Source organism: Leptosomus discolor, chromosome 1, assembly GCF_034619465.1.
Source record: "Leptosomus discolor isolate bLepDis1 chromosome 1, bLepDis1.hap2, whole genome shotgun sequence".
In the NCBI taxonomy this organism is placed as follows: Eukaryota; Metazoa; Chordata; class Aves; order Leptosomiformes; family Leptosomidae; genus Leptosomus; species Leptosomus discolor.
In genome coordinates, this window is record NC_141391.1 from 39093735 (window position 1) to 39382092 (window position 288358).

Here is a 288358-nt window from a genome sequence, read left to right on the forward strand (position 1 = left end):
ACTTTGGGTTTTAGAAGAATGCTATCAAAGAGAGAAAGGTAAACATGGACAAATGGGAGGCACAATTTCAATATTTTTTAATTTAAAACCTCTTAGAAAATTTTCGGGATAATCTGTTAGACAACCCTCAAGAGGAGCCTCAATTATTTGCCATCATATACAAGTTTTCTAGGAGCAAGTGTGAATATAATTTCTTTAGTCATTCTGTGATTATAGCAGTGACATTGATAAACTATGTCCTTGGCAGACAACGGTGATGATCAAGGTGCTTTCTTTCTTGACAATTTATCATACTACAACCCTCTCCAGAAATGAGAAGTTATTGTTTTTTTGGCTTAAACCTAACAGTGTTCAATGCAAACATTAGCTTTTTTTTTTTAATAAACAGTTGCTTTATAGTATTGATTGATATTTTTCAACCAAGGGTTATTATAACTGTATGACTGGTTTTCATCTAAACAGTTGTGTATGTTGCACATTCATTTTACTTTAATGTAACAATTAGCAGAGCTCATACATAGAGCTTTAAACTACATTCGAAGGGGGATGAGGTTGTATCTGGGTTTGCACCAGTGGGGCAGTGTCCTAGTATAAATGAAGACCAGAAGGTCCCCAGACCCCTAAGGTGAAATTAGCGTGCTCAGCTTGCTCCCTGAAATGCCTGTATACCAATGCACGCAGCATGGGGAATAAACAGAAGGAGTTAGAAGTCTTTGTGCGGTCAAGGGATTATGATCTGGTGGCAACTACAGAGACATGGTGGGACAGCTCACATGACTGGAATGTGGTCATGGATGATTATGTCTTTTTTAGGAAACGCAGGCTAACAAGGCAAGGTGGTGGAGTTGCACTTTACGTGAGAGAGCAACTAGAATGTATGGAGTTCTGTCCAGGGGTGGATGAGAAGCAGGCTGAGAGTTTGCGGGTGAGAATCAAGGGGTAGGCTAGCACAGGAGATACTGTTGTGGGTGTCTATTACAGGCCACCTGAGGATTAGGAAGTTGATGAGGCCTTGTACAGGCAGCTGACAGCAGCCTCGCAATCACAGGCTCTGGTACTCATGGGGGATTTTAACTACCCAGATATTTGCTGGAAGGCCTACACAGCTAGCCATTCACAGTCCTGGAGGTTCCTCCAGTGCATCAGTGATAACTTCTTGATGCAAATGGTGGATGAGCCATCTAGGAGAGGAGGACTGCTGGATCTTATACTCAGTACCAAGCAGGGTCTGGTTCAAGCAGTGAAGGTTAAGGGCAGCCTTGGATACAGTGACCATGAGATGGTGGAGTTCAGGATCTTGCGCGTTAGGAACAGAATACCAAGCAGGATCACAACCCTAGACTTCAGCATGGCCAACTTTGGCCTTTTCAAGCAATTGCTAGGGGAAATCCCATGGGACAGGGTACTACAAGGTAAAGGGGCCCAAGATAGTTGGTTTATATTCAACCACTTTTTCCAAGCTCAAAGCATCCCAGTGGGTAGGAAATCAAGAAAGGGAGCCAGGAGACCCACATGGTTAAACAGGGAACTGATGGGCAAACTCAAGTGGAAGACGAGAGTCTATAGATCACGGAAGGAGGGGATGGCTACTTGGGAGGAATATAAGACCGTTGTCAGAGGATGTAGGGAGGCAATTAGGAAAGCTAAGGCCTCCTTGGAGGTAAACCTTGCAAGGGAGGTCAGGGACAACAGAAAAGGCTTCTTCAAAAACATTGCAGACAAAACTAACACTAGAGGCAATGTAGGCCCGCTGTTGAATGAGGCAGGTGCCTTGGTGACAGAGCACACAAAGAAGGTGGAGTTACTGAATGCCTTCTTTGCCTCTGTCTATACTTCTGGAGACTGTCCTCAGGAGCCCCAGATGCCTGAGGCCCCAGAGGAAGTCAGGATAAAGGAGGAGTTTGCCTTGGTTGATGAGGACTGGATTAGGGATCAACTAAGCAATCTGGACATACATAAATCCATGGGCCCTGATGGGATGCACCTGCAGGTGCTGAGCGATCTGGCAGAAGTCATTGCTAGACCACTCTCCATCATCTCTGGTAAGTTGTGGGGAACAGGTGAGGTGCCTGAGGACTGGAGGAAAGCAAATGTCACTCCAGTCTTCAAAAAGTTCAAGGAGGACCCGAGTAACTACAGACGGGTTAACCCCACCTCCATTCCTGGAAAGATGATGGAACAACTTATCCTCAGCACTGTCTCTAAGTATATCAAGGATCAGAGGGTCATTAGGAGCAGTGAACACGGTTTTACCAAGGGGAAGTCATGTTTGACCAACCTGATAGCCTTTTATGAAGACATAACCGGATGCATAGATGATGGTAATGCAGTGGATGTGGTTTATCTTGATTTCAGTAAAGCATTTGACACTGTCTCCCACAGCATCCTTGCAGCTAAATTGAAGAATTGTTGTCTGGATGATCAGGTAGGGAGGTGGATTGTGAATTGGTTGAAGGAAAGAAGTCAGAGAGTTGTTGGCAATGGGACAGAGTCTAGTTGGAGGCCTGTATCTAGTGGAGACTCTCAGGGGTCGGTACTGGGACCAGTACTATTCAATATACTCATCAATGACCTGGACAAGGCAACAGAGTGCACGGTCAGTAAGTCTGCTGATGACACAAAACTGGGAGGAGTGGCTGACACACCAGAGGGCTGTGCTGCCATTCAGAGAGACTTAGACAGGCTGGAGAGCTGGGCGGGGAGAAATTTAAGTGTAGAGTCTTGAATCTGGGAAAGAACAACCCCCTCTACCAGTATAGGTTGGGGACTGACCTGTTAATGAGTAGCGTAGGGGAAAGGGACCTGGGGGTCCTGGTGGACAGCAGGATGACCAGGAGCCCTCATGACAATGTGCCCTCGTGGCCAAAAAGGCCAATGGTGTCCTGGGGTGTATTAGAAGGAGTGTGGTCAGTAGGTCGAGAGAGATTCTCTCCCCCTCTACTCTGCCCTGGTGAGACTGCATCTGGAATATTATGTCCAGTTCCGGGCCCCTCAGTTCAAGAAGGACAGGGAACTGCTTGAAAGAGTCCAGCACAGAGCCACAAAGATGATTAAGGGGGGTGGAACATCCCCTTGATGAAAGGCTGGAGGGAGCTGGGTCTCTTTAGCTTGGAGGAGACTGAGGGGTGACCTCATCAATGTTTATAAATACGTAAAGGGCAAGTATCAGGAGGATGGAGCCGGGCTCTTCTTGGTGATAGCCAATAACAGGACAAGGGGCAACGGGTGCAAGCTGGAGCATAGGATGTTCCACATAAACATAAGGAAAAACTTTTTCACTATGAGGGTGACAGAGCACTGGAACAGGCTGCCCAGAGAGGTTGTGGAGTCTCCTTCTCTGGAGACATTCAAAACCCGTCTGGATGCATTCCTGAGTGACCTACTCTAGGTGATCCTGCTCTGGCAGGAAGGTTGGACTAGATGATCTTTCGAGGTCCCTTCTAACCCCTAACATTCTGTGATTCTGTATAGAAACAGTGTATAGTATATTGTACATAGGAACGACTAAACTTACAGTCTGCACACAAGAAAAATACAAAGTACTCCTTCTTCCTTACCCAGACAAACGAGACCTCAAACTATCATATAAAATGAATATAAATTAGAGAATGCTTAGAATAATTATGAGGCAAAACAAGTCTCAGAATCAAGACAGCCTTCATGCAGACAGTTAGAGGAGCTCTGCTTGCTCCTTCTGTACTCAGGAGAGTTCAATATACAAAGTGATAAAACAAATAAGCATTTAGGATGTAATGCGAAGAAAGATAGAATAGCTATCAATAAATCCATTGCATATTTAACATCTTCAACAATAAGTACGATAGTCAGGGGTCTTACATAAAAATTCTTATTTGTTACTTGACTAAACTATGAGATTAACATTCATAAGCATAACTCAATATGTTAAATTTACTGAATTATTTTATTTTGGATGCTTTTTCAGTTAATTATTGTAGAAGATGGTGTTAAAATTGACAATAAAGTTTTATAATGGCAAATAAAATTCATTTAAATAATCCATAGCACCATACTTCCTCTTTCAACTGAAGTGATTTCTCCTTAACTATGAAAAAATCATGGCTTTCCACATTTTCTACCTTGACAATTGGTCTTAACTGTCTGTCTATTCAGGCAATCATCATTCAACTTAGACCTTTAACATACTGTAGCATAAATAGTGTTTGAGAACTGTTAGATTCACTTTTGTTATATCACGGTCATGAATGGTTCATAATCAACTTCTTCCAAACTTCAGGAGCTTTCTGAGTAATTTTTTTTTTTTTTTTTTTTTTCTGAAGAAATTTCTATAACAATGAACTTACTGTCTCCATAAGTGTTTTTAGAGCATCTCCATTTGCTGGGGGTTTTTATAGCCAAGTGATTCATGTCAGCTCTTAAGATACAAGGAAAAGAACACATTCTTTCTCTTACTATTCCTGCTTACAACCTCTCTCTCTTCAAGCAAAACTAAAATAAAAATGAAGGCATGAAAACAAACAAAGAAGCCCAAAATACATCTTATGTTTTTTGAGGGATTTGTAGCAATCTTCTACTTAAAGAAATTTATGGCCCATGTTATGTTTTAGCACAGTTTATTGGTACTTAAGGGAATATCTCATCAGCTTACAAAAATATAGGGGATTTTTATATTTCCACATTTCCAATAATTTTTTTTACAGTAATAGGTAGAAGTGATACGAAATAGTAATGTAGACCATCAATGCCCAGAGCTAAAAGCTCTTGCAGAAGTCCTTAATCTCATACATTGTCTCATTCAAATAAGTTTTATCTGTTTTGGATTAAATTCTCCTCCAGCTAAGGTCCCTAAAAAGAAACTTTTTTACAATTAATTTCTTCCTTAAGGTCTTTATATAAATAAAATAGCATCAAATACAGATACAAGTACCTGAAGACGGGTCAATTTCTCTCTATGTCAGCAATGATTTCTTATGCATGGGAAAGTTTATAGGACTTGGCCCTTATTAGATCATACATTGTGCTGAATATAAATTGTCATTAGCTTTAACTATCTAACCTTAATGCCTCTAATAATTTACCGACTCATTGCTTATTTCTCTATGACACATAACTTTCCTGAGTAATTATTATTCTATCTAGTCTTATAATCTTTACTGGGGTTACCACACAGTTATTCAGAATGTTATCGGGCTTCATTCAGAAACACCTTTTTACATTGAGATGATCAGAAAGGATAGGGCAGTGACAAATTTAAGGCCGAGAGCATCTTACTGACAGTGCATTGTATAGTGGCTCATAAGACAATTGAGTTCGACTTTGAAGGTAAAAATCATGGCACAGCAGGAAAATCTGAAGTGCCATAAGGAAAGAGTTATGATTTTATGGAATCGTACAAATACTTTTATGAAATAAATGATGTGAAAGATGGGAAGATTTGAGAAGTCAAACTAGAGCTCAAAGGTTGAATTATATCTGTCTTTAAAAGAGACCTGAAAATTTTAAAGGCCTTACACAGAAACTCCTCAACAGATGAGTGCAGAAAGCTGAGACAGACACAACTGATAAGAAAAAAGGAAAAGAAAATCAGTGGGTAATATGAGCCTTATTTAACCTTAGGAAGGAAGCTAAGTAGTCTTTAAAGCAGCAGATTTTAACTTGACTTATCCCAGTTGATGGAGAAATAAGTAAGGAAAGCGCAACTCAGAGAAGATACAGTGTTTCTGTTGATGGTAGAGCCAGCCTAGGTTGGGAGTTTAAAGGCAGTGCAACTATCTTATCCCCCTGCCTTTCAGAGATTCTATAGCAATAATAAAATAAATATAGGCATATAGTAGGGAGTTTTGAAAGAAAACATAACAAACTCGTGCTGTTTTCTTTCTGGCATAAACTGTTTTGCAGACTGTCTTTGCGTTTTGCATGCTATTCTTATAATTCAATCCTGTTGGAATGACAGAATTACAGAAAAACGCAGATTAGAAGGCAGGAACTGATTTAGTTCAACCTCCTTTTTAAAGCAAAAATAGATTCCAAGTTAGATCAAGGTACTTGTGAATTTTTCAAAATGAACTTCTAAAATCTCCAAGAAAGATCAACTTATCTGGACACCATGTTATTGTTCTTCCCACTGTGATTTTTTTCCCAATGTCCAACAGGAGTTTACTTTGTTGTAGGCTGTTACCCTTGCCTCTTGTCCTTCCACTATACAACCCTACACAGAACTGGCTCCTATCATCTCTATAATCATTCTGTTAGGTAGTGGGACACTGCAATTACATTTTTTTCTGAGCTTTTCCTTCTCAAGTTAAACAAATAAATTTCTTCAGCTTTTCCTTGTATATCATTTGGTCTAGAGCCTTAATTGCTTTAATGGTTTTCTTTTGGACTTTCTCTGGTTTGTCAATCTCTTCATTGCATGGGGAAGCTGATTCTGGAGGTAGCACTACAGATGCAGCCTCACCAATGCTGAGTAGAGCTGACTTACCAGTTCTCTCAACTTGTTTGCACACTCTTGCTAGTTCAGCCCTGCATGCAGTTAGTCTTTATTGCTGCAAGGCCAGTCTGCTGACTAAACTTTTGTCATTCACCAGGACTGCTAGTTCTTTTTCTGCAAAACTGTCTGTAGCCAGTCTTTTATCAACTTGCACTGACGCCAGGAGGTGCTCTGTCTGAGGAGCAACATTTGACATTTGTCTTTGCTGAACTTCACAAGGTCTCTGTTAAGCTATTCCTCCAGCTTTTTGAGGTACCTCTGAATGGGAGCCCTGCTATCCAGAACACTAGCCATTCCCCCCAGTTTGGGTTTGTTCACAGATGTAATGATGATGTATTTCATCCCGTTTTCCAAACTGTTCATGAAGATATTAAACAATGTCAGTTCCAGTACTGACCAAAACTGTTCTATGATTCTATGATTCTATGACACTCATAGCTTACTACCAGTTAAACCTCAAAGCCCTGATGTCTGCCATTTGAATTCAGTGGTCAAAGAGCAGTCCTGTGAGATTTTCATTCACCTTGTAGTCCATCCATCCAATTCATATTTCTTCAATTTTGCTAGGTTACTGTCAAAAGCCTTACTAAAGTCAAGGTAAAAAATATACACTACTCACCTTAGCCAGTCTTTCTATCATAGAAAGAAATCAGAATTATCTAGCACGATTTGCCATTGCTGGCTATTCCCTGTTACCTTGTCATCTATATCTTCCATAAGGACTTCCCACCCAACAAAAATGTTGAATTGTCTGTTAGATCAGATGCTTTAAAATTTGAAAAGAAATTTCCTGGTAGATAAAATTGCAGACTTGTCACGGTTTGAGGCTGGGCTGGCCACTAACGAATGACAGATGCTCTCTACTAACCCCTCTCCCCTCCCAAAAGGGAAAAGGAGAGAGAACAAGGGAGAGAGACTTTACGGTTTGGAAAAGAAAACTAAAACAGCTTTAATGGAACAATAACAATAAAAGTAAAGATAATAATAAGAACAAGGAAAAAAAAATGAAATATATACAATATGTACAAATATATACAAAACCAATACCGAACCAAACTCCCCCCCAACCTGATGACAATACGTCACCACCACACCGCAGGGCTGGCACTGGGGCAGTCCCAGGCTGGACTCGGCAGCAGACAGGGATGGGATACAGGAGCTGGACTCAGGCACTGGATTCAGGGATGCACGGATCAGTCCTCCTCAAATGTCGGCCATCAAAGAAGAGAGGAAGAGACGAAGAGGCGAAGAGAGAGCGAGACCCTCGTGATCTCTCAGCTTTATACTGAATATGACGTATATGGGATGGAATACTCTGTTGGTCAGGTTTGGGTCACCTGTCCAGTTCACTCCTCCCTGTAGGTGCGACCCTTTTCACTCCTGGCACCCCAACATGGAGTACAAGATTTAGCAGTGACCTTGGTCGCCATAAGAACAAGTATAAGCAAGGGCCTCTCTGCACACCATTCCTTGGTACGAACTATAAACATCAGGCCTTATCACTGCTAGGAGCAGTCACTGTCTGGAAAAACAGGCTGCTGTTTCAGAAAATGCTGTTAGTTAGAGGAGACTTAACTGAAAAGTTAAAAGCACTAAAACGGAATTAGTTCTGATTTAGCCCAAACCAGGACAAGACTGAACTCCTGGAATAGGTAGAACTATTAGCCTGTGCATGACGGTCATGACAGAAAACCAGGAAATATAAAGTAATAATGTTATACTGGCATAAGCGGTGACACATTGTTAACATCCACATGGCATGATAGAAAATGTCAGTCTCCATAACCAACTGCCTCCAGTACCCCTCCTCAAAACGATCTGAGGAACACCTTTGAAAGCACAATTAGGATGATAAGATGAGAATTAAAGATCAACAAGAAATAGGTAGCATTCCATCTGAAGAATCACAGATTGCATTTGACTTTCGGACAAGTCTTAATATTGACATTGAGGGGAACACTGGCAGCATGTACTCAGTTCACATGCAGCACAGACATTCAGCTAAAATTCCATTTTCTTTTTAGCCCTTTTCAGCATCTTGCTTCTCTATGCAGTGTCCCATCCTGTCCTTTGACCTGACCTTTCCTTCGTAGAAGACAAGAACAATAGGGATCAGTATGTAAAAGTATGCCTGAATACCTGCAGAACAGGAAAGAGTATCTTCCTTGCTTCTTTAACTGTAATAATCTCCCCAAAGAGCTGGAAACACAACTGGAAACCATATTTCAGGTAGCTTACTATCAATAAATGTGAGCTGGTATTATGATCTTTGTTCTGTTTGAAAGTGTGTCTTTATGTTCTCATGAAGGTGTTGTAGGATTTTTACAGTAACAGCTTGCATAACGATTTTTTAGAGTTTATGGGTACAATAACAATGATACTTAATTTACCTGCATGTCTCAGAAACCAAACAGCTGCAGAGCTTGATGTAGTTCATATCTCTTCAGGTCATTTGTTCTTCAAGAAATTCTCTCAACATGCAATGCATTTAAAGATCCCTATTCATGCAGTACTTTTTATTTTGGGAAATGATCTTTATGGTGTGTTGCAACATATTTCTAAAAGATGCAAAAATGCAACCTGCTTCTCAAATAGATAAAAATGTAGGTCATGACGTTTCTTAGAATTCAGCTTTTTTGGTACAACAATTAAACAACTGTCAAGGGTTGAGGCTGGGCTGGCCACTAATGAATGACAGACGTTCTCTATTAATCCCTCTCCCCTCCCAGAACATGAAAGGAGAGAGAACAAGGGAAAGAAACTTGCGGTTTGGAAAGCTAAAACAGCTTTAATGAAACAATAATAATAATAATAATAAAAAAGTTAATAAAAATAAAGTAATGAAATACATACGAATATATACAAAACCAATATGGAACCCAACTCCCCCCATCCTGATGATGATACATCACCACTGACGCTGCAGGGCTGGCACTGGGGAAGTCCCAGGCTGGACTCAGCAGCAGACAGGAACTGGATGCAGGAGCCGGATTCAGGAATGCACAGATCGGGATTGGAGACAGAAGAATGGATGGAGTCCTCCTCAGATGTTGGCCATCGAAGAAGAGAGGTTGACCCTCATGATCCCTCAACTTTATACTGAATGTGACGTATATAAGATGAAATACTCTGTTGGTCAGTTTTGGGTCACCTGTCTGATTTGCTCCTCCCTGCAGGTGCAACATTTTTACGTGCTTGTGACCTTTTTCACTTATGGTACCGCAACACGGAGTACAAGATTTAGCAGCAACTTTGGTTGCTATATGAGCAAGTCTAAGCAAGAACCTTTCTGCATACCATTCCTCGGCATTAACTAAAAACATTGATTATTATCACTACTAGAAGCAGTCACTGTCTGGAAAAACATGCTGTTGATTTCAGAAAGTGCAGCTACTTAGAAGAGACTTAAATGAAAAGTAAAATCACTAAATAGAATTAGTTTTGTTTTAGCCCAAACCAGGACAGCCACCTTAAAAACAGTTGGAACAATCAGATATGGCTCTTTCTTCTAGGCTGTTTTGCTAATATTTTTTGACACTTCTCATTTTCAAATGTTAGTGACCCTTCTAACATTAATAAGTTGGACTCCGTAATCCTGACAATACACATTGAGAAAAAGAAAGCTAAATTTTAATTCCAGCACAGTTACCAGTTCCTGTTGGGTCTCATCCTAAACTCTTCAGGCAGAAATCCACAGCTTGAGCTTTAGTGTTAAGTACTAACTGTTTGCAGACATAGCACTCACACTCATTACTACTAGAATAGCCAAAAGGGAAGAAGCTAAAGTTTTGATAGTCTACATTTTTTCCCTTTTTTTCTTTTTTTTTTTTTTTCTGTCAAAGGAAGGAGAAATTTATAAAAGGAGTAATACAGTTCTGATTAGAAGAAACATGGAAAAATGCTTATAACTGAAGACATATTTGAGACACCAGGAAAAGAATATCTAATCCAGACCTTTCTTTTCAAACCAAGTGGTATAGAAAGAGCTAATAATATTTTGTAAGGTATGCCTAACACTATTCTCTTCAAGGTGTTATTCTTCAGTTGCTTGTAGTTTTGCTGAAGAATGGTTTTCACAGCTTTTTCCCAGTGGTGGGAGCCAGGTGAAATAACAAATCTGAAAGATACCTAAGTGTTAATGTCTATGGGTAAGCCAAGTACCTCAGTTCTTCTGGTCGACAATGTCAATAAAGGTTTTGGTTTGGTTGCCTAAACATAAACGTATAACAACATCTTTAGACACTTTAGGGTATTCCAAGACACCCAAAGGCCCTTGGTCTCTTGTAGGTCCTGTAATGTATGTACTAAGTCCATGCAGTCCTTTTGGCTAGCTAAGCCATTTCAAATTACCTTAGACCTTTATGTGAGTGAACTGATCTGTCTAGGTCACATGTAGACACTCGAAAATACCAAGCAGAACACAAATCTGAATTTGCATATTGAGCTGTTTCCAGCTTCGGTTTGAGCAACTGAGACTTGTCTGAGAGAGAAGTTGAAAAACTGGTTTTATTTTACCCAACACAAAAAATTGCAAGCATTTCAGTTTTTGTGTCAAGAGAGAACTTGTTCCTAACCTTCTGTAAATCTGCCTAAACATGGACAGAAGATACATTTCTGAAAAAAAACCCCAACAAACTTCAGTGTGGACAGAATTAATAGAAATATGTTTGCTTGCTAAACTCTCCAAAATTCTGTCTGCATTAAGCATTTTCCAAACCATAGAAAAGGATAAAAGTCCTTTGTTCTGCTCTAGACACTGAGGAGGTGATCTACCTGATTATGTTGGAGGCTCACTGGGCAAAATGCAGCTTTGCAGAAAAAGGCCTGGGTGTCCTGTTGGACAGCACATTCATAGAATCACAGAATGGGAGGAGTTGAAATGGACCTCCAGAGATCATCTAGTGCAACAGCACTGCTAAAGCAGGTTCACGTAAAGTAGGTCACACAGGATCACATCCAGGCAAGTTTGAAAATCTCCAGAGGAGACTCCACAACCTCTCTGGGCAGCCCGTTCCAGTGCTCTGACACCCTCAGGATAAAGAAGTTTTTCCCATGTTCAGATGGAATTTCCTGTGCTCGAGTTTGTGCCCATTGCTTCTTGTCCTGTCACTGGTCACCACTGAAAAAAGCCTGGCCCCATCTTCTTGACATCCGCCCCTTAGATATTGATAAGCATTGATAAGGTCCCCTCTCAGTCTTCTTTTCTCCAGGCTAAACAGACCTAGATCTCTCAGCCTCTCCTCGTAGGAAAGATGCTCCTGTCCCCTCATAATCTTTGTAGCCCTCCACTGGACTCTCTCCAGTAGTTCCTTGTCTCTCTTGAACTGGGGGGCCCAGAACTGGACACAGTACTCCAGATGAGGCCTCACCAGGGCAGAGTAGAGGGAGAGGAGAACTCCCTTAATGCAGCCCAGGATACTGTTGGCCTTCTTGGCCACAAGGGTACATTGATGGCTTATGGCCAACTTCTCTACCAGAACTCCCAGGTCCTTCTCTGTAGAGCTGCTCCCCAGCAAGTCAACACTGAACCTGTACTGGTGCATGGGGTTATTCCCCACCAAGTGCAGGACCCTACACTTGCCCTTATTGAACATCATTAGGTTCTTCTCTGCCCAACTCTCCAGCCTGTCCAGGTCTCCCTGAATGGCAGCACAGCCTTCCAGTGTATCAGCCACTCCTCCCAGTTTTGTGACATCAGCAAACTTGCTGACGGTGCACTCTGTCTCTTCATCCAGATCATTGAAGACTACATTGAATAAGACCAGATCTAGTACTGATCCCTGGGGAACATTGCTACTCCCAGGCCTCTGGCTGAACTCTATCCCATAAGCTCTTGACTTGTTCTTTATCCCCGCCTAGGCAGGTACAGTCCTCTCTCATATAAACAGCAACTTCCTTGCCTAGTGGTCTGTATTTCCTAAAGAGTACATAGCCATCCATGACAGCGTTGTAGTCATGCAAGCTGTGCCACAATTTCTGAGTAATCGCTATGAGATCATGGCCCTGTGACCACTCACAGATCTCTAGCTCCTCCTGTTTATTCCCCATGCTGCGTGCATTGGTGTGAGGGTATTTGAGACAGGTAATTGAGCACACAGATTTCCCTGGAGGGATGCAGGAGGATCTGCCATAGCCATTCAGACCCCTGAGGCAGCTGGCCTTTTGCTTCTTGTCTGGGGAGGCAGCAAAGGAATACCTGTTGCTACTCTGCTTGTCCTGGTTTATTCCCTGTTAGGATACAATGGCATAGGCATTGCCCCCTTGGACAGCCCCCCCCCCCCCAAGTCCTTCAGTTTAAAGCCCACTTCACCAAGCTGGCCAGCCTGTTGCCAAAAATACCCTTGCCTCTTCCAGACAGGTGTATTCCATCCCTCCCTAACAGGTTGTGGTCAAAGAATGTCCCATTGCCGTAAAAATCAAAACCCTCATGACAGATCCAGCCACATAACCAGAAGTTGATATGCATTATTCATCAATTTGTGGCTGTCTCCTTTTCTCTAACTGGTAAAATGGAGGAAAAGATAACTTGGGCACCAGAATTCTTCAGTTTGAACTTTAAGGTTTTGTAGTCTTCCTTGATTCTACCCAGGGTGTGACTTGTAGCATTGTTCATGCCCACATAAAAGAGCACCAGTTGACAGCAGCCCATGCTCTTAACAAGATGTGGTATCCTCTCAGCTACATCTTGGATCTTAGATCCTGGAAGGCAGCATACCTCCCGTGACTTCCTGTCAGGTTGGCTGATGGGCCATTCAGTGCCTTTTAGCAGAAAGCCACCCACTACAAGCACTCGTCATTTCTGGTACCCACTGTGTGCTGCTGGTGCAGGTTCTCCATGCAGACTGCTTGTGGGTGTATATATCTGTTAAAGCTGGATATCTGTTTTTGCTGTGACGCTGGAGGGTGGAGTCCTCATTTTGTAGGTCATCAGGGTTCAAGGTGCCTCATTCTCAGTAGTGTCTGCTACAGCCACATGGTTCTGAAACCACCTATCAGTCTCTGTCTTGGCTCCTCTAATACTATGCAGCCTTTTGACCATTTCCTGCAGCTCTGCCACCTGATGTAAGAGATCCTCAACCTGTGCACACCCTGTGCAGATACTTCCCTTTCCACCAGGTGAGGGGTCTGGGCACTCGCTGCAACGTGCTGCCTGAACTGAAATCTTCTTCCTACAAGTTCCTTCTGGGTGTATGCATCAGATCGGGGTTTTCCCTGTAGGAGCACTGGTTTTAGCTCTGAGGTGAGTGCCTACCATTTTGGCAGAGACCTGAATCACTTTCTCAGGCTGCTGACCTACAAGCAGGTTGGTGGGCCCTGTTTGCACACCCTGCCTGCAGGAACTGCCATGCAAACTGCCTCACAAATCACCGCGCCACGCCCTGTCTGATGCGCCACACCCTGTTTGTGGCTCTTGTTGAACATATGTCAGTAGAGGAGCCTTGCAGCAAAGAAGGTCAACCACACACTGGGCTGTATTAGCAAGAGTGCAGCCACGAGGTCCAAGGAAATGATCCTTTCACTCCTCCACTTCTGTTTTAATTCTGCTTGTGAGGCCCCATCTAGAGTGCAAGAAAGACTGGAAGGGAACCACAGCAGTTTGTTCAGCTTTGAAAGGAAAAGGCTCAGGAGCAACTATCCTTTTGCCTACATCTAATTAGAAGATACAAAGATAGAGCCAGACTCCCTGAAAATGCACAATGAAGGTGATGGACACAAGCTGGAATATGGGAAATTCTGAGTGACTATAAGGAAGAGAAAAAAGGTCGTTGAACACTGGAAAAGGTTACCCAAAGAGGTTGTGAAGTGTCCATTCTTGGAGACGTTCAAAACTTGATTGAAAGAGTTCCTGAGCAACTTGATCTAAATAGACCTAGATGTCCTCTGGACATCCCTTCCCTTCAACATGTATGTTTCTGTGATTCCATTGTTGACTTGATGGTGTGGTATGGAAGCCACTTTTCATAGAACTGTAGAATTATAGAATTCCGACAGCCCAGGTTGGAAGGGACCTTGAAAGATCATCTGATTCTACGTTTCATGGGAAAGCCTAGATGAGATTATCTAGCACTCTTCCAATTACATCCTGAAACTCTCCAGTGATGAGAATCCTACTATGTCCCTGGGGAGGTTGTTCCAGTGTTTGATTGTTCTCACCATAAAAAATTTATTTTGTATATGAGAATGAAACCTCTCCCAGTGCAACCTGTACCTGCTATCCATTCTCTTCTACGTGTGGCTCATTATGAAGAGAGAGTGCCTCCATCCATTTTGTAGCCACCCCTTAAGTACTAGAATACTGTGATGAGGTCCTCCTTGAGCTTTCTCTTCTTCAGGGAGAAGAGACCTATCTCCTTCAGGCACTCCTCACAGGGCAGGTTCTCCAGCCCTCTAATCATCTTTGTAATCCTTCTTTTCAAACATCATAGCAGTAGTTGCACATGCCTATCAAATATTATGTGGTACTTGGAAACCCAAGTGAACAGAGGTTAAGCCTTGAAGAGGCCTGAAGTATATATCTGTTACTTAGCTTCTAGTAGGTGCCTACTTGACCCATTGAAGTACTCATCATCCCTAAAGAGGTGCCTGTTCTGATATAATCAGAGACATGGTTATTTATCTTGCTTATCGCCTGTGAGTCAGAGTACTTAGTATTTAATGAGCTGAATGCTTACTTTTCAGTCAATGTAATTTCTAAACTATGCTACCAAAGGAGACAGTCTGAATACACTTTGTCTTCTACGTCTAAAGGAATAAAATTTCATTTAGTACCTGCAACTGACCTCTGATGACCAGGGTTCATTTTGGTTCATAGTATCTGTATGGGTCAACTTCAGTTTTTTATGTTATTTTAAACATGTCTTTTCCTGCACAACTTACTACAGAATATCCTGAATGTTTTCACATGGTCTTTTCCAGTACACATTAAAATAAGTTTTAAACCTTCTATGGTCTTTGGTAGGCCTTAGACAGGGCTGTGGAAAACCATAATTAGAAAAATACCATCAACCTCTCAGCTATATGCAATTTGGTTTCTTTGTGTTACTGTGGCAGTGAAGGAAATTAATTTTTCAAAGGCATTTGTGCAATAACAATACATGCAATAACAATTGAAGCATGAAATATTATTGGGTCATTGTCAGTGACAGGGCCAAGACAGAAAGCTTCTGCATAACATTGAGTTCTAAAGAAAATTAGACCACTAAAAGGGAAAAAGGAGAGAAGATAATGTTCCCAGCTGCCTGAAAGTATATTTCTAAATCCTGGCCTAACACCTAGAAGGAAGAGAATTCTACTAAGTTAACAATTTAAATTTTGTTTGTTACTGAACAATTTTTTTTTTTTTATGTCAGAAAAAAAATCACGAGAATCAAAAGTAAGCCATGTAAAACAAAAAATTATTTACTCTGTGGTTTCACCAAATTCAGTGCAAATGTGCTAATTTCCTAGTTTGGCTCAACAGAATCACAGGCCAGCCATGCTAGGCAGGCTGTTAGCAGTTTTGAGTCAGCCAGGGAAGCAGACTCAAATGCTCATTATAAAGGGGGAAGATTTATAGAGGAAGGGGACCTCCTGCTGGAGCTCTGGCTGGGCTTCCCCTGCTTTCCTCCACTTTCCTCCACTGTTCGTTCTTGATAGGTGTCTGCATTACACTTAATAGATTTTAAGTCATGTTAAAATGTTGTAGCCTAATTGCCAAATACTCACAAATTCAACATCATTAGTGACTTCTGAGATCATATTTGCCTCCAACGTGTACAGAACTCAAAATATAATTCCCTGAATAGATTATTGTGGTACTTTAATTTCTCTTCCATAATAGAAATGACTGCTCCTTTGACTTGCTTCTGGTCTGAAATACAATCTTCTTTTACATCAGGACTTTGTGTGTTAGGTTTTTTTACATGTTTGTTGTTTGATCTGCCACAAAGCTTTTATTTATTTCAGTGACTAAATATCTTCATTCTTAAAAACAAGGGCTTTATGTCTAACTTTAATTTATTCATCTTTATCTTCCAGAACTTGGATTGTATCAAATCTTCAGCTGTCAGACAGATGAACCCACAGTTCATCTCTGTTTCTCTTTCTGACAGTGTTTAAACATTGCAGAAAGAAGGCGCAAATAAGGCAATTACACACTTGAAGTTCTCTTCAGATCCCTCATCTTGCATGGTGGACAATGACACTGTTTATCAAAACTCAGTATTGGGAATGTATTGTACAACATTCCTCTCTTGATATGTTGAAATTAGCATTTATTTTTTGAAAAGTTCATGTTTGAATGGTTATTGCTGTGATCAACCTGGCCTTCTCAGAATCTTTCACTTCACATAGATAGAGGTCTCACCCAGAAAGTGTGGCTCAATTCTTTGTCACATTTCATCATTGTAAGAATGGTTATTGTTGCTTATTCCCAGACTATTACGCAATCCAGGTATTTCCCTACAAGTGGCTTTTTACTTACTGCTGATTTCATCACGGATTCCTTATTTTTTACGTATAACTGATGACATAGAATAAGGCAAGAATTGGTTATGACATGACACCAGTAGATGTTTTAAATATTTTTAATAATTATATATTATTTGGAATGACTTTCTGAGACATGTCTAATGCCCGTTCTTTAATCTATTTAATTTATATTATATGAAGTTTTATCATTCAAATTTATTCATTAAATTGATGTTTGTTATCAGGTTAAATGCCTTACAAAAAACTAGGTGTACTACATGAATGATATCTGTATTAACTCTAAAGATCAAAATAAATAGAAATTGTTTAATGACCTCACATTCATTGTCAAGTGATATTTGCATCGTTTAATTCTTTACAGAGTCCAATTTCAGTCATTCCATTATTTAATATAAATAATTTCTACTCAGCACCTTTCAACTCGGCACCTCTCATCTGAATTTTAATGGTGTAGCAAAAGACAAAAAGGGAAACTCAAAGGGAAACTTGCAGTATCGCAATGGAACCTAGGAATCCCAGGTGCTATTCGTTCTATGACTGGTGGTTCTTTATGTGGCTGAGAAATACCATTCACTTTCTTATTTGTAAATAAGACGTTAGACATACTAACAAGTATGTATAGCTTACATACTGAGCTTGAAAATTTAATTTTGTGCAATGATGTTTTTATTTAATATACAAGCAATTTTTCTCTTTTGTCGTATGGTTCGTTGACATACAAACAGTATTCACATTGTACACTAGAGCAGAAAGTTGAAACTGTTATGATATGAAGGCTAGTAGTTTTAGAAGTGCATTTTCAGAAGGACTGATGTTCACTGTTATTAGTTGTATACTATGCCAAATGGACATTAAACTGAGAAAGGAGTATAGGAAAACAAAAGATGTTGGCACACCATGAACAATGAACTAATACTGTCTAAAATTATTTAACCAGAGATGATCAGGAATGCAAGTATTTGAAGTATTTGTCACTCTTTGAAAAACAATTTTTCAAAATAAAATATAAGTATTAGAATTGGCTGAACATAATTTCATTGAAAAGATTTAATTATCTAATTATTTAAATAAACTTTTGAAATCTTATTTTTTTTAAGTCAGCATAATGACATATATAATACCATAACAAAGTATTAATGATATTTTATGTTTGTTTTTTTTTTTTTTAAGTTCCTCCAACTGCCTCTTCTTAATGCTTTCTCAATTACTTTAAGTTTTAAACTCAACCCTAACAATAGAAATTGAATTTTATTTTCTACTTTAACCACATACCCACAGCTATAAAATCATAAAGGTTTTGTTTGGTAGAGGTAACATATAAACTTTTCACTTTCTTTCCTAGGGATTTCTTAAGTTATATGTCTCAGTCCACAAAGTAACCTCAATCAAATATTCAGATTGCATGCCTGTCTTCTGAATGGAGGTACTATAAAATCACACAGATTTGATCAACCTCCAGCTAAAATTCACTTAGACTTGTTGAAACCTTCTGGCAGGATTTCCTAAGTACAGTCAGTTCTCCTATCTGCAACAACTCTTTAGTCAAATGTTACTGGTTTTTTTTTTTTTCTCCATGCTATGCTCTTGGCTGAGTAGGAACTGTGAGTTCTGCTTGGCCACTTCCATAGTTTGCCGTGACATATGTTAAACTCAGATATTGCATTCTGGCCGAGCATGCTCACATTCCTTGAAGGCTGCATACTTACATATTTGGTTCTGCAATGAGGATTCTAGGTGAGGACTGAAAATGAGAAGCTGGGGAAAGTAAAGGAACAGTAACGTCTTGAAGTGCTTTTGCTACTTGAGTAGTACGTCTTTTTCCTTATTTTATCTAAGAAACACTATTAGGATGAAAAAGAACGCTAAAATGTAGAGCCTTGTCCTTTTTAATTTGTCCCTATTAGATTTCAATCCAAGGTGCTGTGGGGTTTTTGTGGTGTTGGGTTTGATGTTTTTTTTTTCCTTTTTTGGGGAATGTTAGTACAAATTTGTGAAGGATTTAGAAATCTGTGAATAGGCTTAATATTTCTTTAGAGAACCATTTCCTCAACCTGAAAAAAAAAAAAAAAAGGACACATGCTATTTGTCAATACTTTTACCTTTCTCATATACTGTAACAAAAATTGCCAGGAAACTCTCTCCTATCACATACTAAAACCCAGTATAATAATTTCTATTGTAGTTCCACTTCTAATGCAATCATTATGGATTTATTCCTAAAAAATACTCCTGTATCGCAACAAACACAGCAGTGTCAAATATCACAAGGATGCAGCCAAATTCTTTTGTTGTCTGTTAAGTCTTTGTATTGAAACACTTCCTGCCTATGATTTGCCCGTTTTTCTGAAAATAAGCTCTGAGATCAATCTGTCAGTGCTTGAATCTATCACAGTTTGATCGAGGTTTTCCTTTACTTTGCTTCCTTTTTGCTACCATGCCCAAAACACAAAAGTTTGGAACTTTCTTTGACCTGAATATAAATAACAAAGATCACTGACCTGCAGTCTGCTTTTCTCTCTTTATCGACATTTAATGGAAATGGGGGGAGGGAAAGGGAAAATCCATGCTGTTAGCTATTATCTTTACAAATGACTTGCTAGCCTTCTATTTGTCTTCTTATGCTTCAGACACTCAAAGGACATTTTCAGAATTTCACTAGATGAAGGTTCAATCCTGAGATGACTTGACAAGCTGTATCTTCCTTAAGAGATTTTGACACGATATTAAGCCATAGTTACAAGCCAATACTTGAATGTGGAGCCCTGGGGAAATCTTTCAAAAGTGGAACACAACATTTACAGCAGGAGGCAGGTGTCTGCACCACTGAAGCAAACAACAATATGATATATTTAGTATCAAAAATGGAAGCAAAACTACTGTCTCTTTACCACTGGGGACAATGGAAGAGGTGGAATGAGAAAGAAAGCATCCTTTTCTGCCCTGGAGAATTTTAATTTACTGACAGAATGAAATATAGTCTCATCACGGCAGGTGCAGCAAGTGCCAGGTGCTGTTCACAATATTGTCTTTGAATTTATGTGTTTTCGAAACATTGAGAGGACGTGAAGCAGCTGCACTGGCCATGTGGAGAGAAAGCAAAGAGCTTTTAATTAGCAATAAGAGGGTTGTTAATTTCTTTTAGGAGCCGACTTTGCTTTGCACTCATATCAGAGTCTCAGCAGGAGCTCTGTGCAGCCCCAAACATACAAAGAAAATCAAGTAAGCCATGTGTTACAACAGATTTAAAGCAGAAGTGAAATAAGGGTTTGGCTTTCAGCTAAAGAAACTCTTGGCAATTTTGATTCTCAAATTGAGAAATTATATTCACAGATGAGGGACTGCACAAAGATTTTAGATTCTCAGTCAAATCGCTAACCCAAGTGGTGCATAATATAACATTCAGATCACAGTACAGAAAATATAACAGTTCTGCAATGGGATTCCTGCTGAAACCTAATACAGTAGTTGTTTGGGCTGAAGTAAATGCTGGAGACCAAATCCTGAGGTAAATTAGAGTCTGAGAAATCTTACATGAGACTGAATCAGAGATACTAAACCACTGGCACAGATACCAACTTTGGCTTGGACAAAGGATTTAACATTTCTGAAGCCTGGCACCAAGTACTGCCAAGGTCTAGTCTCTCTGGAAAACATACAGATGACTTTTCATTAGAGAAGGGCAGAGGAAAGTGTAACTTGTATTGGTTTTGATTCTGCCAACCTCTAAAAGAAAAAAAAATAGTGTGCTTTTTCCAATGTATCCTTTACTTTTATGCTAAAGGCTTTAAAAGATACTCTTTTCGGCACTTAAGTGCCACCTACTTGTGCTTAATTTAGGGACCTTCTCAACTGAGCTTGAAAGATTTGAAATCTGAAGAGACGTTCTTCCTACTGAGATAAACGTTTAAAATGTGAGATATGTTATTGGATAACAGGGGAAATGAGTTATGAACGTGTAAACAATCTGATTTAAAACTCTTTGAGGTAAGTTAAAACTTTTCCAGTTTATTTCCATAAATCCTGTTACGCTCAATAGATTCTATTTGATAACCAAGGAAATACAGAACAGCACTTACTGTATATAGGAGGTATCTGTTTAATATTTTCTCAGGATCCCATTCTTAAATGAGATTTGTTTATATTTAGCTTTATGTTGTATTAAAGATTATTGCATTGCAGAAAGTTAAACATGTCCATGAATCTTTACAGAGTAGGGAATTAAATATTAAATTAATGCAAATAAGATTGCTATATTAGTTCAGGACTGCAGCTTTTAATTTAATCTTTCATGATGCAGCAGCAATTAGCATACTTAATTTATAGTGACACAAAAAATTAAATGGAGAACGACTGATAATGTACCATATCCCCACAGACAGCTTTCAAGATATGACAGGACTCTAATAAATGACTTTGTTAAGTCAAATTTCTATCTGTCTTTACATTCTTACCTAGCATACAGTAGTAATGTGTTATTTAGCTATAGTCTCTTCTTTTAATATCAGCAAATAATAAGAAATTTCGTGTATTGATTTTAAAACAGTATCAAACACATACAAGGATAAATAAATCAGGGATAATTAGTCTGCTTTTTGATGCAATGTAAAAAATGCAGGGTTTATCATTAGTGAAGGTGAATAGAGGGATACAACGTTAGCTATTAAAAATCTTTGTACTTTCATGAGACAGTATACAAAATATTATGTGTTTATAAAAAGAACAAATGAATTAGAGATAGATTTGTCAAACATGTTTCAATTGGTTTCATAAGTAGGATAGAGATGTGGTTTAATCTAATCTACCACTAAATATGTAATGAAATATTTATTTTTAGATCTGTCCTGAACAAGGATGTGCCACGGTTTTGTTCTAAGATGCTGGTCTAAGGTATTCTAAGAATGTTGATCTAAGACGTTGTTCTGTTCAAATGTTGTTCTTTGTTGGTGCAGAAAGAATTCCCGTCATGTCTAGTAGAAACCACATAAAGATTCAGGAAAGCCTACTTTGTTTACGATGTTCTCTAACTTGCCAGCAGTAAATATGCTTTATTAATTTGCTGATGGATGCATTTATTTTGTGCATTTATTCCACAAATGCAATGTCATATTCCTGCTAAAGAGAGATTATCTGTTTGAAGATTGAAAACAGAAAGAGGACATCTACTTGCTGGGGAAGAAGTCTGTGAATATGAGCACAGACAGGAAGCACACAACAAAACCTGAATAATGAAATCTGTAACTTCAGACAACAATGCTGGTATAAACCAAGGAGCTGCATGAAAGTAGAACTACAACATAGGTTTCTTATTCAGAAAGATATTCACATTACTATGAAGCAAATAGGAGAGACAAAAGCAGATGTTATTGTGAAATCAGTGTCTTTATCATTGTATTGTTATTCGTAACAACCGCTTTGTTAAAATAAGGCACATGTTGAAATCATGGTCCTGCTAAATATTTTTTCAACAATACTGGTTATTGTTTAGATATTTCAATTTCATCAGTAAGAATGGTAAACTGATGATGACATTGATTCTTTATTGCTGAGCTGTATCATTCAGCTTTGCAACTTCTGTGATGTCTTGACAGAGAAAATTCTGAGACTGTCTCCTTTGGATTTCAACACAAAAAAAAAAAAAGATAGTATTTGATTTTTGTTTTATCTGCTGAATCAGTATAACTATACATAATGGGAACTATATTGTGATAACTCATGTGAACTCTGTGTCTCATTTAGAACAACTAGCACAGTTCACAAACCCATAAGAAAATGGGATTCACCCGACAAGCATCATCATGTAAGACTAAATACACAAATTAGTATTTAAGCTCTGAAAGATAGTATCAGTAGCCTTTAAAAAAATTGAGAAATGCCAAGCAGTATTTTTGCAGTAGTCTGTTCTTTAAAAGCCAAACGTGTTAATAAAAATGACAATTAAAAAATCATTCTGAAATAACCACCATAAAAATACACTCCATCATTTCTTTCTGCCTTACTGTCTGATTGCCAATCTATTGTGAAGGCTCCGAGAATACTTAGTATTGAAGGTCTGAAGGTCATCATCTGATGATGATTTTCCCAAGGACACAGTTACCTTTTTTTCCCCCTAAAATTTTCCTACAAAATGCAAACATCTCTGAGACAGGAAGATGCATTCACACCATGGGAAATCACTAAAAACAACTAAGAAAGATTGTTTATGAGTTCCCTGAACTGCCTTATGAAGAAGTGATGACAGATAATGGGCTGCAGATGTAAATACAGCTGGATCTGAGAGTTCTACTTGTCCCCATGAAAGCCAGGAACTTACCTTCTGCACTGTACTTGGTGATTGAGGTAGACCTTGAATATTTTGTATTAGAAATAGTGTGGCCAGCAGGACTAGGGAAGTAATCATCCCCCTGTACTTGGCGCTGGTGAGGCTGCACCTCGGATACTGTGTTCAGTTTTGGGCCCGTCACTACAAGACAGACATTAAGGCTCTGGAGTGTGCCCAAAGAAGGGCAATGAAGCTGGTGAAGGGTCTAGAGAACAAGTCTTATGAGGAGTGGCTGAAGGAACTGGGGTTGTTTAGTCTAGAGAAAAGGAGGCTGAAGGGAGACCATGTCGCTCTCTACAACTCCCTGAAAGCAGGTCGTAGTGAGGCAGGGGTTGGTCTCTTCTCCCAAGTAACTAGCGACAGGATAAGAGGAAATGGCCTCAAGTTGCACCAGGGGAAGTTTAGGTTGGATATTAGGAAAAATTTCTTCACTGAAAGGGTTGTCAAGCATCGGAACATGTTGCCCTGGGAAGTAGTTGAGTCTCCATCCCTGAATGTATTTAAAAGATGTGTAGACACAGCGCTTAGTGACATGGTTTAGTGGTGGACATGGCAGTGCTGGGTTAACGGTTGAACTCAATGATCTTAAAGGTCTTTTCCAACCTAAATGATTCTATGACACAATGATTATATCTCGTTGAAGAAGTGGTCTCAAGAAAGTCTCTTAAACAAAGCCACGTGAAATAATTTTACTACTAATAGCCTGCTAATTGCCTGAAGAGCAGTATGAGAATTTGCAGAGCTCAGAAGTGTATTACAAGCTCTCAGGCAGCAGGGTTACACAGTGTGTGAAATCAACCAGTTCTTTCCACCTCTTGCTGGGGAAGAGACTTTGCAAAATTCAGTTTTATCTATTTATGGGGAAATCACATGGTGACTACCGAAGGAAGTCACATCTTCAATAGGTGAAGCACATCCAGCCTGAAAGTATAGGTCAACAGTTTTGGCAGAAATGGCGATGAAATAATAAACATCTCAGAAGATACCTCAATCATCTCTACTCTGATACACTGTGATATAAGGAACAGTCTTTACATTTTACTTTTTATCATCTTTTTTGTGTTCCTTTGTACCACAAGAACTTGCATTTGCCAGAAGCTATGAAACAGGACCAAAGCGAGATCCTTCAACAATTTTCAGTGTCTACGCTGTTTTCAGAAGGGAGAAACTGCCAAGATTAGCATCTTCATTCTGACTATCTGAAAAGTTAATTTCTAAACATACAATTCATTATTGCACTCTCTAAGTAGGAAAAATTTTTAGATACGGAAAATGGGGTGATATTCAATCAATGTAGGCCCATCATTAACTTATGATTTTGTATTTTGTTCATGGATTGTTTATTCTTAGTCCAGAAATTTACATCACACAGTGTTCCTCTCCCCATTCATGCACTGACAGCCAGGCAAATGCAGGAGACTCAGGTTTGCATATTTTGTTATTCATGCTGCCTGCAAAAAAGAGGTTGTATTACCTACTGACTGCTACAGTTCTGTGTAGTCTACTTCAGAAATGCAAAATGAGTAGTCACCTCAGGCTCCATTTAATCAATGGAAGTATGGTACAAGTGTGTGATAATTAATGCTTCTACATCACAGCTATGTGGTCATCTACTGATTTAATGGCAGTTATATGTAACCTTAATGCAACAGCTTGTCCTTGTGAAGAGGTTGTATAAATATTGATGTGATTTCTAAGCCATAACCCATATACATTTTTTAAAATCAAATGTACATACTACATGCGTGCTGATACTGAAATACATTTATTATAAGGTTAGCTGCTAAAAGTCTATTATTGTAATTCTCTGTGGTTCAGTTAATTTCAGTCATTTTAGCTCAAGCTGCACTAAGACAGAGGTAAAATTCAGGTCAGAGAATTCTGAGTGAACGGTAAAACATCATGTACCATTCACTTTACAAGTTGGAAGAGATAAGTTAACTGACTCTGGACAGAAATCACTGGCCTATTTAATAGTGTGAGATGAACTGGAACCACTTGTTGTTCTTGTTTTGTTTTTTAACCTTGTTTTATTGGATTTATGCCTATAGAACCATGCACTTTAGTTTAATTCAGTGTTCTGGTAGTTTAATGTATTTATTTCCGGTTTTAATCTCCATCTTGCAAGAATTAATGTTAAAGGTTTCCATGGAGGGTGGCAGGGGAAAATAAGAGCTTAATACCTTCAGGCTGTGTAGGAACTGTGCTGTTCTTTTTTGCCTTCTTTGCTTAACATATCCTTTGTATGCCTTTGAGGGTGAGCTTTTTAACTTGGATCCTAATGTAACATAAGAATTATTTAGGAGTAAATACTTCTATTATGAAGAAAAGTGAAAAGACTATGACCTACTCTCATAGGAACAATGGTTAATTCTTCTGGGAATAAAACTGCCAAACTTTTGTGCTGAAGCATGTAAAAATTAATACACACCTTAGATGCATGTGTAGAATAGCTAAAGGACAGAAGGACCTGGACCAAAATTGAGCAAAAGTAGTTGTGATGGTTTAGTCATTCAAGCTAGCTACTATTTGCTGTTTCCTCTTCATTACACACTCACTATTTTATCACCTTCTATTTGTTTTACAGCTCTTTCTAGATCTTTCACCAAGATTATCCTAAATCATCCATTATACTAACATAAAAGTAAACATAAATTAAGACCCAGCAGTTTAAATACACAGACAGAGTAGATGGGGTAGCAGAAAGAAGCAATAAAATGATTGTTTACAAAGACCTCATAATCATGTTGCAGTCTACGTCAGTTGATACACAGAAGGATTAGTTATCTTCTTGTGGGTCACCCAGAAAGAACTGGAAATTAAACTTAAGTGGCAGTATTAAATTTTAAATTTACAAGCTAAATCCATGATGCTTGGTCCATGGGTCTTGTGCTGCATGTGGCTTGTGACCATCTTCTATTGCTTTTCTAACCAGCAATGGGAGTAGTTCTTGCTCACAGGGAATATTGGGTAAACCAAGTTTCCAGCTCTGGAAGGCAGTGAACTAGCAGGTAGCTATCATGAGGTGACACTGAACACAGAAGTATTCACTTTTTTTCCCATGTACTATATAGTGCCATTTTTTAACCATTGTCTCCTTACACTTTAGTTTTAGAAGATGACACAATCTAATTTATGTCATATTTCATACAGTGAACACGACATAGTCCTCCATTAGTCTATTACAGCTATTCTAGCTTTAAAGTGAATAGCAAATGCAAACTAATTTGGAAGAATTTATAAAGAGGTATGAACCTTTCACTTCTAAGTGGGTGATCTGAGATCAACCCAATGGAAACTGATAGATAGTATTTTCTGACAGAGACTATTAATGTGGTAACTCAGTCCCAGGAAGAGCTCATCTTCATTCCTTTGGCATCCACTGGCACTGCTGATGTGGGAAAGACAAGTGACTAGAATTACAGAAATATGAAAAATCAGCTAAGAAACAGTTAGTCTTAATGCTGGTACTTAACAAAATAGGAAAACATAATTCACCAATATTTCTACAGTTGAAACTTTTAATTTACTTCATATTCTTCATGCATACAAAAATTCAGGATAGTAGTTCAAAACATTTTCAAACCACAAAATTTGCTCATGCAACCCCGTAGTTTCCCAAAAGTTGCAATTTAAACAGTCCTTACTGGAACCATCTTTTGTGCATGTTTATCCCTTTCAAGAACAGCCTGCTTCATTATATGATTTAGTATTTCCATACCCATGCTATGTTTCAGAATAAAAGATATTTTGAGGCTTAAAAAGATGGAGTATGAGAGAAACCATTACCTCTCTCTTTTTTTTTTTTTCTTTTCACATGGCTTCCTTGACTTTTTGCCTATGCCCAAAGACAAGCTTCTGGTCTGAGAAATATAACAGTAGGATTATCATCAAGGGATGTCTGTGCAACATTTCTGAGTGGTATAAAAATATCTGAGATAACAAACCAAACAAACTGAAGATACGCTTTGATACACTTTCCTCAAAGCACAGTCTGCCATAGAACACCACTTTCATGTCCTTACCTTTATCCTGGTCTTTTCATTCCTTATTTTTTTTTTTTTTAATATCTTTTCTTTTGCCCAAAATCAAACATTTCTCAAAATTAGGTACTAATCCTCTAACCAACTTTGCAGTTTTCCAAAGAGAAACCTTTACAAGTGCAGAATGGTCCACTGAAATCATTGGGCATTAACCCAGTGTGTAGCCAACAAGAGACTGAAAGCTTTAGATTTATGGTTTTTGTAGCAGCATCCTATTCCTAAAAATTATCTTGGTGCTAAATAATGCTTTTAAAATTAAAGAATTTATTCAAATATTATTGTGGTTTCAAATGTTCTCTTATGAATTGCAAAATACTTATATATCTAATCCCTTCCTCCATGTGAAAAAGAATACTCTGAGCTGTATGAGAAGGATGGCTCTCCATCAGTGTCATCAGATGCAATGTTGAATTCTAACCCATAAAAGAATAGTTTAAAGGTGGTTAATTTATTAGCATGTAAAGCCTATTGACCATTTAAGGATTCAGAAGACTTAATTCAGGAACTTTCATAAATTACTAGATTAACCAGTTATTGTACATCATCTGAACTACAGAAACTGATTATGCAAGAGAACTTAGTCTGCAGCAAACACAAGGTGAAACAAAAGAATTTATATCTCAGTGACAGCGGATTAAACTAGCACATTTTACCTCAAATTCATATGGTCTAAGGGTATGAATGTTTATTTTACCTCTGATAACACATAGTAATTTGAACTGCAAAAACTACTATCTGAGACCTATGTGAAGCTAATATCTGCAGAGTGGAACCTGAGGGACCAGATCAATTTCCGATGAGGTGCACGGGCCCTTGAATAAAGGGAAGTTGAATAATTATATCAAATAAAATAATTTCAGATATTGAGAGATCTTATTTACAATATCATGCAACAATGATGAGAATGAAGCAATGAATTTATATAACTGATATTTCTTTTAAAAAAAATAACAGAACCATAAAACCACAAAATAAACAAATTGTTCCCTAAATTTGATATCCCTTTTTTGCTAGCTATTCATATGCATGCCTGAGGCTATGAATTAGCTTGAATAGTCCCACATGCACACTGCATCCACTCATCCAGCACTAAAACCCCTTTATTTACCAGACATATATAATATTTTTAGAGAAATGTTTCCCACATGTGTGAGTTCTTTGTTCATGGTTCTTTGTTGGTGAGCAGAGGAGAGGAGGGGGATGTGAGAGAAACAGCCCTGTGGACACCCAAGTGGGTGAGGAAGGAGAGGGGGAGGTGTGCCGGAGCAGAGGGTCCCCTGCGGCCCATGGTGGGGTGGCGGCTGAGCCCCTGCAGCCCCTGGAGATCAGCGGTGGCCCAGAGGTTGGCCTGCAGCCCGCGGAGGGCCCCGGGCCGGAGGAGCAGGGACCGGGCCCGAAGCAGCCGTGACTCCGAGGCAGCCCGCGCTGGAGCCGCCCGTCGGTGGGAGGGCGGCAGCCCCGGGAGGGACCCGCGCTGGGGCGGTTCTGGGGAGCTGTGGCCCTGCGGGAAGGACTCCCGTTGGAGCAGTGGGTGGAGGGCTGTCTGCCGTGAGAGGGACCCCGCGGTGGGGCAGGGGAGGGCTGCGAGGGCCCCTCTCCCTGAGGAGGAAGGAGCAGCAGAGACACCTTGTGCCGGACGGACTGTAACCCCCATTCCCTGCCCCCTGCGCTGCTGGTAGCAGAGCTGAGCCCAGGAAGAGGGGAGAGGTGGCAGGGGAAGGTGTGTTATTTTTAAGACCTGGTTATATTTCGCATTATCCTTTATGGTGGATGTTGTTCATTAAATTGAAGTTGTTCTCCTCAAGTTGAGTCTGTCTGCTGCCTGTGACCATAACTGGTGAGGGAGCCCTCCCTGTCCTTTGTTGATTCTGGAGCCTTTTGGTTGTATTTTCTCCTCCCCGTCCCTCAGGGGACAGGGGACTGAGTAGGCTTGAGTGAGTGGCTATGTGGTGCTTTGTTGTCAGCTGGGTGGGCTCAAACCATGATAGATATCCACAAAATCCATATAGGTTGAGAGATATATCTTGAAACCTATGAAGTCCTGAATACTTTTAACTGAACAGAATTACACCTTCATCTCAAACTGAAATTCAGCTCTTATGTAATTTTCATGAGATGCAAAACCAATATGGACATGTTTAATAGATAGCTACAGATTTGTATTTTCTGGCACAATAAACAGTCAGGCTGAAATCAGAATTAAGATTAAATGCCTTCCCTGAAGCTGAAACAGGTTAATCTCTTCAATTTGGAAATTTGATTGGTATTCTATTCTGTTAGTTTACGGAGACATTCTAGTAACTAATATTTGTATGACACATTTTTAAAGTTAATGATTTTCCTGGGAAAATACTTTAAATCCTGCAGTGCAGATTAAACTCTTGATCCTCCTTGTACGTGATAAAGTAATGTTTTCTAGAAAGTTGAGAGCCAAAAGTGAGTTTAAAGTAGCAGATGTAGAACTCTAGAAGTAGGCAGTTCTCTAGAAGCAGTATGTACGATAATTGCTCAAATTGCCCTAAGATATTTTGTTAATGTAATCTGTTTATATGTTCCCTCTGTCTAATATTTACATTGATAAGAGCTTCAGAGATGTGTATAATTATTCTCTGTGGAAATAATCAAGATAATTAATTTACTTATTTGAAAATATGCAAAAACACATCGAAAAATGCTTCACTAATCATTCTATCCTGGTTTTACATATAAATAATATATAATAGGCCCCGTTCTGCATACTTTAAAATTTATGGGCATTTTGCCATTAAATTCAATAGAAACAGCATCAGGTCTAGTACAAACATTTGGGTAATATGTTGAAAGATAAACCATAAGTATACTTTAGAACAAAGATACCCTGTATCTACCATATTTCTGGAAGACTACTTAAGCCACTTTTGTACTCTAATATTCCCTTTTTCCATGTTAGCAATATTGGTCTTGATTTGTTTTTTACGTTAAGACTTAAAGGTATTGTCAGCTTCTGAAAACTTGAAGGTAAATGAAAAATGGTTTTTTTTAGAATTCAGTTTTATGGAATTAATCTGATTACATTCTTGAAGGTAGAAGAAATATGGAAATCATTTTACTTGCTAAGCATGCTAGGCTCAACACCTAGTAATTTTCTGGGCACAGATAGACCTAAGCAAATATATCTATCAAGTCCCTCTGATTTCAAAAGTAACATACGTTACATATGAATACCTCAAAACATGGCACCCTTCTAGATACCTATTTGAACATCTGTTCTCTCTCTGTTTGACTCTTCATATTTTCTCTGGAGAGGGGATACATATTTTGCAAATTCAAGAGTTGGTTTCTACAGCTCCTTCTTCATCTCCCATGTTTGTTTCCTGCTAATTCTTTAATATGTTTTCTTTTTGTCATTATCGTAGCCTTGTTTCTGAGTTTAGTGCTGGAATGACTCTTCACCTGTTACCAAGACTGATCATATATTTCTCATCTGTCCTAATACCTTGGGTGATCTCATATTTTAAAAGTATTTTTTCTAAAATTTATTAGTAGGACTGAGTAATGAAGACACTGATGAAGAAGACTGAATTCTTACTGATACAAAGCAATCATACATTTATCCTTCTTGCCAACATTATATCCTTTAAGGAAACATTCAACTTATTTACCTTTACAGCTCCAAAAAGTCTAACAATATGTGTGTGCATTTAGTATTGGAAAAGAATAGAATGTTGCCCTTATTTCAAGGCTTTTTTGTCTTTGGTATAAGCATACAGGTACTGAAGTGTATTACAATTTATAGAGAATATCAAGTAAGATGAGAAAGTATTCACTTCTTAAGCTGTGTAATTATTTAGCAGAAGTCAGTTTACTGACTGTTCTCATAAGTAAATCTACTCCATGTCTGCTGGAGTGTTGAGATATGCCAAGAAAAATGTCCTCAGTCCCGGCAGGAACACAGCTTAAAAGGCCTGTCTGGTATTTCTGATCTTTCTCACTCTCCTGTTCTCAGACAGGTGTACATAAAAGCATATATGAACATACACATATCAGGCAACTATATTTGTTATTTTTTAAAGTAGTATGGATTTTTCCCTTTTGAAGTCAAATATTTAATTGTATTCTAGTAACTAGCAAGTATTTATGGGTTTTCTGCACACATGCATTTAAAATATTATGGTAATCTAGAATTTCTAAAATATTTTAAAAATGCGTAAGAATTCTAGATCATTATAATCAGTGTCTCCATACTCTCATAGGAAATCAAGACCCCAGTTTTATATCAAGATGTCCTGGGTTTGGCTAGGATGAGGTTAATTGTCACAAGAAGCTGGGAGGAGGCACAGCCAGGATAGCCAAACACAACTAGCCAAGGGGTATTTGATACCATACTGATGTCATGCTCAGTATATAACGGGGGAGTGGCCAGGGAAGCATGTGCAGCACAGGAAGGCGGGCAGCAGGGTCTGGGTGCTGCGCCGTTGCAATGTGTGTTACTCGATGTATGTATTATTTCATTAGTATTTTTGTTGTTACTGCTGTTTCTTCTCTCTTTGTATTGTTCCATTAAACTGTCCTTATCTCAGCCCATGGGGTTTCACCTTTTTCTCTGGATTCTCCTCCCCACCCCAATGCCAGGGGAGGGGTAAGCGAGAGATTGCATGGTGCCCTGCTCCCAGATAGGCCTAAACCACGACAGTCCTTTTTGGTGCCCAATGTAGGTAAGAAGAATTTGAGATAAGAATAGTAATTGGGAGAGGTATCAGGCAAAAGATGGACTGGACTTGAGAATGTTAACGAAATAATCATGGGGATTTTTCTAGTAATTGTGGTGCAGGGACAAGACATGGAATGTGGTGGTTTTGTGTCTGTCGGGGTTTTGGTAGCGGGGGGAGGGGTCTACAGAGGTGGCTAGAAGAGACTAGAAGCTGCCCCCACCGCCGGCTCCAATTTCGGATCCAGCTCTAGCCAAGACCAGGCCAATTGGCATCTCTGTGGAAAAACTCTATTTAAGAGTGAAAGAACCTGTTGAGCAAGTTCTTTGTTGATGAGTGGAGAAGAGGAGTGGGATGTGAGAGAAACAGTCCTGAGGACACCCAGGTCAGTGCGGAAGGAGAGGGGGAGGTGTGCTGGAGCATATAGGTTGTGGCAATTGACTGATGCTATGTTATACATGTGGTTATTGCCACACTATTTAGGCTAATATAATGCCCTGTTTTTTACAGAAATACTTATTACAGATTTTTCCCATACTGTATTTCTATTTATTTTTCTATTACTTCATGTAAACAGTACATTTGCTCTTGAATTACTAAATCTGACAAGGTTTCTTTTTTACAATGTAATCAGCACACAGATGGAATCCTCACCATTACTTTTGCAAAGTTACAGGTGTACTGTACACCCTTAGGACATCACTGACAATAGTAAAAGAAAATAAATTAAAATTTATTGTTTATATCAGTCTCTGCTGTCTTGATTGCAACTTTCACTGGATCACAATCAGGAAGCAGTACTTTGCATCCTCTTTTTTCTTGTTATCTGTAATAGCATTGTAGATACAAAATGACAAAAAGAGTTGCCATGATTACACTATTCATAACTTCCGCAGTATCTATAACCTTCATAACATTTGGTGTCTAAATCCATTTCGTGTTAGTTAGCTTGTGTATTTTTGTTTTCTTTTTCTTACACTTCATTCTTGTTTTTTTTTTTTCTTTTGACCTTTCTCTGTTTTCTACCTAGTTTTACTTGTTTACGTTGTCCTTAGCTTTTATTGTTCTGCCTTCTCTGCTTCTATGTCTTTTCTGTATTGTTTCTGTCATCTCTTGCCCCTGTTACTGCAACCTTGCCCATTCCACCTTGCTCAACATATCCATTCTGTACAGAGGATTTTTCATATTTCTCTAGTGTTTTCTTTTTATTTTCTGTATAAAAGTAAAGCTTTTGTTCAGTGTGTCTAGCATATGCAGAAACTACTGATTCATTCTGTTCTTCTTCTTCCACCTTGGTAGAACACGTTTCCTCTTTGGTTTCCTTCACCCAGTATTATCTCTATGTATTTTTCTAGTTATCAACTGTGACTAATCAACTAGACTACTTGACTAGGCTCTGCTGACCTCTTGGGGCTCTTTGAGATTCAGGAAGAAGGTTCCAAAACTTGTCCTACAGTTCTCTGGCAGCCCAAATTTCTAGTCATGCTTAAATCACAGATTACTTTGGAAGCACTGAATTAAACTAAAATGAGCACATGTGCAAGAATCTAATAGTCTGTGCACTTTTTCCAGAAATAGAACTCTTGGGGTGGGATTCAGTTACTTACACATGGGACTTGAGAACTAATCGAGATTTCTTACAGCACTCTGTCCTGAAAGAGGCTATTCCGCTAGGGCACAGGACTTCTATTGACTCCCTAGCATATCTCCTAGACTCAAATATTTGTCTCAGACCACCATAGTACATCTTAAGCAGCACCAGAAATCTATTTTGAGGGAAAAGATAGATCCTTCTTTCTAAGTGAATCATGCCATCTATTCAAATAATGCTGTCCATCCACATACAGAACAAGTGCCTATGTGTGAGCAGTGTTCAGCCTCCCTCAGTAGTAAATGGGAATTTATTCAATAGTTTTGATGGAGACAATCAAGCTATTCATGTTGTCCAAATGTAGAGACAAAATTCTCGGCTGAACAGTTCTCTTGACTCCACAGACCACATTGCTTGGGGGCTTCAGCCCTGCAGAGCCACAGACTTTCAGCTGTACCAATCTGTATGGCTGGAGGCATGCTAAGCTCCAAAGCTTTGGTATTGTTGGCAATAAGTTGCAAACTGGGGTCTAAACTCTCTATAACACTGAATATGACTTGCTTTCCTGCTGATGGACGCCATTGCCTTTCTAAAAACTGAAGTACTGTGTATCAATGACCCTGAAGGCTTTATATGTATAGATATATGTATAGATAGATACCTGCCAAAAATAACGGGGGCTTATCTAGTGAGGTAGGTGCCAGTTGTGATAGGTTTGGGTGCAAAAATGCACTTAGACATCTACATTGTGCCTAGTTCTGTTGCACACACCAGTTATGCCATCTGTTTGATCTAGACAAAGTATTTTTGACAAAGCTTGATTTTGAATAGTTTCCTTGATTTAAGACAGTAACTGTGTAAGAGTAATTTTGATCAGATGACTGCCCATATTTCCATTCATTTGAGCCTTCTCTGTTGACCTTCTAAGTCTACTTAATCTCTTTCACTGTCTTCTCTACCTGTGGAGAAATACTTGTATGAATTTGTATAAAATTAGTTAATTTATTGTATGTATGTATGTGTGCATATAGGTGCTCTGTGCCACCCACCTACCTTTGAAGTATTATGAAGGGAATGATTAAAAAAAAGTTGGTTTTATTTTTAAATTTGTGATGTTCATAGTCATTCTTTACATATCTTCTTGATGTCAAATACACCAAGTCCAGCTTCTTCATGAAAAAACTCCTGGAATTTATTTTCAATACAGTTATCGTGATACTGTGTAATTGCTTTGAGAGGATGAAGTTATGAATTTTTGAACCATTCTTCAGCCTGCAAGTTAATATCAAGTGTGGAGTCAAATTTAACCATGGCTAAATAATCAACTGTGCAATTTTATTCTAAACCAAAATTTTCAAAATGTGTGCCTTTGCTTTCTAGTCTTAGCTGTAGACATCAGAGGTGTGAATTCACAGCAAAGTATCTACAGAAATTAAGGGTAACAAGCTTCTTGTTTTCCTCCATAACCTTAGCATCTGCGATTACTGAGAAAACAAAAGAAAGAGAAGAGAGAAAAAAACAAAAAACCTAAACAAAAAGCAAAAAAAATTTTCCTCCTTCCTGTCAGTGAAAAGAGTTTATATTTCAAGAGAGCCTTTCTCTTTCTTATGTATGAAAGGATTCTGACAGAATGTACTATCAAGATGTCATTTAAATGTCTGACAACAGGACAGATAAAGCTGATTTTTGTTGTGTGGTTTTTATTATAAGGACTTTTAAGTAAATAATAGATTTTTCTGCTATTGACTATTTTATGGCAAAGCTCTCTATTCTTTGGTTTTTGTGGGAGTTTTTTGTTTGTTTTGCATATCAGAAAGGTGTTGGGGGAGAAATGAAACAGAAGATCAGTTTTGAAATTAATATAGAGAATACAAATAATGTATCTTTATATAGTAATGAGAATGATTTCCATGTTAATTAAAAAAAAAAGAAGAAAACAAAAATGTTTTTGCAACAAATACAAAGATAAAAATAGTATTTTTATGCAAATAAAATAAAAGTTTCAGTTTTTTTTTCAGTTTCAGAAAGTAAGTTAAACAAAGATTGCAAACACAAAAAGTTTCAACAGGATGATCTATGGACACATTTTTCTTTGCATCCTTAGTGAAAAAAATATGGCAGCTTAATTAAGCCAAATTTAAGAAGAGGAGGATCAGCAAGAGATTAACTGTAAAAAGTGAGTCAGCATATGAGGATAGCAGTAATGCAGTGCTTTTTTAAATGGGAACTGCACAATCTAACTGTGCAATATAAAGAATACAACCGTGAATATTGAGAGGTTAAATCGTACCCTGGATTACAATGTCTGAAAGGAAGAGAAAAAAATAAATGAATACCATGTAGACAAGAGCTAGATTTCTCATAAGGCAAAATGCATGACACATGATAAAAGATAACATACCACCTAAATATTCCCTAGCATATTTTGGGTTATTTAAGAAGTCTTTGGTACTTACAACCGAGAAGTACTGAACTATGAAGGGAGGAGGGGAAAAAGTAGGAGGGACTTATGCTCACAAGCAGAAGTCCCTCTTAAAGGTGTTGTATCTCTTCACAAAACTGTGTGACACAAGGAGGTTATCCTCCCCCTCTGCTCTGCCCTGGTGAGGACACCTCTAGAGTACTGTGTCCAGTTCTGGGCCCCTCAGTTCAAGAGGGACAGGGAACTACTGCAGAGAGTCCAGCAGAGGACCATGAAGATGATGAAGGGACTGGAGAATCTCCCCAAAAAGGAAAGGCTGAGAGACCTGGGGCTCTTTAGCCTGGAGAAGGCTGAGAGGGGATCTTATCAATGCTTATCAATATTGAAAGGGTGAGTGTCAAGATGTTGGAGTCAAGACTCTTTTCAGTGGTGCCAGTGACAGGATAAGGGGCAATGGGCACAAACTGGAGCACAGGAACTTCCACCTGAACATGAGGAAAAACTTCTTGACTTTGAGGGTGACAGAGCATTGGAACAGGCTGCCCAGGGGTGTTGTGGAGTCTCCCTCTCTGGAGATAGGCAAAACCTGCCTAGACGTAGTCCTGTGCAACCTGCTCTAGGTGACCCTGCTTTAGCAGAGGGGTTGGACTAGATGATCTCCAGCGGTCCCTTCCAACCCCTACCATTCTGTGATTCTGTGATTTAGTGACACAGAAAGTGTACAGGACACCTCTTATCACATTAACATCACAGTAAAAACAAGAAGTCTAATCATACATGTGAGGACTCCATTTAATCCATAGGATGTATTTCTACACATGATAGAAATGTAAAGATCTGCAGATTCTATGAAAGTGATGGATCAAGGACTTGAAAGGTAAATGGTCTTGTCTGATTTTGGGTTAATAAAATCAGGGAGGAAAAGTTTGAAGGAATAACTACAAAACCCAAGGGAAGTCATGCTAATCTTTTCCTGTGATGAAAAAAGAAAAACCAAAAAAAAAAACAAAGCAAAATAAAAACAAAACCCACAACAAGAAATAGGACAGACAAGAAAATTAAGACTTCCGGAGTAGAAAAGTTAATCGAGGAGTTCCAGGCTACTGCTACATTGTAATTTGAAGTTATCCATAATCGAGAGCCTTTTTGTAAAAGTTGTAGTTATTTTTTTCATGTCAAACATAAGAATGGGAATGAAAGCTCAACATATTTCTTTCCAGAGATTTGTGAAAGGCTCAGAAGAAACAGCTGTTAATAGTAAAAGTTAGTAGTCAGGTATGACGGAAAAATTTGAAGGGAAATATAATTCATCCACATCAGAGACCTGAATTGACTGGTAAATATACTGGGGGCAATGCTAAACACTCTTCTCCATCCAGCAGAAAAACTTCGGAGACTGTCTTTGATTTTAGGGGATAACTATTATGACATTTATTACAGACCATCAATAAAACATGCCAATGCAGATGCATTCTTCCTTGTCCTTGGAGAACACACAAAAGCATATAGTAAATACAGATTATCCTCCTGAGATGTTATTCTGATCATAGTAGAAAAAAATTATTCTTCCAATGAGGAAAGAAATTACTTTTACTTCATAAATAAATTTTACTTTTTGAGACTTACTTCATGACATAACCAAAGAATATATCACAGACTAATATATAGATTCAGCATATTGGAAATACACTTTGAAACAGTCTCTTCCTCTGGACTAAGAGGGTGATTTCACCAAAAAAGATGACAGTGGCATGAGATGAGTGTCATGAGAATATGTTTAAAAAAAGAAAAGGAAAGAGAAAAAGAGGAAAGGGAAAAGGAAAGAGAAAGGGAAAAGGAAAGGGAAAAAGAAAGAGAAAGGGAAAAGGAAAATAAAAAGAAAAGGAAAAGGAAAAAAGAAAAACAAAATAAGATGAATACCAAGCAGCCATTTTTATTGTTTTTTTTTATACTGAAACACAGAAATAAACTTAATCAATAAGTCTATGTTTAGATTTATCTTCTGGGGTTCTCCAGTTTGGGTATCTGTCTTGTTCCTGGCATGACTCCCATATGGCCAAGATTCATTCTTGTGGAAACCAATGTTGGAATGCTTGTATAGCCGTTTATTGTTCTGTGAATAACTAAGAACTTGTGGCTTCCTCTGTTAATCTCTATGCACAAATTAGCATCCCTCACCTGTTAGGTGGAAAATGACTATCACTTACACGGGACAGAGTAATCTGTCTTTATAACAAAGAATTGATCTAGTCAACATAATTGAGAATTGCAACCAGATTTCATCACTGTTTTCCAATGTTACTGCTGTCTGACTAGGTGTACTTTCAAGAAGACTTTGGTAAAGAATTGACTGGCATATAATTGACTGGATGGAAAGTCAAGTGAGCTGGCAACCTGCTAAGAGTATTATACCATTGTAGTAAGAATGAAGATTTCTTGAATAGAGATGTTTACAGGATGTATCTCTGAATGATATGGAATCAGATACTCTTCTGGAAAGTCCTTTAAATGATGGTTGCTTTATAAGCCTGAAAAAGGGTGGGAATAGACACCTATGTGAATTTTTTCCTTCCTCCATCCAAACAGATTATAGTGCAATAGATGGAGTTCTGAAAGACTCATCAGTTTTACAGTTGACTTAGTGTCATTCTTGCATGAAGCATTACCAAGGAAACATGACACTTCCTCCATCTCACCTCTTCTGTTCCCAAGGAGAAAAATTCTGGTATTTTGGATCTCAGCTTGTTTTAACTAGTCACCTCTCTTTTGTTACACATTGCATTATTATATTAGTATTTTCTGAAGCTATTAGCTATTTTATTGTTTTGTTATTTTAATATTAATATTATTTTATCTCAGACTTCAGTAAATAGTCTAGGATTGACAATTATATGTTTAGCTAATCTTTTGCTATCAAAAAAAATCTTGGCTGCTGAATTAGCAAGAGATTATTGAGCAATATGTATCAGTGCATCCAGTCTTACCTCTTCTGCTAACAGTCTTTCAGTTCTTTGTCTACCTCTGATATTAGTTCAGACTATATAACCTGAAACACATCTTTCTTTTTGTTCTGGGAAATTTTTGGATGGAAACTTCAGGATCTGTGAATACACTGCCAAATTGTTTGAGTTAGGCTGACTTCAGTCATAGTTTCAAAGCTTTACAGAATTTCATTTAGGAAGGGAACAGGAACACATACACATTTTAATGTTTACATTTTACATTTACATTTTAAAATGTGGAAGTGTATTCACAACATTGACATTTCTTAGCTTTTAATTGCATCTAGTTATAACCCTGTAATACTGGGACAGGTGATCCTCATAAGCAAAATGCTTTGTACAAAACAATTATTAACATCTGTGGGCTAGCTGAAACTCATCATTATTTTCAGCTGAACCTTGTAAGAAGTTATCGTTAGAACTGGATTGCCCTGCCTGCTGTAAAGTGTTGTGGGAATCACAGGTTCATTTTATTTTAACTGTTTAGTGAGACATATTTACAAATGCTGAACTGCTGTGCCTTTACTCTGGACAGTAACACTGTTTCAGTTCAGTACAGATGCTGTGCATGATATATTTTACCTTCTGAATTTTTCTGAAAACAAGAAGTACTAAAAATAGTGGTAGTAAAAACCAACTAGAAAACAAGGAAAGAAAAAAGGACTAACAGTTGATTATATAGCTCAGAGGTAATTAGAGAATTAAGTTATGGGAATATTTAACTACACATAAACATACACATTAATGCATAAGTATATATGCACATACACTTACTTATACACGCACATACACTTACTTATACATGCACATACATGTGCGCACACACACACACGTGTGTCCATTGGCCAAATATAACGTAACTGGCACACAGAGAGATATATATACACCACTAGTGTTATGCAGCCTGCAGAGAAGATGAAATCCTCGCAAACTGCAAAGTCAGGACCGATTTTGATTCAAGCAAGAACATGTGTATGTATACACATACATGTGTATATAATGCATATACATATATATTGTAGAGTGTATATATTACATATAAGATCTATGAAAACTAATTCGCTAACTCTATGACTCAAGTTATGTGTAAGGAAAGAGTTGTAACAGGTAATATTGGCTGCTCCTTGGGAGCGTGATCTAATTTCTAAACATTAACTCTCCTTGAAGAAAGAACAAAATGTAGTAGTGTCCAAAGTTTGTTCTACTATAGGATGCCTCAGACTGAGGTAAGCAACTAACTCCTCCAATAGCAATGCTCACTTTTTCTTCCCCAAATCACCTAAACCCCTCCCTTTTCCTGCTTTTGGTTCCTTCCCTAAACATCCCATAATAAGTTATATGCAATCATGAACTGTTCTTCCCTGCATCCCATAATGTGTCCCATACTCCTCTACAGCCCAGACCCTTTAGTCTGAGAGGTGATCCAGAGAGTTGCTCCTGATGATTCATCTTGATGGGTTTCACACTTGGACAATGGGGCTGATGGGTCTCATAGGACAGCTCTGGGAGGGGTCTGGACAAGATGTTTATTCATCCTTAATAAGTCCTTAATATGGGATCCTGCTTATCCTTGTGCTCCTCTGGGCTTGTGGGGATAGGCCTTTGATGGGCCAATGGCTCTCCTGTGATAATGGGCCTGTGAGGAGTCAGGTGAGGGCATTAATTGGGCTCCCTCTCCTACAGTTGTCTCTCTGAATTCCTTTGTGCATGTGCAGATGAGTTTGTGAGATTTTATCACATGAGCTAGCATTACCCCACACAAAGGTTTAACCAGAGAGGATCACAGCATCTTCTGTCCTTGAACAGCACTTCCCAGTGATCAGTTTCATGTCCTGGGAGGGCTGCATTCCCAGTGCAGATGTGCTCTCCCAGATATGTCCCTGAGAGCTTGTAGGTCTATATGGCTGTGGTGTGTTGAGCCTTATAAATATTGTTTATACTTCCTAACTCTGAAAAGAAGTGTATCAGAGAGTATAAACAGAGTTTTATCCCTTTAAATGAAACATCTCCTAGGAACAGAATCTTATATTTGTGTGAAGGGTATATATAATCTCTACAAAGGCTGTATTTTCAGTATGGTGATTGGGAATTTGACATTAGGTAATACTAATTTAAGACAGCTAATATCTATACACCATGGTGAAAATGTTGTTATCAGTGTCCTTAATGACTGTGAAGATTGTCAGCTCAATCATTAAAGGGTTTCTGTTTCCTTTCCTAAAAAATAATGGTCATCTTTGCTTTAATATCTCATCAGTTAAGCCTCTAGTTCTGCTACAACAAATCATAACAGATTATGTTGTTTTAGCATCTGCCTTTTGAGGAAAAATGAAAAGAACATTAAATCTTGCTTGAAACTATGCTGTTCATTCATTTTACTTTGTCCACCAAATACAACTCCAATTCAAATTTGAGGTTATGAGGCAGGTCAAGACATGGAACAAACATGTGAAGCAGTTTCATTCAAATTTTGTCTTTAAGGTGCTATTGAAAATTGAAATATATATTTAAAAAAAAAAAAAAGTCACCTCTGCTGTGTTGAATCACATTCAGTCTTCATCTATGAATCTATGAATAATACCTTTGTGTTATTTGGGGATTTTTTCCCATTTCTTTATTTTCTCCTGATCAAGACTGATCTTACCTTCTTGCCTGTCTAAAAGTACTTGGACCTTATGACATATTCAGCTAAACTTTTTTTTTTTTTTTTTTTTCCTGAGGCAGTTCTGAGCTCTAATATATTAGAATAGGTTTTTCATTCATTTATTTTTGCCAAAAGAAGCTACTCAAATGCCACTGACTAACGCCAACATATCTGCAGAAGGCAATGTGTTCATTCTGACCAGCCAGAAAGATCTTGGACAGTTTTTGGCCATTTTGTATACTTCTGATATGATGAAAAAGAACAGTTTCTATATCTCTTAGCCTCTTACCGTGTGAAACCAGCAAGTCTGAAAATAAGCTAGAGGACTTTTCCCAATAGGCTGCTGAAACAATCTTGTAGCTCAGATGCAACATTATTAGCAAACAACATCCAGTCTACAACATTAATCATCTAAGACAAGAAATGTTTTTTAAATGCCATACTAGTTACCTGAAACTGATCAAACACACAAGATTTACAATGATGTATAACTATATAGCAATTGTGATTTATTTTTTCCCTGTTATTACCAACTTTAGTCCTGAATTAGTTCTTTCTAACTCTGCCATGAGACCACAGTAAGATTTTGTATATTTGTAGGAATTTATATAGCAAGAAACCAAGAACTTAAGTGAGTACAGAACAGTACTAACTAATGTTAAGAAATGCCAAACTTTCCTGTTTAATGTATAGCTCAGCTTTGTGTTTCAACTGGATATTTAATTTTAATAAACAATACTATCTGCACTTAATTTGTTGTCATCTGCATTTGGAATGAAACAAGCTCTGTCTTCTGGAACTGTACTGTAGTGTTTCATGTGACTCTGATCAGACGTATAACATGCTCAGGCTATCTTCAATGAACCTAATGTAGCTTTAGACTAGGAATGACTTAACTATCTCTTTAGTAGCCATTTGTCCGAATATTGGATACTGGTACTGAAACTGATAATGCCTACTATTTTGGCAGTTAAGCAAGCTTGCTGCCTTCTCGAGTTACTAAATGACATTAAAAATACTTGATAGTGTAATTAACATAAAAATTAAATAGGTGAGCGGCACTTCCTTTTTAACAGATGAAGATAAAGCATGTGAAAATTCCGGTGTCAATAAGAGGAATATGTCCATGGACTCCCATCTAGTATAGACCTTTTCCTATAATCCTCATAGTGACTGTTGAATTTACTGACTTCAGGAATTTTATTTTTACTTGTACAGCTTTTCTCTGATGCTTTGCTTGACAACAGTGAGGAGCAGGTTCAATTTCTATGGGTTGTCAATAAACACCATATCAAGTTTGTAAGCCACATTTCACCATTCAAAGAGCTCGAATGAAAATTAACCCAAAAGTACCTTTCTAAAGGATGAGAAGGAAAAATAGAAGACACAAGATAAATGTAAAAAAATTAATTTTGTGTTCTCCAAAGGACAACAATAATATATTTAAGTCCTCCCCTTACATTTCTTAGTGAAAGAAATGGTAAAACAGTTACTCATTTTTCATGTATCTCATTTATGTTTCCTATCACCCAGTGAAGACTGATCAGTAGCAAGTACAAATAGTAGTAAGGCTACAGGCACCCTGAAATAACTGCTTCTTCCTTCTAGTGAGACTGTAAGGTGCACCTACCCACTAGGTATCTTGCCCACTTCTCTTTCTGTTGGGACACGTTTCTAGTTGCTTCTGTTTCCTGGGAAGCCAACCATCTCTCATTCTTTAGCAGGAGTACCACACTACTGAGGACCATACACGTATAAAGACTGTGATGTCAAGGACGTTTCTAAGAAGTCTTCTTGCCTTTCCATTATGGCCTTTTGAATCTCCAGTCTGCTAGCAACTGTATCATTAGAGTGAACAATTCACCTCAGATATTTTTTGTCATAACTCATTTACACCACTTTTTAACTTAATTTTTAAATATGGACCTCACTCAGCTTTATGATGCAACTACTTTTTAACAGAAATAGTCCCCAAATATGATTATATATAATATATGGCTTAAAACACTTGCAGGCTGACCCACTGCTCCACTCTGCTTCTTCTCTACTGGATCTTTGGAAGGCTACTCCCCTCTTGGGCTTCCATACTCCTCCAGTTAGCTGCTCTTCTCTTTTAGGTCTCAAGTAATAAGCTACACTCATGCTAAGACTATTCATATGAAAATTTGCTTATATAAGTGTTCCACAGGTGTCTTGAAAAGCAAAGTAAGAATGAACCGGCTTATAGTCCTTAAAAAGTGTTACCACATGGAAAGGAAATTACAATGTAGAACACCAACATAATTTTAGTAGATCAGTGGCTAATCAAGTTTTTATAACACTTTAATGCAGATGTAATGGTAAACTCAGAATGATCTTTAGATCAAAAAAAAAAAAAAAAAAAAGAACACCCAAAACAACACAAAAACCAAAACAAACCCACCAAATTGTAAGATCCTGTAATTTGGAAGTAATCAATTGCAAAAGCAATTAATTTATTTTTGTGTAGCAAGTAATGTAGTTTGAAAAAGCAGGTGACCTGCTGGAATAGAGCCTTGGAAAGGGAATTTTTTTGTTACTCACTCAGGCAAGTATATAAACAAGCATCTAAAATTTGCCCTTCAGGAAAAGAGACTGAGTAAATAATAAGAGCAGAGCTTGAAAGAGAGGTTACTATGGGTATACTTGAACTAGAGAGACATGAGTGTTTTCAGGAACACAGGTTCATAAGTACATCCCACATCATGGTGCTAAACTAGAAAATAATATTCTCCTAATATTCTGGTTTCCATAGGAAGGTCATAGGCTGTAAAGGAGCCTGGCTTCCAGTCTAGATAGGCCTTAAGCTGACAAGTATAGCTTACAAACATTGTAACTTCTTCCAGCCCAAACCATTAAGCATGCCAAAGCTACTCTAGTGAAAGTTTTGGCTTCCCTTTAGCTGCCAGCCATTCTGCTTTTTTTTTCTTCCTAGATATCTACTTGTTTTGCTGGGTGCAAATCAAGTCTTAGGGAACATCAGCACTATGTTCATTACAGAGTTTGTCCAGCTGCTTCACCAAATTCCTGAAAGATGCATATGCACTGGTGGAGAGGTCTACAATGTTGCAATAGAAAAGTTTCTTAAAAAAGATAAACTTGGTTTTACTTGTAGTAAGAATTAAAGTGTATGCCATGGCTACTTGTAGAAAGTTTGAAAGATGTATTTTTTTCACCAAAAAAAAACTTTTAAATTGACAAAATCAAGGGAAGAAATTAAATGTGAATTTTATTGTCTTTATACTAAAATATTACATTAAAATCTCTGCTTTCATTCTGTGTTTGGTTTTGGTTTTGTTGTTTTTTGTTTGTTTCTTTCTTTCTCTTAATTAGCGAACAGTATGGGCAATATTAATGACAGCCTGGTCACATGTGCACAATGACCCATTTCTGCATGATACAAAGATCAGAAAGTATTCATTGAAGAGAAAGAGGAGGTGGTGAGTATAATTGTCAGGGTAGGCATGCTTGTGTACTGTGCTTTGGAGACAATACCTATGCAGAGATGATTTGTGATCTGAGCAGAATTGTGCATGACTTTGAAATGGCTGACACATCACAAATCTTGGGGGTGCTGGTAGATGAAAAGCTGACTATGAGCCAGCAGTGTGTTCTTGCAGACCAGAAAGCCAACCGCATCCTGGGCTGCATCAAAAGAAACGTGGCCAGCAGACCAAGGGAGGTGATTCTCCCCCTCTACTCTGCTCTGGTGAGACCCTACCTGGAGTATTGCAATCGCCTCTGGGGCCCTTAGCAGAAGAAAGACATGGACCTGCTTGAGCGGTTCCAGAAGAGGGCCACGAAGATGATCATGGGGCTGGAGCACCTCCCTTGTAAGGACAGGCTGAGAGAGTTGGGGTTGTTCAGCCTGGAGAAGAGAAGGCTCCAGGGAGACCTTATAGTGGCCCTCCAGTACTTAAAGGGGGCCTAAAGGAAGGATGGGAAGGGACCTTTTCCAGGGAATGTAGGGATAGGATGAGGGGTAATTGTTTCAAACTGAAAGAGGGAAGATTTAGATTAGGTATTAGGAAGAAGTTCTCCACTACAAGGGTGGTGACACACTGGAAGAGGTTGCCCAGAGAAGCTGTGGCTAACCCCTCCCTGGAAGTGTTCAAGGCCAGGTTGGATGGAGCTTTGAGCAACCTGGTCTAGTGGAAAGTGTCCCTGCCCATGGCAGGAGGATTGGTACTAGATGATCTTTGAAGTCCGTTCCAACCCAAACCATTCTATGATTCTACGAACTTTGTTTCAGAGCAACAAACAGAAAGCCAAGCTATTAAACAAAATTTTCAGTGGCAAAAACCCTGTAAGAAAATTTTAAATTAAAAGTTCATTTTTTACGAGATATAGAAGCCTTCCAAAATACCTCCTCCTGTCAAAGAAGCAGTCAGTGTAATAAAACAGAGATGAGGTGAATATAATGACCTTATTTGTGCTATGGAGGAAGAGAGTACAAATACATAAGCGAATAGAGTCATTATGTTTAGCTCTTTCCCATTCTATCACAATAAATGCTGAGGAAATACAGAACAATTACCTTCTGAGGAAAGTGGACAGAACTATATGTTTTGAAGTGCTTAAAACAGAATTGGGTAAAACACTTGCAAGTTTATTTAAAAAAAACACTATAGCAGTCTGCTTGACTATACAATCTAGTAAGATTTCTTTATTTTCTTTGCTGTTATGCTGTCATCAACACTATATTGTACTCTGAACAAGCTAACGAATCCAACATACACAAATTTAAAAAGATCACTTAAGAGACAAACATAATGGCTATATTATATATTAATATATTATTGTTTATAGAATAACCCCTTACCTCATGATATGCTATTACACTCTTGCTACTCTTTAAGATTTCATTTAGAATAGAATAAAACTAGAATAAGATATAATGTAAATTTGTCTAAATGGTTTAATTAAACATGTTTTCTGTTAGTACTAAATACTTCCCAAGTGATAAAAGACATTGCAGAATACCATAAAATAAGATTCAGACAAATTCCATTTTTCTTGTCTTTATTCAGAAATCTCTTATCATTCCCAGTTAAATTCTGCATACAAAATTATGTGTTCATTCCAAGTCCAGTTAAGATTTCAGAATACCTGAAATCCTCAAGCTTTTCCTGTAGTCACAGGACCACATACAATTCCACAGTCTGCTGAGCACTTACAGAACTGATATTTTGGTATCATTTTCCTTTTAGATGTTGGCCATGCCAAATATGTTCTCCTGGGCATCTGCAGCTAGTGTTCACTCTGTAAACTGGGAATATATTTTACAAGTTTACTCTGAAGAAATGCATTAAGTAAGGGTTTTCATAATTTAACTGTTTAAGAGAAAAAATTGTGTTTGTTAGCATGCATATTTTAAAATGAAATCAATTTTATTCTGGTGCATACACATGGGCAGGATAGAAACTGGAGCAGATTTTGATGCAGGAAGATAGATTTTATTGTAATAGATATATATGAAAATACCAATTCATATAATGCAATAGACTCCTCTTCAGAGTCTAAATTTTTATTACTGCTTATATTTTCCCTGTTTTACATTACGCAAATGATAATACTTTGGTTTACTATTTCAAGAATATTTTTGCACCTTCCTTATTCTTCCTAAAACTTTTTTGTAATGTATTAGTACTGTTCTTCCTATGAGACTTAGTCACCTATAAGAAAACTGCTGATTTTAGAGATTTAACTACAGGGAAAAAAACATGATACTTCTCTTCTGTATTTCTGATTCAGCTATAAATTTTAAGTAAAAGAGTCAGTGAAGAAAAAATACAGATGTTTGTCAGTGTAGGGTACAAAACATACTAAATTTGCATTTCATATGCTTGAAAGGAATATTAGACCATCTTTAGATTGCCTCCATATGACACTGTCTTTGTGTTACTTGCTAGTATAGATTTCCAAATCTCATTCCCTTTATGTAAGGTTATTTCTATTTTCAGGTAAAGGTCTAGTTACACTAAAATGTCTCAGCAGCATAAAAATAAGGAGTAGGACCTGCTTTCCTATTCTTGAAAAGTATTCAAGTATTCTGTGCTCCGTGACACATATTATCTTGCTTTTTTGTGCTAGAATAATGCAGACTTTTTTTTTTTTTTAATCCAATCTACCTTTGTCATCTAATTACATGTTATAATTCTCTTGGTTTGTCCTAGGTATGCCTTGGCCAGGCAAAGAAATGCTATTCGATGTAATTTCTGTTCCCAGGAGAACTTAAACTGAAGTTAGGTGGCTAGAAACTAAGTCCAGGAAGCCTTTGCATATGCTAAGTACACTTGACTCAGGTAGCATTCTCAGACCGTGTCTTTTACACACAAGTATACTTCAAGAATTATCGTTCATAAAAAAACTGCACAAAACCTACTTTCTTTCAGAAGTCACAAAAAGCAGAGTGCAACCTTTTGTGTCTTTTGTACACGTAGTTAGAACATCCCATACAAAGAGGAATATATGTAGAAACTAAAAACTATTATAGAAAGTGACTATGAACTTCAAATCCTAGGTCTTCCTTCCTTTGTTCATTGATGACCCAGAGAGCCCACATAGAATTCATTTGGTTTTGGGTTGTTTTCTGGTTTTTGTTTTGTGTGTTCCCACCTAAATATTTGCAACAATAAAGCTGCGAAATTATTTTTCTAGGAATAGAAAAATAGAAAAAACATCCTTTCAGAGAAGAACGGTTGTGTTGTCATGGCAACAGATAGGGAAGGATTTCAGAAAAACTCTATGCAAGATGCTCCCACTGAATTTCCCCTTGATGTCAATAACACATTGGATTGAAATCTCTGGGAATGATCATGAAACAGGTCAATAAAACAGCAACTAAAAGACATATTTTAAAATAGAACAAAAAGGTCTACATTTCCATTTTATTGTTCCTGTTAATTTACATGTAGGTTGACTTTATTAACGTACTTAGGCAATTATTTCCATAATTCTCTTCAATTTTTCATAACTAGAGTGACGGCGTATTATAAAAACATCTACCAAATACCTGTATATGTTGCACAACTGACTGCTTTAAAATTACTAATTAGGAATAAAAGCAAGGTAATAATGAAAGATTTTTCTGCCTCTTTGAAATACACTGTGAAAGGAAAATGAAATAAAAAATATTTCTGCATAAAATTCTAAAACGGCTTCTGGCATGAATTTATACTGAAGTTTGATGCTGAAAGAGAAAAAGAAAAGAATAAACTTTGCTAACTTAATTCCGGTGGCTAATTCAGTGGTACCGACACCAGCAGCTCAGCAAGTAAGATATTGTCCCAGTAATTCTCTATAAATAATTTATAAAGCCATACTTAGCAGTATGGCTTTTTAAAAATGGTCCTTCGGAAAAAGTTGAATTGCATCATTAAACAAAATCATTGAGAGTGGCCAGGGTGCTTTTTAAGCAGAGAGTTTTCAAGGAGTGCAGAATGAAGTAGTTAATCTGCAAAACTCTCTTAAATCATTGTATTAGAAAGGTCATGAGCACATAAGTATGATTTAAACATGCTTTTCTAACACCTAAAAGAATTACTATTCTACAGTAGCCTATGCATTACATCCATGCAAGGAAATTATTTTCTGGATAGACTGATATCAAACAGATCCATTAAAGAGAGGTCCAATCTGGCTTTACAACCAAAATTAAACAGCAGCAGCAACAACAACCTTTCATTTAAAGTAAGAAATGCTACAATACAAGATTTGATTATGTTTAACAGCATAGAGACCTCACAGTGCCTAATAAAACAAAATCTGTACTTTATGGAAAAAATAAAATCCAGCAATGGTTTGTAGGGAGAGAGAGTGAACTTAAAAGGCAAATTAACACCCAGAGGTCCATCCAAGAAGTTGCTGGAGACAGAATATATTAGAAATGCACTCGGAAAAGGCTGATAGTATTTTAATTAATGGAGAACACTTGTGGGATATTTATTGTTGCTAAGAATTAGGCAAGCTAATTGATCCAGCACAGGTGCATGTAATTGAGAGATAGGCCTAAGATTGAGGATTCACATTTAATTTACTCTGGGAGTTTTGCAGATTTAGTGAAAATTTAGTTCACAGAAGTCTCTAAAAGGAAACGGGTAATAATATTTAAGACAATTTCACTAGCTGAAAGAAGAAAAAGAACAGTTTGACTATGACAAAGTGATGTAGCAAGATCAGTTGTACAACACTATGCAAGTGAGAGATAATCCTTATTTATCTGTTTATGTTAGTAATTCACAACCTAGTTTAGGAATACTGAACTATAAAAATTGTACAGTGGAAGCCTGAGGATTAAGCTAAATATCTTCATAATATAAAGAAGACTGGGGTAGGGTTACATTATTAGCAGCTTTAAAATAAAGTTCCAATTTAACCTGCTTAGCAATTTAGAATAAAGTTTTAGGAAATGCAAAAATGTATCTTCCCCAGTCATAATTTTTCTTTGGTAACCGAGATTTTTCTTTTGTTATAAGTTTCAGGATTTTACCTTTTAAAATAGATACTAAAGAGCTTCAAAATTAGTGATTTGATTCCAGATTTCTAAATAAATACCCATACCTTTAAAATTACAAACTCTGTACCCTTTGATCTCATTTTTGGGCATTTTCATTGACTTTCTTAAGAAACATGAGTAGTTCTTTTCTTCAGTGGTTATTTATGCATACAGTCTGTGCTTATGAAGGCTTTCTCTTTCATACACGGGACTTGGGTCTAGTGCTTTTGCATGATACCTAAAGAAAGTAATTACTGGTATGTTGCAGAGCTCAACTTCTATGTATTTTGTTAGCTGTCGGTTTTCCAAATAAAAACTGTAGGCCTCGTAAATGGTAAAACAGGAACTTTAAACTGCATGTACATACCTCACCATATTCAATAGTCTGTGCTTAAACTAGGCAACATAAAATGCCCAGGAGAGTGTTACATATTAAGCCCTGAGAGTCCTGAGGGCTTAGGCTCAGATTCTCAGCATAGTTAAGCCTGTAACTTCAGTTAGGATCAATGCAAGAGAGGGACCTAAATCCCTCAAGGCTTTAAAGTATTAAATCTTCCGAAAGATGTCTTTTATGTATGACCAACAATGTGAGTACTAGAGTCCAGCAGTGAAAACCATTCAGCTGCTACCTACTTGTTTACATGAAAAATTAACTGACTATACTCTTACATGCAAAGATCCCAGAACTTAATGTTCATATGCAAAGAGGAATTACAGAATCACAGTAATAGAAAAGGAAAAGAAAGCAAGATTAAAACATGGCTTTTAAATACACTGGTGTCGAATACTTGAAGGAGTAAGGGACAGCCTCTTCCTTGTTGTCTGAAGGCCTTTTTTTGTCTCCTGGGAAATCATCATATGAACTACATTTAAAAAGCCCTGGAAGGAGGATTCAAGTTCTAGGATTTACCAGTCTCACTGAATGTCACCCAGTTACAATAAATTGATCAGAAAAAAGACAATTCTTTACAGGACTGTGAACAAATGTAGCAATAAAGGCATGTAACACCCTCAAACATACTTTGTAGTACAGCTCTGAGGAGACCACCTAAAGCTGTGGGATGTTTAGTTTTAACACAGATAGGGTGAGAAGGGTGACTACTTTTCTCTCACTTCCTAACTTTTCCTAAAAATACAAAAGGCAGCCCACTTGCTGCCTCTAGCGGTCATGTTTCCAAAGAAAACATGCTCATTTTCCCGGAAGTTCCTTCGTTAATATATTTATGAGAAAGTTTTGTGCAACCCATACCATTTTACACTGCTCTTGGAGGATCTTAAAAGTAGCTTTAAGGTTCCCCCAGTCTTTTCTCCAACTTTTCTGTGTTGCCTAGGTCCCGGCAGCTCTGTGCTGAGAGTGCATTTAAGTAGCCCTCTGCTTAGCAGTCTAGATTTTTTTTGATCCTGTTCTGTGACACCAGCCTCTTAATTGAACAAGAATGCAAGACATTTAACTAAGATCATATTTAATTATTGCTATTTTTTTGTGGTGCATCCATCATTGCTGCAGTAAACTCAACTTTTCTAAATTCCTGCAACTTGTTGTTCACTTTGTCCGTGTTTGTAACTGTGTACTGGGGTTTGCTAGGGTAAAATACAATATATCCTACCCCTTTTTTCTTCTTATACATACCTTGCTTTCATCAAAAATTTGAGAAAATAAAATGGAAGGGAACGAGTAAAAGGTCCCTTATACGTATGATAGTTGATCTAGGCACTAACGGGAAAATCTTAGATGCATATCAAAAGTTTACACCCTTTATTGGAAGTGCTGTTAAACATATTATTAGTGATGTTTCTAAACACAGATATAAACTGTTGTCTCAGTATGACGCTTATTTAATGTCTGAGGCCTTTTTATTCACTTTAACAAATAATCAGAGCAATTTGCTTGTTACTGGATTTTACTCTCGGTATGCTTTTAAGATCAAGATTTTTTACTGTTTCTGGCAGGTAAACTTTTCTTTGCTGCTTCATCCTGTTGAACTTTTCTGATACAATCTCTACTTGAAAACACCTGCTGCTGGGAGAAGCAAGATATTGATGAAAATTTTAAGCAAATCCTTATGCCATTTGAAATGCCCCATAGCCTGTGAAGACATGTGCGGATCATAGTACATAAAAGTACCAAACAGAAGTCATTCTCTGAAGTAGTTCTCATTGTAGTTTCCTTTAAAATAAGAGTTTCATTGTGGATCAAATCTTAATGTGGAAAGTAAGTCTCCAAGGGCTATCAAGATGTATAAGCCAAAAATTTTTTGTAGCACTTTTTCTTTATTGAGCTGCTCTATTGACATATGAGCAAGTGCCTTTCTAACTGTTAATGATAATTCAGAATTATATAGGGCATTAGCTCTCCTTTTGTTATGACTGAGAATTCCTTTCTGTTTAAAGGTCAACTATTCTGAGTGCTCTGAAATTTGCATGTTTACTCAGATCCTTCTAAAACTTTCATCACTTGATTTAGCTGCAGGAAAGAGTTGGCAATCCAGATTTGGAGTCACTGAGGTAAAAGTCCTTACAATATAGTGCTCTGAATAAATGGCTTTCAGTCCTTAGATTCTACCAATGATCTTCAAATGCACATGTTGGGCTTGAAGAAGATCATATGGTAGCTGATATAAGTTACTCAGAGTTCAGCTATCATAAACATTCTACTTACCCTCCCTCAAGTAAAAGCAGTATTGCAGTCATTTTTATAATAATAGTTAGTCTTTCCAGATTGGTATATGTCAAAGAGTCATATCCAAGATTGATGGCTATATATTTGAGAAGACATCCTTCAGGGAATTTCTGGCAAATCAGGGTTTCCTGTGTTTTAGGCAGTGTAACGGATGCTTTGTTACTGCCATAAATCCTGAACTCAAATAGCAATCTTGACAGGCTCTGACCTTAGCATCTACTATGGCCATGGGATTTATCTAACCAATGCTTAAACCTTATAGTCGGGTAATGCTTGCGTAGGGAGTCAAATCTTTTGAACTAGATGACTGGTCACTGCATGGATGTCAGACAAGACAAGCGTCTTTAAATCATCTTCAGCTGGCCCAGGTGAGACTCCCAAAATCACTGTTCTGCTGAATTATGATACCTAGCTGGTCCATGGTCCTGAGACCAGTCCAGCACTTGCATGACCTATTGATATATATTATTTTAAATTTTACACAAAATATCTTCTTACTGTCTTAACTACCTAGAAGACTGTCTGATAGAATCATATCTGCATCTTCAGGGACAGTTTCTATTCTCCATGGAGAGTTTTATCCCTGACATCTCATCCTCTTGTCCCTGAAAAGAGTCTTATCTTTGTATGGAGGTCAATTCTGCAAGCCTGGAGAGTCCCTGCAATGGCCAGATTAACCATGCAGGATGTTAATTAACACATTTCATAGAATAATAGACTCATAGAATTCTATTTAAGCATATAGATTAGTTTATGTACAGCAGCAGCTGCCCATGGAAATATCCTAAACAGTCTGAAATTCCCAACTGGAAAGCTTCTGTAACAATTAGTCAAATACTTAATTGTAAAAATGGTTAGGAATTCAATCAATCACCATGTCTCATGCGCTCCACTATGTCAAACTGATCCATTATCTCATCTATGCAGATAACTAGATACGGAGTTTCAATCACACAGGGAATTAATGACTAAACATACTAAATGTGCACACAGGCAGGCTCAGGTGCACCATGGGATATACTAGAGCTTTATACATTACAGTTCCATGGCTCTTGCCACACAACCTCTCCTTATCACCAGTAGGCATAGCTTAGTCTATCCTGATATACTTGTCCTTATCTTGAATCATAACCCCACGTTTCAGTTGTGGGATGCAACAAAACTCTTCCCTAAGAATGGCTATTACTCTCCAATGACTATAAACATCTCCTAGGATGTCTAGCTTGGATACGACCATCATTCAGGTGAATCCCTTCCATAAACAGAAAAAGGCTAAAACCAAAATAAGGCAGTACTGACTTAATTTAGCAACAGCAAGTTTTAGATTGGCCATTTTGTAGCATCTGATAACCTTTATTGACAAGATTCCCCACAAGAGACCAGGCGAAAATCTGGAGCGACAGGAAAAGGGATAATTGTTTTAACCTGAAAGAGGGGAGATTCAGACTAGATATAAGAAATTTTTTACATTAAGGGTGGTGAAACACTGGAACAAGTTGCCCAGAGAGGTTGTAGATGCCTTGTCCAGAAGCAACCTCAAGAGAAACAAGAGGGATTACAGAGCCCTAGGAGAGGCAGTGAAGGACTCGGGGGCCCAGGTAGTCTTTTTGTCAATCCTTCCAGTCAAAGGCAAGGGGTTTGAAAGAGCTGACAGAATCAGGAAAATCAATGAATGGCTATAGGAGTGGTGGACAGACAGAGCTTTGGCTACTTGGACCACAGGGCTCACTTTGAGAAACATGTTCTCCTGGGAGCTGATGGGGTACATCTCTCAGAGAAGTGGGAGAACATCTTTGGACAAAGGCTAGCCAATCTAGTAAGGAGGGCTTTAAACTAGATCTGCTGGAGGAGGGGATCCTCAATCCATCCCACTTCAAGGTCAGTGCCAGAAATAGAAGCCCTGGCCCTGGAGATGGATCGCAGGCCAGAGAGAGAGCACATGAAATGCAAAATAATAAATTCCAGCCAGTAAGAATTCCAGCTGGTAAGCTGGCTTCAATGGGGCGTCCACTTATATGCCTTTATGCAAATGCATGGAGCATGGGGAACAAACAAGAGGAGTTAGAGATGTGTGCACATCTACAAGGCTATGATGTTACAGGCATCACTGAGGCATGGTGGAATACCTCCTATGACTGGTGTGTAGGAATAGATGAGTAAAGGCTCTTTAGGAAAGACAAGCAGGGGAGAAGAGAAGGAGGTGTTACTCTTTTTATCAAGGACCATCTAGAGCCCATGAAACTTGGCCTGGGGATGGATGAGGAGATGACTGAGAGCTTATGAGTCAGGGTTAGAGGAAAGGCAGGGGAAGGTGATATCATAGTGGGGGTCTGCTACAGGCCACCTGACCAGGATGACCAAGCGGATGAGGCCCTCTGTAGACAGATAGGAGTGGCTTCATGTTCACAAGCCCTGCTCCTCATGGGAGACTTCAATCACCCTGATATGTGTTGGAAGGAAGGCACAGCAGGGCACCAGCAATCCAGGAAGTTCCTGGAATGCATTGATGACAATTTCCTTCTCCAGGTGGTAGAGAAACTGACAAGAAGGGGTGCCATGCTGGGCCTTGTTCTCACTAACAAGGAGGGGCTGGTAGCTAACATGAAGTTCAAGGGAAACCTTGGTTACAGTGATCATGAAATGTTAGAATTCAAGATCCTCGGGGCAACAAGGAGAGTGTGCAGCAAGCTCACTACCCTGGAATTCAAGAGAGCAGACTTTGACCTCTTCAGGGATCTGCTTAGAGGAGTACCATGAGATGAAACCCTGAAGGGGAGAGGGACCCAAGAAAGCTAGCCCACATTAAAAGACCACCTCCTCCAAGTCCAGGAACAGTGCAACCCAACAAAGAGGAAGGCAGGCAAGAATGCCTGGAGGCCTGCAGGGATGAACAAGGAACTCCTGGACACACTTAAAGACAAAAAGAGAATTTACAGAAAGTGGAAGAAAAGACAGGTAGACTGGGAAGAATACAAAGAAGTTGTCTGAGCAGCCAGGGATCAGGTAAGGAAAGCTAAAGGCCAGAGAGAATGAAATATGGCTGGGGACATCAAGGGTAACAAGAAAAACTTTTATAGGTATGTCAGTGATACAAGGAAGACTAGGGAAGCTGTGGGCCCTCTCTGGAAGGAAACAGGAGAACTGGTCATAAGGTATATGGAGAAGGCTGAGGTTCTCAATGACTTCTTTGCCTCAGTCTTCACCGGCAAGGGCTCTAGCTGCACTGTCCAAGTTGCAGAAGCCAAAGGTGGGGACTGAGAGAAGGAAGATCCACCCACTGTAAGTGAAGATCAGGTTCATGACTATCTAAAGAACCTGAAGGCGTACAAGTCCAAGGGACCTGATAAGATCCATCCATGGATCCTGAGGGAACTAGCAGACCAAGTTGCTAGGCCACTTTCCATCCTATTTGAGAAGTCATGGCAGTCTCATGAAGTGCCCACTGACTGGAAAAGGGGAAACATCACCCCCATTTTCAAAAAGGGAAAAAAGGAAGACCTGGGCAACTATGGGCTGGTCAGTCTCACCTATGCCTGGCAAGATCATGGAGCAGATCCTCCTGAAGGCTCTGCTATGGTACATGGAAAATGTGTAGGTGATTGGTGGCAACCAACATGGCTTCACCAAGGGAAAATCCTGCTCGACGAATGTAGTGACCTTTTATGGTGGAGTAACAGCATCAATTGACAAGGGAAGAGCAACTGATGTTGTCTAGCTGGACCTGTGCAAAGCCTTCAACACTGACCTGCACAACATCCTGGTCTCCAAATTGAAAAGACATGGATTTGATGGGTGGACCACTCTATGGATAAGAAATTGGCTGGAAAGTCTCACTCAAGAGTTGCGATCAATGGCTCAATGTCTGAGTGGAGACCAGTGTCAAGTGGTGCTCCTCAGGGATCGGTACTGGTACCGGTGCTATTTAACATCTTTGTTGGCGACACGGACAGTGGCATCAAGTGCATTCTCAGCAAGTTTGCCGACAACACCAAGTTGTGTTGTGAGGTCGATACGCTGGATGGAAGGGATGCCATCCAGAGGGACCTTGACAGGATGGAGAGGTGGGCCCAGGCCAACCTTATGAATTTTAACAAGGCCAAGTGTTAGGTTCTGCACCTGGGTCAAGGCAATCCCAAGCACAGATACAGGCTGGGCAATGAGTGGATTGAAAGCAGTCCTGGGGATAAGGACTTGGGCATACTGATGGATGATATGATGAACATGAGCCAATAGTGTGCACTTGCAGCCCAGAAAGCCAACTGTATTCTGGGCTGCATCAAAAGATGTGACTAGCAGGTCAAGGGAGGTGATTCCACCTCTCTACTCTGCCCTTGTGAGACTCCACCTGGAGTGCTGCATCCAGCTCTGGAGCCACCAACACAAGAAAGACATGGAGCTGTTGGAGCAAGTCCAGAGAAGGGCTACCAAGATAGTCAGAGGGTTGGAATACCCTTCCTACAAGGATAGGATGAGAGAGTTGGGCTTGTTCAGCTGGAAAAGAGAAGGCTCCAAGGAGACCTTCTAGCAGCCTTCCAGTACCTGAGGGGGGCCTACAAGAAGGCTAGGGAGGAACTTTTTACAAGTGCCTGCAGTGATAGGATGAGAGTAATGGTTGGACGAAGGGAGAAGGCAGGTTTAGACTAGATACACTGTGAGGGTGATGAGACATTGGAACAAGTTGCCCAGAGAAGCTGTGGTTTCCACCTCACTGGCAGTGTTCAAGGGCAGGCTGGATGGAGCCTTGAGCAACCTGATCTAGTGGGAGGTGTCTTTGCCATGGCAGGGGGTTGGAGCTAGATGAACTTTGAGGTCCCTTCCAACCCAAACCATTCTATGATTCTATGATTCCCTGGAAACATTCACTGTCTAATTGAAGAGGGCTCTGAGCAAATTTGGAAAAAAAAAACCTCCAGTGCTACCATTGCTTCCACATTGTTTAAGATATTTTATACAGATTCAGAGAAATAACTTTTATAGTCTTTGTCAAGAATGGTAGGCCATGTAAGATTATGTGATTAATCACTATCAAAATCTGTCGCACTACATATTAATAAAGGTGACAGCTATCTACAACAAATAAGAAACATGGGAGAAATTGGTGAAACTCTCAAACGTCCCTTTTGCTAGTAGACATGCAGGTTTTAAGGTTCTAATTGAAATATATGAGGTGTAAAATAAGTAATAGTGTCTCAGTATGTATAGCCAAGGCAAGCTGCAAGCTTTCGTCTCCTAAAAACCTGCTGCACAATTCACAGTAAACACTATCATATACTTGAAAGTGCTTGTCATGCAGCTAAATCTTCTGCCATTTCTCTTGAGGATAAGATTTCAGGTGAGCTTCACCAAGAGATACTTTTGTCCCGTTATCCAGGGTTTTTTTCCCTTGCACTACTATAAATTCATTAGGATATATTATTACGTATTTTTACACTACCAACAATGAGGTTATCACATAATACTTTAAATACTTTCCCTGCTGAGGAGATTCTTATTTCTAAATACTCACTAAATATAGAAAAGTTCAAATGATGACAGGGAAGGATTAGGATGAAAGAATAGTATTTAAGTGAATCTAAATTTTAGCAAAACTACAAGTACAACATTTTACTGATGAGTTTTCTATTTAAATTTTAATAAGTTTTAGATTAATATATTTACATTAAATATTTGTATGAAGCATAATTTGGCTACCTTGCATAGGATTCATCTCACTTATCTTTAAACATAATAACTGAGGTGTCTGACTGAGCTACTTACTGTAGGCATCTCCAACAGACTCACTTCCTGAAAGTGATTAATCTGACTTATCATGGATATCTAATTAAGCATGGAAGAATCATCCTCTGGGGACACCTACATCTTTCTCCAAAGGGAGTCTTGGCTATTTAGCTCACACACAAACATTTATCTTTGAGGTACTTAGGGAAGGGATAATAAATTCCAGCAAACTGCATTCTGCATATATGACACGTGAACAAGAACTTGTAAGGCAAATTTTTTTCCAACAATAGGTTTCAACAGCTACTGACCATTTCCTTACGACCTGTCCCTTCACAACTATTTTATTTCTCTTGGTCACCTTATTTTGAGTAAGTTTTCATGACAATCCCAAAATATATCACTTGGTATTTACATCAAGAAAATACTTCAACTCCTGTGGCATTTCAGTAGCCAAAACTCAGAAATGCACCTGCTGTTCTTGTAGTGGTTTCAACAGTGCTCATACAGATTATGACATGCTTCCTGTATGTGCTGTCTAAGCTTGGCAGTCTTTTTGCGCCCTCCTATTACACTGCAAGCTCAATATCTAATTTACTTTCTGCTATCCATCATCCCTAGATCTTTTTCAGCATTACAGCTTTCCAAGGCTCTCCCTCCCTTTGAATTGTATTTGAGAATATTTCCTCCAAGATGTATTATCTTACACCTTCTATTCTGAACCACATTTCATTGTTTCTCAGATACTTCTAACTTCCCCCCGTGTTTCATCTCCATTATCGTGTTTCTTTCACACTTGCAATCCCTAATATATGACCACACATATTTGAAATCAGCAGGTAAATTTAAGCAGAAACATAAAAATGTCTTTGATTACATCTTGGTGTTGTCATGAATATAATACACTATATTGCAAGTTCATGGAGCAATGATATTCATGTCCATGGACTAAGCTGCTGCTTTTTTCATTTACATAAGTTCTGGTGTATAATTTTCATTTTCTTTGGAGAAGATCTAGAGTGATTAATTTAGATATGTAATTTACATGCCAGAACACATACATTCTAGGCCCTTAACTCAGAAGAATATGAGTGTGGCCCAAATTACTTCCAAAGTATCAATGGGAAAAGAATACCTGAAGATCTCCAAAGCATTACAGGTCAAATTATGAAAAAAATTTGCGTTTTTGTCATTAATGTCCTTGAAGTCTTCAGTCAATGGTGTAACTCTGACCCTACAAAGGTCTTTGACAAGAATTGTAAATTTGATTTTGTGCAAAAAAAAATCATGAGGTAGTGTCTCTTTATTAGAACTGTTGTACAAAATTAAATTATTTCAAAGATTATGAAATGTTAGGAGATTACTCATATACTGTGTCCAAATACTAATGCATTTTATGCAGAGGGACAAAACCTTTTCCTTAGTGTAACATTTGAATCAAAATTCATATTTTTACTATATCATCACCTAATCTCTCTGCAGCTGGAAATGGCCCTCTTTCTTGAAAATCAGTCCCAGTCTCTGTCTTCCAACTCACTACCAGTTCTGCAACTCTTTAACATCAATTGTTGTTCATTATTCCTCTGGCTATTTTACAGTGACAATGAAAATACACATAAAATATTTTGAAATTTTTTTCTATGAGACTTCTCATGGCACTGTAACAAATTATTAATCTACTTTTGTTTGGGTTTTTTGTTTTTTTTGTTTTTTTTGTTTTTTTTGCTAAGGAAAACCATATTTTCCCTATCTGCTCTTTTTTCCAAATGATTTAAGGACATGTTAACAAAATCTCCTTAGCAGTAATCACAGTAAACTCTCTCAACAGAGAAAGCTAAATTTTATTTCTCTATTACCCTGCCCTATCCTTTTTTTCTTATCCTTTTACCAGTTACCTCTTAATGTAAGAATTCAACCTGCTGTTTCAGAGCACCCTAAATTCTGTAAAAACTGTTAGTTATAAACCTTGCTGAGTGCCTTTTAGAGATGACAGTGAACTCAACTTCATCTTCAGTGGCAACATGCTGACTCCTTCAAAACAACTGATTTTTATGAAGCATTTATAAGATCCACATATTTTGTTGTTTGTTTTTTTTTCCAAAAAAAAGTATTGCCTTTATTGTTAGTTTTATATCTTTATTAATTTTGTTTATTAAAATAATTTCTACAAATTTAGGCAAATTTTACAGTCATCTGCCCACTAGATGCCCACTAGAACTTCTTCTAAAACATGATGATATGTTTGATCCCTTCCTTTCTTTTACATCAAGACAGTTCTGATTGAGAGGCTGTAGGCAGCAAAGTCAATAGTTTGGCTATTTTGTGTTTGAAATGATTTAGAACATTTGAGTGAAGAGCATCTAGTTCTGCTGGTGTTTATGATACATTTGGAATGTTTCTTTTCTATAATATCTTCTAGTCACACTTTGATAATAAGAAGGCAGGAGAATCAGCATATGGTTTACTTGTTGCAGTTCTCATAGTCATAAATTTGTACCTAACAAATACGCAGCTAAACGACTAAAAATGCTTCTCAAAGTCACTTGATTGGGACGTAGTTGTGGCAGGCGCACCCGCCCGCAGCTGGACCTGGAAACAACCAGGGCTTGCTAAAGATCGATCTTTCAGGAGACTAAACACCTGGTTCCTGCTGGCACCAACTTAATTAAAAATGACCACAGACCAGACTCCACTTGGATATAAATGGGGTCCTGCTGGAGAGCTGACTTGAGTCAGTCCTCCTTGGAGCAGCGGGTCTGCAGTTGGGGACTCTCCCCTTGGGTCTGGATGCCGCCTGAGGAAACTCCTCTGGGCTGAGTGCCTCACCCCCCTTCTTGGGTGAGTGATTTCTTCTGGATATAGCCTTGAGTGAGGCCTCACCCTTTATTGGTGAGTAATTAAAGCCTCTAGGTACCATACCCTTGAGAGTATGGGTATACCCCCTTTTGTGGGTGAACAAGTGCACATTTTAGATTATTTTCCTAACAGGCCTGTTTGAATAATTTAGGGATTCTTAAGACAGCTATGTAGTAATATATTCCCAACTGATATCTGAACCTTATCTTTGTCTATAGGAGTGCTATCTAACTTTAGTTAGAATAAATCCTCCTTTTTGGAGTAGTTGCTCTGTCTGTTTTGTGAGTACCTCTGCCTGGCATCCGCACTTGCGGTTCGCTCATGTCTATAGGGGTGTTTGAGTGACTGTTCTGCTGGTTGTGTGGGTGCCTCCATGAGAGCAGTACATTGGGAGGTAATATACTAAGGTATGCTAAGCTATATGCTATTGTTTATTATAAAGCAACATATTGGCAAAGAAAGGAGTGGGAAAAGTTAGTTTGCATAACAGAACTTAAGGGAGATCAATTTCAACAAGACTTTTTAATCTTTGAATTTCTGATTCTACTATTCATGGTACTACATATAGGCTATGTATCTACTTAAACTACAAATGTAGGGGAGTTATTTTGCATTTCTGTGTTACTTTTAAGAAAAATTACTTATTACTGTTGCATATGATCAACAAAATTAGTCTTCTGTGTAACTGTGCTACAAACAAAATAGCTGAGATGGTTTTATGATGTCATATCAAAGCACATACTGGCTTTCCATCAACTAAAAAAAGTTTACTAAGAATAAGAAAGAAAAGAAATGTCCTTGACAAGTGCAGAGTTTACTCGTTTGCCAGGGTAAAGGTATAACACTGCTCGTTTTTCTTCATGTGTAGCTCTCATGTGTTCCTTGATCCTCAGACCACATAATAGATAAAGGCTCCAGGTAAATGTTAGGATTTGAGCAGGTTTGAAGTTTAACAAATTCCTGCTGCAATTGGGAAAATGAAGAATGTGTCTTGAAGGCAAGGGAAATACACATCTGCCATATATCCTGGAGAGCACAGAGCTTAAATGACTTCCCTAATTTAAAAAGTGACACCATCACATCACGATAAAGGTGATTACTTTGATAACCAACCCCCCAAACATTTAAGGTTTGCCATGTTGAGTATGTGGAGGCACGCAGAGTTTCCCTCTTTTATGTTTGCAAAATACTGTGCGGAGATATTATCCAGAGAAAGGATAAAAATCTACATCTCCAAGATGCCTGAAACTAGCTGTGTGTATTCTATATATTGTTAATAATGAAAAACTGAGAACAAATTTACTATCACTGGAGAAGGGAGTGAAAAAGCAAAAATGTAACCTCTGAAAGCAAATGGGAAGACAGAAAAAGAGCTCTCTATCTTAATAACTTATGGGTGCATAGCATAGAGCTAGAACTTGCACAAGCATTCCCAGTATTTAAAATTTTGGATGTTCCCCATCAATCTTCTCATGTTGATGAGGGGAAAAATCTTTAAACATGCAATATGTTCTTCATTCCATTTAATTCCTTTCAGCTGATCTGGGCTCTGTCCAACCCAAGTGATGACAAAAGATCCTCTAACCTATATTCACTTTTTTGAAAGGATTACCAAAAGTCAGTGCGTTCAGGAGAATGTCTTTCTAAGACACACAAACTTCAGAGTTTAAATGTGTGTTTGTTTTTATTTGCTTGTTTTAATTTTTCCACTTGTCTTTGTGATTTTAGTATTTTTACTTTCTCTGAGAAATTCAGGCTCTTAATACTTGAGTATGTAACTTAACAGCTCTCAATCCCTGTACTGTATTTAACGTCAAAGGAGGAAAGGTTCTCATTATGTTTTATAAACTGTTTCAGCTATTTGAAAAACCTAATATTTTCTCTTGATTTTATGTCGTCTGGCTTAGCATTGGGATCTACCACTGCCACTTCAACATCAGTGGAAGATAATTCCTTCTGCCCTTGCAGATGGCCTGGCATATGTTTGGATTTTGTCACTCTGACCGTCAATGGCAGCACCCCAACAAGTTAAATTTGGTGTGGACTTATCAGAAAAAAACAGAATGAGTCATGAATTTCATCAGGACACTGGCATTAAAATACTGAACACGCATCCCTTAGTAACAGTATAAATACCGAACAGAAGGAGTGACAGTGTGTAATCCTATGGGATATGCACTGAGAAATCTCCCTTGGAGGTTTCACATACATTCAGGGTAAGGATTATGCATGTCATGGTTAATAGAGAGCACTGATCATCCACACATCTGTATCAGCAACTGGGTGGCAACAATTACTGCTAAACTACTCAAATTCTGTATATGCATGGATGAAGAAACCAGTTGGCATTCATAATGCCAAGTGACAGAAGCTTCTTTTACAAGATGTTTTATATGCTTATGTGGTCAAAGTACATGGAGAGAGCCACCCACAGTGCATATTTCATCAATTAAGCAGAAATGTTTTGTAGGTTTAAAAAGATAATCCTAAAAAGCAAAAGGAGAGAGAAGGAAGAAATAGAAGCAAAGAATAAAGAGTCGAGTACTCTTGTGTGTTGGAAAGATAAAACAATGGCATTGAAATCAGAGAATCAATTCTGCTATTTTAAAGCACATTGATTCAGCCAGGGGAGTTATGGCAAAGATCCAAGCAGACGAGAAAAGTGACCGAGGTGCTGTTTTTCTCTTCTGGCTGGAGCCTAGAGGGAAATAATTTTTTACTGGGAGAATTCTGAGGCTTTGGCAATATAACTGCATCAACAAAGACTGAGTGGTCTGAAGTAAAAAATTAAGCCCATAACCTTGCAGTTAATTCAGAGCATTTTTGTCAAATATCAGCTTATAATTAGCTGGTGCAGTAGTGATGTTTTAAAACTGTGCAGCACTAACTTTTAAACCATGAACTGATCCTTTTTCAATACATTTTTCTTACAGAACAGCCATTAGAGAGGATTTCCATGATACATTAAATTTAAGCCATTTGTTTTTACTGATTGCTTAAATATTTACGGCATGATCTGCCAGCTTCTTCCCTTCAGATACAGTCACGATGTTTTCAATGCTTTGTGTGCTATTTGAATATACAACAACAAGAAAGTGAGAGCAAGTGTTAACAGCTGTTAGAGGCATATGGCATTTTCAAAGCTGGTGCAAATATTTACACACATGTGGATGTATGTATGCAGCTCTTTTTCTTCACTTAACAGCAGTCATTGCTACAGTCTACAATTCTTGTTGTGCAGAGCTTATGGAAAAAGACAAACAGGTGGTTTACAGTAAACTCAAGTGAACAACGGGAAATTAAAGTATTCTCTTGTCTTTTCTTGTTAAAAGTATATGCATTTCTAAAAAACCCAAGAACTCTACTATTTTGATAGATTAGAAAATGCATGTAAGAATGCAGGTTAGAAAGATCCAAGATATCAGAAAAATCTTAATGGAAAACTCATTTACAAGGTAAAACAGTGCTTATGAATATGTAGAACAAGTAGATTATATTAGTAAAATCTTTTTAAAGCAAGCCCATAGTAACTGGGTTGGCATTATTAATAGTGGCAATCATATTTACATTAAGCTTTTTACTAATGTCTATTTGAACAACTTTTTTCATGTTAATACTACTCAATGAGGAATGGGATTATTTGTTCATCTTGTTTTTGATGTAGCACTGGGATAGTGAATCATGCATGAAGCTTAATAAGTCTTGATAATTTTCTGACAATTCAAGGGGCTATTGATTTTACCCATTGAAGATATTTGGCTCAAATTTGAAATAGGCTCATTTGCAAAACTGAAAAGCATGTCATTCATTAAAATTGAATGCTAAGCTTTACTCTAACTGCGCAAAACAAAATTTAGCCTAAGTGAACAACTACTTCAAGAGCCAGGATAGACTTGTCTTCAGATTATACTGTTGAGTTATTCTGATCAGCAAAAGTTTCTTTATAAATTATAACCATTGTTCATTTCTCTAAAATAAAATAGCTTGATTCCAAAGCATAGTATTTTCAATGATCAGAAATATGACCATATAAACTTAGACAGTTTCTTTGGTCTTTAACATCATCCATGACACCAGCTGTGATATAATTAGATGTGATTATCATTTGCTGAACACACTCATATATCCCAGTGCAGGCCTGATGTACAATACCACTGTTATGAGATGACAGTGTTTCAGTCCTAGCTGGGATTGTCAGTATAGGCCCCACGGGTGCAAATGGTGCAACCAAAAGGGGAATATTAATCAGAAATGCAAGAGCTATGTTGGTCTCTTTAACACAGAGAACAGACTAGAAACTATATTCTAGTATAAACCTTTCTGGTAAAAAAGCAAAATCCTGGAGACACCATCTCCAAGACTGGGAAGTAAGAGCAGATGACTTATTTTCAACTGACAGTTTAAAATGCTGCTTCATCAAGCAAAAGTCCTTACATTAATGTTTTCTTTGACAAAAAATTCTTTATTTATAGGAAAAATGCATTGTCATTTTGTAAGATGATTTGACCGTAAAATGACAAAAGCATGTGAACTGGTATTTCAAACTAAGGTTGAAGTGAAAGCTTTCTTGAGTGCTCATTCTAAATTGCTTTTATTTGGTTTAAATGGAAAATAAATACCTTGGCTTATGTCTACTGTTTGATTTTTACTGTTACTCTTAATTTTTCTTTGACAGTTTGTAGCTATTGATAATACTTGATACCTCACCGGAAGAGAAAGTGAGCACAATTTTGCCTTCTTTTAATTTTTTAATGGTTTACTGGATTTAAGAATTCAGTGCAAATGTCATCCTGTGCTTTTTTTTTTTTTTTAATCTTCCTGTTATGGAAGCTTTTCCCTGCTATACTACTTTCAAATATTATATCAAAGAACCAAAATTTTCTTCTCAGTTATGTTACTTTTCATTCATATGGAAAGACTTGTACCCTGAGACTGGTTCTAACAACTTTCTCCACAAAAGGAGTCAACACTCTCTTTTCCAGTGTACTTTATCTGAGCTACTGTTTTCTCATTCAACTCCACAAATTCTAAATACTATTTAAATTCAAAGTCTCTTCATGGAATCTCTCCATTAATCCACTTATGGGCTATGCAGCTGAAGGCAGGAAATGACAGTCCTGAATTTCATTTGTGGCTAATAACTCTTTTGTTGTTTGTTTGGTTGGTTGGTTTTGATTGGCAGTGACTTATTTGTTCTCAAAAACACTTTCTGCTACAAAACCATTCTCACAATGGCCTAGATACAGTAGATTGACAGAAATATCGAAGTATTTGGATTACAGTTTTTGTTTGTTTGTTTTTTAAATGTTCTTCCCCAGTAGTATTTTCCTCTTCTATTATCATAATTATCAAGAAGAAAACTCTTTCTTTGTTGCTTTTTGCTTCTATAACATACGTGTGCATTTCGCATGTGTATTCAAAATATCCCCATATGTTTTCATTTTCTAGTATTTTTATTTTTGAAGGTGTCCTTGAGACAATGAATAATCTTCTTTCACGTCTGTTGTTTTATTGCGTCTCTTGTAGACAAGAGATGTCTGGGTTTCTTGTCTTAAGTGTGAGTAGGGGAACCCCTCTAAACAGGACTGGTTTCAAGAGCTTCTCTTCATAAGATGTATTAACAGTATGAGGGACAGGAAGAATTGCTTCTTGCTCCTTTTGCTCCAGATAACCTGTCCACCTGAACTAGTTTTGTTATCAGTTACATGGTTCCTTCACACCTGAGAGTCTAATTCTTGTTTTCTGTTGTGAACAAATATCATGATGTCTCCAGTTCTTACGTTGTACAAACAATTATAGAATGTGCATGCATAATGTGAATATTTACAAACCATCTTACTATACAGGATTTCATTTTTACTGTAAAACAATGAAAAATAAAGACACCTGAAGACAGATCATCACATACTGAATATAGTCAACGATGTATATTTCAATAAGAGCAGAACTAGGCCTTTAATATTCAGTACGAAAATATCTACATAATGATCACCTTTATGAAACTGTTTGCTCATGTCAGAGATCCGCAGTTACCTTTTTATGACTGATTCTTGAATCTTTTATAGCCAGATCATAATTTCATAAACCCTTGCATAATATAATATTCTGTTTCCAAATTAGTGTTTCAAGAAACCCAGTTCAACACTCTTTCCTGGTTTCTAAGATGCACAGAAATGGCACACTGAATACATTCGAACGGAGAAAAACTTTTGAAGAAATATTAGATTTGTGTGGTCTATCAGTCCCCAGAGTGCTGTTAAGACATTCATTCAGAGATAAATAATTTCTATTATATTTTCTAGCCTGCTTAAATGTCAAAGTACACAATCCCCATGCTCCCTTGATTACCTTCAGAAAATCAAGAACTCTTAGTCAAAATGGCTGCATGCTTTAAATAAGAGAATTAAAGTGTCTGGCATCTGCTCTCTGAAGAAGGCACATTAACATGGATAAGCTAAACAGTCATCCCAGAGATGGGCCCCTGTTTCTCCAAGCATTCTTTCACAGGCATAAAAGCCTGTGAGCCTCTTCCTTTTGCTAAGTGCTTTTACCTGTTCTCTATGGCTGACAACACCCTAGCTATGCTTATGAACTGTCAGGGACATAAGTGCATTGTGCATGCATATTACTGCTGAATTGCTTTACTCTGAAATATTGGTAAATGTAGTTATTAAGAGGCTGTTGTGGAACAGCACTATTACTTGGGAGCTGTAGATTTCAGAAAGAGAAATACTGACTAAAATGCACATTCTCGTGAAAAGACACAGAACACTTTTTAAAACTGTTTTAAGAGAAAAGATTTTTAGTCACGCAAACAGCTCAATAAGCAACACACTAGCATTTTTTATGGAGACTGAGTCAATACTGCTTCTATATTATAGCTTTCCCTGTCTTTGCTTCAAGTTTCACTTGAAGCAAAATAAATTAATACATAAAAAGATTTAAAATTATTCCATCAATTATTCAATATTATAAAATACACAACATTTTATTCTCTCAGAATTACAGACAGTTTGAAATTATGCAGAAAAGGTAGGTGAGAAAAACAAAGTTAACATTTTGAAACCATTTGAGAGTAGTGAAGAATATATTTCTTCTCTCTTTGGATGTCACTAAGCAACACCTTCACAATAAAGAGAATAGTTGTTATCTGAATTGCTAACAATCAAGCAGATTTGTTCAGGATATTTTATGATTATTTTCAAACATTGCCACATTCACGTACATTCCCTTGCTTAAATTAGTTCATTAGGTTTGCACTGCTACCTATGTATTTACATATCTGCATTTACATATGCCATTGTGAATAATAGAATTACTTTGTTTATAAGGAATTTTTAAAAAGAAAGATTTTTTTTTCTTACTTGGCTACTTCTGAAGGTATAAACTTGCAAACAAACCAGTGTAAAACTCCCTTCTCTTTCCCTGTGTCCCTTCTGTCAGATTTTCAGATGTCTTTCATGACTGCTTTTAAAAGAAAATCTTCCAGTAAGCAAGATACAGATCCATGGGACATTTTCCATAACTTTACTTCCTTTAACGACAACAGCAAATGAGAGAAACTTATGAGATATTTTAAACTGGCAGAGCCTTGAATATTGAAATAACTGTGTACAAAGTGAGATAAAAAGCTTTCCTATGAATTGTATGCAAACCAGTTTGCAAGTGTTCTGCCTTCCTCAGCCACACTGCTCTTCTAACAGCTATGGTCTCATCAGAAAGCTCATTAGATAGTCCTTGTGGCTGAATCATTTGGTAAGTGAGGAGAACTGGAGAAAGATCTTCTATTTTTTGAAACTATATTTCCCTGATAACTAGCCACCCTATATAATTTTACAAGCCCTAAGGGAAGCCAATTAGCTACCTTCCCCCATGCACTCCCAACCCATACTAATTATCATACATTTGTGCCTCATCATGAATCTAGAGTTATCTTCTACTTGCCTTAAAAATCTTTAACGGGACTCACAGGGGTACAAGAAAGGATTAAAACATTTGCCATACAGCTGCTTAATTCAGATCCTCAAAGCTGCAACACGGTTTCCATTTAGCCTTGGAAATATGCAGTAGCTGGGGTTTCCCCTATGACATTTCACTGGAAGTTCACCTTACATTTCTGTGCTTGGCCCAGGGCATACCTGTTTGGCATGGTTGATCAGTTCAGTACCTACAGTTTTCTTTTAACATACAGCTTTCTTGAAAGACCCTATCCTAAGGCACAGTAATAAGATGTTTATCAGATTAATCTCTGCACAAAATGTGGCTAGAAGGCGTGGCACCCTTTATCCACAGCTCAGGAGCTTGCTAACTCCATATTAGTTCTCTGCATAACTGGAGACCAGGATGAAGATTGGTATTTTACACAGGATAACTCTATATGCACTTTGCCAGAACAAATGAGTTGTAGTTTTCAGTGAGGAAGAAGATTGATGTGGTGGATTCTAAACCCTGATTCAACAAATAGTGGGAATAAACCAGTAAAATCAGTAACTATATAATAAACCAATAAACCAGTAACTATCACCTCACAAAGAGGTGAAAAAGTAATGTCTGAGTTTAAGGATCATATACAAGATTACATTTATATATATACATATATATATTTCATCACAGAAGTTAATCTCTCAGCTGAATGAAGAGAAGATACAAAATCTGATAACTTTTAACAGTTTTTCATTGAGACTATCTAGGAAAACAAAGAACTAGGATGAAATTCAGGGCTCAGCATAAATTCAGATACTATGTTTAAAATATCATTCCAACAAAAAGAAGAACAGGTGAAAAATGTAAAACTATGGAGTGCTATGCTTATGCTTCACTGATTCTGAAATGTCACTAAATTAATAGCTTCACCATCTTTCTTCCGTGCTAAAGCAATTTCTCATTTTATTGCCACGTGATTTTTTTTTTTTTTTTAACTTGCTGAAGTCTTTAAGACAAACATGTTTTATTAGGAAGAAAGTATAGAAGCAAAATGCCCTGTTGGACAATTCCTGTGTAACCTTGGCTTGCTATTGTAATTGTACCGGACTTATTTTTTCATGAAGATGTAGAGTGAGAATTAATCTCTTGAAATGTGTGATGATATCTTGATAAGAGAAGCAATCATATATTATTATTGCAATCCTTAAAAGCATAGTGTACAGACATAACAGAGCAATGTAACACTATTTTTTTCTAGCTGCAAGAAGATTCAGGACCCAGATGTTGAAAATTATTGACCAATGCAGTGTTATTACAATTAAATCTCATTAAACAAAATTAAAAGGAAAAAAATAACCAAACAAACCAACCTCAAAAACATAAGCACTGGTGGATTATTTCAGTCATTTGGCATTCAAAAGTTACCCTCAACACAGTTTTTCTAATATAACTTACAAAGGAAAAGAAGAAAGGAAAAAAAAAATAAAAGGAAAACTTTAGACAACCAACAAGTCACTCTTGAGTTATTTAGTCATTCTGAAAAATGAATTTATTAGAATTTGTTAACTGTTATCTATAGCACAGAAATATGCAATACGGTGGGTGCTGGAACTTTCAACATTAAAAATCAGGCTGAGATATTAGATCTTTACAGATCTGAAAGTAAAGAGAAAATACGTGAAAACAGTCATCTTCAGAATTTTGTTGTTTGAACAGTGTGCCTGTGAGATTATGAATAATAGTTATCTGAAGTATCTTCTAACAATCCAAATTTCCATTCATATCAGATTTATGTATTTTCTTTAAAGTAAGGAAATCTCCACATATGCAGGGCTTTGTTTCCACTGTCTTTCATACTGAAACCATGTGCTGCCAAATCAATCAATCACAAATACAGAGTTAATCTCCATCTGACATCAGAACATAATCACCTTTTTGTTCAATCAGTCTACTGTCTTACTGCAGGAAGACAAAATTTACATTGGATCCAGCCTGGCCTAAAGACAGGTTGTCCATAATGAATCAACTTTTATTTTTTTTTAACACAGATCTAAAACTTCTCGGTGAGTAAATCAGTGGTTCTATTATGTGGTCAAATCATTTTAGTCTGCTGAATCTGTTATACTGCAATTTTGAATCGTGACCTCCATATGACCCAGTGGGAACTTCTGTAAATAAGGTCTCTGATGAGTATCTTTGTGCAACAAAGCATCATTTTAGCTTATTTACAAAATATTCACATTTACAGGGCACCAAGGGCACTAAAAGACTTTGCTGGCTCTGAGTGGCCTCACATGGGATCCCCACACACAGTGCGCCCATAGGCCTCCTATTCTAAATGACATTGTATGTGTACCTGTCTTCTGACTCCATTTGTCTCCTGACTGGACCTCCACGGGCTCACCTAGACCTGGCCAGGTTGGCCTCCCTTTTCATGTTGGGAGTTTTAGATGGACCCTGTTAGCAGCCTCTGGATCTGCCTCCTGTGCTCGGACCCTGTACGGCTTTGCATTATTGGTGGGGGCACTGCCCATACTGGTGTCACCCTTGGCTCCTATCTCACCTTCCTTTATCAAGCAGTCAGCCCTCACTGAATTCAGTCTGCCTAAAAATTTTTTTCAGATTTTAGGTGCCAGAGTTTTGTAAGGGAGGCAGGTTTTTTTTACAACACTGTTTTTTTGCGAATCTTGTGATCATCAGGATATTGGATCTGGTACAGAGGCAATGACACTATGATCTTTCTCATCTTTAAAAATGCCAAGTTAAAGCTTGCTCCATCTTGGTCTCTACCAGCAAGGTTTTTTGGTTTCAATATAAAATCGTTCCTTAATTTCCACTGCCATGGGCAGAGAAGAGAAAGTTTTGACTGTCTTGAACATAAAAATGACAAAATGAATCTCTGAACTAGAATACTTTCTAGTGACCTAAAGAGTTTAAAACATTCTCCTGGAAGATAATGAACTTCTAAACAAAATGGGAAAAAACCCCATTTAGAGAGTATATAGAATACTGGAATATATAAAGAAATACAAATATACACACACATACACATTTCACCTTTTTAAATCTAATTTTTAAAAATGTCAGTTTTAATGTGTGTAAAAATGATCTTTGATGTAGGTATTGATAGCTACTGCAAATGTTTCAAATGCTTCTAGCTCATTATAATATTTCTTATTTAAGGGCATGGGAAAGTAAGAAGTTAAATCAAATAGGGTTAATAATTTGCATCATGCAAGTACACTTCCAGAAGTATGCTGTTAAATATTAATGAATTTCATTCTCCTGAGATAAAGCTTAGATCTGCGTAATTTTTATGAGTTCATGTATATGCTTATGCTCTCATAAATACCCAGGCGTACCATACTAAAAAAATAAAAGGAAACAAACAAAAAAGTCCAAACCAACCATCTAATTGCTTCCATCCTCCCAGTTATTTCCTACTGTAATGTATTGAGTCTAATCCTGACCTCACTATCTAAAGGATTTGATTATAATTCTGTCACACACCTTTACCTTCACTTACCTAAGTGGAGTCAGAAGGAATATGACGAATTAATATCTTCTAGTCTATTTCCATATTGAACAATATAAAATGGTACTTGAATTTGCATTATTTGATAATGTTTCAATAATATTTGGACATAGACATGCTGAGCTTCTTTGCAATTCGTTCTCAAAATCAAACACTGAAGAGCAAAACTGGCTGAAGGAAATGAGATCATAGTTTTGAAACTGGGAGTTGTAACAGATTTAGCTTAGTTGTGTCCGTCTTGATTTAACCAAGCAAGGCCCTGGTTAAATAGGACATTCTGCTAAATATGTTGCTCTCTTTAACATTCTTAGAGGTAGTCTGTAACACCAGCTATAAACTTCTCAGTTGCATAAATATTAACTTAAACTTGAATCTGCTCTCTGGTTTCTTCCAGATTTAAGATGAGTATTTGGGGAGAAGAATCAAAGCTAGTGTCACCATTTAGAATTTTTATGTCTGATCCAGGGCATTTGAAAGGAACATAAAACCAGAGGCCTGGAAACGAACTCATAAATATTTGAATCCAATCCTTTATTATTGAAAGCAACCAAATTATACATTCTCTTCTAGAGATTTTCTGGTTTGATTGATTCCAAATGGCTTTGAATGACAGACACCATGGACATAATGCAAGGTAGAATCTAAAACATGAAATGTGGTGAAACATTTTTTACAAGGACTAGGTAAATCAAAGAATAGCTTTGAGAATATACTAAAATGAACTACACAGAAGCAGCAGACATTGAAGTGAGATTTGATTTTTCTTTGATAAATCAAAGGTTATCTATTACTTTCCTTTTCTAAATGCACCTTGTACTAACTTGTCTCAACACTGAAGATGATAACAGAAACTTTTAATACAGTGTTAACTACTGTAAACTCCTTTTCACAATTATCTATATTTAGGTAGCTTCATATACTTCAACCCAGAAGTCATATAAAATGCATGTATACATTAACTTTTTCTTTGAGTCAGGTCTAGACTGAACTCTTCAGCTCAATAAAACTGAAAAGCAGTTCTGCTAAATTGAAAATTCAATTGTTGACTTGTTTCGGTTATTTTAGTTCATCAAAAGTATAAGATAGGTAAGATAGGGATATTCACCAGAGGACGATATTTTAGCAGAAATATATACATTTTTTTAATCACATGGAGATAGAATTATAGAATATGTAGAAAGTGTGTATGGATAATGCTAGAGGTAAGGTAATCACGGTAAGTAATGCATGTAAAAGATTAAAAAGATAAGAGAATAAAAAGAAAGGGTGCAGCTAAGAGGCTGTAGAAGTAAAGAACTTCTCATTTCCACATCTAGAACTGACTACAGAATGAAATCACACTGGTTTAGACAATCACAGGATATAAATATTAGGCTAAGGTTAACTCTAATCTGCTTAAATGCAGGTAACGAATTAACTAAATCCACTTAACTTATTTGTAGTAATGCAGCTTTACTTTAGAGATAACAAAAGAAGTGCTTTTCCCTGGAGTGGTCATCTGACATTCTTCTGAACTTGTGTTCATGCTGAGATTCTTATTTGCGAGTATGAAAAGGCTATCACTTCTTCACAACATCTGAAGCTAGGATGAATTTTAGTTCTAATACTGGCCACCTATTTAAAATTTAGTTTATTATTTAATGAAGTGTTAACATATTAGAACTCAGAATTTCATTACAAAAGTTGTTTCTTCTGTTCAAGAGTTTTGTGGTGTTTTTTTTTTTTTGCCTTTTCCATCTGATACCCAGTATCTTCTGTATTTTCTGATTCATATTTTCAGTCAAGTTCTTTAAAAGTAATTTGGACACTTGGTTTTCTAACTTTTTTTTTAATCTTTTTTTTTTTTTTTTTTTTTCCCCAGCAACTCATTCATTGAACTCTTTTGGTTCTCAGCCAATTCTGGGGAGCAGTGGTTTCCTTCCTTCCCACACACATAGGAAGAAAGAAAAAAATGTAAGATTGCAAGAACAAAATGGGAATGACTTCTCTTATTCAGTTTTATTTACTGACAAAGACCAGCACAACTGTTGTTTGTAAAATTATATTCATGTGTCTTTTTAATTATCTTTAAAGTATTGATAGACTTAGATAACAGCGGCAGATTTGTTTTTTATAAACATACAAAACAATACTAGATTAAATTGACTTTGTATGAAAGCTAGTATGATGAGGATGAACAATTTATGTAATAGTCCTTTGTTTCTTGTTTTTCAATACTTGATGAATGAAACTGAAGAGCTTGGGCTGAAAAATTTGGCAGTCATCTTTGATAACTTCTCTTGTGCTGTTAGACAAGAGAAACTCTCAGAATAGTAGCATGGCTACTGTAATTTTATAGGCGCTTTGTGAGTTTGTAACGTTTTGAAGAGGCAAAAGAGTAAACAACCTGCCTAACTGCATTCTCAGTGATATTTTAATGAATGAAATTAGACATAAGTGAAATAGTACAGTATTATCCCATCTTCCACTTATCACCGTAATCACACCACTGCAAAAAGACATAGAGATTGACATATTTTCCAATAATTTCTTACTGCAGCTATGCAGCCACAGCAGATTCATTGTGTCTCAGTTTTATCACATGAAGTAGAAAATGCAAGAGAATAATAAGAAAGCCTTTTTTTTTTTTTTTTTTTAATCTAGTGACTCAAGAATTCTTGTATTTTGCAGGGTAAGGAAAGCAAGTGCGACAATTCCCCAGGATGCACACCAGAATTAACAGATTTGTTTTGCAAAGTGAGACTCCTGCTGCAAAATGATTCCTTTTTTTTTGTTCTTTTCAGTCCTGACAATTGACCTAAACCAGTGTATAAGGTGGATATTTCAGTCATATCTACCAGAGGTCATGCCATTCATAGAATAATGCAAGTTGGAAGGGACCCATGAAGACCATCGAGTCCAAGAACATTAAAAAGCAAACAATAATAAAGGCTGATACTGTAGTCCCTGCCTAAGCCACTAGTTCAGAGACTTGCTGTCGCTCAGTCTCTCATGAGGGCAACACCTAGCAACTTGGACTACATTGAATATGAGCCAAAAGAATGGTTAAAAAAAGCTGCATACTGACTGACCTTACAAGAATCATAGACAGTAGACCTCAAAGAAATTATCTCCTTCTTTGCAGTACTAGTGAAGCTGTACCTCATTTACTGCATCCAGTTTTAAGCACCCAGTCTTTGCGGACTGTGAACACCTTTCCTAGTATGATCATTTCACTGATTTTCACCATTACACGTATTAGAAACATGAGTACTATGAAATCTAGTAGAAGTCTTAGAGCTAAGGTTTACTGTAGATTGAAAAATGCAGAAGCAAAAAATAGTTATGTATGCTAAAGACAACTATACTTTTGCCTCATTCTATTCTATGCTCATTGGCCACAGTAGAATTTTAGAGGAAAATATGGTCTCAGAATCAGGGTCCAGACACTCCCCTGTCCCAAAAACTTTTTCTTCCTTTTTCTTGCCATAGCACATCCATGAACTAAAAAAAAAAAAAATATTGTCAGTTTTCCTACAGCCATTTCAATTTCGTACTTCAGTTTGATCTTCCTCTTCTGTATTTTTCTCGTGCCCTTCAACTGTATTACCAGAATTTGATGCATCAACAATTATCAGTTTGAAAATCTAGCATGGAATCTCATGCTACAGTGAAGATAAAAAGATATTGCAATAGAAAATACCCTCCCATTGTTCATGTCCAAGATAGGATTCGAAATGCAATTTACTCATTAACATTTGAACTAAAGCAGTAGTTAAGCTAAATATGAAGACATTTGACAGAAAAGCTTTCTTTTCTGTTCAGAGATAGTTCAAGTGCCTCTTGTAGAACAAAGGAAAACGTTAATGACTGAATATTATTCAGACCACTTTAAAACTAAAATATTTGTATATCTTTGTTTTCCTTCTTTCCCAGTCTACTTGAAAAACTGAGAATCTCAAAGCAGAAAAGTAACAGTGAGACTAAGATTGGTTAACACCCAAGTAAGCATACTTTAAGCAAAATTGGTTCTATGTAGATTACAGAAAAAACATGAATGGTTAACAATTTGGTATTACCTGAGGCATCTTGTAACGCATTGTCGAGAGCTCATAAAAGTATGCAAGTAAACATATTTTTATTTGCATACAATAGAATATACACATACCTCTTCAAGCATAGATTTATAGCAATGAAACCCTCAGGACTGGACTGTATGAAATGTATCTTCTTGAGTTGTTTTCTCTTTTCTCACCCAAGAGTCTAATAAAGATAACAATAAGATAGATAATAGATTAAAAAAGAATGATAATAACAAAGATAATAAGATAGAAGTGTTACAACCTGGCACTACAAACTCATTACAATCAGAAACAAAGTAATTGGATCACAATACTATACCACTGAACTGTTCTTCATTCTGAAATAGATTATATTTGTACCAGTCATCAGGTAGGAACACGTGTTGAAGCCAGCTCAAGCCTATTTTTCTCTTCAAATATCATTCTGTTAGTTGTTCAGTTTCTATATTCTGTGTTGGGCTGAGCCACGCGTACACTCCTCCCCATGGTGGTCTAGCTAATTCAAGGAGACATTCACATTCTTTTGCCTAACCCAGGGAAAATCATTTACACAACCAGCAGATCCACTCAACTGGCATGGCCAGTTGATCCACCCAAGTGACACAGCTATTTATCTAAAATGAAGGCCACCTTCGGATCCCCATTGTGTTGAGATAAATTCAGCTTTCTTTGCAACAGTCAGTCACTTGTTTCATTCCTCTGTCAGCTTCATGAACACATCACCCTTGTCCATCTCCTCTGAGCCTTCTTCCCATTGTAAAGCTTTGTTGATCAGACACTGTACAAAAACTCCTAGTGAATAATCCATAGCTAGTGATTGTTATGTTACTTCACCTGCAATTTGCAACAGCGAAAGGGTCACACCACCTCCCTGAAGAGATTGCGATGTGCTCCAGCACTCCCTAGCATGCACGTACACTACCATTGCTTTTACACACAGACCTGTTTTGTGCTCCATGCAATCCATGGTGTGATATCTAATGTCATAGAATCATTTAGGTTTGAAAATACTCTTTACATCGTTGAATCCAACCATTAACTTAACACTGCCAAGTCTACCACTAAACTATGTCCTTAAGTGCCATGTCCTGAAGTATCACTGTCCTATAATAAAGAAGCAGGATCTGCTGACCCTAGAGAGACCTGAGAATTACCGTAGCTTTGGCATTTTAGCTATGTGGTTTCATCCGACCTGACTTTAAGAACTTACTCAACCCTCATTTATAGTCAATTAAAAGAAAGGAATATTTTTAGGTTGTGACTTATCTGACCAATATTATTTGACCTTGTCTGACCTAATGGTCTTCTACAATGGAGTGACTACATAAGTGGACAAGGGAAGAACTACACATGTTGCCTACTTGAATTTCTGTAAGGCCTTTGATACAATCCCTCCATAACATTCTCACCATGAAATTAGAGACAGATGTGTTTGATGGATGAGCTTTGGAAGGATAAGAAATTTGCTGTATGGCCACATCCAAGAGTTATACTCAATGGCTTAATATCCCCGTGGAAACTACCAATGAGTGGTGTCCTTCAAAGGTTCAAAGTTGGACCAGTACTATTTAATATCTTCATCAACAACATAGATACTGGGATTGACTCAGCAAGTTTGTGGATGACACCAAGATGAGTGGTGCAGTTGATACACCAGAGGGAAGGGATGCCATCCAGAGGGACTTTGTCCAGCTTGAGAAGTGGACCCATGTGATCCTCACCTGGGTCAGGGAAATCCCCAGTATCAGTATAGACAGAGAGATGAATGGATTGAGAGAAGCCCTATGGAGTAGGAGTTTGGGACATTGGCAGATGAAAAATTGGACACGAGCCAGCACTGTGCACAACAGTTTTAAAATGAAAGAGAGTAGATTTAGATTAGACATCATAAGGAAGAAATTTTTAATGATAAAGGTGGTGAGACACTGGAATAGGAATAGGTTGCCAAGAAAAGTAATGGATGCTTCATCATTGGAAATCTTCAAGGATTGATGGAGGTTTGAGCAAAGTGATCTACAGAATCAGAGAATCATAGAATGTATTGGGTTGGCTTGTGCTGCAGTGTCCACACCATGCCTCAGGGCAGCAGGCTGAAGGCCCTTACTGTCACCCCATCCCTCCAACCCTCGTATGTCATCCTGCTGCTTATCACAGACAATCTTGATATTATTATCCAGGTCCCCCTTTGCATCTAGTTTAAAGCTGTGTCAATCAGGCCCGCAATCTCGGGCAAAGACCCTCTTCCCCCTTTGAGAATGGTGTCTCCCGTTTGATGTCAGCATTCCTGGTGCAGTGCAGGCCATCCAATTATCAAAAAACCCAAAACTGTGGTGGTGACGCCAGCCACAGAGCGATGTGTTAATAGATTGGATCCTCCTGTTCCTTCCAATGTCACTTCTTTCAACTGGAAGGAGAGAAGAAAAAATAATCTGCTCCCTAGATTCTCTCACTAACTGTCCCAAGGCCCTGAAATCTTTCTTGATCATTCTAGTTGATGCTTCCTCTCCATCCACATGGAAAATCAGTAGTGGATAGCAATCTGTGAACCTCACTGAGATAGGAAGTTTCCTAGTGATGTCCTCAACCTGGGCTCCAGGAAGACAGCAGACCTCACTGTGAGGAGAATCTACATGGCATATTGGACCCTCTGTTCCTCTCAGACCAGAGTTGCCCACAACTATAACCCTTCTTTTCTTCCTTTTGTGTGTGGTGGTGATACAGGCAGTAGGCCTGTCTGACTGTGTAGACAACGCTGGTGTAGTTTGCTCATTGTCCCCATCATCATTTGGCTGTTCTGCCTCAACCAGAGCTGCATACCTGTTGCTCATAGGCACCTGAGGGGGTGAGGTAGCCAAGAGGGGATTTCGCATGCTGTCCCTACCATGAACTTACTTCCACTCACTCTTTTTGTTTAGACTTCTGCCTTTGGCCTGACAGAGGCAGCATACAGAGGCCCCTTGATCCTGGATGGTGTCTGATGGGTGCTCCCATTTCTGTTTCAAGGAGGGCAGAGCCTGGCTCCACCAGTCTATCTCCTGTTCCGCCTCCCTAATGTTCCTCAACCTTTCAACCTCTTCACACAGCTCTGCCACCAGGCTGAGCAGATCATCCACCAGGTCACAGCGGATGCAGCAGTTCTCATCACTGCCGCTTGTTGCCAACACAAGGGTCTGCACTCCCTGCAGCCCATGATGCGTAGGGCTGCATGTTTGCGTGGGAGCTCCATCTGGGTTCCCAAGCATGTTCCGTCGGGCAGAGACCATGGCCGAGCTCTGCTCACTCTCCTGCATACCCTGCTCGAGCTCACAGCCAAGGAAGACTGCGATTACAGCAAGCGGGCCGGCTGCTTCGCTCTTCGCTCACTGGTGCCACTTCCGGTTCCGCCGCTTTTAAATCTCCCATGTTTGTCCTGGCAACGCCCCTAGCTACGTCACCCGCTCAGCCTCGCCCACGTGAGCTCTGCCGGCTCCTGCCGGGTCTCAACACTCCTCCTCGGCTTCCCCGGCCCTGGGAACCCCTCGATCTGGCCCTCGGCTACTGAACTCACCGTTGCTGTCGCCGCTGCTTCGCTCTTCGCCGACTGATGTTCCTGCCTATGGCATCATCGACTAGATGATCTTTAAAGGTCCCTTTGAACCGAAATCATTCTACGATTCTGTGATTTTAGATGTCAATCTTAGGATAAATATTTCACTTCAAAGCCTCATTTCTTTCCATGCAATACACTAGAAACCAAGAGTGACTAGCTCAGCTTAAGAGAAATACATTAGATTAGATGAGTTCAATCTGTAGCGTTATAAAGTCATTGGATGCCTCCATTTTTTTAGTGTTTCATTAGAGCTTGCAAGTTTTGCCTCAATGTATTAAAAAGGATGTTATAGCATATACTTCTCTGCACAACTTAAATGGTTGTGTGGTTTTGTTATTTTTTTTTTTTTTAAATTTAAGGATCCAGCGTGTATAATGCCGTCTAATTAATTTCATAAGAGAAACAATTAGATTAGAATTAATCTGCTCTGAAGTTTTCTGTCCTTTGATTTCCTTGAAAATACATATTTAAACTTTCCCCACATAACAAACACTCTCTAATCCTGAATTGCATGCTTTGAAACCTTAATGAAGATAAGAAGAAATATACTTACATTACATGAGTAAGATTTTATTTTACGGGACAGTGAAACAGAAAAAAATCAAACATCCTTCTGTTCAAAAAGAGATAAATTATGTGGCTAATGCTTTGTAAACAATTGTAAATTCACATAAATAAAAAGCCTGACAAATTTCACGAAAATGGCAAATGCAGTGAAAAGTTGAGTATAATAGAGCCATATCTTCCAAACCACTATAAAGCATCACTTGCTGAAGTATCATCAATTTTGAAATTTGAGTGTATCTTTTCTCTGACTTTTCAAGGGCTAATGTGGAATGCAAGTGATCTAGGCAGGCGTCAATGTACTACATTCTATCAATGTATTAACTAGAGGGTATGTGTCACTGATAGCACTGATAGTCTCAGTACAGAGTCTTTGTGTTCAAAGAGTGGGTAGAAAGACTGCTGCAAGGCATAAAACTGTTAATATGATCTTATTTCCATAAGCTTGTCTTCAAATGTATGCAGTCATTATTATATAATTTCCTTGAATAATGCTTTAAGTAAGAAAGACTCAGTAATAATATGTTAGTTTTATCCAGGAGCCTACAATGAAACAAAGTGGTGTATATTTGTTCCTGAATTTCTCACTCCATATGATGAATAGCAGCAATTATAGGAAAGAACAATATTAGTTTTACAGTTATTGTTATTATCTTAAAGTACTAAGAATAAAATCCCATATTTCACTAGATAGCCCAATCACCGCCAAAATATGTGGCAGAAGAACATTTTATAATCTCTGTATTTCACACTGACTGCACAACTAGAAATTGGCAGAACCAAGTCATTTATATCTCCTTATTACCAGCTTGCAGAAGGCTTTGAGAATACGGGGCTAGTGACTGATATTTTTATAGCAGATGTTGTTTTATTCTTTTTTACTGCAGTAAGTATACCTCAGATTAGTTCCACTGTAGTTTATTAAAGTAGCAGAAGGAGATTAGCAATAAGAGAAAAAGACACACAATTTGCTTACTCTTGTTTTGCGGAAGGAACCATGTTTTTATAGAAATTGAGACTATTCAGGAGAATCAGAGTTCCTTTATTTATAACTTTTGATCTTATTGTGCTGTGTGATTCACTTAAACTGATGCAAAATTTACTTTAATATAGGACAATTATTTAAATGGAATATTTCTATTGCAAATTAGATTTCCACTAAATTTATTACACAAATATTTCTCTCAAAGGGTAAAATGTACCTAAATACTGAAAGCCCAACTAAGTTAGTGGATTAAGTGAGACTAAAATACTGTGAAAATACTTTTGATAGTTCTTCCAACAGGGTGAACTACACTCAAAGTGAACAGATTTAAATGAATGGAAACCAAAATATTTGGTATGTTTGCACACTTCTGTGTTGTTTTTAAGGGTAGTTGAACTATAATAATGATATTCAATTGATACATCACCTCTAGAGTAAACGTTCAAAATAACACATCTACTTACAGACATCTTCTTATGTGCAGAGGTTGCTAGGGCCCAAATTCAGCCTAAGTCATGGTCTGTAGCACCTCTGGGAGTGTAGAAGCAGACAATAGGATACAGTAGTCCCAGGGCCAGCTCATTTTGGCACTTAAGATTTTTTATGGAAAAAAAAGAAATTTCATGGTTTGCATTGCCACATATTCATCGCCTCTGAAAATGAGCATGGATTTTGTGGAATATGCACCCTTGTAGCAAAGGCGGCCAGCAGCCTTCTGAGCTGCCTTAGGAGGTGTGTTTTCAGCAGGTCAAGGGAAGTGATCTTTCTGCTCTACTCTGACCTAGTGAGAAACAGCTGGAGTTCTGGGTCTAATCCTGGACGCCCCAGTATAAGGGAGACATGGACATCCTGGAGCAGTCCAGCAAAGGGCCATGAAGATGAATATGGGTTTGGAATATCTCTCTTATGAGGAAAGGCCGAGAGAGCTGGGACTGTTCAGCCTGGAGTATAGAAAGCTCAGGGAGGTTATCATCAACCTATATAAATACCTGATAGAAGGTAGTAAAGACAGTGCCTGATGCTCCACAGTAGTGCCCACTGAGAGGACAAGTGGCAATGGGAACCAATCTGAAATACAGGAAATTCCACTTAACCGTAACAAAAAACATTTTTTACCTGACTGTGGTCAAGCAGGAGTCTTAGTCCTTGAACATATTCAAATCTGACTGGACAGCATCCCGGGTAAGCTGTTCTAGCTGATCCTGCTTTGAGCAGGGCATTTTCGACTAGATGATCTCTAGAGACCCCTTCCAACCGCAACTATTGTGTCTGATTCTGTGACTGCTTTATTGACTCTAGCAGTGCCAATATAAGTGGGACAAAACCTAAATGGCATAAGGCCTCATCTGCAGCATCTACTTTTAGTATTCCTGTGTCCTAGGTTACAGTGTAAAATGTGCCAATAGAAAAAAAAAATGTATTCTATTACCATCTTCAGGAGCTGTTGAGACCAGGTGGGGCGGTGCTCCCTGCCTCCCCCCTCTGGACTATCTCCTGTTAATGGGCACAACAATGCCTTATCGCCTGACCCATGGATAACTGGCTCCTGGGCTATCTCCTGTTAATGGCCCATCAAGGAACTGCCTCACGACTCCCCATCCCATTGTGAGATGCTCCGCCCGGGGGGAAAGAGCCAAGCAGTCCATGCTAAATAAAACCTGAGATCTCGAACACCCTAGCAGCCTTCTTCCACTGGATTCCCAGAGGAGTTTCCCCCCCCCTCCCCTGGAGTTCCAGAGGACAAGAGCTGCCTACCTACCACTGGACCTTCGGAGGAAGACCAGACCCTTTTACAAGATCGCTGCTTCAACAGAACTATATCCATCACTTCAGGAGGACTGCAGCCATCATCTTATCGGACTGCTACTGCCACCCTAACAGTGTGTCAGGTTGTATTTCTGACTCTGTCAGTGTAAACCAGTGGGTTGTTTTTTTTTTTTCCCTGCCTTGTGTTATATATATATATATATATATATATATATATATATATATATATATATTAGTAAAGAATTGTTATTCCTATTCCCCATATCTTTGCCTGAAGGCCCGTTAATTTCAAAATTATAATAATTTGGAGGGAAGGGGGTTGCATTTTCCATTTCAAGGGAGGCTCCTGCCTTCCTCAGCAGACGCCTGTCTTTCAAACCAAGACATCCTGTTTGTTCTTAAAACACTTCAAGTTACCAACCTTTCCACTACAACTTTCAGTTTACTACCAATGAGGTCGACTAAGATAGAAATGAGAATTAGGTATCCTACTTTACTGGCAGTCAAAGGGTGTGAGGTGTCAAATAAAGCTTTCTGTCCCTCTGAAATTACCAAATCAATAATTAAATGTCTGCCAAAATATCTTCCTGAAAATAAAACCAATAACTTAAAAAAAAATAGTATTTTGAATGCGTTCATTTTAATAATGTATATTTGCAGACAGAATGCTAAGTTTTAAGAGATTATGCCAAGTCCTCAGTTCTGGTTTTAGATGTTTGAACTAACTGGAGCATTTGGAACATATATTTAATACTGATTCAGAAAATTCAAGTTAATGCCGTGAGAATGTTACAGTTAGAAAGGCCTATAGCTGCTCTCAGATTATTCAGCATCCACCTATGTTTAGCAGATCATATCTGGAGAATGTAAATCCAGCATGTACTGCTTACTTCATTCATGTTGGTTAGCATTTGTTTACACACAGCCTGAACTACAAACTTAGTAGCAAGACAGAAAGGGTCTTTTCACTTTTTTTGGAAAATATTTCTGTAACTGAAGTTCATATATTTGAGATGAAAATGAAGAGTCACAATAACTGTTTGGTTTCTTCTACAAAACTCACATTTTGTGTAATAACTAATGTAAACAAATAGTTTCAGTCATGTAATTTTCTGATTTTGTTATTGCATTGATTACAGTGGTGTCATTTTAGTGAACTGCATGTTTTTCTTCTACTTTGGTAAAAATGGTTGGCTCTTAGAAACCTAGAGACAAGACTTGCTGCAGTGTCTACAAACCAGTTATGGATTTAGAGAGGGGAAGTTCTTCAAAGAAAAGTAACCTCTCCATTTCCCTGTCAGGTGCAAGACTCTCTTTGTGGCCTGTGAAGTAGTCATGAACTCGCAGTTACATTCCCCTCTGTCTACCACCTCCCTACTCACAGCCCATCTTGGTCAAGCCTTACTAATGCATTGATTTTTTTAAAAAATAAACTTATTGTGCAGTAAAAGAAATTCACAGGGTAATCTCCTCTTCTGTAAACTGGCATTTAAACAAAACACAAAAGATTCTTCAAATATTTTTGCTACTTTTATCATTAGACAGTTGTTTCTGTCTTTTCTGAAGGTTATTCAAGAAGCAAAAGTGAAAACATTACAGCAACCTTTTTTCCTGTCTTCTCCCTGTCTGTTATTTTTTCTGCACGTCTACCTTACATTTAATAACACTCACAAAACTTTGGTAGTGCTAGTCCTGGTATAACTGCTTTCTTGTTGCAATTCCATTATGAAGACATGCACATTCCTACTCCAGCATGCCTTAGCAGCAAATACATTTCTTGTATTTTTACTTGGTGTAATCAGTTAAACTTGTCAGTTTACCCACTCACATTTCTTATCTGTATCTTATGATAAATTGCACTATAAATCGATGTCACAAGCCATTTAGTGAACTTAGATAACTTTAGGTCCTATTTTTGTTTACTTGTTTTCTTATGTGGCTAATATATTTTCATTAAAAGTTTCAAAATATGAGCTAAGAAGAGTTTAAAACAATGGAGTTGGCTCTTCTTTGTTTTGGGGTTTTTTTTAAACTTATATTTTCATACCTGATCCCTGAAGAACACTGTTTAGAATCATTAACAACAAATATGTGTTTACAGCTAGTTTAAATCAATTGCTAATTAACTCCACAAGGCAGAAAAGGATTTCTGTTTAGCAGTGAGTTTGCACTTTTCCTTTATTCTTGACACTCACAGGTGTGAGGTTCAAACTACATTAGCATCTGCTCTGTAACTGCCTGATCCAAACCCCACTGAAATCAACATAAATTTAGTGGGAAAATTTGATGGTAAAATCTTCGCAAAAATCCTAAAATCTAAGAAAAATTTAAGCTACACAGGACTTCTGGAAATCTGATCTGACACCACCCTTAAATCAGGGCCAACTTTGAGGTTAGGTCAGATTGCCAAGGACCCAATCCCATTTCCATACCTCTGTAACCCCTTCGGTGCACCTCTTCCAGTGCTTCACCACCCTCACTGATTTTTTTCGCCTTTATAACTGATTGTAGCATCCCTTTCTGCAAGTTGTGCCCGATGTCTCTTTTATTGTATAATACAACCAAGAGTCTAGCTCTATTTTCTCTAAAACAACAACATAGGTAATTGAAGAAAGCAATTAGAGTCTGCCTTTGCCTTCTTTTCTTCAGGATGAACAAACTCAGGTCTCCCAATACTCCTTGTATATTTCATAACATATATGATACTGCAGACATAAAAATTAATATGTAGCACAGCTTTTTTCTTGTTCTAATGATTAAAAACAAGACCAACACAAAACGATCCATTGTTGATTAGTTTATTACTACTCAGCTTAAATGTAGTTATTATTAGGGCAGCATAATGATTCATATTAGAAGTTTGTAGCTGATTATTGTGCACAATCTTGCCATCATTTTTTATGCAAAGCTCTCATTACTTTCAGCAGGAGTTCTGCAAGTGAATATGATCAAAGGTCATTTGAAATGGTCAAGTTTATTCAGATTATGCATTTCCATATTCTTTTTTGGAATGAATAACATTCAAAGCGTATATAATAAAATAAATACAAGCTGAGGGAGTTTTGTGGTGGTGATTTTTTTTTTTTTAAACAGAAAACAACAATGACTGTTTGGATTCATGATGACAAAAAAAAGGTGTTGTGGAAAAGTAATTGTCAAATACAGATAATGTACATAAATGGTTATTTTATAAGTAAAAGACTTACTGTATCATAGATTTTGGAGCACAAGAAGTTCTTCTTGAACATACGGAGGAACTTCTTCACTCTGAGAGTGGCAGAGCACTGGAACAGGCTGCCCAGACAGATTGTGGAGTCTTCTTCCCTGGAGGTATTCAAAACCCACCTGGACGTGTCCCTGTGTGACCTGCTGTAGGCTAACCTGCTTTGTCGGGGGAGTTGGATCAGAAGATCTCTAGAGGTCCCTTCCAACTCCTACCATTCTGTGATTCTGTGATAGAATCATAGAATGAATCATAGAATCATAGAATGTATTGGGTTGGAAAGGACCTCTAAAGGTCATCTAGTCCAACTCCCCTGCAATAAGCAGGGATATCTTTAACTAGGTCAGGTTGCTCAGAGCCCCATTAAACCCGACCTTGAATGTACCAGGGGTGGGGCTTCCGCTACCTCTCTGGGCAACCTGTTCCAGTGATCCACCACCCTCACATTAAAAAAGTTTTTCCTTATGTCCAACCTAAATCTACCGTTTTCTAGCTTAAAACCATCACCCCTCATCCTATTGCTACAAACCCTTGTGAACAGTTCTTTCCCTGCCTTCTTATAGGCCCCTTTCAGGTACTGGAAGGCTGCTATAAGATCTCCTTGGAGCCTTCTCTTCTTCAGGCTGAAGAACCCCAACTCTCTCAGCCTGTCCTCATAGGAGAGGTTCTCCAGCCCCCTGATCATCTTTGTGGCCCTTCTCTGGACCTGCTCAAGCAAGCCCATGTCTTTGTTGTGTTGGGGGCTCCAGAGCTGGATGCAGTACTCCAGGTGAGGTCTCACCAGGGCAGAGTAGAGGGCCAGAATCACCTCTCTTGATTTGCTGGCCACACTTCTTTTGACTCCAGGATATGATTTGCCTTCTGGGTTGCAATTGTGCATTGATAGCTCATGTCCATCTTTGCATCTATGTCTGCAGATCTGTACTATTTCATTAGACCCATATGTCTAAAAGAAACACCACACTATTGGATTGTTTATCTCTATGATTTTAAATATTTAATTTTATTTTTAATATTATAGTAATCTGTAAGTCATATATGAATTTTTCATATTGCATAGAAATAAGATTTCAATGCATTTTGTGAAAAAGCATTTTTGTACATAGGAAGGCACAAAATGAACTTGTAAGAGAGGTAAATTTAGGGCTTGCTGACTGGGATTTATGAGTTGTAAAACCCGAAGTACAACGATGCCAGTATACAAAAAAAGGAAAAATAAATTCTTTCTCAAACATTGCAGGACGGCTTAGCAAAACATTAAGGAAAAAAGAAGTCAGAATATTTTCTTTGCTTTAAAATATTGTATTACTAATTATCCCATTTCCAGCCTTTTAAAATATTTTTCTTGTATGCCTGTAGATGGCAGTCTTGTACCAGTCATGAAATTATATACATCTATTTACATCTATAGATACGTGTGCACACAGAAAGAAATACAAAATATGAGGAAGATGAGAAGGAGAAGGAGATGGAGTGTGTGGGGGTTTTAATTTTATTTTCCACATCGTGAGATGGTAATTTTATAAAGTATGAAGTTTCTGTAAATCTGATTGAAATCTTTCTGTGGTTTTACATTTTGTATATTTATGGAAACTAATTTCACTGCCACAATGACAATAACACAAATAATTATCTCTAAAATATTGCTGATATCTAGTAGCAAATAAGTGCCTCGGCAAGTGATGGGATACTGTCATGCTTCACTGGGCTGAATGACTGTAGACAATTTCAGAATTGGACATACTTATGAGTGATGGGGAACTTTTCCTTGAGGTGTATTTTTAAAATTATGGTGACAAGAAACCTTGCATTTAGGAACATAAAAGCCCTAAACATCAAGCAAATTTTGTTTGAATTACCGCGGAGCACCCAGTTTTAACCTGAGAAAGAGAGACATAAATTTGATATTTGTGCACCAGAAAAAAAGCACACACACACACACAAAAACAACCCCACAACCCACAAAACAACCCACAACAACAAATTAACCAAGCAAAAAGGCTTCTGATGGCAATATCAGGAAAGCAGAATTACAGGAAAGTATTTTCTCAGCTTACACAGTAGGCAACCACACAACACCTTCACACATCTTTTGATAAGTAGCTATGCCATGGCTGATATGCTGCATGCATCTTAAGAGCATGATAGAATAAGCACAGTCTGTGGCAATTTGGAGAACGAAAAAACCCAACACATGAACCTCTAACCAGTCTTGTGAATTCTCTGTATGTGTCATGTCCTTTTTTATTAATGGGCTCTTCTTTCTGCCTTTGAAAAGCTTTTTAGAAGTACTATACAGGGTTGTAATGTAAGAATCTAAACAGATACTCCTTCACAATGTGTCTTTGTCTTAGTGCTTTCAAGCCTTTCTGGTTTGTAGAACTAATTTATACTTTCTTTTTTACGTTAAATTGTTTCTGATTGATGCTCTGATGAAGTATTTTGCATTTGACTAACATGTTCACATTCTGCTCTTTTCTGATGCTTCACACCTGAAGCATTACTTTTCACTGCCAAGATATAAAGAGGATGGTAATAGGAGAATAAAAACTAATTTGCCTCAGCAACATATAAACACTCTTGATAGTCAGACTCTGTTCCTTAGCCTTCTACTTGAAGAGGGCAAATCTTATTTTCACCTGTTCATGAAGTTGCCATGGAAATATATATTGGCGAATATAAATAACTTGTTAAAGAATTTATTAAATAAACATCCTATATTGCTAACCCAGCCTCAACTTTTTGTTCCCATTCCTTATCCTAAGCAGAAATTATGTCTTAATTATAAAATCACTGGCTGAGGACTAGGTTCCATTACAGAATCCTCTATAGATTTCCTTCCTCATATTAAACGCTAATTTTAGTCAAATTATGCCAATGTTTGATTTGGTCCTTATTTGTTGCCCATTGTAATTTGTGTAGTCACTGCTTACAACACGATGTACTGAAAAAAGAGCTTGCAAAAGAAGATGTCTAATTTTGAAGCCTGTCTGGTGCTGCACTGTGTCAAGGTTGCCTCGCAGAATTTAGTTCCATTTCATTGTGGAATCTAGACACATAAACTCCTTCCCTTTCCAACTTAAGTGCCCTAGAATGTAGTAAGAAATATCAATACACCTTGATATTTGAAGTGTTGTGTACCTTCACTCTTTATTCAGCATGACAATTTGGCTTGATTATGTTTTTAACTTGGACCAGCAGAAATGGTAAAGCATAGGAAACAGAGAATCAAGGCTGTCATATTATTAATGCACAGGAGATTAACTAAATGCTGAATCTTAAAGCAGGATTTGGCAGAGGGAAATTTTGCACAGCATACGACATAAAATACAAATATTCTTGGATTAGAGCAAATCTGAAAAAAACAAACAAACAAACAAGCAACAGGAAGAGCTACTTAAGGGAAAAGAAGGAAGTGATAGGAGGGGCAAACCTGTACTTTTAATCACTGTAAGTCGTTACTGAATTGTGAGGTTTGGTTAAACCTCTCCATCTGTCTCAAAATACATTTGTTACTCTCCATTCACTGTTCGTTACAGAAACTCCCTTTTCTGTACCTCTGATCCCCCAATAGTTCTTCCACATTACTTGCAGAAAATAAGCATAGTATGAAATAAATATAAATATAATTTAGAAATTCCTTTTCACTAGAGAAAAAAAAAACAAACCTTGGATCTTAACCAGTACAACATTTTGCTTGTTCAATATAAATATAAAGGGAAAAAAAAGGAAATCTGAATGGGAGAAAGACCCAAGATTTTCTCTTGCGCGTAATCTAAAAACATGCAGCTCGTATCGAGTGATATTTCATGTCTCAGATTTCATTCTGAGATCTCAGACATTATTCTTTTCCAATGTCCTTTTCATGAGTCCATGAATCTGAAGGACAAAGTTTTAAGACAATCCAATAAGTAAAAGCTAGAACAGAGAAAGATTAAGCAAAAGGTACAACATTTTCTCAAGAATGTTAACAATTAATAACTCACCTTTTTTACTTGTTTGGTAGTGAAATAAGTAACCTGATTAATGCAAAATGAATTTTACTACCAAAGCTATACCAACTATTTCAGTAGTTCATTCAAGTTTCATTATAGGAGAGTGCATGAAACCTGTTTTGCCGCATCTGGAAACAATTTCAGACGAAGGAAATTAGGAAAGCTTTGTGTTAAGACTAATGCAGTTTGCTGATGTGGTTTTGAGTAAATTAAATATAGAAAGAGGATATGTTTTGGTGCCAGGTGAGACTTCAGTCAAATAAATGACCAAATTCTACTTATAAGACAAAGGTTACATTTTAAAAAAATAAAATTATTACAGCTTGGTGGTTGGTTTCTTTTTATTTAAAAAAAAATGATGATATTTAACATCTTCTGTAACACCACGTGGACTGAGAAGCACAGAGCATGCCATACTGTCTTATCCCAGGAAGAGACAATACCACTATCATTCAGTAATATCTTTGCTGTGCAATCCTACTGAAGATTTGCTGGATCTTAATACATACAAAGTTTATCATAGCATAAATGATTTGTGTCTCTGCACAACCCTCAATATGTGAGTTTCCTGTTTTTTCAGGGTTCCATTCATTGTCATTTAGACAGAAGCTATTGTAAAGTAAAATCTATTGTCATATTTGGTATACTGTATATGATTGTCCACAACGTTAACAAATATATAGACACACTATAACTAGCATACTCCTTTCATGAAACTTTGAAAAGTAACAGAGTAGATCATGTAAAGCCACTTCAAAATGGGAGACCTGCTTGTACTGTTTGATCTAGGAAGTCTTTTACATTATAGGCTGTGATTCATCATGACACACAAATTTATCACATAGTAGCTCTACTATTAAGATAGAAGAAATACTGCGTTTTACCAAAATTAAGTTAAGATTTATCATGTTTGGGTTTTTTTGTTTTGTTTTGTTTTTGTTTTTGGTTTTTTTTTTTTTGTGAAGGGATGTCTAGTATTTGAAAGGAAGAAGAAATCTTGAATGATTTGAAGTCTTACTTATTGACATTTTACTTTCTGTCAAATTTTACAGAATCAGTCTTTTTTTTTTTTTTTATTCTCCATTTAGAAGATCTTTTGCTCTTTTGTATCCTATTTGTTGCTGTAATATCCTAGATGATTTTAAGAAAACAGCATGGTCCATGGGAATTCTGAGTTGCAATATTCTGAGGAGAAAAAAAAAACAACAAAACAAACCAGCAACAAAAGACCACGAAACAATAAAAAGGTGCTGAAAAATAAGAATTAATGTCTGTACTGGAAATAAATTAATAATCTTGGAACTAGTATGGGATCAAAAAGCAGCATCCAGAGCCATTTCCTCTGGAGGTTATCTCCCTTTCCAAAAAGTTATATCACTCTTCAGTGGGATTCTAGCAGGAATAAGTGATTGTTCTTCATGCTGTCTCATAATGGTTATTACACTTGTGTTTCTGCTCTGAAGGGCAAAAAAAAATTCGTTACTTATCATGAAGGAAAATGTCCTTTCTTACAAATGCTGCAAAGCAGAAGGTTTACAATGAGCAAGAAATGCTACTCCTTTTTCATGAACAAAATAATAGGTGTAAAATTATTAATTATCCAGTAACAGCAAAATAATTAACTACTTTCTATATGTTTCTATATTGTTAAGAGTAAAACACCACTCTTTGAAGTGCTACTTGTGAAATTCATGCTCCTCTGAAAGGAAATCATATTATCATGAAACAAATATTTCAGTTGTGAAGTTTAAATCTCGCTGTCACGATCTCCTCCAAACCCTCAGACCTCTAAATGAATGATATTGAGAAAAAATGTACATATATGTTTGCTTTTAGTACACCTTGTAACTTAGAACAATCTACCTCAATATCAGCAATGTCTATACTTTTGTGGAGGACCCAAATATTTCTGAAGTATTTTAATTCCACTAAAACTTACCACTTTTAAGGATCTGTTTTCAATTATCATCTTGAAACCGGAGCCAGAAGAACTACTACTACGTTTACAATGGATAGAATAACAATATTGTTTATTTTAATTAAATAGTAATAACACTTCAGTTTTTCAAACAGAAAATCTACTAGTACTGAAGTATTTGCCAGCTAGGGTTTCCTACAACTGAAAATGTAACTGTTGTTGGAACTCAGTACGAGTGAGCAACTAGCTAGTTAAAATTTCATTTAGTATAAAGATTTGACATTCTTTCAAAAACAAGGCATATCTTTTACAGAATTAACATATCCCTAGGTACAAGCAAGAAAGAAAAAGAGGAAGAAGGCAAAGAATAAATTTTAAGAATAAAGGCTCTATACACTGTAGGAACAATAATTAGTTGTCTCATGTTTTATCTTGGTATTCTACATTATACTTGGCAGCTTTAAGAGCATATTATTCACAAAAAGGTATGGTTCCTGCTCCAGGATGGGCCAATCTATTTGTCAGACAGTTAAGATAGAGTTAAAGAAGTATCAAGTGTTGATGGCATTGATAAAAATGAGCTCGAACAAAAAAAATCTCCTGGAATCTGTGAGATATTTGTCCTCTGATGAAAGCATTATAAGAGCTTCTGATAAATATCTTGCATATCTTGCTCATCATTAACTTGTGAACGTACACCGTACCAGAACAATTAATTTTTTTTAACAATTACACCTCAGAAAATGTGGAAGAGGAAAGATCATTTAATGGGATTAACCAGGATTTAAGAGAAATTCCTTACTGTTGTAATTCCCTGTTTCTGCCACAAAAACTGGACAAATTTTAGTGTCATTAGCAGTTGTCAGATCAGCAGCGCTTCTGAGCCCAGACATATCCCAGCCCAAAGTAGGCTGCTCAATTGCTTGCAAAGCCCCTGTTTTCTGGAGGAGGAAAACACTTCTAGGCTGAAAGGGCCTGGGGTTTGAGTGCCCCAGTCTGCATCTGACGTGAACAAATTAAGGCATAGCATTTTGGGAGACACCGCTGCATGTTCTCACTTCTCAAACAAGAAGCATCATTATTGACTTAGTTTTGTGTAAATAGAGTAAATAATACCGGTTAGTACTTCATCAAAATATTGTAAGGAGAAATACACTGAGGTTTCATGCAACTTTTATATTAAAAATACCAACTGTCTAAGTTGTAGGAGCTGTGTAGAAGTTTGCTGTATGGAGCCTATAACGTCTAAGTTAGCACTGTGGAAATAAGGCTTTTAGTAAAGACCTGGCTTAAGCACAGAGACAAGCTTATATATGAAAAACTGTTGAGCCCTAAAACATGTACCTTTAACAAATTTCTCTCGTACATGGACACCTACTAGTATGGGTATCCTAATAGCTACTAATATAAATAACGTTATAATACCTGCACGGTAGTAAAGTACATTATTTCTTGGTTCTGCTTCTAGACGTGCATATGTAAATCCTGATGGTGCTGAGCTGCTCAGCACCAAAGCCAAGTTATGCGTAACTTGGCTAACATGGTAAATATGGTCAGACTACATCAAGTTATGCGTTAAGAGCTGCACAGAGTACTCACATCAACTGTAGGAGGTTCAAATTCAAAATCTACAAACCAAAAAAATACCCTAGGCAGAAGACTAACAGTTTTGCATTAACGAATACCAAATTTTTCCTATTGGAAGTACATGCAATTTAATGTAAATAGGCACACACAAAAAATCCTAACAGAAAATGTCATTATATTTCTGACTTTTGCCAAAATATATGAGTTCTCTAAGTTTTGCATGATATGTAGATTCATAGTTCAGGTGTTACAGAATATAGTTGTGATGGTTCATGTTTCCTCAGGAAGAGGAAGACTTCAGTTCCCTTTGGACACCTGAGTAAGCATGAACAAGGCACCTCCTTCTGAGCTGTGAACTGAAAGCTGGAACAAGGCCTGAAAGCCTCAATCCAATAGAAAGTTTACAGTTCTGAATTTCAGCTTGAAGGAAGTTCTTAAACTTGTACTATGGATGGTCTGCGGTCCAAGTCCAGTTGATATTAATTCTTCTTAGACAACTACCCAGGTTTGAGATGTTGTTCACAGGTTTAGCAATAGTCAATAGTTTACTATCAGTAGTTTAACATGATAGGCATGGATGCAGATGTAGGAATGAAGTGGATCTTCCCCATCATTTCTTGATCTTGCTGTCTCTATCGTTTTAGTTAAAGCCTGGGACCTTGCTTGCTGGTGAGCCCCCAATAAGTCTCACTGCCTGCACACTTAATACTAGCACCTTGACCCTTGACTAACTTCCTCCACAGGTTGTAAAGGATTACTTAGCCTCTGTGATACAGTATAGAGAACTTCATCTGGATTCTATTTGTAGAAGAAGACCCAAGTGACTTGGCCGTATGTACACAGAAATGCTTGAGTTAGGCAGTTACTTGAGCCATCTTACTTAAAATAGAATCTCCCTAATCGATGAAGTCAGATATGTACCTCTAGTGGGCAATTTGGCCCAATAAACTCCTGACTCACCTTGCAAATGTCTGAAATCACCCTCCACTGACCATCAGAAGAATCCTAAAGAGACTATGTTCCTAACTGAGTAATTTCAATTAAATGGCTAAAATTAGATGGTTGAAATCTAGTCCAAAATCTAAGTAAAGCTGGGATTCAAAAGTGTCTCTGTCTCAGTTCACCTCTGTAATCACAACACCTTCTCAGATGACAATATTTACGTAGCAGTAAAACTGATAGTAAGAAATATTCAAAGTGTACCTGGGTTGTAATGAAAATAGAAGGTTTTAGTAGTAATTTAGTAAATAAAACTGCATATCTTCCAGTTAAATTAAGGGAGACACATAGCCAGAGACCTTGAAAAGTCTCGTCTTTATTATAAAAATATCTTAGCTCATAAACTCTGTCCGTCTTAAAGCAATTGCATTTACTTTATTGAACTTTCCAAATAGAGATTTCTTTTTTCCTGTGCTGACTGAAGTAATTTCTGATTGATATTTTTTGCTGTATTTATTTTCCTCACAACTACTGGGCTGATGACAACTCACTTGTCACACTGCCGAATGATTATAATCAACTGATAATTGTGGCTTTGTGCTAGTTAGCCTTTGCAAATTCGATTTCTTTAGCTAGAATGGTATAATTACAGACAGATTTATAAATCAGTATTACATGCTAATTACCAATATCAGAAAATAATAGCTAAAATACTGTCTTGAATAAACTGAATGTTAAGCATGCACAGAATGCATAAATATATTCCTCTGTTCTTCCCCTTGTCTCAATTTTCGAGAAAATACTTATACACTATTCAATCACATTGTGTAATTCCTATGTTCAACCAAGTTGTGTGTTTTCATTTGGTTTTGGTTTGTTTTTACAAATCTTGGGGTGTTTTTGACACATTAAAAGGAGAGAGATTTTAAAGGATCACTAACCAGTACTGTGTAAAGACAGGAAACTTCCCAGATTGTTCATTTCTGCTTTCTCACAGAAGGTAATCACTGGCACCTAGTCTTGATTGCAATCACATTTTAATGACATTCCTTATCCTTCCTAATCTTTCGGTTTATAATTCTCTAACCTTCCAGTGAATTTATAAAGAGAGAGAATGAAAGAGACTCAGTTTGGATGTGTGGTAATTGGCAAAAGGCAAAAGGGAGAGACAATTATCTCAGATTATTAACACAGACATGCTGCATCTGGTAGTGACTGAGTCTGTTTGTCCAGAAATACCTATGAAATAATTAAAATCAAATGTTGGCAGCTGTGGATCTGGCCTCTCATGATTGCTTTCTCCTGATGTACAGGTTTTGATAAAGTCTCTCAGCTTAATTTCTGTTGTTTTTTTTTTTTTTTTTTTTTTTTAACAATATCTTGGATGTTCAAAAGGTTGTATGCACAATATATGGAAAACTTCCTAGGAAAATTAGACATCTGTATGTGTTTATTTTGATTTTCCCACTTGTACTGGCTTAAACTCTGCTAAAACGATGTAGAAAGTAGAAACAATCTGTATTCTTATTGTGCACTTAGAGCCCTGAAGGAAAACCTGCTGGGATTGGCTGCAGATGGCTTCATCTCAGAAGAAGAATGTGCCTCCTAGCAGTTGCTTGTTCTGTATGCATGATCAAGCAGCAGTCAATGGTTTCCTGTGCCTCATTAGCCGTGGTGACAGGAAGAAGTATGATTCTCCCAAAATATCTGCCCTTCCTCCCAACTAAGGTAACTCTGCATGGAGAAAACATTGAGAAACTTGAATTCATGGAATTTTGTTGTTTGTTTTTTTTTATTTTTTTTCCGTAGAACAAACCAAGAAACAGCAAGAATTCAACAAATTAACGTAAAATTATTGTCAAATTCTTGACAAGAAATTAAATCACATTATAGTAAGCTTGAGCTTTTGATACACACATTGTTAACTTCTCTCATCAAATGGAAAGAAGGAATTATTTCAGTTGGGCAGATGCTATTTTTTTATTATATTTTTTGGTTACAAAAATATGACACGACCTTCTAAAAAATGTGCCAATGATGGAGATTCTCAAATGCTGTAGTATAACTCAGTATGCCTGTAGACCAGGATTTCCTTAAATACATTTTTTAATGTTTTGTATTTTGAACGTTGTTGGCAAAGGCAGGGCTGAAACTCCTTGGATTTCTGTTGAAGCAGTGAGGCCTATGGATGTTAAAAGGGGAATCAGAAGATACATTTAAGCTTCATATTTTTTTCTGAGTTTTTTATGTAGTTCTAGTGAAGTTACTCTTTCTTCTCATAGTTTTGCTACCATTTCTACCATTCCTCCGTTTTCACCATACCCACTAAGCTTCATATAATCCTGAAGAACGTGTTTCAAATGAGTGAGATGATGTGTAACTTTAAAGATCCTCTCTATCGACCGTAAACGAAAATTTTTTGATTCAGATGTGACAACTATGCTAAATTCTGCCCACGCAGTTTCAGTCGTTGTCCCTAAACTAATATTTTCCAGTTTAAACACTTCTTTCTCCTATGCCTCACAAAATGAAATATGAAAGTATAGCAATACAACAACCATAAAAGTTACTGCAGTCTAATGCAGCATAATTTTTCATAATTGTGAAAGATACACTTATTTCTAACATTGAAAATTTCTGAGATAACAGACTTAAAGTCCTGACAATCTCAAGACTGGTATTGTAAGTTGCAATAGTTCCCCCCAGAAAACACACAGCTGGTAGCCAATGTATCTAGTTCTCAGGTGAAGTATCACAATGAATTAGTCCCCAAAATTCTTCTTAAAAATGCTATAGGGTGTATTTATGCTGATTTTTTTCAAGTGAAATGTGTCCTTCACAGTACAGATGATCATATGGTATCGTACAGAGATTTTGTTTATATTTACTCAGAATAAACTGTGTAATACATGCACTTTCCACTCTTTACCATTTGGAATTCTGTGTTACATTCTAATAATGCTTCACTTAAGTAATAATGATTCCTAAAATCAGATTTATTTTCCTTCATATATATGGTGGGGTTATTTTCCCCACATAGGTATTAGTGTACACATTTATATAAAATTATAAATTATTCTGGCAAAATAGATTAAGCCCTTCGGTCGACTATATGTGCCTAACTTAATCCTTGCTTTGAAAGTGAACAATGTGCGCATACTTTTGAAAGGATTGACAACCTAGAATGTCTCATCCAGTGGGGTTGTAGCTGTCTGGCTCTTCAGCTGTCTGGCTCTTCAGAAAGTCAATTAGCTGCCCTAATTAAGTGCCTCAATAGAGGCCTAGAAGCCTAATAGCAAGAACCATTTAAAAATTTCTTGGCTATGTGTTTAAGAAAAACCTTAAATTGTAATGTCAATTACATATGTGCCAGGATCTTTTTGTTTCATGTAGGAAATCTGTAAATTCTCAATAAATCTATATGTTAGATACTTTGTGAGAAATAAAATCCATATTGCATTATGAATGACAGACTAATTGTTTTTAAAGAGGCTGCAGTCTACCACACATGTTATACTGAAAACACTTCTAGCCATTAGAGTTGTATTTTGTCTTGTTACATATTCCTCCACTGGATAAACAATTCAGTGTTCAATTACTGAACGAAAGTCAATAGGTTAATTTTTTCCACCTTTTTCATACTTAGTGATACCTTACATTAAACTAGGCATAATAAGTCTATTTATAAATTAAATGAGTTGTGAACACAAACAAGTCGTAGAACTAAGTTTGGTTGGGGTTTTGGTAAAAGTAACCAGGAGGTTGGGTTTGTTGTTTAACTAGTTAAGTAATGTTTAACTGTAAAGTTGCGTTTAACGGCTTAAGTCCCAGATGATATGGCCTCAGCCTATTTTTTCAATCCAGTGAACATGTGTGGCAGTCATTAATTCAGTTCCCACCTCTCAAAAATCTGTTGGTGTAACAGATATTACTTGTTTTGTGAGGAACAGGTAAATTAATTACTTACAGGATGATCTAACAAATAATTCCAATTTTGAAGGAAGGATTTGGTCTTCAAATGTGTAGCTTGTAACAAATTAAAATAATATATGAACAAATAGGCAGCTATCTTACAATGGCATAATAGAAGCAGAAAATAGCAAAGTTTTTGAAAAATCGTTTGATTTTTTTTTCAAGGAGTCTTTATTAGTGTCCTTATACACTGCCCTGCCCCTTTCACTCTCTTTAACTTTGTATTTGGCTGCGAAAGGGCATCAGTTACTCAGAATATGAAGTCATAGAAAGCAGCTTTTCTCTTCTCCTTCTCTGTCTTGTCTTCAGCAGTTGGACAAGATGTGGGTCTGGATGGACATCAAGTGCTCAGAACACTGCAGAGGACTAGGCTGATTTCTAGTCCTGTTAGGTTTCTGGAGAGGGTAGCTTCAGTGAGTGTGAGAGTTATTTGAGGAGAGGAAAGTGGATAGTGGCGTGTGTGGGACCACAGGGAACAGCTTCAGACTTCACGGAGAAACACACCTGTGCACCTTCAGCCTTTCTGACAAGAGGGGCAGCAGCGAGAGCTGGCAGAGCCAAGGGACATTTCTACCTTTTTGACTTGTTTGACTTCAAGTGCCATTGCCTTTTTCTGCTACCTTTCCTGAGGGTACAGGTTTTAAATATGTTGATCATTTTCTTTACAGAGCATGATTTTTTATGATGTATTGATAAAGACAAAGATAAAAGTAGTAATGTTTCAGCTATTATAACTTAACGACACGAGAGCAGCAAGGATTGTAAGCAACAGTAAAGTAGTTTATGAGACCACTGATGTAGCAGGAAAGAAAGAGGATTTTTTAATCAGTGTCCCTGAAAAGACTTGGCTGACCTTTTCCATTACAGTCGTGGTAAGTGTAATGGGAATTCTTTAAGGTCACTCTTCTCTCTTTGTTCTGCAGAGGTTAACTGCTGGTCACCTCCTTCTGCTATCACCTCTCTATAGGTGCTAACCGTTTCTCTCAAGTGGTCTGATTGATTACCATAATTACATTATTCTCAGAGCAACTGTAACTGGTATTTAGTTTGGATTTTGTTGCTTCTTGTCAAACCTGATGAAAGGATTTGAATATGTGCATGAATATGCATGCATATGTGTATGCATTTTCAAAGTCTGTCAGCTAGAAACTACTAACAGCTGATAAAGGCTTAATTCTAGTACCTTGTGTTTGCACATTGTCTATCTGATCTCCTATATGTCAGGATAGTGCACAATAACCTTCAACATCTATATCCTTTACAGTGCTGCTAGTGATGAATTGTTAAATGTTGTAAGTTACTTATTTTTTTTCCCTTTATATCTTGCATAAAACTGTTGTCTTTGATTCTTTATATTATACAGTTTTCCCTTTGATTTCCACCATCCATAGAAACAGCACTGGAAATTTCTGTTTCAAAGGAATTTGTATTATATTAGAGCCACGTGTGTTGAAGTATGATGTATCAGCATAGTGGAGTTTTTCTGGGAAACCCTTCTAAAAGGGAACAACAGAACATAAGAGGCATAAATGATCAATTAGTTACGTAAACAATTGACAGTTTATAAAACTCATTTTGAAAATGCATCTCTTATATACCTGATAAGAAGAATAATGTAATGTATGCATACTATGTTACGAGACAATCACACATAAGGTCATGATCCTATATAAAATTGAAATAAGACGGAATGAGGAATTGTTCTTTTTCCCTGTTATGGATGGGAATAATTTCTATGAAATGAGAAGGCAAATCAAAGCAAATATAGGAAGAAAAACTATTGTAGGTAAGTACACTCCACTATGTAGAGTGCTGGTCCTTTTCCAGAGTAGAAAATCTGAGAGCATGGTTACATACTACTTGTGAGTACTGTGCAGATATCCCTAAGCTGGGGCTCAAAGAGAGCTCTGACACAGTAGAGTTTTTGCCGTATGCCCAGGGTAATTAGCCAGGCTGAAAGACAGACCACACAGTCTGAACCCAGTGGGGTGTGGATGTCACCATACAGCTTCTGGGATCAGATGAGTGTGCCTGCATATTGCTGTCTTAGCAGTGTTGGACTGTGGTTAAGTGTCAAAAAAAAAATAATTAAACAGCAGAAAACAAGAGGCAGCAGGCAAGTTCAGCATTGAACTGGTGATCATTTACATTGCTTAACTGATGGCACTACTCTTGATGGCATGGCATTGGCCACTGTCTATCACAACCCTGAGACAATGTTCAGAGCTTGTTCAGGAGAGATCTCTGACTCTGATAATATGGATAAGATTGTGCCAGAACTTAAAAAATCTTCCAGCAAAAACATTCATCTGTGTCCCAAAGCAAACCACACATAGCTGTGATTTCATGTTATACCACGCAGCACACATATTAAATCAGGCACTTAGAATGGAAAAAAAAAGATGTATGAAAGATGGGAATTGTATTTTTAACCTACACTAACCAAGGTCCAAATGCTTTGATGTGGTCATCATCATTTTCTGCTACTCAGCTTCAGGGACGAATAATGGTCCCTGGCTCTGTTATTTTTAGCGGCTTAGATGGATACACATAATGATAAAATGACAAATAAGGTCCAGTGCGGCAAAGCTTCTGTTTGAACTTTAATATATATATTCAATGAATTAAAAGAAAATACTGCAGACAAACTAAATTTCACAGGCTACAAAAGTAGATTTAACCTGGAATGTACACTACCCTTCATGTCATACGGCAAATTTAAGATTGTTCTAATGCATTTTTAAATGAGCAATTTAGATTTAGTTTGAGATCTGAAGATTTCTGTTGGAGAGTAATATACCAGTGAGAGAATTTTTTAGACTGACATGACCTTACCAATTTCTATCATCATTCATAAGCTGTTCAAGAAAATGCATCTTCTAGAAACTTTACAGAAAAGACTTTTGAGTTATAAAAAACCCAGTAGAGAATAGGTATTATAGTTTCTCCTCTCTACTGATCCAGAGAATGGGTTGTTAGAGTCCTCAGCTGCAAAGTCATGGATTTTTAGTTCAAGGTTTTAACACAGGAGGTCTCCAGTTTGATCCTCATGTGTCACCCCAGCCTAAAGTTGTCATGAAGGCACATTTGTAAAAGTGTACAAAACAGCGCAGAGAAAAATGCAGTCTGAAGTAAAAACAAGTCAATCAATATTGTTTCAGAGAAAGAGAAGACTGTAGTAAGTCATAAAGAATTAATATTAATTTACAACTGTGTGGAAACAAAACAGAGAAATCATGCCTGGGGCCATGACCCTTCAGCTACATTGTTTATTTTTAGAGCTGTTTTCCTTTCTAAACCCTGCTGAGATTTTTAAAATTTATTTATTTATTTAGGAAAAATATAATAAGCTGTTTCTCATAGGAGACATGTTTCCGATGATTTTAGGAAAAAGGGTTGGTATTTTTTTACTCCCTGATTTCAGTTTGTTGGCAATGGTGGTTCTTTCCTGCTTCTTTCAAGCAATCTGTCATTTGCTGATTCGCCGAGTCCACAGAATGCTAAATGGTTATTTATTTTCTTTGAGAAACTACACGCACATGGGCAGAACATTTTCAGCACAGAGGGTCATTTATGTTTTATGGTTTGTGGTTCTTCATGGATTTAATTTAGAAGCAATTCTGTCCTGTTTGGGCCTCCTCCCTCTTTTTGGCAATTTCCTTTCATGACATATATTATACCTACATCGGTGTACTGATTTGTAGAATGCCTCTGCTATTTGGAGTTACATAGACTTTGTTTACTGCTTGCAGCCATGATGATGACCTGGATTTTATCATGCCATCTGTTTGAAACTTAGACCTTCCTTGAAGACTAGAGAAAAAATATACTATCATCAGAGCTGAAATTTTTCTGGTCAAATGAGTATCATTAATATGTATGAGGCAGAACCTGACAGATCATCTAGGATCCATTTTTCAGCAGTAAAAACTAATTATGATGATCTTACAAGTGAGCCCAGAGATTCCTAGAGAGAGTGCATTTTATTGTTTTTCACTGAACAACTCTCCATAAGAAAACCTAATACTTGATACTAAAGTAATGCTTCATAAGATCTGCTGTACTGGATAATAAATAACAGAAAAATTCTGGTGCTCGTAGAAGGAGGGAGTTTGTTAAGAGAACTATTTGGAGAGAAATTGCAGCTGTAGTGAGAACTGCAGTTTTGGGCATAGGGACTACTCTGCCCTGGTGAGGCCACATCTGGAGTACTGTGTCCTGTTCTGGGCCCATCAGTTCGAGAGAGACAAGGAACTATGCGAGAGAGTCCAGCGGATGGCTGTGAAGATGATTAGGGGACTGCAGCATTTCCCCTACAAGGAAAGGCTGAGACACCTGGGTCTGTTTAGCTTGAAGAAAAGATGACTGAGAAGGAACCTTATCAATGCTTATGAATATCTAAAGGGCAGCTATCAAGAAGACAGGGCCAGGCTCTTTTCAGTGGTGCCCAGTGACAGGATAAGGGGCAATGGGCACAAACTGGAGCACAGAAAGTTCCACCTGAACATGAGGAAAAAATTCTTGACTTTGAGGGTGACAGAGCACTGGAACAGGCTGCCCAGGGAGGTTGTGGAGTCTCCCTCTCTGGAGATATTCAAAACTCGCGTGGACATGGACTTGTGCAACCTGCTGTAGGTGACCCTGCTTTAGCAGGGGGGTTGGACTAGACTATCTCCAGCGGTCCCTTCCAACCCCTACCATTCTGTGATTCTGTGTCATTTAGTGACTAGCCTCTGCTACTGCTGCTGCTTATCTCATACTCTTCCCTCTTGCTACTTGTTCTCCATTCTTTGAGTGACATTCAGTTTAGCTTGCTAGAGGAAGAGATCGGCTTAGTTGAAGTTATCTATTACTCCAATTTTGTGACCAATTTTGTGTACATTATAATTTTGTGGAAGTAAAAGCTTTCGAAAAAAAATTCGCAAGTGATTTTTCTGCCTCAGTCTGAGTATTTTGTACTTACAGAAAAACACATTGTTTCATTTGCATTCAAAACTGTATAATAAGAAATTCTGGAAATCACTGGGCTTTTTCATGCTTTGTGATACGACATTTGGTAAAAAGGTGGATAGCATTTGCATTGAGGGTATCTTCCTTTATTTTCTCCTGCAGTAAATAAACCTGATACTTAGTGCAATGTCTGTTCTGTACTCTATGTGAAGCAGGAAGTTTATGGGAAAAAATGAATTATAAACAAGTAATGAATGCCTATGTACACAAAAGACTTGTAAAATAAAGTTACATAATAAACTTCAAACTTGTCATTTCTCATCATCTCAACTGTTTTTGTGCTATCTGTAGCGTGGTAACATGGTTTCTGGCAAAGTCTGCACATATTTTTAATATGCAGTTGATATCTATGGAGATTTTTATGATTTCTACAATAGGAAATTGGTAGATTTCTCATTTCTTTTGAAACCTGGCTATCACTTACCCAAACCCTAGAGAAGGAATTCATATCAGCTACTTTTAAATATTCACACTGTAAACATTTCTATCTGAGCTAGTCACTGTATGCTCCTTTTATAGTTGTTCCTCAGAAGAGACAGAGAGTCACTTTTAGATATATTTTATCTGCTTTAGATGCCTATTTTGACATGAAATGAATTTTGTTCAGGAAGTGCATTTTTTTCTCTGTTAACTTGCAATGAAGTTTAGGATGACTATCTCAGTATAGAAGTCTAAAGTATACACAGCTACTCTTGATACAAAGTCCAAGACGTGAAACCAGTAAAAGAAACTTCTGGTCTGTCTTTCCACTTAATAACCTCATTGCACAGACCTGCCTTGGAACAAGTTCTGTCTTTCCTGAGTATAATGTAAATGGTTGCTTCTGTGATTTAATCTGTAATGAAACTGTTATTTATGCATCCAATTGCTATTATTAGCTTCAGTGTCTCGCTCCTTTTTATGTTTGCTGCTGATTGTGGAAGGAGGTAGTAAGCATTCATTTACTAATTGTCTCTTATTAATAGCCAATCCTATTAGGGAAGGAAAACAAGCATTTCACTTCCTTGGTTTGTTCATTTTCATTTCCTCCTCATTAGCATGTTGCCCTTGTCACTCAAGGAAGATCTCCATACAGAGTTAAAACCAGAGAATTACAAGACTTTTCTTGTTTTGTGTAAATCTCTTTACATTGCCATATGAACTCCTAGATCTAAGCTTGGTGAGGATGGAATGTCTTGTTTTCTAGAGGCTTACTGTAAAAAAGCAAAGAGTCTGGAGTGCAGAGCAGCCACAAACTCTGCTGTTCTTATTTGAAACTGGCAGGGCTTAGCACTTCTAAACAGTTTAAGGTCTATTATCTTTCAAAATCAGCTGCCTCCCCTTCTGTATATAGTAGCAAATTTTGTATATAATTTTAGGAGCTATATCTTCAAGATCTTGAAATCTTTTTATGGAATCTGAGTCACATTACAGTGAAGGGGAGAATATAATACTTTGAAAATGTAATTTGATTTATTTGAAATCCTGATATTCAGGTTTTAATCCTAGGAGAGTTGGGGGTGTCGGGGAAGATATTCATATTACAGATGTCATGATGACTGCAGCCCTCCATTTGAAAAGACTGTATTAGCTCAGAGAGCTATCAGTGGATCACTGGTAGCCAGTCATGGAGTAACACTCATGCAGGTGGAGTTCCAGTCTGGGAAGGGCCTCTGCACCTGAGGAGGCACTGGCAATCACAGTGTTTTTAGAAAGTCTTGTTAGAGGTCATTTGAGGCTTAATTGCAGCTTGCAGTTATATAACAACTTTCTTTTTTGATAGCAGTCACATTTTGCTGCACCCTCTTAGAGGTGGGTAACAAGAAAGCTCTTTCTCACATTTTACACAAGGCTGCTGCAATACACTATTCGTGCCATGTGATAAGATGATCTATGTAAATAGAGGAGAATTGCTGAAAGAAGGAAGGTAGAAGTTTCAGAAGCAGGGAGGGAAGGACATTTTTGCATGTCCAGATATCTTTCTGTAGAAAGAAAAGGATATCTAGAGAAGTGCTGATCAGCTGTATTCATTTGCTAGATGGTCACTAGAGCATGGTTCAGAAAATGGGTCAACAGCATTAAAGGCCAAATACTTTCACTAAATACCTCTTGCCTCTGGGAAAATATTCAGTTTGAAAAGAACAGCTTTTACGATGAAGTACAGTTTATGTGCAGTGTTATAATCCATTAATCCACTCCATATTTAGTGGAGTTTCAGTGGCAGGCCAAGAACTGTGCAAGTGATAACAAGCATGATAGCTATGATGGATTTATTTTTCTTTTTTTTGTTTTGTTTGTTAAATGATAGGCATACACCTTGGCATTGAAGAGATTTTAGTATACATTCCAACAAGGTGTAGATTCCTCCTAGAAGAAAGGGACTAATCAGGTTAAAGGGGTTGATTTAATACTACATTATAAATCAATAAAGTGAAGTCAAGAGATTTACAGAAAATATATTCATGAAGATTTTTTTTTTAAATCTTCTAGATGCCACAAGCTTCCTCTGCATCTGCATCAACATAATTGGAACTGGGGCTTACTTAGCACTATTCAAGTTCTTTTAATGGAGCTGATTATTATTTCAGCCTAAAACTTGTTCAGCACAGTAGGGAGGTCTAACGTAGCATGAGCTAAGACCATTAAGGTTCTATGGTTAAGAAACTCATTTTAGGCCTTGTGTAGTATTTTAATGCAATATTTATCAGAATCTACAGTGAAGGCAAAAAGTATTTGCCTGAGAAGTTAATTTACTTTTTTTTTTATTTTTTTTGCAGGTTCTTTTAGACATATAATAAAGACAGGAATAATTTGTTCATCTTTGCCTTTTAATGGAGGTTAATTAGAGGAATTTTTTAATTATTATTTTATGAGAACTGTCAAGTGTTTGTATAAATCTGTTACACAGAAAACCTATCACAGCCACATTCCTAATAGAAAATTCCAGGCCATGGGTGGTGAAACAAGGAGAAACAATGAAAATATAATTACTCCTATTGCTTCTCAAACATGCGGTCTTTCACAGATATCTAAAGGATTCTGATTTCTGGTGCACATTAACTCCTTCCTGTTTCTTGATCTGAGTTTCGTTCCCTGAGACTGAGCAGACAAATGTTCTTTGGTCCTCATTCTGCTGGAAATACATGCTGAAGTCGCAGAAGATGATGCTTCTCCCTCCATTTAAAGCCCATAGAGTAGACTCCAAATACTTCCAGTGTTCTTTGGGCACTGAGGCTGATTGACTAACTGTTAGGACTATAACAGTTAATACTGTAACAAGGAACTTAAAGGGATGCATTCTGTGAGTTCCAAGTGATTTTAACTCTGTCTAAACTCAGTGGGAATAGAAGGGAGTCAGCACATGTTTGGATTATGTCCCCAGATAAACTCTTCCATGCTTCAGTTTTTCATATGAGTAGAAAGCCTGTAAATAAAATGCAATGAATTGAATTTAATAGTAACAATGCATAGCAATCAGAAATGTTCCATAGTAAAAGCAATGAGATTCTCATGGAAATGGATTTAGAAATGCATCTCATCTGCAGTGTCTCCATTAATAAAGCACAAGTACAGCATAAATACCATAAGCAGCTGAATGAGGTACAGATGCCCTTTTCTAATCTGTGAACCTATTTCAACCTCCTGCATTGGTTGGAAAAAAACCATTTGTACACCAACACAGTAGCAATTCATCACTATACCTTCAGAAAAAAAAAAAAACAAAAAAACAAACCTGAGTACTGTAATTTACCAATAAAACATCCTTTTTGTGTCCAGTGAAGCATTCCTTATATTATTACTGAAACTTCCTCAGTAAAATTTTGTATCCATTGCCATCTGTATGTACACAATGACTTTCAGTTAACCACATAAAATTATATTTCTCCAGTGGGTAGTTTTGGAAACCTTTACTTCATTGAGCTGTTTGGTTTATTGTGCTCTGTCTCCTTCTTTCTTTTCTTTTTAGTTTCCAGGAAATACTCTACACTATGGGTGAAGATACTCACTGCTTTTCTTGAATTTAAAATAACTTCTTTGTTAAGTAACAGACAAAATTTCTTTTCAGGCCTTTTTTCAATAGTTATTCTCAATCTCTAACACAAGACTATTTGGCCTGTGGCCTAGGTGCTGTATACAGCTCCCAGGACAATTTGTTTCATTATGTTTGTGGTATTGCATGCCAGTCTCCCAGCTCACATTTTTGAGTCCTGTGTTCAACGTTATAGCTGGTGCATGTTTAGTCACAGGATGACAGAGGATATGGCATCCTTTGTACTGGTCACATTCTTTCTCATGAGCTCCTACAATTTTTGCTGTTCTGCTTCAGGAACTTTATCCAACTCATGTAAGGAACAGGAAAAACTAATATGCATATAAAAGTCAGATACATAGCGTAGATACTGGATACCTAGTCTTGTAGATTGGGACAGCAGTACTCAGACTCTCTTGCTCATGGAAACGGGTATGTGTAAGGGGGGATCACAGAGCTTGTTTTAATTTCTTTAGTCTGTTTATGAAGCAGGAGGACCGATTTTGTTAAACTATTTCTCGCTGCGGAAGATAAGATAACATGCTGCTTCTCCGTGGTTCTTTCTGGCTTCCCTTTTTTCTAGGCCTCATAACATTTAGCTCTTTTCTAAAGCTGTACCATCATCTGATCTTTCAGTTGCAGTCTGCTTGTTTTATTAAGTTATATGCTGAAGAAGGAAAGCCTGAAAAAATAAAACAAATGTTCAGAAACGGAAATGGAAATGTTATACAGACTTTTTTTTTTTTTTTTTTTTTTTTTTTTTTTTTATCTCTTACATTATATTACTTTAAGAGATTCTGTTGTTATATTTTGGTCTCAGTTATGATTTCTGAATCCTTGCAATAATCACAGCTTCCTTTCTAGACATATTCTAATATATGCTGTTAGAGTTCCCTCATTTCTGCTTTCTGAACTCTTTCCTAGAGCTTGTTCATTTTTGCTGCCTTTCCTTCAATAGTTCTACAATTAAAATGTGTTCTTGAAATTGTACTGGGTCCATCATGGTAAAATTTTTTATCATGCAGTCATTGTCTGCTCTTCATAGCTTCCTCTTTATTGCATTTTTCACTGCACTTTTTTGCAATCAATCAGTACTACTGTCTTTCCCCATCCTATTCCATCACTTTAAGTCATTTTTCCTTCTCTTTCACAGGCCAGCTGTATAAAACATCATTTGTCTTATCTAGCTCTTACTAAAAATGCATTTCCAGTCTTTCACTGGAAAAGATTCCCCATGTCAGGGCATTTTCTTTGTAATCTTTCTCTTTTCTCACTCATGAAAGCCTCACTACATACATCCAAGGACTACATGAGGGAAATTTTATGTGAATAATGTCAATCAATCAATGCTTTGTGACATTTTTGGATTTCATATTCTTGTAAACTGAAGATGGTTTTTAAATTTTTCAGAATAACGAGTTCGTAATTTTAGTAGTTGTAAGAAAAAAAGTTCCATGTATCTTTGTATGGCTTACGTCTTTTAGTTCTGTGAAATAAATCATCTTCTGCACAATGAAAGTACAGTACTTTTAAAATAGTACTCTGATCCCCAACCTTTCGCGAAGGGGAAAAGAAAAGGGAAAGGGGGATGCAAAAAACCCTTCTAATTGCTCACCACCAACTGACCGATGCCCAGCCGGTCCCCAAGCAATGCCAATCTGCCAACTTCTCTCTCTCTCTCCGTCCCCCCAGCTTTTATTGCTGAGCATGATGTCATATGTATGCAATATCCCTTTGGTCAGTTGGGGTCAGGTGTCCCAGCTGTGTCCCCTCCCAACTTCTTGTAGACCCGCAGCCTTCTCACTGGTGGGGTGGTGTGAGAAAGAAAAGACCTTGACACTGTGTCAGCATTGCACAGCAATAACTGAAACACTGGTGTGTTATCAATACTGTTTTCATCACAAATCCAAAACACAACAGCATGCAAGCTACTATGAAGAAATTTAACTCTATCCCAGACAAAACCAGTACAAAATGTCAGTAATTCCATTATAATGGTGTTTTTCTTGGCTCATCACAATCAAGTAGGTTTGCTTTAGGTCTGAGACAAGAATATAGATTTATGAATAAGCTGAAACATAAGTTTATTTTCTATCACACTCAAACAAAACATATTTTTTTAGCTTCTGATTTCAGTGCATATATTAAAAGAAGACACAAAATAGGAAGCTATTACAATTGAAGTTGCATGGAAAATTGCTGTCGTTAATAAATATATAAATACAGCTCTAAGTTTGCAAAATAACAACAATAGGTTATGATCTGGAAACTTACAGGTACATTGGTAGTGATTAAGAAAAGAAGCAGAACTCCTGTAATGGATACTTGAGAGCACTGTTGCTATCTTCAGCCTTTGTGTCTTTCAGTGTGGTGACAGCACCTGTGTGATCATTAGAAGATGTTTCTTACTGGGCAACATCTGCAGGTAGGAAAGGGAAAGACCCCCTTAGACCATTCCATCTGCGTAGCCTGAGCAAATGTGATCTTGCTATATGAAAAGCTATGTACTCAGAGGGTGTTTCCATGAAGCGAGCAAGGATCTTTTAAATCTGTCATATTCAGAAGAATTCACAAGTCAAATGAAATACATAATTGCATTTTCTCTTTCCAATGTTATTTGAATAATGTTTTAGAGCCACGATGTAGTACAGAAGAAAGCTGGCAAGTATTAAATGATAGGAAAGCATACCATGGGATGGTGGGACATTTTTTTCTGAGGAAGAATAAGTGTGTGGTTTTCTGCAGTTTGGCTGTAGTGGATTTACAAAACAAAAGATGACATGGAAGAATGCATAAGGCTTTCCTCCTGCATCCTCCTTCAGGCAGGCACAAGAAAGATGTAGAAGATGCAGATGTTCTGAGATGTGAGTCAGCTCTAGTCCCAGTAACACTTGGAGTTGCTCTCAATTGCACTGCTATCATGTCCTTGACTCTAGAAAACATGGAGACTTATTCTCCATGCCACTGCCTAAATTTGAGCAGCCACAAATATAGGGGAAGGAAAGCACGAGGCAGAAGTGGATACATTTCAGCTTTGCCTAGCCAGACTTACTCTATTCTTGGGAATTATCTGTTGTGAATGCTTAGAGACGGTATAGTTATAAGTGATGCAAAACCAATTATTCACTTGAAAATCCACTGATGTATTTAATGTTATAAAAATTGTCAATTACACCATTCAGCAAAGAAATACAGCATACCCACTATAACATCAGTTAGGAAATATTTAAGTACACATAGTTGTAAGTATACTTATCGTCAAGTACAGTCTAATTATACCTCACTTGGATTATTTGGGATGAATTTTTCACCTGCAATATGTAATATGCAGACTTTTGCAGAGGTTATTGATATATTGTCCTCATATTTGCTTTAACGTCAAATAATAACTTAAAAACCAGCCTGAGTTTCACTGTGTTGTATCACAACTAACAACTGACCCCAAATTAAACAGTCATTTTAAGCATATTGTCTGTGCAGATATGTTCAATCTGGGAATTATTCATATGCTTTTTTTCCTTTTTTATTACCACAGCCTTGGGATGCTGAGGCCTGACTACAGAAATGTTGAGAAATATATGCTCAGTTTTTAAGAGAGAATGGTATGTCCATGTGGCCAGCTAAGCTGCTTGGTAGAGGTTTTTATTTCCTTCTTGGAGGAACATAGGATTATCAGTTTTAAATCTCCATACTATTATTTTGCAAGAAATGGATACTAAATTGCAATCTTTATAAAAAGCATTTCTGAAGAATCTACACAAATGGATTATGTTGCCATATAATTGAGATTCCCAATCTCGGAAAGAGAAATAATGCAATCAGACATCATATGATGAGACTGACTGAATAACATGGAAAGGTTTTAAAAAATGCTGAAGAAAAAAATTATCCAAGCAGCTACCTGCAAAATGGATTAATATGCAACATAAACAAGGTAGATTTACAAATAGATCAAGTCAATCTAAAAGAATACATTTTCTTGGTATGATATTTATTTCCTAGAAAAGTTATCCTTAGGAAAGATGCTTTTGATAAAATTTTGGACTTTTTTAATGACCCTGAAGAAGATGGTGCTCAGTGTAAGTCAGAAGGTGAAGAACTTGACCAAAAGGAGACTCAACATTAATGAATTGTTTTGTCTTGTTTAATGTCTTTATCAGTGAGCTAGTTGAGGGGATTGAGTGCTCCCTCAGTAAGTTTGCAGATGACACTAAATTGGGTGGGAGTGTTGATCTGCTTGTGGGTAGGAACGCTCTGCAGAGGGATCTGGACAGGTGGGATTGATTTGCCGAAGTCAATCGTATGAGGTTTAACAAGGACAAGTGCCAGGTCAAGCACTTGGGTCACAACAACCCCATGCAGCTCTACAGGCTTGGGGAAGAGTGGCTGGAAATCTGCCAGGCAGAAAAGGACCTGGGAGTGCTGGTAGACAGCCAGCTGAGCATGAGCCAGCAGTGTGCCCAGGTGGCCAAGAAGGCCAGCAGCATCCTGGCCTGTATCAGAAATAGTGTGGCCAGCAGGAGTAGGGAGGTGATCGTGCTCCTGTACTCAGCACTGGTGAGGCCACAGCTCGAATACGTGTGCAGTTTTAGGACCCTCACTCCAAGAAAGACATTGAGGTGCTGGAACATGTCCAGAGAAGGGCAATGAAGCTGGTGAAGGGCCTGGAGAACAGGTCCTATGAGTGGTGGCTGAGGGAACTGGGGTTGTTTAGTCTGGAGAAGAGGAAGCTGAGGGGAGACCTTCTTGCTCTCTACAACCACCTGAAAGGAGGTTGTAGTGAGGTGGGGGTCAGTCTCTTCTCCCAAGTAACTAGTGATAGGATGAGAGGTAGTGGCCTCAAGTTGCACCAGGAAAGGTTTATATTGGACATCAGGAAAAAATTCTTCACTGAAGGAATGGTCAAATATTGGAACAGGCTGCCCAGGGAAGTGGTGGAGTCACCACCCCTGGAGGTGTTCAAAAAACATGTTGATGTAGCACTTCAGGACATAGTTTAGTGGACATGGTGGTATTAGGTAGAAGGTTGGACTTGATGATCTTAGAGGTCTATTCCAGCCTAATGATTCTATGAAATAAGAATTCTTGGGCTGGAGAAAGAGGAAAGATGAACTTACTTAAGCATGAATTTGATGTTGCACTTTTGAATTTTCTTTATTAATTGGGGAAAAAGAAATAGGATGTTAATGAAATGTCTTGATGACACAGAGACGCCATTACCACAAAGCAAGATTGTAATGATTGTTGTAGTAAATAATGTTCATGAAGGACGTTTCTATCTTGCCTATTTATTTTTTATTGATAACGTGGAGTTTATTAATTTATCTTTTCCCTGCATAGAGTCCAGAACTTGTTTTGTGTGTGTATATATAAATGTATATATTTACTATTGTATTACAGGCCTATCACTGAAGTGAATGAAAAGGAATATAAAGAAGAGCAAGGACTAACTACAAATTTTTCCACACCCAGGATGATGATCAGACTAACAGAGGAATAGAAGACGGTTAAATCGTCATTTTGAACCACCAATATGAACATGAAATAGGCAATTGTGATTCTATAGGGCATCAGGCAAGGTATTTTAATCTAATTTTAATGCCGTTTTTTATCTGTAAGAATTTGTTCAAAGATTGCCATCATGAAGTCAGTCCACAGTACATGTACAGAAAGGTTGTTACAGTGAACAAAAAAGAAGACTCTAACTTACTGAATAGAACAAGAGAGCTTGGCAAACCATAGACTAAGAGAATGTATGACTGCTCCCTGAAAATATATCAGAGAAGTCAACATCAGATAAAAGCTAGAAAAAAATGTGAGCCCAAAATACAAAGATAAAGGGTAAACTTAAGCAAAAGAAAAACAAAGTTTAAAATGGATGCAATTTAATTTAGATTGAAAATCAGCAGATTTCTAACCACTGAAAGACTGAAATAGTAGAATATATTCCAATGAGAATATCAGGAGTAAATGCAATATATGTTCTTAAAATGGAGTTATTAAAGAAAGTTTTGTAACCACCTGCACTGGCAAGACGTTTGATTAGATGTCTCAGGAGATTCCTCCTTCTTCTATGTTTTACTCAGATTTCTGAGCTTCTCATAACCCTCTTGTGTCCTCCTGTGCAATATCAAGGACTGTCACCAGTCAGGTACCACCCATAGGGCCCATCATGTCCTGCAGTTACAGCTGCCACACTCCTGAACTGTTAAAAATCTACAAGGTCACATTAGACCTGGATCTGTCCACAGTTACCAAGGTATCCTACCTTTTTACACTTTGAAATATCAGAATATGCTACTGTTTACTTCTCTATGGGAAAAAAAAAAAAAAAAGTTACAGATATTAAAAATATTAAATAAATAGAAATTAAAAAGTAAATAAATAGAAATAAAAAAATTAAGAGGTAGGTAATATCTACCTGATGTGGTATTTATTTTGTAACATACTTATACAAATAAATATATGTACTTGTCTAATCCTACTTTTTAAAGTTTTTATACTTCTATTCCTCCTAACAGACACTGTAATCCTCAAAAAACCCCCCACCAAAACCAAAAACCATGTTTACATCTTAGTTAAGGAAAAAAGCAAGCACAAATACTTTGTTCATGGAAACTGATTTGTGTCTGTAATTTGTGTGGACAGAATTTATGCAAATATATTTGATGTCAAAACAAAGTTCTAATTTTTGATTCACAGTGCTGTTTAAGGTGTTTAGTTCTGTGTATACAAATTAGTTAAAATAACTACCCAAAATGATTATTTTTTAAAACATTAGAATTACATTCATAGAAACTTGTAACTGAATTTTACAGTGGTGAAGAAACCAAACAAGAACCCAGTGTAACATGCAGCAGTTCTGAAAGGAAGGGAATCATTATTATCCCTCTTTTAGAGATGAGATGCGGCATGACGTGATTTACAAGAGATCACACTACAGTCTGGTGGAAATGCACCCTTGGGTTTGTGACCGCTGTTAACACAAACAAAAAATACTTTGATAATGCAAGCTCATTTCCAATATGCAGGAAGTTGGTTAATAATGAATCATAAAACCTTTACTCAGTCAAGCATTGCTGGAAATCGCTGCTAGTGGATTTTCAAGTTAATATTTAGGACCATTGTCAAAAGCATTAGTTTTTCATTTTGTACAAAAAGAGATGGAGTACCATTGTTCTTTTCACATTTAATCTTTAACAGATGATAGATTTTAGAATGAAGGAAAAAGAGATAGAAATTAATAATAATATTTTAAATAAAAGCTGTAAGATGAATGTGATTAGCCTGATTTAAAATATAAGGACTGAAAATTAATTCTGAAAGTCAAATGCTTTGAACCTTGCCTTTGACGTTTTATGACAAAATAATTGTCAGTTTTGTAAGTTTAGTAAGTGGACATTGTCAAAAACTGCTCTCTGTTTATTTCTCATATGATTGTTTATAAATACTGTACTGAATTAAGATCTAAGTAGAGGAAGACTAGCAACTGATCTGATTGTGAAGGAATGGAAACAAAACAGGATTTACTCAGTAAAAGATTTATTGTAAATTATTTGCTTAGCAATTCAACCTTTTCTAAGTGATGCGTAGGCATTCAAAACCACAATATATGAATTCCAGAGGGGTCTGTGCGGGAAGCTTCTAATTTTTAAACTTGGGAGCAAATATGTATGTCCACATCTCTTAACAGTTCACAATGTAATTATTGGATTAATGAATTTTTTAGTTAATGTTGAGCCATTTGATAGCGGAAAAGAAAGATTGGAAGGCTGAAGGCCTAAAAATAGTCTTCCATGTTAAACTAGCGTTATAAACCCAAATGCTTGGATCCTCTGAATTTTAAAAATGTTTTGCAAGCCATGCATTGTGCTGCTTAAAATCTTTGCAAGATTAAGTAATAAACCTTTTTTCAGATATCGTATCTTCCATGTGAGCATTGTTCTTTTGCACGTCTATTGAAATTCAAATTTGAAAACAAATGCCTGAGATAATACATCTTATCTATTTGCCATACTTCACTATTGTTCTTAGATTTCAAAAAGATTTAAAAGATAGGCGGTGAAATATTACATAGCTATGTAGCCTTTTAGTGAAGCTCTTGTAATGTAAATTTGCCCTCAGATTTGTCCTGAATCCAGGTAATGAAAGCTAGAGGTTCTGTGCAAGAGAATAATGAAAAGTAAAGAAAGTGAATATAATCCAGATACAGTTCATAATGTAATTGTACCAAGGCAAATATCTTGCCATGATGTGAATTTAAGACCGCAAATTGAGTGAAGGTCATTTTTAAGTTCTAGATAGTCCCTAAAATTATTGCAGCCTCTGTGGATGATTTAGTGAAACGCATGCAATTCTGTGATTTCTTCTTTTATTCGATGATATTTTTAGTTTTATCTAAATACTACATGAAATATTACTTACCATAACTTTGATTACTTGAAGGCTATGAAAAATTCTTTTAACTTTATTCAGGAAGCAGCTATGTAAAATCAATTTGTATTATGTTTATATACTCCCTTTCCATCATTGTTCTTTTTTTTTAAAAAAAAGAAAGATAAAATATGCTATTCGTACTCTTTTCATACATTCCTGTCTTCTCTGTACATATCCTTGCGAATGTATATGCATGCATTACTAAAAGATTAGATGTTTCACTTTTTGGTAAGAAAACATCAATCCTCATATAAATGCAAGCCATATTAATACAATATATAGCCATTGATAAAACAACTACACTGTAGTATTTTCTAAAATAATTTGGGTGACAGTCATTATATTTATTTTTACTTATTATTATTTTTCAGCGCAAAAGATACCCTTCACATAATAACGAAATTATATGAAACTAATTCAGGAGATATTTGCACAGGTCCCATTGGGTTATAAGTCAAATCCTACTTATTTCATGAGTAAACACAAATTGATGAGCAAGTTTTCATTATGGGTTAACTGCAGAGAAATTTGAAATATAAAGCAAATGCTTGAAATGCAAAGCATAATTTACAAAGATATGTCACTTACATTGTATTACTGGCGGAATGCAGCTATCAGTTAATAAATAAATGGTGTTATCACCCAACGTGACTACACAATAAAAGAAAGTTTAATACTGAAGAAAGGCAGCTTGAAAGCAGGTAACATTGGATATTTTGGTAATAACAAAGCATTTGCAGCATGCTTTGAAGTATAGCTATACTAGAGTTTGAGTCTTAAAAAAAAACCCAAAAAACGAAAGAGGCAGCAGTAATGGACAGAGCTGAAGAATTGCAGTCCATAAAATTTTATCTGATAATTAACAATTCATCATCAAAATAAGACAAGAATTTTGTTGTCAGTTTAATCAGAAAGTTTTGATCATAGAAATATATATTCTTATTTAATTGTTCTGGAATTTAAAAAACATTCTTTATAATGTATTAATTTTAGATATTTAAAAATAAATTAACAATGAAATAATTTAATTTCTGAAAAATCTACTCAGGTACTCGCAAGGATAATTGGCACACCTTGAGTTTTTTAGTTCATTTTAGTGTCACCTGAAACAAAACATATGTCAGATTTTTTAAATATTGATAGACCAAAAAGCTACCACATAAACTGTCTTCTCTCAACTTCACACAGAAGTCTGCATCAGTGCTCAGTTCCAGTAACGGTGTATTAGTAATTTCACTAGCTGTTGTTAAATGGCCTGAGGATTGAAATGACAAATGTGAAAAGTCCTAGCAGAGTTCATTCTTTAATTATGGAAATTGTCTATTCCAGAAAGGGTGTTTTCTTTTTTCACTTTACATACATGATGCTGCAGCGGGAGTGTTCATAGCATGGGTGCTCTCTGAAATGTGTATACAGTTGCTATACCAATTGCCACCTGAGAAAGGCTGTTACTAGGTTTTACAATAAGCCTTTTCATAACAGACTGGTTTTTGATATTGGTTGTATTGTGTATCTTTTTTGATGGACGGGAGGCTAAACTTGTTTTTAAACAACACAGCCATCCCAAAAGAGACAAACTGTAAATGCCTAAAACCTTGAAAATAATACGTGACATGTGCAGACATGTTATTAAAAAATGTAAGGATATTTGTCATGTGAAACATTTCAGCTTTTTTAAACTAAAACAAGGTTAACATGTATCTGTGGTTTTATATAAATTTGGAAAAGTATAAATCCATATGCTTTCTAAGAAGAGACACTTTATTACAGCAAAGAAAAATGTGTTGATCTACACTGTAGTGATTAGATCGTTTGTCAAATACTGTTACTCTTTGCGATAATATTTACAGGTCACACACACGTTTTCAGCTCCCTTTAGAATCAGGTCTGTGAAACTGAGTTTATCTCCTGAATTCAGAAGATTGACTGAAATTATTAAGTTTCAAATTCTTTTAAATTTTTCTAAATCCTTTCCCTTTGCTCCACCTTTCAAAATGCAACATTATTGTGAAAAGAAAAGAGAAGAAAAGAAAAGAGAAGAAAAGAAAAGAAAAGAAAAGAAAAGAAAAGAAAAGAAAAGAAAAGAAAAGAAAAGAAAAGAAAAGAAAAGAAAAGAAAAGAAAAGAGAAAAGAAAAGAAAAGAAAATAGAAAAGGAAAGGAAAAGAAAAGAAAAGAAAAGAAAAGAAAAGAAAAGAAAAGAAAAGAAAAGAAAAGAAAAGAAAAGAAAAGAAAAGAAAAGAAGAGAAAAGAATAATGGTGTAATGCATCTGCTTCCATTGAAGTGTCTTTAGAAAACTGATGCCTTCTTTAAAGTATGCATGTCTTAAGAAGAGTCTTACTACTTTTGCATGTTAGATACAGACCGCAGAATGGTGCATCATGGAGAGCTTAATTATTTCCCAGCTGCTCTTTTTCACTGTTCTTATTCATGTTATTGAAGAAGCTTGAAACTCCTATTTCTGTATATTAAGATGAAATTATTTGGATTAAAATATATCTTTTGTCATTGCTGAAACAGTTTATACCTACAGGGAATGGTAATCACATACATTACATACAATTCACTCTAAGCTATTCCTTGTGCAATCCCTACTGGCTGTCTCACATACTACCTCTGGAACACCAATTCCACTAAATGAGGTATCTGTACAGTATCTGCTCATGTGTTTTTCAGGGCAACATAAAGTTTGATTTTACTCTGTTTCTCTTTTGCTAGCTTTGCTTTTTGATTCAGGAGAAAGATGAGTAGGTGTGTCAGAAACAGGGACCACTTACCTAAAACGTTGTTAGCTGCATCACACCCACATTGAACCTCTGTATCTACTTTCAGCAGAAGGCATTAGAAAGTCAGGGTGATGAATCTTGGTGCTTAACTTTTTGGCACTGCAGTATCAAGTGCCACAAAATCTGAAATTCATTGTTAGATTTAGACCACGACCTTTAGAAAATCAAGTGTTCTTACAGTCTCTGCTGCTGAGTGCATGGGTGATGAAAATGTGGTTGCCTGTAGTTCAGGGTAAAACTTGACCTCTAGTTTCAAAGTGACAGTCTGATGCTCGGTTCCAAAATGCTCCTGTGAGACTGCTGGACTGATTATCTTGTTAGCTTTAACAACAGGCAAACTGACTGCTTCGGAAAAATAAAAATTAGCTTTTGTCTAATGTACTAGAATATGAAAATACCAGATGTTTTATAAGCAGAGAATAAAATTAATTCATACATACACATCTGATAAATATGATCCATATTAAAGCAAAGTGAAAAAAAGTGTTTTATTAATATACAAAATACCTGCCTCACCAGGACTGAAAATTCATCATTGTATGATGAAGGTAATGAAGATAGTTGAAACAATACAGGGCATAACAGAATACAAGATACTGAAGCACTAAAATCTATTTTGAAGCTTGTTCTACTATTTATTGTTATTCTTAAAAAAAGAAAAAGAGGTAAATATGCTCCTGATATTTGATACTTGTGTTCCATGTTACCTTAGTTTGAGTCTTGAATCTGTAACAGATTTTGACTTTGGAAAATTACCCAGCATGTTTGCTAATTACAAGGGTTATAAACACTAACATTTATCATTTTAGACAACAGAGAGTGCATGAGCGTACAGAACCTGTATGGCACTGAGGCTTTGAAGGCTAAGAACAGTCAGCATATACTTAATTTGGGTGCAATTCTTCTTATCTAGCTGTAGACATTGCAATGTGGACATCTCTGTCTGATGTATACACTTTCTATTTTTCTACAGTCAGAAGTATTTTTTCCTTTTTTATTTTTAGTTTGATTCAACCAATGTATTTTAGATGTCTGCTTTAAAACAATACATTTTGTGCTCTAGAAGTGCCCATTTTTCCCCAATAGCTGTAAAAGAAGCCTGAGGTATTAGCTCAGATATCAAAATCTATGTAAAGTATGTGAATTCCGAAGCAGCACTTATTTTAGGTAAGCAAATACATGGATTTATTTAAGGAAAACATTGTTTCTCTTTCCTCCCTCACTCTCTTTTCCCCAAGGAAGAAGCTGATTAAATGAATATTGTTAAAGTGTATCACACACTGGCTGATAACAACACTTTGGACAGTGCTATGGGATTTCCAGATATCTGAAAAACCAGTGCCCAGAAATCCTAGACAATTAGGCATAGTATGTATGCAGAGCAATTCTTTATCATATTTACAAACTCTGATGAATCTTAGCCAAACCACACTGACATGGCAATCATTCTGTGTATTCATAGTGAAATCAATGCATCTAGGACATACTAGAGTTACTGTCTTTGCGCAGAAAAATTGTCCATGAACAGTAGGTCCCCCTGAAGTATCAGGCTTCTACAGTTTTTGCAAAGATATAGTATGGTCAATTTGGGTTTCATGAATGAGTTTTGTGGGATTTGATCCTTCATGAATAAAAGTCAATGTCTTTTCTTTGCCTTTTGACGTTACATTTTATTATGTGTTTTGTTCCAGATGCTAATAAACCCACATGTATACACTTTTCTTCCAAGCTTTTCTCAATATAAGTCAGAATTTGATGATGACAAAGATAAGAACCAGTCTGCAAGGAAAAAAAAATGTTGAAGCAAGCAAAAATTTATGCTTTAATCAGCATCTCCTTCATCTGCTGTGATTCACACATTTCGTTTCTGCAAAGTTTAAACCAGTTTCACTGAAAAAGAAAATGATTGGTTTTCACTAGCTGAAAAACAAGTGGGGAAGCATTGATGAAAAAGGTCCCTCTTTTTCCCCAGATATTTCATGACATCAGTGAAATAAAACAAAATAGAGGAAAAGAGTAAAGAAACACTTATAAACTTCCCATCTTTTCTTTAGATAACAACTCTGTGTCACCCTAGCTTTGCTCATATGGGCGATTCCCTGTGAATTGCACTGCTGCGCTATGTTAAAATGTGCTCAAGGGAGTTAATAGGAAACAAAGTCTTCATTTGACGTATGAATTAAAACTCAGATAATCTGTTTTTTCCACAACTTCAGTTAGTTTAAACATTAACATGATATAAAATGAGACAAGGTATGTTTGTTTATGTAGAGTTGGGGTTATTTTTCAGGATTTGCATAAAAGCAGTATTTGCAATGGGTACAAATTTGCCGAGCCTGTATAAAGTATGGAGAATAAGAAAACGTTAAGACCATTTCTTAATAATGATGACATTATCCACAAAAATAAAACAAGGTTAGGTGTGTTCTGACTTTCTGTTTTCTACTGCTTCCATACAGGTGAAATGTTTTCTATAACAAGTAATACCCTATTAGCACCAGTCCACTCTGTCCAACTTGGTTTAGCAGATCTGGGTCCATTGTAGATAAAGGTAAGTTGAACATAGATTGAACAAAGAAGTGTAATCTATGTGAGAAACTATACTTTTTTTTTTTTTTTTTTTTTTTTTTAACAGCCTGGAATCTGCTTTGAAAAAACTCGACTAGAAGTTTTGCTTTTTCAGATTGACTTAGGAAGATTGGCAGTATGACAGATTAGTATGTAGAAGATAATGAGGCTTTCTGCGATGCTATTTTAAGTGGCTTAGTCCTGGCTTATTAACCCAGAATTGTAGGTGAGCTCGCTCTTGCCTTTAGAGTGTTGCAGTTAAGGGAGGGAGGAGGAGGAGTCAATGAAGCTTAATAGGTATAAGTCCAAAAAGATGACAGGATAGTAAAATAATGATAGTATCTAACTGCTACAGTTAATAATAATGACACTAATAATAACCCATACATCTCTTAAAGTGAAAAAAAGCTATATGAGGCCTGAATCTTTTCTTTGTAATTGTCAGCTAAGTAGGTTAAGAGAGGTATTGAGCCAAACCTTGTTTGATCTTTCGTAATTTCCTCCAAATAGAGAATTATACATCCAGGAAGCTATATAGGAACTAGGGTTAAGATTTAAAGAGAATTTTGGAGTTAGACTACAAATGAATAAAAACTTTATTTTTCAAGTCTAACTGGAATAATAATCTTTCCTATGACAATAGTCACCATGAGAATCCCTTGTTAACGTGAAAAATATTACCGACAGGAAACTTAGTGAGTCAATATTTTACTAAAGTGGGCCAAAGCTGAGTTATTGTCGAACCGGAATATGCTGAGTTCAAGGAAATAGAAAAGAAGTAGGATGACTAAATATTGCTACCCTTCCTTTACATGAGGTACTCCTTCAAAGGTAGACTTCAGAGTATGTTACATCTAATGGGACAGCCAAAAACACTTTTACCAAATACTGGGTTTCAGTTTTCACATATATTTCCATCCTTAGGAACATGGAAGACACCTTATGATGGCACTGATCTCTCATAAAGCTGGTTGAGGCATTCGGAAATACTGATGTATCAGAGGAGGGCAATATTCCATGCTACACCAAAGAAAAAGTATTGGTTGGAGAGAGGGAAATTAATACATACGAAGGGAAAAAGTGGTTTAAGTTCTCTTCAGACAGTCGGTTTAAACCCTGAGGCAGGATGCCTGATATTAACACTGGCAAAATGAAAATCAACTCAAAGAAATTTTGATAAGCACCTGAAAGCCCACTTGTATTACTTGTATTTTATCTAAATGGTAGCACTTCAAGCAAATCATCTGGAAATGCTGGCACCTTTTTAGCTTTCCTGAGCAACAGCATTTATGTGAAGGTGACAAACACAATTTTAAACTATCTTAACTGAAAGTATTGTGAAAGTAGAGAAATATCAAGAAACTTCTCTCTGTTTACTTCTGTGTTATATATACCCACAGGGGCACAGGAAAAACTTACACCACAGCTTCCTGTCCAATTTACTTTTAATCAGAACCAGGGAAAAGTTCTGAACATGGACAGTACATTTTGTGATACAGTAATTTGAAGAGGGTGGAAAAAGACTCTTGAAGACCTAGCTCAGTGATGAAGGACTCTCTTAGTAGGTGGCTTGTAGGAGACATACAAAGCACTTCCTCAGAGGCATAGTACATCTTGGGATGTGAAGCGCTATTGAGATTCAGTGCAGACTTATGACCCATAGAATAATTCAGGAAAGGCATTGTAATGCTAATTGTCCTTCACAGCGGTTTGTGTTTGGTGCTCTCAAAGGTACCTTTGAGCTAATCAGTCCCTTCACTCTTCTGCTGCATCTGCTGCTTCATTTATGCCTGTTAGAGGTGCAGCACTGAATCTCACATTTATGCTTACAAGGTCAACAGAATTGTTATCACGCAGCCAGTTCATTAAACACTTGTAAAATCTACTTCAGAATATAATTCAAGTTAATTTCACTAAATACAAAAGATTGAGGGGAGTGGGTCATAAAGAGACAGAAAAATGTTGTTATAAAAAATAATGTTCTGTCATGCTGTGGGACAAAGCTGCTTACAAGTGCATCTGGCCATCAGCTGTGGGTGATGGCCTCTAAAAATGTAGAGGCCAGATTAAGAATAAGGGTACCGTTATATAAATTCATTGCTAGTTGTCCTGGCTTGAGGACATGGGTTTTCACAATCCGTGACACTAGTTAAGAAATACATTGCAAATATTTTAAGATCTGACACAATATCTTGAACTCAGAAAAGGCAGATTATGAATATCTGTATGTTTATCTATGTTTATCTGATACCCCTGAAATATTTTCTGATGTTACATAACACATCTAAGTATGATTGTGAAACATCTTCAGACTCTCTTCTGTTTAAAATCATAGTAATCCAAAATGTCCATTCTTAAGAATTCCGAAGTTATCAATTTTAGTTATGCAAAGTTATGCAAAGTCAATTTTTTGGGGATCTTGAAATAAATCCACTTACAATGTAATTTCTATTGAATATTAATAAAGTGGGGGGGAGAAAGTCAGTTCTTTCAAAAGGATCAAATTACCTTTGTTAGATTTTGAACAGATTCCGTAACGGATTGAGCTGAGGCAAATGTCTCCTTTCTGAACCAAACCTTTCAGTTGATTTGGCTTACTGAAAGAGATTAACTAGATTTGGCTCACAAAAGTACTTGATCTTAGAACCTTTCTAAAGAACTATTCATTTTACATTCTCTAATAAGTATATTTATAACTGAGTACTGTTTTCAGAATAATTTTTTGCTACTTGCAGACTTAGAACAACTTACTAATGTTATCTAATTAAAAGCTCACAATTTCCTTGTGAGAAATAAGCATTAGTATTCTAATTTTACAGATGCAGAGAGCAAGCACAAAACCCTTTGCTTTTGCCCAGGGCCACTGATTCAGTCAAAGAATCAGAAGAATATCCAGAAGTTTCTGGTTTCTGACCATAAGCTTTTCTTCATTCTAATAACATGCTGACTTAGATGAAAAAAATTGTAAAGTTTTTTTAGTAAAACTGGTGAATTTCTTTCACTTTACTGATGGTAGGAGTTATTTTAATTTAATAGAATGATCATAGGAAGCTTGTCACTTGTATGACCAGTGTACACATTTCCCCATAGTTTTAAATTTCACTTTATTGTGAGTCTTCTTCATCTTCAATGGGGGGGGGAAAGTTAACTTCTACTGACTGGGCACGTTGGAACAAAGAAAGATGAAATACTCCGAATTGTTCATTATCAGTAATCCACTCAGTCTGTCACAATAATCCTTCTCTGTGAGATTCATACCTCACCCCCTTCCATGCCTGAAATTCTCCACAGAACAGAAGTCAGGAAAAAGAGGAAATACAAGAAACAGGGAGTAGCTATAGCATATGCATCCTTCTAAGCTTTGCTACTAGCTCCACATGAAAATAAGAGAAAGTGACAGATCATGAGAAAAGCAGTCCTGGCTCTGTTCACAAACTTGCTGGAAAACCAAAAATACTAGGAAGCTGGAAAGATATTCTTTAACGGGGATTCCCAGTTTTATTTTGCAGGTTGTATACTTTTGAGTAGCTTGAATAAGCTCAAAGAAACATTGTATAGGTTAATAATAAACAGATCTAAGCTAAAATATTTGAACTTAGATCCTGTTTGGCAGGATCCTACACAATTTTGCTCTGACCAAAACTTGTTGAGGTATGAGCATCATTTGACTTCATTCTAGAAGAAACAGCCTATTCAAAGAAAGGGAAGTAAAAAAGCTAAAGCAAGTGTGTCCGCAGATCAGGAATTATCGTATACCTGTAGATGGCGTTGTTGATCTTTCACAGTTTTGCAGGTTGCCTGAGTAACACGATATGAAAATGCACATCCACACACACGCACACACAGAGGCAGCTGGGCAAAGGTACTAATACATAGATTAAAATAAAGATCTACAAAAACAGTGATAATGGCTAGAAAAAACCCATGCACTGAAAATCTGATTGGCATGTTAGTTAATTAAAATTAACAAGAAGGAAGAGCTTAAGGTCACATTAGGGATTACTTTCTGTGACAACTTTTCCAGAGTATTTCACTGTGGGAGGAGGTTAACACCCAATTTATTCATAGTCAAATAATTGTATTTAATCTATTGATGACACGAGCTAATGAAGGACAGGGTGACACAGCAAACTGATGAACAGATAAATTAGGTAAACGCATGAGGCTCAAATTTAAAGGCATATAGGGCTTTCATGGTACAGCTGCTTAATGAGTACTGCAACAAACATAAAGTTTCCTCTAGGCCAGTAGTGGTTCACTGTTTTACACTATATAGGGTAGTTATAAACTGCTAACAAATCAGAACTGCAATTGATATTCTATATAGTTGTAAATGACTGCATATTAGAAAAGATGTGCTATAAAACATCTCTCATGCTGAAAGCACCTCCTCCAGATTTTCCTAAAATCTTCAGAGCTAGTAAATTGTGCTTTTATGGTAATACTCCAAAATTTAAATATTAAGTGTTTTTTCTTGTAGCAAGTGTTAACAGGGAAAGTATTTATTTCCCCATCTGACCGAAGGAATAAATTCCTGATTTGCATCTACTCTGAGAAGTTCTAGTATCTTATGATTCAGGATTTCTTTTTTCATATTTTATCCTGGAGCAACTCCCACTGCTTTCTAGAATAAAGAGACAAATTCACACTCCAAAATAATTTTTGTGGTCTATGTTTCAAAAATTTGTATATATATATATATATATGTATGTATTGTATCCACACTGGTATTGAGATCATACACAGTGGAGGTCTCTAAACAGTATCACTAATCAGATGTAAGAGTAAAACCAAGAACAAATAGGATTTCATTAGGCAGCTCACCACATGAATGCAATTCAGAAATAGTAAAATTTGCAGTGATAATAATTGAATTTTAAGAGATAATTTTGCGGAAGAGTGATTTAAAAAGTAAATTTTGAAGGGTTATCAGCCTCCGAAAGTCTTTGAAAGCCCTATTATTCTTACAGCTGTTGGCACACACTACAGAACTTGCTAGGTTTTACTTTTTAGGTAAAAAGAAGAAAATGGCAAATCTACAGAGAAGAAAAATTGCCTGAATTAAATTTTCAGTTGAAGATAACTTTTCTGATGATCCAGGCATTGTCATAGATACGTAGATGCTGAAGACATAGACTAGTACTGTTGAAATTCCCTGCATTATGTACATTCCTGAATATAGAAATAGATTACATACAGGTGCCCTGAATTTTCAGAGAACTGTAGAAGTACTTGAAGCTCTCATTGTCTTCAGCTAATTTCCTCCCTCCTCAGCAAGAATTCTTTGTGAGAAGGGAGGCAGAGCTGCTATGCTGGAAATGTCACTGATACATAAGGTATTTTTGTTGGGAGGGTCTCATAGACTCTTATTGATAGAAATCATTGTAAAAATATAATGGAGAAACTCACCAGATTGTCCAGACTCTTCTAGTTGCCAGGCAATAATACCCAATTTTGGTCTATGCAGGCTGCCACCAGTGAAAGGGTGATTATGTACAATTTGTCTCTTAACTGGTCTTAATTCTATGTTTTCAACATGGTTACAGCACTAAAATAAATCAGGCTAACAAACTGAATCATGTTTCAGGTACATTTTGAGAGGTTTTAGGCATTTAATTCAAACTTGTGTTGGCTCACAGGTGAAAACTTAGAGCACAAGTTTTAATTGCAGAATGTAAACTGAAGAATACTGGACTGGTAATCCCCATTGTACAATTTCTGGGAGACGGCATTGGGAGAAAAAGTTAGATGTCTACATATACCTTGAGACAACACAATCACTCTTAAAAGAATCTGGAAAGGCTTTAGCTGAATGATTTTATAGAATTTGAAGTGCACATTAAAAATGCAGTGCAGTACTTTGTAAATTCTCTTCTGAAGTGTAGTGACAAAAGGGAAAGAGTGAAGAAATTAGAGCAGTTTAGATCATTTTATTTTTGTCACTTCAGTTAAAACAACAGCACATCTGCTGTGACTTTGGACATGAAAAAAGCTAAGTAAGTGCTGTGTTGCTCAGCTGTGTGGGGAAGAAACAGAGCTCTCATTTGAGAAGCAGATACTGTAATTCAAGAGCATATCATGTCATTACTAAGGAAAGCAAGCAAAAAACTGCATAGTACAGAGGCTGCTGCTGGAACAGAGCATGTATTACTGGAATGTTACTTTAAACTGAAGGTCCATAAATGAGCAAATTTTCTTAATGTTTCTTTAGTGTAGGTTTCAGTTTCTAATCTACCATTTTTTGTAAGCAAATAATATGAACATATGTACTGCTTTTCAATTAACCATCTGGGTATAGACTACTGATTGTGTAGCTCAGTGAGTGTGTCACGCTGTACTGCCAAAATGTATCGATGTCCACTGTAAGTCTCGTTTAAGTCCAAATAGGAAATTCCCACTGTTCCACTTAATGCTGTATCTCTTCAGAGTTAACAGGACCTTACTTTGTCATAAAAGACTGTGAGTGATAGAATGCCTTGCAAATAAGAAACAGAACAGAACAGGACTGGCAATGAGGAACTAGAAATCCAGTTTCAGAACTACACATAAGAAAACTTCACCAGTATAATTTTGAATGACAAATTATTCACGATTTACATTTCTGCATAAATCTTTCCAAGTGTCTCAGGCTTTCTGCAGTGCCTGTCCACACAGTCTAAAAACCACTGCTGTTTCTCAGGGATATAAACTGTTTATGTCTTATTTCAAATACCTTCTTGAATGGATTATATATTTTGGAGAAAGCAGGTACAAAAGTTGTTTTTCTGATGCCTTGATATTTATGACATATGACATTTAATAACCTGACTGTGGTTCATCCTATCAAATGTGCAGCAAACCATGACATAACATCAAAACATGTAGCTGAAATTTTAAATACATTCTTTGTTAGTTACAAGTTGGGCACAGGTATTGAATTCCAAATAGAGTTGACAGTCATACTTCTTTGTAGTCACTGCAGTACTTTTATGAATACTTGGGATTATTTAAAAAATTAGATGTGTTCTGTAGAATAGGTATCTCTTTTTTTCCCAAGGCAGCAGACAGCAGCAGCATCAATATTTACTAAGATTTCTTTTTTATATCCTGAATTATATGCAACTGCTGAAATAGGTTGTGAATTCTAAAACTAAAATAATCTGCTGGCCAGTGCATATGGGAAATAGTAACAGCCCTATATCGAAGGCTGTTTTGCAGTACTAATTATTCTGGGCAAAATATAGCCAGGAAAATTAAAAACAAACAAACAAAACAAAAAAAAACCAAACCAGACAAACACAAATCCCAACAACCAGGTAAGAAAAAAATTACATAAATTTATGACCCAAGTAAATAATTAATTATTGGAAAATAGTTGATTGCATACATCCGCTGATCACCGTGGAGATTCTCCTGTTTATTCTAAACCTCATAAGTGGCTGAATTTTTGTTTTGTTTTGTTTTAGGAAACGTCAGATAGAAGCTAGTGGCACAAAATTTCAGGACTGAAAAATTATTGGTCTGGATTTATAGAAAGATTCTTGTATTCAGAACATTCTGGAGTTACATATTCGGAAATTGCAGTCCTCCTCCCCTGTGCAAGCCAGAGAAGAGAAAGTGATTTTGTAAAGCTTAATCTTTCCTTTTCATTTCCTTTGCCTCCTACTGTTTCTTAAATATTTTCTAGAGCTTTGGACTGAAATCTATCTTTAACAAAATAGTATGCAGAATTATTTTCACCTGATGGTAATGATCTCATAAAACCTTTTCCATAGTTATGTCAGGATACCTCAAAGGAATGATAAAAGAATTTAAATATCAGTATATCATAGATTTCATTTTCACATGAAAAAATTTGTTGTTTGCAAAACTTCTTTTAAGTTCTACTTCCCATGAAGTATTCTGTTATCCAGTCTAAATCATCCTTCATTCCATACGAATTCCCTAGTGATATCCCCATTCTCTAGTGAAAGTGCATAATGTTTTTGAAGATTTATCCTACCTCTGCTTATGCCTGATATGAATATTCAATGTTATTTTCTGCTTTAATGAGCTTCGCACATGTTATTTTTCACAACTTTATATTTACAAACTTGCTAGGACATTCTTTTCTCTATTGTTCTCTCTTTTCAAGGTTAGTAGCTTGATTCCCTGACATGCTATTTTCTCAGTACTGGCAACATATCCCAATGCTTATTTAATTTGCCATATATTCATAGAAGTTAAAGAGAAGACCTATTAGGTTATCTAGTCTGCCTCCCTGTCCATTCAGGATTGATCCTTATTGTTAATTCATAAATGTTTTAATCAGTTTAGGGTGAGTTAAAATGTTCCATGAACTGGAGTTTCTGCCATTTATTACCTTTGGGAGGCTTTTTTCTGCAGTCTGATAGATCTTTCTTTCAGGAAGTTTTATTAAATGTTCTTGGCTTCAAATTGGCATATTCCCTTTCACTGAAATTTGGTCTTATTTTTCTCTCTAGCTTTAGTAGTCCAAGTTTAAATCAAGTCAAAGACTGAGTCACCTCATTTCCATTTAAACACTCTCTTTCCTTTGAACATTTAGTAGTCTGAATTACAAAGCCTGGATCCAATGGCTTTCATTTTTTATTTTGTAATAGAATACTTTCCCATGCTTTCTTGTATTGTCAGTTGTTCCAGTTATATTCTTTATAAATGTACTGTCCTTTATTTTCACTGATTTTACAACCACTTTATCTCATATGCCCTTTGCAACAGTTTGAGTTACTCAGATTCACACCTCCCAACTGGACTCTGAGAGTATGCACTTTTGCAGTCAGTCTTAAAAGTGAAAAATGGAGTTCAAAATTCCAGAAGGTGCTAATAGGACTTTCCAAAGGTCTCGTGCTGAGCACTCTTCAAAGGCTTTAAGTAGTTAGTAAAGAAAGCTGAAAACCTGGGGAAATTTTAACAGCAGAATATGTTATATTTGTCTTTTGAAAATGAGCCTTTAGTACAATCTCTAAGGATGTTTCAGCCAGGCAATGTTAAACTGCGAAACTTCCTTACCTTTCTCTGCTTGGTCTGTGGTCCCTAAACTGAAGGGACGATACAGTTATTCCTCAGGAAAAATAAAGTGACCTTTATAAACTTAAGGACTAGGATAACAGAAGCCTAATACAGTTTGAAAATGGAAAGCAGGGGAGGTTTTGCAGCATGCTTCAGAACAGGCTATGAACCAATTAGCTGAGTACTAGTACTGGTGGTAGTACTTAGGCGTGGTTTTGGTGCATGTTAGGCTGAATATGAACCCAAGAGTGTGCTCTCGTTGCAAATAACACAAACCACAGACTGCAGTACTTAGGAGGGTTCTGTCCAGCAGACCTAGAGAAGTTATCGTCCTTCTTTATGTCAGTGTTAGTAAGGCTGCAGCAGGAATAATGTGCTCAGTTGTAGGCCCCCAGCTGAAGAGAAACAGATACTCAAAAGGATCCCGTGGACGGAAACCAAAATGTTCAAGAACCTAGAGTACTTTTCTGGTGGAGAAAGGATGGGAGGGATGGTCTTGTTTAATATGACAGAGAGGAGGGAGGCTACAGGGTGATCTAATAGTTGCTTACAATTACTTGAAGAGTTGTTACAGTGATAACAAAGCGAAGCTTTTCTCAGTAGTAACAGGCAAGAGACAGTAACCCCAAATTATTGCTTAGGAGGTTCCAAGTGGACATTAAGAAAAAGGTAATCACCAGAAGCATAATGAAATAGAAATCTTTATCCAGATAGACTGGGGAATCAGGCCCTGGAGTTCTTCAAGAGTCATCTAGACAAAGCTGTAGCTGACCTGGTATGTGATTGGCAATAGGTGTCTCTCAAGTAAAAGAGAACCTCCACATGTCATTTTCCAACTAAAATTTTTGCAATTCTGAGAAACCTAGAAATCAGAATGCTGACTGACACAAGCTGATGCTTCCTGAGCTTTTTGTTAGGAAGGATTTTCAGTATATTGTCAGCACATTTCTTTCCTAAAGTACTGCACTAAAGTCACTATATTGCTAGAGTGATGATCTATCTTGTGGAGCAATAGATGTGAATTTGTTTGTGCTTGTTTGGTGCAGAGGATTTGAAATAAAAAATTCAGCAAAACATTGCTGCCAACACGGACCCTAAATTAACTGCGAACTTAACCTATCTAATCCTGATGGTAACTTTAGCTTTCTACACAGTTGTACAGGAAACTGTCATAATTAGAGATCGTAATAAATATTGTTGGACAAAAGCAAACTAATTCTAGAATCAACTTTATTCACCAATATATTCTAAAGAACAGCGTTTTGCTCCCTCACACTTATCCATTTCTACTATAGCAATTATTGGTAAAATTCCCATTGACTTCAATGGTTAGGATCAAGACCTTAGAGGGATTCATTAAAAAGCAATAATAACAGAGGAAGAATAGGTCAACTTCCTTGTACAACATATTACTCTTTAAATTGCTCAGCCTCTGTTTCTTTTTAGCAATAAATGATATTGGATTTCCTAAACATAACATAACCCTAGATGCCAGTGTTATTTTCAAGAAGAGGAATTTGCATATTTTAAATCGGGGAAGAAATTAAGGGAAGTATATATGTTTTTCTCATTTGAAGCAGGCAAAACTCGCATTGAGCATTATAAACCAACACCAAGTTAGTGTCACAGAGCAGCAGAGAAGTCATATGCTTAATTACAGAATATCTGACAATTATATTTAGAACCCAAAATCTGGAAAAGGTTCTGTGATGAGTCTAGAGTAATTAAACGACAGTACTGATCTCCTCAATGTTGCATGCAGCTGTGACATGGAAGTAGCAAACATCTGTTTGTTCAAGAGCAAAACAAAAGCTTCAAGTTTGATAAAGAATATTTTCTGCAGTGTGTTTGCAGGTTTTTAATATAATTTGGAGAGATGAATTAGCTAAATTGCTAATTTCCCTGTTTAATGGAATTGGTATATCCCTGTAAGTCATACAGTTGGGTGTCGTATTGTATAACGAAATGATGGCTTTACCAGGTAACAAAAATATAGCATATTCTATAGTCTTAAAACGTTCTATAGGTGTTGGCTAATAAATACTCAGAAGAAATTTGTAAAGTAGTAGGAAAAAGTTTTACCGAGGCAGAGACTCTAAGTGACTTGACAAAAGCCATACAGAAAGTCATTTTAAGAGTCAAGATTAGATTTCAGAAATTTCTTGGGTTTTACCCTGCTTTCAGTGCACAGCCTGCACGAGATCTGAAATTCAATTGGTATTTCTATTAAAAATGCAATTTTCAAAGTTTAACCTAGTAACTGTTGGAAATTACATTGATTTAAAATGTAACACAAAAGGTTTAAATCCTTATCACATGTTTATTTTGAGAATAATAAATATGACAAAAGTTTTAGCATCATAAGACTTCAGAGTTTTTTCTCTCACATATTCTCACTCCTCTCTCCCGGCTGCTGTTGCACGGCAGTTTTTTCCTCTTCTTAAATATGTTGTCACAGAGGTGCTACCACCGTGGCTGATATTGGCAAGGCAACAGGTCCATCTTGGAGCTGATTGGCAATGGTTCTATCAGACATAAGGGAAGCTTCTATCAGCTTCTCACCCACCCCTGTAGCCCCCCTGCTACCAAAACCTTTCAACGCAAACCCAATCATAGAGTCATAGAATCATAGAATAATTTAGGTTGGAAAAGACCTTTAAGTTCATCAAGTTCGATAATTAACTTAACACTGGCAAGACAGTAAGCAATGAAAAAAAGGCAATCAGGTATATTCCTAATTCCATAAGAATTACGTAAGAGATACATTAGCAATATACTGAACAGCACCGACAAGACAGGAAATTCTTCTTTCAGAGGCAGAGTCTGAAAAACTTAAGAAGTTCTAACAGCAAAAACTGAGACATAAAAGGTATTCATGAACAGAAGAAAAGAGTTTCAAATTTAAGTATTTGAATGTTAGGATATCAGGAAAGAGTTTTGGCTTTTATTCTTGGCCCTGTTTCAATCTCTGTCAGGCTGCTTGTCTACCTTCCAAAGGAGATCAGTTTCAGAACTTCAAAATGAACATATGATTTCAGAATTGTAGCTCTGGTGTTATGCCTGACATCAACACTGCTTGAGAAATAAAACCAATTTCTGACAAAATAGACTTGATCTTTGCTAACTGATTTACTTCTATTGTTAATAAACCACAATTTATTAATTTAGATCATATTCAGGCATTTATTCAGATATTTATTCCATCACTATATGCAGGGGGACTCCCAGCTGTAAAGCAGCTTGGTAGAAAATGACCTGGGGGTCATGGTGCACACCAACTTGAACATGAACCGGCAAAATGCCCTTGCAGCAAAGAATGCTAATGGTATCCCTGGCTGCATTAGGAGTAGTGCCAGCAGGTTGAGGGAAGTGACCCTTCCCCTCTACTCAGCACTGGTGAAGCCATGTCTGGAGTGCTGTACCCAGTTCTGGACTCCTCAGTGCAAGACAGAAATCAACAAAGAGGGGAGAGTCTGGGAAAAAGCCACTAAGATGACTAAGGTACTGAAGCATTTCTCCTACAAGGAAAGGCCCAGAGAGCTGTGACCATTCAGCCTAGGGAAGAGATGAATCAGCAAGGATCTTATTAATGTGTATATATTCCTGAAGGGAAGGTGCAAAGAAGATTGAAAAATAGGGTATATGCACTGGTGCCCAGTGAACAATCCGTCTGAATAGGAAACACTTTTTTGCTGTGAGGGTGGATATGCAGTGTCACAGTTTGCCTAGAGGGCCTGTGGATTCTCCCTCACTGGAGATATTCAAAACCCATCTAGCCACGTTCCTGGGCAACCAGGTCTAGGTGGCCCTACTTGAGGAGGGAATTTAGACCAGATGACCTCCAGAGGTCCCTTTCAACCTCAACCACTCTGATTCTGTGATTCTACAATACTGCAAGATTTTTTGAACTTTTGTTCTGGTTTGAGCTAAAACTGAAGTAATTCTGCTCAGTGATTTTACTTTTCATTTAAGTTTCTTCTAAGTAACTGTACTTTCTGAAAAACAGCAGCATATTTTTCCAGACTGTGACTGCTTCTAGTAGTGACAGCACTTGAGCTTTGTAATTAATACTGAGGAATGGTATGCAGAAAGCCTCTTGTTTATACTTGCTCCGGTAAACAACCAAGGTTGCTGCTAAATTCTATATCCTGTATTGAGGTGCCAGAAGCAAAAAAGGGTCAGAGCAAAGTGAAAGGTCGCACCTGCAGGGAGGAGTGAACCAGACGTGTGACCCAAAACTGACCAACTAAGTATTCCATCCCATACATGTCATATCCAGTATAAAGCTGAGGGATCATGAGGATTAAGTTCTTCTTCAATGGTTGACATCCAAGGATGACTTCATCTGTTCTTCTGTCTGTGATCCCGATCCGTGCATTCCTGAATTCATTCCTGCATCCACTCTGCTGCCGAGCCAAGACTGGGAGTACCCCGGTGCCAGCCCTGCAGCGTTTGTTGATGACATATTGTCATCAGAAGGGTTGGGTTTTGTATTGGTTGCATGTATATTTGTATATATTTTATTATTTTTTATTAATATATTTATCTTTTCTTATTATTGTTGTTGTTTCATTAAAGCTGTTTTAGTTTTATTTTCCAATCTATAAGTCTCTCTCCTTTATTCTCTCTCCTGGGCATCTGTCATTCATTAGTGGCTGGCCCAGCCCTAACCTGGGACACCTTTAATGAAAAGTAATACCAAAATGTGTTTGCATTTTTGGGAGGTACATGTGGGGGTTTTTTGAGGAGGTGCACTCTGATACTTCAGGAAGGAACGTTACCATCTGAATTTTAAGACTGATTGCAATGTGACACTGAAGATAAATAGACTTTTGCTTGTAAAAACTACATTTTATGTATGCATAGAGGAAGTAAGGAGTTGGGTTTGTTTTTTTTTCCTGGTGGAGATATGCAGAGTACGCAATTTATGTATGTGTAATAGGGTGAGGCATTCTAGGGAAAAAGGTAAGTGATGATGCTCACAGGCAGAGAACGTAAGAGTGATGCCATTCTGGAATGAGTAACGCAAAAATCAAGATTTCTGTGAAAGAAATCAGTCACTGAATTTTTTCTCTGACTGTGCTAATGTCCTGGGAGAAGGGAGTGTGAAACAGAAATCAATCCACATCCTTTGGTAGAAGAGACCAGTTGAAAAGAGGGGCATCAGAAAGTAACATTCATCTTTTCTTAGAATCATATAGTATGTTTTCTGCTTGTTGCCATAGAATCAAAATTGACTTTAATCAATATAAAACTATTACTCAGCCTTTCAAAATTCTCCCTTCTAAACTGTATCCAGCATTCTGACGTTTATATTTAAAAGGTTTGCCTTTCTTGATGTCTTTCATTTCTGGTCAACTGATGCAACTTAAAAGAAGGAAACACTATTTGTTCACCTATGGTAACAGATTAAAGTTTATGAGCCAAGATTTAAAATTGTAGTCTTCGCTTTAGAGCAAATAATCACTGCGGAATTCCCATGATATATTAGGTTACATTGCATTCTTCATGTTTTTTACATAAAGAAAGTATTTGCCTATCAGACTACTTTTTTTTTAATGACATTTTTTTCTTTTTCTGTCACTGTATAGACCTCAATGCAAAGTCAACAACAGCACTTAAAACTGTAGTTAACACTTTTAATTATCTTGTTTTTGTCAGACCACTTCCATTATTGTCAGACCAATTTCTTTTCATATTCCTATTTACAAAGCTACCTGCTTCAAAAGTCTGCAAGCTCTTTGAATGACAAACATTTCCAGTCAAGCTTCCTGTCATTTTGATTCCTATTTTATGAGCTTTGGAGACTGCATTCCCAGCAAAAGTTACATGTTGCCTACATGCCATCTGCAGTTTAGATTCTCAATGTGAAAAGCACCCTCCACTAGCTTTTAAATCAAAATTACCACCACTGTCAAATTCCTGGCAATCAGGGCAATTCAATTATTTCCAGATAGCAGAATGACATATTCTCCTGACTATGTTTTTATTAAACACCTAAAAGCTATAAATCCCAATAATTTGTCATTCTTCTGGGTAACAATCTATAGTGTGTCAAAAAGCTTTTAGTCTTTTGTTATAATAATAACCATATTTATTGTTCATTACTTCATAGTTAATGATCTATATATAATGCCCTCCACAAAGATTGAAAGTTGCTGCAGTACAATTGTAACTGCCTTGTATTACTTATACACTTTCATAATTTATTATCAATTTCTATTCTAAACAGCTATGTCTAATAATGTGTCTTGAAGACTGCTGTGGTGAACTTCTTGGGCTTATGAGATCAGCAGCAAATACTGGTTTGACAGCTAACGGCTAAGAATTCAGCTTTCATGTATGATGCATTTTCTTAGCACTGAACCTAAAAAACAAACCTTTGCCACTTACCTGTTTGATTCTTTCACCCATGGGCTTTACAAATGAGTCATTAGCCTTTCAGCAGAAAAGTCTGCTTTTCCATTATGCAAAATGAAACATATGGGCCAAATCCAGATTGTAGTCCAAAACAGACACTTTAGAAAATATAGAAAATACTATTATAGTTGAGTATTATTTTTTGTTACCTTTAGGCATTTGACATGACACATTTTTCTGTTTGATTGGGTTTTTTCGGTGCCAGTTGTAAAAGACTCAAGCCATATGCTTCCAAAAGCAAGTAATGTTCTTATCTAATAGGCAATTTCTTCTCCAGAAGGCTCTCTCATTTCATGACTTATTGTATTTATATGTGTATATTTTATTTAGCGTTGAATTATTCTCTGTATTTTCTCCAGACATTTGATCTTTGTAACTACTCAGGGAAATGTTGGTCTTTAAGTTTCTCAGATTAATGTTCAATAACAACCTACTATTTTTTTAATTTCTAAAACATTCACAACTTGTACTTGACAGTGAAGTAGTCCTAATTTGTTCATTTGTTCTACTACTCCCACACTATTGTAATTCAGCTCCCATGGATTGTCAGCAGAAATCTATTTTATCAGCTGCATCTTGTTCAACATACCATTGCAGGGTTCCTAAACCCCCTTACTTTTCATTCCATTCTATCAGACCTTCATTGGCTCCCAGATTGCAACAAAATTGATTTTATGGAGCTTTATATGACTTTATCTTCCCTCACTTTTACTACCATATGTTTTTACTTGTTCAATTTTAATCAACATCACAGCACCTTCTGAACAAGCAAAATCCAAATTTCACTTTGACTGTTCACCCCCTACAGATTATTAGCTAAGGTCTCCCTTCTAGACACTTTTTTTCCTATAGCTCGGCTGTATGGAAGTAGAATATATATAGCAATGTACATGTTGTCTATATACTCATGTAGTTAGATCATGCAGGAAAGGAGAAAAGAAGAGGAAGAAAGACCTGAAATGGAGAGGAGAGCCTTAAGGAGGAAGCTGAAAGATAGAAAAGAGAACAAGGCACATAACCTCTGTAAGACATTGCATACGAGCCCTAAACAGATTAATAAGATCTGTGCTATCATTACCGCTCTCACCTAAAAATACCTAAATAAATAAAGTTTCAAGCTATATTGAACAGAAGGATGATTTCAAAAAGAACAGAAACTTATAAACATTTTTAATCAATGCTTCTGAGTATATTTACAAGAGAGGACACTAACAGCTTACTATTTGGCACTGACAGTAAGAATACTTTATCCTAGATGACTTCAGGGTCTGTGTGACAAAAGGATTAAATTAATTGGGGAGATTCAAAAGTAGCAAATCTCTAGGATCAGGCAGAATTCAAGCCAAATTCTTTAAAGGACAGCAGAAGCAATGTCACTCACAACGGAGAGAAATAAAAAATAAAGGTCTCTTAAAGCTAAAAATGTGAAATGAGGGAGAAAAAGCAATATTGTAACTTCTGGCCACTGAAATATGAGTTTGATACATAGAAACTAGGACTGCACCTGCATATAATGTCTAAAAGGAAGTTTGTAAAAAGAAACAAAGAACCATTCTGGTTGGAGCTCTGTTGATTTCTAAGTAATGCATTTATGAAAAACAAAAAGACATCACTCATCTATTCTACCTGCTTAATATTAGATGACTTGCCTTCTGGTGGAGCCAATATTAGTATGCAATTTAGTGTCACTGAAATTCTCTGCAGGAGACCTTCCATTCAGAAAACACAGGAATACCTGATGCCTAGCCCTTAATACCTCTTTGATATGATGAATGTCTCAAGCTTTCTGTCATGTAGGATAAAGATCTATTGTTTTCAGGTTTTCAATAGCTTTTCACAAAAAGCAACATATGAGCTATCATTTTTAAATTTTAAACCATTTGACGGAATTATTCCTCAAGGAAATCAGCTGTTGTTACTATGCATCACCATGTTATTTCAAATTCATAAATCTGTATTGATTTTCTGTGGCATAAAATATGTGGGTAATAGCTCAAACAAAACCCATCTGGCACAATCAGCTGGGGATGCTGAACTTAGTGAATCAGACTGAAAATTTACAATATGCTGTATCAGTAACAACACATCATCTATTCAAGGGGTAATAATTAAAGCCACAAAAGGAGAGAGGAATAAAATCATAATTTAAATTTAAAAAACCATAAAAAATGATGAAGCAACAAAGTAAAGTACTCCAAGAGTTCATTCCACGAAAAAAAATGTACACAATAAACATCTAGATTTGATGAAAAAGAACATTTAATAATTAATAAACATACAGCCTGGCACTTGATTTATGCAGCCAAAGAAGGTATTCATTACATTACATAAGAAAGGAGATATTGCTTGGATTTTCTAACCTGTAATCTACTTAGCAAAGTGAGCATTGCAGATACCTGATATTCATGAAGCTTCTGCATTGGAAGAAATATCACTACATTTGCTTATACTTTAATGTTTGGTTCAATACTAAAGTCAGTAAAATAAAAATGCATCTAGGGCAGTTACAGAACCTTCTATCAGAACTCAGAAAAAAAAAAAATAATTGGAAAGCATCAGACAGTATAAACCTCTCTGGTTTCATTTGAAACATCAGTGAATATATATTCTTTAATTCCTAGGTAGTTTTTGGTAACATGAAGTTCGGTGGAATTTACTTATTAGTAAGTAATGAGTAAAGAAAACTAAAGCACTTTTTTTTTTTTCCCTCTTCCAAACCAAGTGGCACATACCCAGTTAATAATAAAGTAAGGCTGCTATTACAAGAATAGTTGATATGTTGTGGTTTTGGAAGGGTGTATTTAGTGTTATCAAACAACTGCAGACACTCGGATCAGTCACTTGAACTGGACCAGGACATGTACGCAACAACTGCTGCTGAATTTGTAATGTGGAGAGCAGCTCCAGACACAGGAGTTTTATAAGGTTACAGAGGGAAAAGAAGCGAAATAACTTATATATGCAAAATAACTTATTGTTTCCTTTTGCCTTAGATCAGACCTACTCTGTCAGACATGGTTATAATACATTCATACTCAATAAATTTTGTTTTGTTTTTTTTGTTTTGTTTTGTTTTTTTGTTTTTATTTTCTAAATAGATGTTGAAATTTAACAGTGAATGTACAGAGGACGGGACCTTTTTGAGAATAATTATTTGAGCTGTCTTCAACACTTAGTGTAGGAGATTGGATGTCTGCGTGAGGTATATGTTGATTACAATGGGAATTTATATTTATTTGGTTTAAGATAGACAGGCTTAAATCTAGGGACAACGATTCATACCTCCGCACCCCACAACAGCACATATCTTACCATACCTTCATTGAAGTTAGTAATTCCAAGGCTAGCTACTATATTCAAGTAAGAAAAGGATTTAGTATGTAAGATTTCAAGTAAGAAAAGTAATTTAGATTACGCATATGCTAAAAGAAAAATTACCGAACCTTAGTAGGCTAATTAAAATTATTACTGCTGTTTTTAAAAGATATGCTCAAATTGATATTCAAATATCTTATGAAAAAAATTAAAATCATAGTACTGCATTGAAACATTTCAATCAGAAAATCAGTACTAATTTCAGCACCATGGTTGGAGACTGTGCCATCTGACTGCTGTTCCAGCGAGCTATCAACCACTTCTGTGAAAGTCTGAAAAATAAAATAGAAGCATTAAAGCACTTTCATTCTAAATTAATTTTGCAACTCAGGAGCCATACTATTTACAATCTCTAAAAAGTAATTTTGGTCAATTATAAGTGAATAACAAACTAACTGAACAGCAAGGTAACAGTGGATAAAACTTCTATTTAAGTCAAAGAGAGGTCTACTACTGATTGTAACAGAGCCAATTTCACTCAGTAGAAAGATTTCAAATACTGAAACGTAGTATGAGATCTTCTGATGTCCCAATTTTTTGTTATAAAATAGCTATACAAAATTCAAACCAGAGCCTCAGCTTTAGAGAAGGCATACCTACAAAGAAATTTTTGTCTGTTCAAAGATCTATTGATTTTCTTTGTTGGAATGTTTCATTTGAAACAAAATATATATGAAAAGTACAGAAAATATTTTTTTCTATTTAAATTTAAATCTGCAGTCCTGAGGACACACAGAGAAATACACGTACGTTATTAAAATCAATGTGCTAGCTCTCAATAATTGCATTTTAAACATGTATCCTTGCTTCAGAATATTGCTTCAGAAATGAACGTAAACTCATGGGCTTGTTTCCCTCACATAATTTAGTAGTATGTTTGAAATGTACAAAGTATTTCTGAACAAGCTGGTATATCCACATAGAGTAGCAGTGAAATGACATTCAGAGGCAAAGAGAATCAGCAATCCTGCAGCACTGCTGAAGTAGCTGCTTTCAATTCTTCGGCTGGTCTGATTGAAACATTTTGATACTTTTTTAATGGGCTTCTTTTGACAGACACCAAATACACCCTAAAGATATATTTTACTAGATAGGATTGTATCTAATCTTTGTATATTATTTTTTTAATATATATTCTAAAGCTACAGCTAACTGTATTGTTTGAGCACATAAAGAATTTAGAGACATATTTTGTCATCTTTATTCACATTGCAGTCTGTATTTCTGTTGGTTTAGGACATATCTTCATGTAAAGAATTGGCACCAGAGTTATACTGTTAAAAATGAAATGTCAAAGGCTTAGTTTAATATACTTGAACGCTCAGGTTTTCTCCCTTTGAAGCCCAGACAAGGACAGGTGATGATATATGTTTAGTATATTTTCGTGGTCAGGTTAGGACAAAACCTAGATATGGATCCAGCTATTGGGGCTGAGAAACTCTTCTGAACTCACCATTGCCAGTTTAGTCAGAGAGCTGCTGAACCAAGAGAGCAATGGAATGGCTGTAACCTCACATTTAGGCTGATCAGCTGGAAAAAGGAGCCCTAATTTCTGTTTATGTGTCCCATTTAACCACAGCTCTGATTAGTTACCTGATTTTTTAATGGGAAAAATTGTAAATTTGGCATTTGCTGTATTAATTAATTTTAATATTATTTGCTGCATTATTTCTTTCTTTATTTATTGTTATGGTATTATTTACGATTACTTTTCATTGCTCCCAGTGCAAGCTGAATAGTGTTGCTTTTCCCTCCAGTTTACAAATGACTTTTGCTGATGCTCAGAAAGATATCCATGAAGCCAGGCATACGTGCACTGAGGGAGACAAAAGTAGGACCTCTATACGGGTAAAGTCATTCAGGTGTAAAAGCAGAATACCTAAACCTTTTTAAATGCATATACGCACAGTACCAGCCTTTTCCTCAAATGCAGTGCAGGGCCTCAGTCACACAGCAGTACAGAAATGGTACTATGATCTTCCAACCTCTTCCATAGCATTATGGAAATGATCACAGACTGCAACCATCGTTTTGACATTTTTGAGATGAAAGCAAATAACTGGTAAAATTGCTGTTGAACTTGATGTGAAGTGCTAATTATAGCATGCCAGTAACTCTCTTATTTTTGTATATTTCTTATTATTTTAAATGTAGAAGGAATACATGACATACATTCAAAAAACACATTAAAACTAAAAATTAAAAAATGTATTAAAAAGGTAGGTTGTTTTATATGCCAAGGCTGGACCTTGGAAGGACAAGTACTTCCTTGGACAAGGAAATTCTGAGATCCATGACCCTGGTGAGCTGCAAAGGACTGTATTTTCTTTTGCTGAGGCTAAGGCTAAGTTGCCTATTCTCTGGTTTTCTCTGATTTTCCTTTTCTGGATGGTATGTAAAATTGTCTCAATATATTACAGCCAATGACACCTGAGGCTGAAATAGGGGATTCATAACATTAGCAAAGAAAAATATATATGTAAGGAGAGAACAAAAACACAATGCCCTGAGCATAATATTAAAACAATTACATAAAGAATTTAAAGCTAGGCTATTGTATTTCACTACTCTTCCATGTATAGTGACAGGGTTTTTTTTTTTTAATTTCTCCTGTTAGATTACTTAAAATTTCCTTCAAGAGATGGGCAATTGGAAACCACTAAAGAGACTTATTAAATGTGTTTAAAAAAATGTTTTTAAATCAGAGATATGATATTCAATTCCACTTTTTCTGAAGTCTATGAGTAATGGGACATGGCAATAGGATAAGATCCAAAATTCTGCAGATCTATATGGTTGTTTTGGGGTTTGAGTCTAAGTTAAGTTTTTGTAGAGAATTATTTTTTAATAATTTTCTTGCTGCTTGTTTACCTCACTTTTATAGAATATGGTTGTTCAGGGTTTTGTGCCAGATAAAGAGATTTCTCTGCCACCAGCTTCTCTCTGCAGACTAGGCTAATTAAATAAAATAGAATAGAGACTTCAACCCTAATAAAACTGACTCTGTATTAAGACACTGTGTCACTTTCGTAGCTCTTTCAATAAAGCCAGGAGGGATTCACCCTAAAGACTTTGTAATCATTGTGCATGACATTAGAAATATTTTTTCAATCCTACCCTATCAAACTGATGGTTTAAACATGAAAATCTACATACCCTGTATTAACTGATATGAGTTAGTTTGGTAGTGCAAAAGACAATTGACAGACTAGCACATAAAATTTGTGTTATTTTTTTCTTTGAAATAGTATCACAAGAGAGACTGATTTTCACTGCTGCAATATTCAGTAGATCGTGAAATATAATCACAGTACGTAACACAAAGTGGTGCCACAAAAATAATGTACACTGATTTTCTTCCTGCTGATTGTACGAAATGCCATTGAAGACATGCTTGGAAAGTCCCTCATTTTATTTCTAGTGTTGATTAGCTTCACATTACACTATATTTAACTTCCATTTGATAAGGAAAAGCAAAACTATGATACATACTCATGAAAGTACACACTGAGACACCAGTTCCATAAACTCTTACGCAGGTGCTTAACTTAAATATCCTAATGATTTTAATGATATCGCCATGTGAAATGTATTCATGAATTAATATTTTCAGAGCTAGGGACTAATTCTATACACTTTTCTTACGGCATTCATCATAAGCTTGGTGATATCAACATATCTGGAACAAAGCAATGAACGTAATTTCAAGTTCATTTTGATTATTATTAAGGTTGCCTATCCAAACACTGCAAGTGATCCTTAATATAGGTCTTTTAAAGATTTTAGTCCTTTAAAATCCAGTTCTCCTACATCTGCAGAACTGAAGTCAGAATTCTAATTCTGCAGCAGGTAAAGTTATCTTTCAAGTCTGCAAACCAAACCAAAGTACTGAGGGTTCTTTCTTTCCTTTTTTTTTCTCCTTTCTTTTTCTCCTTTCTTTGTTTTTTAAGGTTTTTTTTTTTGTTTTGTTTTTTGTTTTTTTTTTTTAATCAAGCATTGCTCCATGTGCCTGGAAGCTACAGTAGTAAGAAGGTTGGAAAGATATCCACACTGCTGAATTGATGTTATTAACAGTTCTTCTGTTATCCTGTAGGTCACTCGCTATAGAGGACAAAGTTGTAAATCTGGTGAGGATCCTTCAGACACTAAGTCAAAGGTTAAAACAGGCTATAGAAAATAAATGTTTAAACTGTTCCTATGGGAGCTCTCTATGCACAGTATGTTGGTGAGATACGAGTTTCCACAGCAACCACAGATTCAGTATCAGAGCGCAACCCTCCTACATTATGTTATATTACCTGTGATTCCTTATGCCTAGCTAATGTATTTGTATGGCCTCCTCACCTATTATGGTATTGAATATATTTTTCAACTCTACTTGCTTTACTTTAAAACTGGACTCCTAGGGTACATCACAAGCCATAAGAGCTGCTGGAGTTATGTAAGTGACTGGCATGTACACATCAGATAAACTAACATGTTCATGACCTTGGCAATTTCAGGAACAGTTGTCTTTACAGGAGAATGAATAAATTTTGAATAATTTCTACAAGGTGCTGTTTTATAAATAATGGGGAGAGGAGCCTGGAAAGGTTTCACTTTCTTTCCTTTGTTCTTATTTAGTTTTCCACACATGAGAAATTTTATCTGTGGTACTAGAAAAACAGTTTCTTTTGCTAATACACCCTTACCTATTTCTCCACCAGGGTACAGGAGAGTAGCCACTTATAAGCAACTTTAGAAGAAGAGAGGTTTCTGGGAATGACATCATTTATATAATTAAAATTTGAAGATAATTCAAAAAATGTCTTATTTCAGGCAATATATAGTCCCAGAGCCTGCATATAAATTTGTATAATAGATCAATACTAAGACTAACGACTTATTTTTCTGCTGCACTATCACCTAAAATCCTACTGTCAAAGCTTCTTTGCTATGTAAGCCTATATGAGGAGATAAACCTTTAACCATCCACTGGAGACGTGTGCAAAGAGAGGTTGACAGTGAAGACTGTGGCAAAAAAGTTGTTGAGTACCTCTGCCTTCTCCTCATTGTTATCAGCTTGCCAGTCTTGCTCATCAGAGGAGTATGCTTTCTTTAACCTTCCTTTTCTGGTTGACATATCTGTAGAAGCCCTTATTATTCTTTGCATCCCTTGACAAGATCAGCTGCAGCTGCACCTTGGCTTTCCTGACCCCATCCATACACAACTGGGCTGCATACTTATAACCTTCCCAGGATACCTGTCCCTGCTTCCACTCCCTGTGCATTTCCTTCTTGTCCTGTAGTTTGAACAGCACGTCTCGACTCTTCCACGCCAGTGTCTTGCCTTGCTTTTCTGATTTCTTACACCTGGGGATTGACAGCTCTTGCGATATATGGAAAACGTCCTTAAAGATCTTCCAGTTCTGTTCCATGCTCTCATCCCTGAGGGCAGTTTCCCAGGGAGTCCTATTGACTAATTCCTTGAAGAGCTGGAATTTTGCTTTGATAAAATTCAGAGTCCTTACTTGATGCTTTGCCTGACTCATATCCCTCAGTGTTATTAACTCTACCAGTGCATTATCACTTCAGCCTGGGCTGCCTCCAAATCTTGACATCACTGATTAGCTTGCTTGCATTGGTGATCATCAGGTCCAGCGCAGCGTACCCTCCACCAGGGCTGTCTATTACTTCAGCTAAGAAGTTATCCTCAATGCATTCCAGGAGTCTCTTGGATTGCCTATAGCTTGCCGTGCTACTTTTCCAGCAGATGTCAGGGTCGTTGAAGTCCCCCAGCAGGACTAACGCCTGCAAGCGTGGAGCCTTCTGTAACTGGAATCAGAAGGCTTCATCCCCAGGCTCCTTTTGATAGGATGGCCTGTAGTGGACCCTGACCACAAAGTTGTCTTTGTTTCCTTGGTCTCTAATTCTTACCCATAAACTTTCAGCCTTCTTGTAGCTATTTTTCTGGGGCAGCTCTTCACACTCTATTTAGTTCCTGATGTACAGTGCAACGTCTCTGCCCCTCCTTCCTTGCCTGTCCCTTCTGAACAGCCTGTAGCCATTGACAGCCACACTCCAGTCATGGCATTTGTCCCACCAAGCTTCCATAATGGCAACCAGATAGTAGCTTTCTAGTAGCACAGTGGCTTACAACATCTCCTGTTTGTTGCCCATGCTGCCTGTATTTTTGTAGAAGCTCTTCATCTGGGCTGTTGGCCATGTCACTTTCTCAGAAGAACACCTCTTAATTCCTTTGAGGTATTTCACTGGTGTTTCCCTGTGGTTCTTATTACCTCAGTAGCCCCTGGCTCATCTCCGTAAGACTTCAAGTGTGCTGCAGTGTACCCAGCATGCCTCAGAGTAACAGGCTGAGGGCCCTCATTATCACCCCGTCCTCCTAACCATGGGATATCATCCCACAGCTTGTCAAGGGCAAGCTTTATATTACCCCTGTACCCCTTCATATCTAGTTTAAAGTTCTGATCTGTGGCTTCTGTACCAGAGCTCTTCTGCACAGCTCCATTTGTGGAGTACAAGTAGAGAAATAACCCACATCTAGCTGAAAAGCTAAAAATATGACTAGATTATATAGATTTTTTTTTTTTTTAAATTACAAGCTAAATAGAAACAAGGATTCATAAATCTTAATATTTTCTTTAGATATGTTTACTTAGAAAACTAACTAGTGGGAAATGAGGACATTTCTTTGCATAGATATACAACAGTTCATAAGGGCCAGTGAAATGGATATCCATGTTACACAAGGCAAAATTAAATTCTTTGCTTTTAGTGTGTTTCTTTTCTTTCTGAAAATATCTTGTGTTCTAGTCATGTTTCATCATACAATGAAGTTCATAGGAGATCACCGAAAATCACCAAGTTTCATCAAGGTACTAGAAGCAATATTTGACAAAAAAAATAACAATAATAATAAAAACTAACTAACCACTTTCAGATGGCCAAATTCAGACTGTATTCTACCAGTAGAGGCACTGGTGAATGAATTGCAATAAAAGGCACAGAAAGCAACAATATCAGCATACTTACATGACTAATCACTAAATTAGGAATTTTTTTTTTTTTTTATAACTACAGATAAAAAAGGAATTGAGGTCATTGTACTTTCAAATTTACCATGTTAAAAAAAAAAAAAGAAAAAGCTCATAATTATTTTGTTCTGTTACATTCTAGTCATTCTGAAGAAGTAAAAAGAGGATTGACTGACAAAAATTCCTTGTATAACTTCCCTTCTATGGTTTTGCATGATGTGCCTTAAATTGAGCACTGGAACAGGCTTCCCAGGGAAATGGTTGAGTCATCATTCCTGTACCATCACCTGTGCTTAGGAACACAGTTTAGTGGTGGACTTGGCAGTTAATAGTTGGATTCAATGATCTTAAGAGTCTTTTCCAACCTAAAGCAAATCTAAGGCAAAATTTAAGAGGAATTATAAATTTTAAACTACTAGATGAAAGATTGTGTGTTGATACAATCTTCTCAATGCTGTAGATGTTAAAAAAGAAATGAAAGCTTTAACCAAAAATTTTTTCTCAAACAGGTGATTCATCACCTGGAGTGAATACTGGGCACTGAAGTGTTATACATTGCAGCACTTTCTGAAGTGGAAAAGAGTGTTAATGCAAAAAAACATATTCTGTGCTTTTCCTTCAGGTTTTGGTTGTGATATATAAGCTTGCCTAAAATAATTAAATATTTAATGGAACAGGAAAAAAAAGAATGACACTGTATCCTGATTACTAGTGGATTCATCTAAGAGAATGAAATTCCGTTCCCTTTTGCAATTAAAGATTTCACACAAAATGGAACAGATTCAAGAGAAGAGACTGGGAAAGAATCATCATCACCATGTAGTTTGATGGATATGAAAATATTTGGGGGTGTGTGGGATCTTGGTTTAAAAGCCTGTAGTAATTTCTTTAAGGAAGAAATAGAATTTCTGGTTTTCAGTGTACCTAGTGATTTTTCTAACAACATATTAAAAGTAAAAAGAAAAATAAACCCCATAAAACTATCAAAGCCAAAATTCTTTTCTGTGCCTCAGCCTAATTTAAAAGCCATACATAAATAAAACAGATCAGATAAAACCTTGGAGTTAAGAATAAAAGAGCTTCAGTTTATGACTTATACCAGAACTAAGGGGCTTTTAAGTTTGGGAACAATTAAATGCTTCCTAAGTTTGGTTGCAGCTGACTTGACTTCCGAAAACAAAATTATTTGACTTCATAGTATAAAATTAAGTTTGTAGGAAAACGACACAAATGAGCCAACAAAAAATTTTCTCTCAATTCTCTTTTATAAATCACATGCTATATGTTTTAGGAAGATCACATCACGTAATAGTGCAAGCCTTAGTTTATTAAATACTGTAGAAGAACTAGATAAAAAAAGTCTTATCTGTAGATAAGACTGAGAAGAATCTATCACTAAAATCCAAGATATTTTTATGCTTTAATGTATCTTTTCAAAATTTATTCAGGCTTGCAAGAAAATTTGTGTATGTGTGTATATAATGTGTATATATTGTGTATATAATTCACAGAAGTGCTTCTTGTGTTCCAAAATGTTGGAGTACCTTTTTTTTCTATTTGATTTGTTTGTTTGTTTGTTTAAAAAAAAAGGAAGAAGGAAGGAAGGAAAGAAGGAAAGAAGGAAGGGCTGGAAGGAGGATCCGGGTAATTACAGGCCTGTCAGGCTGACCGTGGTACCAGGGAAGATTATCGAGCTGTTCAACTTGAGGGTGCTTGAATGGCAGATGCAGGACAATCAGTGACTCAGGCCCAGCCATCATGGATTCATGAAAGGCGGGTCCTGCTCAACCAACCTGATCTCCTTCTATGACTGGGTGACCCACCTAGTTGATGAGGGGAAGGCTGTGGATGTCATCTACCTGGACTTCAGCAAAACCTTTGACACTGTTTCCCACAGCATTCTCCTAAGAAAGCTGGTGGCTTGTGGCCTAGACAGGTGTGCTCTAAGCTGGGTTAAAAGCTGGCTGGATGGCCGAGCACAGAGAGTTGTGGTGAATGGAGTTAAATACAGCTGGCGGCCTGTCACAAGCGATGTCCCCCAGGGCTCAGTTTTTGGACTGGTCTTGTTTAACATTTTTATTGATGATCGGGATGAGGGGATTGAGTGCTCCCTCAGTGAGTTTGCAGATGACACTAAACTGGGTGGGAGTGTTGATTTGCTGGAGGATAGGAAGGCTCTGTAGAGGGATCTGGACAGGTGGGATTGATGGGCCAAAGTCAATTGTATGAGGTTTAACAAGGACAAGTGCCGGGTCGAGCACTTGAGTCACAACAATCCCATGCAGCGCTACAGGCTTGGGGAAGAGTGGCTGGAAATCTGCCAGGCAGAAAAGGACCTGGGGATGCTGGTTGCCAGCCATCTGAACATGAGCCAACAATGTGCCCACATGGCCAAGAAGGTCAACAGCATCCTGGCCTGTATCAGAAATAGCATGGTCAGCAGGAGTAGGGAGATGATTGTGCCCCCGTACTCGGCACTGGTGGGGCTGTACCTTGAATACTGTGTTCAGTTTTGGGCCCCTCACTACCAGAAAGACACCGAGGTGCTGGAATATGTCCAGAGAAGGGCAACAAAGCTGGTGAAGGGCCTGGAGAACATCCTTATGAGGAGCAGCTGAGGGAACAGGAGTGGTTTCATCTGGAGAAGAGGAAGCTGAGGGGAGACCTTCTCGCTCTCTACAACTCCCTGAAAGGAGGTTGTAGTGAGGTGGGGGTCAGTCTCTTCTCCAGAGTAACAAGTGATAAGACAAGACAAAATGGCCTGAAGTTGCACCAGGGGAGGTTTAGATTGGACTTTAGGAAAAATTTCTTCACTGATAGAGTAGTCAAACATTGGAACAGGCTGCCCAAGGAAGTGGTGGAGCCACCATCCCTGGAGGTACTCAAAAAACATGTAGATGTGGCAGTTCAGAACATGGTTTAGTGGACATGGTGGTATTAGGTCAACGGTTGGACTTGATGATCTCAGAGCTCTATTCCAACTTAATGATTTTATGATTTTGTGAAAGAAAGAAGGAAAGAGAAAGGCAGGAAGGCAGGAAGGCAGGAAGGCAGGAAGGCAGGAAGGAAGGAAGGAAACTTACTTCCTCTGTATAAAACCTAAAGTGAACTAGAACAAGATTATATGTCACAATTTATTGTTCTTCATATAATTTTATCACTTTAAAGACTCCTAATCTTCTAAGCAATGTGATAAATGCATCTAATATTGTTTGACACTATAGCTTTAATTTGGATCTCTGAATTAGCTGAATATGGTAGGCCAATATTAGCCAAAAATTTGCATATTAAAAAAAGTTTTTTTTTCAGGTGAAGACTGATGTCAATTTTATTGGACATGTTACAGAAATTAGAGTTTCTGGAGTTAAAGGATAAAAACAGATCTTAATGTATCTAAATAAAACTTCTGTCACAGACTTTCTCTGAGACTTGTAAACCCTCCTCTAACACCCTTGTTCCACGCTTTCCAGTTCTGTGTTCTCCATTTTCTCCCATTCTTTCTTTATTTTCCAATAAAAATTGTCATTTCTTTGGGACAGATGTTATTTTTTCCTGCTTGATTCATATTCAGTTAATTTGACTTATGTAAGTTGACATCATTAGTTTTTCCTGTTACAAAATTTCTAGCATAAAAAGCAGAAAAAAGAGAAAAAATGTAACAATCAATTAAAAAAAAAAGTAAAAAGGAATAAAGCTGGGAAAGGATGAAGAAATCTGTAAGTGATCACAGACTTGAAATAATCATGAAGACACAAATTAGACAGATGCTATTTCAAAGATATATAATGACAGATAAAACACAGTCTAGCTCACCAATTATTACTATAAAGGAATATAAACCAAAAGATAACATATAGAAAAAAAATAGAATATTTTGGACACCGGTAAAAAAAAAAATTCCCCTCAAAAGAATAAGAATATATTCAGAAAGACCAGGGTTTTGCCAGCAAAGTTTGCAGAAAAGCAGAATCGATCAAAGGAAGAAATGTTTATGTAATTTATGTATGAATACTTTATGAATTTGTCCACCACTCTAGGGATGAAGTAAGTCCAGTTTGTGAGAACCAAACAAAGATGGAATACAGACTTTTGAAGGAAGGAGAGTACAGAAAACAGATGGTGGTTGTAAACATTTCACTCTCAAACTGGCAACCAGTCACAAGTGGGGCCCCCAGGGATCAGTATTGGGCCCAACGCTGTTTAATATCTTCGTAAGTGATTTGGATGTTGGGATTAAGAGCAGCCTGACGAAGTTTACAGATGACACGAAAATGAGTGGGGTAGTTGACGCTTCAGAAGGGAGAGCCACCCTCCAGGAAGACCTGGACAAGCTGGAGGAGTGGGCTAGCAGGAACCTTATGAAGTTCAACATGGACAAGTGTAAAGTCTTGCACCTGGGAATACATAACCCAGAAATGCAGCTCAGACTGGGATCTTCCTGGCTGGAGGACAGCCCTGTGGAAAGGAACCTGGGGGTCTTGGTGGATGACAAGCTCAACATGAGTGAACAGTGTGCTGCAGTGGCAAAGAAAGCCAAGAGGATGCTGGGTTGCATTAACAATGGCACCACCAGCAGAAATAAAGAAGTCATTATCCCACACTACTTAGCGCTGGTCAGACCACACCTTGAGTACTGCATTCAGTTTTGGTCCTTGCTATGCAAAAAAGATGTGGACAAGCTGGAAAGGGTCCAGAGAAGGGCCACAAAGATGGTCAGAGCACTGGAAGACCTGTCATATGAAGAAAGGCTGAGAAAACTGGGTTTTTTCAACCTTGAGAAAAGAAGGCTTAGGGGAGACATTATTACCATGTACCAGTGTATAAAGGGTGGCTACCAAGACTCCCTTTTTACAGGGAGTCACATGGAAAAGACAAGGGGTAATGGATACAAGTTACTCCTGGGGAGATTCTGATTGGACTCCAGAAGAAAGTTTTTCACCATAAGGACAATCAGACATTGGAATAATCTACCAAGGGAACTGGTGGATTCCCCTACATCAGACGGTTTTAAGACTCAGCTTGACAGGTGCTGGGCCATACCATTTAACCTATATTTTTATCTTGAAAGGTTGGACTAGATGATCCTTGAGGTCCCTTCCAACCTGGTATTCTATGATTCTATTAAATGTTTGTGCCTAAGTGTACAGAGGCATCACAATCGACCGAGAAATTAAATGACGTTTGTTGAAGGAAGAAACAAAAAATAAATCTTTTAAACCCCATGCACATTACTGAAACACTAGATATATTTGTATCTCTCCTTAAGACGAAATATAAGTAATTTTTTAAAAATGGTCCAGTCACTTCCAGATCTAAACTTGTTGAATTGTGAAAACTACTACAGATGTGCTGTAACATTCATCACATACATTTTAACAAAATAATTAATTACTAGGGGTCAATTTTATTAAATTTTATATGGAACAGTGAGTTTCAGATGAGACTAAAATACAAACAAAGATCTAACTCATACACAAGATGGGTAATTTTTCAAGATAGAAATCTCTTAGCTAGGGTATTTTTTGTATGTATTATCTATAATGTATGTACATATGTATTACTACCTTCTATATCTTGTTTCTTTCATTGAGTAATAATGAAAATAAAAGTAAATTTCTTATTAACAAGCCTTTAAGCCCTCTGTCCTTGAGATGTTATATATACAAAACTGACTCTCGTAGACCTTATCCTGAAAAATCTGGCTAATGAAAAAATTTGTCTATGATTAGTCACATTTTCTTTAGTTGTTATTTGCAGATGAATTTTACGTGCTTTTTAATCTTTTTTTAAACATATTTCCTTTTTAGAACCTATTCAAAACAGTGCTGTAAACATTCAGGTAAATGTTTACACTCATTCTAACATTCATTTTGTCAAGCTCAAGCAAAACATAAAAGTTGATATCTTGTTTCTGAAGACACAAAAAACTGCAGATTACCAGAAAAACATAGATCACATCTGAAAAAAAAAATGCTAAACAATATGTCTGTATAATGCTCATTGCCTGATACAGTATTCAAGCAAAGTTTTCTCTTGTGATCAAATTTGAGAAGCAGGTATGCTTTGTGTTCATATCATGGGGATGATTGGCTGGTGATGTCCACCCACTTTTATATAGTTCTCTATGAACTACAAAGTCTGAGCAAGGCAGTGTGCAGTGCATACATTCTAAGATAAGCCAAGTGAAACAGAACTTCTATTTTTCAAAGTCTTAGAACCAGTAAAGATTTAATCAGCTCATATTGATTATATGGCACTATGTCCTGCTTCTTAATGACTAAGTCTGGTAGATTTTCACTTTATCAATCAAGGCAAAGAAGTATAAAAATAAAGAGACAGTTTGGTTTTATTTTTCTTTACACATTTTTTTTGGTTTTGAAAATACAAAGTATTACTTTGCAGATAGCAGAAAAAAACAGTTAAATTTATAATCAACCATTAACAATCAAATTAAAACCAATATCAATGTAAAGATACATATAGAATCCCAAATGTATTGAGAAATCCTAAGTTACTGACCATTCCACTTGTCCCTACAGTTTCATTTATTTCACAGTAGCTACTGAACAGGCAGCTAAAACTTCCTAGGATTTATCTCCTACATAAGATTTATATATTTACTTTTAACAAATTAACAGGACTATAGGCACTGGTATTTGTGAAAGGCTTCTAGGCTACAGTCTCCTGTGACAGAACTGGATTGCAAACTTTAATTATCTGTTCTGAAATGCTATACTATCAACAAATCTAAGAACTGTGGAAAATAAATCAGTGTTTTGTTAGTCAAGGTTATTTTTCCCCCCACATCTGGGACTACAGGCATATTGTTCCATGTCCAGATGAAATTGAAATTCAGTCAGTAATACACAAATGTTTTCATATTTGGCTTCTAGACGTCCCAAATGATTTAGCAGATAGTTACTCCCTCAGATGGACTTGGAATCTCAAATGAAAGATATGCTTCTGATGTCCAGGAGTATTGATATTTACATTTTAGATTTACATTTTCATATGGAAAATTATATTCTGCCCCTTGCCTTCCTCACCCAGATCCCTCCACACTGATTTATTTAGGTCAGCCTTGAAATAGGAATTTCAAACTCTTCAGATGAGATAGAGAAACTCTTGAGAGGATTGCTTTATACATTTCAGAATAATTTACACTGTTCAGAGTGTGAGATGTCCAAAGGTCTTTTCTGTGGAATAACTCTCAGATGGGAAAATCCCAAGGAATTGTAAAGATAGCCGAGCTCAATCCCATCCCATGTTCCCATAGTATCTAATGGAGCAGAAATGTGTTCTCCAGAAATCTCCTCCTTGCAGTTGGTGTGGAGTTGTCCATACCACACTGACACATAACAGATCACTTTCAAAGATCAGTAAGGAACTGTCTCTTTCCTTGTTTATTCTGCTTGCTATATCATGTTCAGCTTACTATCTGTTTCTCTTTCTGCAGAAATATCTTTAAAATAATAAAATTTACTCTACAATTAATGTTCTATAATATTTCCATCAGTCATTGTTTTTCCAAGTATATTTAATATGCTTATCAGAAGAATGTCTAGCAACACATACGCCTAATAACTGATTTTTATAATGAACATCCTTTCATTTAGTTTTTGCATCAATAAGTTACTGTGCACAAGACTTGGCCTTATTTAATAGTATCTCTCTAAGAAAAGAGCCAAAGTTCCAGCTAACTTTGAAAAAAAAGAACTAAGAAGATATCTAAGGTTTATCATGTGGTTTCATCCCTGTAAAAAGCAACAGATTGTACTTAAGCAGCCTCAGTGAGGGGATATTTTGTGGAGAGTTCTCAGGATTATAGGAGATGCAGCAGAGGGGGGGAAAGCAGTGCTGTACACTCCTGTGTAGCACTGAGTGAAACTGAGTAAGAATAGTGAATGTTGAAATATACATATGCATAAACATGCAGATGATGCATGGTGAATTCTTTAAACAAATTCAGACAAACAAAAGGAAACCAGCTGCTGCTACATCATCCCTGAAGTATTTCTTTGGAGCGCAGCTTCCCTCTATCCATGTACTAAATTCTGAGTGTTTCCCAGTGGTCTTTACATTTCTGGCCTTTTAATGAATTTTATAGTAGAAACCTGCTCAGTATTTTGCAGATACTCGCTGCTTGAAACATGTATTCTGTTTCATTTGTTCATGTCACATTTGTTTAATGGGATTTATTTTAGATTAGGACATTATTTCAGTAGACTATGAACGGAAAAACTATCCATGTAGCAACAGCTGTTCTAGTCAAGGACCAAAACCATCTTAATATATCTCCACTGCAGACGAAAATAATTCAAGAGGGATATATTGGGCACTTCACATGAAGTCAGGAAAGGACTCAAGCAGGACTTACTTAAAAAAAATCCATTCTGTTAGTTTGGAAATAAGCTTCACATGTGACTGCATATTAATTCAGTTGTTATTATTTATCATTTTGAAAGTCTAACATTAAAATAAGGATTGAGTTCCCAGTTTTTTTAATGCAGTGCCTATATATAAGTTCTCTTCCTTTGAGATGTTTTCTTTAAAATAGATTATACAAAGAGAAAAATTAATGAAAGAGTTACTGTCACTGGTTTTGGAAAAGGATTAGTGTCTGTATACAGCTCTAATAAAAATGGAGGAATTCTGTCCTCTCAAACCCTGATTCACCAAGTATTGACAGTATTGAGCAGCTGGATGCCTACCCATGGATCAGGAGCAGCTCTGCAGAAAAGGACTTGGTGGTGTTGGTAGATGAAAAACTGAGTATCAGCCAGCAGTGTGCACTCACAGCCCAGAAAGCCAATCGCATCCTGGGCTGCATCAGAAGAAGTGTGGCCATCAGGTCAAGAGAAGTGATTCTGCCCCTGCACTTTACCCTGGTGAGACCCCATCTAGAGTGCTGTGTCCAGCTCTGGAGTCCTCTGCATAAGAAAAACATGGACCTATTGAAGCAGGTCCAGAAGAGGATCACAAAAATGACCAGGGGACTAGAGCATCTCTTCTGTGAGGACAGGCTGAGAGAGTTGGGTTTGTTCAGCCTGGAGAAGAGAAGGCTCCAGGGATACTTTATTGCATCCTTTCAGTACTTAAAGGGAGCCTGTTAGAAAGATGGGGCAGTCTTTTTTAACAAGGCCTGTTGTGACAGGACAAGGAGTAATGGTTTTAAACTAAAAGAGGTAGATTTAGACTAGACGTAAGGAAAAAACTCTTTACAATGAGGGTGGTGAGGCACTGGAACAGGCTGCCCAGAGAGGTGGTAGGAACGCCATCCCTGGAAACATTCGAGGTCAGATGGGACAGGGCTCTGAGCAACCTGTTCTAGCTAAAGATGTGCCTGCTCACTGCAGGGGCATTGGACTAGATGACCTTTGAAGGTCCCTTCCAACCCAAACTATACTATGATTCTATGATTCTGTTGTACCAGAGTGGTAATTAAATAGTCTCTGGACCTGGGAATGAGAATATATGGGGGCTGTCGCATGTACTTAAGATGGAAACATTTCCATTCCCATGTTTAACAAATGTCTAGCTATTTTTTATTAGGAAATCACTGTCAGAAAAGTAATTTAACCACTATACTTCAGAATATATCTTCTACAAATCAAGGATAAATAATTGTTCCATGCAAATTAGTAAAACTGTAATTACCATAATTATGTCTCACACAGTTGGCATTAGCTACTGGTGGAAACTGTCTGCAAGCCTTCCAGCTGCAACTGTTGTGTGAGCTGAATGATAGAAGGTCCCACTGAACAGTTCAGCAGAATCATGTGTGAAGGAGGCCATTTGTGTGACAAAAAGAAAGACGTATTTGTCCTGAGGGACTGAAGATAAATTCTGTCAGTAGCATTGCATCAGCAGAGAAATTACAGAAATTACAGAAATTGCTAAATGTTATGGGAAAATGAATATTTTCTAAGGTTTAATGATGTGTTAGTGAGTGAAAAAGTGAGCAGACTGCAAAATGTTTTGAAGATACTAAAAAGAATTAGAACATAACTTGCTATTTCTGAGAACTAGTCTGATGGGGGTAGCTTACAGGACAAAATTCTAGTGAAAAAAAATGTCAAGAATGACATCCTTATCAGAGGGGAAGCGTTACTGGACCTCTTGGTCACCAGTGCAAGTGAGCTAATCTGAGACATCAGTATTGGAGGCAGCCTGGGCTGCAGTGATCACGCGCTGGTGGAGTTCACAGTACTGAGGGATATAGGTCAGGCAAAGAGTAAAGTTGGGACCCTGAATTTTAGGAAAACAAACTTCCAGCTCTTCAAAGAGTTAGTCAATAGGTCTCCCTGGGTAGCTGCCCTCAGGGACAAGGGTGCAGAACAGAGCTGGCAGAGCTTTAAGGACATTTTCCGTAGACTACAATAGCTCTTGATCCCCAGGTGTAAGAAACCAGGAAAGGAAGGCAAGAGACCAGCATGGCTGAGTCAAGACCTGCTGGTCAAACTGAAAGACAAGAAGAAAATGAACAGGCAGTGGAAGCAGGGACAGGTATCCTGGGAAGCATGGGTGTCCTGGTTTGGGCTAAACCAGAACTAATTCTGGTTTAGTGTTTTAACTTTTCAGTTAAGTCTCCTCTAACTAACGGCATTTTCTGAAACAGCAGCATGTTTTTCCAGACAGAGACTGCTTCTAGCAGTGATAAAGCCTGATGTTTATAATTCATACCAAGGAATGGTATGCAGAGAGGCACTTGCGTATACTTGTTTTTATAACGATGAAGGTCACTGCTAAATCTTGTACTCTTCGTTGGGGTGCCGGGAGTGAAAAGAGGCGCAAGCACAAAAGAGGTCGCACCTGCAGGGGGGAGCAAACAGGACAGGTGACCCAAACCTGACCAACAGAGTATTCCGTCCCATATACATCATATTCAGTATAAAGCTGAGAGATCACGAGGGTCAATCTCTCTTCTTCGATGGCCAACGTCTGAGCAGGACTCTCTCTGTTCTTCTGTCATCCATCCCGATACGTGTATCCCTGAATCCAGTGCCTGAGTCCAGCTCCTGCATCCCATCCCTGTCTGCTGCTGAGTCCAGCCTGGGACTGCCCCAGTGCCAGCCCTGCAGTGTGGTGGTGACTTATCATTATCAGAGTGGATATTATGGGGAGTTGGGTTCAGTATTGGGTTTGTATCTATTTGTATATGTTTGTATATATTATATATACTTCATTATTTCCTTATTCTTGTTATTGCCTTTTCTTTCATTGTTATTGTTTCATTAAAGCTGTTTTAGTATTCTTTTCCAAACCATAAAGTCTCTCTCCCTTGTTCTCTCTCCTTTTCCCTTTTGGGAGAGGAGAGGGGTTAATAGAGAGCGTCTGTCACTTGTTAGTGGCTGACGCAGCCTCAAACAGTGACAATGGGACACTGCCCAGTTAATTATGATGGGATCAGGAAGGCCAGGGTGCAGCTGAAGCTCATCTTGGCAAGGGATGCAAAGAATAGTAAGAGGACTTCTACAGGTGTGTCAACCAGAAAAGGAAGGTCAAAGAAAGCATAGCCTCCTGAGGAGCAAGACTGGCAAGCTGGTAACAGTGGATAAGGAGAAGGCGGAGGTACTCAACAACTGTTTTGCCTTAGTCTTCACTGGCAAACTCTCTTTGCACACCTCTCAAGTGGATAGGCCACAAGATGGGGACTGGGGGAGCAAAGTCCTTATTGTAGCCTTTCAATACTTCTATGATTCTGTGATAGCATCAAAAGCAAAATCGGAAGAACAGAATTTAAAACTAGGGGAAAAAAAATGTCTTAGTGAAGGCCTCCTCATCACTGGAGTCACTTTTAAATGACTGCAGGGTGACCAATACATTCAAATTATTGGAAACTCTCCTGCTTTGCAGTGGGGTTCAGCTGACTGAATACTACTGGTCATTCAATTTCTTGAAGAACGTTTATGCTTTATTTGTCGTCTCTTCCTTTTTCTCTTTCTCTTCCTTCCTTTCTCTCTTCCTCTCCCTTCTTCTCTCCCTTCCTCCATTTCTCCCCATCTTCCTCTCATTTCTTTCTTGCTTCATCTCTTCCTTTCTCCCTCTATCTATTCCTTCCTCCCTCTTCCTTCCTCTGTCTCCCTCTATCCCTTTCTCTCCCCCTCTCCCTCCCCCTCTCTCTACACCTGTCTTCTCACAGAATCACAGAATGGAGGGACTTCTGGAGATCATTGAGTTCAATCCCCCCTGCCAGAACAGGATCACCAAGAGCAGGTTGCACAGGACTGCATCCAGGTGGGTTTTGAATATCTCCAGGAAAGGAGACTCCACAACCTCCCTGGGCAGCCTGTTGAAGTACCCTGTCACCCTCAAAGTCAAGACATTTTTCCTCATGTTTCTCCATGTTCCACAGGAGGTGGATCTTCCTGTGCTCCAGTTTATGCCCGTTGCCCCTTGTCCTGTCACTGGGAGCCACTGAAAAGAGTCTGACCTCATCCTCTTGACACCCACGCTTTAGATATTTATAAGTGTTAATAAGGTGCCCTCTCAGTCTTCTTTTCTCCAGGCTAAACAGACCCAGGTCTCAGCCTTTCCTCATAAGTGAGATGCTCCAGTCCCCTCATCATCTTAGTAGCTCTCCGCTGGACTCTCTCCAGTAGTTCCCTGTCCCTCTTGAACTCGGGGGCCCAGAACTGAACACAATACTCCAGATGTGGCCTTACCAGAGTAGAGGGGGAGGAGAACCTCCCTTAACCTGCTGGCCAAACTCTTCTGAACGCACCCCAGGATAACATTGGCCTTCTTGGCACATTGCTTGCTCACAGTCAACTTGTCATCTACCACAACTCCCAAGCCCTTCTAAACAGAGTTGCTCTCCAGCAGGTCGATCCCCAGCCCAGCTTGTACTGGTGCAGGGGTTTATTCCTCTCCAAGTGCAGGACCCTACACTTGCCCTTATTGAACATCATTAAGTTCCTCTCCGCCCAGCTCTCTAGCCTGTCCAAGTTTTGCTGAATGGCAGCACATCTCTTCCCAGTTTAGTAACATCATTAAACTTGTTGAGGGCGCACTCTGTCCCTTCATTCAGGTCGTTGGTGAATATGTTGAATAGGACTGGAACCAGTGCTGACACCTGGGGAACACCACTAGTTACAGGCCTCCAGCTGGACTTTGTGCTGCTAATCACAACTCTCTGAGCTCTGTCTTTCAGCCAGTTCCAAATCCACCTCACTGTCCACTCGTCTATCCCACACTTCCTAAGCTTCCCTATGAGGATGTGATGGGAGACAGTGTCAAAAGCTTTGCTAAAGTCGAGGCAGACAACATCCACTGCTTTCCCCTCATCCACCCAGCCAGTCATGCCATCATAGAAGGTTATCAGGTTGATCAGGCGTGATTTCCCCTTGGGTCAATCCATGCTGACTACTCCCAATAAACCTCTTTTCCTCCATCTGTTTAAAGGTAACAGCCAGAATGAGCTGTTCCATCACCTTTCCAGGGATGGAGGTGGGGCTGACTGGTCTGTAGTTCCCTGGATACTCCTGCTTGCCCTTTTTGAAGACTGGAGTGACATTGGCTTTCCTCTAGTCCTCAGGCACTTCTCCTGTCCTCCATGACCTGTCAAAGATGATGGAGAGCGGCTTAGCAATAACATCTGCTAGCTCCCTCAGCACTTGTGGGTGCACCCCATTGGGGCCCATGGATTTATGTATGTCCAGTCTGGCTATGAGATCCCTAACCCAATCCTCCTCTACTAAGGGGCAGTTTTCCTTCCCTCAGACTTCCTCTCCTAGATCTGGGATTCCTGAGGACCAACCTTAGCAGTAAAGACTGAGGCGAAGAAGGCATTCAGTAAGTCGGCCTTCTCCATACCCTCTGTCACCAGGGCACCTGTCTCATTCAGCAGGGGGTCCACATTTTCCCTGGTCTTCTTTTTGATATATGTATTTGAAGAATCCCTTCTTATTGTCTTTGATGTCCCTAGCCAGACCTGATTCCAAATGGGCCTTGGCCTTCCTCATTGTATCCCTGCATACTCTGACGATATTCCTATATTCCTTCCCAGTGGCCAGTCTCTTTTTCCACACGTTGTAAACTTCCTTCTTCCATTTCAGTGTTTCTGGGAGCTCCTTGCTCATCCAAGCAGACCTTCTGCCTCCTTTGCTCAATTTCTTTCTCATAGGGATGCATTGATTTTGGGTGTGGAGGAAGTGGTGTTTGAATAGCAACCAGCTCTCTTGCACCCTCCTCCCTTCTAGAACTAGAAACCCAGCCCATGGGATTCCTCCAAGTAGGTCTCTGAAGTTGCTAAAGATAGCTGTCTTGAAATCCAGGGTTGCAATCCTACTGATTGCTTTGCTTCTTCCATGTGGGATCCTGAACTCCACCGTCATGTGGTCACTACAGCAAAGGCTGCCCCAAACTTTCACATCACCGACCAGGCCTTCTTTGTTTGTTAGTATGAGGTACAGCAGCACACTTCTCCTTGTTGGTTCCTCCACCATCTGAGTCAAAATGTTATCATCAATGTTCTGCAGGAGCCTCTTGGACTGTGTTTGCTTGGCTGTTACTTTTCCAGCAAATACCAGGGTAGTTGAAGTCCCTCGTGACAACCAAGGCCCATGATTGTGAGGCTGCTTTCAGCTGTCTGTGGAAGGCTTCATCTACCTCCTCATCCTGGTCAGGTGGCCTATAGTAAATGCTCACAAAGAAGCCTGCCATATTAGCCTGCCCCCTAAGTCTTACCCATAAGCTCTCCACTCCTTTATCATCCCCTGGTAGGCAGAGCTCAATACACTCCAGCTGTTCTTTCACATAAAGAGCAACTCCCCCACCTTGCCTAGTTGACCTGTCTTTCCTAAAGAGCATGTAACAATCCATGACAGCATTCCAATCATATGAGCTGTCTCACCATGTCTCAGTAATCGCAATGAGATCATGGACCTATGACCACACACAGACCTCCAGCTCTTCCTGCTTGTTCCCCATGCTGTGTGTATTGGTGTATAAGCATTTCAAAAAGGGAGCTGAGCATATAGATTTCGCCCTCGAGGGGTGGTAGGCCTTTTGGTACTCAGAAATACTAGTACTAAGCTGCTATCCCCAGGTGCCTCTCTGGCAGACCCACATACGTCCCCATCCCCCTTCGAATCTAGTTTAAAGATCTCTCAATGAGCCCTGCCAACTTTTGTCCCAGAATCCTCGTCCCCCTGTAGGATAAGTTTCTCCCATCTGTTGACAGCAGGCCTGGTGTCTTGAAGATCAATTCATGATCAAAGAACCCAAAATCCTGCTGGTGGCACCAGTCTCAGACCCAGGCATTCATCTGCTGGCTCTTTCTGCTTAGTACCTCATCATTCCCCGCAACTGAATCATAGAGGAGAACACAACTTGTGCTTCTGATCCCTTGATCAGTTGTCCTAGGGCCTTGAAATCTTTCTTCATTACCCTAGGACTTCTTTGCAGGACCTCATGACTGACTACCTGAAAAATCAAAAGGGGATAGTAATCTGAGGGCCATACCAGGGAATGATCTTTACATCCTTAACCCGGGCCCCAGGTACACAGCAGACTTCCCTACATAGGGGTTCTGGCCTGCATATTGAGCCTTCCTCTACCTTCAGAATCTACTTCTACAACAGGGGCCCGTCTTTTTTTCTTTCTTTTTTATTGGATGTTATGATGCAAGGCATGCTCTGTCGTAGCCTTGGTGACATCTCCAAGCTGAGCAAGCTGTCCTTTTTTTATTATTTGGTTCCCTTTGCAGAAGATCATAGCTGTTATGCAAGGGCACCTGGGAAGTCACTGAGCAGACATGCCTTCAGCGCCTGTTGTGCTGGGCAGGAACTTTTCGCCATTGCCCCTCCATGCTCCAACCCACCACAATCAGTTGGGCGGAGAGAGGACAGGCAGTTCTCTGTAACCGGGGTTCTGTCTGCCTGCTGGGTTTCTATCATGGCAGTCAGGGTACGACTCCGAGCATCTTTCTCCGTTTTGCATTCCCTGTTGGCCCTTAACCTGCTCACCTCCTCCCTGAGCTCCATCATTAAGCGGAGGAACTGCTCTACCTGGGCACACCTCCCACAGCCATGCTCATCGCTGCCGTTGGACAGTGGCGTGGGGGTCAGGCACACAGTGCAGCCTGACACCTGGCTGGCAGCGTATTTCCACCAAAGCTCTGCCTGAGAAGCTGCATCAGAGCTGGTGGGTGCAGGGCTCAGGGAGGCCATGGTCTTCTGCCAGGCAGTTACCATCGCTCCCTGGCCAAGCTGGCAGACTTTTCATGCCCTCCTGTGTGAAGAGCAACGCTCTGTTTACCGGCTCTGATTGCTTGCCCAGGGAGCAAGCCCTTGCTGGGTGACACCCTGGGTGACACCCACTCACTGCCTGTTTACTCAGGCTACTGAGGGGCTTCTTTTATAAGGGGGTGGGGGTGGTCTCAGTAAGTGGCCATTGGCGCAGTTATGCATCATTCAGAGCTGCCGCCGGTGGTGCTGGTGCTGCCCATACCGCCTCAGCAGCCTGCCCTCAAGCTGCCACTTTTCCACACATCAAAAAGCCCCCAAAGGAGTCATTTTGCAAGCCTTTTTTGCCACAAATGCCTTCCCCAGCGTGAGCTTATCTGTCATTAGAGCTTGTCTCTTTCTCCTCCTGCCTTCTCCTTCCTCTCCTCCCTCTCTCTGTCTCTTACCTGTATCATTTCCCTTTCAAACAAACCAAAACACTAACTCCCTCCTGTTCCTTCTCCTGGTCTGGATATTTTGACAGTCACCTTACCAAACTAAATTCTTTCATCCTTTTAAAAGCTGTAGGTTTTGTTAGTTGTTTTGGGTTTGGGTTTTTTTCACCCTCACTTAGCACGCTAAGAGCTCACAGCAACCCAGAATCTTTGTCCACTGCTACTATTATTTCCCTCCATGGGAAAAATTATTTCTACTGTGTAATTTCTTTTAGCTGTGAGAATAAAACATAAATTTTCAGACTGTTGCTTTTAGACAGATCAAAATTAATGAATTTACTTTAAACACTGTAATAACAGCATGATTAAAAAAATAATTAAAAAAAAATCATTAGAAGTTATTGCTCCCTGCCAGTTTGACCTTGATTGTTTCTAAAAGCTATGGAGTGTACAGATAACTAAAGATTTTTCTAAATAGTCCAGGTTGACATGACTTTTCAGATAAGTTCATGGATGAACTGTCAGCAGCTATCTGAGATTTTTTTGTGTGTGTCCTGGTAATGGAAAAGTAAACTGTTATCAGCTGTGTCAGAAAACCTCACAAATAACTAAAATAAAAATTTCAAGAATCTGCTGGCTACCATCCTCCTTATCTGCCAATATGTACATCAAATAGTCTCAATAGCTGAAATACATGATGACCTAAAAATACAGGATTCTTTGTGGCCAAATTTGGGATTAGATGCTCAAATTCAGACCTTACTTAGTTCTGACTGAAGTGAAAGAACATCTTTTCACTGATTCTACTGCATGTTGCCTCAAGAAATTAAGGATCACTTTTGAGAGTCCAATCAAGGAGTCAGTAGGGATGACAGTAACTTGAACAGGGCGTTGATGATTCTGTCAACTTACATTAAAGAAATTGAATTTAAATCGCTTACAGTATTAAACTGTTAAAGTCTGTGTAGCATAATGGTTTCCTAGAAGTGATTAATGACTTAGAGTCTGAAGCAATCTGGTAAACATGCACATTCTTAGACATAAACTCACTGTGCTGGGGGAGGACTGCCAATAAAAACTGAGGTAACTTTTCTTTTTCTGTTACCCTGGCTATATTCAGATGGTTGCTTCTGGAAGCAACTAACAAAAAGATAAATTTGGTATAAATTGAACTAGCTATTTTTTCCACAAAATTGCTCTATACCAGTTCTGGAATGGCACGATACCAAATATTTAAATATACCCAAGTAGGTGAAGCATATCAAGTATGCCTGCATTCATGCTCTGGCATTGATATTCTTGGACATATCAAGAAATTTTTCCTCACATCAGTTCCTTCCCGCACTTGGATGGCAGAAGTGCATCCATCACAAATGAGTCCCTATTCTAAAAAGAATTTTCTAGATATTCTTTTAATAGAAATTAGTATTACAGCTACAAATATCATTGAAAGATATGCAGCTTTGTAATATACATATTTCACTATGTACGCAATAAATACTTGTCTTCATCAATGTGACATGAAATGAAGACAATAAATTGTTCTAATGATAAGAAGAAAGAGCCAAAAAATACATACGAAATAGAATAAAGGAGGTGAAAGTAAGCAACTAAAATTTAAATATCAGAAAGCCTAAAACCTTTTTTGAAAGTATCTAAAAATGGGATAACAAGTAATAATCATACACACAGAGGAAATCCACAAATATTACTTTATTTTTATATTGTATTTAACAAGTATCATACAGCAAATATCTAAAATACAAGTTCAAAAGTAAAAAGAGCACTTTATTTCCATTTTTTTGTCAAATTTAACTTGGAACAGTAAAGGCAATTTTACAAAAAAATCTCATCAAAACAAAAGGTAATTATGTAAGAGCTAAATAAGATCACCAGCCATAAAGGAAAGCTGGAGTAGAAGGCAAGGGTGAAATATTTGTTACCCTTCATATTCATGCACATATGAGCCCGACATAGCAAGGATTATGATTTCTCTCTGTTTCAAGACAGAAACAATTTCAAAAGGTGCAGCACCATTATTAGGAACTGAAAATCAGACAGCAATCAGCCATAAATAATGGAGTCCAGCAACAAATCTATTTTAAGTAATGAGGGAAGATGACTTAGAATAGAAGGCAAGAATTTTAAGAGGATTCTTTTGAGAAGTTCGGCATACCACAGAATTTCTGCATTAAGGGTAATAGCAGTAGCTATATTATTAGACACAATCCATAACTTTTTAATAACACCAAAAAATACAGACTCTAATATCGTGTTGGCCCAGTCATTGAAGACAACGCACGCACCTCAGTTACTGCAAGTTTTATTAACTGTCACGGTAGAAAAGGTGAGGAGCAAAAACTATTTCACAGGGGAATTCATCTAAACTCAGGAGAAGTACTAAAACCTGTCCTAAAATACACTTAATATTGATCATGGGACCAAAAAAGTGATCATTAAACTACTGATAAGATTACAGCAGCAGAACCTAAGCCTTACTGAGGGACAATACTCACATTTAAAGTTTCTAGAAAGCCAGGAGAGGATCCCTCTGACTCCTAAGTGCTCTGGTCCAGATATCCTGTGAGCATTTCTCCAAATTTTTGAAGTCACTCCTGTTAGAAAGATATGTGTGAATGTGTGGTCATACACATGCAAATATCCATTCTTATACACTGGGAAGGTATAAGTGTATGGAGTACAGGTCATAGAGATAGTAGAAAAATTACTAATATTTTATCTTGGGACAAGTTTCCTATTCCGTCACCCGGCCAGTACTACAGATTAGTGGCAAACGAAGTTTCTGCTTCAGGGAAGCAACAATTTTGGTGATTTTTTTAAATGTCTGAATCAGATGATCATTCTGATCACTAAGCCTTCCTATTTACAAGCAAAAAGTGCCGTCCAGCAGAGTCCTCCCACACCTCTATCGGTTACACATTTCTCCCAAACCGGAACTCAGTTTCCAAACTTCAGAATAAAGGCTGTGCATCACTTGAAAGTCAGTGGAAACATTCAGCAACATTTCAGTGAAAGCAAGACACATAGTTTAGTCTTGCTGGTTTTGGAATTACTTTTTTTTTTTTTTTTTTAATTGGACTGCATGGAGGTGTTTTCTGAAGCGATGAACGTGGAGTGGGAAGGTGAAAGGTGAGAAAAGGCTTTTCTTTGCTTGGCAGTATTTCACCATTGCAGCTAGTAGTCATTTGTGCATCACTTTGGGAACCCAGGTCTCTAACCCTAAGAAGAAGAAGCCAGAGACAGACCATAGGAATTTCACATTGCAGTCTGCTAACTGACAAAGGAGGAGCCAGAAAGACGTTCAAGACAAAAAGAAAAATCCCTGCTGTGAGGTGCTTGGGCACCAGGGTCAGCTGCAGCCATAAATTTATCTTCTGCAGATGCTTGCTAAAAACTATATACAAAGACAAAAATCATTCAGGGGATGAACTCTTCCTATTTCAAGCCTTTGCAGATGGTTGATTCTCTAGGTATATCGCTTTTATGACCACCAGCTGGAGTAATGTCACTCACCTTGAAACAGACAGTCAAGCTTGTTCTCCTGAAGGCTGTGATGATGCCCTTTCATGATTTTTTCAGCTTCTCTCACTTTTTTTTTTCTCCCCTCATGTACACAGGTGGGCATTGAATGAATTATTAGAGAGAGGATTGCTGAGAAAGAATTTCAGGTGACTGGGAAGTAAGAAAAAAGACTTCCGTCCCCCCATATGTATGTATCTTGTCTAACTTTTTCTATGTTAATATGATATTAGGTTAAATATCATGCCAAATAACAATTCAAGACTGCTACTAACAGCGTTTACTTCCATTATTTTTCTTCAGACATCTGTTGCAGTGTTGCACGAGGTACTGAGAGTGTATGCTATGTAATATTTTCTATTCTTTTTGAAAAACAAAAAAAAGTCCCTATCTATTTTTTTCCTTTGAGGTGGTTAAACAGATAAAGAAAATGAGTGTAAAACTCCCCTCCTGCCCAATATATTGCATTCTTTCTGTTGATAAATGATACGGGTTTGTTTGTTAATATTTTCAGACATCAGAGATGACTGTAATTATAACATACCATGTTGGCGTTGTTTTTCTTTCTTTTTCTCACTTTTTTCTTTCTGCCTTGAAATGTCAGAATATGTAGAATATGGTTATATCCCCCACTCCAGTTTACGTTCTCTGCTGTTTTGTTTACTGCTTCTTTAATATTTTGTTTTGTCACACTGTATTTTTTCAATACATTTTAAACTTTTGGAAAGAGTTACAGTGATAGAACCAGTGTCAGTTTTCTTTACGTCAGTCAGTTACTTTTCTAAAAGTTATTAGACGACATGTCTCAATTACAGAACAATCAGAGAAAGGATGGCAGGCAGGCATGCAGAAAGGACAGAATCTGTGCGCTATTCAAACATGTAGACAGTTGCAAAAAGACAAACAGTCCCCTGACCCAAGAAAAGGATGAGGAAGGGACTAAAAGAAAAGAAAGGACAACCACAAAAAATCAAGGAATTCTAGTGTAAGAGCAGATACTTTGGGTATCCATAACCTTTTCAGGAAATCTTTTTAAATAATGGGAGGGGAAAAGGAACAAATTCCCATTGAAATGGGAAACGAACTAACAAAAAGAAAACAGCTCTGCTTTTCATTCCAAGTAGAAAGCTTATTTCAGCATTGTCAGTTGTGTGGTACTTTTAACAACCCTTTATTTGACAATCGCTCACAAGCATTCTTACTGCTCTCTGACATAAACAAAATGAGTTATGCACCTGAGAATGCAGAACTCAGAACAGAATTGGTTACAATGAAGAGTATCAGAGTGATACATCGTGACTATCTTCACCTGACCAAAATTAGCCATTAGAAGTTGTTGAAGATGTCTGAATGTTATTGACACATTACTACTACTTCTCCTATGAATTTCCTAACACCTGCAAGACATTTATATCCATGTGGTAGCTACCTTTTCTGGCCAGTCCTAGAAAGGAACTTCCTCAGACGTGTAAAGGTAGCAATCGAGCACCCAGACAGCAACACAGACTCATGATCAGGCACCTCCCAATAGCAAATACCTGTAGTCCTCTTCTAGTTTCTTTTCTAGGCTCGTCTCCCAACGAGTCTAAACAACCTTACTCCTATTTCCTTTCAATCCAACAGCAGATGCAAGTCAAAGAGAAGATATGTCAAAGCTAATTGTAGCTCTGCCAATATGAACAGTGAACATAAGTTTCTTTTTTCTTTCTTTATGTAAGAGCATGCCTAACCTTTCTGACCTTACAGACTCCTAAAGTGACCATCAACCCCACTTTAACACTGGGATTCCTCTGAATAAAGTAAGTCTTTGACATCTTCAATATGCAATGGGATTTCTTCCTCTAATTATAATACATGTTTCATAACCCAGAAGTGTTGACCGATAGACAGGAAAGCCACTGGTATCTAGTGGGACACACAAACAGAGGCTCAGCAGACACTCCTGATGCCTTTCCCTTTGTGTCTTCTTTAAACTACCAAAATTTTAGCTTACTTTCTCAGGATTTTGAGGTGTGAAGTGTCAACACTGTCAGCAAACAAGAGTTTCCTATGGCACATCTCAACAGAGAGGACTGTTCTAAAGAAAATGAACCAAGAAAGGTGGGTCAAGGGGGAAAAAAAAAACAAACAAAACACAATCAAACCCCAAACATTTTGTTTTACACTTAATATGTTAAAATGTGATATAGAGATGGAATATAAAAGAAAAAACATCATTTTACAATGTATTGGATGTTCCAGCTCCTACTTTATAGATATTAGAGTTCCTTCTTTACTTCTCATATTGGCAGTAGTTAGTGGGAGGTAACTGTTTAATTAGTTATTGGCCTGATCATCTTGCCAATGAGCCAGACACAGTAGCTTGGTGAAGCATCTGGTGCTCGTTTCCAGGCTCTCCCCAGCCTCCTTGGATGCAGCAGTTCTCTAAGCTGCTCCCAGCTGCAGCAGCATTCTTCACTGTGATAACCATTGTTTCACAGCATCTGTGGGAATTGTGCTGGGGGACTTTTAGTAAGCCCAAACATGTTCTAGATGGAAGGATTTCAAATGTCATGCCTGTTCACCCTGGAGTTCATTCACAGAACAACTTATGCTGCAGGCTTATATCCTGAGGGGTGCTATGCCATGAAACTGCCATCATAAGTGGAAGATGAGATCCTTTCATGAGCCCAGCTGAACATTCAACAATCTTGGAAGCTTGGTCCTGTGTGTTGGTAGCCCCAGGCATTTAAACTTGCACACCATAGATATAGAAACAAAACAAAACAAAACAACACACAACATTTGAAAAAATAAAACCCCAAACCAACAAAAAGCAACAAAAAACCCCAAACAAAAACCCAGAACAAAACAAAAGTTCTGTAAGACTTGTAACATAGTTTTGCAAGAGAGACTCCAATTGGCCTATTGGTCCACTGGGGATCACAAGAATTTTGTGAGAGGTAATGAGGGAATTTTTGTTTCCTATAATAATTTTACTGGAGAAAGTGATACATTAGCAGTGTTACTTCTTGTAACAGTGACACACGACAGCCTGTTTTTCTTCTGGAAGTGTGGAAGAGAAATGCAAATGAATAGTTGATACCATTTTGTTGAAGTGATCGTTTTACCTGTGAGGAGTTTGCAGCACCTTTTCTGGAGATCTGGAGGCTGAGACTGCCCTTTTTTTCCAGTGAGAGGTTATTTCCCATTAAATTAGCTCTGAACACCTCTGCTATATGAACCTTAACACTTGCTTCAGCTTCATTGTTTTTTTTTTGTAGGTGGTTGTTTTACTTACTTAATAGCCCACTCTCTGAGCAGATATGACCCTGTGCAATATTGAGGGTGCTGCCAGTGTCACAGGATGTGATCATTTGGATATCACTATGGATGACAACCATGGACTGGGAGTAAGGTAGCATTGCAGTTCGGGGGCTTTTAAAGGCATCAGTGAGAGCAGAATGATGGCTGCTAGCTTCACTCACACTTGAAAGCACCCACAGTCCCAATGGACCCTGTGTGTGTGCAAGTGTGTGTATGTACACATGAGTGCACATCTGCAAAATTCTGGGGATTGCCACTCCCTTCCATTCTTTCCCACTTCCTCTCCGTTTCCTTATCCTTTTTCTCTTGTATCATGAAGGTAGAGCGTTTTCTAGAAGATAGTCTTTTGGTGTGGTTAAATCTTATTTTGTAACTGTACCATGCACAGTCTAAGAAGTGGTGGCATGGAAAGGGTAGAATTATTCTCCTTTGCCGTTAGAGCTGGCCCACAGCTTTCCTTTATAACCAGTTAAATGAGATAGGAAGCAAATTCTTCTAGGTGACTGTAGCAATGTGGGAGTGTGTGAGAAATGCATGCTGGAAAGGAAGTGGCAATGAATGAATTCATCAAGTCATCTGACAAAATCATGTGCTAACCCAGAACTGTGCCAAAACTGGCTTTGACCTTCTTCTATTGTGTGCTGATATACACATTGCAAAGGTGTTTGGCGCATTGTCTAACTTGATTAACCTGGTGGACAGTGCATTCTGCTGCCTTCCCCTGTGTTTTCTTTCAATACTCTTTGCTCAATGTAAGCAAGTGAAATCAGTGAGGCAGCGGAAGAATACAAATGCATGCACCTACTTTTCTCTTGCTGCAATACCAGGAGATCCTTTCTGGGTGTCCTTTTATCTCTTCCCGGTTTTCCCACAACATAAGAATTCCTTTCTGACAGCCAAGTATGCATCGTTTCAGCAAGTGAAACTTGTGACTGCGCTGTCTGGCATATGAACTGCTGTTGTGTTCACAACATGCCACTTCTCATCCTGGCTGTAGAACGGGATGGAGGCATGAATTGCGTGCAATTTCCTGAGAACTAGGAAATTCTGTCTCTGCTTCTGCAGAGGACTCATCTGACAAAGACATCAATTTATGGTTACTTGAGCATCTTGATAACTATGTTAGTTGTTAGAGTTTCAATGCAGCAGTAAGCAAGGTTGTGAAAGTACAGAAAGTGGGTAAGAGCATGTACATGTAAATGCTTAGAGGAAGTATTCGGATGTGTCTTAGTGAGAATGTGTGAATTATATGTGCATATCCAAAATGTGGAATCTTGGAAATACAAACTCCCTATCCCAAGTTCTGGGCACCTGAATGCCATCTAAAACACTTCAAATTCCACTATCAGTATTATAAAGTTGGTAATCAATATACTTATACTGTCTGTTTTATTGCTCACCTAAGACTTTCCACCTATAAATGCTAAGAGTGTTTATCACCATTTCCAGGTTTCTTTCTTCTCTTCCTTCATTGTATGGTAATTATACTTGTAAGTATACTTTGCAAGAAGTAGTTAAAATGCACACAACAGCCCTAATATTCACTGAAAGAAAATGCGGTTACATATCAACAAACTCTGTTAATAGAATCAGAAAACAAGTTTTATTTTTTAGTAGTTTTTTTATTTACACTAAATATTCAAATGATTAAAACATCTTTTTATAAGTGAAAAACCTTTCTCATTGCTCCATTATAAGGACAGTGATATTAATATAATGAAAGATGAGAGGGTAGCTTACGTTTGTTGACTACTAATTCAGTAGTATACCTTCTGGAATTTTTTGTCATTTATTGCTGCTAAAGAATTTATAACCTGGAGAAGCTGGTAATAATGGCCTTTAAGCCTTACAAACTCCCCAAACCACTGGATTAAAGAATCTGCTGTATTCTGTGTAGTCCCTGAAGCATACTTTAATGGTTCTGCTGAAAGAGTATCAATCATACAGCAGTCGTTCCACAAAGTTACAGTGAGGCACTCCAAGATGGTTAAATGTTTGCATTTTCTGTAATGTAATACAATTGTAAAGCTATAGCTAGGAGGACCAACACTTAGAATCTTTGGAGCAAAAATTATGCAATCCATGTTTTGTTTTGTTTTTAATTTCTGTAAATTTGGCCTCATAAGTTTTGTGGAGTTCTGCTTTTTTTTTTTTTTTTAAGATGCTTTTATTTCAACATTCTTTTTTTTCTTATGCTTTTCTAGCCAGAGGTGGGAATTGGAAAGTGGGTATGATTTTCTCGTCATTCATGGGTGTGATGTTTCGGTGTGTTTGTTTTGTTTTTTTTTCCCAAACATGACCATCCATGCTTTTTATCAGTGTATGCTTTCAGTCTCAAAATTTGTCTGCCCTTGGGTACTTATGAGGAAATATGTATGTTTTCACAGAAAATATAGTTAAGTACTCCTTTTAAGGAACTACCATGATTGGGAAAGTTAGTACTTTGTACATTTCATTACCAGTAACAAAAAACTGCAAATGGATAAAGGTCTAGGAAACTTTAATCTGTCAATTGAATGCAGTTGGAACTAAAAAGGGGGTGTTATTTACACCATCAGTAAAGAAATGTTTGCTGCAGCTAGATTCAAAGGTTACTCAATTCAAAATTGCCTTATTACTGACAGTGAACTGATATCACAATCATGACAGTGAGACTATAATAATCTGTGAGGGAAAGAGATAAACTGTAAATTTTTAAAGCTACATATTTTAGGAAAAAACATTAGAGGTTGCCTCATTTTTCTCCTCAAAGACTTTGCATAATGTATTTAAATAACATGAGCATATAATCAGTTTAGTTACGAAAAGTCAGAATTGTGGTATAAGTTTGTAGTCACTAAAAGTATTTTCAGACAGGTTAGCCTTCTAATTTATTCAATAGTCTTGAGGAGGTTTATCCTTTGAATTCTAAATTCTGCAGATCTTTAAAACATGCAACTATCTGCTACCAGTTCTTTCTACTCTTACTCACATTTCAAACAATAAATGCAACAATAATAAAAATTACAGCCAGTGTAAGTCTATAAATTGGCATTATGCTGTCAGAGAAACTATAATCCGTAAGGCTATTACACCAAACCTTCTGTTGTTTCTGAGCCCATGAAGTAAATGAAAAAGAGCCTTGTTCTCTTATGCTACATAAAAGCACAGGAAAAATTGTAAGTATTGGCAATAGTGCTTGAGTCTTATGTTTCCTGAAGACATTTTGCGTTATCCAGATTGCAGTGACAAGACTATAACATTAATATAAGAAGACTGTCCTATTTAATAACTTACTAATGTTTTTCTATGGTTTTAGGTACTTCAAAGCTATTTGATGCTTTTTGGTCCAGATGCACCGTGTTGAAGACATCAGAAAGTTTAGCTAAACTTTTTGCAGAAGGAATGTAAAGCCAGTCAGTAACCCAAAGAGTCCACATTCATACTGGATCTCTTCTTCCCATAGGTTTTTTGGGTTTGAGTGGGGTTCTGTTTGTATGTTTTTCTTTGTTTTGTGTTTTGTTTTTTTTTTTTTCCTCTAATGAAGATATTTTTAGCTTCTTTCTCTGTTACAGTAAATTTGGTCTCCAGAGTATAAATCTGAGACAGCAGTAGTGTTGTTCAAAATGGGCAGAAATTCACTCAATGCAATTTTGCTGATGATTTGGAATCTGCATCTTTACCTATACAACATAATAAAACCATTGATTTTTACTATATCAAGATTCTTAAACAATTGTATAGGAATTCATTTGTGCATACTTGAAATTATTATTTTCTCTTTTAATATTTTGAAAGTGCATCATAATTAATTTATTATTCTTAAATACAAAGTGTCTTCATCATCTTAGCTATCTTAGCTGTAACAGTTCTATTTCTTTTTTTCCCCCTTTTTTCTTTTGATTGTGATGACTATAGCACAAAACCAAACCGAAACAAAAAAAAAACTGACTTGTTTTCTTCCTGGGGCTTCAAGACTATCATGTCAAGAAGTGAAAAAATAACCGGGGCAGATATTTGTCAGCTCTTTCCATTTAAGACCAAAGAAAATATCTATTATCCAGTGCTCCTAGAACACATTTTGGAATAAAAATCAATCCTTACTAATAGTCTATTTTTTTTTTTTTTTAGTTTCTAAATATATTTTCATAGATATTTCTTTCAGACTTTAAAAAAATTATTTATTTTTTAACATTTTTAAATCACAATTTATAATCACTTACTTGTACAATTCCCAGTATTTAAAATACAACCTTGAAAATAATGCACGTTAACTTAATTGATTTAAGTTGCAACAGAGAATTGTGAATGCCGAGTGCTGGGTAAATGTCATAATCATTTTTAGATAAGATGCTTACCTCCATTCCTGCCTACTTGTATGCTTGACACAGTACCTTTGCTTATCAAAGCTGCAATAGCTTGGGACTTCTGGGGTACAGGAACAAGTCTTAGCCATTTTTGGTTCCACATTAGAATAAGACTTGAGGTCAACCGACACTCTCTGTTCCCTGATTTGCATGGAAAAGAAACTTAGGCATGTGTGTTGGAGGTTGTCATGTACATACAGTGCTCCAACACGTACTTTTCGTAAACATAGAAGGGGTCACGAGCCCAAAGTATACTGCAGTCACTGCCATCCACTAAATGCAATGTAAGAATCCAAAAGCTAGTCACCGGGGAAATCTTCTAAAAGCAAATTTGTAGAAGTAATGCACAGGTGAAAAGGAAGAATCCATCTCCAAATAGAAATTCCACATTAACCCTTAAAAATAAGTTTCTGTGTTTATTTAACACTATAAAACAAACAAAAAGTCTACAAGCAAAAGAAATGAAGACTACACATTTTCCAATCATGTTAAGGACAGCAATTTTACTTGTATTCATTTCCCTTATCTGACAGGTAGGATTTAGGAGTAAACTATTCTATATATCTGACTGAGAATCAGGCACATTGGGAAGGCCTAGGTTCATGTTTATTCAATTCATAATTATATTTTCACCATAATTAGCAATATAATTGCCTATATTAAGGATCTACAAATACTTATGCATATGAAGAACTCTACTTCAGTTAATACCCCAAGCAGAATTGCTTCCTTACTTACACCTGTTGCAACATTTTTATCTAATCTTCAGCTGCTTTTGTTTTGTTGTGTATACATGTTTCCACTTCAGTAGACTTCTGCAAGATGTAAAATTTTTCTTGGTGTAAAGCATGAAGTATACTAGAGACAGTAATGTATTTTTTAATTTCCAAAACATTTTTTAAAATAAATAAATCACGTTTCATTTTATATGATGAAGAACTGAAAAAAAAGACATCTTACACCACAGTACAGTAGTATTAAACATAGCCTACTACCCCATTACCAGCAATTACTGTGAGAGATAGCTTTAACCTGCCAAGCTACTTTCTTACCTGTTCCATTGTTTCACTTTTTGTTGTGTTGGAAAAGAACCATACTCCCTTCAATGCTTCTCTTAACTTGACTTTTTTTTTTTTAATCAACCACCAATATTACCTCTCACCATATAGTTTTTAACAGACTTCAGTGAAAGAACTTGCTAAGGTCTTCTTGAAAGTCTAAATATATGTTTGCTGGTTTTCCCTTAATCCAGGATTATGTTGGTCTATTCAGAGACTTCAAGTGGACCAGAAATGTAGTTTGCCTTTTTGTTTTATTCTTTATGCTCATTCTGCTTTTCTACATATATATTTTATTATTGCTTCAACCAGCTTCCTAAACACTGAGTCAAGACTCATTGTTTTGTAATTCCTTGAATCATCCCAAATACCTTGGTATTAAAATAGCTACACTGTTTGAACCTACAGTTTCTGTGCTGTCATGGCTCGGTGACTAATTGCATATCGTTGTTAGTAGCTAAGCTATTTCATTTTAAGTCCTCCCAAAGAACTCTTCAGTGAGAACCATCTGGTTCTATGAATGTTTGCTCTTTAATATATCACTCTGGGCTTCATCTGACTTCTCATTATCTGACAGCAACTCATCTTCATTACCTGAAGAGAGCAGTTCCAAAACACGTATCTTCTCAACTTCCTGATGCTGGAAGTTGACACAAATCAATTATTTAATTTTGTTGCAAGATGCTTCTCCTTAATTTCCTCCTTTTCTGTTTGGTAACCCAAGGGATTCAGAGGTGTCCTGTTTTTTCCTAAACTGATACAGGCGAATTAAGTTTAATTTGTTTTTTTTTTTTTTATAATAATATTCAACTTCCCTTGGTGTTTTCTTCATTCCTACTTTATATTCCAATCTTTAAAGGTGTTTCCATTTTTTTAGTTAATATCAATTTTGAGTCAATATACATGACCAAATACTCAGAGACCGAACTCCAAACATAAGAGAAATATCTACTCTCTGATAGCTGTATTTTACTTTCTACAAAAATCCCGCTGAGGAGCTTTGGTAGAGTATCTCTCCAAAGCAATTGCAGATCTTTATGTGCTACATATAATATGGTGACAGATCTCTATTAATAAACAGAAAAAGGAATGATTTTACTTCTTTGTCCTTTGGGCTCCAAGAACAACACCATAAAGAACAAAATTGAACTAACATACTATAAAGGTTTCTCTTAACATCCATAACTACATGGTGGAAAATCAAACTAGCCACATGACTGTTATTACTCACCTAAAACAAATACTCTTTTTGTTAATACATATCTAACAAAATTTAAACCTTTGGCTAAAGCTCCTGCTCCACTATACATTTTCAATATACGAGACACAAAAAACCACAATGTCAACCTTTCAGCTGAAAAAAAACCTGTCCCATGTAATGAATTCCATCATTTTGAATCTCAAAATCCCAGCACATTTAACATGCTGAATTATTTTACCCAGTGTCCTGAGCATAAATATAACATGACCATATAATAAAAATTTGTTAGGTTGAAATTGTTTGCATTTGGCAGAAAGAACAGCATGTTGGAAATAATACTCTGAAAGGAAACATTCTTTTTAAATGTGAAGTTCTTTTTAGTTAGATTTCTACCTTCATAGGTTCTTTTTAATGGTTTGAGAAATTTCAGTTGATTCTTATGGTTTGTGTGTTTGTATGTTTCTTCTGGACTTTGCACTCTACCTTAGGTCTCCTAATTTTTTCAGCTACCTATCTGTATCTCTTAGTTTTTCTCTCTCTGCAACCTCTTTCATTTTCTTTGTTTTTATTTGTCAAATTGTCTATATTAGGAACATGAAGACATATTCCTAATTTCATGGAACACTGTTTGAGTATTTTAAGACATATATTGTGACTTTTTTTTTCCATTAACTAATGATACATATTTTTTAACAAGAATATGGGGAATGTTTAGTTTGGTTTGTTTGTTTGGTTTGTTCCCTTCTACCCCCCCCACCCCCCCCACCCCGCAAATGTCAGCTCTTTTATTTGTCAGTCTTGGGTGATATATCATTCAGAAGTTTTCTAGTCACTAGGGAGAGTCTTTCAGGTTGGCTGTAACCTCTGAAGATGTTTTGGATAAAAATGAATGAAAGTCAGTGCAAGCCATTTTTCAATAAAAACTGCCAACATTTATAAACAGTCTTCTCTGCATTACTAGTATGAAACACTTCGGTTACAGCCACTGTTTAGCTAAACCTTGTGGTTGCACAGCTGTTGGAAAGCAAAAATGAATAACATAGGGCTTTCAAGATGTACAGACATTTAGTGGATGACTAAGTCACAGAGGCAAGCTGTAAGAGAGCAAAGAGTGGAAACTATGTCTGTGAAGGCTTGAAGAGGTCATCTTATACTCAACATTCTGTAGTGACTGAGGTAAGTACTTTCCATATTCTGGATCTTAATACTAACTCTTAACTGTGATACACAATTAGAACTATTAGAATGCTAGGATTGCTTGCTTATCCAAATTCGATTTTGATCACTCAGATTTGCTGAGTTCTGAAAACCCTCATCTATGGCAGCCCTGATTTGAGTGTGAAGGAAGTTGTACCAGTTGACCTTCACAGGTCTGTTCCAAACTCTGTTACTTTATGACTTTATGACTCTTTTCCAAGCCTTTTCAAGTCCAATATAAAATCTGAAAATATTTGTAATACCTAAAAATATTCACTTTTTCTTAAATTTTTCATTACTGGTAACCTCTAGTGTTTTTCACTAAGTTTTTTTTTTTTTTTTTTTTTGTGATCAGCTCAAAAAGCGAAACAAAATCAGTACTTTGTGTCTCTTCATTTGAAAATGACAGAAACATGGAACTATGTTGGACATAAATATATTTTTTATGTTAAAGGAGACTGTACAGAGTCCATACATTTTTTGGGATTCAGATGCTCAACTGCAGGTGCCTAGTGCATTTCAGGATGCCTGAGGGAACAGAAGAGCACCTGGGTTTGTCTAAGAAATCCATCCAGAGCTGGGGGAAAATGACAAAAGTCTTACACAACATATGTAACCATTTGGAGGTCAAAGAAAGATTTCCTAAAGTATTTCAAATGACAGCAGACAATTATGTTTAGGCAACTGTGTCTTACCCATGTTGCCTAACGAATGTTCATGACCAAGTTTTTACCCATTGTTTAAGAAATGAGGCTGACTGTACACACATATCTGGCTGAGAAAGCCAGACAGTAACATCTAGATGGGCCATGACCTATTTCCTACAAAGAATATCTACTTCTGGTGGCAACCAACTAATAGCTGTATGAGAATTTAACAAAATAGTAAACCAAGATACAAGACTGCTCAGTCTTGAACAACCTCATAGTTTAATTTCACATTTGCTCATTGGCAGATCCATTACATTTGTACTCATTCAAAGCTAAATATCTCTATTTGATGTTGGATCAACTGTGTTGCTCTTCTTAATAGCTGGTGAACTTTGCATCAGTCCCCAGGCCTGAATCACAAACAAGGCTATTTTATAAAGTATTTGTTAAAAACAAATAAATAAACATAAGCAGAAATGCGATAAGACATGCTTCCTATGCGCTTCAACTCCATTCATGAGCATGTGACGAATACATCACTTTTCAGTAACTGCCATGGGTTTATGCCTTAAACCAGGTTGACCATGTGTAATCAAATTAGTTTACTCTTCCTTTTAGCTGCGTTTTTGGTCAATTTGATGCACAGGCAAGGCCAACTTGGTTTTTGTTCTTCAGTATATCATACATATATATGTGTGTGCATATATATGTGTGTGTATATATATATGTGTGTGTGTGTGTATATATATTTGTGTGTGTATTAAATAGGATAGCCCAACTCTAAATAGTAATTAGATGCCTAACTTCTTTTGAAATAGTCTAACATAGGAGATTTAAAACAATATAACTCTTTCTTTCCTATTTCCACATAATAGATTTACTCTGTAAAAGCTGTAAAGCTGATGTAATGTATTTTGTAGAGGGTTAACACTCTTGGGAGGGAAATAATTAAGATAGTATGTTCTCATTCAGTAGCCTACATGTATAAGAAAATATGGTGTACCAGTTCCTACGAAAACTACTATGAACATCTGTCACAGGGGGTTCTGTGTTGCTTTTACATCTTCCAGATTCCTATGCAAATAGACAGTTTTCCTCTCTTCTTCCATTCCTCACTGTGTCATAATATCTGACAGTTCTTCAGTAATTACTGTTCCCACACCCTGCAGTGATTGTAAAGGTAGTTCTAGTAGTACCCTTCAGAGGTTACACCACTTCATCAGGTCTGCTCTGATGTATTATAAGCATCAGTTTGCAGCACTTAGTCAGGCAAACTTCTCAGTGATTTCGTTGATTTCTAACCCCATACCCAAAATCAAAATGAGAGGTGAACTTTAGGCTAAATGCCTTTTTTCACATTTATGTTGTGCTGACATCAGATATGGTTGCTCTCATTCTAACAATGTTGCTCCAATGAATATCAGTCTACTTATAGTTCAGTCTTTTGTGAATTTCTGAGCAAAAGGAATTAAGTACTGTCCCAAGACTAGTAAAGATAACATATTTTCAGTAAAAACAAAGCACTGATTATGTAAAATCAGATTTTCACACTATGATAAGATATCCTGCAGTCAAAGCCAGACAGGGCTAACTGCTGAGCAAGGTTGAACACTAGGGAAGAGAATGCATTTTTCCTTATCTGAAACTAATATTCCAGTTACGTATTTCCTTTCTCATTTCTCTATTGTCCCAGAGAATTCTGTAAAGAAAGAGTCACATATAGAATTCAAATAAATGTAGAAAATTCTTTGTGACTGATTATTAAATCATTTTAATATACCTGATACTAGTCAAGATATATTGCACAAGATAACAATTTAGGTGTCAGGACTTCAGAACTTCTCGTTCAAAGCAGTCATTGTTATAATAACATAAATATGAAAAACCATATAATTCTATTGTTATTATAAAATTACCGTGGCAGAGTCCACACTAAGAAACAATTTATACTGCACAGGCTTTGGTTTTCTTTTTTTTTTTCTTTTTCTTTTTTTCCTTCTTTTTTCTTCGCAGGCTATCAGGCTAACATGATATCCATGTTGTTTCTCTCTTCCCTCCTAGCCAAAATATACTTCATGTCTCTAGCTCTCTGTCCATCCAAATCTCTTTCTTTCTTCTTATAATCTTGGAAATCTGTTGCACTCAAATGCAACTTTTGTCTAAATGAGGATAACAGAACAGAACTGGTAATGACATGTGTACCCAGAAGCAATCAACTATATAGCTTATTAACTGAGTCATGCCAACATGTCAAGTCTACTTTATCTCTTTCTAACACAAAAGGCTTCTCAATTAATGTGCTTGTTACAGACATTTGGAGTTGGATATTGCTATTCTTTGATGTGAATCAGGAGGCAGTCAAATCTCATCTGCACATTTGAATGACATTTAGCTAAAACATCTAGTTACTGTAGGCTTCTAAACCGTGTATTTTTATTTCAAAATTTTGTTTCAAAGCAATGGCTAAATTCAGAAGGGGACATAGATAGTACTTAGATAGTACTTCTGTCTGGGCTAATTCTAAGACATAGGCTTGCTCAGGTCCTAAAAATTCATCTTCAATTGCTGCCTAAATATGCGAATACCTAAGTTCATGGGAGCTTCTGTTTCCCTTGGGGCTTTTTTTTTTTTTTTTTCCTTTTTTTTTTTCCCCCTTGTCATCCATATTTCTGCTCCTGGACAAAACCAATGATCAACTGATCAGTTTCCAAAATGCAGCAGGACTTAGTAATTCTCTCACTATTCTTGTTCTGAATCTGTCTGTAATGCCTGCCCAATGTAAGTTTTCAATGTCTAACTCATATAAAGGACAAAGACAAGATAGCACTCTCCTTATCTTAATAGTCTCGTAAACAGAGGATAAGATCAAGTGTAAAAAAACAAATTAGAATTCATCTGCTCTAGCTATATGCATCTAGTACTTACTAGGAGCTAGTCACTGGGAGATAATCCCCTTTTATAACCAGTAGAGTTCTTTTCATTTTTAGAAAGCAATTAATCTAATTCAGTTTAGATGATCACCTTTGAATTAATGCAAATTGCTCCTTTGGAAGTAGTGGTTTTTTTCATTGTGATTTCTAAAGAGAGATGTAGGGGTCTAGCTTGTGTTTAGAAATCCAAGTGCATAACAAGGGCTGCTATATTTGACCTCCAGATTTTCTTTCTTCTTTGTCTTATTCGGAACAACTGAGAGAGGACATCTATCCCATGTCACAGATGACCTCTTCAGTAGTAATGAAGATAAAAGATAATATGAGGTAACTGTCTTCTAATAAAGCTATGGAGCTTTTCTTTAAAGAAAGGCGTACAAACTGGGAAAGTATGAGTGATCCTACAATCTGGTAGTTTAGATAATGACCATATTGAGATCTGGATCCATTTCCTGGTTTTGTTGTTGTGCATTTATTCCAGCGGAACAGCTTCAAAAGAAACCCCATAGTTTAAAAAATATTTGGTTGAGATCTCTCTTCCAAGCACGATAAAGAAATATTTCTGCTGTTCCACATGACTAGTGGTTGCTCTAACCAATAGTTTATTATGTTTAAGGAAGGCCTCAGCCTTAATTTTTCAGGAATCTGGGAAAGCAGTCTGACCCAAGAATACAGACAGATGAATCCTCACACCTGCCCACAATTAGGAACCTACTGCTGTAAGGAGGTAGAGAATAAGTCTTCCTCTTCCCCTTGACAATTTATTGCCTCCAGCCTCCGATTGCTTAATTTAATCATTCCTGTGAAATAGACAGAAAAGTTTTCTAGGGTATGAGTTGGTACTGTGCAGAAGTATTGAGAACTGAAGTATTAAGTATTGAGTATTGAAGCATACCCCAATAGAGTACTGAAAAGACACAGAATTTTTGGGCAGTTTTCCACCACACCCAATTATCAGTGTTCACAGAAACTGTTAGGACCTTAATTTCTCCTTCTATATATAAGATTGATCCTTGGCAGCTTACCACTTGAGCAGCATACAACTTGGTCAGCAGATTTCATAAAATGAAAATATGCCCAAGAATTAGGCACTGCCATGTCTAAAACCTTTTGTGGAATTAACCTGAGTCATTTGAAACTGCTTTGATAAGTTATGTCTATGAGGACAAACGCCTTGCAATTTAACAAGGTATCAGGGGAGGGATGACGATTAATTTTTTTTTTTTCCAAAAAGTCCAAAGTGCAATTGAGAAAAGGGTGGTAGGTCTTTCAACCATATTTTATTTATGGCTTTCATCAAAAAAACATCTCTATATATCAAAGGGTCATGCCTCAAAGCACAAGTAAAAATTTAATTAACAGGACTTACTGTAATGTTTATTAAGATCTACATCATGCAGAAAAGAAGGAAATAGAAAAGGCTTAAACTGAAGCTAAAGAAAAAGAGATTTTGCTCTAGCTAAAACTACACGAAGATACTACTTTAAGTTACCTTTTTGAGACTTGATTTGATAAATTTGTTTTAAGCAAAGACATCCATACAGTCTGAACAGTTTATTTTATGACTACTCAAATAAAACATTCTAATATACCAGCCTGTCCTTGCAAGTTTCAAGGTTACCTACAACAGATTAGAGCTGTCAAGCCTCACAGTGCTTATTATATAGTGTTCCTGTTAAGGTTTCCTGTGAAACCATTAGCCTTTTCCTTTGACATTTCCTGTTCTGCATGGCTGAATGTGTTTATAAACCACATACTGCTTTGAAGGTAGTGTAAGTAGTGTTCAAGTTAAATTAGTTGCTAACAAGTTACACTTATTGAATTGCCTTTGTTTACACCACAAAAGAATACTGTTCTCCTTGGTGGTTCCAATAGTTTCCTTTCAAGTAGCTTGTGTATAAGCATATTAATTGTATTAGTCTTAATAGGAACATTGAGAAATTGTGTTCTGGATGCTAATAATGTTGTTAATGAATTAGTTCTTACATGTTAGTGAAGTATGTCATAAAATTAGTTCAAATATTTGCTTCCTTGAGTAGGGAAACAATACCACTATTTTAAGGCATATTTTGTCTAACCTTCCTGTGAGAAGATATATATAGCGATAGTGATGAATTTCTACTCAGTATTTTGCAAAGAATGGAATAAAGTAAACAATTACAAAAAGAAATGTGGAAAAAATAACTAGGAAAACAAGTGAAACAATAATACCATTAATACATACTATAGTTATACAGAATTATATCCACTATTATTTTTAAGCCCATATTTACAGTTGTCTTATTTTTACCATTTTCTTGGCAGAACATTTTTATGACTTTTCCCTGTTACAACTAAGGAAAATTTCAAAGCCAGTAGAATTGTGTAACTGTCATATTAACTTTTTGAAAAATAAAAATAAGCCTAAGGATTTTCCGCAGATAGAATACTGTAACTGTAACACTTAAATTCAATAGCTACGTAAACTCCATCAACAGAATTTATGCTCCTAAGGCAGACAGAATATCCCAGTGCAGATCCTCAGCTGCTGTAAACTGCATTTCACCATTTGATATCCTGGTGGTAATTTACTTGAACTGGGCTTCAGATCCCTCCTTGGTTAATTTCCCTGGGGCAGAAACATGTGATCTGGCTTGCAGTATAATGAAAATATGTAGATATTTTTGTTAAGCATTTAAACGACTTGTTCTCAATGGCAACTGTGTACTAAATGGGTTGTTAATATAGTAAATTAAGAAGAGTGTATTTGTTGCTTTCATAAATCTTTATACTATGTGCGATACTTTTGGATAACTTTTATAACCCTCCACATCTTTGCAAGAGGCCAGTTGGCCGATGATAAAAGAAAACATAAATTTTCTACATTACTTCCCCTAGAGTATATGGCAAGAATCCAATATTTGCAGCTGACTCTATTTAGTAGACAATAATTCGGTGTGGAAAATTACACAATACGTACAGGTTGACACAGTTTAACGTAATTGACAGTTTGCTTAGGGACATCCCAGCTGAGTTAGCTTGCACAGGGAATAGCTGTCTATCTCAAGGTTAGACTAAAGGCACCTATGAAACCATGATATGCAAAGGTACAGCAACTTTGCAGAGAGTTTACCTCTCTCCTGACCTCATGGCAATAAATACAGAGACTCCTATATTCACTCTATGTGCACTTAAGTAGCATAAAAATACAAACAACAAAATGTAAATGCTCCTTTTATTGGGCTATAAAGCTATCCTGTGAGATATTAAAGCCCTTATAACACATTTGTAATGTTTCTAAAATGCTAAAGTATTATTCAGAATTTGACAGCTAGATAGTGCAGCAACAGCAAGAATTGAAAAACACATAGCACCTCTTGTTCTACATTTATCTTAATAATATATGTACACTGTTCATGGGTGAGCCTTACTGCAGTAATATTTTTATGTCTTTTGACAGTGCATAAAAATGGTGAAAAGAAACATAAAAATCTGAGAAACATAGGGAGTGTTATAATTTTTAAATATTTTGCTGTATTTTATGTATTTCTAAGGAGGGTAGAGAGGAACCTTGGGCCAAGGTTTAACAGCAGTCTACAGAGAAACCAGCTGTTATAGGGAATATATGAGGAATTGTTTAATTTGACTACATTTTTACAGAAATATTTAGCCTGAGATGTGTGATACCTACATAAATAATAGATCCGGATAAACGGAAAGATTTAACTTTTGTTTTGTTTTGGTTTTTACATTTTTTAATAAACATGATTTCAGAATGTTGAGGATGGACTTTCAAATATTTATTAAAAAAAAAAAAGGATGGAATTCATTTGAAAGTTTCAGCTATGAGCTGAACCAAGCCAATTACTAGAAGTTCCTTTATTACAAGGGAAAAAAAAATGTCTCGAAGTCTGTCATCTCTGACCAGGACAAGTTCAAGTTCAGAAGTTCAAGAAGGCTAAAAGATGTTATTGAAAAAGATTTCATTTAGTATTGGTTGTTTATTTTCAGATATAAAGTTGTCTGGAATGTTTGAACGTATCTTGCCTAAATATAGCCAAGTTTAAGAAGTACCTTGAGAATGACAAAGGGGGTGAAAAAGGGAGTGAAAAGGGGAACTTAGGTGACTGCTCATGAACTTTCAGTAATTAAATACTTAAGTAGTTTTTAAAAAGTATATTTTCTCATTACTGTTTTATATGTCACATAATGTCGGAGATCAGATCCATAATTTAAATTCTTAAACAGGAGAGAAACACGGTACTTAAATGGAAGATGGAGATTCCCAAAAGAGATATGTGGTGGGTTGACCATGGCTGGATGCCAGATGCCCACCAAAGCCGCTCTATCACTCCCCCTTTTCAGCTGGACAGAGGAGAGAATATATAATGACAGGCTCGTGGGTTAAGATAAGGACAGGGAGATCACTCAGCATTTACTGTCATGGCAAAACAGACTCAACTTGGGGAAAAAACATAATTTATTACCAATCAAATCAGAGAGGAGTAATGAGAAACAAAACCATATCTTAAACACCTTCCCCCAACCCTCCCTTCCTCCCAGGCTTAAATTTATTCCTGATTTGTCTACCTCCCCCTGAGCAGCACAGGGGGACAGGGAATGGGGGTTGTAGTCAGTTCATGACAATGTTTTTTCTGCCGTTCCTTCTTCCTCAGGGAGAGGACTCCTCACTCTCTTCCCCTGCTCCAGCATGGGGTCCCTCTCACCAGAGACAGTTCTCCGTGACTTCTCCAGCGTAAGTCCTTCCCACAGGCTACAGAACTTCACAAACTGCTCCAGCTTGGGTCCCTTCCATGGGCTGCAGTCTTTCAGGAACTGACTGCTCCAGTGTGGGTACCGCACGGGGTCACAAGTCCTGCAAGCAAACCTGCTCCAGCATGGGCTTCTCTCTCCACAGGCCCACAAGTCCTGCAAGAAGCATGTTCCAGCACAGACTTCCCACCGGGTCACAACCTCCTTCGCATACTCACCAACTCCAGTGTGGAGTCCTCCACAGGGTGTAGGCAGATATCTGCTCCACCATTAACTTCCACGGGTTGCAGGGGGACAACCTGCCTCACCATGGCCTTCACCACAGGCTGCAGGGAAGATGCTGCTCTGGTTCCTGAAGCACCTCCTCCCCCTCCTTCTTCACTGACCTTGGAGTCTGCAGAATTGTTTCTCTCACATATTCTTACTTCTTTCTCTTGCTGCAATTGTTGCTGCACAGTAACTTTTTTCCCTTTCTTAAATATGTTATCCCAGAGGTGCTACTACTGTTGCTGATGGGCTCGGCCTTGGCCAGTGTCAGGTCCATCTTAGAGCCGGCTGGCATTGGCTGTATCGGACATAGGGGAAACTTCTAGCAGCTTCTCACAGAAGCCACCCGTGTACCACCCCCCCCCCCCGCCCCCCCCCAAAAAACCTTGCCACGCAAACCCATTACAAGATAATATACACAAAAATAAACGTTATAAAGCCAAGTCTATGCCTTCTTTATGAGTTCAAGTCGAATCACACAAAATTAAATTTTCAGTCTCCTGAAGTGGATTGCAAAACTTCCACAGATATCATTAAGACCAGAATTTCACTGCTGCACTATACTGAATAGTCAGTCTGGCATTTGTAGTTAAAGTTTTGATGCAATTACCAGAATGTGCCAATGTAATTGGATGACCTGAAAAAAAAAGTAAAAAAAAATCACAAGCTGTCTACTCAAATGATGGCTTGTATTTTGGACCCACAATGTCCTTGTATTTCACTATACCATAGTGTTTAAATCAGTTCTCGTGAATCTTTTCCAGGTGTATTTTCATTAAATAGCAACCACAGTTTCACTCCCACATTAATAAAAAATTATTTAATATCTCAAAATCTACCTACCAGCAAAACCGATTTTCTAATGTACAGAAACCATATGTGCAACCACTGCAACCAGAAGAATTTTCAAAATTCAAATATAATTATGAATAAAAAAATATATATATACATGTCACTGTATGATGCAGAAGAGAGAAATAATACAACATGTTTTAGATATATTAAAACATGTTCTGTAGGAAGTTCTACTTAAACTGATTTAAACTGTTGAATTTCAGACAAATAAATATTCAGTAGATGTGATGGGATTAGCAAATCATTAAGGAAATACTTTTGTGAGTTTGTATGTGTGTGTGTGTGTACAGGGAAAATTAAAGCAATTTGATTTCCAAAGTCTTTTGGCCAAAAAAATTATAGAGAATTGAGGATTTCAAATCCTCAAAAAATCCTTTCTAACCTAAAGTATTTTTCAAATCTATGATTCTATGAAAAGAATGCAGAAGTAAAATAAACATTTAATAGCTCCTGTATTACTCAGTTTCATGGAGTCTTAATGGTTGTTGTTGGAGAATATGACCTTAAATATAGTCAGGCCTTGAGAAAGACTTGTTCATGTGAGCCATCCCTTCTTGGTTATCAGTGATCACACCAGTGTGAGTGAGGCCCTTGTGAACTGTTAGGACAAAATCTATATATGATGAATACATTTTCTGAATTGCAAGATTACTCAAAGACATCTTAAGAGATCCAGGGACTAATTCACTCACTGCCTGATTTGGGAATATAATTAGCTACTCGTAATTGCAGCTTTTATGAAATTTTCCCTCCCATACTGAATTCCTGACTCAGCTGTACTATTTATTTAACAGAAGTATAAGTAGTAAGTTAATCAGCTCTCTCCAGAAATCTTTAAAGCAATTACATAATTATTTGACATATTTGGTGTCTCATACAAACAGAGATGCTCAGTTCTAGAAAATCAAGGCAGCCTTTGAGATTTCTGCAGGTTATAGGTGCATACTCAATGACTTTTTGCCTCAGTCTTCACCAGCAAGTGCTCCAGCCACACTGCCCAGGCCACAGAATGCAAAGGCAGGGACTGGCAGAATGAAGAACCGCTCACTGTAGGAGAAGATCAGGTTCAAGACCATCTAAGGAACCTCAAGGTACACAAGTCCATGGGACCTGCGGTGATGCATCTGTGGCTCCTGAGGGAACCAGCAGATGAAGTGGCTAAGCCACTATCCAGCATATTTGAGAAGTTGTGGCAGTCTGGTGAAGTTGCTGCTTACTGGAAAAAGGGAAATTAACCCCCATTTTAAAAAAGGAAAAAAGGGAGACTGGGGAACTACAGGTCAGTCAGTCTCACCTCTATGCCTGGCAAGATCATGGAGCGGATCCTCCCGGAAACTATGCTAGGGCATATGGAAAATAAGGAGGTAATTGGTGACAGCCAACTAGGCTTCACTAAGGGCAAATCGTGCCTGACAAATTTTGTGGTCTTCTACGATGGGGTTACAGCATTGGTGGATAAGGGAAGAGCAACTGACATCATCTACCTGGACTTGTGCAAAGCATAAGACCCTGTCCCGCCCAACATCCTTGTCTCTAAATTGGAGACACATGGATTTGAGGAGTGGACCACTAGGTGGAGAAGGAATTGCCTGGATGGTTGCTCTCAAAGAGTTACAGTCAACAGGTTGATGTCTGAGTAGAGACCAGTGATGAGTGGCATTCCTCAGGGGTTGGTATTGGGTTCGCTACAGTTTAACATCTTTGCTGGCGACATAGACAATGGCATCAAGTGCACCCTCAGCAGTTTTGCCAATGACACCAAGCTGTGTGGTGCAGTCAACATGCTGGAGGGAAGGGATGCCATCCAGAGGGACCTTGACAGGCTTGAGAGGTAAGCCCATGAAAACTTCATGAAGTTCAACAAGGCCAAGTGCAAGGTCCTACACTTGGTTCAGGGCAATCCCAAGCACAGATACAGGCTGGGCAATGAGTGGGTTGAAAGCAGCCCTGCAGAAAAGGACTTGGGGGTGTTGGTGGATGAAAAACTGAATATCAGCCAGCAGTGTGTGCTCGCAGCCCAGAAAGCCAATCACATCCTGGGCTACATCAAAAGAAGTGTGGCCAGCAGGTCAAGGGAGGTGACTCTCCCCCTCTACTCTGCTCTCATGAGACCCCAGCAGCAGTACTGCATCCAGCTCTGGAGCCCTCAGCATAAGAAAGACATGGAGCTGCTCAAGCAGGTCCAGAAGAGGGCCACAAAGATGACTTGGGGCTAGAGCATCTCGCCTATGAAGACAGGCTTGGAGTTGTTCAGCCTAGAGAAGAGAAGGCTCTGGGGAGACCTTTTAGTGTCTTTCCAGTACCACAAGGGGGCCTACAGGAAAGATAGGCAGGGACTCTATCAGAGAGTGTAGTGGTAGGATGAGGGGTAATGGTTTCAAACTGAAAGAGGATAGATTTAGATTTGACATAAGGAAGAAGTGAGAGTGATGTGAAGGTGATGAGGCACTGGAACATGTTGCTCAGTGAAGCTGTTGATGCCCACTTCCTGGAAGTGTTCAAGGCCAGGTTGGATGGGACTTCGAGCAACCTGATCTAGTGGAAAGTGTCGATGCCCATGACAGGGGGGTTGGAAGTATATGATCTTTGAGGTCACTTCCAATCCAAGTTATTCTATGATTCACAACACATAAACATATTTCCATTTGAAGGCATGAAGGGAATAATCAGGAGTACCTGTAAGAAGAATTAAGGAAAATCTAGGCCAATAAAATGCAACTGCATAACAGCAGGTGCATCTGCTGAAGTAGTATTTTTTGCTAGATATTGTCTACTTTTCAATTTTTCCTCCTCTCCATTTCTACATTATATGTACTAGTAACAGTCATAGAGATTCTGCAAATCAAATGCAGCCTCCACCTACAGCTGTGTTGCCATTTCTTATAGAATTGCATTTGGTTATCTTAAACACTACTTGGTGGAAATACCCTTTACATAATAAAATAGCTGAAAAAACTTCAGAACAGTTAAGCAAGAAGAAAAGAAGTGGTGACAAAGAATAAGACTATGGGCAGCAAAAGAGCAAACATGCCTTTTGCCTGTAGTGTGAAGTTAATTGGAGATTCTGACGCTGAGGTGTGAGCCAGAGCAGAGCATTCCCAGCACGAAGGTACTTCAGAAGAAAGTAAGAACTTATTCTGGGAATGGATTTTCAAAGAGATTTTTCAAATGTCATTTAAGGCTGCATGTCTGACTACTTTTTGTGCTTTTAAAATCTTTTCTCGGGGTACTTTAGTGGGCAGATAAAACTCTGAATATACTCACAGGGAACCAGAACAGTGAAAGTGTAATTTTAGAAAATTACTTTTCAGAGGTGAATTTATCTTTAAGGAAATTTCTGTTCCTGAGCACTAAGCAGGAAACCTCTAAACCACCTCCTTAGTCTTTCAGCTTTCCCCTGGTATTCTCCATTCACTCTTCAAATTTTAAGATCAAGTAGTCCTTTCTTTTTTAATGTCTTGAAGAAAACATTAAGAATTTCTATGCTTTTGGTGCAATTTTTTCTAAATTATCTGTTACACTTTTTAAAGAAAGCAATACAAAATATAGGTGTAATATGCTGAATAAAAGAAAGCAAGTATCATCAAAATGAACTGAGTGAATCATTAGGATGAGACACATGGCACTTCTGTAATTCAACTGCTTTCCAACATGATCAGCACGAAAATTATTTCTGAGCATATCAGGGAAAATCTTCCCTGATCTTGACAGATATGCTTATGAAATCTGTAATAGGTTTGCATAGCAAGGTTTTGGTAGCGGGCAGGTTACAGAGGTGGCTTCTCTGAGAAGCTGCTAGAAGGTTCCCCTATGTCCAATACAGCTAATGCCAGCCGGCTCTAAGATGGACCCACCACTGACCAAGGCTGAGCCAGTCAGCAACAGTGGTTGTGCCTCTGTGATAACGCATTTAAGAGAGGAAACAAAAAAAAATTGTTGGGCAGCAGCAATTGTAGCGAGAGAGGAGTGAGAATATGTGAGAGAAACATTCTACAGACACCAAGGTCAGGGAAGAAGGAGGGGGAGGAGGTGCTCCAGGCACTGGAACAGCGATGCCCCTGCGGCCTATGTTGAAGATCACGGTGAAGCAGGCTGTCCCCCTGCAGCCCATGGGTGGTGGAGCAGATATCTGACTACATCCCATGCAGGATCCCATGTCAGAGTAGATGGATACCTGAAGGAAGCTGTGAACCCATGGGAAGTCTGAACCAGAGCAGGCTCCTGGCAGGACCTGTGGCCCATGGAGAGAGAGAAGCCCACACTGGAGCAGGTTTGCTGCTAGTGACCCTGTGAGGGGGGCCTACACTGGAGCAGTTGTTTCCTGAAGGACTGCACCTCATGAAGGAGACCCACGCTGGAGTAGTTCGTGAATGACTGGAGGAGTGGCTGACACACCAGAAGGCTGTGCTGCCATTCAGAGAGACTTAGACAGGTTGGAGAGCTGGGCGGTGAGAAATTTAAGTGTAGAGCCTTGCATCTGGGAAAGAACAACCCCGTGTACAAGTATAGGTCAGAGAGTGAGCTGTTAAAGAGTAGCATTGGGGAAAGTGACCTGGGGGTCCTGGTGGACAGCAGGATGACCAGGAGCCCTCATGACAATGTGCCCTCATGGCCAAGAAGGCCGATGGTGTCCTGGGGTGTATTAGAAGGGGTGTGGTCAGTAGGTCGAGAGATGTTCTTCTCCCCCTCTACTCTGCCCTAGTGAGACCGCTTCTGGAATATTATGTCCAGTTCCGGGCCCCTCTGTTCAAGAAGGACAGGGAACTGCTTGAAAGAGTCCAGCACAGAGCCACAAAGATGATTAAGGGGGGTGAAACCTCTCCCTGGATGAAAGGCTGAGGGAGCTGGGTCTCTTTAGCTTTGAGAAGAGGAGATTGAGGGGTGACCTCATCAATGTTTATAAACACGTAAAGGGCAAGTGTCAGGAGGATGGAGCCGTGCTCTTCTTGGTGATGGCCAATGACAGGACAAGAGGCGATGGGTGCAAGCTGGAGCATAGGATGTTCCACATAAACATAAGGAAAAACTTTCTCACTGTGAGGGTGGCAGAGCACCGGAACAGGCTGCCCAGAGAAGTTGTGCAGTCTCCTTCTCTGGAAATATTCAAAACCCTCCTGGACGCGTTCCTGAGTGACCTATTCTAGGTGGTCCTGCTCTGGCAGGGGGGTTGGACTAGATGACCTTTCGAGGTCCCTTACAACCCCTGACATTCTGTGATTCTGTGAAGAACTGTAGCCCGTGGGAAGGACTTACGCTGGAGAAGTCATGGAGGACTGTCACCTGCAAGAAAAGACCCCACATTGGAGCAGGGGAAGTATGTGAGGAGTCGTCCCTCTGAGGAGGAAGGCACAGCAGAAAACAAGTGTGATGAACCAATCCCAACTCCCATTCCCTGTTCCCCTGCGCTGCTCAGGGGGAGGAGGTAGAGAAATTGGGAACAAAGTGAAGCCTGGGAAAGTAGGAAGGGGTGGGGCGAAGGTGTTTTAAGGTTTGGTTTTATTCCTCATTCCTCCTCTCTCAGGTAATTGGTAATAAATTACATTTTTCCCACGTTGAGTCTATTCTGCCTGTGACGGTAAATGCTGAGTGATCTCCCTGTCCTTATCTTGACCCCACAAGCCTGTTGTTATGTTTTTCTCTCCCCTGTCCAGTTGAGGAGGGAGAGAGTGATAGAGCAGCTTTGGTGGGCACCTGGCATCCAACCATGGTCAAACCACCACAAAATCCTACCTAATAACGTTCACCATATTCTTGGGAATATGTCAACATGGGCTCCAAAAGTATTTATTTACCAGCAGTGTCAGGATCAAAGTCACAATCTTTGTCCATGTCCTCACAGTAGGATCTAGTGTTTGTTTTATTATGCTTGAGGACTTTCTACCTTTAAATGCACTTTGTTTTCAATAATTTTAATTTTGACTCCCTGCACAGTCTTTTCCATGTAAAAATCAATTTCTGTACTTCTAGAACAGCAGGATCATATTGATATACTTTTTTCATATATGTATGTGTGTATATATATATATATATATATATACGCTCTGCTCCAAAACATCATTTATCAGTTACATTTTTCAATGAAGTAAAAATACTGAGAAACCTAAGATCTTCTGTAATAGGAAGATTTCTATTTATTTGCTTTACAGAAGCTTTATAGATATTTCAGAGAAAGTCTGTGAGAATTAATTATTTCATTACAAGATATGTTGAAATCAAAGGGGGAAAACAGCGTATTACAGGAGTACAAATATTACCAAAAAAATACACAGAGCGCCTAACTGCTCTTTCTACAAGGTAGTTCCATTCTTTCTTTAGAGACAGGTCTCTGGGAAAGAATCAGGGAATATACGGACTGATTAATTTTGGCTCATAAGGGCAAAAATAACACCATTTTTTTCCTCCTTTTTGCATAACAGTTGTGACTACAAAACAAAACTGGCAATTCCTACTGTCATAGTTCCTTCTGGCTGCTCAGCAAGATTGCTTCTGCTTTTCTCAACTGCTCTATCCAGCCTCTTGGTTCTCCTCTGAGCTGTACTATGTTAGCAAGTCAGAAGGTAGAATCCAAAAAATGTCATTGGGAAAAAAAAAACAATGGGAGTGGGAAAATTGTCTTATTGGAACTGTAGTGTCTCCTCCTGCAGCAGGATACTTTCTCCAAGTCCAAAGTTTCTGAAAGTTTAATCAATTCATTTTAAAGTTCTCATGCTTTCTGTTTATACTACACAACTAGTTTTTACAGCCTAGCATGAATTTTTGATTAACAATCTGGCACCTTAATTCTAGTTTTCGTATTAACCAGCGATGTACCTACATATATGCGTATGTGTGTGTGCAAACACACAAATACACATAGGAATATGTGTATACATAATGTGCTACTATTGCTTTATTTAATGAAATAAACACCAACATTTAAAAATCCTAAACATTTCTAAAGATTAATCTGTCTCAATGTATAGGCATATAAAATCAAAACCTGAAATAATATTAAAAGTGTCTAATTCTTCCTTTGAGAATATCAAGATATTTGAAGTGCAATTACAAACCATAATAAATTGCTTCCCAGGATCCAAATGGCAAGGAACTGTTTAAATACATGGTGACACTGTCACAGGAATGTAGCAAAAATGCTATTCTTCCCATAAATAAGCAGCTCCACACTTTTTCTTTCCATTTCTTTTTTTGAACTCTAACTAGTTTCTCTATTCTTAGTACTTACAGGTTTGTGTTGACTGGATTTACATGCGCTACATGCAAAAAATCCTGAGGCCTCTGCAGGAAACGTCTTACTGTCTTGGCAGTAGTTTGTGTCCAGTGCACTATCAATGAAGTAAGAAAGAGAACTGAGAGTGAGTCTTTAACTGTGCTTAGCTGTGTGATTTTTCTTTCTGAGATTTGCTGCCAGCTCTGAAGCTGGGGTATTCTTTTTTTGCAGCTATTCTGCAATAATAGAGATGCTCCAGTAATGCTGGAAAAAGCAACCCTAGAGCCGGTGTAGCTGCCTGTGCTACCATGTGCTTCAGAACTCAAGTGGTTCTGGCTTAAAGAAGTAGTCACCTTTATTTTATGACATTTTACTATTTTATATTTACAAGTTTAAGTCTAAGCTTTTTTTTTTTTTTTTTCCCCCAAAGTTACACTTGGAAAATATAGCTGTATGAAACAGCAAAATAGCTGCAGACCACAAGAGGTTTCAAAGTCAGCTATGTAAGCCATATCCCAGAGCATGCTCTGCTTGTAAATACCAGCCTCCTATCTGAATCCATCACATATCTCATTAGCTGTAGTTATATTCCTGTGCCAACATTATTTTTATTTTAATGTATTTTAAGTATCCAGACTCACAATGATAAATTAAAACGCTCAGGTAACAACCTTTAGGATAATGTGACAATTTAATATATATGTCTTAGAACATAGAACACACCTCCACCTCAAAATACCTACTAGAATTCAGAGAAATAAAATATTTATCAGTTTATTTTTTTTTTAATATATACAAGATTTTCCTTTTATCATAATGACCTAGGTACAAGACTTGTAATTACTAATGTATTAATTGTATCATTTAAAACATTTGTATATATTTATTTTTACACGGATATATATTTCTTTGTATCTACAGGTATTTCTTTATATATAAAATAAGAACTAGTAAATATTAGACAACAAGAAATTCAAATAAATCATAAGAACAACATGTTTTTGCACAAAAGATCACTGAATTGCAAATTGATTAATTCAGTAACCGGACTGTATCCGTTACAAAGGTTCTTTTCATCTTCTGAATAAAATCTTGAACATGGGCCTTGTCTAGACTTCTTTTTCAATGTACTCCTGAATGCTACTTTACAAATTGCACCACAATCTGAAGTATTCTCTTTACTTCCCACTGTAAACCCATATAATTTCTCCAGGATACCAATGATATACACAGTGGCACCAAGAACAAGCCTGTGGTTGACAGCTCAGAAGCCCTTGCTGCTTGTCAACTGACAAGTCATTACTAGACATGTACCATATGGATCTGGTCTGCATTATGTGCATGTTGTAATCCACTAAACTGCCATGTATAAGTCCATGTTAATATCTCAAAATTAGTATTTGTGCAGTAAGGGAATGGTGAGAGATAAAGCAAGAGTCTTAAAAGAGATTAAGGCAAGGAGGCTGATATATCTGTGTTTGTAATAATGGCATGACAATGTTGAGCTCTTGGTCACCTAATACATTCAATATCATGCCATTTTAAACTGTGTCAGCTCCAGAATCAGACCATTGAATCATTATTCAATGGACCGATAAGATAATAGTTTGTGTTAGGACCATACCCATGTAATGGATCACAGTCACTATACACAGGAATTTTTGTCTCCATCAAAATTTCTTGAGATGATTTCTTAAACGTGGACTGATCAGCAGTGGGACAATTTCTCTAGGCTTTCTTTTCATCCTCAGAGACCTCTTCGATGCTCTGCCATTTGTCTTGAACAAAACTAAGAAAACAGAGTTATCTCAGGTGGCTAAATCTGAATTTCCATCAATTTTATTTGCATATGATTTATCTCTCCTTAAAACTCAGAGTCAGAACCCATTACCTAGCTCTGTATATTCCTTCAGTCCACCATAACCCTTCATGTCTCCACAAGGGGCTATACAATTGCCTTTCATTCACTAACATTTCCTTTTTGGTTTAGTGGAAATATTTGAACTGAAGGCCTTTCTGTAGGACTTACATAGAGCCAGCATGCCCTCACCTGCAAAAATAATAAATATTTGACAAATATGGACTCACAATTCCAAATTACCACATGCTATCTGTAGGTGGAGGGTGCAGATATTCCAGGTGCACTTCTGTCTCAGTGGCGTGGGGACGAAGTGAGATGCTTTTATAGCACAAATAGACATCCTATAGAAGTTTGTAGACATGGCTACAAAGATAAAAAAAACACTCTTATGCAAGAAAAGCTAAAAAAGTAGATGGTAGACTTACTTTCTTTTAATGAAGAAACTCAGTTGCATATATCCAGAAAAAGATGTAGCACTGAATGGAACAGGAGTGCAGTATCTAAATTCAACCTTGAGGTCTGTTGTGTGTGAAGTTTATTAGCACATTATAGTTATATAAGTGCCTGTGAATTAAAAAAAAAAAAAAAAAAAGAAACTCTTGATACTTGTTGAAGTGGCCTGAGGCCACAGCTATGTAATGGATGGAGTTTATGGATTATTAACTGAATAGAACATGAAAATAAATCGGAAGTCCAGCACTTGCGTACTTTGGAATTTTTATTACAGAGCAATGCACATTCTATAGTAAAAATGACAGCTTAAACTTTATAATGGTGGTTTTATTTGTTTCTAGTTTGGGGTTTTTTTTGCACTTTTATTCAACTGATGTTAGGTAATTACTCCTGTCAACTAATATGAGTGGAATGTCTTCCAAATGTGAATAAAGGTTGAACTCAAAGTGAAAAACATATGAGACAGATTATATACAGTACTATAATAACACAGCTGATGTTGATATTGACATCTCAAGATTTACTTACAAAGTAGCTAAGTATGAAGAGAAAAGGAAAACTTCATATATAATTCTCAATTAACTACCTAACAACTTCTACTTTCTGCCTTAATGTATTTTTCAATTGTAAAATACTCTTCTGATGTGAAATTTTTCATATTTAAATATAAGCTGGATGAATAATTGATCACATGTCACCTGATAAATGTCGCCTTCTTTCCAGTTTTTCTTTGACAAGAAATTTCTCCAATATTATTTGATCATGTATTGGATCACGTACACAAATAATTTTAATGTTTTAATAAAATGAACTCATCTTTTGTAAGAATCCCATTTTTGAAATGCAGTTTGATTTGACTAACCGTAAGCCATACTTAACTATATCTAAGACAAGGTGACGACTCTTTAAGGAAAATTATTTCAGATTAAATTTTTCTTAATAATTTGGAATTTCACAATTTATTTTTCTTTGAACTCCCTTGTTTTGGACAAAAGGGAATTCATAAGTGGATACAAGAATTTATTATTAGTCAAGTTATTTATTTTTTAACAATCTAATCAAAATACAACAGAAGTGTGTTACTCCAGATGCAATGAGACTAACATCATAGCCCAGATGATCTAATTTTTATAGAAAAACTTTATTAAAAATACATCAAGAAATCTTCTACAGAAATATTCTAGTATCTCCACCTTTTTTCTGCTATTATACTGATCCTTCCAGTGCACCCTGAGTTCTAAGACTGACTGAGTGGAGAATGCTTAGTCAGTATACTGAGTTCTCTGTTGGGAGGAGTATGATCTTGATGGAGGGAATTCCTTCCTCATTTGTCTTAGATATGATTGGGGTCATTTTCATGTGTTTTCTGACACAGTCTGCTTATGCACTCTTTCTTCATTCTTACTTGAAGTATCCCTATACCTTAGCTATTAGCTAGTCACTTAATAGAATAACCTTAGCCACAGTAAACACACAGGTTCAATATTTATTGCTTAAAGACTACATATATTTCTTAGAGCTTTGCATACATAGTATTTATAGAGCTAAGCTAAAACAAGTTAAGCAACAGCCACCTGATCATTTGGCAGTTTCTCTAACAACTGAAACAAGATAAAATCCTCTCAGGCCAAGTCAGGTCCAGACAATCCTGGGGCCCTGCATTTTTTAGATCAATACAAAACCTGAAGACTTTCACTATTAATGAAAATGTCATTTTTATTGGACAACGGTGTGTACACAACAAAATACTGCCCATAATATTATAAAATCTGCAAAAGATCTCAATCTTACCTGTTACTCCTCTCTTTATAACTTCAAATACTATATTCATACTTTGAGTACCTGCTTTAGAGTCAATTGATATTGAATTCTTGCCCATGGTGAACCCTATATTCTTTTCTGAATGAGTACTTTCCAGAACAGAGTCCTACTGTCCAGCTATAAAATCCATATACATTATTTTTCCAAGTCTATTTTGGTAGCTGACAAAACTGAAAATAAAGATCATTGAAACATATAATTCCTGTTCTGTAAAAGATTCTGGTATTTCAAAAAAGATATAATCCTGAGTAAAGATATCATATTTCATGAAGGAGATTATTCCATAAAAAGAAAATAAGCAGTGTCAAAAAAACCCAAGCCCTTACTTGTTTCGATTTGACTGGTTTCAAAATAAAATAATCGTTATGACCAGCTTTGGCAGAAAATGCCATTCAAACATAGGTTTATTTACCATTCTGGCAAGTTTGTATCATTCTCAAATTTTATCAGCTGCAAGTCACTCTCCAGACTTTTGTTAGAAATATCGAGTAACACCAAGTCTAGTGCTGATCATGGTATATCCTTCCACGAATTCGATTTTTACAATTTTCTGAGGTTTGTTCATTAACCAGCTCTTAATTTATGTAACATATTATGTCACTATACAATGACTGACATTGCAATACAAGCAGAATGACCTGGGGGGGGGGGAGGGCTGGAGAAAAAATATTAGAATTAAAGCAAAAGAAATTATTAAATTTAATCTCTAAATCTAATCTCTGCTGTAGAAAATGAAATATGAAAAAAAGTCTTAGACAAAAGTAACAAGTTTATCTTTATACTTCTGATTCTCTTTTTTTTTTCAGAAGTTTAAGAAAAGGCTGCTTAGGCACCTCAGTGGGTCTGACATTTCAGACTCTGACATTTGAAGATACTGTCTTATCCAAGAAGTCACCACTCAGAGCTTTCAAAAGCACACATAGATTGAATATATATGTATATGTTTACATCTCATGAAAATCTTTCACCTCATGAGAAAAAATGGAGCTTTGTACTTTTGCTGGTGGAAGGGTGACCAGCAGTGGGAAGTACGAAATTTTATCTCAAGTGTGTCTTTTATTCGAAACATATGAGAGCTAAACAGGACATTTTTATAGTCAGGAACAGACTCTGCAGAAGGAGCAAATTCAACTTAAGATATGATTCCTGACAAAGAAGGTAGTTAAGTAGTAAGACATTTAGTGACTTCTCTATCATTTAAGCCTAGACTGGTACCATTCTTCCCCGGAGAAAAATCCTGTTCTGAGGGGGAAATTAACTATTGACTTCAGGCTTAAGCAGATCCTACCAAATTAATACCAGGATCCTTTGCACAATTTGTGAACTATCTCTACTGAAGTTTAGATTTTTGTTTCTGAGTGACTAAAAATGCAGGATACACTAGATAAGTGCAAAAAACCCTGAGTGACTGGATTCCCCACAGAACTTGAAACTTTTTAGGTCAGAGCTAGCACCTGATTTTTTACAGACTGCCTGAGAACTTGGCAAAGAATATTTGAAGGAGAAAGAACTCTCTAAGACAGGCCACCGAGTTAATCCATAAAGAATATTGAATTAATTGTACATCTGCATTAACAATGTACATCTGCAGTTGAACTATAAGTCTCCACCTTCTCATAAGACTGTAATGTTCATTGGCCTATGTGCCTTTGCTGGCATTTCTCTTCATTGACTAAACACTCAGGTGCAGGAAGGACTTTTTATATCTGTATTCAACTTTCTACTAGTTAGGGGTTTAAATCATGCAGGCTCTCATTATAGTTAATAGAGATGCACAGGAACAGAAAGAAAACCTACAAACTGATGAAGAATGAGTAAATTCACTAAATCCAAAACTAAATCTAGATAGAGAAAGATTTTTTTAACAGTATCTGCTCCTGTAGTTTCATATTTTTATCAGCTGTATGAGCATTCCCTCATATTGTTTTTGTTGATTGGTTTTGGTTTGTAGTTAGGGTTTTTTCCCTTTTGCTTCTTCATCCCATTATGAGTTCTACTCTTCAATACCAAACCTGGTGGAATTTTTCTGTAGTGATGTAAAAAAATGCAAACCAGGCGTGTGTTATTTTGTAGGACACAATAAAAGTTTTGTTCAGTCTAAAGATTTGCAATCTAACGTGTTATCTTATCTTACATACTACTTTACATGATTGACTGAGCCTGAGGATGGTTACCTCTAACTGGTAAATGGTCAGTGTCCAGTGATTAATTTTTTGCAAAGAACTTTCCCATACTCCTGCCAGAGTATCTTAGCTAGGAATTGCATTCTATTGGTGCAGGTGCTACATCAAAAGGTGATGGTCATTTTGCTATCTTCAGTTGGTGGAAAATGTGTGCCATATGAATACATTGTGAGCAGCAACTATGACTGCTTGAATGATTATGAAACTATCATACAATCTAAATTCTTCAACTCAGGTGCAGTTGTTTTCATTCTAAACCATTAAATAATTTCGTTGCATTCATGCAAACAAATTTCAAACATCTTTAAGAAACATGACCTATATGTCACTATATTAACATATTGTATATCATAATAAATAATGCCCCACCAGTGATTATTTTTCTCCATAATTAACAATACTATAAAGTTCAGAATTTTCAGTCTGGGGAGATTTTTATTAACTTTCTGTTTTAGATAGGCTGCATATTGTGTATGCCATCTTCAGTGTAATTTTACAGAATTAGTTATATTCATTGCAGTAAAGTTACCACTGACACATAAATTAATGGATAAAAAACCCTCACAGTAAAATAACAGGAACATAATTAAACTATAGAACTTCTCCCAGTTTTGGGTGACATTTTAAAATTGTAATTACTTCAACTTTTTGGATAGGGCTGGCATTGGGCAGATACCTCAGCTTTTTCCATACAGAGACTACCTCTTAGTAGAAGGTGGTTAGCACAGCAGAAGGTCATTCAACCTTTATTACCCGGAAGGTTACGAAAGGCAGTTCCCCTGTCCCTACATTTAATTACTTCTTGATCAGAGTGAAATCTCATCTCCGCTACTATGAATTGAAGTGATACCAGTATCTAACATAAGCAGTAAATGTTTCAGTGTAGGTGAAAGAACTTATATTTCTGCTCTTGGTCCAATTCCCCCGCCAAAGCAGGTTAGCCTAGAGCAGGTCACACAGGAATGCGTCCAGGTGGGTTTTGAATGTCTCCAGAAAAGAAGACTCCACAACCTTTCTGGGCAGCCTGTTCCAGTGCTCTTCCACCCTCAGAGTAAATAAGTTACTCCTCATGTTCAAGTGGAACTTCCTGCGTTCCAGCTTGTGCCCGTTGTCCTTCGTCCTATTGCTTGGCATCACTGAAAAGAGCCTGGCCCCATTCTCTTGACACCCTCCCTTTAGATATTTGTAAGTGTTGATAAGGTCCCCAAATCTCTGCTTCGGCACACATCCCCTTCTCCTTCCTCACTGGCTTGGGTGTCCGCATGGTTGTCTCTTTCCCATCCCCCTTCTCTCTCCAGCTCACCAACACAAACAGACAGAACAACTCTCTCAACAGGTTCTTTCACTCTTAAATAGCTATTCACAGAGGTGCCATTGGTCTGGCCTTGCCCAGAGGTAGGTCTGAAATTGGAGCTGGGGGAGCTTCTCGAAGCCTCTTACAGGAGCCACCTCTATAGCCCCCTCCCTCACTACCAAAACCCCTACCAAAACCCCAACAGACACCAAACCACCACACAGTACGGCAGAAATCTAATACTCTACAAATCTAATTACCTTCTGGGAAAAAAAAGTAGTGAAGGCAAGAAGAGTGGATTTCACAATAACAGAAAGGTTTTGAATATTTTTACAATACAAAAGGTGTGGGGGTTTTTCTTCCTGTTCTGCATCTTATTGTGCATAATTTTTTTTTTTTTTCATTTGTTTGCCTTTGAAATCAAGATTGTTAGGCAGAGATCAAGAACTGGGCATTTCAGCTCGAAAAATCAGTCTTAGGAGAAATTATTTTAAAGTGCAGGGAAACAGGGGATGTTGAATAAAAATTTTTGACAGCCTCGTTTTAGTAATCACCCACAATGCTCTCTAAAGTTCTATTTACTATTCTTACACTGTGCATTTAAAAAAAAAAAAATCACTGTGAAGCAGAACTGTACAGCATATAGTACTGGGTTTTGGAAAATTCTCCAGCAAATTGTCATATAGCGATGTGCAAAACATCCTGACCTAATCTGTTAGGGCTCTTCTCCCTATGAAAAGTTTTGCGATGGCCAAGGAGGAAATTTCAGGGCATTTGTGGCCAGAGCCTGGCCCACAGTACCCAGTAAGGTAAGTATAACAGACCTGGAAACATTAGACCGGTTCAACCAGCAGTCTGGATGAATATCGCAGTGATGAGGCAGGTCCAAGGATGAGGCTTGGAAATCAGCTTGTAGGTCAGTGTTAAAATCAGGACTGATGATCACTGAACAGATCCACAGTGATTAAGGCAGGACCAAGGCCAAGGCTGGTATTCAGTCCATGGGTTGGGATCTGGATGATGGGGCTCCGTGGCCAGACAGGGACATGGAGCTGAGGCAGAGACTGACACTTCTCCAACATAGCTCAGGAAGGGGCTGATGCCCCGGGCGGAGCTGAAGCAGGGCCTTTGTGCACATAGTGTGGGGAAAGGCTTCATGTGAGTCTGGTAAGAGCCATTAAGGTTTATTTGAACACTCATGGCCTTGACATAAGCTGTGGGTTTCAGGGCTGAGATTCTCCTACAGTACTTTGCTGTGATTAGACAGTGTAGAGTACAGAAAAGTCAATACTATGCTCTGTGAAGCACTCAAAGCCAGAGGAGAATCTCACCGAAGTCTCCTTCTAGGTCCACACTTAATTCTTCCCAAAACTTTAAACAACAGTTATGATGCTGCAGTCTTAATGCTTTTCCATGCTGCTTTGTTCATAAAACAACCCTCTTCCTTGCACTATAGTCTATGTCTACTTGGGACAAAATGCCAGTGAAGGAGCATCAGCTCCTGCTACAAATTTAATCAACTGCGTATTCATTTGCTTTGCAAATGCAATCCTGCATACCCAGTGTGCAATTTGCAATGCAGTCATCCTTATTTGAATGTTAGAGTGGCATATCTAAAGTACAACGACTTGTACTAAATATTGCAGAAGACACCAACTCTTGATATGACAGCAATATTAAACTTTCCCAATTTAATTTTGCTACCTGATATGAGAAGGAACATCTGCAGTTCTGTAGTCCACTTTTTAAAATCTAATGTTGCTTTTCTAGATGCATTGTCTTTCCCTTAGTAGGTGGAAATCTCATTAGCAGCAAGTCAGATGCACTGCACAATGTCCCAAATGGAGGCATGGTTCACTCCACTTGCATTCATTACATTGGTCAAAATTCTTTGATGAAAATTCTCCAGTTAGCATGAAGGTAAGGTCTTCTTTTCCCCTCCATATGTCACTGCTAACGTGTGTCCTCTTACACATCAGCATATCTTTTAAGACATGCTGTTCCAGACTCTTCCTAGTCACTGAAGAGGAGATCTGCTTTTAAGAAGAGGTTGTTTGGACCATCAACATGTTTTGAAGTACAGTATCCTTTGGGAAGGATTTCCAGAGTCCCTCACAGTTACTTTTACTATTTACATAGAAGCATGCAAACACAGTTAGTTCATAAGGCAATGCAATATTTTAAACTTAGTAGATCTTCAATTTGCTGTAGGAAATATAAAAAAGAAAGGGAAAGTGTAAGCTCTTCATTGTTTCCTGAGGTTTAGATTACCATGCTGGCAGTTTCCTGGGAGGCTGATATTTAAAACCTTTGTAGAAATCTAGAATCTTTTGTATTCTTTATTTGCCTTTGAGATAGAAAGGCAAAAGGATTCAGAATCAAATGCCATATGAATATAAACCAAAGGGGTTTATCCATCAACTCTGAATTGACAGATACATAGGAAAACCTTTTTTTTACACTGAAATACAAACACCTGTTGCATAAGAGGTTGATGGAGAGATAGTATATTGCACCTCTTGCTAGTGTGAGCATGTCCTGAATCACTGATTCTGAAAGTGGTATTTCTATACTCTATCTGCCGTATATGAAGTTGTTGGACACTCCCTGAGACAGAAATCTCAATTTCATTTTCCAGGAAATCATTCTGCATGTAAAGAGAGAAATCCATAGAAGAATTTTTTACCTGCTTATTCTGTCCAACAAGCTTCTCCAAGCATCTTAATGAAAAAAGTGTTTATATTTTGGGGAAAAAGAAAAGAAGTCTAAGTCTTGGTGAAAGAGGAGAGTATACCCAGGCTGAATGGTACTTGAAAATGGCTTATCCTCTGCTGCAGAAGACCAGTTAAATTCTTGGCTGAAATCAAGTGCAGCAATGACTTAACTGATCAATGTATTTCTGAATTGAAGAGAACATAGTGGCTGTAGCTTTGTTGGTCTTCTGACTGCACCCTGATTCCAAGTCCTAAAAGTATCTTCATTTGATTGGATATAAAGCAGTTATATACTGTTATGAATCATTGCATGAAAACAACATCGGACTAAGCTAAGGATGGAAAAACATCTTCAGCTTGGAAATTACTTACTTCTTTTTAGGATAAGTTGAATTCTAAATTTTAATATAGGTTTAGTATTTAATTATGTAAAAACTTTATTATAGAGTATTTTACATTCCTTTGTGTTTCAGGGAAAGCATATATTCTTTATTTTATATTGTTTATAGTCAAACCTGGATGAAAATGCTCACCATACAGATTTGGATACTTTTTTCTTAAATTGGTAATTAATTTTCTGCTTTTATATCAGGTATCATGGAATACTTTCCACTAGTAAGAAGCCTCTTTTCTGAAGTTAATGGAATAAGACAGTGTATAAACTGAAGTGCATAGGATAATTAATCTTCATACTATAATATCATTTTCCACAATGTTCAATAACAGATGAAAGAAGATTAGTTAAAATCGTACCTTTGATAGAGCTTGAAAAAATTACTTTGATATTCATATCATTAATATAGATATGTGTTTGAGTCTCAGCTTGTTTACCCCTTCTCCTCTCTTCACAGGTTTTTTGGAGAAAACTCTTCTACTACTACACTCCATTGCAGGGGTGAAGGGAGGAGACCTACTGGTCTATTGTCATTACAGAAAAGAATCAAATTGGTCTATGCATTCATGATGAGGTATTTTGATGCTTAATGATTAGACTTCTGAAGAAGGAAAAAAGCTGGGAAGGGTTAATGGATTATGGTTGGACCTCTTTTGGAGAACCAAAACAAAAGAAAGGTATTGCATACCAAACCCAAATTTTATTATTGGACTAACCTTTCAAAATGAACATTGCATAATTTATTGTAGATAAGAGAATTCCTATGTATCACTTTTGAACATGACTTATCTGTGTATCAGTCACTGGAATGCAGATAGAGCAGCAAAGGCTGCAGGATAAAGCTGAAAAAAAAATCTAATAAATGTATGGTTTCTTAGTTATCCCATTTCTGTATTTATTTGTTAAAAGATTCTGGATTGTGACAACGTATTTAGCCAACCTGTTATTACTCAAATGCAATAACAAGTAAGTTAAGTGAAATTGCCCTTTTGAATGGGTGAGTTTCCAATGTGACCCTTGGTGAACTACATTACCTACATATGTATTTTTTTTCTTCTCTCTTTCTTTTTGTCAGTACACAAATGCATTATGAATACAAAAAGAAGTACATACTCTTTCAAAAATTCACATCATCTTTGTCATAATCTCAATATACCTCATACAATTTTCCACGGCTTTTAAAAATTCAGTGGAAATATTATTTAGTGCAATTAAAATTTAAAAGCATAGTAAATAATCATTTAACTAAAATTTTTTGTCAGAAAAGAAGAGTTAGACCAAAGCAGAACTTTTTATATGAAATCTGTTTCTGCTTCTCTGGCTATAGCAGAAAGATGTATTTTTGATCTCCAAATATTTCATCTGAACACAAGAAAATACTAAGATCTATTTTTAATATGTGGGTGGTCAAACACTGGAACACGTTTCTGACATGGTCCTGGACATCCTGTTCTAGCTGTTCCTGCTTGAGCAGAGGGATTGGAATAGATCATCTCAGGAAGCACCTGACAACTTAGATAACTCTATCTATGAAATAGTTACAAGCAGTTTATTTCTGAAGATTTCATAGTGTAACAATGAGCTGTATGCTGCAACTACAAGGAGAATGGATACATTTTTAAAATAGTCTACAAACCATGTACACTAACAAACAAAGTACAATTATAATGTCCCCATAGCCTAGCTACAGAATAAAAAAAAAAACCCAAACCATCAATTAACTGAAATATTCGAGCTGAACTTCAATGTATAGAAAAAGAAAGGTCTGACTTCATCTTTTCCCAAGGATCTGCTCACTTACAAAACAAAGCTTATTTGTGTCACATAGCTCTTTACAAGATGATCTTTCCTGAGAATTTTTTAAACTTTCCTTCAACAGTGAAGTAATTCACATAATTGACTCTCAACATAACGTATTTTCATCATAATCTTGAAAGCCTATTGAGATTTCATGGGGCAGTTTATTTCTCAGTGATAGTGTTTATGAATTTCATTGTGAAATAATAATTTTAATCACTGCAGTTAATACATGATCTTTACAGTATTGAAAATAAAACTAGATTGGTATTTTTCTCAACTCTACTCTGATTCAGCAGACTAACTTAACCTGAGGCCTTATCCATAACTAATAAAACCTAAAAGGAAATTACTTTTTGTTTGTCAACATCGTATATCTTTCTACTCCTAAATATCATGGGTGCTTTTCTAGTTATTTCTTTTAAAACAGTTGATCAAGTTGCCAACCAGGTAAGCTATCAAGTAGAATTTTGTTCGACGTGCAAGACTGCGAGTGCTTAAAATCCAAATAATTGTCCTTACTTCAGTATGGACTGAAGTAGCTAAGAATCAATATATGTTCCATACTATAAAATTAGTAGATTAGATGTTTGTGATTATCTATTTTAATTCAAAAATCTATGAATTTTTGAACTATTAATTAGTAGAAAGGAACTGTGGTCATTTTATATCGTATTATATCTCTTCTCAAATCCGAATTACAGACTGTGAGAACACACTGTAAAACCTTAACAGATTAGATTTCTTGACAGTTGATTATTTTCTTTGTCTTTTATATTTCATTCTGTATCCAGGTTTTCATTTCCAATTAAATAAGTATACCTGAAATGTGTGAGTGAGAATGAGAGGTAAAACATTTTCAATTTATTTTTAGTTTTCAGTCCATTAATTTTTTCAGCATTCTTCTAATTTATAAATTCTTTTCATCAGAAAACATTTAAACGCTCAAGATTGTTGGAAAGTAGGACATTGAGGCGAGTGTATAACATTTGTAGAAAGCTTTTATTGATGATTGTTGTGCTAGTAGTTACCGGAATGGCTATACTTGCCAACTCTCCCAGAAACAATGGAGAAACTGTTTAGCAGATGGCAACCTCAGACAAAACAATATTGTAATAATAAAAGCAATAATTAATAAAACCAAAGAAGTTTCTCATAGGTGATAAAGTTCAACAACAGAAGAGATGGTGGGTTTCATTTTGGTGGGTTTTTTTTTAGAATAGAATAGAATAGAATAGAATAGAATAGAATATTTCTGTTGAAAGGGACCTACAATAATCATGACCTACAATGAGGTCACCCCTCAGCCTTCATTTCCATTGGGCTCTCCCTCCTGCCATTGTCTCTCTGAACTCCTTTATGGATCTGCAACTATGATGCTTTCTCCCTTAAAGTGCACAGACTTGTAAATTCACAGAGACAAAAGTTCAAATCAACAAAATTAATCTGTTTAATCTTCCAGTTCAATCAAAGTATAATGACTGACTGCAGATTTATTCTAAATAGCACCACCATTTACCATTTTATACTCTTACTATTAACTTCATTAATCTCTAATCACATGAACAACTGCACTTAGGAGCTCTTTCCTATATAGTTATTTTATCATAGTTGGATAAATTTTTCCCCTAGTTCTTTGTCTTGTTGCTCTGAAATATAAATATAAATTCTGTTATACAAAATCTGTTTTACAAATTCTGTTAATATTTTACAGGTCTGGGGTTTGGGGGTGGGAGGAAACCACTGAACCTCATTCATGGTGGCACTGATGCAAACATATTGTTACTTGTACATTTCTAACACACAATCACTTAATGACTTCCTTCTCATGAACTGTATAAAATATCAGGACCAGTTTATGAAATAAGAATGTTTTAATTCAATAATTTTGCAGTGATTTCACTATGTACCTGAAAACATAACAGTACATTACATAGTTTCAAGGGTAAGCATACGCTTAAGAAGTAGAAAAAAGCAGGGTAATTTCAAAAGCAATTTAAAAAGAAAAATGAAGGATTAATCAGTATCATTTAACTCATAAAACAGGAAATCATAATTAGCAATTGATTACCAGTTACCAGCTGAACCAAATCTGATGATATTTAGTAAGTCATGTGCTTAATGTGTTCCCTGAGTCCTCTATTTCAGAATGTGAACGAACAAAACTTGAAAATATCACTTAAAAATACATGCAATCATTGACTTGAAGAGTTTTCATGATAAATTTGCTCCAAAAAAAGTCTGGCTTACTGCTAGCATTATGTATATCTTTTTTACTAATAGAACTAAGAAAAAGTCCATCTTTACACATTGATTTTTAGACACAACTTCCTAAAATCCATCTACCTTAAACATTAAAAAAGGTTTTAAGTTATGTTCTATCATTTTCCCTTTTATTTATAAAATTACTATATTTTCCTAAAAAGTCTTTCCTGTTGTTTGTTATTCTGCATCAAATAAGATACAATTGGCATAACCGTCAAGGCTGTCTTTTTATCTGGAAACCAGAAATGTTAGATTTACATACCAGTATATAGTTGCCAAAATATACTTCTGTCCTGGGTTACAGTGTAAAATGTGCCAAAAGGAAAAAAAATATTCTATTACTATCTTCAGGAGCTGTTGAGACCAGGTGGGGCGGTGCTCCCTGCCTCCCCCCTCTGGACTATCTCCTGTTACTGGGCACAACAATGCCTTATCGCCTGACCCATCGATAACTCGCTCCTGGACTATCTCCTGTTAATGGCCCATCAAGGAACTGCCTCACGACTCCCGACTCCCCATCGCATTGTGAGATGCTCCGCCCGGGGAGGGGGGGGAAGGAGCCAAGCAGTCCATGCCAAATAAAAACGGAGATTTTGAACACCCTAGCAGCCTTTCTTCCACTGGATTCCCAGAGGAGCTTTCCCCCCACTGGAGTTCCAGAGGACAAGAGCTACCTACCTACCACTGGACCTTCGGAGGAAGACCAGACTCTTTTACCTGATTGCTGCTTCCACAGAACTACATCCATCACTTCAGGAGGACTGCAGCCAGCATCTTATCGGACTGCTACTGCCACCCTAACAGGGTGTCAGGTTGTATTCCTGACTCTGTCAGCGTAAACCAGTGGGTTGTTTGTTTTTCCCTGCCTTGTGTTACATATATATATATATATTAGTAAAGAACTGTTATTCTTATTCCCCATATCTTTGCCTGAAGGCCCGTTAATTTCAAAATTATAATAATTTGGAGGGAAGAGGGTTGCACTTTCCATTTCAAGGGAGGCTCCTGCCTTCCTCCACAGACACCTGTCTTTTCAAACCAAGACAACTTCTATGTCTTTTTTTCTTATTTTCATAAAGTGATTCAAAATCTAACAAGGCACCCAAGCATTACTGAAATCTGTTCATGTATTACATAAGAAGTCTCTTCGTTGTACAGAAAAAACTTCACAATCATAACGTATAGTGTCAGTTTAGTGTCTGTCAGGGTATTGGTAGGGGTTTTGGTGGGGTTTTGGTAGGGTTTTAGGGGCGGGGAGGGGGCTACAGAGGTGGCTCCTGTAAGAGGCTTTGAGAAGTTCTGTCAGCTCCAATTTTGGACCCGCTTCTGGGCAAAGTCAGACCAATGGCACCTCTGCCAATATCTATTTAAGAGTGAAAGAGGTGGTGGATTGTCGGCTTTTGTTTTGTCTGTCTGCATTGGTGAGCTGGAGAGAGAAGGGGTACGGGAGAGAGACAACCATGTGGACACCCAGGTCACTGAGGAAGGAGAGGGGGAGGTGTGCCGGAGCAGAGGTTCCCCTGCGGCCCATGGTGGGGTGGCGGCTGAGCCCCTGGAGATCAGCGGTGGCCCAGAGGTTGGCCTGCAGCCTGCGGAGGACCCCAGGCCGGAGGAGCAGGGACCAGGCCCGAAGCAGCCGTGACTCCGAGGCAGCCCGCGCTGGAGCAGCCCGTCGGTGGGAGGGCGGCAGCCCCGGGAGGGACCCGCGCTGGGGCGGTTCTGGGGAGCTGCGGGCCCGCAGAAGGACTCGCGCTGGAGCAGTTGGTGGAGGGCTGTCTGCCATGAGAGGGACCCCGCAGTGGGGCAGGGGAGGGCTGCGAGGGCCCCTCTCCCTGGGGAGGAAGGAGCAGCAAAGACACCTTGTGCCAGATGGACTGTAACCCCCATTCCCTGCCCCCTGCACTGCTGCGGGGAAGAAGTAGCAGAGCCAAGCCCAAGAAGAAGGGAGGGGTGGGGGGAAGATGTGTTTTTAAGACCTGATTGTATTTCTCAATATTCTTGGTGGTCGTGGTGGTGGTTCATTAAATTGAAGTTGTTCTCCCCAAGTTAACTCTGTCTGTTGCCTGTGACTGTAACTGTTGATTGAGCCTTCCCTGTTCTTTGTCTCAATCCTGGAGCCTTTTTGGTTTTATTTTCTCCTCCTCACCTCCTCAGGGGATTGGGTAGGGGTTAGTGAGCAGCTGTGTGCTGTTTTTGTTCCCAGCTGGGTGGGCTCAAACCATGACAAGTGTGGACAAAGAAAAAAAATATCATTAGTGAAACATCATCCTTGTTGCAGCAATCTAGGAACTAATACGTTAATACATACAGGCAGGTGTTTCATTGAGATACTACTTATTCTTGGTTTATTTTGCTGCAACTATGCAACTATAACCAAAGGCAAACATATTCAAAAAGATTGTCAAAGTTACTGCCTATGAAAATCGGTTATTTGGGTGTGGAACCGCTGATTTTTAGGGACAAATAAATAAAATTAATGCCTTTTTTTTTCTATTGCAAAAGAATGGTGGCAAGGAAATAGTTATAGCTCGTGAAACAACTAAACTATTATTCAAAAACAGATTTTGAAAACTATTTTTATTTTGTATAGATGTTTGACTTTAAAAAATTCTGAAATTTGTTGGATGTTATGAACAATTTATGGTACGATTTTCATAGTTGTTTCATGGCATTCTTCATGTATTCTTGGTTTACAGTACTAGACATTATTAATTTTCTTCAGAATCAAGAGCTCCTAACTGACTTTAATAGTGGCTGGACAGAGCTGAACTGGGCATCTACACAAACAACTCAATCAAAGGAAGAGGTGAAAAGGGCACAGTGAAAAGACAAAAGGCAACAGTCTCAAATTGCAGCAAGGAAGTTCCCAGTTAGACATAAAGAAAAAATTCTTCATGGTAGTGTGAGCAAACACTGGAATGATCTGCCCAGAAAAGTAGTGGAATCTCCATCTCTCATGATTTTATGATATGACTAGGCAAAATCCTGAATGACCTGGTAAGCCCCTGTCTCTAACTGTGTTTTGAGCAGGACATTGAACTAAATGGTATCCAGGGACTTATTTCAACCTACATTTTTTAGGTTCCTATGACAGTAAATCTCAGAGTCCATGCTTGGGACAACAGTCTAAGAGTACACCTAATACTGCTAGATCAAAGCCAGACCTAGACAATGGCCATGAAAATGATCAGAAGGATGGAGCACCTCTCCTATGCAGAAATCCTGAGAGAGTTGAGGTTGTTCAGCCTAGAGAAGGGAAGTCTCTGGGGAGACCTTATTGTGATATTTCAGTACCTAAAGGAGGCTTGTAAGAAAGACAAAGACTTTTTTTTCTAGAACCTGAAGTTACAGGACAAGGTGCAATGGTTGTAAACTGAAAGAGGGTAGATTTAGATTTGATAAGGAAGAAATTGTTTACGATGAGGATAATGAGACACTGGAACAGGTTGCCCAGACAATTGTAGATACTCCATCCCTGGAAACATTCAAGGTCAGGCTGGAGTGGGCTCTGAGCAACCTGACCTAGTGAAAGACGGCTCAGCCCATGGCAGTGGGGTTGGACTAGACGATCTTTAAAGGTCTCTTCCAATCTGAAAAGTTTTATGATTCTGTGACTACTTTGTAAAAGTTCATGCTGCTTAGGACTAGCTGTTTTGCACAGAAGAATTGCTTCCAAGAGTCTTAATAGAGCAATTAAGTGAGCTAATTGCAGGTCAATGCTTAGGCCCGAAAAAAAAAAGACAGCAACATAACTATACAGAGTAGGAGATGTTGTTAAAGAAAGGAGGCTGCTGATGAATTACCAGTGTAGCTGCTACCTACATTTTGCAGAGCAGTCTACAGATTACAGTGCTATAATATGCAAAAGGCAGTATGTATATGTTATTGCCTTGCTGATGTGGAGAGTAAAACTCAACCTTCCCACCTGCAAAACAGTGTTTAATCCAGCAGGTTGTAGATCAGCTGAAGGTGAGGATGGGTTGCAACTAGAGGAAAGAATTATCTTCACTCCTATGAAAAACAGAAAGCTGGGAAACTAGTTACATATGTAGGGGGAGAGGATGCAAATGGACTTGACTGAGATCTGGTGGTAAGAACACTGATACTCTGTATGCATTTTACACTAAGATTTTATTGGTTATAATGAACACATAAATTTTAGACAACACAACAGACTCTCTTTCTAGATACCAAAGGATATAGACTAGATTAATTTTTTACTATGATTAGAGAACTACTCCTTTATCTTCTCGTGACTTTCAGTGAAAAAGCGTTGCCTGTTCCATCTTTTTGTACTTTTTAAAATGTACCTCATTTTAAGCTTATATTCATACATTTGAGAAAACATATGGAGGTATTAAAGCATAAACAAAACTCATTGTGTCCTTTCTAGATGTTTTATGGAACTCAAAGCAGTTTATACTGTTGCTTAAAATAATTAACTCATAAAAATATGTTGAAATTTTGGTCACTGTAAGAATCTTTTTATCCCACTGATGGATCATGCATAGCTTCAATGTTGTTGAATTGCTATTTGAATTCATCCTTTCCTTTCTTTCCCTTCCCCTTTGTCATGGTTTAACCCCAGGTAGCAGATAAGCACCACTTCGCTGCTCACTCCCTCCCTCCCAGTGAGATGGGGGAGAGAATCAGAAGAGTAAAAGTGAGAAAACTCGTGGGTTGAGATGAAAACAGTTTAACAATTGAAATAAAATAAAATAAAAATAATAACTTGTAATGAGAAGTAAAATAAAAGAGAGAAATAAAACCCAAGAGACACAAGTGATGCAAACGAAAACAATTGCTCACCACCAATGAAAGCCCAGCCAGTCACCGAGCAGTGGTCCCCCTGCCAAACTTCTCCCTAGTTTTATTGCTAAGCATGACGCCACGTGATGTGGAATGTCCCTTTGGTCAGTTGGGGTCAGCTGTCCTGGCTGTGTCCTCCGGCAGCTTCTTGTGCACCCGTAGCCTACTCGCTGGTGAGATGGTATGAGTGGCAAAAAAGGCCTTCACTCTGCTTAAGCACTGCTCAACAATAACGAAAACTTCCCTGTGTTATCAACACTGCTTTCGGAACAAATTCAAAACATAGCCCCATACTAGATACTGTGAAGAAAATTAACACTATCTCAGACAATACCAACACACCTTTCCCTTTCCTTTTCTTTTATGATCTCTTAACTTGTATGTAATATTTTCTCTCACATAGGATCAGCTAGGAAATGAGATAAATGATGTGACTGCCTTCTAACACATTTCGTCAAAAACATGGAGTTCAAAAACATGAAACATTGCCCACTTGTCAAATACGTTGATTTGATGGGCATACATCATGATGTGGAAGTTCGCTTACGTATGCAAGTTGGAGTTATCAATCTTAAATCTTGATAGAAGACTTGTTTTGTTCTTTGAGTGTTCCTATTAGGTCTCCGTTCTGCTCTTGCCAACACTTCCTTGGTGCTTGTTCACAGCAGAGTTGCTTGCTTTTATGTAGAAGCAAATAGAAATAAGAAAGACTCACAGTATTTTTGCAAAACACCAATCTTGATTTGACTATGCAGATCATAATCTTATTTTTGGTTGGAAAGTAATATTTGTACAGACATTTTTAACTCACACAAGTCTCCAAAGAGGAGCTCTCTTTCTGAGAATATATGTATCCTTGTGTGAGAAACTGTATTTGTTCTGGAAATGTCCACCTACATGTACTAGTTAAACAGATGTGTGGCATTTCGAAGGCAGGCAGAAAACAGAAGGATGTTTTAAATTCATTGACATTCTTGGATATGAAGGACTACATAATCATTTTAACAGAATTAGAAGAGCAGAAGGGAGACCTAATAGGAACACTCAAAGAACAAAACAAGTCTTCTGTCAAGATTTAACTTTTGGCACTTAAAGTGTGTTCAACTACATGGCGTGTGGAAAGGCAATGTCTGGATAAATATGTTTTACATTTCAGGTGGCACTAAACAATGCAAAGCAGTTTTCTAAATGACTCTGTCCAAAGTATTGCAAGACATGATTTTAAATTTAAAGGAGCTCACTGTAACTTTCACAATTAGGACAATACAAATAAATTGATTGTTTTTCCCTTAGTATTTTTTCTTTTGTGCTGTTCTTTATTTTGTTTTGTCTTTTTAACATCACAAGGAAGCAAATGTATCTATCTTGTTTATTTCTCCCTTTGTCAAGCTGCCCATCTATCAGCATGAAATGCTTCACAGACCTCATTCCACAGACAGCAGAACATTGACTTGGCTGCTTTCTGGGGGTTACACTACAGGAACGTTCAATGTAGTTTCCAGAGGAAGGAGCTGAGGGGACAGCCAGGACTGATGATGAACAAAAATATTCTAGTTCTATGTGCCCTATAAGGAGCATAGGTCATAAAACTACGGAAAACTAGTGCATAACTTAGGCTTGAACAGCTTGAAGGACAGTGCATTGGACTCAATCACATAGCTGATGTTATGTTCTCCCACTGAAAAAAGAGTTGTAAACATTCATGTTAAAGATACATAGATTGTCTCCTGCTTCACCAACTCTTTCTACAGAGAACTTTGAAACTCCTGCAGGCAGGATGAGTGCGCCATCTTACTGGGCCCCTTGTTCAAAGAAAAGTTGCTAAAAGCTCTGCTCCCCCTATGTGACCAACTCTTCTGACCTCTTCACAATCATATGGTGTCTAATCACAGGACCAATACAAAGACATGTGCCATGTCATATTACCTTGTCAAAGAACTGAACTCTCTTCCTCAAACACGTTTTGTCAAATATTGCACTACAATTGAAACTTGGAATGCCTGCTAACTAGTAAACTGGTAATATGAAGAATATGCAATGGTAGCGAAATAAAGATTAAATTATGTTGTTATCTCATCCAGTGGGGAATAAGTTTTGAATTTGTGAGAATACCCATGTACCCAGTAAGACAACCCTGTCTATCACTTAAATAATCAAAAGCATAGGTGGATATAAGGGGTGTGGTCGTTTCCTTACTAAGCCTAGGACACCTGACCATTACACAGTCTCATGTCTCAAAATGCTAAGCAACACCAGAGCTAGGCAGTAATTAACACAATTATATCCTTGTAGTACTCTTAATCCTGAAACCTCTTGTAGAATTAGGTAGACAACCTACATAGTAATCTCAGAAGATATTAGAGTAACATCTTTCTCAATTCCTAGCGCTTGAGAGATGAAACCAATTTCAATTTCCTTTTTACCTGAGAGAATTAAAACTTGGATCTTCTACTGTTGTTAAGCTGCAAGTTATAGGTTAAGCTCTCAATCCTTTTTGGGAAAAGCTATTCCACTTTAATATTAATCAAATATTCACTGGGACAGAAAAAGAAGAGTTTTGATCTGTGCAGCCTTGATTTAAAAAAGGGGAGACCCATTTTTCATTTTACATATTAATGAAAATTTAAGTACTACGAATTAAATACTCACTAGAACAGCAATTGGGAGGCATGTTTCCCCCATGACAGGTGACAGTCCTGACCATTGGGTTATAATTTCATGATTTCTTTTATTCTGTCTTTCTTTGGAACAACGTATATTTAATTATTTCATGCAAAACCTAGTAACTTGAAGGAGGGATCTGAAGATTTCCACTTCTATACCTCATAGCCAGCTGGTTAGTTTATTCATCTGGAAGAGCAGATTGATAGAACCAAAACCCCTCCAGCAAAAAGAAAAGTGGGCCTAGATTTCTGAATTTCTGAGCAAAACTCTGGGATGCAATCATCTTTTCTTGCTTTGATTTTTGACTTAGGAATGCTGACAACTCCTATCAGTTTAGGTGCCACAGACAATCCAAAATTGTGTTGCCAGGATTGTGCATGTTCAGCACCTTTGTGTTTGTGTATAGTCCTAAGTATTGCTAGAAGCAGACATTTAGTCGTTATTACTCTTGAAGTCACAGATTACACAGAAGTCACAGAAGTCACTTACTTGAAGTAAGCGACCACTCACTTAGCTTTGTCGTGCCATTCCTAGATTATTAACAATAGCAGAACTAAACAGTCTAAAGCTCAATTAGCTGTAATGTACAACGTGATTGCTGTTGTAAGGGTTATGAAAATATCCATTAAAGCATGCATAACTTAACAAGGAAGGCCAGATGCTGATGTCCTCAGAAAAGCATTACAGTTAGTGAACAGCTGAAAATTTAATACATATTTTGGAATGAATTTGGATATTAAGTCACTGTATCCTTAGAGAACACTCAAAATATATTTTCCTGCACTTTGGTGGATACTGGCCTGGTACAAATCCAATCAACTGTTATATGCCTGAAGAACCACACTGACACTAATACCACAATGTGTCTTAACTTGTATTGCTGAACCATCCATTTCCTTCTTTTCCTTCTCATTGGCTCAGCAGACAGCAAAGCAGAAGTCTAGCCATGTAAGCAAGGACTACTTTTTCCTAGCTACTCAGGTGCAGAAGAACTCTGGAGCTACCCTTAGACTTGCAAATTAAAAGATCTTGTGATCATTTCCAGTGACTAAGTACAACTAATCCATGTCTGTATTATTACATTCTCCAGTCCTCCCATGCTCAAATTATGCCCACACGGTGTTTGAGAGAATACTAGCTGGCATAGACCTTAAATCTGAAATGGATCTTTCTAGCAATATAGATGACTTAAGATCCAGGGCCTGGAGAAGTTTTGTAGAACTAATTAACCTGTAACCATGTAGCCATGTATTCCATTGTCCTGGCAAGGCACTTGTCAAATATAATGCCTTCAAAATTGTGGTGACAATATAGAATAATTTATTAATAATTTTTAAGCCTGTCAAAAATTCCTTATGATACTTAGACACTTAGACATCTGTGAGTATCAGTTTGTCTACAAATTATATTTTCACTAGAAACATTCATAGTAATGTATTAAAAAAAAAAACTGATCAAAATTTAGCATTAATTAATATATACATCTGTCTAGAGATTACTGTAGATCCATGTCACTGTAATTATTACATAACTTCAGTTAAGTCCCAACATATGTTAAAAAGTCATCTTTGCCTGCTTTTTAATTGTAAAAACTAAGGGTAAAATATTTCAACAAATCAAATATCTTGTAGAATATCTTATGAAATGTTAGGAATAAAATAATTTAAAAAAAATATTAATATACACATGATGATCCACAGACATCTTTACAAGTGTCTGGGAAGGATGTTAAAATCACTATGAAATGTCTAATACTAGCTTTTATAGACTATACGCTCTTCTCTGAATTTCCTCTTTAAGAAATAGTATTGGGTTCATTTCACCTTTTCTTGTATCTCCAGGGGAATATTTTCTATTCTGTTAATTATAAAACTCGCCAGGGTTCTGCTTCTACCTTGGTGTCTCCCAACTTGTAATAATTTATTCTTACAGCACCCTTTGGAATAGGTATTAGTAACTCTTCATTCTGATGAGATGCTGAAAACCTTAGATAGCATAAAATTAAATACTCGAAGTCTGAAGAGAAACAGGTTGATGATTTCTCCCTGGGGTAAATACATACGACATCATGTTCTGTTGTTACTTACCATGGGTACCTTTCCCAGGCAGCTGTACTTAACCTGTCTCTGTGTGGTCTGAGAAAGCCCACTGACAACCCACACCAATTATATGTCTCCACAGCAGATCCCTTATGAGACCACATCTCTGTAATTTGTGAGGACACACTGCACTGAGAGAGAATTCCTGGAGAGCAGTAACAAGCCTTACTGCCCCTGCGATGAGCTCTATCTGTGGCTCCCCCGACGCTGCCTATGGTCAAGTATGCCATTGCAGCCGCCTCGGGCCATCATCCCCTGCCTCAGCGATGCCACAGCAGGGCTGGTTTCCAGTTCTCCACAGCCCTGCCCAGCCCAGCCCAGCCATGGACAGGTATCTTTCTAGTCTAATTCTTTTTTTTAAATTTATGTTGGTATTTTATACTGTGGAGCAAAAGGAGAATACACACAGACATTCTTTAGTGAAAGTAAAAGAACTTTTGCCCTAGTTGAAAACCTGTAGGATTAAAAATGAGGCAGGGATGTTGCCCTAATTATGTAAGAGAAATAACTTCTTTCATTATATTCCTGTCAAAACAGATGTCCAGCTACTCATCTCCATCAAATGAAAGATGATTCTGTCCATGTACAAAAGCAGAGTTTTTAAATATTTGGGTAATTTAAAAGAAAGTAGCTCTCAAGATGGCTACATAAAGTGTGTATTTCCACTATTAGTAGAGCATACATGTCTCTAAATCTTGTGGTTTTGACTTCAATTCCTATTTTTTGTTTGAATTTCGTTTTAGGTGGCTGAGTCCTGTTTTGAAATTTACTCAAGCATTAAACTTAGGCGTTAGTACAAACCTTTCTCCAACCAGCTAATATATTGTAGCTGGAATACTGAAGAAGACATATATGCTAAAAACATGAGTAAGGCAAACAAAACTGACACTACTAGCTTTTAAAAAGTAGGTCTTCATCACTCTTTATACAAGGTTATTTACATTTGTGTAAAATGCAAGTATTCTAAATGATTTTACAGCAACTTTTACTGATTCAGATGATCTCAATAGTTTTTCTTAAAACTATAGTAAGTTTTAGTATATTTCTGATAATATCTTCTTTTTTCTATTGATGAATTTTCCTCCCCTTCTGAAACATGCTTTGAAGGTGCATGGTTGTCCCTTATTTGCAAGTTACTGGAATCCTCATGTACAGCTTTATTTTTCCTTGTTATCATTATAAGCCTTTATTCTGATTCACTGCTTCTCTCATGTTAGTATTGCATCAGCAGTTTCTGTGACTGCAAGAACACTGTTTACTTCACATGTTATCAAATGGTTTTGTGACGCTACTGCAGATGGTCTTTACAAAAGTTTATCAGCTTATTATTCATCCTGTTTTCCTTTTTATTGTGGCTTTGTTAATTTACTATGAAGTGCTGGATTTGTACAGGCTGTTCAAAGGAACATAACCATAATCATTCTCTTCTTCCTAGTTTACAAAATATCCTCATTGCTGATTTAATAACTTCTTCAATTTAGCCAATAGCGACTTCATAAGATGAATATATCCCTGCTGCTCAATGCTAACTTCCTGTTTCCATTTTCTTTGTGCACATCTGTGAAGCACACTGTACAAAACAGAAACTAGGTTTCAACCTTCAGTGTCAACAAATTGAGGGCAGTAACAGGCTTCAATGGCCGTGACCGGTGGGACCTCTGAGAAGCCACATTTCAGCCCCCCTGGTCCATTAGCCCCTGCCCCCGGGACACCACCGCAGGGCTGGTCTCCATCTCTCCACATCCTTGACCTGCCTGGACATGGCCCTGCGACCAGGCATCCACCTACAGGCCCACGTCCTGACCCAGCCTCAGCCCGTCCTTGTCCCCACAGAGATGTCCAGTGCCTGGGGCTGCGCTGCTGGTCCCCAGCTGCCCTGCTTCTGGCTGGGCAAGTGGGATGGGCCCTGACTGGCAGCTCTCCGTTCTTTAAGTATTTGCCTGTTTGCACGGCACCCTGACACTAAGTTGCCTCCTATTCAAATCTTGAAATCCCAAATTTGGGATCCCTGACTTAGGCCTGGAACCCACTGGCCCTTCACCAGTCAGCAGGAAGAAGCAGCTCTGTGTTGGATCTACAGGCAGTGTAAATGCATTTGCATGGACTAGCTTGAGGATTTCCTGTTCCAAATTCTATTGCTGTCTCTTGAATTTTCTTTGAATTCTTGATGTCACCCCAGCTACCTAGGGGGAAAAAATTCTTGGTATCTCCAGAAAGAATCTTTCATTTCATAAGTTATCAAGGGTGTGCTTCTTTGGAGAAGAAGAAAAAAAAGAAAAAACCCGACAAAACACTGCTAACACAAATTTAAGATCATTTCTAGTTAGCAAGTAGCTGAAGCTGAGCCACCCTGTGATTATGCAAAAAAAGTGAGAATTAACGCCTTATTGATTAGTTGAAAAAAAGAAAGCTGGCAAAACTAAACACAAAGTTGCCTGCAATCATTGAAAAAGTAATTCGGAGTAATTCTCATATTTCTATTCCTTCTCTTTGGGGGGGCCTTCACAGATTGTTCTAGTTACCCGTTCTCTGATGTCAACTACATATTTTCTGACTTACTTAACTTAGTCGGAACTCTGTCAAAGTTCCTAAAGCGCCAGGTGTGCAAATGTGTCATCTTTTCTCCCCTAACTTTATACTTCTGTATACTGAACTACTCAACCCAGTCTCCCCTTATGATCAACAGAAAGAAAAAATACTTCTGGGGAGCAATTTGTGTACCCTATTTCAGGCAGCTACTTTAGGATGAAATTAATCACTCCTTAAATGTATCCATATGTATCCCTTGACAGTAGTGTTTACCTGACTATAATGATAGCCTGCAGTGCCTAATACAGATGTACATGTGCATTCTAAGTATCTAGAATTAAAAAGTGGATCCCATCTAAATTCCTAGAGTTTGCAGAGAAAGGCAGATCTATGAAATGAAAAAAACAACATGTAAGGTGGCCATCCACTGAATTTGCAAGGGAAGTTGCCTCATACCTGGTTAGTATCCATGCAGCAGTTTGACTGCTTTTGAGCTGGTGACTTATCCTGGAGTTTCTTGTGCATTTCTTTAGCAATAATGCTAGTTTAAGCAGTCCTTCTGCCTATGTGGAGTAGCTGTTTGTATCTGCTAGGGCAGTAGAAAGAGTTATCTGTGAAACAAAAAAAACCCAAACATAAATAATGGCCTAAGTAGATGCTTAAAGTAACTCAGAGACCTGTTGGTGCTCAGATACACCTAGAAAGATATAGTAGAGATTAAGTCTTTGTAACTCATCTTTCATACTAGCTTGGATATGAATTTCAGGAATGTAGTCAGGCATCTCTATTAGATCAAAACTGAAGTTTAAAACTACTCAAAACTCTTTGGCAATCCCAGGGTTATATATTCAGCTTTTCCTAATTATAAAATTATTTAAGATTATGATCTACAAGAAATCAAATTAAGCTTGTGGTCTACAAGAATGCAAATTAAATTTACCTTAGACGTGCTGAGCTCTCTCCAGTGATTATAAAGAATTAGTTAAGATATAGACATCTGCATTATTCCCATCTATAAGTTTGAGTATTTTTGTCACACTTACCAAAGTTTAAGCGTACATAAAAACTGGGGATAAGACATTGTAATTTGGCCCTGTTCATAATAGCTTCTACTTCCACAACTTCCTTCATTTTCAGATTAGACTGTTATAACTCACCATATCAGCACAGAAGGTAAAGATTGAATGACATCGTCTACACATAAGGTACTTTGACTCTGCTCACCTCAGGGTAGAATTGAAAACAAGAGGTACAATTTTAGGTAAACTCGTTGAAATATGTTCATCTTCTTAGTTCTTTTGAGGCAGACCTTTGAGAATACATTCTATGATAACTGAAGTCAGTGAGTTATCCCATGCTTAATGACCTAGATCTGATTCCTCCGTCAACCCATATCTTGCCATTTCACAAAAATGACTATTTTTCACTAATGCATGAAATTTTGGAACTTTGTTCTTGGAAAGATGAACTGTGGGCCTTTCTAGATGATATGTAGATCAAGTTGTAGAACATTTTTATACAAACTTTATCACCAAATCCATAGTCTTTATATAATTACATAGGTCTATAAATACAAAGTGCAAAATCACGCTTGACTGCATGGAGGAAATTGGGAGAATGCATGCTTCTTCCCTCTTTTTTTTTTTCTTTCAAAAAAATAGAGAAAACCGTATGACATATATGGAAAGTCTATACTGAGGATATCTACAATAGAGATATTACAATATATAATCTATATATTTACATTTTCTTTAGAAACAGTATGTATTGTCAAATTTCCTGCAAGCAGCTCCCAGATTATCTGAAAGAAACTTATGACTGAGCAGCAGTGTAGATTGAATTTATTTATGGCAACAAAGTGCCGTTTTCTATCCAGCCCTTCTCCTTAGTATTTTATTTGTGCCTTCTTTGCTGTAGCATTCTTGCTTTCTTTCTTAGTAGCTCTGTTAATTCTGGTTCTCCTATTTTCTTTTTTTTGGAAAGGGTTATTGAGGCTATAGTTCATCTGAAAAGAGATGGTTGGGTCATTGGAAGTGCAGATAAGCACTAGGCTATATACCTGAAAGCACAGACATTTCTTCTTCTTTTTTTTTTTTATTTTTTCTTTTCTTTCTTTCTTTCCTTTTTTTTTTATTGCTTTCTGAAGCGTACAGCACTGACACAAACTACATGAACAGAAACAGACTTTTACAGAACACATTCAAGTCACATAACAGTCATCACACTTTCATTTCACCGTAAACAGTTACTAAAATTAAGCTACATATTAGAAAATATGTGCTCAAGTTCAAGTGCTTTTTCAACTATATTAAAAGGATAATGTTCTGGATATATTTGAATGGGTCTAGACGTTTTTCTGCATTAAAATACATTTTAAAATAAATTAATTGTTTTCTCAAGTCATCTAAGACAGTATAAATTGTACAACGTTTATTTTCATTTCATAGACTTTAGTCAGTATTGCCATTTAAGTATAAAAAGAAAGAATTAATATTGTAGTTTATTTTTCTCCTTACTTTCTCTTTATGCTTCTTGTAATTGTCTTGCAATTGTTTCTCATAAAAACAAAACAAAACTGCACACAAATTGAATTCACTGACATTAGAAATGAACTTCAATTATGTCAGAATCCCTAAGGACTGTGTTTTTATAGCGTGTTAAAACATCAAATTAAGCTCTGTACTAGCTCACAGATCTCTCTTGAGCACACGATCTTTATTGCCTGACAATTAAAAGAAATGCAGACACGCATTATCTTTAAATACCTCTGTTATCAAAAGCAGTACTATGCCTGATGTTAAATGCTTTTGAGTTAGGGGCATACTATTAATGTTGCAATATAGTTGGGTTAGTTGAATAGTAAAGTCATGCTTCAAGAAGGCCAAGGATTCTATCATTTCAGCAAGACGGAAAATTCCAACTGTATTGCAAATCTGTATAAGATACTAAAAATGGAGGTACGATTTGTCCTGTGTGATATAATGTACTTTGTTTTGTAGCTGCAATAGCTATCCCATTTGAAGCAAACTGTTCTTCATTTTCCAGTCTTTTCCAGAATCATGTATGTACATTGTAACCCTAGAAATCCTATAGATGGATGAAAATCACAGTGGCCTGCAGGATATAAACGTCAAAAATGAAACAGATTTTGGTGGCCTTGATTCATCTTTTGTCAATGATCTCTTGTGGCACAAGAAAGTAATGAACAGAAATATTTTGCTAGTATGAGCAGTGTAGCTGTTGATACAAATTAATGGGCTTTTAAAAAGAAGTTACTTCTTGGTCAAGGCAAAATAGTATTCTGTGTAATCTGTCCTTGGTATTAACTTTGGAAGTGGAAAACGTGAACATGAACATAGAATTAGACAAAAAATGTCCAGCTGTTAATACTATCAGAGACTTTGCTACCATCCAGGCTCTGTAAAAAAGTTTTTGCATCCTTGCAGGAGACATGGTTGCTCATGATTTAAATTTTCGTATTTATCACAAGTCAAAGGTCTGAAGTACTTTTTCATTGACATTTTCTCCATTTATAGAGAAGCCAAGCCAGTGCCATGCTACAATACAACGAGACAGGATATGAACTGGGGGACCTTCAGCCTTGTTGGGATTTTAGAAACACCTACTAATTTCTTAACATATTTTTTTACTTTAATTCCTTCTGTCATTGTCCCTGATCTCAAAATAAGAGAGAGAGATGGAGTGTAGGCTAGAGAATGGTAAAATCAAGAACTGTAAAATTTGCCTGCTTATTTATAACCCTTTACTGAGTCAATGTATTGATCAAGAAGAGTCAGGCTGTTGAGCTAATGGGCTAGTTACAGTTTTTTTTTCTCTCTCTCATTGTTTACTCCCTGGCAGCTGGCTGTGGCACTGGGCTTTAGGAATACATGAAGTAAGAGAAGAATAACTCTTTGAAAGGTGCTTTTACTCTACACTGCAATTAACCTGAAATCACATGAAATCCTTATTTCTTCTGTCATTTCTCTCTCCACAATCTGAGCATAATGATTAGAAACTTAGATAAAATAAAATGATTTTGCATCACCACCACAAACAAACAAACAAACCAAAAACTCCACTCCAATTAAGAGCATCTGGTCAAGGACATTTCCAATCGCAAAAAAAATGTCCAAAAAAAAAAAAAAAAAAAAGATAATAACAGAGGGAAGAAGCCAGAAACAAAGAAGAACATACAGGGAGAATATTTATTGCAGAGATTATCTGATCGGGGATATTGTCAATTAGGAAACTAAGGGAAAAGGGGTAAAGCAGAAACATATGTGGAGACAATGAGAGGAAAAAAACCTTGCCACCCACAATAATTGATGAGTTCTCAAGAAACTAGAGGTGTCACTTCCAGAAAGATCAACGGGTTCTTTGCAACTGATAAGACTGAAAATCAGGAGGACATTGGACTGTGAGGGGTAGAGGAATTGATACAGCTGTACAGACCCATGTGAGACATGCAGGGGGAGCGGGAGCAAAGAAGAAAGAAAAGGGGTTATCACAGAATCATGGAATGCTAAGGGTTAGAAGGAACCAGGGAGATCATCTAGTTCAGTCCCCTGTTAAAACAGGTTCACCTACAGCAGGTTGCACAGGATCGCGTCCAGGCAGATTTGAATATCTCCAGAGGAGGAGAATCTACAGCCTGTCAGCCTGTTCCAGTGCTCTGTCACCCTCAAAGTACTGCTGGCCACACCCTTCTTAATGCACCCTAGGATACTATTGGCCTTCTTGGCCACAAGGGCATGTTGCTGGCTCATGGTCAACTTGCTTCCCACCAGGAATCCCAGGTCATTCTCCACAGAGCTGCTCTCTAGCAGGTCAACCCCCAACCTGTACTGGTGCATGGGATTATTCCTCTGTAGGTGCAGCACACTTACACTTGCCTATATTGAACTTCATTAGGTTCCTCTCCGCTCAACTAAATGGCAGCACAGCCTTCCAGTGTATCAGCCACTCCTCCCAGTTTTGTATCATCAGCAAACTTGCTGAGGGTACACTCTGTCTCTTCATCCAAGTCGTTGACAAATATGTTGAATAGGACCAGACCCAGTACTGATCCCTGGGGAACGCCACTAGTTAAAGCCTCCAACTAGACTCTGCACCACTGGTCACAACTCTGAGCTCTGTGCTTCAGCCAGTTCCAAATTCACCTCACTGTCCATTCATTTAACCTACACTTCCTAAGCTTACCTATGAAGATGTGATAGGGGACAGTGTCAAAAGCCTTGCTGAAGTTGAGGCAGACAACATCCATTGCTTTCCCCTTGTCCACCCAGCCAGTCATGCCATCATAGGAAGCTACCAGATTGGTCAAGCATGATTTCCCCTTGGTGAATCTATGTTGACTACTCCTGATAACCTTCTTTTTCTCCACATGCTTAGAGATGACATCCAGAACAGAATAGACAGAATATGATAAAAATGAAGAAAACAGTGTAAAATGGGCCTGTGGCATTTAAAATGGGGCCAGTCAGCATGCTTGCCTGGCCAAGCCCTGAACCTGATCACTGCAGTTATCCTATAATCTTATATCTTCTTAAACCTTCTCTTAACTGTCTCACTCTCTGCTACGTGCATGTGTGCTGCAAGGACTCGTGCCAGCTACTTGTGAGACCTCTGTGTGTTTGAGTGGCATTTGGTACCAGGTCCCATCATGTGTCATGTCAGTGTGGTTTCAGCATCAGCTATTGGAGCATGGGGCATCTCTATCCTCCAGTCACTAGAATGGGAATGATGTGTGTTAAGATTAATCTCAGCCATTAAACATTATTTAAAAGATGTGAAAGTCTTAAAGGGTGCCTCATTTCTACTGAGGTGTAACTTTCTAAGCATTCTAGATTTTTTTTTTACCTTTAGAATACAACCATACATGATATGATTAAAAGGTTGTGATTAGTTGTGAAAAGCATATGTACAGAAAGATATTAACTGCTGGAATTCAGACCTCTTGCAAACTGTTACATGAAGACTGACCTACCCTTAAGGACTGTAAGACCGTATGCAACCTAGCAATCCCAAGAGAGATATGAATTGATGATTATTCAACAGTCAAGAATGGGAAGAAATGGAACAGGTTTTTTACCTCCTTTCTTTTAGCTGTACTTTTCAGGTTTGTTTTTTTTTTCTACAATATTACTTTTTAAAAATATATATTTTTAGCTTTTGAGGTATATCTGTGATGCAAAAAAATATTGCTTGTTCTTTACTTTCCCTTGTAAACAACTCTATCAGGAAGACCCTTTCTAATCCGATTCATATTGGTTCCATCACAATAATTTTTTTTTCCTTTATTTAAAGGCTATTATACCAAGTAAATACAAATTGTATTTTTTTTTTCAGAATACTTAGACTATACTATGCTAACAAAAAAAATATATGCTACACTGTACTAGTACTCTGAAAGGAAATAGACATAGACTTAGGCCCTTAAGCAGTGATGTGATTGTGTATCCTATTAAACTGCTGCACACATTTTGACATGTTTTTGTGTGGTCAACAAATTGTTTCCCAGGTGTTCTGATTTGGCTGAGATTGAATCATAAGCCAGCCATGCTAGTCAGGCTCTTCAGGCAGGGCGGCTGACCTGAGTTGGCTACAGGTGTAGGACATACCATAATGTCATACTCATTATAAAGGGAGAAGGTTTACTCCTGTAGGATTTCTGCTGAGGACTACTCTGCAGCATATTCTGATGACAGCATATTCATTTGGCTAAGTATGTTTTTGTTTGTATTGGTAGTGTTTTCATTAAATGTCTTGCACGTCTTCTACATACAGGTCTGCTCTCCTTTTTCCTGTTTTCTTCTCCCTGGCTGATGAGGGTTCATCAGGCAATAGAGTGACTGTTTTAGATTGGTGCTGGGTACAGGCTAAATGTAGACACTAGGCAAGTGAGATGGTTAGATTGGATGTGCTTGTACTAATGCTCAGACACTAGTCTCTGGACTAATAATGTGATAGGCCTCAGTGAACTTAACCAGTTATTTGAGCGTATTCTACTATTTATATGCCTGGTCATCATAGTATTTTACAGAAATGACTTCAAAACTGCAATTTTGTTTTTACAAAACCACATAGGAAGGTCAATGAAATAGTCTAAAGGAATTAACTCAACCTAGTAGTTAAAAAAAAAAATCTATATATGCGATCAGCCTTGAGGTGGAGATAGTACAGATAAAGCAAAAGTGATAAAGCTAGCAGTGGCACACACTACCTTCCAGAAACTAAGCAAGTTTCCCTCTGAGAGACTTTGATGCAATAGAACTATTAGTAATGATTAAGTTTCTTAATCATAAAGTATTTTTCTTAATACTAAAAAAAGGTAGTACTTGGATTCACAATCTAAGTGATAAAACCAACCTTTCTTAAAGGAAAGAGAGTTATGGGACTGAGATCTATATAACTGCTGAATGTTTAATTCCATGAATACACCACATTTCTCCACTTGTTGCCAGTGAACGCAGATCAAGCATATTTGTAATTTTGTTTTAGTTTAGATTGGAGAAAACACATCAACTAGCAGATAATGAAAATATCATGTCAAAGTCTTCACTTGTGTTCAAGTTTATTTCTCTGCAATGCCAGTAAATTGTAGTGAGATGTCTTTAATTAGACTCATTATCAGTTTACTTCTAGATCAAAAATAGGATTATTTAAGTGCAGTGTCTGGAAATGTTTGATTTGAAATTCAAATTGTTGTCTAATCTTAAGAATCCTACTGAAATTATAGTAAGGGTGTAATAGTAATATGGCAGTCACTATAATGTATAATTCAATTACAAAAATGGATTATTCCAGTGACCCACAAACTCCTGTTAACTGACAAAATATTCCCCAAACAAAAATCCAGATGTATGAAAAATAGTATTTCTGAGTTAGCACAATCAAGAGGATGCATCTTTCTCACAATCTTTCTTACAGAGCTATGTCATTATACTTATTATGAAAGACAAGAAAATATTAAGCAAAATAACTGATATCTAACTAATGTCTTAAAATGGTTATTTTTCCATAGCAATAACCTGTTGCAGGTTATGAAACAGCAATACTAGATTTAAAACTTGTTTTTTTAAAAAAAGACATGCTACATTTATTATGCTTTTAGATTATGCATTTTAAAAATGTTGTTTCTGATTTTCAAATCAATTTTTATTTTTGTTTACTATTCACTTAGTAACTAACTACACTGATGCAAAAGAAAAACAAGAACACGATAGTTAACAAAACGTTAGATGACTCCCCAATAAAGGAAAAAATAAATTGCATATAAATTGTAATATAAATCTAGGTCTATTAATGCTGTACATGTAGTCCAGCATTAGATACTAAATGTTTCTGATAAAGATGGATTTCTTACACAAGGGATTACTTGTATCACAAATAGTGGCCAGCAGGAGTAGGGAAGTGATTTTGCCCCTGTGCTCGGCACTGGTGAGGCAGTACCTTGAATACTGCATGCAGTTTTGGGCTCCTCACTATGAGAAAGTCATTGAGGTGCTGGAGCATGTTCAGAGAAGGGCAACAAAGCTGATGAAGGGTCTAGAGAACAAGACTTATGAGGAGCAGCTGAGGGAACTGGGTTTGTTTATCCTGAAGAAGAGGAGGCTGAGGGGAGACCTTATCACTCCCGAAAGGGGGTTGTAGTGAGGTGGGTGTCAGTCTCTTCTCCCAAGTGACAAGCAATAAGACAAAGTGATTGTTCAAAGCATTAGATCATGTCCTGCACAACATCCTTATCTCTAAATTTGAGAGGCATGGATTTGATGGACAAACCACTCTCTGGATAAGGAATTGGCTGGACGGTTACACTCAGTCATGGTCAATGGCTTAATGTCTGAGCGGAGACCAATGACAAGTGGTGTTTCTCAAGTGTTGATATTGAGACCAGTGCTGTTTAATGTCTTTGTTGATGACACAAACAGTGGAAATGAGTGCATCCTCTGCAGCTTTGCTGAAAACACCAAGGTGTGAGGTGTGGTCAACATGCTGGAGGGAAGGGAGGCCATCCAGAGAGACCTGGACAGGTTGGAGAGGTGGGCCCATGCAAACCCCACGAAGTTCAACAAGGCCAAGTACCTTGGGTTGGAGAAATCCCAAGCACAGATACAGGCTGGGTGATGAGTAGATAGAAAGGAGCCCTGCACAGAAGGATTTGGGGGTGTTGGTGGAAGAAAAACTGAATATGAGCCAGCCATGTGTGCTCACAGCCCAGAAGGCTAATTGCATCCTAGGCTGCATCAAAAGAAGCACAACCAGCAGGCTGAAGGAGGTGATTCCCACCTCTATTCTGCTCTGATGAGACCCCACCTGCAGTACTGCATCCAGCCCTGAGGTCCCCAGCAGAAGAAAGACATGGACCTGCTCAGGTGGTACAGAAGAGGCCCATGAAGGTGATGGAGGTTAGAGCACCTCTGCTATGAGGACAGGCTGAGAGAGTTGGGGTTGTTCAGCCTGGAGAAGGCTCCAGGGAGATATGATAGCAGCCTTCTAGTACTTCAAGGGGACCTACAGGAACGATTGGCAGGGACTCTTTTTTTGTGGAGTGTAGTGATAGGATGAGGGGTAATGGTTTCAAACTGGAAGAGGGTAGATTTAGATTAGTTATTGGGAAGAAGCTCTTTACTGTGAGGGTGGTGAGACACTGGCACAGGTTGTCCAGAGAAGCTGTGGATGCCCCCTCCCTGGGGTTGTTCAAGGCCAGGTTGGATGGTTTTTTGAGCAACCAAGTGTAGTGGAAGGTGTCCCTGCCTGTGGCAGGTGGTTTGGAACTAGATGATTGTTAAGGTCCATTCCAAATCAAACTATTCTGTGATTCTATAAGAAGCGGAAATGACCTCAAATATCACCAGGGAAGGCTTGGATTGGATATTAGGGAAAATTTTTTCACTGAAAGGTTTGTCAAGCACTGGAACTGTCTGCTTAGGGAAGCGGTTGTGTCACCATCCCTGGAGGTTTTTAAAAGACATGTAGATGTGGCACATAGGGACATGGTTTAGTATTGGGTTTACAGTTGTCAGATGCAGTGATATGTTTTGCTGTGCCTTTTTATTTCAATGCAGGGTATTGAGAGTTCACAAAAAAGGATATATGAATAAGGGAAATAAGGAAATCATTGCCACTTCCAGAAAAGATACAGAAGCATGTGTCTGTTCCTTAGAACTGTAATGATTTGCTCACTGAATAAAATAAGATTAAAATAAGTGGCTTGTATTTCAATTAATTTCTGGGTGTGTTTTTTCTTTCAATTTGTTTTCCTTCCTTTCTTTTCTCTCCTTCCTTTTAATCACTAGACTACAAGATATTTGTATTTGAAGTAGGAAAATAAGTTACAAACTCTGTGGTAAATAATGACATTGAGGAAAAAGTAGTTTAGAATCCCAGTTTCTTTGAGTATTCTAAATGGTTTGATAAGACTCTATTGGATGCATCTTCAAATTTTAGCATAGATTAGGCTTACCAGTTTCTGATTGTGTCACTTGCAATGATCTTTAAATTATGAAGTAATTAATCATAGAATCATTAGTTTGGAACAGACCTGAGATCATCAAGTCCAACCGTTGACTTAGTGCCATCATGCCCACTAAACCATGTCCTGAAGCGCAATATCTATGATTTTTTTCAACACCTCCAGGGGTGGTGACTCCACCACTTCCCTGGGCAGCCTGTTCCAATGTTTGACTGTTCTTTCAGTGAAGAATTTTTTCCTAATGTCGAATCTAAACCTCCCCTGTCACAACTTGAGGCCATTTCCTCTTGTCCAATCACTTCTTACTTGGGAGAAGAGACTGACCCCCACCTCACTACAACCTCCTTTCAGGTAGTTGTAGAGAGCAATAAGACCTCCTCTCAACCTCCTCTTCTCCAGACTAAACAAACCCAGGTCCTTTAGCTGCTTCTCATAACACTTGATCTCCAGGCCCTTCACCAGCTTTGTTGCCCTTCTCTCGACATGTTCCAGCCCCTCAATGTCTTTCTGGTAGTGAGGGGCCCAAAACTGTACACAGTATCCAAGGTGCGGCCTCACCACATGAATGAATGTAGAATGAGAGGGGTCCACTGAGAAAAGTGTGATTATATATTGTATAGGAGAAAAAGAGTGAAAACTTTTATGAGTGTTGCTTTAAATTTGACATATACAATTGCGTTCTGAGATCTTCTGTGTCTACTTGACTCATGTTTTGTATTGATATCTTGGTTACTTGATAGATATTTTATTATTGATATTTTTAGAATATTGGTCATTCTTACTACTCACTACACACAAAGGTAACCCAAATAAGCATTCCTGAAAAGTAATAAACTTACAATGCAAAATTCTGACAACAAATGCAGAAATTATAACTATTCATAAATGCCTCATATGTACTGAGACAGATTCTGCCCAGGAATCTCCCACAAAGCTCAATAGAATAAGTTGAATTATTTATGCCTGTAGTCTCACAGTATCAAAGTACCTAGCTTTTAAATGTATACTTATTGTATTCCTAATAAGAAGACTAAAGCCTGATTTCTATTTGCAAATAATTTTTTTTCTGGGAAATAGTGAAAGGATGTAGTGACACCATGCTGAGTTCTCCAGATGGCAGAAACAAAGTGATGAAAACAAAATTTCTGATAGCCATGTGTGTGACTTCAGTGATGTGTATATTTCAGTCAGAACTTAAAGTGTTGGGGGTCAGATAGCCAATGACCTACAGGTTTTCTTCTGTAGCTGAAATTGTAAACACCCTTATGTTTTCAAAGGCATTCAAATAAGACAATCATTACCTTTATGCATCTAGCAATGCGTGTTAATTTGAGAGGATCAATATAATTTCAGCAAATTTGCAGTGATTTTACTGCTTATTTTAAGAAAAAAGGTCTCTAAATATATTAACTCTTCTACAGTGTGCAATGAATAAACGTAATAAGTTAACAGCAAATATTTCCAACATCTCAGAAACTTAATGCAGAAATACAATGAACTTTATACTCATAATGCAATAATCAGAGCTAGAGTTGGTGGAAATTAAAACAAAGGGATCAGCTAAGAGGTTTGATAGAGACATGGTAACTGAGGTATTTGCATATAATGATATGACAAAATTCTCCAACTTTTAAGATTTCAAGTCCTTGCATGGTGTAGAGCTGCCTTCCGGCAGAATCCCCACACAGGTTCCATGCTAGTATAGGTGAATTTACAAGTTATGCAGAGACTTAAAAAATTCCATAATGACTTCAGTATTCCTTATGATCTTTTATTCATGTATGTAAAAAGAGCCAAAAATATGTCCAAAGTATACATGTAAGCAGTTTGAGTATTTTTGTTGAAAGTTAGTCTATTCCTTAAAAACAGATTTTAGTACAATTTACTAAAACTCTGTATGTGTTATACACTTATTCTGACATCTTTGTCAAAATTTCACTAATAAAAAATTTTGTCACTAATGGAAAACAGGGACTTTGTAAGAAAATTAAAAGCAATGTTGCAGTAAATTAGTACAGAAAAAGTTGTGAGAAATCCAATCCAAACTAAGTGGAAAAGAAAACAATGCTGAATATTACAAGATTGTTTCTTTATTCCTGACAGCTTTACTGATCATTTATCTTGGTATTTCCATTTTTGAATACCTTGATGTTCAGTCTCATTAGAACTGAATTAGTTTTTTCCTGCTTTGTTTTTCACTCATCACTATTTATTCCAAGATCGATAAATTCCATTTACTGAGAGAATCTGAGTATCAGAATACCAAGGTTATAAAAAGATGTCTTTTGTAAGTGCAACTCATATTTCTTTTCATCCAACCTCACATACATAGAGGTAATAACTGATCCACTATTGATTTTGAGATAGAAAAATATGATTTATGTTGGTGGAAGTAGTTCTTCTACACAAACAATACAAATTAGACAAAGATGTATCTTTTTGACCACATTTTCTTCAGTTAAAAACATGGGCAAAATTACATATGAAGGAAGCTGATTCTTACTATTTTCTAGACACCTTACTGCCAGAGTAACATCAACAGATGTTAGCATAAACAGTAACTGAAGCACAAATAGAGGCCCTGGTTATGAGATTGTGACAATTAATTGCATGAAGCAATTTACACTTTCAAACAGATTCAGACTACTGTGGGGTAGTAGCAGTAGTCACCACCAGCAGTCTGCGGAGTCCTGCTGTTCCAATCAGGTGGTCTTCTCCATTAAGTGGTGGTCCAATCCAGGCAGGTGACCAAAAGGCTGCTAAGAATCCCTCCTATACTGTAGTCTCAGGCCAATCTGATGATGATTGGCTGTGGTTGAGTGTCAAGATACAATTTGACAGTGGCATGCTGCTTTCATGTGCTCATCATGAGCTAGTCCCTGAGGCAGTATGCAGAACAGGTGTTCTTCTGAGGTGCTGTCAATATGATGACAAAACAAGTGTGCTTCTAAGAAGCTGTGCCTGGCCTCAAGGCAGTGCACTGTTACTATGGTGACTTGCCTCTTCAAAGACAAAGTTTGAGACAAATATAAAGTTTAATGGTCCCGGTTCTTACAGCAGGTACTTTGCCTTGTTGAACTTAATGAGATTTGCAAGGGCTTACCTCTCAAGCCTGTCCAGGTCCTTCTGGAAGGTACCCCTTCCCTCTAGCATGTCGACCACACAACACAGCTTGATGCTGCTGGCAAACTTTCTGAGGATGCAATCAATCCCACTGCCTATGTCATTGATGAAGGTTTTATACAGCACTGTTCCCAATATGGACCCCTGAGGGACACCATTTGTTGCCAATCTCCACCTGGACATTGAGCTGTTGACCACTACTCTGGATGTGACCATCCAACCAATTCCTTATCCATCAAACAATCCACTCATCAAATCCTTATCCCTCTAAATTAAAGAGAAGGATGTTGTGGGGGACCACACATTCTGTGGCTTTACAGAAGTCCAGATAGATGAGATCTGTAGCTCTCTTGTCTACTGATGTGGTCACTCCATCATAGAAAGCCACTAGGTTGGTCAAGCAAGACTTGCCCTGTGTCCTAGCACCAAAATAGGGATATCTAGTGCATCCGGTGAGACGTGGTCTTTATAGCTATGTCTTGAAAATCTGTGGTGTCTGTTGGCTCTTGTTACATTGTCTACTGGTAAGAGTTCAGCTTTAGTGTTTTCATAACTGCCCTTCAAATACTGCAGGCAGCTATTATATCTCCAATTAGCCTTCTCTTTTACAGACTAAGCAAGCTCAGCTCTTCCAATGACTCCTTGTAAGATCTCTAGGCCCTATATCAGTGTAATACAAATTTATCTGTCTCACAAACTGGGTATTATTGAAATTACAGTTATACCACGCTGAGGTAAACTGTAAATTTGTGACTTGCTTTTGTGTGTATGTAAACTCACAATCAATCTTCCAAATAGTAGAAGCTCTGTTTGTTAGAATTGCATGTACCAGGTAGCTGCTTTCATATAATATTTGTCAGGCCAGGATTCATCACACTTAGCTTATACAACTAGATAGAAACTAGACACCTCTATATATAGTTAACAGGCCTCCAATGAGCATTTTAAACATTTGTGTGACATGAATTCAAACTGTTTCTGTTACTGACTATTCAAAGAGACTAGGATAATTAAGCTTCCCATGTAGATTGTACCTTAAGAGCCCAAAAGAAGGCAGACTTAACGTTGTTATAGGAATGTCATAATACAAAGTAACACATAGTATTTTAATGCACAGTAATACACAAAAAGGTATTGGTGAGGAGAGGGGTGGATAATTTCAGGCATTTATTTCTAATTGCACTAAAAATGGGCAATCTATCTCACTGCTTGGAGTATTAACCACTTTTTTACTTCTTAAAGATGGTATGGTAGAAAAGAAGAGAAAAGGAGTGTTCATGCTGCTGTGGGCTCAGATAGCTATGTGCAGAACTAGGTTTTAGGTCTTTTATATTAAAAAGTCATTAGATTTAATACAGAAAAAAGTAATACAGGGAGATCAAAAGCCACACTTCCCAAAAACATATCTATATATAGTTTTCTTTTTTAGTCCATTTTTATACACCTACTCTTGTACTTGTACTTTTCCAAACAGATTTTTTTTTAACCAACTATTTACTGTCTCTATACTAAGTAGCTTATAGGATGATGCTAATCTAACCTTCCTAAAGGTAGAAGGTTTTGTTGATTGATTGATGGTTTTGTTTTTGTTTTGAATTATATGCAGTAAAAAGATGCTGATATTTCGTACTCCGTAACCTGGAATCACAGGGAATGTTTATTAAAGATGGATAGCATCACCTATATCCTAAGAAAAAAAAAAAGTTATATCTTTGTAGGGAATATATTGCTTTAAAAGGGTGTAACACAGTTAGGTACAAACCATAAATACGTGATGGAGAGCCTCAAAGTATGTAAGAAGTTTTTCAGCTGCAGTGGGGTTCATTTTGATCCAAGTTTTGTCATTTATCTTTAGTATCTAGTTAAGTGCATTTTCTCTCTACACTTTGTGAAGGAAAGTCAGAACCTGCAAAGAAGGTTCATCCTGATTATGTCTGACATCTTGCTTAGGAAGGGACAAATCACTATTGACAAGAAGCTTAAATTAGATACCATCTATTGGATGACCAATGTTAAATGAGATTCATCTCTCCTTCAGTCTGTGACGGTTGTGCAAGGAATAAGCAAAAGACAAGCACTGATTTGCTTCTTCTAATTAAATAATACATTTCTATATATGAACCAGAATAGTTATTCCACTTGCCCAAGAACAATAAGATTTAAAAAAACCCCAAAAAACCAAAAAAACACAAACCAACAAAACCCCCCAACCTTATGCCACCTGTTGAAACAGCAGCTGGATGGGGTTTTCATGATCAAAATTCAAGTTTCTGAGTTCCTTTTTCTTTCTAGTTCTGATAATGAGTTTATTAATTCCTTACAAAATTCCACCCACTCCCTTAAAACATTTTATCGGGTGAAGCTATTGTTCTTTAGTTTCAAACTAACTTAAATTCCATTATTATCCTCTGAACATCAGTTTCTACTTAGAGTTCAGAACAGAGGTTTATCGCATAGCAATGCCTAAGTTCTTCCAATTTACTTTTATGACTTAATGCATTTCAAAAATTTCCAGTGTTAACATAACAAAGAGAAAGCTGAACACAGAAAGACAGAAAGGGAAAAAATTAAATTTGTCAAACAGGCAGAATCTTTTATGCTGAAAAATTCAAGTATATTTACAAAAGCAATTTTGTCTCTGTGTCCATTTCTTCCTGACTGTCGGGCTCACAATTTGACTTCAGATACACCATTGTCATTTTTCAGCACAGAAAGTCTAACAGAGGCAGGACAATAAAAGCGGGAAAGAAAAAGAGACGTCAAGAAAATTCAAGGAAACTAGTTTCTTTTATATTTTAGACAAGTTTGAAACATGCTTTTTATACTAGGTGATAGGCAGAGGCCCATTTTCTCAAATGGTCATGCCCTTTTAATAGCAGAAGCTCAACGAACAAAATGCACATCTTTTATTCTACTGTGATATTTTCATCTAACTAATAATTTCAGTACTTTCGTAAAGGGAACATATCATGGCAATGAAAATCTTCAAGGATTCTTTCACAGATACTACACATACATTTTACATGTCTTGCTTTATTGAGTTTCATATAAAATTAGCAGCTTTTCATTGGTATAATGTAGGTTCTTAAGCATGGAATAACATTCTAGACTACTTTCAGGTAACACTATCGTGTAAATATAAGGAAACACAGTGAAGAAGTGTTGGGTTTTTTTAGACTTTGCTCCAGCATAACAGGCATTCTGTATATGTTTGTTGTTACTTAGGATGCTTCCTGTCTTACTTCAATTGGCTATCCAAAGGTATCTATTAGAAGTTGAGGTGCTTATGGTATGCAAGACATCCGTAACTGATAGATATGATGTGTGACCTAAATAATATCCATGCTTTTCTAGAGCACTGGTCGTAAAGCATGTGAGATGCCCTAAGGTGTCTTACCTAGTGTTAAGCAGTTAAGTTTAGGCAAACAAATCAAATCCTCACTTTCAGCTTCACACATTTGCATGCTGGGAGTTGGGAATCTCAGCAGATTTAATTAAAACAATGATCTTCTTTTAGGAGTGAATAAAAGACTGCAGATCTTTCAAGACACTTCAACTCACATGTTTGACTTCCAGCATAGACAAGAAGCAAATATTTAAAAAAAAAAAAAAATCTTCTTAAATTAATGTAAAACACTGAGAACCAAGGTGAAGAGTATGACAGCGGAAACAAAGTTGGAACACAAAGATTTATAAGTCTTGGGAATGTGACTAAGTTTCTAACTAAACTTATCGTCATAAAATAAAATAAAAAAGCCAAGCAAGATAGAAAAGTAAACTCAATCACTTATGTCATTTTATTTATATTTCTCAACCCCAGTACGCTGCTTGTTAAACGTCTAGGACAACAGATCCACCTCAGCTTGTTTAGTCATCAAGAAGTCTTTTTAAAATATGTTAATGTTGTAGCTCCTCAGAGGTACATTTCTGAACATGCCTTATGTTATATCCTGTTAAAAAAATGTAGTCAAATTCTATCTTGTTCTGAAAATACTACTCATTAGATAAAAGAGCATTAAGGACTGAGAACAGACAATCTCATACATAGGAAAATTTTCTGATCTTTACTGGCTTCATAACATTATAAGGACATTTAGTCCGTTCCAGCTATGTAAAGTGTATCAAATTGCAGCTTTTCCTTTCCTGTCAAATAAGAAATCTGTTAATACCTAGAACTTGCTTTAAAAACAAACATGCAAACAGACAAACACTGAAGGAAAATGTAAACTTATAAAGCAATGCAACTGAATTTTTTTATGAAGACAATCCAATAATCTTATCTCAGTGATGTGAACCTAGTATTTGAAGTGTTTTGCATCAGCTTTAGTAAGGACATTTTTCAGGAAAGTTATTTTATTTTGTCAAATGCAATGGAAACATAGGTCATATTCATTAAGAATGTAAAGAGCAGCAGAAAAACAAATTGATAAAACTAATATATAATATTGTGGACATTGGTATGAGAGGTCACAGGTTGTACATCTGTTTTGGAGCAGATATTACTTCCTGTGGTAATTAAAGTCTCTGCTGGAAATATGCATCAACATGTATTTTTTTTTTCACTGTAATCTCAAAGTAAACATGTGCTAGCTGTCTGAGTTGTTATAAATATTCAGAATATGTAAGACATTTTAATTTAAAATTCTGAATGCCACATTTAAATCTTCCATCTTCTAAGAGATAATATGGAAAACCATATTTATAACCCTGATTCCAAAAACACTTTTAAACTGCACATTTCTCAATGTATCTCTGAACTGATGAATCAGTTTATTTTTTATCATGCTCCTTTATAGACATCCTATTTTAAAGGATTTTAAACATCAGGCTGAAAATCTCTAAGTTCAAGTGTAACATGTTTTTATCTTGAAAATAAATGTATTATTAATGAAAGTGGTTTGGCTTTTAAGGACAAACCTTCACAGAATGCATACAACTTAATGTTTTAGAAAAGAATCTTTGGAACAATAAAATTAGGTTCATTTGTAGGGGGTAAATTAGTGCTTCAATCATATTTTATGTTGCGGGTAGAAGAACTACTTAGAAAGTAAAATCTATATAATTACATGTAACAGCAGCAACAATATGAGGGACTCAAATATCTAAAACTCAGTTAAGCAAAACAAGTAAAGTCTTTTAGACACAAAATTACGTTAATAAGATTGAGAACAGAAAAGTAAGAAAGAACACTGAAAGATGAAACAAGACAATGATACTGGAGCTCACAGACTCATGTTTTGGGTAGGATTCTTCTTATTTAACTGTTACCGTGTTCTACACAAACATCTCCATCTAGGCTCCCTCCCTCATGAATGCAGAAAAATACGCAATCTTATAATGTGATTCACCCTGCCTGTTTTAAACACCCGCTTAAGAATAAGATTAATCACATTGTAAATGTGCCTATTTCCCTCCAGTGACTATATAGATAACCTAAACTGACTAGCTGTGATATTGATATTCTACTGTAAACACCTGAATTTGTGCAGATGCATCCAAATTTATCTTGTGTGTCATCTCATTTGTTAGTGAGTCAGATGTTTTGCTTTAACATGTAGTAATTGTTGGCCTTTGCATTAAAATGAGATGTACTTGAGAGACAATGTATTTAGGATGGCTGGTGGATTATGTGAGCAAAACTTCTCTTATGGTCAGTGTGTTTTGTCTGAAATAAGCAATCATGAATATAACAAAAATAATACAAGAAGTCAAGTAAAGATGGAATACTTTAAATCAAGAAACACTTTTTCTACTGATGTTTCTGTAAAACCAGCCTGTATGATCAGCCACTTGTCTTGTACAAAAATCACTGAATGAAGCAAAAGAATCACTCAGTCCTTGTGAAGCTCCAAGCGTGGCCCATCAAAAGACTCGCCTTGAACTTGATAGATTTACCACAAATTATGTAAAAAGCTGAATTTTATATTTATGCACTAGAATATTTATCTTAAAGTAAGTATTTCCGTTTTGAGGTTAATAAGTCTTCCTGGACCTCTGGCCAATAGCAGAATTTAAAATAAAGGGACCTAAATCTCATGTAGCTTTGCAAGCCTCTACCATTTCATATGAAATGAATTTTCAAGCAAACTATGACCTTGACATCAGTTCCAGGAGTGATCTGAAAGGGAAAATGGAAGTCAACATGCTGATGATAAGGGATTCAGAAATTTAAAATAAATAAATAAAAATAATGAATGAAAATGGTGAATGCTACCTCTTTAACTCATGTCAGTTAGAATGTAATGAGACATGAATTTAATGAATATTGTATTAGTTCTGGCTTAAGTGAAGAAGATAAAGAAACAAGAAAACCTTTGGCCATCAGGAAAGGAAACTGCCAATTAAGAAAAACAACATAGCTATGAAAAGAAATAAAAGGCAACTTTGAAGAAAACAATAACAAGTAATTAGTTTAAATGTAATTTGAGCAGTACAAGGTGCAATTATATACACTAAATATATAAAGCTATGCTGAAAATTATATCTTCAGCTGTGTGAAAAGAATAGAAAGCTATGAATGGTGATTAGCAATAAAGTTGAAACCTTGCTGTAAGCCTATCTTCGCAAGAAAAATAAAGTCTTTTAGACAGATGATTACTGATCTAATTGAATCACACTACTATCTATTTATTGCTTTCAAAGATCAAGGCTTGTTTCAGAAACCTACACAGTATTTGAACTGGAGGGCTATAGGTGACCAATGATACTTTAATTAGTTGAGGCTCTGGATCAATCAATTCTTTGCTGGTGCCTGACATCTCAGATGCATTTGGCATTATTGATCTTTATCCATTCATTTATCTTCTCTCACTCTAAGCTGTTTGGATTCCTTAATTCTTTGTATTTTTACTGTCATCTTTCCAATCACATGCATGTGAGTCACTGCAATAGATCTTCATCTGCTTCATTTATTCTTTTCTGTGACATTCAGTAGAAGTCTCTTATTAAAGTGTTATTTTAAAGATTATTCACATGTGACATTGAGTTATTTTTGTTGATCAGAGGTAAAATGTTTTCTAACATTCTCTGTGACTACTACATTTCTGAATGGATGCAAAGAATATTTTTCTAATAATGGGTGCTGGAGAACAGTACTGAATGATCCCCTAGGTTTAAGAAAGGATCACTTTCTAAGTGATCATTGGGATCCTTAGTGTGAAATACAGCCCAAAATTAAAATTTATTCAGCAAATCCTGATTATTCTTTGGTTGTTTTTTTTTTTTTTTCTGAATTTTAATGGGACTATCAGAAACTAGTTACCTGTCCTGTGTCAGTGTTTGTCCAGCTCTAGTCTTTCATTAGAGAACACTCAGTGCACATGAGCACTGTTCAGAGGGAAGCTGTGTATGGAAATAAAATTGTGGGAACAATTAATTGAATATTATTTGGAAGAGGACCAGCCAATACTTATTGCCGAAGTCAGAATATCTATTACTTATGCTTTAAAAGTACAAAATCTAATACCTATTTTAAAAGCTACTCTTCATAAAATTATGTTAAACAAAACTACATTGCAATCCTAGATAAACCCAGGCTTACACTGTATATAATGCGGTGACATGATGATGGCACTTTCAATTTCTTTTTAAGAAGCAGAAAAATGATCAGTATTGATGACAAACAAGGAATATAATCTATGACAGCAGTTCATATCTTCTTCTGATACAGCACAGTATTGCCTTAATGTTGCCTTAGTGTTGTTCTGATATCACACTTTTTTTGCTGCTTATACTTTTCCCGTCTTTTCTCTTTTGTTCTAAATGATTATGTGCTTAACATGCAACAGTAACAGTCCAAAGATGGGAAAAACTTTCATTTGTATCAGAACCAGACAGTTCTATTAATAATGAGCCTCATTAGGCTACACTCAAGCTTTCCCCAGCTACAAAGCATTACAATATATGTCACTGAAAAAGCAAAGAAAATAATTATGACCTTATCAGTTCCTTCCAGTGTGACTCTCATCTCTCAAGTTATTTTTAGAAGAGATGGGAAAGAAGTCATGACATTTAAAATAAATATCAAAGTAAATTTAAAAGAAAAGAATAAACCATAGTGTAGCTGGGAAGGTGGAGGGCAGACAGACAGAACTGCAGTATCTATATCCACCTGCAATTTAATATCAAGGGAGTTTCAGGCAAAAATGACTGATGATTATACTTGTTTATCATCCTCACCTTGTCTATGTGAGTAGACATATACACACACGTGTATTTATAATGTTATTGTAACTACTCATGCTTTACACAGGTAAACTTTAAAGCTGCAGGGAAAAACAAATCAGACGTTTTTGACTGTTTTTACAACTGCTATGTCAGTCTCAATAATGGTGTTAGGTTTATAATTTTCCAGTAAAAAAACCTGAGTAATTGTTATTAGTTCTTTGTGTAAGCTACATGTTTGCTGCTTATATAAAAATTTGCTACTTTGTTAAAAGCATAGAGAAAATTAACACCCACATCTGTTCAGGGGAAATGTTTTATAATATTTTTCTTATCAGACAAATTTAGTGGGCTAGACTTAGGGATTAGTTTCCCTGCTTGATTCTGCCTGTGGCCCATGTATTTACAGAACAAAAGGCAAAATGTTATAATAAGGTTTGAATGTTTTTGTGTATGTACTGGATTCTTTCAGTCACTGGTAACAAAATTAATTTGTTTACTTATCCATTAGACTGAAGAGAATCAAATTTCACATATTGGATGACAGCAGAAACCTCAGAGTAAAAAATCTCGGAGTAAAAACTAGATATAACCAATGAGAGTGTAACTATCCTGGTGGGCTAGGGCAATATATGCTATCTTTGAAGCAAAAAAAACTTGAATATATTCTGATCATCTTCCATTTTAAAGAAAAGAAGAAGAAAAAAAAGCTCAGGTTCTCTTAGCCAAGGGCACTGTTTGCTGACCACAGAACAAACCTGGATGCTTTTTTAATAATATTGGTATGCAGTTAAAATGTCTTTTTGGAAATACATATTAGTACAGCGGGAAGAAGAGTTGCTCAAGCAATCCTAAGATGTGGAAAATAATTAATCAAATTAAATTTCCTTTTTCAGAGGTGCCATATTGTCTGTTTCTGTCATGCGGAAGAGAACTACACTCTGATAGGCCGATATAGAAATAATTTATATTTGGCTATGAAGTAGAGTTGGGCTGTACATCAAAGAACACAACAATGCTCATAGCAGAACTAAAGCTATCTTCTGAGATTGTATTCTCATCTTTGTAATTATGAGTGTTTGTTTTCGTTTCCATCTATGAACGAAGAAAAATACATTTTAAAAAGGGAGGGGATGTGTGTGTGTTTCCTGAATCATTGTGCCAACAACATCCTGTTAAAATTTAGCATTATGAGACATAAGGTGGTGAATGAACAGAGGAAAATTGACCTATTTTAAATCTAACACTAACGATCTGTACAGGAGGCCTAGAAGAACAAATCCAAAAGGGACACAAAGCACTGTAACTGGACAGAATTAATAATGCTAATAACACCAATGGGTTTGGACAAGAAAGTGCTAAAGTTAAAGAAATTAATTTGTTAGCATTTTGGGGTTTTTGATTGCTTGTTTTTCTCCCGATCAGAAGGTTATATAAAATAGATCTAATCCATCTCAAACCGAAGTATTTTTAAAAAAAAAAAATAAATATTGGCATGGTTAGTCATTAAAAGATCTCAGGACTAGGAGATCAGTAAGTCATGGATTTTGCAGTTTTAAAGTTTTTAGTCACTTTTCATTCCTAGAAGGCCCATTAACTAAATCGCTCCTTAAATGACCAGTTGTCAGAGGAGTTTCTCACTAGTAGTATGTATCTTACTTATTGTTATAATAAGACAATACTGTTGTTATCACATGGCACACATGATATTTTAAAATTTAATGCTTATTGAGCCTTCATGCTCTCATATATAGTCAATAAACAAAATCTTCATCAACAGAGCAGTTTATACACTTTGTCCTAGCTCTATACATTTTTTAAATACTTTTGATTCTACTGTTACAAATTGAGGTATTATATAAACAGACTAGAAATAGACAGAGAACTGTATTTTAATATTAATAAAAATGTGACAGCTATTCTTCGGATGCTTTAGTCTCCATCAATACTTCATACATAGTAAAGCGTATATTAGTGCTGCTCATATAGAAACAGGCAAATAAATGTTTATATGTTCTGAGGAACAGAAGAAAAAAATTGCTTAGTTTATCCAAAAAAGAAAGTCACAATCTTTCCCTCAGTATTGCCTTTTCTTCGGTATTACTATCTCTCTTGTGCCCATTCTGTCTAGTTCCATTTACTTTCTCACTCAGCCTGTCTATTCCTTATTCACCACACCTTTAATCTCTACAACTATTGTCCTGTCATTTAGAGAAAGGAAGTGCCTTGATAACATGAATTTGGAAATGGGAATTTACAGTTGCCAAAGCTACCATCATTCCTTGTCAATGTTCCTTTTCTGAGTCATAGATCTCTATTTATTAAAAAAATTTTGCAGATTTTTAAGATTGTCGTTACTTTTTATGTCATGGTTTCATAGCTAACTTAAAGATGTTTTGTAAGAGAATTAAAGAACAAATGGAGACTGCAACCATGTCACTAATGCACGTAGGTGCTGGTCTGAAGTTAACAGGTATGACTTTACAATGATGACAAAATGTCATTGGTCTTAAAATACTTCATGAATTTTGCTTCATACTCCTGAGTGGCAGCTGTTAGCAACTCGAATATTAATTAGCACTCCACATATATTTACATACTGAAAATAAATAATTTATTCTCTTCCACTTACTGTTTTATCAGTTTTAGAATGTTTAACAGGCAGTATTTTTATAATGTTCTGATACTTGGATTAACTAATTTGATAACTTTCCAAATAAGAGCTGTGAAATAAATTTCCTGCTACAAGAAAAACTGGTAAAGTGTGAAATGCATTGTTGTATGGCAGTTTCAGTGCATATCACGCTGCCTCATGTTCATGGGTAGCTGGTAGAAGGCGGCAATTCTGCTTGTGTTCCATACAGAAACTTATGCCGCTGTTTACATTTCTTGTTCTGCAAGGAGAGAAGGGCTTGTAGTACTAAGAACATAAGCAAAACAACTCTATTGCAGTGTAAGCATCCCAAGGCAAGCTTTTTCAAGACATTCAGGAAAAAAAAATCCTCTGGATTTTGTTCTTGAAAACAATAAGAAAGAGAATATAGTTTCTTGTGTCCCAGGATCTAGGAAACAAAAGAATAACAGAACTAACCATCACCTCCAGGTAGCCAGAACTGCTTGAAATAGGTATATTCCATTATTTCTACATAAGTATTACCATCTCTGAATTATAAATATTTATAACAAACTTCTGTTCTATATTAAAACGTGTTGTAAATATCTGTAATTTTAAATAAATTTTTGAAAATATGGAATGAACGTCTGTATCAGAAAGACTAGGGATTTTTCCTCCATTTCCATGTTTTTCTTTACTTTGCAGAGTAGTCACAAACTCTCTGGTTTTGAATGCTCAGCATGGTTCTACACTCTAAAAATTTGTCAAGTGAGACCTGAAGCACCTCCTGTTCAGGATGAGACTTGCAAATTTCATAGTATGACAGAAAGATGGGTTGTGGTGAACTTCATCTGGTCTCGAGCCTAGTTTGTCTGGGAACCAGGGATGCAAAGCCCACCTGAGAATTCACCTCCTTCAAAACATGGACACACAGTCACTTCCTGAGAACCTAACTGCTCTCAGGAAGCAGCCTAACTGTTGCTTCAACTAACATGGTTTCAAAATAATTAAAATGCAATATGTGCCAAGAGTTATTTCCCATTAAACCTGAGTACAAAATTAATTTATTTATTAAATACATTATTTCACTGCAAAGAGAGAGGAGGAATTGGGTTTTTTTTTCCCCCTATCCACTAGTCATTTGCTGCATCATTTAATTTGCACTTGATGGCAAAGTGATAGTATAATAATCATCATTAAAAAAAAGAAAGCCTATGCACAAATGGCCACACTTAGAATGAGAGTTCTTAACTTCAGAATAATTTTTCCATAGTAATGTCCCATTAGCTGCAAGGGAGTTCCTTTTATTTGACCTTAGTATACTTGTTCTCAAGGAAATTAACACACAGAGAAAAAAACGCCTTTAGTTTCAGTTTTGTATTTTCTCTCACAAGTAGATGTTTTATAATTCATTTAAATAGAATAAAAGAGCAAGTGTTAATTGCTGACAGTGAAACCGATCATGCATATTACGACAAATCTTAGTTATGCTTACTTGTTTGTTCCATTCATGAACCATGAAAATACAGAAAAAACTTAACTGTTGTTTAGATATGTGCTTAAGCCCAAGCATATGTTCTACATGCTCAGAGACTAATTATAAATCAGGACGGATTTTGATAGAAGTACAAAATCAAAGATTAGTGTCAAACCACATTATCTTTGTTAGGATTTAACAAACTAGAATCATGTATTCAATGAGTCTCATCAGCTTCTGGCAGGTTTGTAAATGAAGTTGTCAGTGAAAAAAGCATTGTATGAGATACAAATAACAGGAAGAATCAGCCTATTTGACATTTGTGTACTCCACATAAAAAAAAAGTCAAACCACAAATCCAAACCCGGAACCACGGTGAATTTATTTCAAATGGCGATAGAAGAAAACAGTCATCAGCCTCAAAGATCAGAGGTCAGACCCATGATTAGGAGTAGCATTTCAGTGTGTTCATTTGAGACTATATTTCCACTGGAATTCAGCAAGATAAGCGTATAAGAGATATCACATAATGAAGAAAGAGAAGGAGGAGGAAGACATGGTACTCTGCAATGCAGCATTTCCTCCATTGAAGAGAGTGCACTTCCATGCAGCTACATAATATCACTGAAATCCACACTGTTTCTCAGTCTGAAATACATAGCTGAAGTTGCAATAACAAAAAATTATTGCAGATCATTTAAGAGGTATCAGGTAAGTTGGTTTTCATGTTATTCTTAATTTCTGAAAATAAAAGAATAAATAGCTCGAATGAACTTTTCATACAAAAACAATGCAGCCTTGATTTGTTAAGTGTTTTAACATCACAAATTTCTACCATAGGAAAACAGTTAATACCTCATTAATCTTTTCAAGGTTTGAAAAAAGTCAGCAGGCAGAAAAAAATATTCCTTTTTTAAAAAATAGTGTTAATTTAATTTCTAATTTTCCATTCAAGAAAATGATTTATTTCCCTGAATCATGTCAGATGTATTACTTTTTTCTTCCATGCTTATATTTCAGAAAGCAGATAGATTATTGAACCTTGATTTCTAGAAGAACTGTTTCCTGTTTTTTTTTGTCTTTTTTTTTTTAAATTATTATTTGTAATGTGTAAGAAATAATATACTTGGACCCACACTACCTTATTCTTCTTGATCTTTAGAATGTTAATACTGTTTTATAGCAACAGCAATTTTTTTTTTTTTTAATAAATCCATTGATATTGGTCATGACATTTCATATATTAGAACTTTGTAAGTTTTAAGTTAACAAAAGTTTATTTTGCTTTTTTTCCTTCCCATCACTTCATAAAAAATTGATTTTTCCAAAGTATCTAGGAAACTGTAACAAATTTTTCTTTTTCAGATCATCTACCTGTGTTACCAAAATGTTCTATTGTTGCCTATAATCAACTGATGTATTTTTCGCTACTGATTTTTAGTACCAATTGTTTACGTACTCCTATTTTGATAAAGTGAATAATGACTTAATCTCAAAAATGTTAGTCTGCTGTAATTTTTGACCAGCTGCAATTTCTTGCTTTGCATTTCAGAAATATATCCTTGTTCTTATTTTGTTATTTTTCGAGAGTAGCTTGTGGTCTTGTATAGCCATGTTTTCCTGTGAAGTTTATTTAAAACAGATTCTGGAAAGAAAACAAAGTGAAGAAAGGTAACTAATAAAACTGCCAATATTTGTCGTATCTGATCACACAAAGGGTGATCTCCTGTTGTGAGATTCTTAAGACCATCAGATTTGTAGACTTTTAGAATAATATTGGTTGAAAATGACCTCTAGAAGTCATCCAGTTCATATCTGCTTAAAACAGAGCCAAAATCTAAGTTAGGTCCAGCTTCAAAGTTTGCTGAAGTTCTCAGAGTCATAGCCATGAGTCTTGAATATCTTAAAGGATGACAATTCCATTACCTTCCAGATCAACCTGTTCCAACAGTTGACCTCTTTCACTATGAAAAAGCAAGCTTCTATGTAGTTCACATCAAGAATAGGAAACAGACCATGCTTATAAAAGGTAAATTAACATTGAATCCCTAGAGTATGTCATGCATCACAGAACAATAAAACCAATCCTTATCTGGTTCAGCACATTTGTCCTTTGCCTTAATTCTTCTCAAACACTCCAAGACTTAAATATACAAATGCTGAAGTACAGATACAGATATTTTTCTGCCACTAATTTCATAGTCACTAACAATTAGAAGTTTAATAATTTAAGAAATTTATTTAAACAAATATCTCATGGCACACATGGAATTTTTAGACAGTTTTAGGTATTTTTTTTTTCTTTGGAGTGTTAGAAATATCAGCAGCGATTAGAGAAAAAATACATAGTAGCTAGCGGCTTACAGGAATGTGGGATCTAAACCACATATTAAATTAGACTTAAAATTTTATATTTTCTGAAAACATGAATCTACTGTTGGAAAAGTTCAGCATCAAGAGAAAAGTTAGTAAAGAATCATAGAACCATAGAATGGTTTGGGTTGGAAAGGACCTCAAAGATCATCTAGTTCCAACCCCTCTGCCATGGCAGGGACTTCTCCCACTGGATCAGATGGCTCAAGGCTCTGTCCAACCTTGTCTTAAAGGAATAAGCATCAAAAATTTAGACAAAGAGATAAAACATATTTGTAGCCTTAAGAAACTAATAGCATGACTTTCACAAGAATTTCTTCTGACATTTGTGTCAAGGCCATCCTTGGGACTATTCAAATATTTAAAGCTCAGTGCTTAATGTTTTCTAGTAGTAAAAGTGGACTTTAACATTCTATTTGCTAGTAGGATTGGACCATTAAGGTCAGATTTTTGTAACTATGAAAATGTTTCAATATTTTTAAGATTCTTCATCATGCATTTGTGGATCTTTCTTAGTTTTGATGTCATGTGATGAATTGTCGGGCAAAGCAGAAATAAAACCGAGGAGACATGACACCGTATCTCTTGTTTTATCAGCTGACCAGTCAGTGCAGTTTGGCAGAGCACAAGATGAGCTACTAAAGTTTACCAAACAGAAGGAACAACCCCATGTACCAGTATAAGTTGTGGACTGAGCTGGTAAAGAGTATTATAGGGGAAAGGGACTTGGGGGTCCTGGTGGACAGCAGGATGACCATGAGCCAGCAATGTGTCCTTGTGGCCAAGAAGGCCAATGGCATCCTGAGGTATATTAGAAGGGATGTGGTCAGTAGGTCGAAAGAGGTTCTCCTCGCCCTCTACTCTGCCCTGGTGAGACCACATCTGGAATATTGTGTCCAGTTCTGGGTCCCTCAGTTCAAGAAGGACAGGGAACTGCTGGAAAGAGTCCAGATCAGAGCCACAAAGATGGTTAAGGGAGTAAAACATCTCCCTTGATGAAAGGCTGAGGGAGCTGGGTCTCTTTAGCTTGGAGGAGTCTGAGGGGTGACCTCATTAATATTTATAAATATGTAAAGGGCGAGTGTCAGGAGGATGGAGCCAAGCTTTTCTCGGTGATGGCAAATGATAGGACATGTGGCAATGGGTGGTTCCGCTCTGGCAAGGGGGTTGGACTAGATGATCTTTTGATGTCCCTTCCAACCCATAACATTCTGTGATTCTGTGAAATGATATGGAGTTTCCTTGGCAGGTTAATCTCACAGACAAAAGCAAACTTTTTCACATGTGTGTCAGTAACGTCAATAATGTAAAAAAAAAAGAGATCTACTACAGTGTTCCACCTGCCTGTATGTTGAGACTGGTTGCATTGTTTCTGTGCTGCTGACAAGCATTTGACTAGAAGAATAAAATCCAAATGACTACACACATTCTAGGTGACGAACATTACTGTGGGGCTCCTGATTAATCTATCTACATAGCTATTGATATGATATCAGGTGTAAAACTGTTGAAGAAAGTTGAACATTTTTATTTTGTTCACTGAAATATTTCAGTATTAAATAACTACCTGAAAAATTGCAGCTGAAACTTAGTTACATATAAACATTTACAAAGTTGTCATAACTGATACACCTGACTTGATACTTTTAGATCATTTTTACTGTTACATGCATTTAAAGCAGACATCATCCAAAGCTAACTATAATGTTCATATTCATGTACACATATAAATTAGTTTACTGTGTTGACAGCAACATGGCATCTGAGATGCTGAAAATGAATGGAAGAGAGAATGTATGATATCTTTTACAGGTATGTAATTTCAGGCTGACTTAATTATACAAGGAATAAAACTTTAGCTAGCTACTGGTTACAACCTTACAAATCTGAATAAAGCTGAATGTCAAAGGGATTGACTATAGAAGATAATGTGGTATAATCACTGTAGTTTATGGGTATTAAAGGGGCTTGGTTCTGAAAGATCAATCTCTAATGAATTTCACAAATTTGATGTGAAAGTCTCCCTGGTGAGGCTTACATAGCCATAATGTAATGACTGTTGAAATAAATGAAAAAAAAAAACAAAAAAAACAAAAAACCAAATCAAACGTAACTAACATTCTGTCCGAAACATAAATAATAAATCTTCTTTATGAAATACACATGGTTTGGCCCTTAAACAGTTGTAATTAGACTTCATGTAAGTTGGTGTTCAAAGGACATAGCTGAAAAACATGTGGACTCATGTTAAGTTTGCCATAAAATTATTCGCTTAAGAGAAAGTATGTTCTCTAAATGTACTGATTTTGATGTTTCAATAGACACGTTTCTGTTGTAAGACGTTCTGCATATTTAAGCACAAAGAAAATCATAGGATTTGAGTAGCAGATTGCCTAACTGGATGTTTTAAATAACTGAAAGAAGGTAATTTTTCATGTGCAAAAGTAATATAATTACACTGAGGATTTATTCTTTGAACTCATGATAACAGAAAAATATATTAAAAAGATAAAATTTCAAGTCTCATCTAACCTCAAACTTCAATATCTAATTGGTACCTCAGGGCTGTGTCCAGTTGAGTTTCAAATATCTCCAAGGATGGGAATTGCAATATTTGGCTTCTCACTGTGGAAAAAAAAAAATACTTAATATCTAATTGGAATTCCTTTTATTGCAGCTGGAGTCCTCTCATCCTTTCACTTTGCACCCATGAGAACAGTATGGCTCTCTTTGGTATATAACCTCCCATTTGGTGGCTGAAGACTTGAGAGAAGGACTTGTGAGTGATGTGATGATTAGAGGCTGTCTTGTGCATAGCAATCATGAAATGATAGAGTTTTCGATTCTCGGAGAAGTTAGGGAGGGGTCAGCAGAACTGCCATCTTGGATTTCCAGAGGGTGGACTTTGGCCTGTTAAGCAACCTGATTGACAGAATCCCTTGGGAGGCAGTCCTGAAGAGCAAAGGAGTCCAGGAAGGATGGACATTCTTCAAGAATGAAATCATAAAGGCACAGGAACAGGCTGTCCCCATGTGCTGAAAGACAAGCTGGTGGGGAAGAAGACCGGCCTGGCTGAACAGAGAGCTTTGGCTGGAACTCAAGAAAAAAAAGGAGAGTTTATGATCTTTGAAAGAAGGGGTAGGCAACTCAGGAGGTCTACAAGGATGTCTTGAGGTTATGCAGGGAAAATATTAGAAGGGCCAAAGCCCAAATAGAACTTAATCTGGCTATTGCCATAAAAGACAATAATGCTTCCATAAATACATTAGCAACAAAAGGAGGTTTAAGGAGAATCTCCATCCTTTATTGGATGTGGAGGAAAACATAGTGACAAAGGATGAGGAAGAGTCTGAGGTACTTAACACCTTCTCAGCCTGGAGAAGAGAAGACTCAGTGGATACCTTATAGCAGTCTTCCAGTACCTGAGGAGGGCCTACAGGAAAGCTGGAGAGGGACTGTTTACAAGGGCACATAGTGATAGGACGAGGGACAATGGTTTTAAACCTGAAACGGGTAGATTTAGATTTGATACTAGGAAGAAGTTCTTTACCGTAAGGGTGGTAAAGCACTGGAACAGCTTGTCCAGAGAGGTGGTGGAGGCACCATCCCTGGAGACCTTCAAGATCAGGCTTGATGAGTCTCTGGGCCACCTGATCTAGCTAAAGATGTCTCTGCTCACTGCAGGGGGGTTGGACTAGATGACATTTGGGGGTCCCTTCCAGCCCAATGCATTCTCTGATTCTATGCTTCTTTGCCTCAGTCTTTAATAGTAAGACCAGTTGTTCTCAGGCTACCCAGCCCCCTGAGCTGGAAGACAGGGATGAGGAGCAGAATGAATCACCCATAATCCAAGGGGAAATGGTTAGAGACCTGTTACATCACCTAGATACACATACGTCTATGGGGCTGGATGGGATCTACCCAAGGGTACTGAAGGAACTTGCAGAAGTGCTTATCAAGCCACTTTAAATCATTTAGTGCTGGCTAACTGGGGAGGTCCCAGTTAGCTGGAAGTAAGCAAATGTGACACCCATCTACAAGAAGGGCTGGAAGGAAAATCCAGAGAGCTACAGGCCTGTTAGTTTAACCTTGGTGCTGGTGAAGGTTATCGAGCAGATCATCTTGAGTGCCATTGCACGGCACGTACAGGACGACCAGGTGATCAGGACCAGTCAGCATGGGTTATGAAAGGCAGGTCCTGTTTCACTAACCTGATCTCCTTCTATGACAAGGTGATCCGCTTAGTGGATAAGGGAAAGGCTGTGGATGTTGTTTACCTGGACTTTTACTAAGTTTGACACCATTTCCTGCAGCATTCTCCTAGAGAAACTGGCTGCTCTTTGCTTGGGTGGGTGTACTCTTCGCTGGGTAAAAAACTGACAATATGGCTGGACCCAAACAGTGGTGGCAAATGGAGTTAAATCCAGTTGGTGGCCAGTTACAAGTGGTGTTCCCCAGGGCTCAATATTGGGATATTCTGTTTAGTATCTTCATCAGTGAACTGGACAAGAGGATCGAGTGCACCCTCAGTAAGTTTACAGATGGCACCAAGTTGCGTGAGAGTGTTGATCTGCTTGAGGGTAGGAATGCTTTACAGAGGGATCTGGACAGGCTGGACCGATGAGCCGAGGCCAATTGTATGAGATTCAGCAAGGCCAAGTGCTGGGTCCTGCACTTGGGTCACAACAACCCCATGCAGAGCTACAGGCTTGGGGAAGAGTGGCTGGAAAGATGCCCGGCGGAAAAGGACCTAGGGGTACTGGTCGACAGCCGGCTGAACATGAGCCAGCAGTGTGCCCAGGTGGCCAAGAAGGCCAACAGCATCCTGGCTTGTATCAGAAATAATGTGGCCACCAGGAGTAAGGAAGTGATCGTGCCCCTGGACTCGGCTTTGGTGAGGCTGCACCTCAAATACTGTGTGCAGTTTTGGGCTCCTCACCACAGGAAGGAGATTGAGATGCTGGCAAGCATCCAAAGAATGTCAACAAAGTTGGTGAAGGTTTTAGAGAACAAGTCTTCTGAGGAGTGGCTGAGGGAACTAGAGTTGTTTAGTCTGGAGAAGAGGAGGCTGAGGGGAGACCGTATTGCTTTCTGCAACTACTTGAAAGGAGGTTGTAGCAAGGTGGATGTTGATCTCCTCTCCCAAGTAACAAGTGATAGGACAAGAAGGAAAGGCCTCAAGTTACACAAGGGGAAGTTTAGATTGGATATTAGGAAAAAATTCTTCGCCGAAAAAGCTGTTAAACATTGGAACACACTGCTGGGTAAATGGTTGAGTTGCCATCCCTGGAGGTATTTAAAAGAGCTGTAGATGTGGTGCTTAGGGACGGAATTTCGTGGTGGACTTGGCAGTGCTGTGTTAATGGTTGGACCTTCTATTGGACCTGTAATTAGTCTTGTCTTTAACCTCTTTTTCAGGATGAAGGAATCCTGCTCCCATAGTTTGTTCTTAAATGTCGTGTTTTTCACTACCCTAATCATCCTGGTGACTCTTTACTGAATGTGATCCAATATCTCTTTGTCTTTCTTATGCTGGGGGGCCTTAACTGGATACAGTATTTCTGGATGCAGCCTTACAATTGACAAACAGATAGTAAGAATCAATTCCTCAACTTGGTGGCTATGCTGTTACTAATTTTGACTTCTGCGTGGTTGGCCTTTATTACCCTGACAGCCTACTTCTGAATTGTGTCAAATTTTTTGCCTGCCAGGATCATCAGGCTTTTTATATGTAAAGTTCCTTCCAAGCCTGGTGGTCCTCAGCCTATACTGTCACATAAATTATTCTGGTACAGACAGAAAACTTTGAACTTTAATTTTTTTGAATTTCGGCTTTGTGGAAACTTGACATTCATTCAAGAAAGGACTAGCACAATCTTACAGCTTGTCAAGGATCTTCTAAAATGAATCTCAGTCTTCTAGAACAGTGATTGGTTCCCTAATTTCATAGTAACATAGAATCACTTGGCCTTGTTGAACTTTGTGAGGTTCATGTAAGCTTACTCCTCAAGCCTGTCAAGGTCCCTCGAGATGGCATCCCTTCCCTCTAATTTATTAACTGCACCACTCTGGTGTCATTTGCAAACTTGCTGAGGGTGCACTCAATCCCACTATGTCACTGAAGATTTTAAAGAGTATTGATTCCTGTATGGATCCTTGAGACACCACTCGTTACTGGTTTCCACTTGGACATTGATCCATTGACTGAAAATCTTTGGATGAAGCCATTCAGCCAATTCCTTATGCATCTAACAGTCCATCCATCAAATCCATATCTCTCTAATTTATCACTGAGAATGTTGTGCAGGACCTTGTCAATGGTCTTACAGAAGTCAAGGTACGTTTTTCCTTGTCCACTGATGCAGTCACTCTGTATAATTTCATGTCATCCATTAAATTTCACAGAATCACAGAATGGTAGGAGTTGGAAAGGACCTTTGGAGATCATCTAGTCAAACCCCCCTGCTAAAGCAGGTTCATCTACAGCAGGTTGCATGGGAACGTGTCCAGGCAGGTTTTGAATATGTCCAGGCAAGGAGAATCTACAGCCTCCCTGGGAAGCCTGTTCCAGTGCTTTGTCACTCTCAAAGTAAAGATATTTTTCCTCATATTCAGATGAAACTTCCTGTGCTTCAGCTTGTGCGTCTTGCCCCTTGTCCTGTGGTGGGCACCATTGAAAACAGCCTGGCCCCATCCTCTTGACACTCGCTCTTTAGATATTTATAAGCATTTATAAGGTCCCCTCTCAGTCTTCTTTTCTCCAGGCTAAAAAGCCCCAGGTCTCTCCGTCTTTCCTTATGAGAGAGATGCTCCATTGCCCTTATCATCTTCGTAGTCTTCCACTGGACTCCTTCCAGTAGTTCCCTGTCTCTGTGGAAATGGGGAGCCCAGAACTGGACAGAGCACTCCAGAAGTGTCCTCACCAGGGCAGAGTTGAGGGGGAGGATGACCTCCCTTGACCTGCTGGCCACGCTCTTCTTAATTGCACCCCAGATACTGTGGGCCTTTTTGGCCACAAGGGCACATTGCTGACTCGTGGTCAACGTGCTGTCCACCATGTAAGCTTGAAACTTTCCTTCATATAAACTCAAACATTTATTTTCTCTTATGAAGAATATGATTTTTTTTTTTTAAGGTAACAGAGCCGCAGCAAGGGAATGAATGATTTTCAAAGTTTTCTCTCTGTATCCACGATACCGTTGTCACTCCCAGTAAAAGCAATAGAGACCTGTAGAAGATGAGAGCCCGGATAAGTAAGTGTGAAACTGTTAAAGACTGACAGAGATGGCAGAGGATGTGGAAAATATGACTTCTGTTAACTTCTAGACAAAACACAGAAACTTTTTCCTCATATCTAACTACAACAAACACCATTGTCGACAGAAAGTAGAAACAGTTGGCAGCAGCATACAAAAGCATTTCCACATAGCTACTACTCGTAATTTCAATACATTAACCATAGACAATAATGGACAGCATCTTCAATTTGAATAGACATTTTCTGGGCATTCAATGAACTCTGAACAAACATGTGAGTACTACTGAAGAGCTGTGAGGTACAGCAATTAGAAAGAAATACTGATGGAGATTATTTCTGCCCTTGATTGTCCATTGATTGTATGAAGTCCATTTCTTTCTGTCAGAAAAGGTAAATACTGTATTTTCTCTTTACAATTAAAAGGGTCTTAATAAAAAAGATTACTTTTTATAAAAGCCACACTAGTTCTTATACCGTTTATAATTTAAATTTTATTTGTAAAAAATAACTTGATGCAACTAAGTTCACAGTAAATTTGAGTCAAAGGAGAGTTTAATTAAACGTGATTTTGAAGATTTTTTTGGTGACAGACTTTATTCTCCTTCATGCCATGCTTAAAGACCACAGGAGGCAGTAGGAACTGTCCAACTAACTGACAGGTTTTAGAGCAAGATGGTAACTGCACTCTGCCTATTCAAGTTGCTTGTGCTTAGCAATAGAAACAGATTTGTAATTAAGTTCTTCAAACAGTACATTGTGGCTAAGCTATGAGAAGAATAGCTGTTTAATATGACTGTTACTAAATGTCATCACAAAACTGTGTTTTTTTCACTTGTGGGTATTCTCGATAGCTTCATCTTAGAAGATTTCTTTCAAAGACATAGAATTGTGTGTCTATTTAAGTGTCATATCTTCCATTGTTCCTTCAGTTTTATTTCTTTATACAGCTATAACTTGCTGGTTTTTTTGTTTGTTTGTTTTTGGTTTTTTGGGTTTTTTTTTAAGATTCTGGAATTCCTTTTGTTCTGGTATATATAATATCCTTTTCAGAATAACTAGGTTATTATATATATATTGTATATATATTGTATATATATTTGTATATGTAGCCAAATATACATTAAAATGGAAATACCAAACACTGTAAACCTACATAAAATTAATATATAATTAAAACCAAACACATACCTCAGTGTCCTTAAGTATAAGCAGATGATCATAAAACAAGTTCCAAAAAATTTAAGAGGTGACGTTTTCCCACATTATCTAAATTAAATATATTTTATTTTTCAGGAGCAAAAACTGAATAGCTGCAGTAGTCATTATCATGGAGCTATATTTTGCTCTGCTATTTGACTCTATATTCAATGGCAGGAGAAGAAAAATGCATGTAAGTGGAGGACTGGGGCAAAGTACACCTCTGCAGAAAATTTGAGTCAAGATAACATTTAAGAACAGATAGCACAAAAGTAGAAAATGCAACGTATTCGTCTAGTCAAGCTCTTTAAGAAGAGCTAGTGATAGATGAGCAATGTGTATATTTACAATACTGTACCCCACTGCACTGGAAACAAACAGAAGGAATTGGAAGTCAGTGTGCAGTTGCAGAGCTATAACATCACTGGGATCACAGAGACATGTTGGGATAGCTTGCATGGCTGGAATGTTGTGATGGATGAATAAAGGCTCTTTAGAAAAGACAAGCTGGGAAGGTAAGAAGAGGGGCAGTGTGTGATGTAAAGGGGTGGCTGGGATGTAAGGAGCTTTCCCTTGATTAAACAGTCGTGTTTATAAGTAAGAGTCAGAGGACAAACAAAACTGTTGCCGAGATGGGTACCTGCTATGCCTAAGCAAGAAGAGGAAACAAATGAAGCCTTCTTCAGACAACAGGAAGAAAAGTCACAATTACAGGACTTGATACTTGTGGGTGACTTGAGCCACCTGGACAGCTGCAGAATGAGTGATATGACTGGGTACAAACAATCCAGAAAATTTCTGGGGTATGTTAATGACAATTTGATGTAGGTGCTTCATAAGCTGACTAGAGGGGATTTTCTGCTGAAGTTACACAAAAAAAGAAATGGTACTTTTGTTTTATTTACCTTTATCAAGTGCTGCTGAGACTGTATGATATTTCAAAGGCATTCTAAGGGAATTTTAAGTATATCTATGTATAAATTCTGGTTTGTGTTCTTAATCATCACACTTCATTCCTTCCATATCTTATATTACATATATATTTCCAATATATTACCATATCCATATTACAATATTCATAAACAAAGGAAAAGTCTATTTTACTTTCTTATTAAGATGTTTGGAATGTTACTTCAAATATTCAGTATTGGTATGGAAATTTACTAATAAAATACAGACTTTCTGTATGCAGAAACCTATATATGGAATGTTAATATATTGGAAAATTAGCAGTCTCCTTTATTAACCCAAGTTAAGCAAAACTGATTTTAACATAAAAAACCAGGAGTGAAGTTTTGAAACATTTCCTATAGAAAAAGGACCACAAATTTTCTGTAACCATAATTGTTTTTCAAACTTAGGAAATGGATAGTAGTCAAAGACATGTACAGTTAAAGCAATGAAGCAACTATTCTGTAAGTCACAGAAGAATTATAGATTTAATTTGCTGCTTACCTTGTCACTTCTCGCTTCCACAAAGGAAAACAGAGTGTTTCTATTTCGTTTCAAGATCTTGTGGGAAAGCACAGAAAAAGGGCATCTGAATTTCAGTGGACGTTATTTTCTATTTTTGTTCCTTTTTAGATTACATTTTTGGTTTATGTAAGAAATACTTGAATTACATTTCTCTAAATATTGTATAATAAAACAATCATATTGAACTTCTCGATAGAAAAATTTCCAGGATTTTTAACCTTTAATATTTTGTTTTAAATAATATTCATCATGCTGGGTTTTGTTCTGATACTTATTTACAATAATAGTAAAAAAGGTAATTATTTGATAACATGATCATGTCAGAAAACTGAAAAGTACTGAGCTACTGAAAATATTTCGAAACTATGACACAAATACAACAACAGAAGTTTAAAAACCGGATGATCATGTAGAAATTTGTCCATTGAAATCTAATTACAGGTATCAAATTATGTAAGGATTTTAAAACCGCTTTACAATATTAGCACAGAGAGAAAAACAAGGTCTTAATCTGAAAGAATCTGTAGCTATAACACAATGATAAGAAAACCAAAAATAATTATGGACTAGTGCAAAGGGCATCAACTGTATCAGTAACAGAAGCACTAGTTCATGAGGAAATGTTCATACTGCAATGCAAGAAGTGAAGGAGGATCTGACATTTTCTTCTTAAACTTCACTGTAGATATGAACTTCCTCTTTATCCTTCTCTATAAGCAAATCTACCAGGATTTCAACTTCCCTGTGAAGGTAGTGAAGTCACAAAATTATATTTATAACGGAGTATATTCAGTTATGGTCCAATTCACTATTTCCTGTAATACCTTTTCAAGTATCTGATACTAAGAAATCCCAGACTGTGCAGTTCCAGCTAGCAGAGATGCTTATGGGTGCTCTTTTAGATGCTTTCCCAAGCCACAGTCAGATTTCTGCTATATATTTTCCAGAAAGCAAAATGGGTTTTAGTCTGAATTCTCCCTCACTTCCTCCCTCTACAAATATCTCTGATATCATCCCACTAAAAAGTTAAGAAAAAAACATATTTAGCTTTTGTGACAAGGAACCTAGAACTACTGTATCAGGGTTAGGACATAAGAATTAAGCAGCATAACACGTTTCTGAATTAGGGCTGCAGTGAAAAATGAGTATTGTGATCTTATAAAAGTTAAAAGATCATTGAATTCCAGTAAATAACATTGTAAAAAAATGAGTAGGTATGCCCGTATAGTTAAAGCTCTGGTCTAACACTAAAACCATGTATTTTGATTCTTGAGCATAGATAAAATGTGCCCTTGAGCAACGGACACTTTGATTCTTAAAGTATTTAGACATAAAGTTGCCAGATCCAGAGCCCTTTTTACTGATGTATTTTTGTCTGAGATGTTTTTCATATGCTTTGGATCAATCTTTTAATTGTATCATGCCTTTTTCTTCTTTTATTTCATAGTTTGTCCTGGCTTTCTTTGTCCTTTTCTACCCACATATTGTGAAGGGAGCTCCAATCTAAGTGAGTTTATATTTCAAAAATAACACATAAGGCTACTGTGAAGGCTTATGCAATGTATTCACTTACCTATTCATCCAATTTCCTATTAGTGGAAAAAGAAACAGAAGGACAAAAGGGAGAAGCCTCTTAGCAGATGGTAAATATTTATGTGTCTAATACATCACTTGGTTAGATTTTAGAAAACAACACTCTGAAAGTTTGCAATTCAGAAATCAAAATAAATCTTCTAACTGGATCTGCTTATGTTAAGGTGACTACACAGGGGTGGTAAATATATCTTAGCTAGAAAGGCTTTACACCCATCTCATCTCACCTACCAGGAGAATGCCTCATGTACTAGGACACTTTGCTGTAACCACAGGAATATTCAGATGGCAGAAAGAGCTTTGGCTCATGTCTGTCTCCTTATCCATGTGTATATCCTAAGAAATATAAAATCCTGGGAGAAGCTGTCTTTGAAACACAGGAAACAGTTCCAGCCTATGAATCATGCTTCCAAAGAGATATCTGATCTTATCTTATGCAAGAAAGAGCAATACTCTTATTTCGCCCATAGTTTAGCACTCTAGCTGTTGTGTATCCCAATCTGAGACTCTAATTGTCTCCAGACAACTTGCATGCCTAATTTGCTTTTTGTGAATTGCATCCCTGCAACCAGATGCCTTTTAAGTTTTTCAGTTCTGAACGTTGCAATGTCTAAGTATTCTTTTTGGATCTCTGTATTTGCCCATACTTCTCCAAAAAAGTTGCTCTCCTGACCACAGAGAGCTACCTCCAGGACATTTTAAAAGTTTGTTGTTTTTTTTTGGTGGAGAGAAATATATAGTTTTGACCATGTTCAGCTCTGAGAGCAAAATATATCAGGTGATCCCATCTTAGAATTTCCCTGAAGTTGAGGGAAATGTCCTATGTAGAAATAATCTGTATTTCTGAGGGGAAAAAAAATGAGTTTTTTTAGAAGAAGGGGCAGAGGAGAAATACATTTCAAGCTTTAAAATCTCTTTATAAGTATGCACAAAGAAATTCTCCAGAGAAAAATAATTCACCATTTTTAACTTTCACTATGTCTTTGTCCATCTTGCCACTGAATTTCAAATGGTAAGGACATTTTCATGAAAGCAAATTATTTATTTATTTATTTATTTTATTTATTTAACAGTTCACCATGATGGTACATCAACTGAAGTAATAACCTGTGCTCTGACATCAAAGTCATTTGCTCCTCAGGCAGTTTTAATGTTACAAACAGATTATTATGACTAGCTGGGGATTTAATAATGCGAGCAAGAAAGCTCTTTAGAAATGATCCCTCTGTTCATTCAAATATCTTTAGTATAAAAAGATGATGATGGAAAGAAATGGACAAAAATTGAGTCAAAGTCATTTGTCAAGCTGTGGCTGATCTCTAGCAACATTGTATATTGTGCTTTCTGTAGAGCTGTCCCTTTGAATCCTTTTTGAACATACAGTTGGAAAAAAAATAAACACGCTGTTTGTATTGGCATTCAGCAGGAAGATAACGTTTTTATTTTTGAAAGGAAAAAAAAAGCCAACAAAACCCCTTCTTCTGAAAAAAAAAAAAAGAGGCCAAGCAACCCCCTTCTACACAAAATTAATGTGAACACCAATAATTCATGTATTTCAAAATTACTACATGGTGTCTAAACACATGCCAGTTTCCAGAAATGTTTCTATGACACTTAGAATGAAACAGTAGGTTTTATTTTTATTCAGTGTAATTTTAGAGTGTTTGATTTAAACAAATTCCTTATTGACATTTCTCTGTTTTTTGCAGTCATTTCCTTCATTTCTTTTTCAATCAGTTTATTTTATCTATTGTGCCAAGAAATCATAAAATTTAAGTGAACACGGTATTTTAATTCTTTGTAGAAATGGTATGCAAATTACAAATGGATGATGGTGATGATGATGGATGACTTTTAACTGAATGATATGCTGGATATCCTGAATCACAATGGTATAGAGAGGGTTTTCTTATTTATTAGTGTTTCCACAATGTGTATCTCTGTACACAGATACATGACAAGGAATGAAAATGGGGATATTGTTCAGGTAGGAAAATATCTTAACCACCCTAAACTATTTCCCCAAAAATTGTGTAGGTGTTTGTGAAAACAATACAAAACAAACAGTAACACCACCACTCCAAAACAAACCAACCAACCAACCAACCAAAAATTTTTGTATAACATTTGTTTCTGTATTTATTTTGAACTATGGAAAAGATTTTCAAATATATACAGAATTGTACTTTCTAGTTAGGTATTTGTACATTTATCCTGCTAGACTGCATGTAGACCACTAGCCGTGGGCTAAACAACTGTGGTATGAATTTAGGTAGCTATATATTCACCAGTTTTATATATTGAGGGGAAAAACAAACAAACAAACAAACAAAAAACCACACCTCAATTGCATGTTCATTAATTTATTTTTTCTATCTACCTTTAAAAATATGCATTTTCAAAAAACTTTCCAGAGGTATAGGAGTACATGTCAGTAACTATCCAGGCAACAGACAGAAGAAATAATTTTTGAGTGATTACTGAATTGCTAAATTTGCAAGCAGTCAAAACCAAATTTTGTTAATTATTTTAATCATATACTTGTAACTTCTTTTCTCTCCAGTTCTCATTTTCATTTCTATTTTTATAACAGGGACGATTTTTGTCTTTTAAATAGGAGACGTAAGCAACAGGTTTGGTTTGATTTTCCTCACTATTGAAACAGATAACACGAAAATGACTACTGAAAATAAATTAATTCACATTTTCAGTCAATATAACCAAATTAATCAAGGCTTATACTCTGAGTTTCAAGTTGAAGTAGTTTGGCATATATCTGCACTTGAAAAACTAGATAACTTTGACAAACTCTAAATATTGGTTTCATAAGACTAAATTCCTTTTCATTCACAGTAACAGAGCCCATACAATTGTCAATTACATTTGTGAAATGTGGAGAAACTAATGGCTTCAAGGACACTTAAACACATAAAATATTATTTAAAAAGAACTGCCTCATTGCCCTATGCAAAGAGTAGGGAAAAACAACCTCACCAATTTTCAGTTAGGAAGAGATATTATAGTTTGTCCCAATACTATTGGAAGCACTGATGTGTGTGAAGGTCTTCAGTGATCACAAAAATTACCTCCTGACCGGCAAGACACAGTCTTATCTCGAGATCTTGGTACAAAGACAGAAGCATGTTATGTAATGTAATGTGTAATAAGAAACAAGCAAAGCTACCTTATGCTAGGTTCAATCTTGTCATCCACAGCTAGAGAGTGACTATTTTGTGATCAGGGTTCAAAAGAGTAACTGTGTCTGTCAAGCATTTTGAGATACTTGGTTGCGGAGTCTCTCAAGATAGACGAGGCATTTACTTGAAATGAGATTTATTCTAATCAAAATTGTTTAGGACTCCAACAAACATTAGTAAACTACAAGTTTGGATGTCTGTCAAATGGAACTAATACCACACAGCTGACTTAAGATTAAGCTTTTGAGATGATGACCCAAAATGTGCCTATCACCCACCCGATAAGGCGAGGGCTTTCAGCCTCAAGGAGTTATCTTGGGCGGCATCCCAATCCACGGGGAGAGTCCCTCACTGCAGACCCGCTGCTCTGAGGATGACTGGCTCCGTCTGCCCTCCAACAGGGCTCCATTTACACCCTAGTTGAATCTAATTTGCTGTCATATATGGCCAGTGGTCTAGAAACTTCTCTCAAGGTGTTTCACTGGCTGAAGGCTTTGTCTGTCAACTGAAGGACCTTGCCTTTCCTATCCCTTGACTGAGGTGTGTACGTGACTACAGTCACCATGCAGCCAGGCAGCTTCAAGTTTACCTCTTTCAGTGGTCAAGAAGTTTCAGCCTTTACTGGGGCAGGTGCCCCTGCACACGCTTCTCATGTATGTTCTTTGGTATCTCTTTTTTGGATCTGAATCTCCTCTACATCCCCAGAGTCACATCAGCTGTCTCATTTCAAGAGGCAATGAAAGCATAACTCAGTAACTGGAATTTGAGTAATGCATCATGTGTTTACTGAATAGGTCTATAATTTTTTGTGTTCTAACGAAAAGCACCACTGTGACCATTTCATTTTTATCTGCTCTTAGCAAGTAATATTCACTCAAACAGTATTACAAGCAATAGATAAAGAACATTGCTATTAGCAGCTGTACATGCAGTTCCTGGAAGAAACATTCTGACATTAAATATAAAGGTTCTTGGAAAAAGACATATAAGTCAGCAGGATTTCTATATTTAAAGCAGAGAGTCTGGAAAATAATTTTTTTCACTTTTCCCGTTGTTTCGTATTTGCTCTTGTTTTATTAGATATCTGAAATGAAAATTCAGATCTAGAGTTGAATGAGAATCCAAGTTTTCCAAATTTGAGTGCTCATATACGACTGAAAGATATTACTGAATCATTTATTGAGAGAGCAGCCAAAAGTAAAAAGGTGTCTCTCTGCGTTTTCATTTCCTCAAAGTCAGAAGAAAGGAAGTTCTTGAAACCGTGTCTGATTAAAAATAATTTCCTACTCCAATTAATGTGGTCAATGTTGACACTGACTAGTGAGTTCTTAAAAAAACACTGGATCAGCTTCCTTCTGTGCCATTTAAACTTGCCATACACCATAATAAGATCAGAAAAAGTTTTGGGTTGTTTTTTTTTTCTTTCTTTAAACACAGACTCTTAGTATTTTCAGGACAGTTTGTCTTTAAGACTTTGAGAAATACAGTAACAGAGAATCAATCCACAGAGTAGCTGAAAGGCTGAATATTAATAAACATATACTTTATATAAGGTGAAAATTCCCCAAAAAGACAGTGCACTTCCCATGTGGTAAAATCAGATGAAATTAACCAAAAGATGGACTCTAATTCTGACACTGAAATTCCAGCACTAGGAATAAAAGATTCTGTCCCTCTCCTTTCCTATTCTCATTTGTCTTAGACCACTTTCAAATATTAGCCCAAAGAAACCCAAGTTTTTCTTTGTAATGATTCTGATGGCATATCAGCACATCTAACTGACATCTAACACAAATGTTATGTTTATGTTTTATTTTCATTATTAAAGTGAAATGACATCAGCATGAAAAAGGTACAAGTACAAAACTTATCTCAAATTGAGCAAACAGTTGTTATTTTCCCTGTTTTTATGGAGTTTATGTTCACCTTCAGGAACAATAAAACAATTTAATGGAGTCATATTTTTTCTTAAGGGACACATCAATTGCAGCATGTTTGATTTGGTGTCAACACTTGGAGATATAATGAAGACTAATGTTGACTAAATGTCAAACAGAAAACATTTATAAAAATGGAAAGTGATCAAAAAAAGGTCTTCCTTTGCTCTGTGAGTTACTTCCGAGTTTTACAGGTTCTCTTGTGGATCTTCAGTGTAATTAGCATGCTGAGCAGATTGCTTATATTGTATATGCCAAGTTCTGCTCTGAGATGCATACGTGGATGTCTCAAATATCCTAGAGTATCTCAAATAGTAACAAACATCTATGGTTAGGCAGCTGAACTGAATAGCTATCAGATATACCTTCAGAGCTCAAGCACTTAATGTCAATGAGGACACATGCATTTGGACACCCACATTTTGCTGTCTGAACTTGGCGTTTAAATCTATCCTCTAAGACTATCTCAGATATATTTCTGTTCTTATTTCTAGTTACTCTGTAAAAAATTACTTTATCATTTTTTTACTGATCAGTATAAGCATTTTACTAGCATGGGAATTTCTTTCTCACAATAAACTCCTAAACTATTTTCTTTTCTATCTTATCTTAAAGCCTATGAACCAAGTTTTAAAACGCAATACAAAATAAATCTGACATTTTAAAAGAAATAAACCTTACAGATAGGAGAGAATGTTACAGAATTATATAATAATAGAATATAATCACAGAATGGTTTGGGTTGGTAAGGCAAACTTCCACTAGGTCAAGTTGCTCAAAGCTACATCCAGCCTGACTTTGACCACTTCCAGTGATGGGACATCCACAACTTGTCTCAGAAACCTGTTCCAGTATCTCACCATCCTCATCGTAAAAAATTTCATCCTTGTGTCCAGTCTAAACCTACACTCAGTTTAAACCTGTTGCCCCTTGTCCTGTCACTACAGGCTTTATTAAAACCTCTCTCTCCATCCTTCTTATAAGCCCCCTTTAAGTATTTGTGCTGGTTTTGGCTGAGGTAGAGTTAATTTGTAATTTATGCAGAAACAAAGCGAAAGATAATGTTATGTGAAAACAAAACACTGCAAAGACAATATATGCATCCAGAGTAGGGCTTTTGCACTTAAATTGGCACCTAAATGAAAAATCAGTCCTTAGATATTCCTCCAGTTGTCCCAGCCTTTAGCCCCCAAAGCAATGCAGTTGTGTGTGTTTTTAACTTTAAAATTTACTGGTTGCCTAGAGTTACATTTCTGCATGTGTTTCAAAGAGCTTCACCACTGATACAGTTAAGTAGTTCAATAGTCTTTTTTTCTGCTGGACATCAATAGGATACACAAATCAGAGGTTGCTCGTAGGAAACCTTTCTGGACTTTCAGACTGCTAATAAATTATGATACCTTTTCAGTAAGGACATTTCTGGTCTTTGGGCTAATGAGAATGAATAAAAGCACAGCTGTGGCATGAATGAAGTTCAGAAAGTGTGACTATTGCTCAATGACCAATACCTCAAAGTGACATTGCCTCAAAGTATAAGAGCATGTTCTCCCCATCATCACCTCTAGTGGTAAGTGAATTCTGAGTTATCTTTCAGACGAGGGAACCTCCTGAAGTAAGACACCAATGCTTTCAAGATAGGTGACTTTCAAACACCACTATTTTAAGCACTTTTTGTGAGATCTTAGTAGTTGCATAAAGAACATATTGACTTTAAGTGTCTTTCTGTTCTGTATGCCTGCAGATTTTGCCATTATTACACGTCCTTTCTTCACCTTAGGAGGAATGCTTTGATGAAGATCAAGTAACACTTAGGTGTCCATTTTCTTTACTAAATCTAGCAATTTATTCGACTTAACAGCTGTAACTTGGGCTCTAAATTGCTTACTTTTGTTGTATGTTTGGTCTATGCTTCATTCTATGTTTCTGTAGTTCCCTGGTGGTGTGATTTTATGTAAAATGTAATCTTCTGCCAGTGCATACAGTACTACTATTGTCCACAGAGACGGTCTGTCCTTTTCTTGTTCTTATAGTTTTCCTGAATCACAGTACTGATTGTCTCCAATGGCCTGACTTCAGAAAGAATAAGATTTCTTCTTTTTCTATTCAGTGGAAATTATTTTTAGATCTACAAGGTCAATTCTACCATTTCGAACTTTCAGTTAATGTAATACATGAGAAATATCAGAGAAAAGATTGGCTCCATGGATCAACATGTAGAACCTTTCCATCAGTTAAAACAGCTGAAGAAACATATCATTAGCACCTACCATCTTATGTGCCAGTGATGATAGATATGTCGTATTTATGTTGATTTTATCAAATCATTATGAGATATATAAAGAAAGGAATTGAAAGAGCTTTTTATCAACTCCAACTGTAAAAATCAGGCTTTAAAAACCCCCGACTATTATTGCCTCCAAAACTAAAACAGAGAGAAAAAAACTAAACAGCAAAACTACAGAGGTTAAAAAATTGTCATTAATGTAATAGATGTATATATGGCGTATCTATTCAGCTTAAAGGAAAAAAGAGCGACACTTCCGTGATTTGCCTTTTCAGTACTCTAGTCAGTCACCAAACATGTGTGATTTTCAGCATGAAATAAACAAAACAAAACAAACCAAACCAGTCACAGCAACAAGCAAACATTCATAGCTTTAAAGCTGACCTAATCACAAGAGGCTACTCTTCTTTCAGCATGTCTAACATCCACCTGGGGCATTGCAGTAACAGTTCCCAGCTTTCTGTCATCCATTTCAGCTTTTGTGTTACTTCTGTGCTGTAGGCAAGTTTAATAAAACAATAATTTAGGGATTTGAATTAATTGTATTTTAAATAGTTAAATATTTGGTTACAGATTAGGTCCATTCAGTATTCCCTACTGTTCTATTAATAGGAAAAAAAAAAGAACCAAACTCCAACTTTCTTTTTGACTTATCACAAAGTCTCAAAACAATCCCACATGGATCAGAAGACAGCCTTAGCTAAGAAAAAATTGCAGAGGCTTTTTGCGAATGTCACCTCAATTATATAGTCATCAGCGTTTTCACAGCAGGATGTGAAAGCTGATGATAGGTTTACTTTCCCCAGGGTTCATTTTTCCACTATAGGGTTGACATGGATACATCTAAAGTGATTGGACTAAGACGTTAGTTTCCTATTGGAAAGTGAATAAAAAATTTGCTACATGACCTCAGCCATCCCCTCCCAGTAGTAAAAATTATTAATCTTATGAATTACAGAGAAACATATTTTTTAAGCTCATATTTTCATTATCATGTGCATTTAAAAAATATTGCAAACTGAAAGTTCTACTCCATGATGGAATCTGCAGTGTAGATTGTTGGCACGGCATATTTCTAAATGATCCTGAAATTAACAATACTCACAATGGGGAAAAAAGACCCCTACTTATGTAAGTCATGTTTCATCTTTTCCAAGTCTTAAGAGAAACCTGAATTTCTCATTGTCCTGTAAATTTTACAAGATTTCAACACGGATACTTAATATGCAGACAGGACTACATTCTGTTACCTAAACAGAGGTATCTTTATGTGTAATCTTGTCTGTAATACTGTAAAATACACAAAATATTCTGTCCTTGAAAATATAATACTGAACCCACAGCTGGTCTGTATCCTTTGGACCAGACACTGGAGGCTAGTCAGAATGAAGAAATACTGAGGCATTTCATAGAATCATAGAATGGTTTGAGTTGGAAAGGACTTTTAAAGTTCATCTAGTCCACAACATCCCCTGCCACGGGCAGCAACATTTTCCATTAGATTAGGTTGCTCAAAGCCTCACCCAACGTGACTGAAATCTTCCGATGAAGGGGCATCCACAACTTCTCTGGGAAACCTGTTCCAATGGCTCACCACCCTTATGGTAACAATTTTCTTCCTTATGTCCAATCCAAAAAAATCTGAGGGGAGAAAAGGAGGGGAGAATCACCCTTCCTTTTATACAGCCCAGGAAACAATCGGCTTTCTGGGCCGCACGTTCACATTACTGGTTCATGTCAAATTTTTCTTCCACCAGTATTCCCAAGGCCTTCTCTGCAGGACTACTTTCAATCCATTCATTCCCCAGTCTGTATTGACACTGGGGATTTTCCTGACTCAGGCGCAGGATTTTGCACTTGACCTTGTTGAACTTCATGAGGTTCACACAGGTCCATTCCTCAAGCCTGGTCCCAGGTACCTCTGGATGGAATCCCTTTCTTTTAGTCTATCAACTGCACCGCTCAGATTAGTGTCATCTGCACACTTGCTGAGGGCGCTCACAATCCCATCTTTTATTGTCTTTGATGGAGACATTAAATAATGCTAGTCCCTGTATGGACCCATGGGGGACACCACTTATTTCTGCTTTTCACTTGGACATTGAGCCATTGACTACAACTTTTCTGACACAACCATCCAGCCAGTTCCTTATCCAACAGACCAACATTAAACCCCATATCTCTCCAATTTCGTGACAAGGATGTTGTCTGGGACCATGTCAAAGACCTTACAGAAGTCCAGCTAGAGGACAACTGTAGCTCTTCCCTTGTCCGCTGATGTACTCACTCCATCATAGAAGGCCACTAGGCTGATCAGGCAGGACTTGCCCTTGGTGAAGCCATGTTGGCTGTCTCTAGGTACCTCTCTGTCATCCATATGCTTTGACATGTCTGTTCCATGGTCTTACTGGGCATGAAGGCAACTCTGACTGGTCAGTAGTTCCCATTTCAAATAGCATGAGAGTTTTCTAGGTTTTAAGTACCTGAATCAAACTCATAGGTTGGATGATTATTCAATTAGTCTCAATTTCCAAGTAACGTGAAAAATTGTATCACTGTTTTACCAAATGCTTGCCTTGCCACTGAAGTAACAAGAGAAAAAGGTAGTGGAGACTTAATTGATTTTTCATTTTAAATGTTATGGAGTAAGCTGAAAACAGAAAAAAAGCTTTTTGGCATAACTTATAAATTAAGAAAACAACCAAACAACTTAAATGGATTTTAATTTATCCGTTATGTACTCTTACACTGTAAGGATATGCTAAAGCCTCTGATTTTATCTCAGATTTTATTTTTTCTCTCCTTTCCACTTTCCTCGTGTCCTTTTAGAGTCTTTCTAGTGTGCAGCTTCCTTTAGTCTTCTTAATATAATAACTACCAAGAAAAGTAGTAATTTTTTTTTTCCAAAGAATTGGAACAGTAAGTATTAAAAAAGGAAGAATTAAATCTCTGGAAACTCCTCCAACAAGATTCAGCTTCATTTTTAGTAAAACAAATATTACTGAATTTATTTATTCTATTCATTTATTTGTTCAGCTATCTCATTGGAGGCCCGACAGGGCTACATTAAACTATTCATGATCTATTTCATTACAGTTTTTATTGCACAGTTTTCAAGGAACTTTGATTATTATTTTTTAAAAACAAAAAGGACTACAAACCAGTAGTGTAAGATAAATTACTGTATATTAGCTTTCTATCACTGTTCATCTTCACATTGGTCTAACCTTGAGCTTTACAAATCACAGAGATGAACTGAGTATGACTTGGGGCAGTGGGAAAAAAAAAGGACAAATTGTCAGAAAATGGATAACTTGCTAAGCTATCCTTTTCAATTCATCTTCCAAATGTGTTCAATGTCACATTGTTTGACCTGTTAAAAATCAGAAAGATAATAACGACACATACTTTACAGAGAAGTAAAGAATGAAGAATACTCTACTAATTTTGGAAGAATGCATGAGTAAACAAAAATAAAATTTGGAAAATAATTATAACTTCAAAAATCCAACCTCATACAAGATAAAGAGTTAACAAATTATCTCTGTTTAGGCAGGCAGACAATATATAGGACATTTAAAACTATGTGTTACTACCTAACCTATTCAAATATAAGCAATAATTGTGATAAAGAAAGCAAACAGTCCAAACACAGAAGTGCACAGATTTCAGTTAAAAGTGAAGACAGCTACTAAAGCTAATGATCTGTACCTTTTAAAAATTTATGAAGAAATTATATATTCACAGACTACTCTTTCAATCTAATCTAAGCAAACTACACTGGCTTTCGAGCCTTAACTGTGATTAAACATATCTATCTTCTCTCCAACAGAGATTAAAGGAAAAGTTTACTGTGGTGTTACTCGTCTTCTCTCAAAAATCCATCCAGTGAAAGGGAAAAATTAAAGAAATAATTTCACAAAGATACAAAACAACTATAGATGATTATGCAGAAGGTGAAAGTGTTTTATGGCTTTAGCTTTTAGAAATATACCACCTCAGGTTAATATGGGTTACCTATGTATCAGCTCTTCCTCTAGTCTTCACGGTACGGACTTTGTCTGTTCTTCCAGCAAATGATTCTCCACATCTGTAGAAGAGATCAAGTGCAGTCTTCGATGTTTAAAATGCTCTGGAATGGCTTATTCTAATTGCTTATGCAGGCTTAGAAGGTTTCACAACTGTCTGGGGGACTCTGATGTGTTTGTATACTATAATGCACTAAATGTTATTCAGCATAAAAACTACCCTTCCTCCTCTAACTCCACCATTTCAAGGGGAAAAAAGCAAACAAAGAAAATCAAATAAATAAAAATCTGAAACATGGAATCAACATGGTAAAAAACATGATTATGAAAAGTTTCCTAAATCTTCTCTTACTCCTCATCCATCTTCTTTACGTGGCTTTTATGGTAATGATCTTGCCCTTTTTTTTTTTCCTTTTCTTTTTTTTTGGTTTTGAATCACATCAACATGACTTATGGTATCCCTACTTACAGTGGTAAATAAAAGTAAAAAAGATCTCTTAAAGATTTAGCAAAATAAGCCAGAAGTTAGTAAATGGTACAGTCACACTCAAAGCAGTAACTAAATACCAAACACTTAAAGTTAAGGGCTGAATTCCTGGAAATTACATGAAGGTGATGATTCCTTTTATAGAAAACAGTAGTACCTGATAACTGAAAAAAGTTACTTGTACTCCCCTTGCCAGGGGCTGCCTCGTGCTGGATACAAGTGGTTCCAGCTGGCTCCAAAGGACCCACTGCAGGGCACAGCTGATCCCAGCAGCCAAGATGGTGTCACCTTGGGGAAAGCATGTTTAGGAACAGGAATAGCACAAACAGTTAGGAATGAGGAAAGAAATCTGAGAAATGAGATAATCCTGCAGGCACTGATGAGAACGGTGGAGAGGTGCTCTAACTGCTGGAGCAGAGATTCCCCTGCAGCCTATAGTGAAGACCATGGTGACCCCCTGCAGCCCAAAGAGGACCATGGTGGAGTAGGTGCAGGCACTGTAGCCTGCGGAGGATCCCACATTGTAGTAGGTAGATTTGCCCTGAAAGAAGCTGTGAGCTTGTAGAGAGCCCACACTGGAGAAAGCTCCTGGCAGGGACTGTGGCCCATGAAGAGGAACCCAAGCAGAAGAAGGTTTTCTGGAATTAAGTATGGCCTGTGGAGGTGAGCCCATGCAAGAGCCATTTTTTTCATTAATTTCTCCTTTACTTCCTCTTAAAGTCACAAAAAAAAAAAAAAAAGCAAGAAGCTTGTATGAAGAAGTAGCTCCTTGACACATTTATTTGTGCCACTTTTTAGATAGAGAAGCAAATGCTATGAAACTTTAGGGCAAAAAAACACATGTATAACATCTCAAAAATATATTTCTTAAAGAAACAGTTTCTAAATTAGACAATAAATTAGCATAAATGAAGAAAGGTGTTTTTTTTTTAATTAAGGCTGAAGGAAATGAGTAGGTAACAATCAAGCAGATAAAAACATTATATAGACATTAAAGGGAAAAATAAATGAAAAATAAAGGAGAAATAAAGTTGAATCATACAGGAATAATTTATCCTGATCTGATCTCAATGTTAGTTCCACTGAAATCTGCATTAAAATACAAAACAAAAAAAAAACCTGTGAGTTAGATACAGTCAGAATAATACAGCTTCCTGTATGAGCTGAGATAATTGCATTCTCGTCTTGCCCTATGGAATCTGAATGTCATGAATTCCTGGTTTGAAAGATAATTTAATAAAGGTCACTTACCAAGATAGAAAACAGGAGAGATGAGGAAAAACCCCACATAGCACATCTGCTCAGGATGAACCAATCTGACACAGTTATTAATTATCACAGATGCCTTAGGGTTGGAATAAAGCTGTCAACTCAAGAGCAAAATGCTTTCCCAAAGTTAGAGTCTAAAAAAAATTGCAATAAATCCAGAAATGTTCAATCAATTCTGCCAAATATCTTTCCAGAATCTGTGACAGTATTAAGGTAAAAAACTAAAATGTGTTAGCGAAGTCTTAATCAAATGGAAAAATGATTTTTGTCTGAGATAAACTGTGTTTGATTCAGATGAAATAACTTTGTACTAGATTTATGAAGGTAATGACCTAAAATATTGGCTAACATTTTAGCACTCATTAAAGTAATCAATTAATATAGGACTTGGGACTTCAGTAGCTTTAGCACACACAGTGATTCAGCTAAGCTCTATCTATAGTATTTGCTCAAATAGATCACTCTGGTTTTCAAACAGCATGGGCTGTTGTGGGTAAAAGCAGATTGTGGTACAATGTAGGGACGTGTAAGTTATAAATCATATCTGCACAAGTATTCATAGAGTCCTGTGTAATTAATATGGTTTGGTCTTGACATTTTGGCCTGGGAATTTTCATCAAATTGGTTTGGATGATATCTGTAATGTTATATTATAACACCGTATTTCCCAAAATATCTATGATATCATATAGGAAATGAATTTGGTTATGCTAGTGGTACTTACCTTTCGAGAAGTACTCTACTTTGGCACCTAATTGGACAGGAAAGTACTTGGGAAGGCAGGTAAGTAGGTAGGGGTCATGACATCAAGATTAAAGGTTTGACAGGAATAGGTCATACTGCTCAGTGAGTTGTAAGGCTTAGGTTACTGTTATTATCAATACTGACCATATAGACCAAGAAAATAAGGAAGGGATGAAATGCATTTGTATTAGATGCTTTTAGTTAGTAATAAAATGCATTTAACATTTGGGTGTGTTCGTGACACCTTTCTTAATGATAAAGGTATATTTTAACAACTTTCTCTTACATATTCTTTGGTTCAGTTCTGTTTAATTTTTTAAAAAATCTGGACATCTGGGAATTTTTCCTGGCCTCATTGGTTATGTCTGTATTTGGCTGGGGACATTCTCAGATCCTGAGACCAAACTTTACAGCCTAGCTTGCGTTTAGATACATGAACTCTGTTTACCTCTAAAACAGGCAGGTCACGTCAAAGTCTTGGGAATGGTCCTCAATATATATTATCCTCTGCACGCATAGTCTGTGCCAGTTAGTTTAAGCCAAAACCATGTGTGGGGTCAGGCTAACAGTTAAGTAGTATGACAGTTTATAGGCCAGTGCTTGAGCTCATGATCTGGCAATGTGGAAGTTTTTTGGGGGGGGTGGTGGTGTTTGGTTTTAAATGGAACAAGTGTGTGATATCTAAGGCTTACTGTACACCTTTTAAACCATTCTGCTCATATCAGGCAGCTTTTAAATATTATGAATGCCACAGTTAAGTACTCTCTTGGTAATCTTTCTAGGTCTTACCTGTTTATATTTCTTTATGAAAGCTTGGTCTGTGTAGATTCGTAACAGCTGAGAGACGGAAAACTAGGAGGATGTACTGCTTCACGCAATATCTTGTCAATAACAAAGATGTTGGAACTAAGCAAATTCATGGAAGAAAAAACAAATCACAAAAGGCTATACCATCTATTGTACGAAAAGTGCCTAAACTAGAAACTGATGGAAACTATTGCTATGTACTTGCCTGTCCTCACATTCTAGGTTACTGGTCAATGCTGGAGAAAAGTCACAGGCCAAACAGTATTTTGTTGACCTCATATTTTGGTATTGATATTCATATCTTGATTTTTAAAACTACGCTTATCAAATGTTCACAAATGGATTAAATTAAGTTACTTCAGATCCTACAATATTCTGTGGGTTGAAAACACTGTGGCTGCCTTGTTTTGGGTGATTATCTTTATATTTGTGTTAATAGCTTAGAAAAAAGCAACATTTTTGATTAACATAATTATAAATGATGAAATAAAATGTGACAAACTTTGCAGCTCCAGCTGCAATGGTGGTACTTTCAAAGCTTTTTCCATTCACTGCTGGGGCACATCACCAGTTCTTTTCTCTTTTTTGTAAGCTGTCAGAAAGTTATGCAAGTGTACGGTGTTTTATATTTACTACAAGGTAAATCACAGCTGAAACCCATTGAACAACAAGTTCCATAGTATTTATCACAATTAAACAAGGAAAAGAACAGAGGGGAAATGTGTAACCTTCATCACATTCAAATGGAGCAGGCTGATATTTTAAAGATTTTCTCACTGTTCTGAAAACCACATCATAGACAGTTCAGAGAGAATTACGGCTCTTTTCTTAAAACAAATGAGAGATTTTGAAGCTCTGTTGGAGCTACCCATCAAACCCCAGTTCCCCTGCCCAACTTTTTCCTCATAATGCTTAGGACTTATATAGCACTTTTCATCTTCAAAGTGCTTCACAACACATTAACTAATTAATCCTTTGAGCACCCCTAAGAGATTAGTAGAAAACGATGTGATCTCTGGCAGCCGTGCAAGAGCCTTGAGCAAGGCAATGAATCCTGCATCCAATAGGGATTATAGTCAAGGTCTCCTGAAGTTGGCAGCACCCTGGACTTAAATTCTGTTGAAAACTTAAATAAAATGTAAAACTGTTTAAAGAATAAAAAAGCCACATTCAAAATGGTTAGATGGAATTGAAGGACGAAGTTCAAATTTACAATCTGGAAAAAACTTACTATTACTCTCTAGGCAGTACCTCTTATTCATCCTATAAAATCTATATACTCATATAATAGGATCCTTAAACACTTGTAACTATACTGCTTGAAGAAATAAGACTAGTAGCTTCTGTCTAAGTGCTGCTTAGATTTACAGTAGTAAACTAAACAAGACAAGGGTACAGGATTCAGCATTGGTATGTACTTCTCCACAACACTAAAATCTTTCTTCAATGCTTGCTGGCACTTTTTTGCTAAGGCAAACTTACACTCTCACAAAAAAAATGCACCTTTGCTGACAGCAATGCAGTATGAATGTAACGATTCTGCTCTGAGAGGTAAGAGAGTTAATTTTGTAGGAATAAGCATTTTCAAGCCCCAAGACTAGAGAATGAACCCTAATCCAATTCAGTTATTAAGATGGATGTAGTCATTGATTGCAAAAGCATAACAATGCTGTAATGATATCCCCACTGTACTTTCAAAAGGGTTGCTTTATAAGAGGCTTTCATAGCTGGAGGAGTGGGAATCCACCTTGTATTAGCCTGACCACTTGGTTTTGTAGTCATGCTTATCCCTACAAGATCTTGTCTTATTTTACAGAAACATCAAGAGAAGGGAAGGAGAGAAGTGATTTTCCAGAATGCTCAATAAACTAGTGGTCACAGAGCACTTGTAAAATACCTGAGTTCTAAAAATCTAGGTTTATAATTCCCAGTTCTGTCATGGGTGTTCTACGTTAAAAAGATCATCCTTTTCTTTCTTGGAATAATTTTGGAAATAGCGAGTCTTGAACAGGTCTTGCAGAGGAAATTTGTAGAATGGTGTTCTGCAAAGGTTAGCTCTCAACAGTGAATTTTGTACAAAAGGAAATTTTTCTTGAAGCCTCATTTCTGGATTGTATTCTCCAGAGAATTGAAGGAACTTGGATTTCCCTCTGTGCTTAGCGTTTCTTGTTGATTATCTCTAGAAAGCTCTCGTACAATTAGCTCATCCCCCCTGCAATGGCTAGCTCCTCCCATATACTGTCCAGGGAGATTTAGCTACCTACTTTCAGGTTTTGAGTTCAGTGCTGGGGGACAAGCTCCTAAAATGTAAAGATGTGCTGCCTGATGACTGCTGCTCAGTCATCACACAACCCTCTGTGCATGCAGCTCTGATTAATGCTTCTGTTCATCATGCTTCATTTTGTTCAAGGGACTAGGAACTCAGACTACTAAGACTGTGAATGCCATCTGAAGCAACACAAACTCAGAATACATTATACTCAATTGTACTCAACATGTTTAGACATGTACTTTTCTCACATTCTTTTCTCCTTTATTTCTCTCAAGGTATTTTATTTATTTATTGTATATAAAATATAATTTGCACAATGGCTTTACATGCACATAATTGACTTAATTCTTACCAAAAAGCATATCATTATATCACACCATTTCTTAAAAAACTTTTTATGGTGAGAGTGGTCAGACACTGTAACAGGTTGTCTGAAGAGGTTGTGGAATCTCCATCCTTGGTGATATTCAAAACCCAACTGGACACCATTCTGAGAAACCCGCTGTACCGGATCTACTTTCTGCAGGTCTACACTATTTCCAGAGATGCTTTCCAACCTCAGCTATTCTGTGATTCTACTTACAGTTTAGAATTCAAACTGAGCACTATCTGAAAAAAAAGGAGAGCAAAAGACTGCAGCATATTCTACCACAGAGCTTAGTTCTAAGGTTTGGGGTTAGGTTTTATTACATACTTGGTTCTGATAAGTATGTCTGCTTTGAAATAAGATAAACTCTATTGACTCCATATGTGGTTCTTCACTGAGTGTAATGAAAATTTAGACAAGTAGAACACACATAGAAAACTAAGTTGTAGCCAGAAAACTTGGCTGCCTAAATCTGGAGTTCATATGAGTGTCATACCAAGTATTGAATTAACCTTCTTTTCTGTAACTAGAATGACTACTGTCACTACAGAAGACTAATAAGCATCTCTTTTAGGGTAAACAGGTTTTTATTTAATTATTTTCGCTGTGCATACAAATTACTGAAGTGTACTCTGTACCCTGCTAATCTACAGGAGTAGGAAACCAAACTTACCTTACAGCAAAAAGTGCAGAACATGGACCTACATCAAAAATAAAATTGGTTTAAATAAATGTAAGCAATATTTTAGAATTAAGTTGCTATGAGTTTTCAATGCTAGTCTACTCTTTCTACAGAAAGAAAAGACAGAAGCTTAAAGGTTCAACATGTCAACAAAAATTACTACTGAAGATTTCTCAAAATGCAAAAAAAAAAAAAAAAAAAATCACCCAGCTATGTGGTAGACTGATTAAATTAAATGGTATTTCAAGAGAAATCTTTAGACACTGAGAAACCGAGATGTAACATACATAAAAATTTTAAGATAAGTTTATGTGTTAAATTGTATTTTTCTCCCTCCTGCCTAGCAAGGTTTGTTAAAATTTATGGTCTTAATATATTGTACAGCACAGCAACAGGATTACCAGATGGTATTCTCATCCTGATCAAACATCACGCTTTTGTGTGTTTAAATAAGGCTCTTTTAACTTTTTTTCCCTCATTTTTCTCCTGGGAAAGCAAGCTAGTTATATACCTGTCAGGTCAGTTTTGTTTATTTCTTTTTAAAAATTTATTTCAACATATTGTGCTATTGATTACTGGAAGAATCCTGTTCCATTTTAAACTAACTCAGATAACATTTTCATTTTTTTAATGGAGCAATTGTCCAGCTCAGTCTCCAAAAGGGTTATTCCTAAACTGAGCAAAAGCCAGGAATATGATTAAAACTAAACTGTAGCACAAATTTTAGCAGAAGCACTTTATCTTTTGTTAAAAATAGATTCAGCACAACATCAAATATGAAAGAGGTCTGTATGTGAGTTTCAAAATCAAGTAGTTTAAATTTTGGTTATGTAATCTTTTTCACATTTATTCACCTCTTGGACTTCCTTTTTTTTTTTCTTCAGTGAACATGTTTTGTTTAAATATAAGGAATGGATCTTACTAGAACATCAAAATAAAGCAGACAAACCAAAAACCAACAATATCCTGTATAGTTGTCCAACTCTCCATAATGAAATATTGTCTTTCCCTCTATCGCAAAATCCTGTCTCTTCCCTTTCTATTTCCTTTTACACCAGCTGGTGTTTTGAAACACTGCATTGGGCATATAAATTTAATAGACTGATGTCCATCGGTTTAAACACTGAGTTAGAATCCAAGGTATTCAGTTGCTGAATAGGAAGATTACAAAAGTATACCTCTGAAATTCCCTTTTGTCCTCTGGATACAAATCTAATGGTTTTAGTTCTTACATGAAGCATGATATTTCTAATGTTTATAGCAAATTAATTCACCAGGGGAAGGTGAGTGCCAGTGTACCGCCAGCGGTCATGACTTCCTACTTGGGGCTGCCATTTAACATCTTGTTTTGTTTCTTAATAAAAAGAATTTTTTTTCTCAGCGTGTGATTATATTCCCTCCAGGGAAGCATACTCAGCCTTTTTGTCTGTTTAATAAAGAAAATAACAAAATTATCATTAACTAAGAACAATTCACTCCTATCAATTAAATAAAAATAATTTCCAGGCAATTGTTTACTCCTAGTATGCATTTTGTTGACTGTAGTAATTTCCCTTTTTCACGTTCATTGTGTGCACATGTCTGCATGTACACAACATACATATACCTATACCCTCTGTTCTCCCAAACATACATATATGTTTTTAAAGACACATAGATTTTTGTCTCCTAATGTCACATGAAATATGTGCAATACAATTTGAATGCACAGTACAAGTCATCATATTCTGAGAAATTAATCACAAACGAACACTGATAATTTGTAACTGGAAAATTATTGACCTCCTGTCTTTCAATTCCTCCTTAAATGTGCATCTGTTCTTCTTCTCTATTTATATTTGAAAGGCTAAAATGACTTGTGAAAGAGCTAATGTCGTGTTGCCAGATAAGTATGCATTCAAACAAAAGTAGGGATGTGGTGAGGCACTGAAATATGAATTCAAATTCTCCCTGGTGTTGGAAATAGAGTGACTCTATTTTTCAGCATTTGGTACTTTTAATAAAACAGATGACCTGTCCAAAACCATGCCTGCCTCACTGCTCTCCCCTGCTGCTATCTCTATAATATCAAGAGGGGGAATTTTTAAGAAAGCAAAAGAAGGAAAATATAAGAACATACATGATGCCTCTGTCTTCTGTAGTCAACTAATTTTGAAACCCATAGCCACCATGACAATCTATTACTGCTATCAGATACTCTATGAACTTACAGGCTGGAGGTCTGCGTTTTGGATGTATATTTGGACACCTATTATCCAGTGAGATTTTCTACTTTTCTGTACTGGATCTGTAATGTTACAGGTAGTACTGAGGCTCACATAGTTTTCTGAATACTATTCTTGCTGCTCATCTGTGTAGTCATAAATGATACTGACAGGATCTACTTGAAAATATCAAAGGTCACTATACGACTTAGTGTATAAAAAAAGGGAGTCAGTGTCCCAAGTAATCACCCCATCAGTCCTTTCAGTCAAGGCGAAAGGTACAGGTAGGAGCAGACACAACAGCAGACCCCCACTTTGTCTGTACAGTGGTTGTTACCAGCAAAAATTCAGCTTCCTCAAACATATTGTCTCATTTGGGAAGAAGAAGGGCTGCTTGGAAAAGGTGAAATTCATCTCATCAAGAAAGGAAAGAACTTTGCAAACAGGCTTGCTAAACTGGTAGGAAGTATAAACTCTGCTCATCAGGGGACAGTATCTGAAGCCCTAAAGTAAAAGAGGAAGAAGTGTACCTGTGGGGGCAGGTTCATGAAGAAGGCAGCTATAGTGAGGATTTATACTTTTCTCCTTAGAACTAACGATGTTTTTACATTTCTTCTCAGAATATAGGGTGTTCAGAAGCTTTTACTATCTGTATGCTAATTCTTAGAGCCCAGGCAGCAAACAACTGCAATTTTATGCACTGTTGCTGGCCTGGCATAACCAGAAGCACAAAGGCTTGGTAGGATTGCAAGATGGCAGAATGGTCATGGATAGGTGTAAGCTATTTAGGAAAGTCAGGCAAAAAAGGAAAGATTGTAGTCCTTGACCCTGTTAGTTTTCTGATCTCCATAGTCCTGAGAATATGAACTGGAGGTGTGCTTGTTGAAAGCCTCCAGTCAAGATAACAGAAAGGAGTAACACTGGTGATGTAATGAGGTTTGTTCACTTCACCTGATCAAGAGGAAGTGCACAGGATGATTTACAAACAAATAGTAAAAGTATCCTGATAGAAGGCCCTAATTCTCATAGGGGATTTCAATCATCCAGACATTTGCTGGGAATTAACAAAACATTGTGCAAAAAAATTAGGGAATTCCTAGATTGAGTCAGTGATGGTTCCCTAATGAAAATTATAGAGGGGATAAAAAGGGATAATATTCTACTTGACTTGCAACTCAGAAATAGAGAAGAAATAGGTGAATGTAGTCAGAGATGACAGCTTGGGTGGGTGACTGTGAGATGGTAGAATTCAAGATCTGGAGGGAGGTTGGGGTGATATATAGCCTTGGTAAGTCTTTGGATTTTAGGAGAGCAGACTTTTACCTATTTAAGGAATTTCTAGGAAAAATCTCCTAGGAGGCTGCCATGATGGAGACAATGGTCTGATTTTTACAGAAAAATTTCTGAATCCTCAGGGGTAAACCATCCTGTTTTGGAAGAAGATAGAATTTGGCAGAAAACCCACTTGTCTAAACAGGAAGAAATGAAACACAAAGTGTGAGCATGCCAGATGTGAAAACATGTACAGGAAATAAAGGAAGAGAATAAAAATGTTGCTTTGGTGTTTAGGGACAAAATCAGGAATAACAAAGCCTCACTGGAGCTAAAACTAACTGGAACCAGAGACAACAGGAAGGGATGCTACAAGTATGTTAGTCACAAAACTAAATTCAGATGAAACGTAGGAGTGTTGGTGAAAAGCTCATGCAAATTACTAATGGGCAATATAGGAAAAAGCTGAAGAGATCAACAGACTTTTTTCTTCAGTCTTCATACACAAAGCCTGATCCCAGACTTCTGGGGATATCAATATGTTTTTGGAAGGAGAGGGATAATCAACAGCAACAGAGACTATTTGGGAAAGCTGAATTTATTCCCAACCATGTGGCCAGAAAGGAAATATTTGAGGATGCTCAAAGAACTTACGGTTTCTGAAATACTCTGTGATTGGAGGAGGTGTCTGACATCTACAGGAGACTATAAGATATGTCTCTCTTCACAAAAAGCAAGAAAGAGGAACCAGGAAACTGTAGACTAGTCAGCCTTAGCTCAGTTCCTGGAAAGATAATGGATGTTTTCCTTTTAGAATCCATTTACAGGCACCTGAAGGAAATCAACATGGAAAATCAGTCCAGTCTTAGGTATAGTCCTGGCTCTTTCAGGAGGTAAGACTAGCTGATCTCCTTCAGACAAAATTTCTGTGACTGTCTGACTTCAGGTTTATTTCTATTTCACTCATAAAGAGGTTCATTAACAAAAGCAGGCTACGACAACTCATCCTAAATTACAGAACATAAGGTGATTACTGCATTGTCTTGAGATTAAACTTCATTATCTATAGTAATTATACATTTATAGATATATTTATTTTACATTTTCATCTCAGAACTTCTACAAAAACCAGCAATTCTGTTCCTGCAAAAAAAAAATATCTATATCTATATCTATATCTATATCTATATCTATATCTATATCTATATCTATATCTATATCTATATCTTTTTCAGGTAAATGCATTCAAAAAGAAACCATATACTCACTTTCCATTTGTTTGATATTTTTTCCCAGAATTTTCTTCTTTCATTGTCTCCTCTGATAAATTGTTGGGGTTTCTTTGCATTTGAAAACTCAATAAAATACCAAATAACTTTTAGTGTATTATTGGTTTTATTTTGCTATGAGCATGCACCATGGAGATAATATTCAGATGGTTAGAAGAGCACACTTTGAGCTGTATCTTTAGAAAAGCAAGTATAGCAATATTCAGCTATTCAGTATGCATGATATTATGACATTTTAGATAGAACGCTTGACTTGTAGTTTTTCAAGTGCTGCAGATTTAATGTTCCTTAACTAATACGTTTGCTGGGACACAACGTCTTTTGCTGTCTAGAAAGACCACAAATTCTTAGGTGTATTTTCTTTTACTTCACAGTAATACGAGAAACAATAAGCACAATCTTTTGAAATTTTAAAGACCACTGGTTCAGGGCAGTGAGATTTGAGCATGATCTAAATCAGATGTCTGGGATTGTGAATGCTAATCCCACATTGCTATTCAGGCAGTCTGTAGAATGTCCAATTGTTCTTAGCAGTCATTAATGTAGATAACTTCTATGTAGTGTGCTAGCTACCATGAATTCTATGAAATAGATTAGAAATTAGATTTACTCCCCTCTTCAGGCGCTTCAAATCTGTATTATTGCATAACTAAACACCTTTTTTTTTTAATTAAAAAAAAAAAAAAAAGTTGTTTATACCACTTTCTACCTAGAAAGCTGAGAAGTGGTCTGAATAAAGAATTTAGACCTTGGGTGTTTAAAATTCTAAAATCGATTCATCTTTGAAATATTCTAAAGCCAGTGCTTATGAAAGCATCCTATGGGATTTATACTGAGCAGGTATAAATCAGTTATCTGAGGTGGTTGTTATGAATTACATCAGCTAAGAATTTTTCTCTATATTTTCAAATCAGTGTACAAACAAACTAAATACACACCTGCAAGAAAAGTAAGCTGTAATATCCTAGTACTCAGACACATACTGAGCAGAGCTTCCATACTGAAGCACTGAGTGCGAGACTCATAGCTGATTCCTGCCTTTCACTTGCCCACATATCCAGCTCATGCAGACTAGCAGAGGGATCTTTTCTGCTCTGAATTTTTGTGCCAGACAGCCTGTCAGAAAGCTTGCAGCTGAAACAGACAAAAACAGGGAACAAAGAAATCAAAGAGCTGTGGCACTCTGCTTTGTCAAGGGTGCCCTGATCAGAGAAGACAACAGAAACCCCACATCCGTGATTTTCTTCTATACATCTCCCACCAAGTGACCCCATTTAATCCCACTATATCTCATGACCAATATGATTAGATGTGCTTGCCATCACTGTGTCAATATGTCACTCAGGAAGCAGACACCTGGGAAGACTTATAACATCTAGGTGTTAAAAAACCCACATTTTTGCCTCTGCCTTAAATGCTTACTTCTGATGACCAGATTATGAGTTCCACCTCTGCTATCAATCCCTTTCCATACCTGATGCCCAGGGTTTAGTGTACTAGAACATTTTCAAAACCCCACTGTAGTTAAAGAAAAATCTTTCCAATGTAAGCCTGAGGGTCTTGCTCAAGGATATGTAGTAACTAGTACCCTGGAGATTATGAATTCACATATTAGACGCTTGGACATAACTCACTCCAATTATCTGTAATGATCATTTGTTAAGTTAAAAATCTGTGTTTTGAGCAAATCAAAGTCTTCCTTCAGGGAAACCTGACTGGTTGGTATGGTCCTTGGACAAGGAATAACACAATATGCGGCTCACTTCTGCAACCCTCACTTGAACAGGACTGCCATCAGGCTAATGACAAAACCCAGTCAACTTCAGAGTAAAAGGAAAAACACCCCTAATGATCTAGTTTCTTAAGATAGATAGCTCCTCTAAAATCCCATCACATTCTTAAAGCTTTGACTGTATTCCTGCTCAGCTATGCAATTTTTCACTTCAGTAATCTTTTTACTTTCTCTTGATGTTTCCTAAAGTTGCAAAGCAGCAATACTATATCTGCTCTTAGACTGTATTTATTATCTATGTCCATTTATTTAAGTAAGAAACCTTTACTTCCTCAGTTGTTAAATCTAAAAATCAGTTATTACTCATTTTTGATACTGCGACATAATATCTAGATTCTACCTTCAGTAGCTACCGGTGCAATTCTACATGAAACTGTAGAAAAATGTTACCTTACCAATATTAAATAAAATATGTATCATGATTTTAAAGGCCATATATTTCAGTAGGTCCTGCAGTTAAGAAGTACAATGTTATAAATGTTTGATTTTGAAGATTTTTAAATACCTTGTCAGATGTATTATTATAAGTTCAGTCAGGATTTTTAGAGGAAAGTAGTTAACATTTAAGAAGATGCACAGTGTAATGCATGCTAGAAATTACATCTCAGTTTGAATGAAAAGCTTTGGCTAAAACGATAAAATTAATATTTTTAGCATTTTTCTATTAGCATCTCCATTTTGCTTAATAAACCGTTTCACAGTTTAACTCCTTTCAATAATGAATGATACCATCAAAAGCCTAGACATACAAAAAGGTGGCTGAAGTTAGCATGTTTTAAAAATGAGACACTGTTATCTTAATAAAACCCACAGATGTATATTTGGGTATTCTCACCTGTTTTGTAGCCAGAATTTCAACAGAAATTTCACTGTGGCTGAAATGCTATTTTTTCTAAGGAATATAAACTTAAAATTGTAACCGTCCAGATTCACAGAATAAAAAAAAAAAAAAAAAACCACCAATAAATAAATTATCATATAAAGAAACACTTTTAAGGTCATTACTTTTACATATTTGGAAATGTTCACCTAGGGTCAAAAG